The sequence below is a fragment of the Pseudonaja textilis genome, chromosome 1 (assembly GCF_049901715.1).
Source record: "Pseudonaja textilis isolate UNSWEBS1 chromosome 1, rPseTex1.2, whole genome shotgun sequence".
In the NCBI taxonomy this organism is placed as follows: Eukaryota; Metazoa; Chordata; class Lepidosauria; order Squamata; family Elapidae; genus Pseudonaja; species Pseudonaja textilis.
The window spans coordinates 107876755-108165112 of NC_141990.1; the positions used below are offsets into that span (position 1 = coordinate 107876755).

The window sequence follows — 288358 nt, forward strand, 5'->3', positions numbered from 1 at the left end:
AATGGTTGTAAAGTTCATTGAGAAACAAGTGTGTGGAGGATAGAAGGAAAATGGGCCCCTTTGACCTTTCCAAAATTTAACAAGTCTCTGCTTAAGGCAAGAATCCAAGAAAGAGCTCCAACAAAGTATGGGAGTTGGCACTGGCACACTATCCATAAATGTATAATCAATAACTTCACACACTTCCTATATATGAATGTACCTGCTGTAGGAGAAATTATCTTCTATTGAGAATACAGCTCCAGCTGATGTCAGGAATACAAACCTATCTTGCAGTTGACAGGCATACAAACCTCTGTGAAAAAAGTATACCACAAGAAAATTATAATTCAGTGTACATCATGTGAGAACGTGTTAGATAATGTGTTTCTACCACACAGAGATAACATTTATAACCAAGGTTTATCATGCCATCAATACTTAGTTATAGCTTGGATTTGCTGGAGTATAGAAAACTTGGAATGAGAGATCATATATTTAATATAGGGTTGATTTCTAATTTCTTCAAATGTATAACTTTGGACTCCAAATGAATAAGGCCATAAATAGTAAGACCCTTACAATATGTTTATAATAATTTGTTAATTCTATACATTTCCCAACTCCCAGAAAATCTGAGTTTACAAATTGTTAGAAACATTTGAAAATGAGAAAGTAACACAAAAAATGAATAAGATGGCAGAGATAGCCTAAATTCTTGTAGTACCTTACACAAAATAGAGCAGCATGGATCAGGCATTGTAAAGCGTACTTGTGCCCTTACTACTTATATCTACAGTATTTTATTAAGCTTCATCTGCATGCAGGCACATTCATGTCCTCCTTCATTAGAGTATTCAAATAGAGACACAGTTATACCATTCTAACACCTCTATGATTAGAGCAGTAATAAATCTCAAGAACCCCTTTCTTCAACTATATATTGGAGATTGCAACTATATATTGCTAAAAGCTTTTATGCAGACACTTGTCTTTCACTTCAAATGTTTCAGCTTGCTCTTGTTTCTAGTGCTAGCAATATTAGTAAACTGATCATAGTCCATTTCTTTTCATGGTGTAATTTCAAGTTAATCACTCCATAACATTTACCACCTGGAACAAGCAATGAAATGTACCTTTGAGTAAAACTATGTATTGTAGCACATTTTTAAAAAAGCTATTCCACCAAAGAAAATCAGAGGCTGCTATAATTGGACCATGAAGTTTTCAGATAAATAGGAACAGGTAGAAAGAGCCCTGGAGTAACCATTGACAAAAAGAAGCACATGTTTAGGGCATCCCACCCCCTCAATATCATGCCCTTAACACTTTCACTGCCACATTCAATTTTAATTGGATTTTATTGTTCAACTTTCAGTCTGCATTATTAATAAGAAACAAAGCAAACAAACCAAAAGCAAGGCAAGTGACTAAATTTTAAAAGTTTGGTTTGAAGATGCTGTCACGTATCATGTTTGTTTGTGTCTCGTGGTATGAGAGTTTTTCTTCTATTGTAGACACCGTGGTCAGGCTGTGCTTAAGACATCAGTTAGTATTAACCCAGCTCTGGGTAGAAATTCTAAATTTATTTGTAAAGCATATGCCTTTTTCAGTTAAGCTACAAGGGGCTAACACATTTGTTCAGAAGGGAGTCAGGAAAAAATGAAAAATATCTAGAGAATTACGATTTTTGTTCTCAGCATTTGTTATGTCCTTCTGCTGAAAAAGCTGGTGGGGCTAGCCTACTACAGGTAATCCTCAACATACAACAGTTCATTTAGTGACTGTTCAAAGTTACAATGGCACTGGAAAAAGTGGCTTATGACCGTTCTTCATACTTACAACTGTTGCAGCATCCCTATGGTCATGTGATCAAAATTCAGATGCTTGGCAACTGGTTCATATTTATGATTGTTGCTGTGTCCTGGAGTCATGCGATCAACTTTTGTGACCTTCTGATGAGCAAAGTCCAATGGGGAAGCCAGATTCACTTAACAACCGGGTTACTAACTTAACAATTGCAATGATTCACTTAACAACCATGGGAAGAAAAATGGGGCAAAATTCTCATCTAGCAACATAAATTTTTGACTCAATTATGGTCATAAGTTGAGGACTACCTCTTTATCTAATATAAAGAGGAACTTCCCAATGACCTACACAACAGTGTGTTCCTTATCTCTGGATATTTTTAAGGAGAAGCTGAAGAGCTACTCCTTAAATGCGTTTAACTGGTTTTCTTGCCTAATGCTGTGACTTAGATGATTCATGTGATCTGTAATACTATGATGATATCACTGGAAATTTTACTTTGTCATACACACACATACAAACACCCATATTCCCACATACATTAGATAGATAGACAGACAGACAGACAGACAGACAGACAGAGAGACAGACAGATAGATAGATAGATAGATAGAGATAGAAATAGACAGTTGAGAGATAATTAAAGAAAAACAATATTTTAACAGATAACAAGAGAAGGTTCTTTTCAAAAAGTGAATTGCTGGGTTTAAGTTACATGTTCTTCTCTTCATATTCCATTTTTCTGTGCTTCATTCAGTTGTTATGAGAAAGTTTACTGGGCCTGCGTGTATATTTGTGTGCGTGTGCACATGCTTAAATACCTTAATTGTTATATTTCAATAAACAAGCATTTTTAAAAATCCAGGATCTAAATAAATAAATAGAAGGTCTGAGCTTAGTAAAGCCTAGGAACATAAGACTCCAACTGCTACTAATCATTTAATCACTTCTAAGGCCAACAAATTAACAGTAACACCACTGGATGTGCAAAGGACATAAAACCAATTAACACACAGCAGTGCAAGTAAATTATACAGAAGGGAAAAAAATCTAATCTTTGTTTAAAATGGTTTCAAGAAGCTCAGTATAACAGACAGAAAATTTCAGTATCTTATTGATAAGTCTGATTAGCCAACATTGGAACATACTTCTAAAATAAGCAAAACATGTTTAGTGGGATTTACTTCAAGAAAAGTGTTTAAATATTTGAATTTACTGATACAGGTATTTCTATTGGATGTTGGAAGAGACAATGGTACAACATTCCCCAAGAAGCCATTGTTGGATTCAATGGTTCTGATTAATGTTTTTGTGTCCATTGTTAGGTAAAGTTGTTGGAGTAGTTACCAGTAGGCTACATCTCCCAAGGTTCCTTGTAAATGGTATATGAAAATGGCTTTGGGAAATCAGGGGAAGAATTGCTGTCCAGGAAACGATATGATAAGAGAGGACTATGTCCGTAGCTGTGTAATGGATGTCGAAAGAGGTTCAGAATGGATTCCCTCCAGTTCTAAGGACACAAAGGAAATGGCAACAGATCTGTACTTTCAGACATGCAAGATTCTTTCAACATAACCTTAAAACAAATTAGAATTAGTTCATCTGGGTGTATTTCCTGTCTGATGTACCTGGGAATGCTTATAATTCTGGAAAAAATGGATTGTCTGGACCTATTGCAATTATTGCAGATCAGACTTATCACTTATCACATTTTATGATTCTTTGTTTTAAGAATTTGTTAGACCCATACTAAAATGTGGTCATAGAATCAGTTGTATAACATCCAAAAATACATTGATGATCAGAAATCCTCAAAGTGTTAATTGTAATGAACAGATACTGCTTTTATGATGGCATTAGCTTACCTTAATAGAAGCAAATTTTCTTGCAAAAGTGAAATATAATGAGGTAATGATAAAATGAACATTGATAAAGTTCCATATTAATTCTCAAGGAAATATTTACTGTCCTTATTTTATCACATTCATCAATCCCATAGAGAAGCAAAATTGTACACAGAAGCCCCAAATTTGTCCTCACTTTGTAAAGATGTGTATTCCAAGGGAAAATATACAATTACTTTCTAAATAAATCTGTTTAGAACAGATTAAAGCAAAAACAGTTTATTTTTTGTTTTTTGTTTTATTAGTGATGTGGGTTGTTTATTAATCAGTGTTTAACAATGTAATTACAGCTGTTTTTAGTCACACTATACAACACAGATGAATAAATGATCTGCAAGTACTGGTGTGTGGAAAAAAGGTAATGAATTCTTTTCAGAAGCCCATTAATTTACTAGTAATACATACAGAGTATGATGAATTAGAAAATATTGTATACTTCCTGAATATTGCAACAAAAGTTGCAAAGCATTTAATCATTCTGTTTCCCTTCATTTATTTCTCTTCCTGTGACATCGTATGTTGAGATAAGGTTTTTTTGACTCGAATAAGGCAATCTACTGGAAGTTTTGCAGCCTATAGAGTGCTTTTAAAATCGGCATTGCTGCATATCATTTTCTCTGGCAGCAGCTGTGACAAATTTTGATGCAAACTAACTAACTAATTAATTAATTAATTCTTTCCATTAAGGCAACAGCCTTAGTGCCACTTGGCCAGGGCCTAGAAAATTAGGCTTACCTCTTTCCACTGCCCTTAACTACCCTCGATGCAACTTGAAAAGGAAACAATATTTAAGTACAAAGAAGCCACTTGAAGATCAGCCTTATCTAGTATGAACTATCTTAGTTTATCAAGCAAAAGTTATCACACCTCATCATAATTATACTGGTGTAGTGCTTTATGGCTGGTAGTTCTTGGGCAATATTAGGCTTTAGGTTTAATGATAGTGGTCTAGAACAGTGCTCCCTAATCTGTCCTGCTCCATGGACCAGCAGTGACAGGCAACAGTGGGCAGAAGAGAATAATAGCAGCAAGGGGTAAGGGATAGTTTCCCAAGAGCAACTTAATCCTATGCATGAATGCTGCTTGCCCGCTGCTTGCACGGCAGTCCACGGATTAGGGGTTGAGGACCCTTAATTTAGACCACAGATTTCCTGACATTTTTCGAGCAACTATCTGAGGGTGATGGGTGGCTAAGACTTCTGAAATATAAATGAACTGGGGCTGGCATGCTCAGAGGCAACTGAGTAGGCACTGAGCTCCTGTCTTTATGGTAGATTACCCTGTCTGTGAAGATGCCAACCAGTTGCCAGCAAAATATCAGCTATTCTGTGGTCTAAACCATGGTCAGGAACCCACTCTGTCCAATGGAATGAAAAATATGGAGGGCAAATATGCCTATTTTAACCAAAACTTCCTAGACCGTTATTCATTTCACTGTGTAGGGACTGCATTGACTATCATTATGCATCCTGGCTTTTGCCTTGTAGTAGTCTTACCCTGCAAATGAGTTCTGTTCCTGATTTGTGGCATTTTGTAAACATTTGTCTCAAAGAAAACTTACACTATGGCCTCTCCTTCCCTCTCCACTCCAAATAAAATCCCATTTTTGGACTTTGTTCATTAAAAACGATCTGCTAGGAAATTAGGCTCTGCTTTCTTCCATTGTTGCGTCTACATCTACAATCATCTACCATAGATTGGACCAATAAAGCTTAGGCAAGTCACAAGAACACAAATATTCATTCCAAGTTACTTTAGACTGATTATAAAGAAATGACCATTATAATCTCTCTCTCTCTCTTTCCCTTGAAGATCCAGTGCTTCTGGTTTTGGCTGAAATGCAACTACACTTTCCCTTAGGTTACTGCCTTCACTTGTCTCTTTTTCTCCTCTCTGAAAAAGATTTCAGCAATTTCATCTTCTATATCTCCCCCACAGTAGAAAGACATTTTAAGAGGTTCTATTTTTCAGCTCTTCATCGCACAGACTTGGTGAATCCAAATGCTGCTACAGATAAGACCTGCAATGCTTATCTTGTAGACTGTTCAATATATTTGATCTACCTGGTTCTTATGATGAGTCCAAAGTCTGGACCAAACAGCACAGCCAGATAAAAACTAAACAGGAGATTCAGGAAAGATTCAATTTTTATTGTTTTTCTTCTTCTTCTTCTTTATCTTTGACCTGGAGTGGACAACAGAAGTTCAAAATGAAAACATAATAGAAGCTTTGTTGACAGAAGTGTACTTCTCTTTGAATCTCCACTGTCTCCATGTTTTGGAACTCAGAAGAACTGACAATGTTGCTCTCTATTTATACTGTTATAATCCTTGTTTTGCAGATGGAATTCAGTCCTGAAATTAATTATCTGCCCTTCATACCAACCTACTGCTTGGATTATTTATTTTTCCATGGCCATGGAGCCTATAAACCTCCGCCCTTCTAAAAATTCTATAACTGTCCAAACAATATATGGATTTTGTCCTCCTTCCCACATTTTAAGATATACCTTTTCAATTTTTTCTAAATAAATAGCAGATACTGACATTCTGTATCACTTTTGCTGACCAAATCCTTTCTCGCAGAGATTTACACATTGTGATTTCTACTGAGCTACATATTTCTATTCCATGTTTTTACTCTTGGATGTTTTCTGAATGTCTAGATGCATTCTATAATCTTATCTAAAATCCAGTTGCCAGAATTGATCAACTTTAACATGTGATTTTGTATTTTTAGTTGTTTCCTGTGGTACTGCTATGTATATTTGGTAGAAGAGGCTTGCTATTGTATAACAATAGCCTGAAATGAAGACATGCATATGATATCATATTTCAGCTAATGATCTTACCTTAGCAAATTGAAAAACTTGTATACACATTTTCATCTCACATTTCCTTGATGCTTTATGAATGATCCTCCTTGGCATGTAACACTCTGATTTATTCTTAATTGGGTAATGGTAATGTAAACTGCTGATAACTGAAAATGCAAATGATCTGCAAGCTCTAGTAATGAAAATCAAGAAGCACAGTAAAAATGTGAAACTAAGATTAAATATAAAGAAGTCTAAACTCATGACAAGAGGTGTGGCAACCTGCTTAAAAATTGACAATGAAGATATCAATGTAGTTGAGCCTTTTAGAATCAATTATCAGCAGTAAAGAAACAAGTAGGGAAGAAAAACGCCACATATCAGCATCAGGCAATTAGGCAGCCTTGGAAAAGATATTCAAATGCCCCGAAATATTCCTGTCTACAAAGATCGGATTTGTGCAGGCAATGGTTTTACTTGTGATACACAATCAAAGTAAAAAATTGGACTTTGAAGAAGCAGGATAGAAAGACTATTGAAGCTTTGGAATCTTGATTTTTTCCCTTTAAAAAATTATCGGACAGGAAGTTCATTATTCCTCAACCAGAAGCAGTTTTTGTGTTAGTTTTGCTTATTATTATATTAGAAGTCCTTTATTCATTTGTGGTAAAAGGAATAGTTGGATGGAAATAAATGAATAAATAAATAAACAAACAAACAAACAAATAAATAAATAAATAAAGTCTCCCTTAAATCAACCTCAGCTAGTGATAATATGTCCGTATTGTTTTCCTCATGACAGTCCCAAAATGGTTTGCCAGATTTTTTTTTCTTCATCTCTCTGGTTTACAATCATGGAATTTTCTAGTGGTCTCCCATCCAAATATTACTCCTCTCCAATTTGCTTAGTCTTTTCAAAAACAGTAGTCACATAGTGCTGCCACCTGCTGTCAGAGAAGTAAATAAGGGAAATAATTAAATAAAAACTGGAAGTACATGATAATTTCTCCCAGACATTAGGGAGAGTTGAGTGAGAATCCCCTTTAAGGATAGTTTTGTTCCTGCTATTTTAGTTGCCATTTTCTATTTTAGCTTTTGTATTTATGCATATAAATAAAAAATGTTGTTTGATGATGAATGTCAAAGTGTGTGTGTGTTTTATGTTGTACACTGCCTACAGTCATAATATCTGAGTTGGGTGGGCCTTATAAATGTTGAAATTAATAAACAAAATAAGCTGTTCTTAGAAAAAAGCTATTTATATGTGGAACAGATAATAGAAATATTAATGTGCAATTTTAATCTACAGTACCTCTACCTCTACAAAAAAATGGTTTTATGGACAATGATAAAGATCATTGCAAGATCTTTGTGGGAATGATTTGAAGAAAAAGATTGAAGGGGTATTCTAATAGGATGATTTGCTTGAGGAAGCTCTTTCAGGACTCTTTATGAAGAAAAGAAAGGAAAGAGGATTTGCTTTAGCATGAAGCAGAAAAAGAACAGAAGAAGCAGGAACTGTTCAGGTAAAGTGTGACAAGCCAATAGAGAAGGATCACTCATTTAAGAGAAGCAAAGTTAGGCCACTTATGCAGTTATAAATGGATAAATAGTGGCCAAACAATTATAGCCAATACAGTGTAAACAGAAAAAAGTAAAATGACCAAATAAGAGGCTTAGGGAAGAAGGCATTCTGACTATCTATTGTTAATATAGATATTTTATCCATTTAATATTTTCTGAAAAGTTTTAAAGGGAAAAATATTGCTATAAATGTTAATTATTGGCCTGCGTATATGCACATTTATTTTGGCATTTAAAGTTTTCATTTCCATTTTGTTTCAGTTGAATTCAGCAAGATTTTATTTTACTTTTAAAACTATGCTTTGATTTCTAAGCATTCTATTAAACTCTACATGCAATAACTTCCAGTATGCAGTTTTCATCCTTGAAGACTGAACCTAGTTTCTCTATGGCCTTCGCTGTCTTTTTAAAGGTACACAGCATACAGTTATCCATCTCCTGAATATCTTTTCCCTCTTTTTTTAAACAATCAATTGTGCCTTAGCTTTATATTTAAACAGTGGTTGGGCATCTCCTTTTAAATATTTATAATATTTGCTTAAAAATATCAAATCTTTGTCTGGAAAGAGAAAAGAAAAGCTCAAAAAACCACTAAAGTTAACTAGTCAGCTGCGAGCACAGTTACTTAGAATCAAAAGGTTGTGATCTCTTTCTCTTCAGTTGAAGGCTGTATACACATGACAATACAATGACCATATTTACATGGCAGCTGACCTAATATAAACTGCTTCTTCATCATTTAAGGCATGTAAGCAACATGCCTGCAATTTACCCTTGTAGAATTTGAGAGCCCTACAGCTGGAATAAATAAAGTTAAGTATCTATAACTTCTGCTGGAAAGAGGCTTCCGTAAGGCATTTTTCTAAGTCATAAATGATAACAGTCAATGTCACTGATTATTCGTCTGCCATCAGCATGTTCAGATCATGGGTTATGATAACTACTCCAATATCCATTGACACTATGTGGGAAACAGCCCATTTGTTGAAAGCCAGATTTTTTGAGAGTCACTCGGTGTTATATACATTTTTTCCTCAAAGTCCCTATGAATTTATAAAGTTTTGTCCTTATGGTTCTATTTGGATCCCAACAGGCAAATATGCACATTAAATCTTAAAGTAAAGCACCACATTCAGTATTGAATTACTTTTAAAATACACTGCTCAAAAAAATAAAGGGAACACTTAAACAACACAATGTAACTCCAAGTCAATCACACTTCTGTGAAATCAAACTGTCCACTTAGGTAGCAACACGATTGACAATCAATTTCACATGCTGTTGTGCAAAGGGAATAGACAACAGGTAGAAAGCATAGGCAGTTAGCAAAACATCCCCAATAAAGGAGTGGTTCTGCAGGTGGTGACCACAGACCACTTCTTAGTTCCTATGCTTTCTGGCTGATGGTTTGGTCACTTTTCAATGCTGGCGGTGCTTTCACTCTAGTGGTGGCATGAGACGGAGTCTACAACCCACACAAGTGGCTCAGGTAGTGCAGCTCATCCAGGATGGCACATCAATGTGCCATCCTGGATGAGCTGTGGCAAGAAGGTTTTCTGTGTCTGTCAGCATAGTGTCCAGAGCATGGAGGCGCTACCAGGAGACAGGCCAGTACATCAGGAGACATGGAAGAGGCCGTCGGTGGGCAACAACCCAGCATTAGGACTGCTACCTCTGCCTTTGTGCAAGGAGGTTCAGGAGGAGCACTGCCAGAGCCCTGCAAAATGACCTCCCGCGGGCCACAAATGTGCATGTGGCTGCTCAAATGGTCAGAAACAGATTCCATGAGGGTGGTATGAGGGCCCGACGTCCACAAGTGGAGGTTGGGCTTACAGCCCAACGCCATGCAGGACATTTGGCATTTGCCAGAGAACACCAAGATTGGCAAAATCTCCACTGGCACCCTGTGCTCTTCACAGATGAAAGCAGGTTCATACTGAGCACATGTGACAGACGTGACTGGGTCTGGAGACGCCGTGGAAAACGTTCTGCTACCTGCAACATCCTCCAGCATGACCGTTTTGGCAATGGATCATTAATGGTGTGGGGTGGCATTTCTTTAGGGGGCCGCACAGCCCTCTATGTGCTCACCAGAAGTAGCCTGACTGCCATTAGGTACCGAGATGAGATCCTCAGACCCCTTGTGAGACCATATGCTGGTGTGGTTGGCCCTGGGTTCCTCCTAATGCATGACAATGCTAGACCTCATGTGACCTCAGTTCCTGCAAGATGAAGTTATTGATGCTATGGACTGGCCTGCCTGTTCCCCAGACCTGAATCCAATTGAGCACATCTGGGACATCATGTCTCGCTCCATCCACCAATGCCACATTGCACCACAGACTGTCCAGGAGTTGGGGGATGCTTTAGTCCAGGTGTGGGAGGAGATCCCTCAGGAGACCATCCGCCACCTCATCAGGAGCATGCCCAGGCATTGTAGGGAGGTCATATAGGCACATGGAGGCCACACACACTACTGAGCCTCATTTTGACTTGTTTTAAGGACATTACATCAAAGTTGGATCAGCCTGTAGTGTTTTTTTCCACTTTAATTTTGAGTGTAACTCCAAATCCAGACCTCCCTGGGTTGCTAAATTTGATTTCCATTGATAATTTTTGTGTGATTTTGTTGTCAGCACATTCAACTATGTAATGAACAAAGTATTTAATGAGAATATTTCATTCATTCAGATCTAGGACGTCTTATTTTTGTGTTCCCTTTATTTTTTTGAGCAATGTATATTAGCCAAACCCATAATGAAAACAACCTTCCCGTCCAGATTATTTGAAAAAACACCTCATAGTTCAGGGCTATCAAATTCGCTACCCACGGCTGGATGCGTCACATGCTGGCCACACCCACACCTGGTTTAGCAAAGGGGAAAAAAGTCACAATATGAGGACACTATGATGATGAGTTTGACACCTGTGTCATAGAGTCTGTGAATTCTGGGACTGAGCTAATGTACTGCATTAAGACAGAGTGGCTTTGGCTTAAGCCACTCAATTGTGATTTACTCAACAAACCATAGTTAAACAAATCTCGGCTTGGGGTAAATGTTGAAACAAACAGTGATCCCAACACATGTGGATGGTAACAGGTTGGAGCAAAGTGATTATAGCTAAAATATCCTCAAACCAATGTCCCTTTCATATTTGACCATTTGTTCAGCAACATTCAAACTATCCTTCACAATTCATTGTCAGATTCAAAAACAAGAGTTGAATGTAATTGAGGGCTACTCTATCATAGGCCTTATCTAGTCAAGTCATCCCATGTAATACTTCCATGTAAATGCCCAGCAACCAGAAATCATACTCTAGCAAGTTTGGATTAGCTATTGATCTAAAGAAACTGTCTCTAATTGATTAAAACATACTCTTAATATGGTGGAAATTTAGATGACAGTTGTTGTTAAATTCTATATGTGAGCTATTTCCATACAGAATTGATTAGTACTTCTTTAGGAGACCACCACGAAATCTTGGAATAGTTGAAACAACACCCCAGAAGGCAACTTTGGTATTGTTCCCAGAAAACAATATGTGTTCCTTAAAGCATCAGGAATCAAGTTTAGCTGTGGGGTAACTTTTATCTGTATCGTACATATATGCAGAATACTGTGCCATATCTTGGACATACAGTCCAATGTTTTCTGTGGGAAGGCTTAGGATAAAATCACAACTACATTCTGCAAAAAGAGAATTAAAATGCAAGTGTCTTGATAATGAGCCATCATGAAAATCATCCAGGACAGGAACAATATTGTTTCTAGGTTGGGATGGAAGTCTCTGTGAGAGCTGCAGAACTAGAAATTGCTTTTATGTGTTCAGTGCCAAGAGTCTTGCCTTATTTTAGATATAGATGTACTGACCTTCAATTTCATAAGAAACTATTTTTCTGAATCAGGCCTGCTACCAGCAATTGAAAGGTAAATAAAGTATGTTACAGTTTCCTTTCTGTCAATTGTTATGCCAGTAATAACTAGCAAGGTTATCTGTCTAGAAATCATGGAAGAAATCTGTACAACAAAAGTATGTTCTTTTTTAAGTACAAATTACTTGATTTTCTATTTTTGTTGTCATTATACTACAACTAGAGAACAAATTTTGCATTTTGATCTATAACTCCCCAAATAATACAATTTTACATAACCTTATTTATATACCATTTTTACTTCTAGGTACATGCAAGCACTTATGCAGAGTATATGTAATATAGTGTACATATGTGTGCAGACAGCTTGTTGGCTCCTGTAAACTGGAAATTCAGTTCTTTTTTGATTCTTAATCAGTTCCAATTCTTAATCAGTTTTTAATCATACAGCTGTGATCAAGTGCTCTAACTTACTATTTATCTTCAAGGGAGAAAAAATTGAAACATGGTTGGGAAAAAAAATCCCCTCAAAAATAAAAACATAATAATTAAAAAAATAAATATTACTAAAGTTTGCATTCTGTTAAAATCATTTTCACATCCAGGAATTCAAATGTTTGCTTTACATTAAGAAACTGGGTTCTTTAACAAAACAACTCTGTCTTGCTGTTGATGGGGGTGGGGGTGGAGGAATTGTTCTATATTCAATTTATACAAAGGCATTACTAAGATGCCTAAAACAACATTAAGATGTTGTTCACCTTTATGTTGCTGAGAAAGCATGCTTTGCATCATTGGGTTGAACTTTAAAAAACTGACAACCTTCTTTACAAAAGAAAGCAATAAAATTCTTGTCTGATTAGAAGTTGCCTCTACTTGAATCTTCCAGGAGGAAAAAATGCTGAATAGCAACTAGCTTTATGTCATCATTAAACTGATTCCTTCACAAATAGTGTAGTGCTGAAGACGGTAGAAAGCACTACCCCAAAAATATTGCTAGTGAAAATAATTTTACTTTGAAAAAAAATTCAAGGAAAAATATAGGTTAAGTTTTAAATTAAAAACAATTTAAAAGTTTTACAATAGTTGCTTCCGAAACAGAACAAACATGTTTTATTGCATATACTTGTAACTGGCAGATCAAACAAGATGACAGGGTTTTTTTAAAAAAATCTTTTTTAAAAATATATTTTTTTAAAAAAAATTCTTGATATTTTGAACACTAAAGATAATGCAGTTTGAAACCTATTTGGGTGTTACAGATTGTACTCAAATACCTAGACACACTTATGCCAACATTAGAATGATCTACATACAAAAATATAACCTCATTTGAGTGGTGGAATAGTATTAGCCAGCTGTGGAGAGGGATGTTAGAAGCTTGGAAAATAACTCCCGCTACATCTAATACAATTTTTGAGAAAAATCATGCATAAAAGCAAAAAGAGGATCTGAGGTCAGGAAATAATAATGACACTGATGTATGTGATTTGAGAGGTAATAACATCACGGGGATCTGTATTTTGCTGACTACTCTGCTATTGTACAGTGTAACTCATAAATGCAACAACAGAATCAACTCGGGCATTTTGCCAATATAGGAACAGACACACAAGGGCTTTATGAATCCAATATTTTCAAAAGAAACACAAACATCTGATCGCAGCCCTGTCCCCAAAAGTGATCCGCTCCCATTCCAACCTGGCGAGCTTTAGAACAGAAAAAGTCGAACTTTGCGTGTGTCTTCAGTCCCCCGCGAGTTTGCGCGCGCTTCACTTTCTAGATCGCAGCAAACACTTTCCCTGATTTTAAAAGCCAGCTTTGCTTTTACTAGGGAAAGGAGGAAAAACCGCTCGCGATGAGCAGGACTCGTCCGCACAAGAACGTAAACAGCCAACTCTCTCTCTCTCTCTCTCTTGTTCCACTGCAGCGTCTGGAAAAACGCGCGGGCGGGGATAGCACCCCCGGGGCCTTCTGAAGGAAGGAAAAAAAACAAACATCGCCGTTTCGTAGGTCCGCTGGCGGGTGCCTTATAAAGAAAGCGGGCCAGGGTGCTGCTCTCCGGATGGATCTCCCTTTCTTAAGCAATTAAGGGGTACTGCTACTGTCTTGAAGACCTCCCTCCCTGGGTCCCCCCACCACCACTCTTTTTTCCTGGCAGACTCTTATTATGGACGGCCAAGCAGAGCTCCAAGTGGGATGAGGGCCCAACTTGAACACAATTTAAGAATAAGCGAGTGCAGCCCAGAGACCATGCAGCCTCCTCCCCTCTAGCCCCAAAGCGTCTCTCGTCCGAGGGGTGGGCAGCAAAGGAAGACAGCGCTTTTGATCGAGGGAATCCCCCCTCCCCCCACTTTTCATTCGTCGGGGAAGAAGGATGAAGCTACTTGGGCCGGGCGGTCGTCCCGCAAAGGGAGGACGGACGGAAGGAATATAGGCTTTTTTTCCTCCCAGATGGGAGCACCACTCCGGGAGCACCGCTTGCTTTCCTTCCTTCTCGCTCGTCCCGCAGGAATATGAGGAAAAGACGGGCACTTCGCGCTTCTCCTTCGCCTCAGGAGATTCTGGGCTGGGTAGCTGGAGGCGTTGCCTTTCGACTCCTCGTGGAGCGAAGATTTGGCCAGCCTAGCCTGCTGATTGGTGGCTTCACCCCCACCCACCCACCCCCTTCTCTTCTTCCAAAGAAACATGTCAGAGCTTTCTTTCCCTGCTACAAACTCGCCTACTGGAAACAGGCACTCCGAGAGAAATTACAAGAGAACCTGAGACCGGCCGCAACCTGACGCTTCCTCCCCGTTTATTGGACGAGTCGTTTAGCTCCGCCTCTCCAGATGGAGCGATTCGTTGTCCGGCGGCCGTGATTCTGCTTTCTCTTAGGTTGGCGCGGCCTGCCAGTCATTTTGAAGGACGGGCTGTTCTTTCTCCATTGGTCCTGCCCCTTTTCTTGCCTCCTCCTCCTCCCCCCCCCTACGCCTATTGATATTATTGGAGTGTTGGAGCGAACGGTTTGGTCTGCAGTCGGAGACTCGCAGGCAGCAAAGACGGAGAGCGAAAAAGCGAACCGGGCAAAGCGAGAAGGGCAGCCGCGAAGAGCTTGCGTGAAGAGCACTGCACATTAAAACACACCGCAGCCGGGAGCCCTTAGATACGCACCGAGCAGCGGTAGCAGCAGCACGAGCCAGCCGCGAGGGCAAGCAGAAGCAAACGCCAAGCGCAGTCTCTTCTCTCTCTCTCTCTCTCTCTCTGAATGTATATGCATAATATCCTTAGCTTGATTTAAACATCTCCAGCTCACGCATCATGGTTTTTCAAACTAGGCTCCCTTCTTGGATTATTTTGTGTAACATCTGGCTGCTTCAGTTTGCACACACGGGGGAGGCACAGGCTGCAAAAGAAGGTAAGATGATGCTGGCCACAAAGTTTATCGCTGCTTTTTCTTTCTTTTCTTTTTGTCTTTTTTTTTTCCTTCTCCCCTCACGCTACGGGGGCTTTTTCGGGACCGTTCTCGAGAACGCGACTTTGCATGCCGCTTCCCTTGGCTCCCGGTGCCATCCAGACGAAAGGAGAGCGTCGGGCACCTTTCGCCCCGTGACGAGCGCCTCTCGCTCATGTCCTCCCTTCACGAAGTGAAACCCCCTTCCCCCCCCACTCCCCCCCCAGGCATTGATCAGGAAGGAGAGATCGGGATCGCGACCCGATTGTGTGTTTTGCATCCCAGACCGCGGCGCATTTTCTGAACTGGGTTAGCTGCGCGAGGGGGCCGCACGTGATTAAAAAAAAAGGGGGGGGGTCTGGGAAGGCTTGGAATCTCCATATACGCCAGTTTACGAGAGCGGTGGGGGAGGAGGGGGGAGAGCTGTGCTGGGATTTTCGGATAGGTTCCTCATACCAGGGTTCATTTAATAGATTGATAGATGAACCCTCTCACCTCTGGAAACGCACCCGGCTACCAGGCGATTACCTCCCGGCTTCCTACACCGCCAGAGTTCGGGATGGGGAGGATTGGGGGACGGGGGTTTTGGTATGAAGCGAGCGACCTGTTCCAGGACTGCAGAGGAGTTTCGGCCCCTAAGAATCTGTCGTCTAAGGGTTAGGGAGGGTGGGAAAGTAAAACTGCTTTTCCTTTGATAGCCACCCGTGTCACCTGTAATGGCCAATAATAAAGGCCATCTGTTCGTTTTGTGCTGGTGGCGTGGTCACATCTCGCAAGGCACGGAGTTTTTTTAGCAAACGCGGAGAGCCCGCGAGTAGAAATATTTGCCTCACGTACGCAGATAACGCCGCGTATCTCTATATAAATACCGCGTTCTAAAGGACGCTGAATGGGGGCATTACGGCCTCCCCACCCTCAATCCGTCGCTCTGTACCTACTATGCTTCTGTGTATAGACCGATCCATCAACGTATTTTTTTTTTATTTTTTGCAAGAGCGTCGGAGCTCCGAAAAAGCCCCATTAACGCCAGATCTGTTTTAAAAGAGACAAGAGCTTTTGAAGGCAGTGTTTCTCGCAATAGGCAAAAGTCGTACGTTTTCTTACTTGGGGAGAATAGAAACGGCGTTAAAGACCGATATAATGAATTGGGCGGGGGGTAGGTTGAGACAGCCCCCTTTCCGCATCCGGAGAGTTATTTTTTTCTCCCTTTGTAAGCCATGGGGAGCATCGAACAAGCACGCTTTCCACTATCAATTGGAAATGGGAAAGAGAGGCTCTCGGAGATGAAATAAAATGGTTATACGTAAAATGGAAGTCCATATGCATGCGTATGCTGGGGAATGGGAATCAAGCCCTCTAGCAAACTTTATCTGAAAGATGAAACCTCTTACCTCGGGAAAGGAGAGGAGGAGGGCAAGAGGCGGCTGAGTAGGGGGCGAGATGTGTGGTGCAAAGGAAGCGGCACCTTCCCTCTGGAGTCCTGGAGTGTCCGTGGGAAGTAATTGAAGGTGTGTGATTTCACATATGCTGTAGTGCTACTTTGAAATCGCCTGCTAATTGAGGAACTAGCTCTCATTTGGATCGAGCACAGAAAAGGAGTTTGTATAGGAACGAGCCCTGATCTCTTGAGAACTGTCACGTTTACCTGTGCAAGGCAGACTCGCAAAACTTTCCAACTTTCGGAGTTGTGCTCGGGCTCTGGATACTTAAGAAGGGTCCCGATCGTCAGTTGCTCGCATCTGCTTTCTTCCTCCTTAGGAAGGAAAAAAAAGTGCCTATGAGAAATAGGAGTTCAGGTGGGTTTTTTTTTTTTAAGAAAGGTTAAGAAGCCCTCGTGAGTGTGTGGTTTTCACCGTGTGGTGATTCCACACTGGGAATCAGAGTTGAGCCAAAGGGCGCTCCCGCTGAATAGGGCAAAGAAGAACGAGATAAGCAAAAAAAGAGGCTCATTGAAGTTACTCCGGCGGCGCTTTTTCCCTCGGGACCGGTATTCGAAGGGACCTGTAGGCGAAGCCCCGGGCACGTCTCAGGTGCTGCGTCGGGAAAAGTGGAGTCAGCGGCGGTGGAGGTGTGTCTGTGAGACGCTCTTTTAGCAGCTTAGGGGAAACGCGGGAACTGGCAGCTTCTTGCAACAGCTCAGACCAGGAAAAAAAGGGGGGAGGGATGAGAAACTCCTCCGCGCTTCGCTCAGCGGGAAGAGGAAGCGCAGTGTGGGTGGAAAAAATGGCTTTCAGACACTTGGAGGTGAGATGCTGCTCTCCCTTTTAACGGGAGGAGTAGCCAGGTGAAACTAGGACTCCCCCAATACTTTCTTGTCTGCTTCCTCTTTGAGAACCTAAGGTCTCCTATGGCTGTGTTTATGGACTGGGTATCTCTTCTTTATAAGCAGACTTCATTCTTCTTTTAGAAGTTCTGTTAACTGACATGGGCACAGAGGCCTAAGTGGGGGAAATTAGTAATAAGGAAGGGTTTCGGGCCACATGCAATGCGACACTCGCTCACTCCCCAAGGAATTCTGAAAGGCATAGCTGCTGCTCTTTAAGCAAATACTCAAGAGGTGGACTGTGGCACTTTAGGTCTGAGGGAATCTGAGATTTCCTCCTGTCCAGACCACTAACCACCATCTGCTCCCTGCGTAAAATAAAGGCATGCATGACCCAAAACTGATCATATGGCTTCCCCTCAGTTTTCAGTCACTGAAACTGAACTGGGGGGAGGAGGGCACTATGCTTTCCTGAGAAAATTAAGCATCTAACATGTTGGGTTATCCTGTCACACTGTGTCTTTTCTGTGTGGTTTTGTTAGAGGAGAAAAAAAAACATGTATCTTCCCTTTTTTGGAAATCAGCATAATAAAAGAATGCATTGCTTTGTTCTAGTGACATTTTGAGATCCTACCATTTGATTTTTGAAGTAAGTTTGGTGTTGGTGCAAGTGTGTGGTGCAGATTTGATAGGATTTATCTTCTACCCACCCCCATTTTCTGATAATGATTTGAGTCCACTGGTTCAAAGGTGTCTCTTCTGAAAAGAAAAAATTCTGCTTAGAACCCTTAGCAGAAACTTTAGGGAACTCCACTGTCAAGAATAAATAAAAGGATTCCTCAGTACTTGCAAAAGACTTCAAGAGAAAGTTGCTGTTCATCTTTCAGTGTCTTAGAAGAGTTCTCCTAACTTTTTCTCAGCACACATTGATATTATTAAAATTATAGTTTTGTGTGTTTAGGAAGATTTAAAAAAAGGTTTTACTTTTCACTTTTAAGTTTTGGAATTGGTTTAATTTGATACTAGATGTGTAAACTATTTAAAAATTACAATTGCTCTTCAGTATGTTTCAAAGGCATGAAGTGGATAAATATGTAGAATGCCTTTTCTTTAGCTGAATTTATTAGCCTGGTTTTTCTTAAGCAATCCAATACATAACCCCTTTATCAATTTCTTTTAGAAACTATTAACACCGTAGAAGGGATCCCTTAAATATCTGGATTAATTAGTGATATAATTATGTAGAAATGATGCTTTTTGTATGAAGCCTAACTTCCTTCACTGAGAAAGCGTAAAATTATATCAAAGGTACACATGAGATTTTCTCAGTATGTTTTCACAGTATGTAAGACTGCAACCCTTTATGCCTATTTGCAGATACTATTGAAATCACTGTAACTCTTAACTTTCATATGCACATGTGATCAGGCTATGTACATAACCCTTTTAAACTATATTATTATTGCTGTTATTAGAGTACTATAAAGTTAATGCTTAAATCCACTCTTGAATATTATTATTATCGAGATTTGTTTTATACAGAGTAAGAATCAAATATTACAAAAATATTTTAAATTTAAAACTGAGAACATCTATATATTTGTTAATAACAGTTATTACTATTGAGTGTAATGCCTGTATATGTTTTATATTAACATTAATTGAAATATTTTTCTTAGAATAGTAGGTGATAAAATGTACCTAGTTATGATGACAAATCAGTGAATAAATATCAGATTAATATAAATGGCTCACAAAATGATGCTGTTGAAATAATATTTTAATTATTAATCTGATTGTTAGCAGTTTCAGCACTAACTGACAGTTTGGGACGTCTTACAAAATAACACAAGTAATGTGTCAACAAAGTTGTACAGTTTTGTTTAGATACATTCTTTGCTGAATAAGTGTGAAAATTGAATACTTACTGATTTACTAACCTTTTTATGTTTATGTTATAAATTGGAGTGAAATGTCAGAAAGTACTGTTACTTTAAATATTACATTTCATTTAGAACAGTACATAAGTTGGTTTACTAATGTAATTTGTGTCATGAAATAAAGGTTGAATAGATTTCATATTAAAAAGTTACTGTTACAAAGACATTACAGAGATCCCTGCCACTTCCTTTACATTTCCTTTGGTTTATATTACCTAGTAAAGTATCCTTGTGAAATCAAGTCACTTTTCAGTATGTTCAGCCAGCTGCTAAGATACTAATTTCTTCTTGAATAAAAACATGGACGCAAAGTAGATCAATGCCCTTAGTTTACAAACAATCAGCCTGAATGTACAATTCTTAAAATACTTTAACACAGATATTTTTTTTCTTTCAGTAATATTGCTGGATTCTAAAGCACAACAGACAGAGTTGGAATGGATTTCTTCTCCTCCCAATGGGGTAAGCATACCATTTAAATCAAAATCCAAAATTAAAATGAGTAGTTTAAATGAACTTGTTCAAAATTCCTTGAAGAAAACTTATGATGAAAAAAATTCTGTTGTGAAAAGCATTGTGATTCAGATATAAACTTATATATATATATATATTCTTAGCTGTTAAAAGCCTTAAACTATGGCATATCTCAAATAACTTTTTTAACCTTGAATAATAATATTTCAATTTTCATTGTTAAAAACAACTTTACTGTTCATAATGTTAAACATTATTTGTATCATTCTATGTAATTAGTATATAATTATATTCTATTAATACATCATTAAAATTTAAGGTTCTTAAATATTATTGTAAAGTTTCTAAACTCAAAGCCAATTTTGCCGGCTTTAAGGCAGAAATTTGTATGTTTAATTCACATTTTTTTCAAAGCAAGGTAATCTTGCGGATTTCTGAAATTATCATAAATAATTGTTTATTGATTTAAATAATTAACTTTCAGACTTGGAATTCATCTACTCTTAGGCTTCATATTTTTTCGACCCTTGTAGTGAAAGGACAGCATAATTTTGAATAATATATAATTATTTCAAAGATTATTTAAGTAGCTATGACATGACTGAGTGCATTAGCTTTAGAAACTGCAATCAAATAAATACTGTATTTTCTAAATTCTCTCTGAAACTTGATTATTTTAACTAGACTTCTACCTATCATTTAGAGTAGTTCATATTAATACAGGTTTTAAATAAAAGTTTATACAATGAAGCCTTTAATCTGGCACTTATAAAGGAAATCTAGAACCAAAAGAAAGTGAATTCTGAGTGGGGATGTAGAAGTGTGACAAATCCTGTAAGTAAAAAGAATGAAAACTTGAAAGTCTGTTAACTAAAAAATAAAAATCATAAAATCAACCCAGGCACTGGGTGGAAACAAGTCTAATGGTTTTTGGAATGTATAAAATGTTAGCTGAATGCTCAAGATGAGAATTAACTTGAGTATTAGCTCTTCAAACGGAAGGAAGTCTTTTAAAAAGAGATTTAGAACAATTTAAGAATAAACTGTAATAGTCCAGCTTTGAAACAATACAAGCATATGCATGGTTCAGAGAGTAAGAGATAAAAAAGTTGAAAAGTAATCCAAATATAAATCAGGGATGGGTAGTGCCTGATAATTGACAATTGTTTATATACTCTATTGTATACATTAAAATATAATATACTTTTAGATGACCAAAATGATGCAATGAAGCGGATAGTTAAACCACTGGGAGGTTTTTTTTTCAGATTTTTTGTTGAAATTTAGTAAGAGTTTATTGATTTTTTTTAAAAAAATGCTATTTTAAAATGTTAAAGTTATTATAATACATTCCCCATAGTTTGGTAACATTTGGTTGTGGGAGCTGCAGAAGATCTGGAAGGTTTCTATTCATTCAGGGTATATGCTATATAGGCAACAGTTCCTTACTGTTTATATTACATTTACAAATATGTCCTATTAAAAACCAATGATCTGATTAATGGTTTGTTTTAATAGGCTTTCCATGGATAATACAGCTCAGTAAAGAAAAAGTCACTATACCTTTAGCATGTAAAATCTATGTATTGTGTTTCGGCAAGCTTTCCTTTAATAGTTGACTTCCTTGATTTATTAATAGTTAAGTGACAAGTAAGAATGAGCATAGTTTTACTGCCTATCATAGTTTATTATTTATTAAGAAATCAGGATTAATGCCTAAAATGCTGATCTCCTTCCCTGTCCTGGTACTGATGTTGCCTTTGTTTTCTTTTCCACCATCAACTACAACTATATTTGATCAATAATGATTAATCAGTAGTAGTTAAAGTTGGAATTATGAAAGTCTTTCATATAAATTGGTGAAGAGATAACCTGGGAAATAGCCATCATTGTCAATGTTTACATTAATGTTGTGATGGCAGTAATGGCATTAAGTAAGCTTTCCTTATTGCTTAAATTACACATTCAGAGTCCTAAATAATCAACTGAATTTGCAAGACATGTAATGTTTAGGATATAATGTAAAATTTACCAAACATTTTTTAATTATTATGCTGCACAATTTTCAGTGGTATATCAGGTAATAACTATTAACTAATACCAGCGAAACATTTGTAAATATAATTCAGTTGAACTCTAGATTCATATAGCTATTTTGAAAACTAACCTTATTAGTGGTTAAATATTTGCCATTTTTGGTAATACAATTTCAGTTTGTTTATATTAGAATGACATCTATTGAAGATTTGAGATTTATTTGAGTAAATTTGAAGTATAAAACTGATTTTAATGTCAGTTAAAATTATTGTCAGTTAAAATTATTACATTTTATTTGAAAATAGATTATTTCAGTTTAAAAAGTTTAATCATGTTACATATAAATCATCTGAAATGTTATGATCATGCAGTGGCTCATACAATATGGCATTTCATAATTTCAGGCTGTTTCAGGAAAAATATAGATATAAAAGTGAATTATAGGAACCTTTTCTCATGTGAATTTACTAAAAAATTGTCAAGGTTCAATTAGCTATTTCTTCACATTTTGGACAAATTACTTTTACTAAGAACAAGAGTAATTTTGCTTATGAACCACCAATCTTATTACTGTTTATTTATTTCTTCAGGGACTATATTCAGTTATGTTTCTTTAATGACAGAACATTCTATAGTGGGCACCAGTTGGGGTGGGAGTGGCAGTTTGGTGGAGTAAAACAGAGAGCAAAGGAAAGTTTTGTTCCATGAACTCCATTTATGTAAAGTTAAACATAAGTCCTTTTAAGTGGAAATAATATGGACCAGGAAACTGAATAGGTCAATTGAATGACTAAAAACCTCCCATGAATCAATAATTTAGATATTGGCTAGTAAATAAAATGGATAAATAGAGAATAAAACAATTAAATCAGAAATGCTTGTCTTTGGGGTTAAGAGGGGAAAAAAAAAACAAAATTACATTTTTTAAAAAAGAAACTTGATAACTGATTTTACATCAATGTTAAATTTCTGACATGATAGTTAGAATATCACATTTCTTGCACAGAAGAGAAAATTTTGAGGGTACATTATTTTCATATATTCCAAGTTGAAAACTATCAATGAAAACTTTCATTGATAGAATTTTATGTATATATGTACAGATGTTGGTCAAAGGCTCCAATAAAATTTACCATGCCATACAATCAATTGGAAACCTATTGTTTTTGGAGCTGGCCAATAGAGTTCCATGTGGTTTTTCTCGCTACCAAATGGGTTTAAATTTTAGTCCTTATAAAATACAGTTGAGACACTATAGAACAATTGTTGGAATGGATTTGAATACTCAACTGAGTTTTTAAACAACCCTTCTTAAGAAGCAGGTGGAAAATGAAATAATTTTTCTTATGTTAAACCATAGGCCTATGCAGCAATAATAGTTTGCCTCAATATTAGAATGCAATCTACTGTTTAGAGAATTGCTAATGCAACATTTTGGAAGTTCTTCCACATTGACCATACTGCTGTCTATGCAGTATGCTAATTTCATATTTTAACATTTTACTTTATTTACAGTCTTTTTGTAGGGTGGATAGATACTGTGGTCACCATATTGGTTGTTCACACTAGAATTAACATTTCAAATTAGGGATGCTTAATACTTGCCACAGTTACATCTGGTCTCTGCCTATAAATTTATTCTATTAGGCATTGGATCATATCATTCCCTTCCATTTTTAAATAGTTTCTCATTCCATGCTAAAAAGAAAAATGTAAGCTGTTAAAACATATGCTCTGGTCACCAGTAGTCAGAAAAAGAACCCTTGATGGCACATAATTTTGTACTTGTATATTTATTCTCTAATTTTTCTTTATTAGAAAAGTTTATTTCCATATGGATAACTATGCCTTTGTGTTCCAGTGGGAAGAAATTAGTGGACTGGATGAAAACTACACACCTATACGAACATACCAGGTATGCCAAGTCATGGAACCCAACCAAAATAATTGGCTGAGGACTAACTGGATCACGAAAGGCAATGCACAAAGGATTTTTGTAGAACTAAAATTCACTCTGAGGGATTGTAATAGCCTTCCTGGAGTCCTGGGGACATGTAAAGAAACATTCAACTTGCATTATTATGAAACAGACTATGACACTGGAAGGAGTATCAGAGAAAGCCAATATGTAAAAATAGACACTATTGCGGCTGATGAAAGCTTTACCCAAGGTGACCTTGGGGAGAGAAAAATGAAACTTAATACAGAAGTGAGAGAGATTGGACCTCTGTCCAAGAAAGGATTCTACCTTGCATTTCAGGATGTAGGGGCTTGCATTGCTCTGGTTTCTGTCAAAGTGTACTATAAGAAGTGCTGGTCCATTATTGAGAACTTAGCAATTTTTCCAGACACAGTAACTGGGTCAGAGTTCTCCTCCTTAGTTGAAGTCCGAGGAACCTGTGTCAGTAGTGCGGAAGAAGAAGCAGAAAACTCTCCTAGAATGCATTGTAGTGCAGAAGGAGAATGGTTAGTGCCAATTGGGAAGTGTATCTGCAAAGCTGGTTTCCAGCAAAAAGGAGACATGTGCGAACGTAAGTAGAAAACATGTTTACATTGTTACTTTTTTTTTGTTACTGTTTTTAACAAATGCCTCTTTAATGGAAGTGTTGCCTTACTTAATTCACAGAAGCCAGAAATTGGAGTGTCTGATGCTAAAGAAACAAATTCTGTTTGGGAATGGAAATCAATAATTGGATGTTGCATTTAGAAAAGCCATGAAAGTAACTGTTAAACTAAACAGTAGTTTACCTTTCCTAATGCTATTACATACAAGCAGTCACATAACGTTTTATAAGAGATAGGCCAAAAAAGCTATTTAGTACTTAATGATTCTTTAAAATAACACTTGAGAAAAATGTGTCTTGCAGAGAGGGTATCATGAATAATCCAAGGATTAGTTGCAGTATATTCAGTAGATAATTTGGGAAACTGGGGGGAAACTTTTAAAAATATAATGTGTTTCTGATTAACATACTGAAAAGCAGCTCAGAATGTAGTATTGATATGAAAGTTAAGGATATGTAGATTTTAAAAAAAGAAAATAAAAATAAAAGGAGCACAATAAATAGTTTCTTTAAACACTCATGTCTGAAATCTTGGAATATAACTCAGGGCTGAAAACAGGCAACAGTAGAATAGAATAGAAAATGGGCAGTATACCTGTTTTCCCCTTTTACTTTTTGCAGTCCTTGACATGCTGTAAAAGTTTGGATGATTTCCTGAGCAGATTTTGAATTAAGACTTAGGAATTGCAAAATATAGAAAGACATTTCTTTTCGTCTGCAAAACCACTTCTATCAGTGGAACCAAATTATTACGGAATCCTTTTCTTTATCTGGAAGAAGGAGATAGAATTTGATCTGAAAGACCTTTTTCAGAAATTACAAGTTCACAAGTTGTGTATAGATATTATTTGTCAAAGACCAACAAAATGTTGACTTTGTGTGTGCAAGGGGCACAGATACACCCCTTTAGAATAAACATTCAGTTTTATTAGATAGGCTGGGGGGGCTGCTTTCCAAGAAATACCAGACTAAATTGAATATATAATAATGGGTTTGATTAGTGTTGCCATGTATGATTTTCTCTTTTTGTAAAGAGAAATTCAATTTACATTAAAACATCAAGTTGATAACATCTGAAAGTCACAGACAGCTGAAGTCTTAGCTTTTGAACTTCTGTCAAAGGTTATGGTTATCTACAGTGAAAAGTAGATGTTTCATTAGCTATTTACCATTTGGTCTGACTGGTGATGGAGGAGACAAGTACGGCATTTTCAGGGAAGTTACCTGTCATGAAACATATTTTCTGTGACATGGGTAGTCCTCTTTTAGCAACCACAATTAAGATCAGAAACTTGGTAAGTGAAATTGTAACACTGCTTATGATCTTATTTCAGCTTTTCTTTTCTTTTTTTTATAGACCAGCAAGGTCATAAAATGCAAGGATTGATAATAAAATTTACTTTTTCATCACTGCTATAACTGCAAATGGTGACTAAACAAAGCAGTTGCTAAATGAGGACTTCCTGGTTTTCTTCATTCTTGCTTTTCAAACTCAAACACTCAAACAAATTTGTTAGCATTGGGTAACAGCTAAATATTAAAAAGGATATTTCAAATATTGAAAAGCTACCCGTGCAAATTAGTTCCATGCCTACATCTTGATTCTGCCTAAAACGTTTGCATAATGCTGCGTGTTCATCAGATTTCATGATGAGAGTTAGGTTTTCCCACCCAATCTTTAATGATTTTTTAAAAAATGATTTTAAAATTTTTTTAATTTTTTTTTTGCAGTGATTAAAATAATGTATAATGGCATTTTAAACATTATTGTTTAGGGGAAAAAAACTTGTTAGAATTAAAAGTTAAGGCAGAAGATTGATGGAGATACAGCTGTTATGATTAGAATTCAAGTAAATTGTTTATTAAATAGGGTTCTTAATGTTAAACTTCAGTGATGTTAACTGAAGCATTAAATGATAACTAGCAGTTGAGTGTCTCTCTTGTGTTCATTTTGTAAGAATGCTTCTCATCCCGGCTTGCTGCCAGAGAAACTGCTAAAAGAATATATTCTGTTGGAAGTGTTCCAGAATCGAGGGGGGAGGGTTTCCTATCATTTCTGTTCTTTCAAAATGAAGATTTATTTTACATTTGTTGTGAGAAATACATGATTAGTAACTACTACCTATATTAAAAATGTAAGCTGACGAAAATTTGAGGCACATATCTTTCATTAATTCCTTGGCTCTTATACTTAGGACTTTCTCAGTGATAGCATTAATGTTTAAACAGGTGGTTACAAATGGATACTATATAATGATAGCATTCATGGTGAAACTGGTAGTTTGAGACAATCATAGGATCAAATTTGTTATAAACCTAATCCTACTATTAATTCAGTGGAATATTTTGTTTTTGTAAAACTTGTAGAACGCATCCAAAAATCAAATCGTTCTGTGATTTATTTTAGTCTTTAATTGATTTGTAAGCTTTGCGTTTTATATATAATATTTTTACTCTCATATAAAATATTTATGGATCATGTAAAAATGAATGTTTGCACTGTAGTTCTGACTCTGACATTTTAATTTCCATATATATTTACCCAGATCTACATATATTTCAAAGCAGGTTTTTGAATTTGCAAAATTAATAATATATTCTGAGAAAAAAAAAAAACACACACACCCAAAGAGCCTGATTTAAACTTCTTCTCCCAAAAAGAGTAATTAATATCTTAACTTTTGATGTTGCAGAATGTAATATTGTCCCTAATCCTAGATGGATTACAAAAGAAAATCTTTTATTTGTAATTTCTTTTTATGAATTGGCTAATAAGTAAAATGAGTCTAAAACTCAAGTACATTTCAGTAAATTATATATATGTGTGTGTGTGTGTGTTTAGGATAGTTGTTCAGAGAATTAGTTTTGCAATACTCTTGTTTAAATATTTATAAATTGCAGATTACCAAACATTCTAAGGAAGTTTCTAAATTATATGAATAATATCAAACTAAAATATAAAATATATTTGAAAATCCTGGTTAAAAGCATATTTTCAAAATTTATTGGAAAGCTTTGTTAAAGGCTTAAAACAGCATTAATTTCAAGTTTTCTAAAGGAAATATGATCTTTTAGCAAAGAAGGAACAGCTAAAATTAATTACATGATTCCAACCTGTCTCCATATGAAGTCACCAGCAACCAAGCAAAGGTGTGTAGAGTATTAATAAATAGTAAAGATTGAGCAAATATTAATGTACTCAGATAGCTCAGATGTAACATTTGTTTTATTCCCACAGTTTTGTATGTCACTAGAATCAAATCAACAGATGTTAATGTTGCTACAGTATATTTTTTCAGGGTGCTGTTGTGCTATATAAATCATTGCTGGGTACAGTGTGTTATAGTATGCAGAGAGCATTAGCTTGTGCACCACAGCATTTACACAAATTTAACCATTTTGCATATAAAACATTGTGAGATAAAACTTAAATTTCACATTCACTGAAAGTATTGAAGGGAGTAGATAGATATTCAGAAAAGGGATTTTTTTCTGTCTTTGATTTATCTATCAAATTGCAACTTCTGATATATATTTCACCATATTAATTGTGCTATTTTGTCTCTTGCACTTAAACCTTTAAGGGTTTTAATGGCCAAATATGTATAAGCTATACTGTAGAAATTTTTTTGCAGATTTTTTTTTTCAAATGCAAATTAGAACTTTTTGTTTAGTATTGCATCTATCTAATAAGATATGCACTCTAATTTCTTGGACTTTTGCCCAGTCATTACAGTATCCCTTCCTCCCTCATTCTCTCTCTTTCCTTCTCTCTTTTTTAGTGAAACGGTAGGAAAGAAATGGCACCATTAAATTAGAAGGAGCTTACCTGATATGAATAGATTAAGTAAGATAGACATATTTCTGTTATTGATAATAGTAGTGTTTCTAGAAGATATTTCTGCAAATGTAATTGTTAAATAAATTGAAATTTGGGGAAATACTGTACCCTAAGAATACTTTCTTGCTGGTAGAACTCTCATTGTACTATATTCTATAATATATAATTAACATAAAGAACATAATGTTAAAATTAATGAATTGTTTTTCTTGAATAAAAAACCCGATGCTCCATTCTTTTGTTATTTAAAAATGAAAATAATATTAAATTGCTCATACACAGTTATAAAATACTAGGCTGTTCATGACCCATCGGGTCATTGTTTTAGTTGTGTCATCATTTCACAGATAATTACTTACCTACACAGATCAATAGAATGACCATGGGTGGGCAAAAAAGCAGTAGAAGAGAGAGCCATTTCCATATTTCTTCTGGCTTCCCTACTGACTTTTCTTGTGGAAAGCTTGTAGGGAAAGAGTAATGGCAGGAAAAATCGCAACATGCTGGATAAATCTCACCACCCAGGCACTGTCTCTCCAATCTCTCTGTGCACATGCCATGTTGGGCACTTACATATCCTTGTGCACCTTCCCCAACCCATATAACAACCTTGTACACCCTCCCTCATCTACGCTACATTCTTGTGCACTTTCCCAGACTTACATCCTTGTGATCTTGCCCAACTGCTCTACTCTTGCCCACCATTGCTGACCGTTGTCACATCTCTCAGGCACCCTCTTACCTCCCCTCCCAACAACATCCACTTAGATGCCTGCTGGCCTTCGACTTGCAACTTCCCACCAGCTTCCCCACTGACTTTGTACTTTGCTTGGGGGAAACAGGAAGTTTTGAAAATGACCATCAGGTGACCACAGCAGTGCATTGGTGTTGGTACAACTTTTTCAAATTTCAATCCCATGGGAGTAATGGGTCTTAGATTTGGGGCACATTCTGTAAGTTTGCAAATTTGTGGCACTTTGGTTTGACAATAGTCACCCTATAATGTACTGGTTCCCTCAGTTGAAGGTTACAAACAGACAGACAAAAATGTTTTAGTAATATAGAGATTTCATATATTTCAATTATTTTTTTTCAGTGTGCATGAAATTAACTTGAGCATTTCTGTTTTACTTCTTGATTTAAGCTCTTTGCTTGTTGTCTTGTCTGAACAATTTTTAACAATTCTGCTCCCTCTTGCATGTGAGAGCTCTTCAGATTTTTTAGAATATTTTAGTTAATAAAGAATTTTATTCCTATAGCTAATTAGTTGGTAGAATGGATGTACCTTCCATGTATCTGAACTGGGGAGTCTAAGTGGAGGTACAGTTCTGCTCTTTAATGCCAACCAGAAAAAAGAAAAAGAAATGATATTCTGAAACACGATGATTGAAAGAATCAACTTGGACCATGCAAATTTCAATATACAGTATATGAAATTAGATTTTGGGATACCTCCTAAACAAGATGTGTAGTTGTCAAGGAACATTTTACGGACTTGGAAATTTGGTTTTTACATGGAACTAACAAACTGAGATCTGCATCTATACAAAGAACCTGCATGCACATATAAATGGCATATAATTCGTCTTTATGATGTGCTTGTGCTATAATAATTCTGTCTTAAAATAAGCTTTGTTACTCCATGTTCAGACAGTATATGAATATTAACTATTCCTCCTTTTATTTCTCTGTTTAGAATTGCTTATCTTCCTTTTAATCAGCGGAATGTTACATTCAGTAGTTCTTTACAGTTCCAGGTTCATAATTGCAACCTAACTTATCAAAACACTCGTTTTTCTCTAAAAGAGTCAGTGCATCAGCTTTCCTTTAAATACAAATTGTGTTAAATATTTTACTCATTTTTGTAATATTTATATTAAATAGAAATCCTCATATCTGTAATACTTTGGCTATTATTTTAAAGAAAATTATTTTAAATTTAGAATAATTTAAAAAGGGTTTGCTGTAAATATAGGTACGTATACTTTTAAATAAGTGTATTGTATCTGTGTGTTTGTGTGTGTGGATTATGATGCATTGAACTAAGTGGCAGAGAGCCAGTACGGTACGGTTATGTTACATTTCTTACTAGCAACCAGGAGATCATGAATTGGATGATCTCACTCTCAGCAGTAGGAAGAAGGTAGTGACAAACCATTGAAATTATTGCCAAAAACCCCCTGATGGATTTATCCAGGCTATTTCCATGAGTCAAGACTGACTTGAATGCATTTTTAACATGTTTGTTTGCTACCTATCTTGCCACAAGGTGACCCTGGATGGCATACAAGGTTATATATAAATTATGCCCAAAATTATGGCAAAAACATGGAGAGGGAGGATTCAGAGTGTGCAGGAGATGAGATGGGTCAATCAACCACCTCCAGCCTGATGCTCCTCCATGGAGTCCCAAGCCAAATATATGATCTTTGTGTTTCGCTTTTATTGTGTCCCCACCCCCCACAAAATAGAATGATAAATGCAATAAAATGTTTGTTGAATATGGACATATTGGTATTAAATCTGAAATGTTATGAATTGATCTATTTTCATATTGATGTGCTGCAAGTGGTAAAGTGTTATTTCTGTAAGTTAGTTACTTACTGAATGACTTTAGTGGCTTTTGAGAAGTCAATATTTCCAAGTTTTCCAGCATAACATGAATAGATGTAAAGCCTTCACTAGTAGTAAAAGTCCAGAGGAGGCATTTGGGAGTTCTACAAGGGAACTTCCAACTTTTATTTTGAGGGGAAAGCCCTTCACGACCTCCTCTCATCTCACAGTAAATAGGAAGAGACACACAACGGCTGCTATATGCTCCAGTAAAAGAGAGACATTGTTCTGACTTGACAGTCAATAGCTAAGAATACCCATTACTATCAACATATTATGGAAAATAATATGAGAAATGCTTGGTAGAAAAGGATTTGGGAAGGTGACAGTAATGATTTTCAATTGTTTGTTCTTTTTCCTATTAAACACAATTATTTTGTCACTTTATTATTTTTCAGCTCTATATTTCTTGCTGCAGTTTGCTGTATTATATAGTATATAGTAAATCACTCAGTCTTCTCCAATGCTATGTGGAAAAGTGAATGTTCACCACATAATCTTTAAGTATACACCAATGGTTCCCAAACTTTTTCACTCCATCAAAAGCTCTACTTTCCCGACATGCCTGCGGGGGCGGTGCCTCACAGTGGCGGCAGCAACATGTTGGGAAGCTCTACTTTCCCAACGTGCCACTGCTGCCTGCCCTGGGCTTCCTCAACCTTGCCCTGTACTGGCTCCAGGAAGGAGGGAACAGCACCGCCCTCTATGACGCGAGTGTCCTGGGAGAGGGGGCAGCTTGGGAGGCTGATCCCTGGTGGGAGGGGCAGCCTGTGAACTTGTTGTTGGGCACGGCAACTACAAAAAGAGGGTCAGGCTTGGCTGAGTGGGATCCTGGATATTGGGCATGTGGTCAAAGCCCCCCTTCCTCTGCCTCCCCCTAGGTGATCCATGGATGCCATTGACTATTGCACCAGAGCAGTTCAAGGGGCTCAATGGGGTGAGCCTGTGGAGCCAGTGCCTCAAACAACTCCCTGTCACTTCTTAGTGCCCCCCAAGACCTTCCCCCAGGAGGTGGTACCGCACACTTTGGAGACCACTGGTATACACCCTATGCATTTCCATGCTACTCTATTATATAGTGCTAATTAGGCTAAATAAAGTGAAAATAGAAGAATGGAATAAAACATAGAGTATCCAATTTCAAGGAATTTGGAATCATCTGTTATTGATTATATCAACAGTTGCGATAATCAATTTTTAATTGCTTTCTCAGAACCAAAATATACTGTAGTTCATGATATTCCTTTGTGATTCCACCCCCACCCCCCACTTTTGACATTAAGGAACATCTTGTCTATTTGCCTTTATGTGATATTTTAATTTTTCAATGCTGTGTTCTTTCACTGTATTTCTGAGCTGTCTGTTCTGAACTGATGGAAAAACCTAAGTAAAAAAATAGCAATGAACAACTGGATTATATGAAGTAAAATGAGCAAGTGTACATTGTATACTAATTTTCTTCCTTCTTTTTTAAATGAAGGAACTTCACAAAATTCAAAAAAATGTTCCAAATCAGATCATTTCACAGTAAGAAGTGAACTAAATGAACAGAACCTTACTTACTGCAACAAGTACAGTGGGACATTAGTACTCATTGTTAATTGGTTCTGAGAGGTGTGATAAGTACCAAAAATGAGGAGGACCTGACTATTTTTTCACATAAGGAATAATGTAGTGAGTCACAAGGCAGCTAACACCAACAAATTCTAACTTGTGCATTGAGTACCAAATAATAAGTACTGGGACAAAATGTTTGTTAAAATGCAAATATCAAATTTGATTAGTTTCAAAGCAGTTAAGTAACAAGGTACCACTGTATGATTGCGAGGATTTTTATTTCCTGAAAACTACTGTTACATGTAATCTAATTGTGGATCATTAAAATGACAAATGCTTCATTTGAGTTACACAGAATGGATTTTGGGCTGAACCTCTAGTGTAGCAGTTTCCCAAGGTTTCTCAAGGTTTTTTTTTCCAGATTTTCTTCTGTTGCTGATATATGGCAAAACAACAAACAATATCAGTACTATTTCTGGAACTCTTAAAAACTCCAGAAATATTTGGTCATAGGAATTGCTTAGAAAACAAAATGGTCAGCGCAGATAAACTGAAGTGATTCAGAACATTGATATATACAGAAGTCCTAAGGATGCTAGAGGAGAACCTTATTAATTTGCTCTAGAGTGAATGAGTTTCTAGATTGTCCCACTTTGTGACCACACAGCCAATATGATGTTCTTTACAAGTTGGAACATTGAGCCTGACCAATTTGTGGTGAATGAAGGGGTGGGGGGGAAGCTGGCAAAAGAAAGAATGAATTTGAAAAGGGGCTACATTTTTAACAGAAAGAAAATCAGATATTTTCTGCCAATCTACCCCAATGGTAAGAGAAGAGCCAATATTATGAAGAAAATGTATGATAGTGCATTCAGATTTAGTAAGTGCAAACTATGGAGAGATTGCACTTACTGAATTTGAATGCACTATCATACATTTTCTTCATAGTATTGGCTCTTCTCTTACCATTGGGGGTGGCATATTTTGGATCCATTCATGGAGATTATATGCACTGGAATCTTATCAAATGTCTTGGGCAGTGGGACACAAAATATAAATATGTTTGTCAAGTTTTAAGTTTTTTTAGGAATTTAAATTATGTACAACTTTTTCATATTATTGTTCAATTTTTATATCTGCTAATACAGTATAATACAGTTTTTTGTAGTTTACTTCTGAATTATGTAGATGTTACATTGAAAAGAATACTTCTTCCTAAGACTGCATGTTTCATATATTGTTTTTTCTTGGTTTAAAAAATTGCACATTTAAACAAGGCCTATTATATCTTTACAAAACTGATAACAGCCTTTTCCCCTATGTGTTTGTTTAGAACATTAGAACATGCCAATATTCTAGGAGGTTAAATAATAATACCACAGACTTGTCTTATGTAATACCACTGACTTTTCTTTCCTCTTCAAAATAAAAGTACCCATATTTTTTACAAATGGTGTAGAATATAAAGTTTTGTGCTAAGTTGTCTATGTAGATTGTTTAAAGTACTTAAGGTAGCATAATTATATTTAGGGTAGGAGTCATAGTTACCTTGGAATTTGGAATATAAATTTTCATGTCAGATGTTTTCAACAGCAAGATTGTATTCCTAAATTGGAAAACTAAATACAATTGCATACAAAATGTCTATGGAGATTCTCAGTCATCCAGGTCATGGTTAACCCAAAGATGCTTTTTCAAGAAGCAACTGGACTTTCTGGTTTTTCTTTGAAGATGTTTCATTTCTCATCCAAGCTTTTTGGATGAGAAGTGAAATGTCTTTTTTGAAAACCAGAAAGTCCAGTTTCCTCTTGAAAAAGCATCTTTGGGACAATTGCATACAGAGAAACTTGCTGTACCCTTAACATATACAATAACATTCACTTTTCTTTTCCTATAATCCTTTTAACATCTCTGTACTGCATAAAAGAAAATACAGGTCTTTGTTTTTAATGTTAGATTTTTGGAGCTACATACTTGAATGTTTATGTTTAATTTTAGAAGATACAGCACATTCATTATTAATTAGCTCTGAACCAATAACATACATCAGATGCTTGTCAAAAACAAGGTTAGGAAAATATTGACATTGATTGATGGACATGCCATGTCACTACATACATCATTTGGGCGTGAATATACTGGTATTGTTTGGGCATCGTTAGGGAGTGAATCTATTGGGTATGAATATGGGTATTTATTTGAGCATGAATCCAATGCAACAGGCTCCAGAGATTTGACAATAGTTTTTTTTGCCTGAGTTATCCAAGTATAAATAAAATTTGCCTGAAACTAGAAGTTTATAAAACCATTGTCCTCTGTTAAGAAAAATGTATATTTTACTTGGCAAATGAAACCAAACATAGAAAAATGAGAATCCAGGGCAGAAATTAAATATCTATGAAACAGAGTAATATAGATGTGCAGAGAATATATTTGATTCTGTGTTTCAATTTTACTTTTTAAATGGAGCAGGAACCAGGAACATTTTTTTTTTTTTTGGCACGGACTTTGGAAAGAATGCAGTCCACAGGTACTGTGCTGTCATCATGGAACTTTCCTTTCTTATAATATAGTATTATAGTTGGCATCGGACATTTTAACCTATCAATTAAGGATCTCTCTGGATCAATTAATTATAACTTGAAAGAACTTGCACCTCTTGAGACAGCCTTTATTGCTGTGCTTTGGAGCTAATCACTCAGTGAACATCCGTAGAAATCATGCAATGACAGTCTGCAGCTGGCCATTCACTTGCATAATTATCAGATGCTTTCAGTCCCCTGAGCCTGGTCCTCAGAACATCTCTTGAAGTCCTTAGGGACTGATTTTCCTCAGTGCCACAGGTTTCTAATTTAGGAGCATTGCTTTGCATGTGAGGTCAAGGGCTATTATTACAATCATGTTAAGGATTCATAATCTTGTGTTTTAGACTTTCTGTTCCCGTGTGAATAAGTGATCTGCAAAACTATCTAAATGGCTTCGATATCTTTTCCCTTTCCAGTTAGATGAGTCCATTATACTGAGCAATGTAAATTGAACAAGGTGCCAGTGTTTTATTAGTTTGATTGTCTTGCTATATTAGCAGACTATATTAGGACTTTTTCCTTCTGTCCTCAAATATTGTAAATGATTTTACCAAGCAGGCAAACCATTTTTTTCTTTCTGTATTCTAAAAAATTTGTAATGTACTGGTAAACTTTGATTTGCCACTTCAGAATTGTGTTAATGCTTAGGAAGGTATGTAACAGTAGTCCTATAATGTTCCAGAATGTCCCTATTGCTCTGCTAAAGGGCAAGAAAACAAAATAATGAAACTTAAAAAAAACAAAATAGCAACTTCAAAGCAAATACAACTTCACTTCTAAGAGTCTCAGTTTACCTACTGCTTGTTTATTTACGTATGGTCTGGGATTAAATAGTACAGTAGTCTTGGGTAAGCAATTTGAATGTTGGAGACCAATTGATATAAAATGATATATAACAGTTTCTCTCTTCTCTTCACCCATCTACTTGCCAGTTCCAAAACTAGATTGACAAGGCATATGGAAAATTGTTGTTGAAAGAATCAGATTTTTTTTTTGTTCTTTTAGATCCCTATTATGGGCCTTAAATTGATAAGCTAAAAAATGAATGTTCACATATGTAGGTGGTATTTATGATCAGGCCTTTGATTTATCTGTTGCAATTTACTGTGATTAGTAGATTTATCTAAGACAGAGTTCCCTTATCCCCAGTCCATGGACTAGCACCAGTCTGTAGCATGCTAGAAACCGGGCCCTGCAAACAAGTGAAGCCTCATCCATGGGATGCAGGCAGCACATGAAACCATGCCCCTTTCGGTCCGTGTAAAAACCTATCTCCACGGAACTAGTCCCTGGTGCCCAAAAGGTTGGGGACCACTAATTTAAGGAGTCCAGGTTTTTTTAGTCTTGCTAAAGAAAATCTTTTGTGTAATCATATCAGATCTGATTCTAAATCATTCCATTTCATGAGAAAACTTTGAGTCAGCAATGGTAATTAATTACAAACCTGCATTGTACTGCTTCCAGTGTTAATACATATGATTATTTTCAGTCAGTTGGGATAACTGTAACAGCATTGCCAAAAAGGCCTTAAGAATTGTTTACCTTATTTTGCAGAGCTGCTTCTTCGGCAACATTGTATTGTTAACTAGGGTATACAAAACCTTTGCAAGACCAGTTCTCAAGTACAGCTCGTCTGCCTGGAGCCTGCACTGTATATTGGACATTAACACAATTGAGCGAGTTCAGAGGTATTTTTTGAGAAAAGTACTCCATTCCTCCTCTCACAATAGATTTCCCTTTGCCTTCAGGCTCAAAATTCTGGGCCTGGACAATGTGGAATTGCTCCTCCTGTGGTCCGATCACAAAATTGTCTGCTCTAACATCTTGCCTGTCAATGACTTCTTCAGTTTCTATCACAATAATACACAGGCAAACAACTGATACAAACTCAAGGTAAACTGCTCCAAACTCGATTGCAGAAAATGCGACTTCAGCAACAGAGTGGTCAATGCTTGGAATGCCCTACCAGACTCTATTGTTACAGCCTCAACCCCACACAGCTTCAGCCACAAACTGTCTACTGTGGACCTCACTCCATTCTTAAGAGGTCCTTACAGGGGGCATGTGTAAGCGCACCAGCGTGCCTGCCGTCCCTGTCTTAACTGTCTCCATTTATATGTATTTACTTCCTTTGTTCTTGTTTATGTTTATACTTACCTTGTACATGTTTGACAAACAAATAAAAGCAAAAACACAAGCTTTCAATCTTAAATAAATTGAAATTGTATTAGTTTTTAAAAGTTTTAATACTTAAAAGTTAACACTGAAGATTCACACAGACTATAGGTTTGATTTTGTATTTTTTTTCTTAATTGATTTAAAAGGTACAAACACACACTGGAGAAGTTATATGTTAAGTTGCATTTACATTTCATTTATGAGGGCTAAAGTGCATCAGAAACTACTCTGATTTAGTTAGAACAAAAGCATGATCTGCAAATGGATATATATTTTTTTCTATTGTAAATACACTTAGTCTGCCATTTTTAAGGATTTCATATGCAATGTAATGCATTAACATAATGCAGACAATGACTCCTATTAGACCAACATGCAAAAATGATGCTATTTGTGAAGAAAGAGAAAATTGAGGCCAAAGCTAATGATATGGACAAGATGGGATTGGATTCTCTGGAGACAAAATGAATTGTTACTTTTTTTTTTGTCATGTCTTCATGGCAAAGACATGACTTGTGAGGATGTAATTCAAATTGCGCCAGTGAAAAGTTACTCTTCCTCATGTGACATACATTGTTTCTTTTAGCTAATTCCAGTTCTCTAGTTATGCAGAAATATTTGTCAACAGAACCACATTGCTATCACCTATTTAAATGGTGATGAGATGGTTAGGGATATTTGCTAAATAGAACAGCTGAGGGCGAATATGTACGTTTAAACGTTACAGTGAAAATGCTTATTGTCAATATATATGTATGGCAATAAAGGATTGCACATTATTTAGCCATGGAAGTGATTTAAGTTATTTATTATGACAACAAGTAATATGTATTTTCCTTCCTTTATTACTTTGTTTTGTTCTATTTTGCTCCAGGGAGTCATCTGTCTTCATTGTTTCTGTGATTATGAGTGAAAAGATTGTTTTTGTTGCGGTAACTTTCACACCATATCTTTTCTACAAGGTAGAAGTTTTTTTGTATCATTTGGCAAGTGAGCTGCAGTAGCAATAACAATAACAATAAAAGTCTGCTTTATCTTTTAATTTGTTTCATGTAGGACTATTTAGTGTCACCAGCATCCCAAATGTATTCCTAATATGAAACAGGAAGAAAATCCTGCTGCTTCCTGAACTAGTCAAGCCTTCAAATCTCCTTTGAATTTAGCAGAAGGAATCTGGGTTAGCTTTTGGAAAATTGTCAATAAATAAATTAGAAATACAGCATCAACCCAACAACTACAACATAAAGTTTTACTAGTTTGAAAACTTTACTAGTTTGAAAACTTCATTTTATTTCATCATATTTACATGGTTATTCACCATATGAATGTTTGATTCCTGCTTACAATTTCCAATTTATTATGGTCTTTTATTCAATTAAAAATTATGTCAGAGTGTGTGCTATGACTCTGTTTTTACTCTGAGTGTAATTTCTTTTTATAAGAAATACTTTAACTTATAACTTACTTCTACTTCTTCTAGGGCTCTCAGGTGAATTTAGTAACATTAATTTTTGAAAACATGGGCAGGGGAGGGATAGTTTTCCTTTTGTAATTTACAAATATAGAGTAGTTTTTTGAGGGCTTGTTTCTGAGAACAAAGCTTACCTGTAGGAAATTCAGATTAAGAGCACTTAAGAAGCAGATGAGAGAGATATGGGTTAAATTCTGCAGTCATACCACATATCAGTTTCTTCCAGATGCCATTGGGAAACTGAGATAAATACTGCAGCATTTTCTGTGTTGACATGGTGTTCGCCTGTCTGACTGCATCTTCCCAACAGACAGCACTGAAGCAATTACAAAATAAAAAGACATCTGTGCCAAGGCTTGGCTAGTCAAAGAAGGACAAACTCTTGTGTTTAAGGGTATAGAATCCAATCAATGAAAATGTCTGGACCTGTTAGTACCTAAGAATCTGAAGGCCACTGGGAAACTCCAGAGAGGGTCTTTTGTTGTAGAGATAAAAAGAGGCCCAAACAGTGACACTTAGGAGGAAAGGGGTCAGCCAGAAGGATCATCCATCTTCCTCAGTGGCAGCTTTCTGTCAGCTTCTAACCCCACTCAGCAGAGGATCTAAACCTCTATTGTTGACACCAGCCAATTCTCAGCCAAGTGTAAATGAAGTTAATATTCACTGACCTTATGCATACCCGATGAAGGCCCTCAGTGTCATCTTGGAAATAATGTTATCTGACACTTCAAAAGCAAGTGCTGCCAGTTTGTGTATTTTTGTGTGTGTGCTGTGCAAGTAAGCAGAACTGTGCTGTTTAGCTATCAAATTGTTTCTCTCCCTTGATATATATTATCACTAAGAAAATATTTTTACTCTGTATCAACCTAAATATAATGTAGGGTTTTGTTGGTATGTTGCTGTTATAATGCTCTACAAGTATACAAGTATGCTGTATTGGTATATAATAAATGATTGTCACGGATGAAATTCTTAGTAAAGAGTATGTGCTAATTCTATTAACTACATATAGCAGTTGTAAAGCTTAAATATCTGTTTAAGTACAAGATACATTTGAACATTTTTCTCTGAAAGGAAGCATGCTGAAAGCAGCTAATGATTGTTGCTCTTATTTCTGTTCATTTTTCTTCTGATTGTGTAGAACCTTATTTTCAAATAAGAATGAGCATAAATTAGTTTAAGAACTGAGAAACCTTTGAATAAAAACAAACTATCAAAAGTGATTTTTGGTAAATTGCCACTTCTCTTTTTCAAATAGAAACTTTGTAACTAATTCTACTTTTATGTTCAGGATAAAATAAAAATGCAGGGTATGCTGATCAGGATGCCTTTTCTGGGTTTTTGGGGTTCAGTGAGAATGAATGAAATGTATTGGATGTTGCTGGACGTATTAATCAATTTTGGAATTGTTTCCTTAAAGTGGTTTAGTGTTAACTTGGAATGGTTCAAGTATTTCTTGCATGCCCTTTTATATTTCTTTGTTTAACTTTGTGCTAACTTTGCCTTTCCTTATTTGTTCTTTTTCTGTAAAAAAATGTTATTAGCCATCTGGATGATTACTATTTACATAAAAAAAACTCCAAATAATGGAAACATCCAATCAGTTGATTTTATTGCGAAAGCATGATGGCATTTATGTGATTTAAATTGCAAGATGCTCTCCGAATCCCAAATAAAGTAGAATTACATTATTATTTTAACCTACTGCTTAAAAGGATATTGAATTAAGCCACTCACACAGAGATTAAAACTGCATCATATCTTTCATTTATTTTTTCATAAATATTTATTATTGGCAACATTCCTGTGTCAGAGTAATTTTATGATCAGCTGTAAATCACTGTGTATAGAACTACACAGTTCAATCTCATTTACTTGAGTGGTCACAATTAATTGATTAAAGATTGCCAGAAAATTTCCATGTTGCCACCTTGAGTTTCTTGGTAAAAAGGAAGCTTATAATACAATAAATAGGAAAAAATGTTGTAAGCTCTACTTAAGAAATTTCAACACATTAAATTATAGAGAAGCAATTAGAAGTCTGGTGTAATACATGATTGTTTATGTAGTAGAAACTGGTTTATATTCAAGTCATTGTCCCTAATTTTTTTCTGATTTTGTTACTTATTAATTGTAAATCCATGAACAGTGTTTTTCTTCCTATGGGATTGTTTGATCAAAGGCAAGTAGCTAAAGTAATTGCCAGTTGTAAAGTAACCTCAATAGCAGAATTTTCTTTAATTATCAGCAAAGCTTTGCAGCATGGCAAAATTTCACAAATGTATTGTGACATAAATTTCTATGGACTGCTCTATATTAGTTAATTTGATATATATTTTTGAGTTAAAGGGTTCACTTTGAACAATAAATTAATTCCATTCTATGTATTAGCCTATGAACTACATATAAAGTTAGTTCATTAAAAATGTGGACTCAAAACAAAATAAACCTACAATTATTTTTGCAAATTATATGTGAGATTAAAGTCTTAAAGACATTTATTCTTTCCTTTATGAATTGTTCTGTGTATTAGTGATACTACATAATATTTTAAAACATAATATGGACTCACTTTAGGCTTAACTAAATAATATTTCCAATAAAATTTAGATAGACAGAAATAATGTCATTATTTTATTCTGCTTACAGTAAGTTTCACGTGGAATACTGCGCTAAATTCTTGATACCACATTTTAAAAGAGGATCATCAGGAGAACAAAACAACTTCTGAAAACATTAAGATATTATTTAATAACAATATTGGTATTTTGTTATGGAGTGGTTTTTAAGGTTTATTACTTTTTATGATTTATTTTTATTGTATGCTACCAGAGTCACATTTGAGAGATGCAGGGCTAGATGAATGGGATGGATGGATGGATGAAAAGGTTGGATATCTTTAGATTACAGAATAAGTAGTAGATGATACAATTGCTATATTCAAACATTTGAAAAACCTTATTAAAGCTGGAACAATTCTAATCCACTGTTTACTAATCTAGAAAGGAGGGAAGATAAAATAAATTTTTGCAACGGAGCTTGCTGGTAAAAAGAACAGAATTGGAAGAAGATTTGGCATGCTAAGTTTTCCAAATGTTTAAAGTACTGTTTTCATATTGTAGCTGACTAGCTACAAATACATTCTGTATAGTACAAGAATAAATATAGAGAACACAATTTTATAGTTACAGATTGAGTTACTTTATTTTATTTTTTATTTTTTGGGGAAAAAAAAGCTATCACATATTTTTTTTGTTTTCAATATTGAATAGGTATTTTGCTTTTTTGATCTAGTTTTCAAAATGTTAGTGTTTTCTTGGGCCAGAAACCAAACAAGTAATGCTCAAATAATGCAAATTGAAAGTGTTTGGTTAAAGGAACACTTCTGTTTGTTTTTCCTGCAAAAAAAAGAAGTAAAGATTCTTTGTACTAAATGTCAGCAAAAGATTCATTACAACAATAGTGGCATCTCTAGCTGTGAATTGTGAATTTTTGAGGAAGTGGCAGGGTTTTTCTTCCCTTTGGAGCTGTCTAAGGGAAAGATAAACTAGTATTCCCAACAATTGTTTCAATATTGCCTCTCTTGCCAGCTTTAATTTGCCACTCTGTCCAGTATTTCCTACCAAGAGATTTAATCAAAACTTCATGTAGGGAATGCAAAGATAACATTTCTTGAAGAGTTAGAATTATTTTTATCCTGATTAATCTCACTGGCAGTGGGGCAAGATTCTAAAAGGCAAACTTTGACCCATTTCTGTAATTCAGAATAATAGGTAATTTTCACCTTTTCTTTCTCTGGGTCTCTGTAGGAAAGGTCTTTATGGATTGGAGTTCAACATGTATTGCATTGTCAGCACAGCTGTGATTTCTCTGACAGTTACATCAGTAGAAAAAGGGAAAGGAGAAAAATGGAATTAAAGCATGAAAAATTGCTTTGTTCTCTAGAGTTCTAGGAAATGGGTTTTTGAAGCTCCATGCAACCTTTAGCACCTCTGAAGATAATTATATTCACGAAGAATAAACATCAAAGTTGCATTTGAAAAATTTAATATTGTAGAAGAAAAGACAAAATAAAATCAATTGCAAGTGTAGGTAGAATATTTTATAATGCGTCTGCATTATTCAATTAAATTTTTTAATTGTCTATTTAAATATAAACTTGAAACAGGCAATTAAGAATATCCTAATATGTTAAAATAAAACAAAAGTTTATGTGCATCAATTGATCAGATATTTTAGAGCTGAGGTTTCACAAGGAATGTATTGTCCATCACACAGCAAATATTTTCTTCATTTCCCTCAGTTTTTTATTTTTAAAACCTACAACAATAATATATTCTAGAATATTCATTTTTGAGGATAGATGTTTTTATACTAGATTATTCTGGTAAGAATACTCAAGTTTATTATATACAGATTATGAGAAACTTGTAAACAGCATTTTGTTTGTTGTACTTGTAAGATGTTTATTAGTTCAAAAGTACCATCAAATTGACATACCATTACAGCTTTATTTAAAGAAAATTGGTTATGCAATTTGAGTCAGTGACACCTACATGAAAACAATTATATACCCTTACATCTATCAAGATCAAAGTTTGCTATTGTCATAACTATCTCCAACAATGATTGGTGTGAAAGGCAAAAAAGTCTGGATGGTGGATATTGTAGTACCTGCAGATAGCAGACTAGAAGAGAGAGAATTTGAAAAAATCATAAAACATGAAGATCTGCAGGTAGGAATAGAATGACTCTGGCAAAAGAAATCAGTAATAGTAATAGATGCCTTGGATGAATCCAAAAGTATCTAGAATACCATTTGAATACCATCAACATTGATCAAATCACTATTAGTAAATTAGCAGCTTTACTTTGCAACAATACCTTAACACCTTCAAACAGACCCTATCCTATGTCCTTGGGAAGGACTCTGTATATTGATAAAATGCCAATCCAACCTAAACATCTAGCTGATTCTGTAGTCAGTCATAATGTGTAAGGGGAAAAAAGGACTTTAATACATATATAACCCATGGATCAATCCATGACAAAAAGAAGAAAATTGTAGAAATGCAGAGCCACATTTTAACTAAAGTGAGAGCACAGAAACAGGAGGTATTAAGCTATTAAGAGAAAGAGGAGTTTTTAGCACATTTTTTATGTTTCTGCATGCCAAGTCAAAGTACTAGTTACAAAGTACAAGATTAATGAAAATAAATCAAGAGTATTTTATTGGCAGAACATTCAAGAGAAGTTTATGCAATTTGAAAAAGTATTTCATTTTATGCAATTTGGGGATAGACAGCATTCTTTATTTGTTTTCTTTATCTGTAACCAAAAAGAAGATACTGAATATATGAAGGTCCTCTACCACTAAAAGAAGAGTAGACAATATATATAATCAAAAGTTCTGGCCAGGACTCAACTTCCCACTAATTCTGGAGTTGTCTCCTTCCTTTGTGCATGTGCATAGTAATTATGGATTTTCACTAATTCATTGTGCTGTAGTTAATAGCCCTGCAATCCTAGAAGAAAGGTGTAGCTATTTTAATGAGTTGCAGAGAAATATTGTGTGTGCACTTTTAAGCAGCTTTTTGCCTGTGAATCCAAAATGCTGAACCATCTTCCATCCATTATTTTCTCTCACATATAAAAACCCTATCAACCGACAACATACAATTTCACATGCACATGCTACCTCTCTTTACTTTTGACATGAATAGCAGCTGAAAAGGGAGAATAAAACTCAGGAAGGAGAAGGGTTATAGGAAACAGTACTAGGAAAGAGAAAAGAAAAAGAGAACTGGATGGAGATGAGATGAGGAGAAGAGTGTTGGACAAGAAAAAAGTGCCTTCTTAGGCTTGTTAGTAGGTAGTAGTGGTAATATAAGTAGTAGTGGTATCAACAGTCATGGGTATCTCTTGCTCAGTAACATCTTTTGGTCTTACAAAGTGATCTGCTCACCTTACAGTTTAAGTCCTTGTCTTCCTATATGGTTAAACTAGTGGTGGAATTCATTTTTTTTTGCTACTGGTTCTGTGGGCATGGCTTGGGGGTGGTGTGGCTTGGTGGGGGTGGCTTGGTGGGCATGGCAGGGGAAGGATACTGTAAAATTCCATTCTCTCCCCACCCCACTAACCTGCTTTCCAGCTCCTTTCTTCTGTGCAGGGCAACAAAAGAAGACCCAGCCAATCAGCTGGGACTCCGGAGGCAGAAAATAGATGGGGGCGGAGCCATTCAGAGGTGGTATTCCAAACTACTCAAAATTTCCACTACCAGTTCTCCAGAACTGGTCAGAACCTGCTGAATACCACCTCTGGGTTAAACAGATTTTAGTTTCTCATACTTCCTAACCAAAAAATGAGGCCTAGAAGCAATATTTTTTATTACTAGCATTAAAAAGAAAATACAAAATTTCTGTATGTCTGACAGTTAAGAACATTCCTGATGCTGCAGAAAAGTAACCCATTTTAAACTCATTAAAAACACATTGTATGTTTATTCTCACAATGATGTGTTAATAACACTTTGAGCTATTAGTGAGTATCTGTTGTGCCTTTGCAATAAGCTATAATGCTAGGTCAGCATACATGTTACTATCTTGTGATAAATGAGTGATATTAACATACTAGGGCATAAATAGATTAAAAATAGCTTAGTATATCAGCTTTTTATTGTATATTTCAGCTATTTCTTCCTTTTGCTAAAATTATGAGTCAAGTGTTAAATAATTTATGACTTCACATTTACAAATAGGATCACATTGTATTGATCTCATTGGAGTGTGGACTATTAATATGGAGATATAGTATTCATCATCACTTTAAGTTTGCTGCTTATATGGGTATAAAATAGTGACATAGCGGAAAGTCATATTTCCTATCTGTTACATAGATTTGACACAGGCAGAGGAAGGTCTAGGCCTGTGTAGAATGGTCAAAAATATATGGGGGAAAAAACACCTCAGCCATAAATTTCATACCAACATACTTTCTTTCACACCTATTTTCAAACAATTTTTTTACACAGTCATTTCAAATAAAGTACAAAAAATATTATGTTACTTAATGGAATACTTGTTAAAGTTTATAAATGAACTACTGAGCAAGTAGTACTGTTGGGAAAAAATTGCAAAAATATTTTTAATTGATAATTGAATACAAAACATCTTCATACATTTTTAGATTATAGTTAATAGCCTTCCAAGTATATTGTGTCTTTAGCATGGTGAAAAATCCTTAATACATTAGGGTATTTGGAGGAAGGTTCAGATTCTTGTAGCTTCCAAATTAAATGGATATTTATCCAACAAACATAGGATAAATGTTTATAATACATGTACCAAAAAAGGGGGATGAGGCGGAGGAGAGTATAAGGAAATACACAAGCAATGCTCATTCTGATTTCAAGTATCTGAAATTCAGAAAAAAAGATCCCAAATTATTATCCCACATTTATTTCATTTATAATTAAGTTTAATAAAAATGACTTTTAGTTATACGGTTTTGTTTTCAAAGTTATATTACTAGTATGAAACACAAGATATATAAGAAAATTAGTTTTTTATCTTGATGAAATACCTAGCTTCACTAATATAGATAAAATGGTTACATTGTTACCAGAGGTGGTATTCAGCAGGTCTGACCAGTTCTGGAGAACCGCTACCAGAAATTTTGAGTACTTCGGAGAACCAGCAAATACCACCTCTAACTGGAGATTTTAGCCTTCCCCTACCATGCCCACTAAGCCACGCCCACAGAACCGGTAGTAAAAAAAAATGAATCCCACCGTTCATTGTTACTCCTCTTTAATCATATTTTTATTCCATTTTTTAATTTAATTTGCATTTCTTCTATTTTTCCATCATGATGTTAAAATTTATATGTTATAAGCAATATTAATATAATTAATTCCATAAATATAGTTCCAATAATGAGCTTTCAACCTAAGTTGTTAAATCTTTATTTCATTTCATGGTGATTTATATTCTGCTTTCTTTTTGTCTTGACGGGGAGTAAATAAAACTGCTAAAATTAAATGGTGCTTATTTTCACACAGGCTGATGTAATATCGGGTGTCTCTAGCATAAAGTTAATGTGTCAGAGTTCCTCATTTATACAATAGGAATGGAATATTGGTATACTGTTCAAAAATATCTCAGGTTACCTGCTGGTCCTTCTTTTGAACCTCTAAATTCAGTTTTCTTTGAAAAGGCAGTGGTGAGTTAGGGCAAAATAAATATGGTAAATGTAATCACGCATAATTGAAATGCAAATTAAATAATCTGGCAACAGGTAAATTCTTGCATTTTCTCAATTTTATCAACTTCTTTCCTGCTTTTACAATACTGATCCACAGCAGTAGATATTGCTATATAATTTAATTTAAATTCATTTATATTCTACGAAAAGAGTATTAGTAGTTTTTTGCTCGTATTGGCAATAAAATAATTTAAAACAATTAAACACAATAAGTTAAAACAATTAAACACAAAATCACTTTCTAGTATAGTACAATGGTATCTCATCCAAGATGTTTAAAAAGTTATGTTAAAATTTTGTTGACATGTTTATTACTTGTTAATAAAGTTTACATGTTTTAGGATTGAGGGAACTATGTTTAAAGATGCTCTTTTTTAAAGAGTTTTTTGTTTCTATGATGTTTTAGTTTTAGGTGTGGAGAAAATAGGCAAGAGTATTATCTATACTTAGTATTTTGAGTTATGTACACACAACTCTCTCTCTCTCTCTCTCTCTCTCTGTGTGTGTATGTATGTCCCTTGTTCTATGTGTTTTTTGATTCTATCCATCTATCCTTCCATTCTTCCATCCATCGAAGAAAAAAGAAATGGTGTATCTCTTTTACTGTTAGTTGGTGTATTTAATTTATAAATTCATAAAATTGTAATAAATTGTGATGCCAGAAGGAGATTGTGACAAGGTAAAAATTAAAAGCAGTGAATAAACTTTATTCCTCATCTTTTTATGTATGTTTGAAAATGGAGAAAAAGTTCAGAGAATTTTATGTAGGAGGAATGTCAAAGCCAGCAACTTTTTTAAAAACAAAAAAGTCAAGATTTTATATTTCTGTCATTAGCAAACTATTTAAATTGTTAAAGAAATCGTTATATGCATTGTCTAATTTTCCATGTCAAGTTTTCAAGACATGAACAATGCATAGTGATTTTAGTAGCACATTAATAAGCTAATCTTTTTTTTTTATAGCTGAAGTGTTTTTCTAAAGAAGTAGTAGTAACTCCAAAAGAGTCATAACTTTTGTTTTTATGCTGCAAGAAATTGGATATTTTTTGAATAAAACAGTTACTTCACCATCACGTGTAAAGGCTGAGCTTGTTGCTAGTTAGAATAATATGTCAGTATTTGGGCAGTGGTGGGAGGGGGAAATTTAAAAGAAATTCATCTTCAGTTTAACTTAACTTTAACCCTAACTCTAAATTTGATGCTGGGTTTGTTAAGTTTTGCAGTACAGGTACTCCTCAAATAACAACATTTCATTAAAGTGACCATTAAATGTTAAAAAGGCACTGAAAAAAGTAGGTGGTAATTGTTTTTTCACATCGTGGCAGCATCCCCATGGTCATGTGAACAAAACTGAGATGCTTGACAACTGACTTACAGTTATGATGGTTGTAGTGTGATCCTTTTGCGACCATCTGACAAGCAAAATGGAACAGCTTACCCTCGGAAGTTGTGGGAGAGTCATCACTTGAGACTTTCAAGAAGAGATTGGACTGCCATTTGTCAGAAATGGTGTAGAGTCTCCCACTTGGACCGGGCATGGGGGGGTTGGACTAGATGACCTAAAACATCCCTTCCAACTCTGATTATCTATTAAACATCTGGTAAATCAATGAAGCCACTTAATAACTGTCTTAGTAACTTAACAACTTCAGTGATTCAGTGAACAACTGTGACAAGAAAGGTCATAAACATGGAGCAAAATTCATCTAACAACTCTTGCTTAGCAACATAAATTTTGGGGCTGAGTTGTGGTCGTAAGTCAAGGATTACTTGTATCTGTTTAGTCCTAGTAGTTGTGATTTCAGTCTATCAGGTTATTTTGGCTGAAGTGTAAATCCTACTTCATAAAAAATATTTATGAAAGGTGATCCTAGGAAATGCGATTTAACTATTAACATAAGATGCTTTCATATCTTTATCAAACCTCATGTTTTTATGAATCACAATATATAATATTTAGAGAAATAATATTTACTTATGATGGGTGCTTTACTAAATGAGTAGGAAAGATATTTCTTTTCCACAGTTTCTGATTGGAATTTTATTTTATTTCAGACATTAAACAAATTCTTGTTCTGAATATAATACTATTATGTTATTTATATTAACATTAAGTTATTTATATTAACATAATATTAAGCTTTTTTAAGGAAAGACCAAAACTTAACAACAATGCAAATGGCTAGCATTCAAATAACATGGAACAACATCCCTGAATAACTTTGAAATGTTTAAAAGTTTTCATGGAACAAAGAGGAAAATGGTGGTTTGTGAAGAAACCCTTTTTTTATTTCACATCTCAAGATTTATAGATATAATAAAAAAAACTGAAGCAGAACAATTCTTGTGATAATTAGGGCTTGCTGAGATTCTGTTTTTCATACTTTCAGTTGACGCTGAAACTGTGAAATCTGCAGCTTTATATATTGCTACGTGAGTATGGTCTAGAAAAGAATTTGTACTGATTATTTCAGTTTTCTTTATATAACTTTATATAAAGTTTAAGGATTTCAGAATCTGAATGGATACTTTTTTTTTCTTGCAAGTATTAACTAAAAGCAGTAAGGTTGGCTTTCCCTCCAAATTTTATACAAGACTTTTCTGTAATAATTTGAATATGTCTATCTGTGTTTACATATGTAGGGAGAGAGAGAGAGAGAGAGAGATGTTTATCATGTTTATTTTTGTTAAGCATAAATATATATTATTTTCATGCAGCAAAGAATTGAATATGATCTCATAATTTTTGCTGCCTATCTATAATCTACAGATATTGTGGAACAGTGATTTAATTTAGTAGATTAATTTTACTTTTACAAATTTAGTAAATTAGTCAATTTTACAAATTTACAAGTTTATAATTTTTCTTGGATCACTGTCTTTCCTACATCCATACTCATTACTCATTATTAAGAATATTTATGAAATACACCAGAAACTGTGATCAAGCATTAGTGCCCATAAGTATCTGATAATTTGCAATGCTCTTTGTAAGAGAATCTTGATGATAAAAAACCCTGAATATCAGAAGTGCAGTATATGAAATTTGGTCAATAATTAACAAAATATTGCAGAATTAAAAAAAAAATCAATGTCATAGAGCAAAATGCTAGACAATTTACTTTTCTAAAAAAATAAAATTAAATCAGAAACTTAAAATTTTATAATTGTAATTTATCAGAGATCTAGCTGGTCATTCTGTCCTGTGTTGGTGATCTCAGTGTATACCTGTGTGTCTTTGTAGCAAAATTTTGCCACAGAATAACATATACAACATGTGAACTATAAGTTATATTACATTCCTTAGAGAAGAAGTCTCCAAACTTGGCAACTTTAAGACTTGTGGACTTCAACTCCCAGAATTCTCCAGCCAGAACTGTGCTGGATGGAGAATTCTGGGAGTTGAAGTCCACAAGTCTTAAAGTTGCCAAGTTTGGGGGCCACTGCCTTAGGGTAACCAGGGAACTTATTTAATAATGATTGGAGTAGCCATCCTTTCAGAGCAAAAAACACAAACATGTTCCACCTGATCTACATTTGTCACTGCATCTTGGATACTGAATTTCTTTTGAGCCCGATAGAAAGGAGAGTGTTAAATCAAGCATTTAGTTAAAAAAAAAAGCCTTTCTATAATTGGAATAAGTACGAGAATACAGATATTTTGGAGGTGGTGAGCCTCTATTACCCTCAGTGACCAGGGAATCTTTGTAATAGGGCTCAGCTCATATTGCAACTCTTTGTTTCCAATCTGTCAGCAAATTAATTCATTGGCCTTAGCCAAACCCTAATTTAGCACAAACTCAGGAGACAGACCAATTAAGCTCATTGTACTCATCACATGCATCCACTTTCTAGTTTTACATTTATCCCTTTTAATTAGGAAAATCAAGCCATTTAGAGAGGCTGATTTTTAACCGTATAAGTAGAATTAATTGCCAATTCCTTGCCTCCATCTTGGTGTGTCTTGACCAGCTTGTATGCTATACAGGGCACACACCTAGGTATCATAAATGGGAATTTTGAGAAACCCAGACCACAATTTATCAAAACTAGAATCAGATCCCAGCTATGTTAATGTTGCATAACATAGCTAGGCAGCAGATTTTGTATTGAAGAATTTAATAGCAGCTAGTATAAACCATCTTCATTGGCTTCAGTGCTGTATTAAAATGGCAGCTACATTGGTAAAGGCCATATTGGAAGCATAAATTAAAATAGGCTAATAGACTTACAGCCCTTTAGTAACTATTTGAAGTTACAACGAGACCAAAAAAAGTATTTATAACCATTCTTGAAATAATGACCATCATAGAATGTTACGTGATCAGAATTTGGGTGCTTTGTAACCAGCATGCATTTATCATGATTGCAGTGCCTTGGGTTTTGCATCCAGCTTCTGAGAAGCCAACTCAATGGAGGGAGCTAGATTTGCTTAATGATTTCATGATACGCTTAACCACTGTTGAAAAAAGGTCATTAATTTGGACATGACTCACTCAACCACTGTTTTGTTTAGCAGCAGAAATTCTAGTCTCAACTGTAGTTGTAATAACTATCTGTATTTAAGAATAGCCTGTGAGGATAAAATGGACCACACTATTGAATATATCTTCCCTATCCATCAAACTGGTGTTGTTGTTTTTTCAGTTTACAAAATGAAGGAATGATCTCCTGGTATCCTCCTTTCCTATTCTAAGACTGTTGTATAACACAAAATAACTGTATTTCCAATTGAACTTCTCTGTGAAGTTGTTTGATAAACAACTTTAGATAAGTTAGATTGTTATTAAAACCTCTTTCCTTTTTTTATCTTTTGTCCATCCTTCATATCGCTCTGTACCCCATTCCATCCCCGATTTTGTTTGCCTTTTGTCTCATGTCACCAGTTAACTGTTTTAGATGTTTCGGTCAAACTTTTTGCCAACTAACCTAAGTGTCTTGTGTATTTTCTCTGATCTCAGGAGATAACAACCTGCAAATACCCTCTCTTTCAATATAAATATCCTTTCTATTTTTTGCTAACAATGCAAGGAAACCTTTTCTTTCCCTGCTCACATTATTACCTTCTGATTCACATTGGATATGGCATACAGTTTGATGAGCAAAAAGTACAGGTAGTCCTTGACTTAAAACAGTTCACTTAGTGATTGTTCAAAATTACAACAGCACTGAAAAGTTACTTATGACCATTTTTACACTTATAAACATTTCCGCATCCCCATTCAAAATTTGGCCGCTTGGCAACTGAGTCGTATTTATGATGGTTGCTGTGTCCCGGGATCATATGATCCCTTTTTGTAACCTGACAAGCAAAGTGAATGAGGAACCCAGAATCACTTAACAAGTGAGTTATTAATGAATGTGGCCAGAAAGATCATAAAATGGGACAAAATTCAAATGTCTCACTTAGCAACAGCAATTTAGTGCTCAACTGAGGTCATAAGTTAAGGACTACCTGCACCTCTTTACTGATATAAATATAGAAATATCAGTCTCATGAGCTCATCTCCTGGCTCCAGGTGGGAACCAGATGGTGGGAACCCAGGACCCACCTGGGTGCTAAACAACTCATAGGTATTGACACACCATAATGAATTTCCTCTTTTAACACTGACTGAATGGAACAAAAGTTCCTCTATGTGAGTGTGTGGCTTCCATTACCTAATAATACGTTATATTTTCTTATAATCCGAGCATCCGTCGTTCATTACATCTCCAGGATCTTCCCATGACAGATCTTCCCATTCATAGTCGTAGTCTGTTCTTTCCCACCAACAAGTCAGCAATCTGATTTTGTGTATAGTCTGGTATAGTTAGAATATCACACAGTAAGTCTTTGGGCTATTCTATCAAGACATTTGAAATACACAAAAAACAACATAATGTATAAATTTTATACAGAATATAAGCCATTTTTTTTTTCATTTTTTAGATTAGATATGCCCAGGGGTGGGATTCTTTTGGTTCGCACCTATTTGCTAGAACCAGTTGTTGAAATTCTAAGCGGTTCAGAGAACTGGTTCTTAGAAGAAATTACTGGCCTAATTCGGTAAGGAAGGCAGGAAGGAAACATTCTGGTGTTGCTTACAGAAACTGCCTCTCTGTTAACCCTTGTTCTTGGCAGGACTAGACTTCCTGTCTCAGGAACCTCTCTGGAGTTTTTTTCTCCTCCTTTGCTGGTACTTTGCTTGTGTGGAATGACCATTCAAAGTTACAATGGCACTGAAAAAAGTGACGTATGACCATTTTTCACACTTACGACTGTTCCCACAGTCATGAGAGGCCAGGCGAGGAGATACGTGCCTCGATGTGAGTGATATTGAATTGGCCACACCCAGCCAATATGGATATGCCTACTTTTCAAATTAAATGTTGGATGCAACATGACCACAAAGCCACACCCACAGAACCAGTTGTTAAAAAATTTGAATCCCACCCCTGGATATGCCTACTTTTCAAATTAAATGTTGGATGCAATTGATAAACTTAATATCCTAACATAAAAAAAAAATGGAGAAATTGTGAAAAGAATGGTCCAGGGTAGACTGTATATATCAGGGTTTTCAAACTTGCGTCATCACAGCATCATCACATCACATGACTTTTTCCCCTTCCGCTAAACTGGGCATGAGTGTGGCCAGCGTGTAACATATCTAGCCAGCAGGCTGAGAGTTTGACAACGTTGGCATATGTGTGTGTGTGTGTGTGTGTGTTGGGCAATATAATAAATAAAAGACTGATAAATAGTTGAAGTTTCTGAAAAATTCTGTCTAATCTTTTCCTTGATTTTTAAGTGGGTTGGTGTCAGTGGTAGGATTCAAATTGGTTTACCACTGGTTCAATGGGCGTGGCTTGGTGGGTGTGCTTTGTCTGTTCACGCGCGCTTTGTGCATGCACAGAGGCTTTCTGTAAGCCTTCATTTGTACACGTAGGAATTCTAGCAATAAACTATATAACTCACAGGATTTGTTGTGAATAGGTACGTTTATTTTCTCTCGTTTTCCTTCAAACACGGCAACAACGGATATACCGGATAAAGTCAGCGCTGAGATCATTTGTCTCTCAGTGCAATTTATCATGCAGCCCCACCCTATGCAGCTAACTAACAACTGCCCTCCCCATTAATCCTACACGCCTCCACCCCGCAACTCTAAATGCAACTAATTACCAAATGGAATGTGGTTTCAATTCCCAGGTTGTGCCTCAACTTCCCCAATGATTGTTTGTTTTGGGTAATGAGGGGAGTTGAATAATAAACCTTCTCCCACCCCATCTTGTTTGCATGTTCGTGCTGATACGAGATAAGGTGAACTGGGAAGGGATCTTCAAAAGTAAGAGATGTTTTCCGATCAAGTTGATATATTGCAAACAGCAGGATCGGATTTTCCCCAATCAAGATAATGTGTCGGGATTCACTTCAGGAGATAAACCAGTCAGCTCTTTGAAGCCCGACACTTTCCTACTGATTTTGTCCTGCACTCCTGCACTCTCCCTGTGTCTTCAATAGCTGATGCGTGGCAATCTGCTGTGCTGCGCAATACAGCTGAGCTTCAAATGCAAGAAATAAAGATCACTATGGAGCTGGGGCAGGCAGGTGGGCCCAGCAGCTGATTGTTAGAGTGACCCCATTCACTTACAGATTATCTTTGGAACTACCTCTTCGGCCGAATCGGGCCGAACCAGGTCAAACCAGTACAATCCCAACCCTGGTAGGTATGTTCAAGTTACTTACCAAAAGTCAACTGGAAGCAGATTCAGTAGAGAAGATACTCACTAGAAATAGTTGACATCTTCCCATGTGTGCTTTGCAAGCACAATCTAAACTACACTTTCCATCCATTCAATTAATCTACCTTCAATTGTTCTATTGTAACTAATTTCTGATTGTAACATTATTTTTAAAAAAGATATGCTTATGCTCCTATTATTTATTGGTTAATAAAACTATATATTTCCTTCTGGAATGGTGACCCAGAACATATGTGAGCCTTTTTTTTTCCCTGTTGAAGCAGCCAGGTTGTTTCTAGGATTATAGAACTGCTTCAAAAGCTGCTCTCAGAAATCTCTATGATGTCTCCTTCACTTTTTAAAATTATTATTTAAATAAAGTGGTTTTGTTCGTGTACATGTTGACAGAGACAATTGGGAACAGTTTCTAAGGCTGCTAATCTAGTCTGGCAAATGACACAGTTAATGAAAAATGATGCTTCGTTTCTGAATTTGCATAGCCTATTACCTAATATGGGGAAATCTCAATATCTGATAGTGATTATAATTTTATTTTTATAAAAAAATGAATATAGAACCCTGTAATACTAGAACCCTGTGAGCATTTTAGTGGTTGTTAAGTACCTCAATTATATGCTTAAATGTTTTATTAATACATTATAAGGTGTTGAGCTTCATTGTTGTTAAAAACAACTCTTTTTTTGTTATTTATACAGGGGTCTTTTTCCAACATAAAAAGTTTTGTGTTTTCACACAGATCACCAATACATTTTCTTTCTGGATGTTCTACATGCTAGGTAGTCCCTGTTCAACTATGAAAGTAAACCAAATGTAAACATTGTTCCACCTGGACACCATCTGCGATTCTCTTGTCTTCACAATGTGTCATCTGTTTTGCTATGTCCCCCCCCCCCCCAAAGTTATACTTAGTGGTAAGTGACATTGCCAAATCCTCAAGTTCAGCCTGGCAGATTTGACAAACTATCAGCTGAGCTGCGACACTACATTGATGATCAGGGTATGCAATTAATAGAGACAGCTTCATTTCACAGTGCTGTGATTCTTGCTTTACTATTTGGAACCTCACAGTTATGGATTTCTGTTAGTAGCCCCTCCAAGAAAAAAAATTCCAGCAAATAGACCTGTCACACAGATATCAAAATTTTGTTTAACTCAACCATAAAGAATCTCCTTCTGTTCAAGTTTGATTTAACCTCTGTCCTATGGTACTATATATTTATTTCATCCCAGAATGTCTTTGAACAGGAATTAAAATCTCTCCCTCCCTCCACCCCTACCTCCCTCCACCCACACCTATATTCACGCTAGTATTGTTTTTTAAAAAAACACATGAATTTTTTCATAGTCTTACATTTATAATCAGTTCACTTTATTTTTTTAAAGGAATAATATAGGTTATTTTCCCCTTAGGTAATAACCTTTGATAGTTTAGACGCTGCCGCAATTGCCTTTCAAAGCAATTACCCTTTATTAGCCAGACCTACTCAAACAATTGCAACAAAGTCTTTTAAAATACCATTTTACTTTAGTGTTTTCCATATTTGGTGATTTATATCAGATGTCAACATTTTGCAACTTAGCTCTATTATTTTCAATAGTATATACACTTTGTTTAATTTTTTAGGAATCACTTTTGAGTATTTATTCATTTTGTGTACCGTGAAATACTGCTATTTCAAGTGTGTGTGTGTGTGTGTGTGTGTGTTTGTGTGTGTATGCCGGGCAGGGGAAGTTCCATCTTGACCAATTGATTTCTTTTCAGGTATAGAATGAAGCTGTGATTGACGAAATTCCAAAACAAATGTATCTTATATGTAATATTTCACTGTCACACTTTATGCTGAATGGTATATGGAAGTAATAGCCCCTATCATTAGAGCCTTCACTTGTTTGCAGGAACAGGAGGCTGTATCCATACTATTTACATTGAATTGTATTGAATTTAAATGGACTCTCATCTGCATTGCATGTGTCTGGAAAGCTGACAATATTTAAAAAAAAGATTAAAAACAATGTAACAAAATGATAAAATTAAATAGCAATCAGGAAAAATAACCAAGTAACAACAAATAATAATGATTTGAAAAAATAATATTAATATAATAATACCACAATATTTTTAATGATCAGCTCATCAATTTCTCTAAAAAGGTGGCAAAAAATCTGCTATTGATAATGGCTCTTAGAAGCCATCTACTACCCATGTAATGTAGACAATTGTAACATAGGCTATTTTTAGTGCATATTTCCAGCATGTATAAACAACTGTTTCCCATTGATCTATAAAAATGATAATGTTAACAACTGAGTTTGATGACCCATTCTTAAGTGATCAAACAAATTCCTGATCTAACTGAATTTATACTAACCTCAGCTGTTTCAGAATAGACATGATTTAAATTAGTAAACAGGTTTTTTTTTTCAATTTTGTTTCTGAGCTCCTTTTAGATTAAAACTGCAGAGAACTGTTGAGGTCTTTTCTTCCTGGTATAAGATTTTGATGGTTTTGTGAATGGCAGCTGGTATGAGATAAAATCTGACTCCTCATTTATCCTCTCCTTCTGCTCTTTTCATTCCTTGACTGACATATTTTGAACAATAGATCATTTTGCAGACAAAGTTCTGGTGTCCTAAGTGCTTTCCCTTAGTAGATATGACTTAACTTTCATTTTCATTTTAAGCTTTTTAGTCATCATGTCTTTAAATTAAAATTGCATTGTTAATCTGCTTACTTAGAAGTAAGAACCAGTGAATGTAATAGACCTTTGGAATTGACATCTATAGGATTGTGCTGCCAATTTAATTTAGTTACGCCATAGACTTTTGTGAGCTGTTTGCCGTGGTGGAGATTTGCATATATATTAACTTTGTCATCACTTGATGATTTGAATGTATCTATGATGATTTGATGTGTTTGCGCAAAAAGGTAATAGTCAGTAAAATTGACTGGATATGGGAAAAGGCGCGTACACACATACACATAATGAAAGAATTGGTGTATTAAACTATGATATTTATGAGTCATCATTTTAAAATGTAAAACTAAAGCAAGAGCTTTTTCAGACAGAGACATTTCTCTATTGGGTAAACAATAGTGAACGAGTCAATTTTGATAGACATTATGAATATATATGACAGTTTCAGTATTATTCTGCAGAAAGAGAGAAACATATCTGAGAAATACTTGACAGGTGATAACAAACATTTTGCTGTTGTGCAGCCAGAAGATAGTTCTATTTGAAAATTTCATTCACACTATTGCTGAAGAACCATTAAAAGTCCTATGCATACTTTTGCATCCAGTGTAATTTTTTCATGGAAGCATACATAACTTTTAAACACTATTATCATTTCAAAGAAGTATATGGAAGATTGTTCAGTTGAAATTATTAGTGTGACTAATTCTTATATTCAGACTTAATTCTCCCCTGCCCTCTTAAGTCATTTATTGTAGATTTCTGGGTCTTTTTTCTTTCAGGAGTCCAGTAAATATGTTTTCCATATCGATTTAGCTTGGATATCTAGATTGTTATGCTAATTTCTTAATGTTGGTTCTATTTTTTTATTATTGTGCCTCAGCTTGTGCCTCAGCTTCTGAATGTGTGTGTTGTTTTTATAGTTGTTTGTTTTAATGATTTTTTTTTACTGTCCAGAGTCATGAATCTGAGATAGGTGGATGTATAAAGTGAATGAATGAACGAACAAACGTATGAACGAATAAACGGATGAATGAATGAAAGAAAGAAATATTTTATAGTGAGGTGGTTATTGTTGTATAATAGCTCGTCATATTTCCTGAAGCTTGGGACACATCCCACATACAGACCTTCAAACACATAATTCAATATTAAATGTCATAGAAAGTATACTGTTATCTTTGTACAGTTGTACAAAGTGATAATGACTAAAGTTGTAGTGGTAGTGACTACTACAAGAAACTAAAGACTGGCATGGCCAATGTATTTTCTCGCACTTTATTAAATATTAATATTCAATAATTTGAAAATAATTGTTTTGTTGATGGCCTGTCTTAATACCATGTTTCTCCAACAATACGGCCTCCTCCAATAGGAAGACCCAAATGTTTTCTAGGCATAAAATGAAATTAAGCCCCTCCCCCAAATTTAGGCCTATTTAAAAACATGCGAAATGTGGGGAAGGGCAGGGGGACTTACCATTAGGAGCGCCCCACGGGCAGCCATGCCTCGCCACCAGCTGCTCCTAAAGGGCAATCATAGCAGAGCACAGAGAGCTCCCTATTCCTGCCAAGCACCTTTGCTGCAGACCCAAGACCTTCAGCGCCTGCCACTGTTGATTTCCCTTCTGCCCATGCTGCCGCCGCATTTGGAGCTGGCACTTCCACGTTTGGAGCACCTCCACTATTTGGAGCATCATTGCCGTTTGGAGCTGCCGCGTCTGCATTTGGAGCTGCCACCGCATTTGGAGCACTGCTGCTGCATTTGGAGCTGCTGCTTCCGCGTTTGGAGCATCGCCACCATTTGGAGAACCACTGCCGTTTGGAGCACTGTTGATGCTCCAAACGCACTCCAAATGGTGGCAGCACTCCAAATGCGATGGCAACTCCAAACATGGAAGTGGCAGCTCCAAACATGGCGGGATGGGCAGAAGGGAAAGCAACAGCGGTGGGCGCCGAAGGTTTCAGGTCTGCAGCAAAGGTGTTTGGCGGTAATAGGGAGCTCTCTGCGCTCCGCCATGATCATCCGTTAGGAGAGTCTGGTGGCAAGGCTGCCCACGGGGCGCTCTAGATGAGGATGCAAGGGGGGGAATTAAGTCATCCCCGAAAAGACGGCCTAGCCATTTTTTCAGGGCTCAAAAAAATATAAGACCCGGCCTTGTTTTATGTGAAACACGGTAGCTTAAGCATGAATCAATTACTTTAATAACTTAGTTGGGAATTAACACTGTTATGAGGGACACATATTTATAATAATACATGGTTGTTTTTTTCTCTGTGAACAAAGAGCTGCCCTGAACCCTCTACCTGGAGTGAGCTTAAGTAACAGTCCTGGTGGATTTGTCTTTTGTGCATGCACATACATGCTCAGAATACTGGGAAAGATTCCTCCAAGCAGCTAGTCTTCAAAAGACTGTTCACTTGCAGCTTGTCCCTCCAAATATTTTTCACAACACAACTGTTTATTATTGTTGATTTCTTTCAGCCAATTGAACAAACAGCAGGTGATTATAACATGAATATTTTGTTTTACTTTGGGAGAAGAGAGGAGACTCATATCTTAGAAGATAAGATCATTACTAACATAAAGATATGTAAAGAATGGTTACAGTAATATAATATTTTTTTGAAAAATATTTCTGTGCTTATGGAATTGTGAGGGTTATACAATAGCAATGAAGACTTGATATTAAAATTCATGTCATCTCATATTGGATATAAGCTGCAAAATTTCATATTCTACTTTTGAAAATTGCATAAGGTCTTCAAGTACAATGTTTTGGAAATGTTCACAACAATGTGTGAAACAACCAGAATTAATAATCTATATTACACGGAAACAGGTTTTTGATGAAAGAAAAAAATATGTTTTCCCAGAGTTGTGGGACTGCATATAAATTTATTAAATAAGATACATTTATTTAATTCAACAAGTTCATTTATAAACCGACTTTAGAACAAGTAGACCTATAAATCTGGGCTGCAAAAGTCTGAATGAACACTGGATAAGAGGAAAGTGATATAGAAGGTCCTACCATTTTATGGCCATCTTTTGGAATCCAGATTTTTTCAGTCTGGTAGCTCTAAAATAATAGAATTCCAGTTTCAGACAAAAATGTAAAAGTTTTGAATGTCTTTATTAGGAGCACGTATCGTGTGTTTTCTCTATATCATATATTGAAGTTTGTTTAAAAGAAGATATATTTAAAATAATACCTGTTTTGTTTCCTTCTTTCTTAGCCTGCGGACGTGGATTTTATAAGTCATCTTCACAAGATTTGCAGTGTTCCCGCTGCCCAATGCACAGTTTTTCAGACAGGGAAGGATCTTCACGATGTGATTGTGAAGACAGCTATTATAGAGCACCTACTGACCCACCGTATGTTGCATGCACAAGTAAGTTATTCTTGAGTTGTTTCCTATTGCTTAGCCAATCACAATCATTGATTTCCCCTTCTCCCATTTAGTTCTGTATAGGACACAAAGCAACAGTAGAAATAGCAAAAGGGAGAAAGTTAGAAAGAAACAGTGTAGAATCTAATAAATTTAATGGTTGTATTTTTCAGTATAACCTGAAGCAGACGCTGAATAAACACATAACTGAAGGAAGTTGAATATGATTCTTATAGATATTTTCAACATGATATATGTAAGGTGGCAGAACATCAAATTAAGAATTTCTGAGAAGAAAATTAAGCCATTGTTGACTCATTTAATGAATATTTGCAGGCCTCTCAAAAACAAAGCTGTACCCCATGTTTTTGTAAATCACATTACAAAAGATTTTTTAAAAAAACCTTACAGTTATTTCAACTTAAGCATTTCAAAAAGAGCAAAAATGAATTTTGAAGAATTATCTGTGAGTCGGCTTCCGAGGTACATCAACTTATCCTTTAATTTCAGACATGAAAAGCTGGGAAAGGTCTGCAGTAAATACATAGAAAGTGCCTTTGTTTCCTTCATGGAAAATAAATATGGCTTCTTGTCAATTGAATTCAAGCAGGGTTTTTCGGTAGCGTGTGGTAGATAAAATGAAAAGTTTAAAGCCTGGCAAGCTTTAGCTTGAGTAATTAAAACATGAGCTAAAATTTCCCTGCTGATTTTTCTTTCAATCTCTACCCCCCGCCCCTGTCTTGTGTTTGTATTTAACAAAGGACCGCCATCTGCACCACAGAACCTTATTTTCAATATTAACCAAACTACTGTGAGTTTGGAGTGGAGCCCTCCTGCTGATAACGGAGGAAGAAATGACGTGACTTACAGGGTATTATGCAAGAGGTGCAGCTGGGAACAGGGTGAATGTGTTCCCTGTGGGAGCAATGTTGGATATATGCCCCAACAAACTGGATTAGCAGACAACTATGTCACCGTCATGGACCTGTTAGCTCATGCTAACTATACTTTTGAAGTTGAAGCTTTAAATGGTGTCTCTGACTTAAGCCGTTCCCAGAGGCTTTTTGCAGCTGTTACCGTTACCACTGGTCAAGCTGGTAAGTCATCGTATTTTAGAGTATATAGAACAAGAGACCTATATTGTTAACAACTGAAAGCCTTAACTCGCTGCACACAAATGCATCCATCTCTACATTGCTGGTAGCATGTTATTGGTGTGATACTGATTGCATAGATAGCTTTATGTCAGAGCATTTGGGTTTCTGATGGCCTGAAGTTTTCAAATTCTGAATGGTTGCCAGCCTGAATTTTGATGCAGATAGACTGGCTTAATAGTTAGGATAACTTACTTGTTAGCAGAACGACAACAACTAGGTTTGCCTAAGGCATTAGCATTTTGGTCAATGACTTTAAATCAAATCAGATAAATATCTCTTTCTTTGTGCTGTGTGGAATAAGTAGAACTCTTAGCTTTATATAAACAATGTAATAGCTGAGTATTTTGCAGCTCCATTAATTGAAATAGGTAAGTTATAGGTTTGCTTAAATTTGCTCCAGTGGGGCTTCACGGTGCTTAATGTTGGTTGAATTGTCCCTTATGAGTTTAAATTATTTTTGCATGTGTTCTTAATTTATTAAGGAATTTCTAAAACAGAGACACAGCATGATTTACTAAAGCTTTCACTATTCAATCAAGAAACCATGTGTCTTTTTTATATTACTGCCATCTAGTATATTCAGAGTTATATTTAATTTTGAAACAATTTGAAGCCTTCAGTAAATATCTGATTTACTTAGTGCATTCAGTATTCATAATCTTCTTCCAAGATTATGCTTCCAGTTTATTTTGTAGCTTCAGTTATTTTATGATGAAATTCAGTGAGACTACAACAATTATTATTTGTGGCTTATATTTATGATAATCTGACAGGTGAAATGAAACTAGAATGTCCCCAAAGGGGAAAATGTGTTTTAGTGATTTTGCATATTGAAATAGAAAACTTCCTATTCAGGTATGTGAAATAATAAATTGCTTGTTGATAAAATGGTGATCTGAGAATGCTGAGTTATTCATGCCTTTTTATTGTTGGTGGAAAGGAGATTGGTAACTGTAGTTGCTTTTTGAGATTTCAGTAAAATTTCTATATGAAGTTTTTTTTCAAGGTTCAAATGAATAACTTTGGACTAGAGAACTATTTTTGGAATATTAGATATTAGGTTATGCTTATAGTAGGCAAACTATATTCAGAGAATAAGATGGGATATTATAAGGGATTAGATGAATTCTTTTTCTTTTGTTTCATTGTTTCTTTTTGTTTTCCCATCAGTCCCCAACCAGACATTTATGCAACCACCATCTTTCCAAATGTAACTGGCAAGGAACATCACATATGCAATTCTAAATAGTTAATAATTAATTAATAATATATGTCAATTAATCATATGTATTTGCTTATGATAATTTCCTTGCTCCAGTATAAGAAATAATAAGAATAAATAAGAAGGAAAATATACATCATCAGTCTAAGATAAGTTTTGAAATAAGGGCCTTTTCCATCTATTGAGTTAGAGTACAGTAATTGGTATAAATTTTGCCAGTCCATATCATGTTGTATTGCCTTTGTTTCAAGTCACCGCAGTCACTTGATTTTCCTTCAAGAAAATGTGTGAAGAAAGCTGCTCTTAAACAGAAGATAGAACATAGAATTGGGACTGGAATAGACCTTGGAGGCTTGTAGTCTAACCCTCTGCCTCCCAGTCAAATGCCGTCCCAGTCAAATGGTTGTCCAGTCTATTTTTGAAAACCTCCAGTGACAGCATAAGGCTGATAAGGGAATAACATAAAGGTTGGGGATGGGGATCTGTTTTATTCATGCACTGGATATAAAATAAAGATAAGATCGTGAGAACACAGAAATAAAAGATATTCGGATAAATGATGTGATTTTCAACTGTTATCCTTTTTAATACTGTTGCTTAGACTCTATTTTTTGGGAAATGGGAGTAGCAACGCTGTGCAACATTATGATTGTGACAAAGAAGATCTTATTTCCTTCATTAGAGAGTTTCACAATTTGGATTCTACCACACAAAAGATCCTAAATATTTTTGTCTTAAAGTTGGCTGGGAAACTTTTATGGGACCTGAAATCTACATATCTTAAAGCTGCCAAATTTGAGAAACAATCTTAATCAGTTTGGCTGTTTTTCTGTTTGTCCTCATCCGTCGTCTTCAGACTCCCAAAGCTACGTAGGCCTAACTGGGGGTATTACAGTAGAGTTTCTGAGGCATATGCTCCTCTGTTATTCCATTACAGTCTCAGTCTCTTGCAATTCTCAACTACCATTAACTACCCCACCCTGAAATAATTTCTGGGCAGAGAGCACAACTTCCAATTCTCCATTTGGACAAGAACTAAAGTATGCTCTCTCAATTCGCCCATTCTTTGCCTGTGTTTGTTCTATTTGCCTTAAATTTGTAGCTGAGTATTTTGACTTTTACCTGTGCACTTGTATTATATGTTATTCTGCTTTATCATTATTGTACTCCTTGTCTTGTGTTTCTACATTTTTATTCCTTGCTACATAATTTATATTTACTTAATATGGACTGTAATATAGATTGATGGATCTATCCATTTTCATTTTCTAGTATTTCTTTTCTGGACCTATGCCTGTAATAAATTATTTGATTTGATTTGATATCAGCAGCTGTGGAAAATTCAGGAGAATAAATCAAAGTTTGCATAAATCACTGTATTCATACAGTTTTACCCAGACATAAAGTTGCGTAGGTCTTTGTGTATAACTTTGTACACATAAAAAAAAAATGACCTGAGGGTATAGGTATTTTAATTGAAAGGAATATAGAGAAAGGCTGGGGCTATGATTTTTGAGCAATTATGCATAACACAACCCTTTCAGTCACTTATGTCCTCCTAGATAGGAAGACAGTCTGAGAATAAATATTAAAATAATTTCAATCAGTCCAGTATGAATTTACTTTATTTTTAAAAATATTAAATATTCTCTTCAATTTAAAAGGTAAGGTTTGTTTTAAAGTATTTCTTAAAGCAACTTTACCTGGACTCGTGAAAATTAATTAATTGATTATGTTATTTAGGCCCAAACCTAACATTTCAGCCAGTTAGGACCATACTGTCTGTATCAACTTCAGCATTTAAAGCTTCATTTGTGGATTTACCATTTTCCTCCTGGCTGGTTATGAAAATGGAACAAGAAAAATGAACTACAATGTGCAGAAGTATAAAACAACAAAATAGGCAACCAAATCAAAGGAAGCCATTAACATAACAGATTGGGGGGAAAACAATGTTATCTGATGATAACTTGCTGAATTTAAATATACATACGTATTTTGTCCCTAGTTTTGTTGTATTGATTGCCAGTTTTTTCCAATGTCTGTTGACGTTGATTTCAATACATAAAGATCCTGAATCTCAGCATCAAAAGGAACTAAGTCCTTTCAGACAGTAAGCATTGTACACTATGTTCAAAACAAAAAAAAATCCATTTTATACATGAACCATTCTCTGTTCTGTATATGGAACAAGTCATGCAAGAAACCTTTTGTACATCTTACTTAGCATCAATCAATCATGAACAGAGAAAACCTTTTACTCATTTGTATATCAGTTTAATTTTGCTTATACTAAACTGCATTTTATGGTAATCTCTCTTCTTTCTATTTTACATCTATTGTTATATTTTTATTGCTTTGATCACCTCAGTAATTTAAACAGCAAAATGATCCCTGATTCTGGATCATGTAAGCACAAGTTTATTTATTTTTTAATATAATTTTATTCATAAACATTTTTGAATACAGCGTTTTATCTGAGTATACTATTTACAAGAAACAAAAAACAGCTAATACTATAACAAGTATTAACCCATTAACTAATAATAATATTAATAATATAATCACACATAAATTAATAGCTCTAATGATACTATAATAGCTCCAATATAATATAAATATCACCAAAATTTTTGAATACATTTTTTATGCTTAACTCATTCATATTTTTAGTATTTATAGTGGTTATAGTTATAAACCATCTCTGTTTTTAATACACACATTCATTGTTTTTCTTCCTTTATACGTACAAACCATTGTCCAGAGCTATTTTTTTATATTTCTTTCATGTTTGCTCATGCTTTCTAATCTTCAAGACTTTATGGGCCAACTAGACAATCTAATAGGAGAAGTAGTAAACACTATCTTACGTAAAGTTGTTTTACTAGAGGTAGTCCTCGACTTACAACCACAATTGAGTCCAAAATTAATCTTGCTAAGTGAAACATTTGTTAAGTAAATTTTGCCCCATTTTACAACCTTTCTTGTCATATTTGTTAAGTGAATTAATGCAGTTGTTAAGTCAGTAACATGGTTGTTAAGTGAATCTGGCTTCTTTACTGACTTGCTTGTCAGAAGGTCATAGAAGGTGATCATGTGACCCCAGAACACTGCAACCATCACTAAACAAACTGTTTCAAGTCAAGGGTTACTGTATTAGAAGCATTTTGGGATTTTACTCTACTATTCCATGATGATATTGCTGAAAGACTCTTATTGGGCACTTTGTGGGTGTTATACAGCTGGTGATAACTTTTCTTTTACAACTTTCTTATAAATATAAATGAAGTTATCACACTAGAGCAGGGGTGTCAAGCTGGCGGACCTCAAGCCATGCCCACCTCAGCTCTGCAAATGGGGGAAACGTTGCAAAACATCATGTGACGGCAATGTGACGTTGCAAGTTTGACACCTGTGTAGTCAGTCCTTACACACATAGCTCTATTACTTGTGAAAAGTGGGAGTTGGGAAGAAAATTTAGAGGGGGAATTTTACTTTACCCATTTTAACTCATTGATTTTATGCAAATGTAGTCAAACATATTTTTCCCAGGATAATATTGCAGGATCCAATCTGAGTTGGTCACCGGGACCAAAAGTTTATACTTCTAAGCTTTCAGGCTTGTGCTGCTGGAGCCCATCATCAGGGAACTTCTCTCTCCCCACAATATATGCACTGTGCTATTCAGCATGTTATATTTATATGGTATTTATATCATTGTTTTTAATGTTTGCATTTAGGAAGAAAATCCCATACATTTAGGAAGAGATGTAAGGTTATATATGATAGTTTCATTTCAGAGAATAGGTAGGGATCTCTCTTGATTCCAATGTAAAGCAAAACGAGACACGTATCCTGCCAGAGAGTCAGAGAAGATGTTAGTTACTTCATAAAATGTCCCAGAAAAAAAAGAGTACAGTAATCTTAGAAGTGTTGCCACTGCTTGTCTCAGCTTTGCAACTTTCTTCTCTTCAGTGCAGGAGAGACCATAAGAAAATAATGCCGCTATGAATATGTATATATTGTTCACATTTTTTTCTTCTGTGTGTGGCATGAAATGCATGCTTTTTCAAATTAGTCTATTGTCTATGAAAACTTCTTTTCTTCATAAACAGAGTACATAAATACTAGAGCATTCTCACATTTCTCAATTTTTTAAATATTTCCTTAGAATGCTACTTGCCTGGAAAAAGGGAGGTTTCTGCTTATTTGATTTATAAATAGATTTGGCACCTTTGTTTAAAACAAGATATTTTACTTAAAGATTATTAAGACCCAAAGAATGAAACCTATTTATTTTACTTTATTGTTCTGAGTGCAAATCAGTTTGCTGAATAAATTGTGACCTCCACAGTTAAGGGGCGAGGAAATATTTTAGAATGATTGATGACTATAATTATATCTAAGAAAGCTTGGGATTCAGTGGAGAGACTAGCTTCTGTTCATGTGTGTGCAGTTACACATAACAAATATACATTTATTATAGAGAAAAGAAAAAAAAATAGCCTGATTTATAGCTGTGTTAACTAGAATTCATACGATTCTTATTTATGTCTGATTGGTTGTACTGTACGAAGCAGTAGTTACTTTGTGTAGTCAGACTTGTTTTATGAGACTAAACGTGTACCCTATAACATTGCTATTATGCAATTAAATTAGGTGGTTATATTCATAACAATAACCCATTATGTTATGTTGTTTGAGTTTATTTACTCTTTAAGGTTTTATTCACAAAACACAAATCATTGCCTAAAGATAATATCTTATTTAAAGATATGGGGAAAATGACATAAAGTATATACAATTCATTATATCTTTTTTGTCCTGCCTGTGCAACATTGAATATTAATGAAAGAAAGTAACCATGCCATAAAAAGGGAAAATTAGTCAGTCAAGTCAGAGGAGACTAAATGTGCAGATTATTACAATCAAATACTTCATCATTTGGAATAATACAGAGGAATTTACATGACAGATTTCAAGAAACAGTTGAGGTTATGTTGGGCAGAATTATTTTATGTATATAATATATACATAAAATAATATAATTAAAGTGAAATTAGCATGCAGTTTTATAAATTGCAGTGGAAGATTGAAACAATATTTGTTTAGATCTATCTATCTATCTATTTACAATAAAATTATACAATTTCAATTTTCATATGTTTTTCTACACTATTACATGGCTAAGATTTTTTTTTAAATCTACATGCTATTATTTCTTTACATTTTAAACTTTATGTTTGAGTATATCAACAATAAAATACAATGATGCATGCTGTTCTTTATGAAGTGTATTCCATACCATTTTATAGAAAAGGTCCTTTGACGGCTTTACACTGCTTTAACCAAAATAACATTTATTACTCCCTGAGTTAACTTAATGTCAGGTACGTGACAGGATTTAGTAGCTTATTTTATGCTCGAATTAAATGAAAAGTCAGTGGATGTCTATGAAAAACAAGCTTCATATGAAAATAAGTCCTGCCATTCCAATAATAATGGGGACTATCATTTTAATATGCAATAAGCTAGATTGGTGTATTTTCTTTAAAAATGGTACCAAATTGTAAACAAAGAATAATGTTTTTCTGCTTTAAATAAGGTTAAATTTGTACATAGCATAGCATAGCATAGCATAGCATAGCATAGCATAGCATAGCATAGCATAGCATAGCATAGAGCTGGAAGGTCTTCTACTCCAGCCCCACTGCACACATAGCATGAAGAACTAGAATAAAATAAGGTTCTTTTTGTTCTATTTTGTAGGTTAAGGAAAATCATATATCTTACTAAGATAGTACAAAATTCTAAATCAAAACAATATAAAAACATCTATATATGTTTAAAGACAACGTGCAGTGACAACCTTAAAAACAGAGTAGTTGGAAAAAAAATTGTTTAAACAAACAAAAAAAAAGCTTTATGTCAGGGTCATATACTTAGGAAGCAGAAGATTTTAATGAATGGATGGATGGATTGATTTTTGTTTGTTTGTTTGATTGTATGCCATCAAGTCAGTTTATATATTACTGCTAGTTTTCTTCTCTGTCCTCCTACTGTCCACAGCATCACAACTTTTCCAGAGAACTAGGCCCTTATATAATGTCTGTCTGAAGAAGGATAATTTGAGACTAGTCTTTTTTGTGAGAACTCTGGGTTCTTTTGTTCAATGATTAATTTGTCTGGTTTCTTGGCTGTTTGTGGTATTCTCAGGAGTCTTTTCTAACATCAGAGTTCAAAAGCATAAATATTCTTCCCACTCAGTTTCTCCAAAGTCCAACTTTTGCTTCCATAAAGTGCCACAAGGAATATCATTTCCTGCATTTTTTTTATCTTTATAGGTATAGAAACTTCATGGCATCTGAATATCTTTTCTAAAGTCTTTATGTGTGCCAGTAACAATTTGCAGCATATTTCTTGATGCTTTGTTTCTTTACTGTTGATGGTTTATCATTAAAGGCAGAAGCTAAACATTACTTCAGTATCTTCATTGTCACTTCTAAAGCTCATTGTTCTACCTCTTTGATCTTCTTAGTATTTCATTGATTTTTAGTAATAGGAGCTGCAGGTCCTTTGCACTTTTGGCTATCATGGTTGTATCATCTGCATAGTACAGGTTATTTATGTTTCCATCTCCAATTTTAAACATGATCATCTTCCAATCCAGTTTCCCTTTATTCAGCATAGACATAAAAAGGGAGAGTGTGTAGCCTTGTTGCACTCTATATCAGGGGTCGCCAACCTTTTGGACCTCAGGGACCACCAAACTCATAATTTTTGATCCCAGGGACCACTAACCAGTTCTGTGGGCATGGCCTAATTTGTGGGTGTGGCTTGGTGGTCATGTGACTGGCTGGGGATGGCTTGTATGTAAATATTATAAATATTTATATAAATATTGAATTTTTTTTATTAAAAAAGAGCAACTTTTACCCAAAATCAGGCAAAGCAGGCAGGCAGATCAAGTTGCTCACAGAATCACAGATTCATTCAGAGATCTATCTATCTGCCATTGGCTAGCTCAGTTGGTCACATAAAATTTGTTTGCAAGCAAACTCATAAAATTTGCTAGCAAGCAAACTCACAAAATTAACTCACAACACACCATGTATGTAAATATTGAATTTTTTTTATTAAAAAGAGCAATTTTTACCCAAAATCAGGCCAAGCAGGCAGATTGAGTTGCTCACAGAATTATTCAGTAATCTATCTATCTGCCATCGGCTAGCTCAGTCTCTCAAATTTGCTTGCCGTGAGTCTGCACTGAATTTGCTTGTAAGCAAACCTTCAGTCCTAAGGAAGGTTTGGCAGAGCTGAAGATTTAAACTTTCTAAAGACTAGCTAGAAAGCAAGAAATCCAACCATTTCCTGCTTCCTAGCTAATCTAAAACTCCCAGCACAGCAGAACAGAAGATGGTCAGAAAAAGGAAAAATAACAATTTTAGCAGGCAAGTTTGCCGGGTAAGGAGTGAGTGGAGTGCCAGGGAGCGTTCCTGCGGGCCATGTGGGCAGTGCAACCTTGTGTTTCTGTGCAGCCTGGATTAATTGCTTTGTGGGGGTGCTTTGGGGGTGAGATTTCTCTGCGGCCCACCAAAATTTTCTCAAGGCCGACCCACTGGTTGGCGATCGCTTCTCTATATCATAGCATGTGGTCATTGAAAAGTAGATGGCCAAATATCTGATATTTTTTTCTTCACTGTTTTAATAGGAGATTGAACAAAAATGGGCAATTCCTTTAGAAGACAGAGAAACTTGCCTAGACAAAGTGTTTCCCAGTATTCATGAATGCGACTGGCTTCCCTTCCTGAAAGCCTCACGCCATTCCCCCTTTTCAAAAATTCTTTAAAACAAGACAAGAGGTAAAAACCTGCACAGACAGTCCTTCAGAGGTCAAGTATTGTTATTTTTTAAAAAAAGTTTTAAAAGCACCAGCATACGTGAAAAGAACCCTGGAAGTCTGAAGATCATTTTGAAGAAAATATACCAATGTAGGTATTTGCCTGTGAAGGCATTTACCAATGTAGGCATTTGTATACCACAAATCCGCTCACTTTTTCTTTGAAGGTGCCAGGGGCAGGTCTTGCCAAAATATCAGATCCAAAATAAAACTAGACCATTTCCATTCAGCCCAAAAGCTCTCCAATGCTTCATTTTGAAGGGTGCTCACAAAGCCTTAAGACAAGTAACAGTCTCATGTAGGTTTATTGTGACTTTCCCCAATAATAAAACATACTTCCTAGGACTATTGCTCAAACAAATTGACAGTATATTTTACTGCCAGTTCCAATGTAAGTGTGTTCTGTACATGGTGAACTTTGGTAGAACTCAATAGTCTAGTATCCTTGGCTTATGACCACAATTAGGACAAGAATTTCCATTGCTAAATAAGGCAGTTGTTAAGTGGGTCATTCCCAATTTTATGACCTTTTTCCTACAGTTGTTAAACGAATCATTGTAGAATCATGTTGCTAAGCGAATTTGACTTTCCCATTGACTTTGCTTGTTGGAAATCAGCTGGGAAGATTGCAAATGGCAATCACATAATATGGAATGCTGCAACCATTATAATTATATGCCAGTTGCCAAGCACTTAAATTTTGGTCATGGAGATGTTGCAGTGGTTGTAAGTGTGAGGACTGATCATAAGTTACTTCCTTCAGTTTTGTTGTAACTTTGAACAGTCACTGAATGAATGATTGTAAGCCTGGGACTACTTGTACATCATATTAATCATCAGTGGATGAAATAATTATATCAAAATTGTGTTTTAGAAAAGACAGCTTTTTAACTCTGCAAAAGTAAGAACACATTATTTCGTATGGTTAAGGAGATCTATTCTACACAGAATAGTTTTCACAACCTAATTGCTACTTTGTTTGGTTTTGTCTCTGTGTGCTTATCCATGGTGCACAATGGTGAATGAACAAGCTTGCACAATCTGGCTAGTGGTGTTCAGGTTGGTGACATCTTTCAGGGCCTCTTCTTCCTATCGCACCTCATATCCAGCACTGGCTCATGTTCTCCACACACAACTAGCCTTTCCACTAGAGAGGTACCCATTTATCTACTTGCAATGATCTACTTTCCACTAGAGAGGTATCCATTTATCTACTTGCAATGATGCTTTCAAACTGCTGTGTGGGCAAAGAGGAGTTAGATATGAGTCATGGGAGCTCACCCGATACCACGATGCTCAAACTGCCGGAGTGTGAACCATTTCTAATTGGCAGAGCCAGTGTCCTTAAGCCACTATGCCAACACGCTTCATAGCACACATAATTATGTTGATAATTTGCTAAGACAGCAGTAAATTTCTAGTATTATTTGATGTTCTTTTCCTACTTTTAATACTAATATCATAAATTTTGATTTTTTAAAAATATTTCTTTTATTAATGATGAATGAGAGCCAGACTGAAAAGACAAATACTCTGGTGGACTTATGTACAAGTCTACCAATGTAGTGAATTATAGCTACAAGCACAATCCATTGATCCATAGGATCATTAACAGCTTTAGTCAATTAAACCAAGTACCAGAAAAAGGAAAGGACATAATCATGATATAAACCTTTAAAAATTGTTGATTTTTAATCTGTTAATTATTGTCCTTCTTTTATATTCTTATATTAAATTACTATATAATCTTTATTGTAAGACAAAATAAAGTAAACAATACAATCTATAGGGGGAAAATACAGCCATAATACATCGCATTTAAGAGAAAGGCAGTCATATAGGGATAAATAATTATTGTGAAGCAGGAAAATTAATTTAGTATGACTAAGAAAGAAAGAAATATGTCATATAATAACATGCTGAAGATATCCATACTTCCTCCTTTTGGAGAGGATGCAAGAACAAGACGAGATGTCTGAAAGACAATTAATATGGATTTTGAGTGAGCAGTTCTTAATTATCCATAGCATGTCGACATGAGATAATTACTATTTCAATTTTAACAATATTTGTGATTTACAGCAGTACTGTAGAACATGGAAGAACCAAGACGAAATAATGTACTAAGAGTTACAGAATAGGATTTGTACCTTAACATGAATTAGCAACCTCACTTCAGTTAATATCTGATTGATTGACTGGTGTGTTTTTTTTGGCCAAATTAATATTATTTTTCTTTGTTATATATAGTATTTAAGCTCTTATAAATATTGCATGAAGTAAGTACCCCAATATAGATATATATTGCATGTTTGCACACATTGTGAAATGCCTATGGTGTTACAGGGGGAAAGGAATTATGCTTCATGAAATTCTAGAAATATACCCCAATCTTTCAGTATATATATATATATATATAGGGGCCTCTTTTCATTAGAGTAAGGCCCAATATACATATAACTTGTGGGTTTCTGGACAGTGTAATCATTAAGATTAAAGATACTGTGAGGCAGGGAAAATACATTTTAGTGCTTTTAAATCAAAATATACCAACTGCACTATTCATATTAAATTAAATAAATTCTTGAAATACATCTTTGATAGATTATTCCTTTTCTATGAAAACCTAGGAGATTTTCTGAAACTTTTAGACACATTTTATGTATAAATATTTGTTCAGCAATCCAATTATTTAAGAAACATCACCTATTGCTATAAATAGTCTTTAATTCTACAATATAATATAAAAATAAAGGCCAATTGATTAGCGTTTATTACAAAGTTTCCAGTGTTATTGGTGGTGTAAATACCTTTGATATGTATTAGAGTTGTAGTGCTAAGGGTTTTGAAATGTTATTGGCTCTTCTATGTTCAGACACCTGAAACAGTAAATATAATTGCATACCACTAGCTGTATAGCAATACAACTAAACAAATTAGACACAAAATTCAGGGACATACCTGAATTTATACATAAATGTCGTTTGTCCCATTTATTCAAACATGTGCTGTGTATGTTTGCAAAGGTTACTGGTAACCTTTCTGGAATATAATAAATAGAATACAAGCATGTGCCCTGTCTGTTCACAAGATCAGCATTATCCTGGTTTATTTTCAAGATTTATTGTAATTTTAGTCTGTAAAATTATCCAGAGAGGACAAAACAAGGCTGATATCTCTGTTAATTTAAGAAACTGAAGATGTAGATGAAGATGTATAAAAAATATAAATTAATCATAATCTCTTATTTCTTAATAAATTCATGTTCTATTCTTAAATATAATCATGGTTTATGCTAATACAGGTGTTGGCAATTCCTATTTCCTGACATTCTTGAAATTTTCCAATAGTGTATACAAAGTTTTGAGGCAACAACCACATATTTCTTGTGCAGTCTATTTTCTTGATAGTTGCTTAATCTAGATATATAAAAGCGAAATACCACTCACACATCATCACAAAATCTCCAGAAGTGTAAAGCCTACAAACTTGAAATTTAGTACTTATGTTCCTCTTGGCTTCTAGGTACTCACTAAGAAAGGATTTTTCGAAATGACCATCGGAGGATTAGTATTTCATGTATTATTATTAACATGTTCTGATGCTAAGGAGTTTTACTCCCACACCACCCGAAAAGAAATCTGTTCCAAATGCAAAACACAAGCAGAGGAAAGGAGTTTCAGTTTTAGTTTCACAGCAGCAACCATCTTTAGTACAGAACAGTTGAGCTAAGCGACAGCCGGGCTCCTTGCAGTGTCCTTCTTGCTCACACAGCAAATACTGCTTCAGTTTCCAAACAGCCCTCAACTCTCACACACTGACAGGACACTAGCCAGATGAATACTGATGGATGCTGATAGGGAGAGGCAGAATTTTCCCCCCTTATTTTCCTCCCAAAAAACTAAGCTTGATCACATAGTTTCTTAGCGAAGCACAGGTATAGAGCTACTTTCATAATTGAAAGAAACTGTAGAATGTCTAAGAACAGCATGATCTCCTCCTCCTCCTCCTCCTCCTCCTCCTCCTCCTCCTCCTCCTCCTCCTCCTCCTCCTCCTCCTCCTCCTCTGTGTGTATAGAAGAGAAATTCAATAATGCAATAGCTAATGAATAATATTTCTAATTCTTTCTCCTGCATTTTCTGTCAATTGTTTGGAGGGAGGAGATATGTTGTGGTTGCTTACTGAGTGGAAATGCTAGGGAAAATGGCTCCTCCTCTGTCTGTTATAATACAGTATGTTAGTAAGTTGTAAAAATGTGCAATTGGAAATACATTCAGACCCGTCTGACTTGAACTGCTGCTAACCACACCTGTATCTCAATTCAGAAAGCTGTTTGGCATAATGAGTAATGCTTAGGAGTTCCTGGCTCACAGTCTCTTCTTTGAATATATTGACATTTGGAACTGGATGAGTCCAAATTTAAACGTGGAATGAGAGGTTGAGAAGAGTCCCTGACATCTATTTATTTTGTTTATTCAAATTACTGTTCTCCTGCTTAAAGTTTGACAGACACCTTGCTGATTTGAAATTACTTAAAAATACCTTGTGGGTTTTTTTCACCTGCTTTTAAGCATACTTGAATATTACATAGCTGAACAGTATGCTGTTGTTATTACTGTGACAGTTTTATTTCTATGCAAAATGATTTGCATTAACAGGTAGAAACAAGACTGCCTACAAGTGAACCATAGCCAGAAATAACTCATTGTCTAAGTTTTTTCATTAATTTGTGTTATATTATATGGTAGAAGGAGATTGTTGTATCCATATTTTCTTATAATCACTAGTCAGAAAAGTGATTTTATGCTATAATTCTTTGGTTAATGTTAAATCTTGCACCTTTTTAGGTACTAATGCTATGTTAGCCCCTTATTAAGTCTTTCGCATCATACCTCCCTACAGGATAGTATTAATCATATTTTAGAGGGATTGTAAGAGTTTGTCCTCAAAGCATAGAGTAAAAGAGGTAATCCATTTGATCCCAGTTCTTTTCCTAATTTAATCTTTTATAGTTTCAGAAACTTCCCTTATTATTATAATATGTCTTTTCATCTTCTGTCTTTGGTTTTCTGTAAAATTTTGTGAAACATTTTTTTAAAGAAGTCATTAATTTTTCCAAGGGGATATCATGACCTTTGTACGAGTTAGAGTAATACTATTGAATTTTTTGTCCCTAAAGCCCTTGTTCATTTATACAGCATCTCCTTTGAAGTTTTAAAAACTTGTTTCTTTTTGTTTTCTTAATTTATACCCCAGTGGTTTCCTTTGTTTATCCAAATTTTCTTGTGCGTTATCGCTATTAAATTTAGAAACTTAAGTAAATAGGTGTTACTGATGCAGAATAGATCATTTACTTGAGTTTCATATTTTTTCTTCTTTGTCACCTTTTTGAAAATAAAAAACACCCTAATTTTCCATGTCAATATACAAACAATACACATAATCGAGTATCTGCAATCTGCTTCTGTTTCTAGCACTGTGCAAAAGTTCCGAAGCAGTGTACAATTTGCCCTTACCAAAATAGAATTAAATACTAACTTGTTATTGTAACTTCAATTCTTGAAAGAGACACTTTTGTTACCACCAAAAGGTAATAGTTGCTATTTCTAATATTCTTAGATGATACAGTGCTATTCTGCAACCCTACCCACTTTCATACATTTGTTACTTTATGCACTATTAAATAGCATTTTTTTCCTGTAAAATCAATGTTATATTATCACAGCAAAGTTTAGTTGATAGAATAATTTGCACTTGCACCGATTATTTATTTACTTATTCTTTATTTTTTTCTTTATTGAATTTGTTTGCCGCACATCTCACCATGAGGTGACATTAGCTTTATACCCTGCCTTTTGTCTAGTAGCTCAAACCAGTATTGAGGACTACTATTCTGCCTTTCCAGTTTTTACCTTCTCAAAAACCTCTGTAATGTGGACTGGACAGATGAAAAGTAAATATTCTGAAATCACTGAGTATTTTTTTCATCGCTGACTGAGTACGTGGTATTAACAGCACCTTAAATGCTGTTAACCCTTTTTTTTTTTTTTTAATATTCCATAGTTTGGATTTTGAAATTTAGCTAGTGTTAGCAGTTGTTCTTTTACTTGGGAATCAAACACCTCTGAAAAGCTTAGAAACAAGGTGTGGGAACACTCATCTTTCCTAGTTGCTTATCCCAGAAGTATTCAAGTATTCAGGAATTCAAGGACTGACTGAAAAGAAATGCTACCATTTTCATATCTTTAATTTAAATAGGAAAATTTTAAGTAAATCAAATGGGAAAATAATCCTTTGAAATGGGCCCTGTATTTACTAATCATGCAAACATCACCATATGTTAAATATCACATTTCAGTTCTTGCTATGTTACAGACAGAGGTGCTATTCGACCTGTTTGCACCTATTCGGGCAAACCGGTAGCAGTTATTTGGCATGGGTCACCGAACCAGTGGCATTCTCTGGCTGGCCACACCCCCAACCCAGTCACTTACGATCGCTCTGCTAGCTTTCCGTTCCCCACGGAAAGAAGAAAGGCATGGACGCTGCAAGTATCACTTTCCCCGTGTGAGTTAAAGTGTTGGGAGTGAGAAAGAGTGCAGTCTGACAGAAGGGGTGGAGGTGAATTGAGCCTTGGAACACTTTTGCAACGTAAAATAAATGCATTTTGGAAGCAGGTCTTTAAAAAACTTCTCCAAGGATTCCCCATGCACATTGCAAGTATCGCTTTCCCCTTATGAGTTAAAGTGCTGGAATGAGAAGGAGTGCGGTCTGACAGACGGGGTGGGGGCATCCACAAAAGCCTTGGAGAAATTTAAAGGAGTTGCTTCCAAAATGCTTGTTTGTTAAGTGCTCTGTGTGTGTGTGTGTGTGTGTGTGTGTGTATGAGAGAGAAAGGAAGGAAGGAAGGAAGGAAGGAAGGAAGGAAGGAAGGAAGGAAGGAAGGAAAGAAGGAAGGAAGGAAGGAAGGAAGGAAGAGGAAGTTAGAGAAAGAAAGAAAAAAATAGGAAGAGAGAGAGAGAGATAAAACTCTGTGCTATTATTTTTAATTGTTCCATTATTTATCATGTGTTAATATTTTACACTGTTTTACAGCTAGAGTGATTTTTCTGCCTTTCTTTTGCCCAGGGCTACCACATATTTTTCAGGGTTTACATGCATTCAATGTCAATAGTCCAGAGCATAAAATACACATATGTTTAACAAGAGCTGAAAGGGACCTTGGAGGTCTTCTAGTCCAACCCCCAGCTCAGGCAAGAAAACTGAGGATGCCAAACTCTGAGTAGAAATCCTGGGAAAGGGTCAGAATAATACTTAGAAGGGACCTTGGGGTGAACCCGATACCCTTTCAGAGAAATGGCTGTCCAGTCTTTTCTGAAAAACTTCCAGTGATTGAACACCCAGAACTTCTGGAGACAGGCAGTTCCACTGGTTAATTGTTGTCACTGTCAGGAAGTTTCTCCATAGTTTTAGGTTGCTTCTCTCTGTTCAGTTTCCATCCATTGCTTCTTGTTTGCATTCTGCTTCTTTGAAAATACATTGTCCCCCTTTCTTTGTGGCAGCCCCTTAAAAGCCTGTTGCTCATCACACTCTTGAATAAAGCATGTGAGCCATTTAGTCCTTTCAGTAGTCCATGAAAGTACATCTATAGTATGCCTATAATAAAGTCAAAAAAGGTGAACAACATTTTTACAGAACTATAGATAAGTTGAAGCTAGGTGACAAGGAATGGCTGGGAGGGGAGGGACCAGGTGAGGCACCCCTTGATGTGAGTGACATTGAGTTGGCCACGGCGACCCCACCACATGACCACCAAGCACGCCCACCCAGTCACATGACCACTAAGCCACACCCGCCCAGTCACATGACCACAAGCCACGCCCACCAAATAAGCCACGCCCACAGAACCGGTAGTAAAAAAAAATTTGAATTCCACCACTGGTTATAGAGCCCCTGATTATGACATTGAACATGCAAACAAGCTAAATACACTACTAACATGGGCAGCATCCTGCCCAAATGCTATTATCTTTCTTGGTGACTTCAATCTACCTCATATTATCTGGACCCTTAACTTAACCCACACGTGCAATCTTCTACAAAGCAGTAACAAATCTGGGACTAGAACAATTAATAACCAACAACACTAGACTTAACTGCCTCGATCTCATCTTCTGCAATAGTTTGAATTCAATTTAAGGAATACAAATTAAAGAACCCCTTTCCAACAGTGACCAGAACATGATTGACTTTTGTCTCAACATACGTCCACACAAAAATCATCGCAATGATGTAATCCCCAATTGTAACTTCAAAAAAGGCAACTATGATCTTATAAACAACGATCTCTCATCCCTTGATTGGCAATTTCTATTCACTGGATGCAATATTGTAGAAGACCATTACAACATATTTTTATTTGAAGTAAAAAAAGTCATCAAACTATATGTACCAATAACAACTCCCAAAACCAGAAAAATCAAATTACCCACAACAATAAGGAAGCTTCAATCCAAAAAGAAATTACTTTGGTGGAAAAACAAATCTGGTCATGTTGCCAACTTCAAAAGCTGATACAAAAGTTTATGCCACCAGGTAAAGACTGAATGTACCAATTATCACATTAAACAAGAAGAAGACCTTCTACAGACCAATTCCACCCATGCATTCTACAATTTTGTAAACAACAAACTAAAAGACTCAAGGTCCATCCCACCCTTGTAAGGACCTAATGGCAAAGACTGCAATGATGACACCATTAAAGCCAACCTCTTTAACATATTCTTTGGCTCAGTATTTGTAAACAGCAATGGATCATGCCCAGTATTTCCTAGTTCAGGGGTGGGCAAACTACGGCCCGCGGGCCACATCTGGCCCGTTGGTCATTTTAATACAGCCCACCTCTGGAAAAAAAATATTCCTCTCTGAAAAAAAAAAATCAGGGCCAGCCAAGAGAGACCCCGCGCCACGCGCCAAAAAATCACACAGACAACACTTCTCGGCTGGTCTCCTCCTCCTTGGCCATACAAAACAAACAGGCAGAGAAGGAGGAGACCAGCCGGCTGGCTGGGGGAAGCTTTCTGCACCAAAAGAGGCAGCTACTAATTTCCAGCTTTGCTCCGCTTCTCCAATGGTCCGGCACCACCCTGTTCTATGCGCCGGCTGCTTGGACTTACTGGGCCTGACACATAGGACAGGGCGGCGCCGGATGTTGGAGAAGCAGAGCGGAGCGGGAGATCATTAGCCGCCTCTTTCACAACACAAGAAACCTCCCCCAACTGGCCAGGTGCTCTCCTCCTTCTCTGCCTCCTTCTCTGCCTCTCCCCTCTTGCTCCTCACAGTTGCCCTGAGCTGGTGCAGTTCTTTACTTGGGCAGTCAGATGCTCACAGCAGCACCCGCAGCAGCGCCCGCAGCAGCAACAGGCAGTTCCTCCCGGGCTCCGCTCAGGTGTCTGGCTGGGGCTGTCAGGAGTCGCTACCGCCGGCGCGGCTCCGCGCGGCTCCTCTTGTGCTGACCCGGCCCGTCTGTCAAATTTTAAAAGTCAGTGAGGCCCCCAAGCCAAAAAGTTTACCCACCCCTGTCCTAGAACCACAGACAACTACAATGAACTAATACATATCGATTTTACAGAAGACAATGTTGAAAAAGCACTACACAATCTGAAACCATCTCTATCTATTGGACCGGACAGAATATGTGCCTACTTCTTTAAAAAGCTATTCACTACCATCGTCAAACCTCTAAGCATAATCTTTGAAAAATCTTTCAGGACCAGATCCTTGCCAAAACTACCTTATGCCACAAGACTTGAAATTCTAGACCTAGAAAACCTAGACCTACACCACCTTCGATCCGATCTAAGTATAGTATATAAAATCATACATTGCAATGGCCTACCTGTCAATGAATACTTCAGCTTCAACCATAACAACACAAGAGCAAACAATAGATACAAACTCAAGGTTAATCGCACCAAACTTGATTGCAGGAAATACAACTTCAGCAACAAAGTGGTCAATGTCTGGAATACTCTACCTGACTGTGTTTTCTTCCCCAAACTCCAAAAAATTTAACCTTAGACTGTCTACTATTGTCCTCACCCCTTTCCTAAGAGGTCTGTAGGGGGCTTGCATAAGCGCACCAACGTGCCTACCGTCCCTGTCCTATTGTTTCTTTTTTTCTTATATGTATCCATGTATTTATAACTGTTTTTTACTTATACCTATTATCTTGTAAGCAATTGACATAAATAAATAAATAAATAAATAAAGAAAGAAATAAACAAACAAACAAACAAACAAACAAACATGCTAACAATAGACCAGCTCTTTAAAACTATTACCAAATAACTGTACCCTTGATCTCTTCAACTAGTTGTGGACAGCCTATTGTATCTTTTCATTTGAGTCAAACATAAGCTCACAAAGATATTCCTTCAAATTTTGGAGAAAAATGCCAACTCTGGACTGTGTGGGATGGATTAAAATGAATAAGAGCCAATATCACAATTGCTATTTGAATGGTTCCTGAAATGTGTGGCCTATATGGTATGGCAGCTCCTTCTGCTTTTGAACTCTTGCTTGTCACAAAGTTTCCAGCATTGCATTGTAGTGCTCTAAGTTGATAATGGTGAAAAGGTCATCTCTGGCCTTGTGGCCTTAATAAATGATTTGAGTTTATTTTTTCTTATTTATTAAATTGATCTGCTGACCATCTCTCCAATAGAATTGAAAAAGTTCACAAAATCCATGTGAATTACACCAGTTGAATTCCCCTGAAACCACTGAAGCGTAAGGTTTATAATTACATTATAAAGTTTTATAATTTTATAAAGTTTTATAATTACATTCCACGGATGATGATGCATTTCTAGGTTATTATGATAAGCCCATGTTTCATTGGCTCAGTGCTGGGAAGAAATTCACTACCTTCCTTCTTGTTGAGTGACAGCAATTGCTGACAAATGTCAATTCTCAGCTTTCATCTCTGCCCACAGCATGCAAGGAACACATCATGCTCAAACCTTCCAATATAGAAGAACATCCATAATGCAATGGTCCACACGTAACTGAAGTTTCAAGATTGACAGTTATTTCCCTTTTGAGTGATCTGTCAATTGCTCTTAATCAGTTTATCACCTTTTCTCATGTGAACTTGCTCTGTTGCTGTCACAGATTGTCTACTTCATTCTTGATAACATACATCAACTCTTCTTGGTTCACCATCTGGTTGTTTCTTGCCCTAGCAATGTGGCAGTACTTAACACCAGCACATTTATTATCATTTGCCGTGAATTTCAATTGGAGAGACTCCTTTGGCAATCAAAGAAACAGTCACATGTTGCTTAAAACTCAGCAATGAATGCTCTCGCTTCAGGCTTTTATTTCATGAACAATAACCACACCTTTTTCTCAAAGCAACTTCCCTCCAACAGAAGTTAAGTAATGAATTAACTAATATAGCATAGCTTCTAAAACATCAGACCTCTCATCTGCTGCTGACATAAAAGTCTGGAAGGATTAGTTTCCATTCAAAATGTATGCTTATTTCTATTAATAGAAAACATTTACATAGACTCACCCAAAAGGTAGCTGGTAGTATGAACCTTCACTGCCAACTATTGAAACTGTAACAATAACAGAAGCTTAATAACTAATATGGATGTGGCATGCATAACAATTTATGATAAATCCATGAAAGGTCATTTTGTGAGGATATAAACTTTTTTAGTTTTTTTAAAACTTTATGATTTTTATAACTATTTATTATTATAGCCTTAAATGCATAAGAATGTCATTCATGACACTAGATAGTTTATTAATGTACCAATAGGCTTTTTATGGCATATCCATATTTTTTTTTAAAAAAACACAGTATAATTGCTGTTCCAACTTTGTGTTTTAATAATCTTTTTGTTGGAAATCAAATATAATCTCACACGGTGAAGAAAAATAAAATAAAAATGTACAAAGTAACTATAGTTACTATAGACTAAAAAGGCAAGGGTGTGCCTGAAGTTAACCTGTACTTTTAAATTTTTTTAAGTCTTTTGATTTATCTGTCACCTGATCTATCAGTAATGAATAATTTTCATGGAAGGTGCACTTTAATTACATTCCCATTTGACTTGCATTATCCTGCACTATCTCGGTAATTAATCTCACCAAGTATCCAATTTCGGCAGGCAGGCCTCTTGAATTATGTGTGCTTAAGTGTATATTTGGCCTGTTTTAAGATAGCCATATCTTGAGACTGTTGCAGGGATTCTACTCACCAACTGTTAAAATGTGACCTGAACTTTGGAGTGATCTGGTTGATTCATTTATTTTGTTTCATTAACCACTTTTTAGAAAGCTTGATAAAAAGCTTCAGTTCACAGAAACAAAAAAATCACTAAAATAGGCAAGATTTTGGCTATGTGTTGATGAAATAGTTAGAAAAAAGATAATGCTGAGGTTTGCTGAGTTATGCTGCTTTGCTATTCGTTTTGGGTGAAACTCCTGTGGCTAATTTATCCTACCATGTGAAACGGGATCAATGAAGGGAAAAAAAATGGCTCCTGGATTAAGGGTGAGAAAATTATTTACCCATTGTTCCTGTTTCACTTTATATTGCAAACGGACCATAGAAAGAGTAAGAGGCTTTAATTTTTTAACTACACTAATTGCCGAAGGAGAGGAGCAAGGAGAGTGCTATGTGGACTAAATCATTGATAAGGAAGGATTAGGAGAGTACTATTTTTTGTTTCAGGAAAAAACAGTATGTCCAAAGAAATATACTCCCTGCCACACCCCAAGTTCAACACTCCAAGTTGAACAGTTTCATTTCTTACCAGAGTGTATTTTTACTGTGAACCAAATTCTACTATCCTTCCTGATGTGAGGATAAATTTAAATAGTGGTGAGCTGGGCAGCAAATGAAATGATAGATAGATAGATAAATAGATAGATAGATAGATAGATAGATAGATAGATAGATAGATAGATAGATAGATAGATAGATAGATCGAACAAATAAATTAAAGTTATAATTCCATTTTTTCTGAAAATGGAAAGCACTTAAAATACTTAAGTTGGACCTACATATTAACACCCATAGTCTGGTAGAGAAGATTATTCTTAATTCTTATTTATATAATACTTTAATAGGATTCTAGCTAAGTTTTGCTGTAATTAAGTTTATTAAATTGTCCAAGCCATCGAAAATTTAAAAAAAAGTTTATTAAATTGTCCAAGCCATGGGAAAAAAAAACTGTATAAAAGAAATTAAAAATAGAAGCAGGAATATAATTAGACTTTTCATAGACTTTAAGGTTATATATAAAACAAAATGCTTTCATCTTTCTGAAAGTGATTGCTTTTGTAGGTAAGGGTATTCTGAACTTAATTTGAGCTAGCTTCTTAGTTCCCAAAAATTTGGCTTTAGTTTATGTATCTGATGCTATATGATCCTGCACAAATTTTAATGTGTTTAATATTATGATACTTGTCTATATGTTATATTATCTTAGATACCTGGGTGAAAAATTACGGTTTTAGTTTATTATCCAAACAAATTTCAGACATTCCTTTTTTATTTGCATAACTTTTTTAACACTTTATTTTAGATTTGCATTTAATTATCTGAATTCTTTTCACACATAATATAAATAACTTAAGAAATACTCCCCAGGATCTAGTATTTTAATTATTTAGTCCACTATTCTGTTTGCAACATCAATGAAGTGAGAATTTTTTTAAAAAAATGTTCAGGTTTTTTTGGCACAAATATCTGTTGCTAAGGGGTTTATTATGTGTGAACATGGAGAATCAGTTTAGTAGTTCTGATAAACTACATTTATGTAGTGTAATATGTGGCTGTGAGAATTGCTCTGAGTTATCTGTGGAATTTTTAATTCTTTTAAAGCATAACAAAAGCATAAGCAAATTGGTACTTTCATAAGTAGTAGCCATGAATACATGAATTACTAATTAATGTTTTAGGTGAAATATTATTTATCCTAAGGCTATTAGTTTGGAGTTCCAAAAAATCCAGATGACCATTAGATAGTGATAAAGAGATGCATAAGACTCTGAGGCTATCAAGCGGTCCTTGATTTTTGCATCTTAGGTCTGGTAGCTCTAGTTTCTTCTGGCATTGTTGCTGAACTAATCAGTTTGGTAACAGGTAAATGTATAATTATTTATTCTTGTGGATAGAAAAAGATATCTAATATTATTTATTTATTTATTGTATGATGACAATATTACAGAAGAGAAGCAAGGTTATACTTACAGTTCACATAATTATACACAACTTCTACACGGTACAGAGCTGGCCCCATAACTGGATGTCCAATTCAGCTATAAAGACAGTCACCTCTGGTGTTGCTTTGTGCAGGTCTTCTAGGGAACCAGAGAACTGCAACAAAGGAAATCTTTCCATCCCCACTGATCCAGGGGCAGAGGCACTTCTGTATCACACCTAATTCTGTTCAATTGTGTCCAGATAGAATGAGGCAAGTCAAAACCAGGTGGTTTGGTGGAGGCATAGTCAGGTCACAAGAAGATATCTTAGACCATTCTTCTTTCCATGCATTCTGGAAGTTAAACTGGGTAGAGGTTAAGTGAATAGCTGTTTTTCAAGTTGGCCTGAGGGATTTCAATCTTGTGATGGACTGTGTAATGTCCTGGTGAATAGGGAAGGCCTTGTAGTTCTTTGTCCTTGACCATAGCTGAACAAGAGATTGTTATCTTCTAATGTGGAATGGGGTAATATTGATAAGTACTGGTAATAAATGCACAGAAGTGGGATTCAATGTGCCAGAAATGATACAATGACAGGCTTCGAGAATACTTTCACTATTGGGAATGGTCCTATAAACTTAGGACCCAACTTCTTACAGGGCAGCCTTAACTTTAAGTACTTTGTGGACAAGTAAACCTTGCTGCCAACCCAGAATGGTGGCTAGGAGGGAGCAGCATTTATCAGCTTGAGCTTTGTGGCTTTTTGTAGCTTCTTGCAGAGCCCGCATAGTTGTTTTCCAGGCTTCTTTTTGTGACTCCATCCATTCATTTAATGGCATGTATGAGGGGGGGGTGGTTCCCTTGGCAGTTCAGGCATGGGGAAGAACTCCATGCCACTGCTGACCTGGAAAGGTTAGGGTTAGGGTTGACATACATATTGTCTGGCAGAGTTGGACATTGATCATTTGGGCATGCACCCTGTTAAGCCACATGCTGGTCCAGTATTCAGGTGCGGAATAAACCAAAGCCTGGGTTGTTGTTTGTAGGTGTTAGAATCAGCACCCCAGGATATTCCAGCAAACCTGTTCAGTAAATTGTTGCAACATTTCAATTTTGTAGCTTTTTTTGTCTATAAATTCAATTTATTTTTTCAACAGCCGTTGTTTCATAACTTCCTATCATTCTCTCTTAAGCTTTCTTTTTAGTTAAACATTACAAAACCCTTTAGTCTTTCCTCAAAGAAAATTTGCTTCAAAAGTCTGGAAGAACTGGTTGTTCCCTTAGGCATATGGGTGATAAGTGAGCCTTATTGGTTAGTTAGTTTGTAATTTGTTGTTTCTTATTGATTGTAAAATGGAATGATCTATTTGGACCCCAACACTTAATATGTAGATAGATTGCTATTGATTATAAAGTGGAATGATTTGTTTAGATCTCTAATACATAATATGCAGACTGTTCTTGCAATTACTTTTTTAATTAATTTAAATTTTAATAGATTTTAATTAACTTAAATTATTAGCTTTATTTTGGGGAGTTTTAATTTGTTGCTGCATATCCAGAAGATAATAGTGTTTGTGACACACACAAACACACATATATACACATATGCATACATCCCCAATTGGAATCAGGTCTCACAGTGTTGTAGAATCTTCTTAAAGTAGGTTTATGTGACTCCAATGGCTTTGCATTTTATATATGATCAGTCATATCTTGTTTATTTCATAATTTAACATATGCATATGTTTTGGAAAGGCAAGGTGTGACCATTAAATTTCTTACAGAGATATTTCAAGAGTCCTACCTAAAAGTATCTCAAAGTATCTTATAAATTCCAATATTTAAGCATGTGTTTCATATTTGTGCAGCCTAATTAAGATGTAGTATCTCACTTTAATGTGAGCTAATCATCAATTATTTAATTTAACACTTTGTGATCAGTGTGGGTTTTCCTGGAAAATTATAGTGCATCTTTAAGGTTTTGGGTATTTGCTTTAGAACAGTTGGTTATTTTGTATGAATATTTTTTATTAAAAGAAGATTTTACAAAGATTTTTTTTTAAAAAAACTGCAGAAACATAAAAAAGAGATTGCAAAAGGATAAAAAGGTAAGCAATTTTAAAAAATCAAGAAAAAAGAAAGTTATCTAAAGTTTAGTTAGCTTTATAAACTTTATGGACTGTAGCCCTAATAGTCAGCATTTTCATTCCTATATTCAGTGCCGCTTGTGTGCATGTTTATGTATGTGTATACACACACACATAATAGAAGAGAGGTGGGAGATGAAGAAAATAAAGCATTCAATACTTTCATCATTACACTTTCTTTTTAGAACTAAAACTTCACTATGGAATCCAAGACTATTTCTGTAGCTAAAGGAACTTTTCCCTTCAGTTTCTAATAGTACAGTATATTTCCTTTTATTGCACATATAAGCACCAGTGGTTTATAATATAGCATAGAATCGGTCTCATTACATTTAGAGTGAAACTGAATATTTACTGCTAGTCTCATAGAACCTTGGATTGTGCTACGGGATACTGCTCATTAGCTAGTGTCGTAAGAAAGACACACTGACTGATAAGATAATGGGAAAGTGATGTGCCCTATGCTCACCAACCTCGATGCGATGAGTGTTTTGTGCCTTTCTTCTGCGTGTGATGTAAGGTTAAGAAGTGACAAACTTTTTAGCCCTAATATAGAGATGTATGATCTTAACTAGAGCTTCAGAGCTTTTGTTCAATAACGCTGTAATTCTGAAGAGAACATCAGTTGTTGCTTCAGTGAAATGAAGCAGATTTGGAAACCACATCTTTATAGCTTCATAGGTGTTGTTTTTTAATCTTATGCCAGCATATAAAATTGTGCAAAATTTTATTTCAATTCTTTGAGCATTTAGGTACAGTTGGAGGCACCATCAAAGACCACTGCAATGCCAATAACAGATGCTAGGAAGAATCAAGACTAATAATATATATTTGAATAGCAGTGGGGTTAAAACAATGTTTGCAGTTTGCTCAACAATTCAATGAAACATGTGTTAATATAGCAGCCCTAAACACAATGATGTGGAAAGCAGCAGCAAGTATTACCGAAACTTCACAGCATACCATCTGTTGTTATAGGCTTGCTAGATGGTAGAGAGCCAGATAAAAGTAGAAATTCAGCTAACTTGGGGAATAAACCACATCTGAACAACATGGGGTAAGGTCTGCTAACAAATGTGATGCTTTGCTTTTGCTAGTTGATTATAAGGAAAAAGATAAGTCGCAAAGCAACAGTTTCCATACTTATCATTTCAAAATATTTCCATAAAATTTACTGTATGGTGCAGATTGGAAACTTATGAAAGAAATACCTCCACACTTAATGATAATAGATACTTACTTCCACAATTTAATATTTTTTTGAAAACACAAGGGATATAGAAACAACATTTTAAAAAACCCCATTTTTACAAAGATATCTCTGTTAAATACAGTTGTAGCATATATATAAAATTTTAAAAAACTAGTTTGAACTCTAAAATTCTTTGAACACTTTCTTGAAGAATAAGAATGCTTGGCTGTTTCAGGTTCATTACCTTCATCATTGTATTCATATTTATATTTACTTTGTACAATTAGGAAACAAATATTGTTCCATTAAATTAAGAACATTATCACAGCATTCAGCTTATCTTGTCATATTTTGTTTAGATGGTATCTCAGCCATTTATAATATTCTACCTAACAGCTAATGTTTTCTTTGTATGACTATAATATTAATATCATTTTGTGGCTCGAAATAAAATCCAAAGATGTTTACATTGCTAAACGCACAATTCAATCATTACATTGTTATAAGTACAATTTCACAATTACCCACAAAACAGCCACTATAAATTTTTTTCCACTGCATTAACCATAATGATTTAAGACATGTAAACTGTTACATAAAACATTTATATCAATTCTTTCTTACATCATGAATAAAAACTTGCTTTATTCTATCTTACATAGTACAATAATAATTCACAGTATATAAGACTATGAAACATTGTTAATAGTTTTAATAACTTCAGATCGTTTATGAATTTTGTGTAGTTATAGTAATATTGGTACAAATACATTGTACCAGTAGAGTGATTACTAATAAAAGTACTAAGTAGGAAAATTTGGCAACATAGAAAACTTCAGTAATAAGCAATAATCTATTTACTTTGAACAAAAATATCTGATAAATTAACAGCACATTCAGAAGAAAATACACTTGGGTGTGTTTGTGTGTGTCCTTATGGAAGGGACAGAATTCTAAAATACCAGATGTATTAGAAATAGTATAATATAATGAATTATTGCTGAAATGTATTTAATTGTAGTGATATACATTATTTTAAAAATAGTTTAATCTTTGTTTAAATTATCAGGTATCTGTTCATAAACAAAGTGTATGACATCACATTCATACAATAGAAGTCATTAACATTAATACATCACATTATTATTATTATGGTGCAAAATACTTTTATATCTGTGGAGGAGTTAGAAAGCATGAATTAAACTTTAGTAGATTTCTGCCTCAACCATTAGGAAAAAAAGTTTTCTGGTAACTTACAATGTATTCAGTTAAATTCCTCATTGTTTTTAATGATATACAAACTCATAGTTTTCCATCTGTTCTGAAAGTTTAACAATTGAGTTTGTCTAAAGTGTAATACGGGTTCTATGATTAAACTCTCTCTCTCCCTCTCCCCCCCCCCTCTCTCTTTCTCTGTGTTGAGAATATATAATATATATTTTCAAGTTTTTAGTCTGCTACAGTTTCGTGTGCTCTACAATTTTATAGTCCAGCTGTTAACCAATTACTACTATTAGCTTGAGTTGAATCTGCTGAGCCATGGATCAGCAAGATTGCCCAGGGTACTATTTGCTTCCTTCTACTGCACAATCAAATCCCTATTTACAATATTCTTCTGTTTTGAGTTCTTGGCTGTGTTATGGAGAAGTACTTAAAAATGTCTTTTTGGTTCAGTAGTTATGATGTATGTGTAGTTTAAAAGTTGTGCTGTTTGAAAGACTAGTTGCATTAAAAGAGATTTTAGACATTTGACAGATTTTATTGAAGGCTTTCTGAAATATATATATTAATATATATATGGTATTCAGCTTTGTTCGGGTATTTTCGCATGTCATTATAGTTGTGCTTTTAAAGTTGTAGCAACGTTTCGGCAGAATCTCATCTGCCATCATCAGGCTCCTGTACAGTGTTCGTCTATGAGTCAGACTTTCACAGCCATTTCTGATGGCAGATGAGATTCTGCCGAAACGTTGCTACAACTTTAAAAGCACAACTATAATGATGTGGGAAAATATCCGAACAAAGCTGAATACTACACACACACACACACACACACACACACACACACCCTGTTTCTCCAACAATACGGCCTCTCCCAATAGGAAGTCCCAGCATGTTTTATAGTCATGAAATGAAATTAAGCCCCTCTCCCCAAATTAAGGCCTATATTAAAACATGTGAAATGGGGGAAATGGTGGGGGGGCTTGCTGTTTGGAAGTACTTTTGTTGCACACCCGGATATGGTGCTGCCTGCGTTGACCCCAATACGAAGTGCCCCACCAACACCGAGGTCAACATCCAAGCCGTCGCTGCCCACCCAAAGATGCAAGGGGGGGGCAATTAAGTCACCCCCGAAAAGACGGCCTAGCCATTTTTTCGGGACTCAAAAAAATAAATAAAAAGACCCGGCCTTATTATATGAGAAACACGGTATCTTAAATTATATATTTTAAATATTGTAAGACATCCATACTTCTGCAGGCTCACAAATCCAATAAGTTAAATTAATTAAATTAAAGGCAATAAAGGGTACTTCATAATCAAAATCAGTTATATAGTCAGATATTATACAGGAAAAAGAAATAATAACTTTATTTGCATGTTTAAGTTATTTATATATTCCTTATTTCACATTTGGTTTTTTTTTTTTCTCTGTTCAAAATGTGATACAAATATTAATATATGATACAACCATCTCACTATGTCTAAATAAAGGCAAAAGGGAAAATATTGTTTTACTATAATGTAAATATTTTGTAAACATTTTTGCTTAACATTGAAAAAAATGCAAGAGCATGGAGAACAAATTAATTACAGTTACCCCATTTTTAACATTCCATAATTCTTTTCATTTATATTATTTTTCAAAACCCTATAGTCTATTTATACATCTGTTTATGTTAGTTTAGTCTGTTCATTAATACAAATTGCTTGATTTCCCTAAAGCAGTGTTATTTTAAAATTGGTCAGGTTTGAAAAACACTGTGTTAAAGTCTGACAATAAAATATTTAAGCAAACAAGTTATAGGAGAGTTGGGTAAGATGACATATGCACTTTCTATTTCATCTCCTTTTAATCACTATTTTTGTCTGTTATTTATTTCCGTTGCAATTCATATGTTTTTAGGACATCCCTCCTAAAGGTACATATTATTGTTCTTCCATTCTTTTTATTCTGTTTTATACACTAAAACTACAACTGAAAACAAGCATGTTTATTTTATTTATAATTTGCAACTTGCATTTATTATAATTATGGTTGGTGTCCAGATGTTTAGACTACTGATACAAGAGTGTGTGTATCTTAGGGGTGAAATGTGAGGTCCTTGATGTTTTCTGAGCTTGTTTTTTCTTGAAGACATTTTATTACCAAACTAGGTAACATCTTCATTGCTAGTAGGGAGTGAGATTAGTTCTCATTTTATATACTAGTGGGGTGCTTTGTCAGTATTGATGGGAGTAGTCTTAGTGATTTCTCGATTAGGTTGTTATTCACCAGTATTTGTTTGTTAAAATTGGTAGTTCCTTGATTGTTTGCTTGTTGCTTGTTGTTTTAACATAGATCTTGATGTTAATCTCTGCTCAGCTGGGTGTTGATTACTGATGAGGAGGTGTTTGGGTCTTTTTGTTTCCTTTTGGCTTTTGATTTTCAATTTTGAATTGTATGTCAGCATTGTTTATCTCTATGTGCCTATTGATGGCTGACTTGTCCAGGTACCAGGCTTCCAGGAATTCTCTAGCAGTTTTTTTTATTTGGCTGGGTCAAGGATGCTCACAGTATCTCAGTTGACTCAATGATTAAGTCAGTACATGTGTTGTGAAATAAAGGAGTTTTCATCATGTCTTCTGATCACTAAATGGTGTACATATCTGTCCTCCATACTGGCTGTTGCAGTTCTTATACTGTATGTTGTAGATGGCTCCTATTTTTTTTCTTCTGGGATTGCTTGGTCTTTTGGTTTACTTACAATGTTTTGGAGAGCTATCTGGTTGTAATAGTCTGTTGGTGGTTTCTGTGATGTTTTTGATGTACAGCAGTGTTATCCTTTTCACAGCTTGTGTTGGTTGTGCCATATTGGGTTGAGTGGCCAGGCATTTTTTGATAAAGTTGCATGGACATCAATTTCATTACAAGATGGAAAGATGATCTGTTCAGGTTTGCTGCGGCATGTTTGTGCTCATCTAAATAGTCTTTTTATACAGCTTCTCCTTGTGGAAGGTTGGGTTGTTATTTTGGTAGTGGAGCACTTGGTTGCTATGGGGTAGTTGTATAATAGATTTGTGTTTCTAATTTGCCATCACTGCCTCTGCTGATGAGGATATCCAGGAAGGTGTTACTGTTTTCTTCTTCACTAGTATATTTTATTCCTTTGAAGATGTTGTTGATGGTTTTGTGTGTGTTTTGTCAATGCCAGGAGTGTTCCAGATATTTAGCATGGAGAAACTATAACAGTAGAATATGCATGCACATACTACTATGCAATCACACAAAAATCTTTGGGTTAAATAGATTTAATATCCACATTATCTATTTCCCTTCCCTTTAAATTTTGCAATATGGTGAAGTGAGTTCTTTCTTGGTAAAAAGTATGCCACCTTGCCAGACTTTTTTTTTTTTTGAAGTATTTAGCATTTGTGTCGGTTGTCCTCAGAAGTCTAAACATGTTTTGCACTCTGAAATTAGGTAGTGGCATTTCTTAAAAGGATCAACTCTATCATATTAATATAGCAATAAACATTTGGCAAGTTAAACTATATAATTAGCCATAACACTGTATCAAAATAATTGTTTATATGAAATGGATATGTAATTATTTGTCTCATATTCTGTGCTACACACATTGTGTAAAGGCAGGGCTCCTACCAATTCCATTAATTTTCTTTTGTTTTTGGAGGTCTCATACATTATTCCTGAGACTGAAATTGTTCAAATACTATGTTGTATAATCTCCTAGCAAATGCTGCAATTATGACAGAAAATTTTCTCCATCCTTTAAACATGCTTTGTGCCTTATGGTTGTCTCTTTTTCTCAATGTAAAGATTTTATAAAATAACTTCACTACAAGCATTCCTCTTGGTTTTGCATTTGTAATTTGTTTCTGCCATCATAAATTCTAATCATCCTCTTACCATTGGTGACTTTCCATCCTTACTTTTCTTGAGGTAGTTATTATTCTGGAGTCTTCATGGTCTCTAGGTTTCAACTCATGGTGTCTCTTGGATTTTTGGCTTGATTATTGGATCTTGACCTGAGCCAAACCTTTGACTGCATTAGTTTCCATCTTTAGAGATAGGAAAAAGGACTCCTTTCTTATAAAAGTTCTGCCTTAGCTTGTATATCAGTGGACTATGTAAGTATTCAGCTTATTATCTTGTTGACTGGCACAGAAAAAAAAGGAAAATAAACTGATTTGATTCATCTTCCAGTTTGAAAGTTAACAGAATAGCAGAGTTGGAAGAGACCTTGAAAGTCTTCTAGTCCCACCACATGCTCAAGCAAGAAGCCCTATAAGAGTTCAGACAAATTGTTGTTCCCTGATTTCTCTGCTTAGTCCCATGCCAAGATTGTATTCTACCAGAAAGAGAAAATGGTTGTGTCAGTGGCTTTCCCAGCCAGCATAAAAGAATAAGACCACACAACTGAAATTTGAATAATTCTAATCCATATGTTTACCTTGCTCAGCTCAAGCTATCTTCAATCTTGGAGAACCATAACAATTGTACAGGATTTTTTTTTTTTAAAAAAACAGCTAATTCATGAAATCACTGTTATTTTCAAATGATTCCCAAAGTCATCCAAACTATGGCTTGACTCTGAATGTATTTTAAAAAAAAATACTTCCCAAAAGTCAATGCTTATAAAGCCAATGTGAACCCAGGGTACACACAGGATCTTCCTAAGTAGAAAAATTAATAGAAACAATTACTTAAACATAAGAAATGGTATTGTGAAATAAGACACCTGGTGAGATTTTTATCCAAACCAAACTAACAACAAAGCCCAATTCTGGTGAATATTCATGGATCATCCCAGCATTGCCGTGGCACATTTGGATAGCAGCATCCCATCAGAAGTCTTGGAAAGTATTTCATAGTACTGAAGAAGCTACTGTGCAGGTAAAACTCAAAAAATTAGAATATCATGCAAAAGTTCATTTATTTCAGTAATGCAACTTAAAGGTAAAACTAATATATGAAATAGACTCATTACATGCAAAGCAAGATAGTTCAAACCGTGATGTGTCATAATTGAGATGATTATGGCTTACAGCTCATGAAAACCCCAAATCCACAATCTCAGAAAATTAGAATATTACATGCAATCAATAAAACAAGGATTGTTTTAAAGAGATTGAAATAATGTTAGAAAGCAATATAATGATGATGGAGTTAACTGAAACACTGAAGAAGCAAAATAATGGAAAGGCACCAGGCCCAGATGGACTTCCGGCGGAATTTTACAAAACACTACAAGAATCATTGAATCTTCCATTGCTAGAAGTTATGAATGACGTTATGTTAAAGAAGAAGATACCTAAATCATGGTCAGAAGCTTATATTACACTTGTCCCAAAAGAGGAGGCCGACCCATTACAAAATAAGAACTATAGACCTATTCCCCTACTAAACACAGATTATAAATTTTTTGCTTCAATATTGGCAGAAAGACTTAAAAAATACCTAAATAATTTTATCCATCCTGATCAAAATGGATTTCTGCCAAAGAGACAAATTAAAGACAATATGAGAGTAATCTTGGACACTTTGGAATACTATGAGGCACACCCTGAAAGACAAATGGCTTTGATATTCTTAGATGCACAGAAGGCATTTGACAATGTGAATTGGCGATTTATGTTATTACAGCTAGAACAGATGGGTTTTGGTAAAAAATTCATCCAAGCAATAGAAGCTATATATCATAAGCAAACGGCAAAGGTAATGATAGAGGGAGAATTGACGGACTCTATTGATATAAGAAAAGGAACAAAGACAAGGGTGCCCACTGTCACCTCTGTTGTTTGTGTAGTTTCCTCCAACAAGAATAGCAAGAATGTTCAAGAACAAATCTGAAAAATGTTGGAAATGTCATCAGGTACCTGGCTCATATTACCATATGTGGTGGACGTGTGCGGATGCCAAACATTGGACTAAAATCCACACATGGTTGGAAAAAATGACAAAAAAGCAAATAGACTTGAAACCAGAGATATTTTTATTGGGAATTTTACCTGAAATGTATCGTAAAGAATTGAAATATTTGACTGTAAATGTATTAACAGTGGCTATGATCATATTTGCTAAAAACTGGAAAAATGAGAAAATACCAACACAGGAAGAAGTTATTAGGAAAATATTGGAATGTGCTGAAATGAGTAGATTGACATTTGAAATCAGAGAACAAGAAGATAAACAATTTTATAAAATTTGGGATCTATTCTATCAATGGTTAGACAAAACATGGTAAGGAAATATGTAGATTTTTAGAACATAATGAATATATAAAGATGTATTTTTTATTATATCTACAAAATGATTATAGGATACATTTGAGATGATAATATGAACTGTCATAAAACAAATTAAGTAAAATATGAATTATCTTGTAAAACATGAATGAATAATAATATAGTGAAATGATTGATTAACAATGATATTAATGTATTTAGGAATACTTAAGTGACAATATGAGAACATATACAATGTAATTGTAATTGAAGACTACGAAGTGGAAGCACAAAAAAAACTATTTGTAAACCAACCGACACACTGTATGCACATATATGGAAGATGGTTTGATGTTTTTATGTTGTGTTTGTTTATGTTTGTCTTAAAAAGAATAAAACTTAATAAAAATAAAACAAGGATTGTACATAGAACAATATTGGACCTCTGAAAAGTATAAGCATGCATATGTACTCAGTACTTGGTTTGGGCCCCTTTTGCAGCAATTACTACCTCAGTGCGGCGTGGCATGGAAGCTATCAGCCTGTGGCACTGCTGAACTGTTATGGAAGACCAGGATGCTTCAACAGCGGCCATCAGCGCTTCTGCATTGTTCGGTCTCATGTCTCTCATCTTTCTCTTGTCAATGCCCCATAGATTCTCTATGGGGTTCAGGTCAGGCAAGTTTGCTGGCCAATCAAGCACAATAATCCCACGGTCATTGAACCAGGTTTCGGTGCTTTTGGCAGTGTGGGCAGGTGCCAAGTCCTGCTGGAAAATGAAGTCAGCATCCCCATAAAGCTTGTCTGTGGGAGGAAGCATGAAGTGCTCCAATATCTCCTGGTAGATGTCTGCGTTGACCCTGGACTTAATGAAGTACAGTGGACCAACACCAGCATATGACATGGCTCCCCAAATCAACACAGACTGTGGAAACTTCACAAACTTCAAGCATCTTGCAGTGTGTGCCTCTCCATTCTTCCTCCAGACTCTGGGTCCTTGGTTTCCAAATGAGATGCAAAAGTTGCTCTCATCAGAAAAGAGGACTTTGCACCACTGAGCAACAGACCAATTCTGTTTTTCTTTAGCCCAGGTAAGACGCTTCTGATGTTGTTTGTTGTTCAGGAGTGGCTTGACAAGAGGAATACGACATTTGAAGCCCATGTCCAGGATCCGTCTGTGTGTGGTGGCTCTTGATGCCCTGACCCCAGCCTCAGTCCACTCCTTGTGAAAGTCCCCAACACTTTTGAATGGCCTTTTCCTGACAATCCTCTCCAGGCTGCGGTCATCCCTGCTGCTTGTGCACCTTTTTCTTCCACCCTTTTCCCTTCCACATAACTTTCTATTAATGTGCTTTGATACAGCACTTTGGGAACATCCAACTTTTTTGCAATTACCTTTTGAGGCTTTGCCTCCTTATGGGGGGTGTCAGTGAAGGTTTTCTGCACAACTGTCAGGTCAGCAGTCCTTCCCATGATTGTGATTCCTACTGAACCTGACTGAGAGACCATTTAAAGGCTCAGGAACCCTTTGCGGGTGTTATGGCTTAATTAGCTGATTAGAGTGGGACAGTTTGAGCCTAGAATATTGAACTTTTTCACAATATTCTAATTTTCTGAGATTATGGATTTGGGGTTTTCATGAGCTGTAAGCCATAATCATCTCAATTATGATGCATCACGGCTTAAACTATCTTGCTTTGCATGTAATGAGTCTCTTTCATATGTTAGTTTCAGCTTTTAAGTTGCATTACTGAAATAAATGAACTTTTGCATGATATTCTAATTTTTTGAGTTTCACCTGTATATATCAGCAGTTTCCTTTGCATGATGTTGGAGTATCTGCCAATCTGATCTATCTAAGAGGTCAGGTAACTGATTTCTCACTTTAGGCCTTTGAAGCTTCGGATCATGATTTAATTCTTACTAAGCTACTCAAAGCAATTCCTCATGGCCTCAATATTTACATGCATGTTTCTTACTGCCTTGTTGATGAAAACATATATTGGTTGATGTAACAAATGGGGCACTTGAATAAATCTACAAATGATCAGAGTTTAAGGTAGTTCAAACACACCATTATGAATATTCTTTAGAAGTAAACATACAAATTGGTAGAAAGATCCAACTCTAGTGTAAAATCATAGACAAACTAATGTCATGTTCTCAGACAAAATAGTATACTTTAAAGGGAGGAGAAACAAAAGAATAGTTGAACAGGCTGAAAGATTACTCCAGCCTCTTAATATTTGGAAAATATAGACAATTTCAGATGGCATTGAATTTCTTCCTATATATATATAATTTTGTTTAGAAAAGGATTTCTCCATATTTATCCTGTATTAGTTTTTATTTATTAGAGCAACAAACATGAATAGAGCAACAAAGATGGAGGCTAAAACATATTAAGAAGTTAGTATGGGATAGGGTATGTGTAGTCTAGTGAAAAGGACTAGGGGTGACATGCTAGCAGTGTTCCAATATTTGAGAGGCTGACACAAAGAAGGTCAAGCTGTTGTCCAAAGCACCTGAAGGCAGGACAAGAAGGAATGGATGGAAATTAATCAAGGAGAGAACCAACCTGGAACTAAGCAGAAATTTCCTGACAGAACACTTAACCAGTGGAACAAAAGAACTTCAGAACTTTATTTTTTATTTATGTATTTGATTTGTCAATCGCCTACAAGATAATAGGTATAAGGATAAACATAGTTGTGAATACAAGAAATAAATACATATAAGAGAAATAAAAGAAACAATAGAACTTGTGTGCTCCAACACTGGAGTTTTTTTTAAGACAAAAAGGGACAATCATTTGTCTGAAATGTTATAAGTTTTCCTGCTTGAGCAGCAGGTTGGACTAGAACACTTCCAACTCTTATTTGTTGTTGTTGTTATTGCTGGTCTTAAAGATTGTTTCTTGATCTATGTATATGCTTTGCTTTTAAGGAAGCAACTGGAAATCTGTTTTGAAAAGTGGCACTTAATAACATAATTTTCTTTTTCAGATAATTTAAAATAATAGTTTGTCTTTTTACTCTTTCATTTGTACCTTTCCTTAGCAAAGGGCATGGAAAAAATCAAAGAGTATGTTGCAAAAAAAAACTTATCACTGTAGTCAAAGCAACAATTTTCCCTTATCAGAATAACAAAAGAACATTTTTTATTCTGATATTCCACTTGTTTCCAGCTGGAATTTAGACTAAACTATCAGAAGGTTTTATTATGTTTTCTAAATTTAAGAGGGACATGATTGTACACTTTCTTTGTCTGTGGGATAATTTTTAAAAATAAATTACTCTATTGCTGTCAATTATATATAATACAAACCAAGCAGTTTGCAAATTTAGATATAAATGCCTGAAAGTTCAATTTTATGTTTACAGCTTAAATATATTTCCTTTTATAATATTGTTTTCAATTATCTGCAATTATGACCAGTTTGCCATTGATTTCCTAAAGCAGACATTTTTATAGTACTATCTTGCTTTCTATTTTTGAAAAGCAAATACTTAAACGTTTTACAAAATATTGTATTTGTGTTGTGGTTCTGTTTTGAATTCTGTTAAAATTAATTAATTAAAATTAATGTAGACTGTAACTTCCTTAGAAAGTAATTAACCATTGTTCTTAAACTGGTTCTTTAAAAGACAATAATTACATAAATCAAACACGAGGAATCAGTATCCTTCATAATATTGGTAGAGATGCTGAAGAAATCTAATTCTGTCCCTAATCCTTTAAAAATAAGTATGACATTTTTAATTAGTCATTTTGAAGGTACTTTGCAGTTTTCTAAATATTTTAGGAAAAAAATAAAATAAGTAATGAGTTTAGCTCATTCATCTATTACCTCATTATTAAAATCCATATTTATTGTTTAATTAGTTGACAGGTATAATGTTAATATTGTTAACAATCAATTGATTATTTATTTATGAGATGTGTTTATCCTTTGAAATCAAAAAGACTATGTGTGTATGTGTGTGTTGTCTAATCAAATAAATACACATGATTATTTTAAGTGTAAGTAACAGTATTAACTTTTAACTATGTGAGCAATGAATAACAGTGCACACATATTTTCAGTATTAATTTTCTTTTATGTTTTTAACTAACTTTTCAAAGCTGATTGCTTACAACTCTTGCAACATATTGAATTTTCAATTATGAAAGGGCTTTTTTTTCAGCTTGTATTTTTCTGAATATATTCATATGGACCTTTGTGCCATTTGATCTGTGCATCAGTTCATGTTGCAATTATGTGTCTCCCTGCCAGCTTGTGTGATTGTAAGTGGTGAAAAATATGTAATGTATTCTAATCTCTGTGTAGGCAGCTACAAAGTATGAATTACTCATGGTCCATTACAGAGGTGGTATTCAACCGGTTCGCACCTACTCGAACGAACTGGTAGCAATTATTTGGTATGGGTCGCCAAACAGGTGGCAACCCATGGCTGGCCACACTCCCAACCCAGTTTCCGGTCGCTCACTTGAGATCGCTCTCCTAGCTTTCTGTTCCCCACATCCTCTTTCTACCCGGGGAAAAGGAAGAAAGGCATGGACGCTGCAAGTATCACTTTCCCCATGTGAATTAAAGTATCTGGAGTAAGAAAGAGTGTGGTCTGACAGAGGGGGTGGGGGAGAATCGAGCCTTGGAGCACTTTTGCAACATAAAAGAAATGCATTTTCGAAGCAGGTCTTTTAAAAACTTCCGCATGGATGCTGCAAGTATCGCTTTCCCCTTGTGAGTTAAAGTGCTGGAATGAGAAGGAGTGCGGTCTGACAGAGGGGATGGGGGAATCCACAAAAGCCTTGGAGAAATTTAAAGGGGCTACTTCCAAAATGCTTGTCTGTTAAGTGCTGTGTGTGTGTGTGTGTGTGTGTGTGTGTGTGTGTATGAGAGAGAAACGGAAGGAAGGAAGGAAGGAAGGAAGGAAGGAAGGAAGGAAGGAAGGAAGAAAGAAAGAAAGAAAGAAAGAAAGAAAGAAAGAAAGAAAGAAGTTAGAGAAAGAAAGAAAAAAATAGGAAGAGAGAGAGAGATAAAACTGTGCTATTATTTTTAATCGTTCCATTATTTATCATGTGTTAATATTTTACACTGTTTTACACCTAGAGTGATTTTTCTGCCTTTCTTCTGCCCAAGACTACCACATATTTTTCAGGGTTTACATGCATTCAATGTCAATAGTCCAGAGCATAAAATACACATATGTTTAACAAGAGCTGAAAGGGACCTTGGAGGTCTTCTAGTCCAACCCCCAGCTCAGGCAAGAAAACTGAGGATGCCAAACTCTGAGTAGAAATCCTGGGAAAGGGTCAGAATAATACTTAGAAGGGACCTTGTGGTGAACCCGATACCATTTCAGAGACATGGCTGTCCAGTCTTTTCTGAAAAACTTCCAGTGATTGAGCACCCAGAACTTCTGGAGACAGGCAATTCCACTGGTTAATTGTTCTCACTGTCAGGAAGTTTCTCCATAGTTTTAGGTTGCTTCTCTCTGTTCAGTTTCCATCCATTGCTTCTTGTTTGCATTCTTCTCCATGCCCAGGATGGGTTGACTCCTTCCTATGATGTCATTCAGCTGAGTCTGTACTAAAATATAAAAGCCAGCCCCTGGAAGATACCCCAGCTTTTGATTCAGCTCCTTTCAGTCAGTAGCTGTGTCTCTGAAAGTGTTCTGCTAGTTAGCACTCACCAGCGATCTTCAGTACCTTTTTTTCCTCGCTTCAAGCAGCTCCCAGGGCAGCTGATCTTCCAGGAGAGTAGGGCTCTCTCTCCTGCAACGTTGGGAGCAGCATTGCCAGAGCGCTGTTCAGGCAAGTTGGGCAGCGTCTGTAGACCTCCCCCATGCCTGCAGTTTGAGCGGTCATAAAAAGTGATCGGCAAACTGATAACAGCGTCAGCCAGCTGAGGTTCTGTAGTACCATTTTTCCTCACTTCAGCAGCTTCCAGGATCTGGACAGCTGCTCTTCCAGGAGAGCAGGGCTCTCTCTCCTGCAGCGTTGGGAGCAGCGTTGCCAGAGTGCTGTTCAGGCAAGTTGGGCAGCATCTGTAGACCTCCCCCACGCCTGCGGTTTGAGCAGTCGTAAAAAGCGATCGGCAAATGGATAACAGCGTCAGCCAGCTGATCCTGTGGCCAGAGGCTGCCCTTTCCTTTGCTGACCTCGCTTGGGGCTCTTTATAGCCTGAGGAGCCCCAAGCGAGGTCAGCAAAGGAAAGGGCCTGTTTCCCATAGTCAGCAGCCATCTTGGATTGAAGCCTTCCACCATGAGGTGAGCGGCCATTTTGTAAGCCCGGGGGCCAATTTATACCCTAAGGGGATTAATACAAAAAATTTACAAACAGTTACTTTCCATCGCAAGAGCCTTTTATTCTACAATGGAGCAAGATAAGGGTCAGGCAGAGCTTTCCCCCACCAGTGGAGCAGTCTCTTAAGCCCAATAAGAGAAAAAGACGTAGGCAACGCACCCAACCGGTCCAGAGGGAGGTGGCTGCTAAAATCAGAGCTAAGACTCTAGCCCCTAAGAAGGCAATTCAGGCTGTTGAGGGCAGACATGCAGCCCTAGAGAGGCAGTTCAACAGAACTATTCAACAGAAGGGAGTGCAATTACAGCAGGTTTCAGATGATACCCATGGGCCCCAGCCAAGCCCTCCCAGGGGAGGAGAAGTTATCATGAGCCTTTCCATCCTCCATCCTGGTCTGCTGAGGCTTTGGCAGTACAATATGATCCTCAGGATCTAAGCAGATCTGGGCCTTATTTTCAACAGGCTTCTGGGCCCTATGCTCCTCCCCCTCCCTCCAGGCCTTGAACCTCTTCTCAATCTAGGCCTGAAGCCACCTTCACTCCCACAGCAGCGGGCCTTCGGCCTTCTGCCTCTATCTGTGAACATAGACTAGGGAATATCCAAGATGTTGTCTCATTGGCCATTAGGCAAGGATTGGCTGAAGGCTTCAAGCAAATTCTTCAACCTCTGGAAAGGGCTCAGGCTCTTCTCCCTTCTCAATCTATAAGTTCCCTGCCTCATCACCCTGATTTAGGGCGAGACCTTTGACCAAAATATTTCAGAGAAAGAGGACTCTTGCCCAGAGCAGACATCCTCTGCATTGGTCTTCAATCGTTCTCTCTTCAGGCCATTACTCAGCAAGGCCTTGGTCACTGCCAAACTGTCACCAGAGGAAGTGTAGAAAGGTTTGGCCCCCAACACCTTACGCAGGCAGTTTGAGGCCCTCTCCTCGGTTCTTTCATGGGGTTCGCTTCCTTCCTTATCCCATCACTCTTGAGTCAGGAAGTTTTTTTTGAAAGGGGACTTCCAACCTGCACCCCCGGTGGTTCACAGGTATCCTTCCTGGGATCTTCATGAGGTCCTTAATGCCCTTACGAAGCCTCCCTTTGAACCCCTTAGAACATTGTCTCTCCGTTTCCTGACTCTGAAGGTAGTGTTCCCCATTTCCATCAGTTCAGCCAGGCGGATATTCTAGCTCGCTGCTCTTTTCATCATACAGGACCTTTGTTCCTTTCACGATGATAGGGTTGTCCTCAGTCTGGACCCCTAATTTCTTCCAATTTGTTCCACAGGTCCCAGGACATCATATTGCCTGGCTTCTGCCCCCTCCCGCACCATGACTTAGAGCAGCAGTGGCACACGCTAGACATAGGAAGGGCTCTTAGAATATACATTAAGCACATTTCCTCCTTCAGGAAGTCGGAAGTCATGTTTATTTCCTTTTCCCTTCTCACTTGGGGCACAAGGCCTCTTCTCCTACTATTAGCAGGTGGTCAGATCTTCATTGAGCAGGCCTACAAAGCTGCGGCCCTTCCGGTTCCTCGAGGTCTGATGGCGCATTCTACCAGAAACACGGCCACTTCAGCTGCCTGGGCGACCCAAGCACCCTTGTAGGAGATCTATCGTACGGCCACATGGACATCTCCATCTCCTTTCATCAGATACTACCGTCTGGATGCCTTTACCTCGGCAACTTCAGCCTTCGGCAGATGGGTGCTTCAACAAGTGGTTCAACAGTCGGTTTGTTGAGCTGGATGAGGACCCACCCATGGGCATGCAAGCTTTGGTTTGTCCCATCCTGGGCTCTCGATGCAGCATGGAGGAGAATGGGCGTTGGTAGAAGTTACCCTGAACGCCCTTTCTATCTATGCTGTGAGAGAGCCCAGCCCCTCCCTTGATTCGTTCGGACAGGGTAAGTCATATTTCTGTATTCATTTGTGCTTTCAGAGACACCTTTCAGCCTGTCAAGTATCTTCGCCAAAGCTGGGGTCTCTTCCGGGGGCTGGCTTTTATATCTTAGTACAGACTCAGCTAAATGATGTCTTAGGAAGGAGTCAACCCATCCTGGGTTCTCTCGCAGCATAGATAGAAAAGGCGTTCAGTGTAACTTCTACCAATGTCCATTCTGCTTCTTTGGAAAATACATTGTCCCCCTTTCTTTGTGGCAGCCCCTGAAAAGCCTGTTGCCTATCACGTTCTTGAGTAAAGCATGTGAGCCATTCTCCCATGAGCTGTTCAGAGCATCCAGTTATGGGAAGGTGCTTCAGTCTCTTCTAGGAAGGCTGGGCTTAAACTTGAGGACGCTCCTCCTCCTCCATGAGACTCCTCCTTAGCGTCCCCAGTTTTAGCTCAGCCTTTCTTCAGACAGGTTGTGTTATTGTTTTCCTGGTCGGAACAGAACACTGGCGATTTAGCTGATTTATTTCTCAGGTCAGGTAAAACCATAGTTTCTGTCACCAACCACCCCCCTGGGAACCTCCAAAAGTCATTTTGCTTGGTTTTTTTTTTTTTTTTGCATTCCATCCTCCTGAGGCTAAAGCCTCATAAACGGGGAGGCTTGTCTTTCCAATCTGCCCTGAGGCTAAAAGCCTCTCATTTCATAGACACGCTGCCTTAAACTTCTAAACAAGGAGGCTTATCTCTCCAATCTCCCAGCCAGCTGAGTAAACACTCTGTCCCTTCGAGGTTTGAAGCTTCCATTTAAAAGTGCAGCTTTTTTTCCTTTTTATTACGAGGCTTTCCCTGCAGAACACCTCAGATCAGGGAATTAGCCCCTGCGCCTTCCTGCTGAGCGGTTTTGCTTTCAGCAGGCCAGGCGGTGATAGCTGCTTTCATTTTCATTCTGCCATGAGGCGGCCACCATTTTAAAGGACACGTGGTTAAATTTGCTGAGTAATTGTTACTGTCTGTGAGGCAAGTTACCCGACAAGGTTTCCATTCTTGGGGACCTGAGAAGGGGGTGGTCCCTACCACCAGTCCACTGGATGATAGAGGACTTGAACTGCTGGATTCCACAGGCAATAAGTGCAGCTAAACTGATCTAACTTTCAGTTACATACCTCTGTGCCCTTATATAGATGCCGGGTCTGGAGTGGGGTGTTCTGGTCTCCATATTTGATATTACAAGTACTTTATTCAAAAGTTGACTTGATTGACTTAAATTCTATAAATCTTTAAGTTATAGATAGATAGATAGATAGATAGACAGACAGACAGACAGACAGACAGATAGATAGATAGATAACAAAGCAAAACCAGAACAAGGAGACAACATTTGCTAAAGGCATCAACGAACTATTTATTCCAGGATCCCCTGCCCCTTAAGGAAGCAGGTCCCTAGGTATTCCAGCCACCTAATTTCATAGCCTCTTTCCATTGCTAATCTATCAAAGGCATTACCATGGCCAGCAACTACAACTCCAGATCTAGACTAACTGCTAAAAATAGAGATAAGTCCACGGAGCCCCAAAAGACCTCCTAGGCAGCAGAGAAAGATGCATGCATACGCCATCAGGCATCAGAAAGGCAGGTGGAAAAACATACACAAGCAGCTGCATAGCCTACCTCTTCACCACTCATCATACCCTCTACCTCATAGGCCCAGAACCATCCAACCGCCCCTCTGGATTTATCCAGAAGGAGCAGCATATTGTTACAACCTCCCCAGGAGGCTCTTTCTAACATTCTCTCCCCAAGGAGGGCCCCAGAGGCAACATTCACTCCAACTGCAGCTGGCCTCAAACAAGAGGAGGAACTTCTGGAAGAAATCCCTGCCAACATGAGGGCATGGATGGAGCTAGCTATCCAGAAGGGCATATCAGCAGGCGTCCAACAGGCTATTCAGGCAGGATAAACACCCTCAGCTTTGGTTTGTGGATCTTTTTCTGAACGATCTCTGGGCATCATGGATCCACATCTTCATCAGGTACCCCTCCCCTGCAGAACTATCGTTGCCCACTGTCAGAGACCCTCAGTACACACAGGATATGGGAGATCAAGGGGATCCAATGGATCAAATGGAGGGGGGGTCAGTACACACCGTTGACCAGGTATTGTCAGAGGTGGATCCGCTAGAAAGGGGGATGTCTGACAATGAAGGCCTCTCACCTGACCTCCCCATATTTACAGGATTATTCCGCCCACAATTATTTAAATCCCTGCTGTTTAAGGCCAAGAACACCTCATGGCTGGATAATACAGTACCCCTTCCCCACCAAATACTCCAGGGGAAGCAGAGGATCTCATATTCTCTCAACCAGTCACTGAGGCAGAGGTTATCCCTGTGCCACGCATGTTTTCCTATTTAGTGCAAAAACAATGGGCCTGCAGCAGCCTTATATCCCGCTCCCACAGGACATGATAAAAAATACTATAATTTGGCACCCGAGTTCTCTAAATTTCTAAACACTCCAGAAGTGGACTAGCCTATCATTGTGCTTGCATCTTCCTCAGCTATCCCAAGTGAAGCTGAAGGAGCTCTCAAGCCTGAGGAGGGTGGAACTAGCCCTCCGCAGGGCTCGGATGCATGGGCCATCAGAGCGGCCACAGCCATTTCCTTTTTCACCAGATCATCTCTCAGATGGCTCCGCCACCTGAGGGATACCATTCCAGCCTCAAACATTAGGGCACATCAAAATGTGGCTAAATTAATCGCCGCTGCAGAGTTTTCAGCAGACGCTACTTTCAGTGTAGTTAAATTTTCTTCTAGGGCCATTGCTTCCCAAATTGCGGCTAGAAGGTTACTTTGGCTCAGGCATTGGCAGGCAGACATCAAGCACAAGTGGTGGCTTGCCTCAGCTCCCATCTCAGAGCTTTGGCAGTATGCTTGAACCCCTCCTAATTGAAACCAGAACCAAAAAGAAAATTCTTCCCTCTCTTTTTCATCGATCAGAGTCCAGATCACCACAGCCCTTTTGTAGGGGTTCCTTTTGCCCCTTCTAGCAACCCTACTATCCAAGATTTCAAAGACAGCCTGGATTCAGACATCAGACAGATAGAATTGAACCTGGGGACAGATACAGAAGGGGACTCCATCCTAGGAGACAATTTCGAGGAACAGGATCTAGGCCTTTCCACAGTTCCAAGTAATGACCACAACGAGATTCCCATTGGCGGTTGCCTAAAATGGTTTGCCGACCAATGGGACTCCTCTACCACTGATGCATGGGTCAGGAACTCAGTACAATTTGGTCTGGCATTGGAGTTCAGCCTCCACCACCACCCTGGATTTTTTTATGAAGTGCCCAATTTCCAGGGGCGCAGAAAAAAAGGTTTCTCATGGACACAGCCATAGCACATCTACTAGAGATCTGGGCCATACAACCCGTCCCTTCTAATCAAAAAGGTATTGGTTTTTATTCGCACCTCTTCGTGGTCCCTAAAAGTTCAGGGGGATGGAGGGCAATCCTCGACTTAAAACATCTAAACCAATATTTAGTTTACCCAAAATTTAAAATGACAACTCTCCAATCCATCTTACTCAGCATCAGAAAAAACGATCTCCTTACCTCCACAGACCTCACGGAAACTTACTTACATATCCCAATTAGGCCCTCACATTTTAAATTCCTTTGTTTCTGTTACAACAATGTCCATTACGAATATATTGCTCTCCCATTTGGCCTAGCTTCAGCTCCCAGAACTTTTACAAAGGTCTTGGCTGCCTTGGCAGCATCACTCAGAGATAGAGATGCTACTTGGATGACATTCTTATTTTGGCATCTTCCATCAATCAAGCAAATTCGAACACTCAAATTACACTTGTAACCCTAGAACAACATGGGTTCTCAATCAATTGGTCAAAAAGTCATTTAACTCCCTCTACTAGACTCATTCACCTTGGCACCATCATTGACAACCCTGGAAGGCAAAGTTTTCCTCTCCCCTGACAGACAAGAAAGCATAGAGATTTGGCTCAACAGATCAGAACTCTTAGGAAAGGACAACTATGTCTCCTTTCTAAATTGCTCAGAAAAATGATTTCTTGTATTTCTATTATCCCTTGGGCCCGGTTCCATGCAAGAACCCTGCAATGGTTCCTGTTGCCATACCAACGCGCCGGGAGAGACGACTCCAGGACTTGCATAAAAGTTCCATCAACCATTCTGAGGTCTCTACGATGGTGGACACGACCCAAAATCAACAAGGGATACCCTTTCAAGGATCCACACAGGTTGATTGTTACAACAGATACCATTCTAGCAAGATGGGGGCCCCGACTTCCAATCACATACAGCGCAAGGCCTTTGGACGAATTCAGAGAAGGCACACAATATCAACTGGCTAGAACTGAGAGTTGTGTACTTGGAACTCTGACAATTCATCCTGCATCTCCATTGCAAACACATGCTCGTCTTAACAGACAACATAACTACAAAGGCCCATATCAACCAGCAAGGGGGCAGTCATTCCAATCTACTAATGAGGGAAGCAGAAAGACTATTCCTGTGGCTTGAAATCCATCTTCTCTCTCTAAAGGTGGAGCACATATCTGGAGTAGCGAATGTACAAGTGGATTGGCTCAGCAGAGCCATGTTAGACCAATCAGAGTGGCGTCTGGACCCCAAGATCTTTCTGGAGGCTACTCAGAGGTTGGGCCAACCGGTAGTTGACCTGTTTGTCTCCCCACTCAATGCACAGCTTCCCTGATTCATTTCTTGTTACCCATCGCAGGGAGCAGAGGACGTGAACGCCCTCAGATGTCACTGGCCCACCAGACTGCTATACGCCTTTCCTCCCCTCCCCTTGATCCCCAAATTGATTCAGAAGTTGCTGGAAGAAAAAGCAGACCTGCTATTAGTGGCTCCTTATTGGCCAAGGCAAGCATGGTTCGCAGAGCTAAAGGACCTCTTGACAGTACCACCGTGGAGGATCCCATCATTGGTCATATTGCTGTCTCAAGGCCCAGTGCTACAACCGGACCCCCAATGGCTAAACTTAGCCGTATGGAAGTTGAATGGCAATGTCTGAGAGATGAACACCTTTCTACCCAAGTTATTCACATTATTCAGTCGGCTCAACGTCCTTCGACGAACCGAATCTATGACCACCTGGTCTAGCTTCTGCCATTGGTGCCAGAGGGTTTAGATCGACCCCACTTCCCCATCAGTAGTGCAGTTATTAGAATTTTTACAGGAGGGCCTAAACAAAGGGTTATCACCCACTACTCTGCGGAGACAGGTGGTGGCCCTGACTTCGGTCATATCTTGGGATGATCTTACCTCCATATCTTATCACCCTCGCATTCGCAGTTTTCTGTGTGGTGCCAAGAACTTGAGGCCCCCTGTAGTTCACTGATATCCAACTTGGGACTTAAATAAGGTACTATTAGCCCTTACTACAGGTACCTTCGAGCCACTAAGGACCACGATGCTTTGATTTCTAACCTACAAAGTAGTTTTCCTGATAGCAATTACATCTGCTCAAAGAATCTCTGAACTAGCTGCATTATTGGTGCGCAAAGATCTCTTCATTTTCCATTTGGATAGAGTGGTTGTCAGACCAGATCCCTCCTTCATTCCAAGAGTTAATTCAGCATTCCATAGAGTTCAAGAGCTGGTGCTCCCAAATTTTTGCTCATGTCCATCACACAGGCTTGAATACTAATGGCACCGCTTGGACATAAGAAGAGCCTTACGCATGTACATAGAGTGCACGGTGCCCTCCAGAAAGACAGAAGCCCTCTCCATGTCCTTTCAGCCTAATACCCTGGGGCGCAAGGTTTCACCCTGTACCATAGGTAGATGGCTAAGGGCCACCATCGCTAAGTCATATGACTCTCACTTGATTCCAGTGCCCCAAGACACTCTACCAGGAGTGCAGCCACCACAGCAGCATGGGCGACCCAAGCTACAAAAGAGGAGATTTACTGAGCTGCAACCTGGGCTTCTCCATCTCCATTTATTAGAAATTATAAAATTGATGTATTTGCTTCTGCTGAGGCTTCATTTGGTTGGCGAGTTTTGCAGCAAGTTATTTCAGAGACAGTTAGGTCTGTAACCCAGATGGAGTCCCTCCCTTAGGACAGTGCCAAGCTTTGGTATGTCTCATCACTGGATGCTCTGAACAGCTCATGGGAGAAAGGGCATGGGACTTACCGGATATGCCCGTTCTCTGTGAGCATCCAGCCCCTCCCTTTTATTCTGTCTGGTGGGGGGTCTGTTCCGGCCTGGGTTATTACACAGGCTTAAGTATATAGGGTGTCAATACCTTGGCTTCGCAAAACTGGGGACACTAAGGAGGAGTCTCGTGGAGGAGGAGGAGCGTAGTCAAGTTTAAGCCCAGCCTTCCAAGAAGAGACTGAAGCACCTTCCCATCACTGGATGCTCTTCACAGCTCACAGAGAATGGGCATAACAGGTAAGTACCAATGCCCTTTTCCTCCTTTCAGTGGTCCATGAAAGTACATCTATAGTATGCAGATAATAAAGTCAAAAAAAGGTGAACAACATTTTTACAGAACTATAGATAAGTTGAGGAATGGCTAGGAGGGGAGGGGCCAGGTGAGGCACTCCTTGATGTGAGTGACATTGAGTTGGCCACATCCACCCAGTCACATGACCGCCAAGCCATGCCCACCCAGTCACATGACCACTAAGCCACACCCAGCCAGTCACATGACCACAAGCCATGCTCACCAAATAAGCCATGCCCACAGAACCAGTAGTAAAAATTTTTGAATTCCACCACTGGTCCATTATGACAATTTATCATTCAGGTTTTACAAATCAGGAAAAAATATGTAGCAGACTATATTACTGAAATTATATGATAACCATAAATACAGAGTGGAAGATATCTTCACTCTAGTGGCAGATCAGAAGTGTATTTTATAAAATCTAGTGAAGTCTATATTCACCCAACATGTTGTTTTTACAATCATATTGGCTATTTAACTCTACAGGCCAGCTTTCAGCATTACCAGATTTCCTACATTTTATTTTGTATTGCCTAAAATGAATTGGTTTCAAGTCACATTTTCTAGCTTCTGCAACTTGCATCTTAACAAGCCTTTAGTGGTATGAATAGTTCATTAGAGTCAATAACATATCATCTCTCTGATTATGTAGCCCATAAAATATACTAGGATGGTTGGAATTTGAAGTAATAAGTATTTGAATATAGATAGAACATTAATTTTGGTGTCATTTTAGAAAATCACTTCTATTCAGAAAGCACAGAAGTATTTGCTTAACATGAAGTGTTTTCCTTCTCCATAGGGAATAGATTAAGTGCAGGCAAAGTGATTTGCTGAACTGGCACATTTAAATACAGGCTTGCAGTTCACTATTAGGTCATAGAAATCAGTGGGGTGACAAATGGACAGATGCAAAGACATAACGGATAATCAGTGTGGTAATTAAATATACCTTGTTTCTCCCCCCCACACCCATGCCTTTAAGGAATATTACATTCATATTTTCACAATATTGTAAGTGCTGGAAAACAACCAACTTAATGTACCAGTTTTGATCAGACCAACATTTTAAAATACAAAAACAACATCCTAAATATTTTCTAGTGAAGAATCAGTGGTGGTATTCAGCAGGTTCTGACCAGTTCTGGAGAACCCGTAGTGGAAATTTTGAGTAGTTCAGAGAACCAGCAAATACCACCTCTGACTGGCCCTGCCCCCATCTATCAAGTTCCAGCTGATCGGCTGGGTCTTCTTTTGTTGCCCTGCACAGGAAAACAGAGCTGGAAAGCAGGGTAGTGGGGTGAGGAGGAAATGGAGAGTGGAGAATACAGTATCCTTTCCCTGCCATGCCCACCAAGCCACATCCACCAAGCCATGCCCACAGAACCAGTAGGGAAAAAATTGAGTCCCACCACTGGTAAAGAATCATCATGCATGTGGAATCCATTCTCTCGCTAAATCATGGCACAAATAGATGTCAGTTCCTTTTCTCCAGAACTATCCTGGTTTGTCTCTCTGATCCACTTGTGCCTCATTTGTTTTTTGCAGGGTATTTTTAATAATTTTAGCTTTATCTATTAAAATGATTTAACAAAAAAAAAGAGAGAGAGAAGAAGAAATCATGGAGCCCCTTCCAATAGCTGAGGAGCCAGCTGGAACTTAGGTGATAGTTCTTTCCAACTGGAAGAACAAACAAACAAACAGATCAAACAGATAATCAGAGTTGGAAGGGATCTTGTAGGTCATCTAGTCCAACCCCCCACCCAAGCGGGAGATCCTACATCATTTCTGACAAATGGCAGTCCAATCTCTTCTTGAAAGTCTCAAGTGATGGCGCTCCCACAACTTCCAAGGGCAAGCTGTTCCATTGGTTGATTGTTCTCACTGTCAGAAAGTTTCTCCTTGTTTCCAGGTTAAATCTCCTTGTTCAGTTTCCATCCATTATTCCTTGTCTGGCCTACAGGTGCTTTAGAAAATAGCTTGACCCCTTCCTCTCGGTGGCAGCCCCTCAAATATTAGAAGACTGCTATCATGTCTCCCCTGGTCCTTCTCTTTACTAGACTAGCCAAGGCCAGTTCCCGTAACCGTTTGTTGTATGTTTTAGCCTCCAGTCTCCTATTTAGCTGATTGTCTACTAAGACTCTAAGGTCCCTCTCACAGTTACTGCTGTTGAGCCTGGTTTCACCCAGTCTATATGTGTACTTTTGATTTTTCTTGCCTAAGTGTAGCACTTTACTTTTCTCTACATTTACTTTCAGTGTAGTCCTCAATCCTTACTATTGGTGCAGCCAGGTGTCCTGTGATTCCTGGAGCACTCATTCAGAGGAAGTTGACTGCTACCTTCACCAGGAACTTTTCCATTTTACTTTTTTCTTAATGTGGTTAATTATGTTGATATAATTACAGAATTAGAACATCTTCAATTTGCTGAAGATTATGCAATCACTGAAAGTTTCAAGCCTTCGAACTCACAGTGCTATTTTTTTTTTATCCAGACCTTTTCTAGGGCCAATTGCTTGTTAAAATTCTACAAGCAAACTGAACCAGTTATCAGGCTCAGATTTTCCCTTTACGACTCAATTCCTGTTCTGTTTGCTTCATTCTTGTCAGTGAATGTTTATTCTTTTCTTGCTAACTGACAATCATTGCATCCATTTCCCCTCATCATTTCTGTGGAACATTGCAAGTTCTGACCAACTGCTTAGATTCTTTCTTTGTCAAATGTTTATCAAAACATTGAATATTATGTTCATTCAAGAAATTTAGCCAAATTGATATTGATGATTCAATTCTCACTGCCCAAGTCTGTTCCATGTGAAAGGAAAGTTAAAGCCAAAGAAGCCACCTAAATTGCCACCTAAGTTTCTACACATTATGAGTAAACATTATCCCTCTTTCCCCCTTCTTAAATTACAAATGAACCAGATTAAAAGGGTTTTGGTCGATACCTATTCAGCCCCACCCCACTCAAGCAGATTATACATTTCTGGGACTAATTTGAAAATAATAGTGAGAGATCTATGGACCTTCATTTCCAAGATCTCAGTTGGGAGCAGTTTTAATGCACAAGTGGGTCCAGACGACCACACTCTTTGTACTAAGACTATCCTGAAGAGGTCAATGAGCTCTCTCCATGCTCCTTGATCAAGATACAGTCAGTAATTTTGCAAGTTGTTGCCTGAACACATTGTAGTAGCCAACAAATTTCACTTGTACATCTTGAACGGTAGAATTTTGGGAGGTCAACCTGAATGACTCTGAATGTCAGTAGTTGAGTACTAAAATATTTTCTGGGATTTATTTGAGAACTTCAATGAAATGATAGCAGTGATCCTTTCCCATTAACTCTCACTCTGAACTAATCACATTTTTGTTTTGCAAAATTCAGAATGCTATTCAACTGGAAATTGTGGCAGTTTCTGTATCCAGTGAGTGGAAATAAATTCAAACTCTTAAGACTGCTAAAGTGTTACATCTAGATTGATGGGAATTCAAAAAGAAGCCATAGTTGTTAAGTTGACTTATTTGATCTTTACCTATTTTGTGTCTCTTGTCCGAAGTCTACAACTGGACTGTCAAACTCATGGCCTGTGGGCCGGAGGCGTCATGCTCTGGCCATACCCATGCTGTTTAGTGAAGGGGGGAAAATCATAATACATCATCATTGACACCACAAGTTTGATACCCCTGGTCTACAAGAACAGATTGGACAAACTAGACCTATCACCATATTAATATAAGGTCCAAAGGTTGCTTTTATCAGGATTGTACTATAGCTGTCCATGAATTTTTGGCATATTTTGATTTATATCAAAAAGGCCTCCTAATTTGTCCCTTGCTAAATTAGTGGAATTGAAGAAATAATAAACAGTCATTCTGAGATCTATGAAGAGGTATGGTGTGCATCCTGGTAGCAATTAATTCTGGCGGCCAAGGGAAAGAGTTCCTCTACTGTCTTTTGGTAAATCATAGCAGGCCATCGGAGAAATGATTTACCCTCTCCAATTAGCAAAGTACTCACGGGGACTTGGGAAACATGCTTTATGGTTTCTGTTGCCGTTTTAGTATCCATGCATAAAATGAATTTCTTGTTTATTTATTAAGATCTTTAACTACTATGTCACCCATAGATCTAACAGTGGGTTACCATGAATAAAACAAATTGTATTAAAATAAGTAAAAGCTGCTTTTTGAGAAATAATCAGTCTGTAATGGATTCTGAAAAGAGGGGTTTTTTTTTTGACAGTGCTTCTAATTATATTTGTTTTCTGAAATTACCCAAATCACAAATGTAGTCAATGTATTTCTGACATGAAATCAATATTTAAATACTGTATTTGTTTCTACCATATCTACCAAAACTTGATGCCAACCATAAAAAATCCATTGGTAATTAATCCTTCAGGAAGTCAATCAACTAATCCAAAATATATTTTTCCTGTGTAAAATGCTACCTAATTAATTCTCAAGCTCGTATCTCTAAAGTATAAATTCAGTGTGTTTTTATTCCTATTTTAATTATTAATGCATTTTAAAGCAGGTAACAAAACTTGATTTAAACTCTAAAATGTTAATGGTGAACTTTAAATAATATTTTTGAAAGAATGAACAGGTAAAGAATTTAGATCCTTATGAAGTAGTCAGGCTTTATATTTTAGAGTATTTGGATTTATAGATTTATCTTCTTTCATATTGTTTAGAAACATATCTAAGAATATTATTTAAGGATAATATATACTTGTAAAATTCTTTTGTCAGATGGATTAAGTAATAAGTCCTCCTCCTCCTTCCTGGCAAGTGACATTTCCTTTTGTACATCTGAAAATATTCAGAAGGCAGAGCTAACCAGGAAATATATGTGGCTGAAAAATTATTTAAAAGGAAGCATTTTGTATTCTGATAGATCTTTTTTAGCAGATTTCAGCCGTGCTAAACCTTAATATAGAAAATTAACAGCACTCTTTTTCTGTGGTTACATATAGGAAGAAAGTAATTGTCTTCTTATTGGTACTGACTTGGTAGAGATCAGGGTTGTTTCACAATAATTTTCATGCTTGACAATTCTTGTAATTCTTTATATGATTAAAATATTCTCTATTTCCACATTTGAAGTAAAATTGTTATGTTTTATGCAGAAAATGTTTTGAAAAACAGGTATAGGAAAAACTACCTCTCTCCCCCACCCCTTTATTCATCGGTTTAAACTTTTTCTTATATATCTATTAAAATAAAGCTGCTTTATTCACTGTAATTCCAGAAGGAAAGGAGGGAAAATGCCCTGTCAAATGTTAATCTTGTGAACGGAAAGCTGAGTTTTAAAGCTATGTTCAAACTGATGACATTGATGGGTTTGGAGCGGATCACATTCTTGTAATATTGTGGATTAGCCTTGATTAATCCTTACTGTATTCTATTCTCTGTAAGCTTTGTGATATTCTTTTTTCTTAAAGGAAGATTAGTTTTGATTTAGTTTGGATCAGGATGGAAGTCACATTTTTCTTCCTAAAGTTCACTATTAATAAATGGCACTCCTTTGACAGGTCTTTTGCTGGGTTTATTATAGTTGCTTGCACTTCTCAGAGCAGGTGATAGAGCACTTTTGAAAGCCCAATTCTGAAAGCACCTAATTCTGAAAGCCTTTGAGATGGTGCTTTTTTTTTACTGCAATAAACACTTGGTTGGAAGAGAACCCAACTTCACGTTATCAGATGGCACATCACTCCATCATGATTAGCCTTAAGTATTTCAACATAGTGACCTTTGTCACACAATAAAAAAAAAAAAACTCTGTACAGACTCCTCGGACTTCATGTTTTACTTGTTTTCTATTCAGACTACTAAAAGATTCTTACAATTAAGATTCTATTTTTTTTCCAAATTACACATTAAAATAGGAAGCCGAAAGTGTATAAGACTTACAAATATAGCATCCACATTGTATATTTTAAAAAAATCATATGTAATGATATGTGAGAATGACTTTGAGAAAAGAATGGAAGAGCCCTAGGAAGTGATCAGGTAAAAGCGTGATAGGGAAACCCACAGTGGTGTAACAATTAGAGAAAAACACTTAGGAAGGACATACCCTAATTGATCAGGCAATTAAAAGTGCAAGTGGAAGATTTGTAATCTTACAAGATTACAAGATTATGTGAATTATCTCATCTAGTTGTATTTCCAGTCTGGTGTTAGCCTTGGAAGCCATTTTCTTGGAAGCTTCATGGCTGCCACATTTAGTGCCTGGGAAATTGGGAGGGGAGATTTCAGAGGGGGGTAGAAGATTAGACATAACATTCTTTCTTTGAAAGTCAAGGACAATATCTCCTGCACCTGGAGGGGAGTGACTGGGAGGAAGTCTTCCGTTGGAATGAGGAATTGATTAGACCATGTGATGGACTGATGGGTGCCGAGGGATGGATCTTTGGTTTCTCTTTTGGGAAGGGAAAACCTGGAACTCTCTGGGTTTTCCCAGATGTGCCAATATGACTTCTCTAAATAAATTCTTACTTGGATGAACTTGGTCTCTGAGTGCTGAATGGAGATGGAGAGTTTGGTTGGAACGCTGACATCTGGTTTACTTGGGAGGGCTGACACATTGATTAATGTAGATAGATAGATAGATAGATAGATAGATAGATAGATAGATAGATGATAGATAGATAGATAACAAAATATTTCATTTATACATTAGTCATTAAGACTTTTTTAATGATGCAATTTACTTTTTCAGTTTATGAATTAATCATTCAGTTAATGCCTTGTCCTAAATTATTTTTGCAACTTTTCCTGAAAGGAAAAAATATGCTATGCAAAATTAAAAGCTAGTTATAATTTGAGACTCCAAACTGAACTTTTGTTCCAAATGGTGAAAATAAACATAAAAAGATATATTTGAAATAGTTATGAATTCATAAGAGACCTTACTACTTGGTTATTTATGCATATATATATATATTTTTGAAATGTTTTTATTAATTTTAACAACAAACAAAAACACATAAAACATAAAAACATCATCCTTCCCTTCATGAGTTTACAGACAGTGTATCGGTTTGTTTATCACTTTTTTTTGTGCATCCATTTCATAGTCTCCATTGTAGTTATATTGCATAATAGCTCATATTATCAATCAACAATTATATAGCCTGATATCATTATTAAACAATCATTTGACTATAATTTTATTAATTCATACTTTAGCGAGATAACTATAGTTTACTTAATTTATTTTATAGCAAATCATAAAGTCATAACAAGTCTATCTTAATAAAATTTTATAAAGATAATATCATAGAAAAAAAGGAAATATGTATTCATTGTTTCCTAAGGTTCTAAATATTCTATTATTATATTTTATTATCTAACCATTGATAGAAAAGGTCCCAAACTTCATAGAATTGTTTATCTTCTTGTTCTCTAATTTCAAATGTCAATCTACTCATTTCAGCACATTCCAATATTTTCTTAATAATTTCTTCCTGTGATGGTATTTTCTTACTCTTCCAATTTTTAGCAAATACAATCCTAGCCGCTGTTAATACATTTACAATCAAATATTTCAAATTTTTATTGTATGTATCATGTAAGATTCCCAATAAAAAAATCTCTGGTTTTAAATCTATATGTTTCTTTGTCATTTTTTTTCAACCATATGCGAATTTTAGTCCAATATTTTCTAGCGTCCTCACAAGTCCACCACATATGGTAATATGAGCCAGGTATCTGATGACATTTCCAACACTTTTCAGATTTATTCTTGAACATTCTTGCTATTCTTGTCGGGGTTATTTTCTATTATTGCTTATAAGTTTGACTGCATCATTTAACAGACTGAAATATTCCATCTAATGGAAAACTTCAAATTTGGAACATTTAGCAGTTTTTTTTCAAAGAGGTTTAAGAAAGTAGTTCCAGCATATGTTATTTCAGATAATGATATCAAATATTCTAGCAATGAATTAGCAGAACTATATGGGCTGGATTGAAAATTAGAACTTGGCAAAATAATGATCTAAGTGCCTAACCTTTATTAGGTTCAGTCCTTTCCAGACTTATAAATCTTGATAAAGTCCCTGAAGGAATTATCAAATTTGCATAATAATAGTTCATCTGTCTTAACCATAAGATTGAAATTCTATGCTGTTCCTATACAGTAATATTAATGAGAATAAGTACTGATGTAATGTCTCATAAATAGCTAATAATGAGGATATCATATCAGCAAAAGGCATGAAAGAGGCAAGCAATATTTTTATGTTAGGTAGCATTGGAAGAAATTATTATTTTGTAGGATCAGTATATAGAGAGAGAATAAAAGAAGCTGAGGGCAGCCTTGTTTTGTATTTAAATAAAATGAAAGCATTAAAAATGAGAGTTAAAATGATAGTATTTATCAGTTACCTTTATTTACACTTTTATGGATATGTGATTTCTGGAGGAGAAATACATTTATACATTTATGGTATAAGAATGCTAATCGATTTTCACTTCAGGTATAGATATTATTACAAATGGTTGCAATAGCTATCAGGATAGGATAGAGATGTTAGTGCTCTATGCTATATACTGCAGTGGTGGGATTCAATTTTTTTTACTAGCAGTTCTGTGGGCATGGCTTGGTGGGCATGGCATGGCTTGGTGGGAGTGGCATGGGAAAGTTACTGCAAAATCCCCATTCCCTCTCCACTCCTGGGGGAAGGTTAGTGCAAAATCCCATTCCCTCTCCACCCCACTCCATTAACCTGCTTTCCAGCTCCATTCTCCTGGTCAGGGCAACAAAAGAAGACCCAGCCAATCAGCTAGGACTTGGGAGGCAGAGAATAGATGGGGGCAGGGCCATTCAGAGATGGTATTTGCCAGTTCTCTGAACGACTCAAAATTTCCTCTACCGGTTCTCCAGAAGTGGTCAGTACCTGCTGAATACCACCTCTGATATACCCCTAATAACATTGTTATAATTTAGCTAATTTAGGTAAATTCAAGTCTCAATACCAGATAAATTGTATTCTTGTGATTACAGAACTGCTACCTGTAAAATATGAGAATTTCTGAAGAACTGCTGAAGTTTCAGATTTGCGGGGTGGGGGGATCTCCTTGTTTTCAAAAAGGGAAGGAGGAAGAAGATCCTCAAAGAGATTACTAAATAGGGTATTTTGAGTACTTGGCTCAGGATGCAGTAATTAACAGCCCGCAGGCGCTAGCAATAAAAACTGACTTATTTACGTTTTCAACAGATACTAGTTAGTATGACCCAGGAATACCATGCCTTGATCTTAGCAAAGCTTTTAACAAAGTTTCTCAAGATATCTTCATTAATGAAATGGTAAAATATGGGCTAGAATGGTAAAGAAATTGGAAACCCTGTCCTATGAGAAACATTCAAACAAATGTGGAATGTTTAACTTATAAAAGAAAAGACTAAAGGAAGATGATAGAACAATATTCAGATATGGTTTTCATAAAGAGGAAGTAGGCCATTGCATCAGAAGGCAGGGACATAAGCAGTTGATTGAAATCAAAGATTAAATATAAGTAAGAATTTATTGGTGGCAAAAGCTTTCAACTAGTGGGACAAGGTGGTTTATGAAACAGTATGTACTTCTTTAATGGAGAATTTCAAACAGAGTAATCTGTGAATTGCTTTAGCAGATTCTATATTGAGCATGATAACTTCTGAGATTGCTTCCAAGTCTAATGATTCCATTTTGATAATACATATAGAAAGCTTTGATAATGTGCCATCCATTGTTGTATCTTCAATCCGCTATTACACCAGGGAGCTAATGGTAGCCATTGCAATTCCTTCTAATCATCTTAGTTCTGTGCTGTTTTTGCTATCCTGAAGAATTGGGCATAACTGGTCTTCATTTCAATACTGGATAAGTAGATCTCCCATTTACATTATGATACAGATTTGTGCTGATATTACAGCTGAGGGAAGTAACAAATTATATTTCTTTATGAAAGAAGACACAACATTTAAAAAAGAATGTTAAAGTTTTCTATGAAATTGGGATTCAAGCTTAAATTTTGATGGACATTTAATTATTGTTGATTTGTTATTATTTGCTTTGGCATTTACATTTGAAGATTAATAATATTTAATTATATTAAATATAATTATATTTAATAATTATACTGTATAAATTTCTTTCTGCATTCACAGTAAAATATATTGTGCACTATTTCAAGAATGTATTTTAAAATTGCAACCATATGTTGCATGGGTGGTGTTGAAATCATAAAAAGATTAGTGGCTTGTAGTAGAATGTGGGATGACAGTCTGTGAGACTTTCATTAGTGCCAGTATACAAGTTATTCTAAATCTTATGTATGTATAATTCTGAAATTATTTATATTAGACAAAGTTGTTTATAACAATGTTTTTATTAGTAAAAAGAGAGTTCAAAAATGCATTTGTTAAGAAAAAGTATGTTGGTTTAATTATGAGGATTAAAAAGAAATGCAAAATTATGTGAAAACCAAATATACATTAAAATTACTGATTAAGGGAAAATTGAAAACTTGGCAAATTTGTTTACTCCTAGACAATGAATTAATGCATACAGTTTCACATACATTTCCTTCATTGCTAGTTGGGATGAAAAATGAGATGAGATTGGCTTCATCATGTTTAGTGTGGAGTGCAATCCTCCGATGTCTAAGATTCTACTGTCATAATTCCATATGTGAGATTTCCATTACAGTAACAACAATTGATTTATTTTTTTATTTTGAAATGGAAATGAAATGAAAACTATAATAAATTTCTACATTTTCTGCAGAATTTTTTAAAATTGTTTTTATTGTTTTTTTGTGATCCCACTGCCTGTTGGGGACCCATAGTCACAATTTATGTACAAAAGAAAATAGATCCTACATTCAGAACAAAAAATACACAGAAAAAAATAACGTAGTCAAATTTTCACAGATCATAGACTTCATACGCAATGGACTACATTTTGTTGCAATTTGTGTCATTTGTATAACAATGTCATTATGTAAATAAGACAAAGCACATCATTTACACATTGATATCATTACACATTGTAATTTGCATCACTTTATGTTATGTCTGTAATTTATGTCATTTTCATTATCGTGAAATTCTCTTTGATTTATCAAATTTTGGGAAATAGCATATACCCTTCTCTCTCCCAGTTAGTCCATTAAAAAAAAGGTTATCTTGAATGATACAATTGGAATGCTAACTTTCCTGCTGGTGTTGATTAGACATTGTGGATGCAGTAATGGTTGAACTAAGTGGAGTATCAAGTATTAAGGAACACTTGGGGTACTCATTCACTCTTGCAAGATCCATTGTTCATCATTACAACTTTCCCCACTAGGGACAAATCCTGCTTGTGGAAGCCACTTGGATGGAAGAGAGCAGTCAGTGGATACCAATCAACAGAAACAGGACTCAGGTTCTTACATATGTTTTTCTTCTTGGAAAAGCATTGTTTGACAGAAGAGCAGGTGTCAGTAAAATTGTGCATGCTATAGTCAGTGTATCTTAGCAAGGCAGAGAACCAATATTCCAATTTTGGGTTATCAGTGCCAGCTTTTTGTGAGATCTGGCAACCAAATTGGTATGACTCTTGTCCATTGACCAGCATCCTTGTAAGACAATATTCTTCCTGGTATATTACCATGCAAAATATGCAACTGGAACAACTTATTTCCGAAGAGGAACCTCCCCTTCCATCATTTAGCCAACACTCATGCTTCTACTCTGAGGATTATTAATTTATTCCTAATCTCTTTTTTATGTTTATCCCCAGTCTCCATATTAACTAGTCATTACTCTATAAAATAAGTCTATTCTCCTGTATTTATCACATAATATTGATAGTAGTCTTTACTGTAAATCTTTGTTTGAAAAATCTTTTGAAAATGCAAATGAAATGCACCCCCTCTACATTTTTACAGACATTCCAAGTAACAATAAATTAGATTGTGTGTTAATTCTTCTTTAATAGTGCTTGATCTATTATAGTCCCATAACTTTTTCTTTAATAATATATTAGGCAAAAGTCACATTAATTAGCTGCCCTATTACTTCTCTTACCTGTCCATTCCTCTCCTAAGTGTCTTTTAAATACATAATTTGTACTGTCCATTTTGCAGGGTTTTGAAACAGTAGTTGATCTTTGTATATTGTTAGAAGATTAGTGCGACACATTTAGCTTTTTTATTTTATTGTTTGTCAACATTATTTTCTTTATCTAAACCATGTAAATACCAATTTGGTCCAAATGTGGGCTTTTCTAAAATCTCTTTATCCTCAGTATTTCTTTAAGTATCTTCTGATCCAATTGATCATTTAAAAAAAAAACTAGGCAGCATTTTTATTGTCATAAGAAAACATGTTTTAAATTTATTAACTGTGCTAGCAATTGTAGCTCTTTTTCTCATCTGCAGACCACTTTCTAAACCTGAATTTATTCTACAGTGGTTTTTTTTAATCCTAATGTAGCTCTTTCTGGTTCCCTTTAGTCCACTTTCAAAGACCTCTCTCATCATTTCTTTATTTTCCAATCAACAAAACTTTCCCACAGGAAAATTTATTATAATTAATTTCAAAATCTAAATATATATGTTATAATATTTCAAAACATCCCACCACAGGAAATGTTCTTTCAAGTCCACCTAGCCCTTTAGGTTTCTACATCAACTGTTGTGGCCCATCGGCTGCCAGCAGAGCTAGCAGCAGAGTCAGATGAGGAGGAGGTTGAGGAAGAACCTGGGGCAGCTTCAGAGTCTTTGAAAGTTTCTGATAAGGAAGCAGCATCAGAGGCAGAGGCAGAGCCAGGGCCTTCCATCCTCCCCTAAGTGGAGAGGCAGCTGTCTTTGGGGCCTAAGCTGAGTGAGGGGGGAGAACAGATAGGGTCCATTCCAGATGTGCATACACATAGAGAAGAGAGGAGAGGAGAGCAATGGAAGGCAATAAGCCAGCTCTCAGGGAAACACAGATGTGGACACTAGCCATCCCTTCCTGGCTGGGGAATAAATAGGAGGGGTTTGGGAGTGGCCGGTTGCCACAGACAACTCTTCATTTTTAGGATACAGCAAGCAATTCGGATTTCTTGGCCTGTTGGGACTAATTACATTTGGTTTGTGTTTATCCACGTGAATAAAAGACTGTCCCTACCCTGTTTGAAAAGGGGTTTGTTTTTAATCATTAATAAGTGGTTTATCATTACTTGCTAAAGCTGGGTCAGAACATCAACATTCTAATCCCCCTTTGGTGGTTTTCCAAAATGTAGAAATATTGTTTTGATCCTTAAACTTACAAAGAACTTTTTTCATCCAGGGCAGAAGGAGATTGCCCTGGCATAACAAAACTTGTTCTTTAGAAGGGTCTTAGCATCTAGAAAATCAATAACAAGTAACTTTCTAAAGTAGTTAAGAGGGAAGATAGATAAATACAGTGCTGAACCATGGCTTAGGTAGTTATATTCTCCTTCCTCTCCCACTCTTTTAGAGGTGTTTTACTGTCTCTTTGCAAGGAGATACAGATCAAAGTTGTAGCCAATCATTTCCTTTCCTTGATCCATTCACTGCCTTCTCCTTTTGTTGCAGTTGGTGGCTCCACAAAAGCAGAGCCATATTTGGTCCATCAGTTCTGACCCACATACTCTCCTGTGGTCTGTTCCTCCTCGATATTCTGAATGTATCTGACTCTTTTGTCATTCAAAATGTGTTTAAACTAATATGTTCATTTTGTGCAAGTTTTTCTGTCTATATCAATTATGTTGTGTTGCATTTCCTTGGTAAGATTTTGTTTACACACAAATTAGACTTGATAATGTAGTGATGTGTCACAAAGTCCTCTGGAAAAGGAACTAATGCTGAGAAGGGTAGAAGGGAAGAGAAGAACAAGGTAGATGCATTGAGTGGCAGTAGGTGCACTAATGGAATTGCTGATTCACCAGGTTAGGTGAATCAAAATGTATCTTTATAGTTGCTAAGAGATGACAGAGACTTCGTGCATGTAATTATTGTCACCATCAATTCAGTGATCTTACATTCAAATCAGCAAGAATCACAGCATCCGTTATAACCTTGATAACATATAACATTAAGTTCACAATCATTTTCCATCTACCAAGTACTCAGATTTTCAACTTTTTTATTGTGACCAAAATACACATTTCTTCAGACTTTCTCAGATTAATTGAAGCTACAGTACTACATATCTTTTTTTATGCCTCCCTGTTTTCATTCTCCATTTTAAGATGTCCTTGAGTATGTTGTTCTGGGGACTTACCAAATTTAAACTATTTTTGAAGCAGTTGTGTTGACACTTCTTTCAGGGTTCCTACTAATTTGATGCTATGTCCTCTTTAATATAACAACAATTTCCGCAGTTTATTCTCTCCCTTTCTCTCTTTCTCATATTTATCATGATAATTCTATGCTATTGTTTCATATGGTTTCATAACAATTCACTTATTCCTATTTGCCTTTTAAAATGAAGCACTAAATTTCTATTTGTGGATTGGAGACTTCTAGCATTCCTGCTTATCATCCTTAATAGTATTTCAGTATCAGTCTTTGTGAGGCCTATTAACTATCTATCAGTCTATATCATCCTATGGTGTGTTCATATATCCAGAAGGAATTAATACGCGCTATTGAAGAGGTATACCTATAGCAGCATGCACTGTTTTTAGTTATTTAATAGTACTGTATCTGATTGTTTCAATTATTCCATTGTTTTCACAAGAGCTTAAATCTTTGTCTTCATTGTGATGCACTCATGAATGTTAATATTGATTTGTCATTTGCAAAAATTGTCATTTTTTCCCCTCAGCAATTATCATACAATGCTGATTCCTTTCCTGAATATTTATTATGTAAAACTGTTCATTTTACATAGTTATTCTATCCTTATAAAGTTATGCTAGTAAGATTGGAAATAGGTTGATCACATTAAGACTAAAATGTGTTTTTAATTCTTCTAGGTCTCATTTCAAAAGTTCTTCCATTAATGAGAGTTATGAAAATTAAAGAAATGCAAGAAAAAATGAAGAAATTTAAAAAATGTTTTAGCCTATTACTTTCTTAAACTGCTACTTTGAATTTGCAAAAATAGAATATTTAGGTAAATTATTGTAAAACCTGCAGCCATATCTCCCCAATAAATCACATTTTGCTTTTCTAAATTAATACCTGAATATTCTGCTATATGGAACTAAAATGGGCTAATAACAATGTTAAGAGATAATTAGATGAATAAAAATTCAACTAAAAATCTAAGTTTCATTTGCCAAAATAATTTATATATATATATTTCAAAATAAATAATAGGCCCATTGTGGGTAAGGTAATGCCTGACATTGTGCTGACACAAAGTCAAGATAACATATTTGTGCAGAACAAGGTGAGAAAATGATACAAAAAGGAATATAAAGGAAAGACAAGGTTAGTCTGTAATATAGCAGCATCATGGTCTTGTGCTAGATATTAATCATGGACTAGCATGATGATATAATGATTATAATGTGAGATTTATGTCAGTGTCCTACAAATGATATGACAATTGTACACAATGAAAGGATCAATGTATTTTAAATGTTAGGGATATGCCTCTAAATAGCTTCCTTTGAGATACATATTATTAGCTATAAACCTTCTATAGAAAAATAGGAAGGAAATACACTAATCAAAAGAACATGCTCAGAAATTTCCTACCAATAAGTTTCAGTAAAGGACAGTATACAGAAACATGCAGACACAGCCATATTTCCAAGGACACAATAATTGCTGAAAGTCAATCTCTTGATTGCCTTGTCCAATACAAGTAGATTGGCAACATACAGAAAAAACATCTGGAAGAGATCTAGTGAAATGATTTGTGCAGACTGGATGCTAATACAGATTTGTTTATTCTGTCAGTTGCTGAGTTATCTGTGGAATTACAGGAACCACAAAAGTCTTGGTCCTTTATCCTCAGCAGGTTCTTACAAGAGAAAGAATTGCAAACAAATCCCAGGATACCTTAAAAATTAATGTATTTATTATTCTATAATTTTAAATCAGAAATTATATGACACTTAATTTTGTTCGCTCCACTTCATATTTCAGCTTTCTCCACAATTGACATTGCTTTGACTAAGACACTATTTACTACTTACTGTATAAAAATTGCACTGGAACTATGTATATATACTGTAGACATGGAGAATATTAGAGGAACTACTCAGAGTCTCCTCCTGGCAAGATGGGCTGCAAAAAAATGAAATGAATAAATAGAAATGTTGCTGTATGTCCAAAGTGTCCATAAGCCAGTCAACTGATTGTATTATCTTGTCTCAATACAAATTCTTACAGTATACGGAGAAAGTAGTTTATAAATATATAGTTGTGTACATTGGAGGCTTAGAATGAACACAGCTAAATACTTTTCTGCATAATTCTTATTTTCCTTATTTTTATATGTTCTCTGGTTTTCTGTTCCAGCTTGTAGGACTGGAGTGAGTTCCATTTTGCCACATTTTGCCACATTTTTATAGTACCATTAATAAGTTGCACTGGCCCAATTTTAAAAAGACTGCACATGTATGACATCATGCACATATAGTTGTCTATGTATATATTAAAACATAAAGAACAAAACCTTCACTCATATAGTTGCATATATAGTGTGTATATATCTTGTCTGTCTTTATCTATCTATCTATCTGTCTGTCTGTCTATCTATCTATCTACCTACTGTGGTGTGTGTGTGTGTGTGTGTGTGTGTGTGTAGAGCACAATAGCATTTATATTTATATATCACTTCACAGTTCTTACAGCCCTCCCTAAGTGGTTTACAGAGTCAGCATATTGCCCCAACAAACTGGTTCCTCATTTTACCGACCTTGGAATAATGCAAGGCTAAGTCAGCCTTGAGCCAGTCAGAATCGAACTCCTGGCAGTAAGCAGTGACTTAGCCTGCAGTACTACATTCTAACCACTGCACCGCCATGGCTCTTATTCATGTATAATGAGAACTAATAGTACATTATGAATTCTGTGATTAAAATAGGTAATTGTTAAATTTGAGAAATTAAAAATAAAAGGTGGAATAGGTTATACAGAGTGAACACAAGAAGACCACTTCAGAGAGTTTACAGCTTGGGGAATAAATTTATTGCAACTGCAGTCTCTTTTATGAATTAAGTGTTGTACATATTTTAAGATGCACTCAGGCAGCAGATATATATCTGCTTCTTTGTAACAAAGACATTTATCTGTAGCTTCATCACAAAAATTCTTCATGTGTCTGTAATTATTTGTGACAAAACTACTTCAATTTCTGTTTTCAGTCCAATCTTGGATTCCATAATGACAGTAATGTATGTGTTGAAGAAAATTATTTAAAAAATGTGACTTGTGATATTTATAGGAGTATTGGCATTCCCAAATGGATGCTGAACATGCCTGAATATCCATCTATTGATTTTTTTCCACACAAAAGCAACTTATGAAAGTTATTTTTAGATTAAATATATTTTCCATACTCTGAATACTTGCATAGAACATATAAATTAAACATATGAGTCTTTTCTGAATCTTCTCTCATATTAATACATATGGGAAAAGTCTGTGATAGATAATTAATGTTATGCATTTGTTATTCCTTTTGCATCCTCAGGGCACATGATATTATTGGGTTGAGGGCTTACCGGTTAAAAAATTGTACAAAATGGAAAGCATTCCATTCATGACCGAATATCTCAGATTGGCAAAATAACAAGGTGTTTAAACAGAATGAGCTAAAATATACTGGATAGGAACACATTTCACTATCTCAGCTGCACAGGATATCTGGCTCAAATAATAGGCTGACACTTCTAAGGTTTTGTTAGACAAGAGTAGGGCTATTGAAAACTCAAGCCCAAAACAGGATGAAATAGAATATTATAAATGAAAAATATGATGGCTAAGAAAATATATCACTGGAGTTCTGAGTTTTTAAAGAAGGGAATAAGTATGACAAACAGGGACAGATATTTGAACAATTCCCCAAATGAAGTTAAAGGATTAAATAAAAAGGCTGCTCAAAAACAAATGATGAATACAAATGCATGCTGTTAAAATATCATGGGCATACTTTAGACAGGATTTCACATTTCAAAGCTTTTCAAATGAAAAATTAAGCAAGTTATGAAACATTTCTAATTAAAATCAGTTGTTTAAATTTTTAATAGGTTGTTCTTTATTAATTTAATCCTGGTTTAGATGAAATATAGATAAGGATTGATTGGTACATCCCTCAGTTATATTCAACAAATAGATAGGAGTTTAATCCCACCCCCAATTGTTTAAAACCAAGAAGAATAAGTGACATTGTTTCTAAATTAAGCTGCTGATATGGTGAAAGGATAATGTGAATAAATTTGTATGGGAAAGAACTACAATCTTAGCTTTTGTATTAAATAAATAGTGTATGTCTCCAAACCTATCTTTTAATTTCAATCTACATTAATTTCCCCATTCCCATCCTGTATTTTGGTTCTGTTCTTTTGTTTCTAAACTGGTTTCTAATTAAATGTAATGTGTCAAAAGTCAACTTTTTCTTGTTTTAATTTAATTGATTTCATTTTAAAGAAAACTGAACTATTGCTCCTAATTCTTACCAATAATTAGTTCAAATAATTGTATTTCTTTTCTTTTGGCCTTTAGGAATACATTTACTTATATATATATATAATATGCCGAAGAAAATAACATAGTTTTTATAACACAAACATTCAATAACAAGTATTCAGATAGTGGTTTTATTTTGCACATTCATTTTTAGATAACAATATAAGTTGATTCCTGTATTCCTTATCCCTACAATTCATAAATGTCTCAAGAGGATGCCTGAGTAAAGCCCGCAAAAATCTAAAATCTATTCTGAAATAAAGCATTGACACAAGATCCTGATGCAATTTATTGATTAAGCATTTATTTATTTATGCAGATAGTTTATGTATTTCTTTTCAATTAATTTTTTTAAACAAAGCTAGATAACATTCAGTGAAATATTACAGAACAACAACTAAAATGTAACATTTCAAGTATGTATAATGTCTATGATTTTAAAACATGAATTCAGCTATAATATATTCTGCTATGATAATGAAATATTGAAACTGAATGTGATAGAGTGGGGGCGGGGGGGAGAGAGAACGAGAATCAATTTGAAAACTTGGGGAAAGCAAAAAGCTGTATCATTCATTACAGCTAAGTCACAATTAAAGAGAGTTTGAATAATGTGATATATGATTTACTGAATTCCATAGTCATACCAGGTTGCACTTAATATGAGCTAAAATTCAATTAATGTGAGAGTTGAGCTTACTGGTTTATCATTGGAGTTTGAATGCTACTGCTTCAGTCTGCCCTTGTGCTTAATGGCCAAAAGAAAGATTCCTTCAGATTAAAAAACACTATAAGCACCAAAAGGAAGAGGCTCATTATTATAGAATAGCAGAAATTTGATGAAATTGAACAGAATGAATGTGGTTATAAGCAACTCTAACATAGAATGATATATTGAAATACCAATACATTTTTGTATTATTTTGCTTTCTATCCTACGTTCCCATCTTTGATAACAATTACAGGTATAATTTTAATTTTATCCATTACTATAGTACTTTGTTAATAAGCATACAAAAACTTTCTAATATTTTCATTGCCTACTTCCATCATACCATGGAAGGTTAAAGTCAGGAACTGTGTAACCTGTTTAAAAAATAGATCAGTAACAAATGTATTAATTTTAAATGATTTTAATCCTACATAAGCAGCCCATAGTTGCATGGTGAATAAGCATCCTTAAAAATCAAAGACCTATGAATGAATGAATGAATGAATGAATGAATGAATGAATGTTGTGATGAGCACTGTAACATACGTCTGAATTACTAAACACACACACAATATTGAAATCAAATCAAAGTCTAGCTAAACTGTAATGAGTATGATTTCATTGGCCCAGCCAGATTTTTAGTGTCATTGGAAAATGAGCCATGGTGTCGCAGTGGTTAGAGTGGAGTACTGCAAGCTACTTCTGCTGCCTGCTGGCTGCCTGGCAATTTGGCAGTTCAAATCTCACCAGGCTCAAGTTTCACTCAGACTTCCATCTTTCTGAGGTCATTAAAATGAGGACCCAGATTGTTGAGGGAAATATGCTGACTCTGTAAACCTCTTAGAAAGGGCTGTAAAGCATTGTGAAGTGGTATAAAAAGTCTAAGTGCTATTGCTATAACAGAGTTGCCACTATTTTTTGTTTCTTTATTTGAATTGAAAGAAGCTCTTTCCCCAAATAAGAATCTTTTTTTAGTGTACTCTTCTCGGTTATGTACTAAGACTAATGTAGATGAATAATGATGCAGTCAAAAAAATGAACCAATAATCCTATACAAATTGCAGGAATGGGGAAAAGGCAGTTTGAGTTGTTCAGCATCATTCATTTCTTTTAAAAGAAAGGTAAGTTCTGAACAGCCTTCAAAAAAGACTCCGACTACAGTGCAACTGGATTTAGATCAGACATTTTCCAGGGATGACATTAAAAGGATTTATTGTTTATCCTAGAATGCTCCATCATCATGTTATATCCCCATTTACTAAGACTCTGAAAAGAGGAAAGGAGATTTAGTGGTTGGATTAGAAAGAATGGTGCAACTTTAATCGAAAATAGAATTGCTGCCACAGCACGGATAACAAGTGAGACTTTGGCAGTGATGAGCTCTTTCCTTCTTAAGGAATTGTAACCCTTTTGAGGCCCCTTTCAGCTTTGTGATTAATGGATTCATTAGAAGAGTGGTTTGCTCTGTTTTGCTATATGTAAGATTTACAAGGTTATGGTACAAAAGTATTGTTAAATAGATTGCAGCTTTTAAAACTGCATTACTTGAAAAAATAAAAATAAAGAAGGACTTCTATTTGGTTTGGTTTTTTTACACTTGAACATATTCTTTGTGGATAAGAATTATATTCTTATAATTATTTTAAGTTAATTATGGTAATTATATTCTTACACTATTAAAAAATTAATATTAAATATATGATTTAGTGTAGTTTAAAATTAAATTATATTGCAATAATCATATTGATTATATTGTTACCATAAAGAATGAATTATGAATTATATATTTTATAAATTAATTTTTTTATGTATTCAAATACATGCTATATTGAACTATATGTTCCTAATGTTGGAAAGCAAGCTTGTTTCATAGAAAAGGAGAAAAGATCGCATATGAAGTCAATGTTATTTTTAACATGTTTTCTATTACATAGTTGTCATATTATACATGTAATATCAATGTTCCTAACAGAAAAGCAAATAAAAATGGATTATGTCTTAAATAAATCTGAGCAAATCTTTGCACACACAGAATTAGGGTAACGTTTATCAAATTAAAATCTAAGATATTCATACAGATCAAGCACTTTTTGTAATGAAATATATTGGATAAACTATGGTATTTAGCAGCTTGATACTATACAGTATGATTTGTATTAATGTTTGTGTGTATTTAGTTATGTGTGTAGATATAATATAAACAACCATTTGTCTCTACAAGTTTCTAGGGAAAATGCTAAAATGGGAATTCCCTGACATGGGGGATGGAAATGCCAATATATTAATCTAACAATAATTACTTAAGGTTGCAAATCATAACTACAGATCATTACGATAAAATTAAAAATATAATTTTACAATGAAAAATAAATATTGTCTTTCATATAAGGTACCACATTGCCATCATATATAAAACCTCTGAAGCATAACTTCTGTTGTTTTATGACTGAAAAAGTTCAACAATTAGAGTGATTTATGAGACAATGGTGATAGTTATATAAATTGATGTTTCGCCAGAATCAAATTATATTCTATCCAGAACTTGATTTACCAGATGTTTTTTCACACATATTCCAGTCTATTACAAAGTTACAAGGTTGTTCTGAAACATCTACATTCTGATATTATGACTTAGATTGTGAATGTAAAGGTCACGTCCCTATTTTTCAGGAATTTGTACGCTGAAATTCAGTAGAATAAATGTAAATTGCCTCTTATTTTATTTCTTCCTAAATCTACAGGGATAGCTACATGTCACTTTTTCTGGTTATCATTTTTTTCTTAATTTTTTAAAAAAAATACATCTTCCAGTCCATCATAACAAAGAATAAGATGCACATTAAGGATAGAAAGCAATAGGTGGATAAAAAAAAGGTTGTTTTCATTGTATTATCTATTAACAAATTGCCACTAAGAACTTTAAACACACTGAAGTATTTTAAATTAATCCCATTTATTATTTACTTAAATGTCAGGTTTTTGATAGTCAGCAGACTAAAAGAATTCTGGATGTTGTGGCCATGTTTACTTCTAGTATTCAGTCCATGCCTCAGTTATTCCTCTGAAAGCTGACAGAATCAGTTGTTATGTTAGCATTAATGCCTTTAATGTGATCTACTAACAGAGTTTAGGGGTAGCCTATCACTAAGAATCATTTCTTAGTTTTGCATTGTTTAAGGCTAATCAGAATATTTTAGAGGAAGAACTCTTAAGTTATTTTAACTTCCTCACACAAAGGTAGGAAATTACTGATTAAATCTATTTCCCTTTTTAAGGTAGTGTCTGTAACTAATTAAAAAGAGAATAAGCTGATTAAACTCATGGGTGAGCACAACCTCTCCCAAAACTGTCAGTATGGAGTTTTATAAATAATTGTTTACAAAATAAATAAATATTTGATTGGGGAGTGCTATCTCAGCTTGGAAACCGACTGTTGTTAATTTCTTAGTACTAAACTGTACTGTAGTAGATCTTAGATTAATAAATATGGGATTCAAACCAAAGCCATTTTATTCATAACTGAATACCACAGAGTTTATATAAATTAATTTAGAAATTAACAGTACTGAGTGTACATAATATATTTTTCATGCTGATATGTTGTAGATACATATCCATAGGATGACTTGAGGAGGCCATCTTCTGAACCACGGCATTGCAATGGCTTCTAAATACATAGCATTTGACAAATGTAAATAACAACGAACATGATAAAGTCACCAGAACAAACCACAAAGGGACCTATCTGTTTACCTACCTACCCACCCACCCATTTAATTGTGTTTGGGAAAAATTAAGATTAGCAGTTGGGTCAGGCTTATTGGAGGGCTTACTGAAATTTCTTGCTTTCCTTTTTAACAAAAACTAGAAAACTGGACCAGACGTGCATGACATCTTCTCTCATGTTCAAATGTTCATCTGAACAGTCAGGATCAATGACAACAGAAGCTTCAAACACGTCTCAATTTTGTTCTTTCCAAAGTTGAAGAGATGAAATATATGGATTCTTTGTCTTAGTAGTTTCTCCAATAGTTTAACATTCTCATGTTGAATTCCATCATTGTGGTAGAATTTGGTGAAGTGAAGGAGGAGTTAAGAGACTGTCTAACCTGGAATCTCTGAGGAGGAGGAAAGGAGGGAGATATAACTCCCCCCCCAAAAAAAAAAAAAAGCTTTTTGGTATGCTTGTCTGGTTGTTCTCAAAAGAATGCAGTTAGTTTTGTGAAAATCTTGTAAATAGGCAAGTAGCAACACACATGCTTCTCTGATCAGCTCACTGCTTTGTTCTTGTTCCTTGCACCTGACAATTGTGAAGTATACATTCTCAGTTCCTGCTTCTTGAGGATCCATGAGGAAAATTTGGATGAATTTGACATACTGGTTGGAGTCTGGCATTAAATGTTGAGTGTGATGATTTTGCCCTTGAAAAATCACTAAAACATTTCATCTGTTCCTTGTTGGAAAGACTGCTTTGCTACCAAACAATGTCATTTGGAAGAAGCAGTTATATTGTGTGATATTCTTCCTGAACTCATTTGTAGTAGGTTCATCACTGCTATATAGATTGAAGAGTTCATTCAGTAGAGGTCGCAAGCTGACTATCCCAACCTTTCTTTTCGTATAGTAGAAATTGGAAGCATAGGAATTTGTGACAGTATAGGCAAAGTTTGGCCATGGCACCAACAACAATAGAAGTATTATATTGTGCAAATAATAGGTTTCAACTTCCTCTCTGTTGAGGTCTTGTTATTGAAGCTGGGCATACTTTGAGAAACTCTCAAAGTAATTAGCAATTGCCACATATTATCTTCCCTTTCCACTATCATCTTTTCTTGCTTCCTCATCTCTACCTTTCCTTGTGATTCTGGAGATGTTTTATCCTCCATTTTATCTTTCTTCCTTCTTTCTGCATCCCAATAAAATTTAGTATGCCATTTTTTACTATGACATCATCCCTGGCATAATTATGCTGATGAAATTTTAATTTAATTTTATCACAATGTGACAATCTCACTTCAGAAGAGTTTGGAACCTGCTGGCTTCTCCACTAAGTTGTAGGAAGCTCTCAGAGATAATAAAATAGGATCATGTGACCTGAGGGCTAGAATTGGAGAAGTATATCTGAACTCAGGTGACTGAAGGAATGACCAGTCTGTGCTCAATTTCAGAGAATGAAGCAATTAAATAATGAAACAAGATGGGCAAAGACTATAATAGTGGTAATGGATTTGACTGACACCAAATAGATCCAGTTTCTGCTCCATCTGCCACAGCAGCTCACTTGATGACTTTCAGCCAGCCTACCTCAGAGGATTGTGAACAAATACAGGATGATGCAGCATTAGGCATGTTCCTGAAGTTCCTAAACAAAGATAGATTAAAGATACATGTGCATGTTTGTGTGCCAGAGAAAGGGCCCATAAGGCAATAAAAAGATGAAGGCCTTTCTTCATTCATCTTAAAGTTGTTGCCTCTGTAAGAGTCAAATGATGAGTCCTTGCTGCTGGTTGGGGGAGGAAAGGAAGGACCATATGTTGAATGTGCAGCAGCAACCAGTAGCTATCAGCTACTCTTCGGCACAAATGGGTTGTTGTAAATAAATCCATGTGCCAAATTTTTATCTATATATTGTCTCATTTCCTCCATCTCATTTGGAGTCATGGCATACATTTGTGGTTTTGGAAACTTTGCTCCAGGAATTGGGTTGTTATTCATCACATTGTAAATCAGGAATTGGCACAAATTCTATCCCATTTACTACCTGGAATGGGCTATATCCTGTGCTTTCATGTATAGCATTATTATATGCTACTTCAGCAAATGGAAGCAAATCAGCCCATTCTCGCTGTTGATAAGATGTACAGTATATGATCTCAAATATCTTTCAATGATTGCATTAGCTCTTTCAGCAGTACCATTGGTGCTGGGATGGTATGTAGAGCTAAGACCTTGAGAGCATCCTAAAAAGCGTACAAATGCTCTCCAAAATCGTACTGTGAATTGCACACCTCTATCCGAAATTATCCTCCTAGGTATGCCATGTAATCTATACACATGTTTTATAAACAGGTTGGCTAATTTTGTTGCCGAAGGTAATCCTTTGCATGGTATAAAGTGAACTTATTTTGAAAACAAGTCTATAATAGTCCAGTTTACTGTATATCCGTTACTGCTGGGCAACTCCACAATAAAGTCCATGGCTATATCTTGCCATGTCCGGTTTGGATCCGATACAGTTTGTAATAGTCCTAAAGGTTTTCCTACTTGAGGTTTCGTAGTAGCACAAATGTGACATTCTTTAAGGTACTGTTCAATCTCTGATCTCATATTTGGCCACCAAAACTGCTGCCTTACCAAATGTAGTGTTTTTAAAAATCCAAGTGTCCAGCCTGCCTTACATCATGACATTGGAATAATATCTTTTTCCTACAATTTGATGGAACATATATTTTATCCCCTCTCCAATACAATCCATCTTTATGTAAATAGGCACTATTATTTGTTTTTATCCATACATCCATTTTTGTAGCCTCTTCTAATTCCTTTTTGGTTATCTCTTTTGCGGTCAACATCTGAATTTGTTTGGTTGATGGTCCTACAGAGATCATGGGCTGAATAACTTAGTCTCTAGACACATTGTATTGAGGTAGTCTAGATAGTGCATCCGCCATGAAGTTTTTACCTCCTGGAACACATTGCAACTGGAAATCAAAATGTTTAAAATACAAAGTCCATCTTACTTGTTTAGGGGATAGTTTTCTCGGTTTCTGTAATGCTTGTAAATTTTTATGATCCGTCCAAACTTCGAATTTTTCTTTCAACCCTTCTAATAGGTGTCTCCATGTACTAAGTGCCCATTTTATGGCGAAAGCCTCCTTTTCCCAAATAGCTCACCTGCGTTCTGTGATTGTAAATTTCCATGATGTATATACACATGGTCGTAATTGTCCACCAATGTTATACTGTAAGAGGACAGCCCCCACATCCACATCACTTGCATCAGCTTGTACTACATAACTTTTAGTTGTATCAGGATGTTTTAAAGTGGGTTTTTGAGCAAATAAAGGTTTCAGGTTATCAAACGCTCGCTGACACTCCTGTCACCATACAATGGGTTGACTAGGTCTGGGTTTTGGTGCCTGATGTTTAGTTTCTAACAATTCTGTTAGTGGTAAAGCAATTTGCGCGAATTTAGGAATAAACTGCCGATAAAAGTTCGCAAATCCTAAAAAAACTTTTTAATTGCTTTTATGTTTTTGGCTCTTTCCAATCAACTATGGCTCTGACTTTATTGGGATCCATTTCTATTCCTTTATTGGATATTCTGTACCCCAAATAATCCAACAACATACAGTGAAACTCGCACTTCGAAAGTTTTACATATAATTTGGTGTCAAGTAATTTTTTCAGAACTTTCCTCACTAAGGTCACAAGTTCCTCCATTGTTTTTGTATAAATTAAAATATCATCTAAATATACTAGAACGCCATGATATAAATGTTCTTGTAATACTTCATTTATAAGTTGCATGAAGACAGTGGGTGCCCCTTGCAACCCAAATGGCATAACGTTAAACTGAAAACTTCCAAGGGCGCAATTAAAAGTAGTTTTCCATTGATCCCCCTCTCATATTCAAACTCTATAGTAGGCTTCTCATAAGTCCAATTTCGTAAAATACCTGCCAGTTGAACTCCCTCAGTCCCACATCCAACTCCACAACTGTTTTATACCATTCCCCCAGTTTCTGGGGAACCCCCTATAAAGACAAGCCTGCCTCAATCCTCTATCCAAACCAGATCTAAATTCTCTAATCAATAGTCTTTCTGGCCAGATGTGCAACCTAGTTGCTAATTTCTGAAATTCTCTGACATACTCCACAGCAGGCCTCCCATCCTGCTTCAATGACATTAATACTTCTTCATATTGATGTATCCTTGACCTATCTTCAAATTGAACTTTGAGTGCATCCAAAAACAAGCCAACATCAGTCAATTCCTTTGCATGAACACTATGCAACTCTGCAGCCCAATCGGCAGCATCACCTGTTAACACTGTAGTTATCGTAACTATAATAGACCATTGAGAAGGATAGTAATTTGAATATAATTCTAGGTGGTTCACAATTTAGCTTAAAAATAATGCTAACATCTCAGGGTTCCCATCAAAAGAAGTGTTTATAGGAGGAGGACCACCCCAAACCATTCTTTGGGGCCAATATCCAGATGTGCCTGATGTACCCCAGGAGTGAATTGTTTGTCTATTCCCCATTTGCGCATCCCTAAATTCAGCCCTGGAACCTGGGACTGGTTTAGAGGTTTTACTCCGAGTTCCTGATACTCCTACTACATCTGCTAATGATTCATCTACTTCCATAGAAAATGCTCCCTCCAACTTCCTCCTACTCATCTCCCTGCTATCTCTGGCACTTGAACTAAAGAAAGATGTGTCTTCCATTCTAAATCCCCTCCCTGGACTTTCCCAAATAGTTGGAGGAGTAGAGTCACGAATGCTTAAGTCACCATACTTGACACGGAGCAGTTCCAACGTACTAGCATTTAAACTAGTTGTAAAAGTACTACATTCATCTTCATCAGCAATCCGTCGTTGTCTCCACTCAAATGTCCCAGAGGTCAGCAGCATAAAAGTAGGAGGTTTCCCTTGTGAAACCTTTCCCCTCATATCGTCTGTCAACTCCAATCCTGCTTTCTGTTCCTTCCGGATTTTTGGCCTTACCACAGGCTGAGGATCTTCTTCACATCTGTTTGTTCACTTTCCAAAAACACCACATTATCATCCAACTGAATTGAGGGCTGCTCAGGCACCACACCAGACCCTCCAACAGCATGATCTGCATCCACCTCTGAAACGTTCTCAAAACCTCCATCAACAGCAGTACCTTCAGCCATAATATCACAGGTAACGAAATACTATAGCATGTAAGAGATCCAACTTTCCTCTCAGCTACTCTTCAGCACAAATGCAGGGAGAAAATAAGACACTCTGCGCTTCAGTATTTCGTAACACAAAGCTTATTTTTTATTTCTTCCTCTGCAAGGAGTCCAAGATAATAGCTAAGCAACCAAAATAAAGTTGGATCTAACCCGAGTTTCCTGGGACTCGATATTTATAATGATTTCCCCTCATTACCCTTCATTACCCCTGATTATCTTTATTACCCATGATTACCGTTTTTAATGATAATTATTCATATGAACTCAATCACATGAATCGTGGTTAATGCATAAAGTTTCACCTCACAGGATTTTACATAGACCGCGCATATAATTATGATACAGAGTTTATTCTGATGAAGAGGAATGCCATCCTTCAGGTCACTGTGGCTTTGATGCAAACGCATGTGTTGGATAGTTGCGACAGTAGCACCAAAACCAGTCACAACATTTCCTAACTTTCATTCCTTCAGGAGTCATGGGTCCTCAATTTTGGACCCATTCTGTAAGTTAGCCTACTTGAATTACCTTGGTTCAACAATTGTTGCCCTATAATGCACCATTTTGCCCAATTAAAGATCATGAAAAGAGTTTTAGTAGTATATAGATTTTGGTGGCAGATCAAAGCAATGGAGGGAAACACAACATTAACTGCAGATTTCTCATCCCTGACCTAAATAGTGCATGTAGCAAACACAATATGCCATCTCTATATCATATCTCAAATGAAACAATGTGTCATTTGCAGTTATTTCATAAGATCTGATATTATTTACTGTGTTTTTCTTTCTTCAAATCCAAATAAAATCAACTATATTGAAACATTATAATAAGTTATATTGTACTGAGAAAAAAACAATGTAACTATGTACTCTAAATTTTTCATGATCACCCAAAGCATCATCCATAGTTTGAGAACTCTGGATCTGGGAAAGACTATTTTTACAATATTTATGAGGTATTTTGTTTGTCCTCTTCGATAGAGTTGGTCAATTTTTATGTTACTTGTTCTCTTTACATTCCAAGGAAAATGAATTTATCTGGTGGTTAATGTTATCTGATAGTTAATGCATAAACATTAGCTCAAATCATTAACAGGGTTAGCAATATCTGTTGAGCATAATGAAAAAACTGGCAACTACATGAAGAGTTCTAGTTTTGCAAGCTAGAACAAGTTTTATGTATGTAGTCCAGTTGCTATTCATAAGCCATGATTTAATACAATCGTGACTTAATATGTTGTGTGAACTTAGTTGCTAAAGAATCAGAAATGCTTGCTGAACTAGTACAGTTGCGTTCTTTTTCCTTTTTGCCTAATCCTTATTGGATTATAAATATTTAATTTTGTTTTCTCAATAGCAAACTTCATTTCACGCACAGAGAATGTCAAAATAATAAATCATTTATGTTTATTGACTGGTTGAATTATTTTGCATATGCAAGAATATGTGTCTAGAAATATTGTATATGTACATATATAATAATTCAAAAATGTTTTCAACTGGTTATTAATTACATGTTTTATGTTCTAGGCAATCTATAAAAGTTGTAGACAAAATTTCAAATTATACAGTAGACCAACTTTTAGGATAATACATTAATAGATTTTGAAAACCGGTTTGTACATGTAGTAATAATGACTGCTTTATGACTGTTCTAATTAATTTTTTTATGATGTGGAAATGTTTCATAAGCCATGCATTAGTGAAAAGGAAAACTAGATAGATAGATAGATATATGGAAATGGAAGCAGCATCTTATGGGTCAATTGTATTTCAATATGCTACTGAAATCAGGACAATTATCTGATGTCACACAGCAAATCAGAATCAACAACTCAGCTATAAAACTCTAGACACTTAAACTATTTTTCCCCAAGTGTAGGCTTTATTGGCAGAAGCTTCTTAGACATGACTCAACTAAATTAGCCTCTATTTCAGTCAACAGTGAAGCCATATGCAAACAGAAGATTTGCACAATACAGTATATAAAATTTTCTTATATAGGCCTATGTTCCAGGATTTAAATTTCAAGTGTTTTCCTCCTACATTTCTGAATCTCTTAAAAGCTTTGGGAGGTGTCTCATCTCTGTTGACGTAGCAGTTCTCACTAGCCTGGAAATCACGGTCTTTGCTTCACCGTCTATGTACCTTATGCAACTAAACAAACAAAAAGCAAAAAGAGATATATTTTTTTTAGTCCTTGCACAATTAAAGAGAAAAAAAACCACCCCAAACTGTAATTCTGTGTTATTTCTTAACAATTTAAATTTTTATGCAAGCACTTAATACGATTAAGATTTATGCACTTACTGCTGTGTTAATCTGCATAGCTGTCTGAGCGGTTCCCAGGTTGGCTAAATCTCTTTGATCATTATTCAGTGAACCACCAATATGTATGTTCAAAGACATACATGCTTATTTTGGGGTGTTTCATGAGGGTCAGTTGAACTTGATTGAAAGTAGAAGGAGTGATTGGAATTGATGATACCTACAATCCTATTCCTAAATGTTTTATTTTAAGCTAGTATGAGAAAATCCATTCCTTTAGGTTGAGCGAAAACAGTTGTAGCTGTTCCCACCCCAGTACAAGCAAAATACTAACTTGTATCCAATTCTGTCACTGTACCATTATTGAACATCTGTCTCTAGGATAAATAGAGGATGGCCATTATATTCTGTTTCATAAACATTTGGCATTCAAAATTATATTGCTCCATATGTGAGAATTTAAATATAATTTATCCTGATAGATAATTTCAGTTTAATTATCCTGGTGGTTGTATTTCTCATTTTTCTTGTATAAGAAAGAATGGTTGCATGAGATTGGCCTATCAAATTCATTTTGCCATACTGTCCTACAAAAGTGTTAACAAGATTAAGCCCTTGACTTAAATTTTATTTTTAGTGTATTTGTTCAATTTTAAATTGATAAAAAATGTATTAAAACTGATATAGAGGTTTTCATTATAGATAATGATTATAATCAAAGATACATGGCAGATGAAAACATGAAATCACAGGTCCCATTTTACTACTAGGGTTTTTTATTCTACTATAGTGGAAGGCAAGATGCTTGATCCCATATCCTAGTTAAAAGCATGGATAATTACTCCTTTGTATTTTAGCAGAATTCTTTTCAGCACCATACAATAAAAATAACAACAGCTTTTTTTCTTTTGCATACTTAATATAGTGCAAAATCTATAACACAAACTTACCTCATCAGCAAATCCCAAAGTGAAAGTTTCATTTTTTTTTCTCAAGCACAAATTTTAGAAGTGGTTTCCAAATAGAAACAAAGTTGGATGTATTCTTTTTTATTTTTATTATTATTATTAAATAGGTGAATTTGGCCTTCTTTGCTAGTTCCATCAGTTTTTCAGCCATGCTTCCATTGTAGGAATTAATGTTTCTTTCCATAAAAGTCTTTCGTTTGAGTTTTATATTCATTTGAGAATCTTCTGTTTGAGTTTTATATTCATTTTGAGAATCTTCTGTTTGAAAATATGAATCTTATCCTAGTATTCTTTTGCTTTGTCACAAATCCACCAAAGATGGCAAAAGGCTCCTTCTTTATATTTTCATCATACATTTAAAATAACTTTACAGACCTTTAAAAATTTATCAGGTGTTAAATACCAATGGTACATCATTTTAAGATTCAATATATATTTTAAACCTTCATTGACTTATTTTGCCATTGCTATCATTTTCTCAATTTTTGACCATGGCATAGTTGGCAAATTAAATGTTGTGAAAGATGTACTACTATACTTTATTATCTTATTACGTATTATGTTTGGGTTATAAAATGCCTTATCACCTGATTAGGTAAGTTTGTTGTTATAGATTTTGCACCATATTAAGTATGCAAAAAAAGAAGTCTATCTATCTATCTATTGATCTATCATTTCATACTAGAGAAGAGGTGTCATTTAGAGTAAACATTGAACATATGTTTGGAGAAGCATTAATAGTTCCATATGAAACTAGCACAAAAATTTAATTCAACAGAATGACTATATAAGCCTCAAATCTGAACTATAGTTTTCACTGATTTAGATGCTATTTGTCAGCATATTTAGGCATATACCTCTGGCCTATAAGATTTGTGACAGGTATGTTTGCAAAACATTGATTAAATTTCACAAGTATTTGAAAACAGATATTTTAATGATGTTACAGTTCCTACTACAAAATTATAACCTTGAACATAGCAATTTAAGTTTCAACAACTCTGTAATGATTGTTTTTTCTTGGTACCTAGATAGACTATTTATATGATTTTCACTTAATATTTGACTGCATATTTGTCTTGTGATATTTTTTTCTTTTCCCAGTTCTAGTACATTTTAGGCCAAGCCTCCCAGAAGTAAAACAAAAATATTGTATAGAAAGGCTGAAATATATCAAAACTGTTTCCAGAAATCGCTCTGTAATAAATACAATCATTATCATATGAACCTGTAAACACAGGTTTTATTCTCCAAGCAACTTATTTTTTGCTACTATGATTGATCATGAAGATAGATATATTTAAATCAGGATGGTATTGCCAATAGTAATACTGCCCCATATTCCATGACTAAAATCCTTGAAGATGACATCTTTTTGTGACTGAGGAGATAGGAACAACAAATTCAATTACAGAAAGGCTTCTCTGTCATTACACTTGTCTGCTTCCACAGGAAATGGTTTGTAAATTGTGCTTTAACTTTCCCTCTCATAAATCTTGTGGTCATAATTGACACTTGTCATTGATGATGAATGATAAAAGAAAAAAGAAAGAAAGTAAATGAATAAACTCTCGGGAGGAAAATATCTCTATATGAGAAGTTATATATCGAAACTTTGGCTCCTACACATTAGATTTTAAATTTTGTGGAATCTTGTGTATGAGATTTAAATTGGATTCAAACACTGCACTAAAGGGTTTTTTTCTGCTTTATTTTTTCCATTTCTTGTTCATAAGAAATTACACATTTTGTGCCTTGCATGTCAGAATTTATTTATTATTCCATTGCAGGAGCTATGAATGACATTACAGTCAATACTATCATCTTATCAATTTAAGGTTGCTTTACTGCTGATTATATCTATGTTGAATATTGGGAAAAAGGAAAAGACATAGTTGGAAGTAATATTTCAATCAAATATTAAACAAAACAGAACAATATATAAAACAGATATATTAAAATATCTTTCAGAATGAACAAAACTTGAAATTATGGGTTCAAGTTTGCATATATATTCTTTGTAATATTTTCTCAGTAAATTTATAATAATTCATTTTTTCATTAAAATTTTATGGCCTCCCAATTGGCTCACAGTGATATAATGTGTGCAATTGATTCTTGTTTCTACCTGAGGAGTTTTAAATAAAAAGTGAACATGAGATGAATAGGATTATTTTAAAAATCCAACATTGAATGGTATTTGTATGGATATTTTAATACATTTTATGCAAAAAGATGTCAATTAATTAGATGAGATGAATAAATAAAGTGATTTTTTTTAAAAAAAAACATACTTTACAAATTTAAATTAAAAAATGAATTGAGGCAACCATTTTCACCAAACTCTCTCCAAGGAACAGTAGATAATTTAAGAGTTTTGTATCTGCAAAAATTAACAATTGAAAGCTGAAATCTGATAGCTCCACCCACCTGAATTTCATGTTGGTTGCTTCTCTTTGTGTATCTTATAGGATGCTGAAGCAGTGTCCAGATTATCACATTGTAGTTCATAAGCATAATGAACTAACTCAGACCACTAATGGATATATCGGTCTTTTAGCATAGCCTTTCCGTCTTGTAATAAGTTAACAATAGCAGATGTTATTAATCATTGAAAAATATAAATTCCTATCCAGTCAAATTAAATTGTTTTATTTTAGAATTTTTTCCCCATTTCTGTCATGAATTGTTTGTAAATTGTTTAAATGCTATAACCTAAATGTTAAACATAAATGAACAGTGTAAGATTTAGAGGTGTTGTCCTTCATATTGGACTTCTACCTGATTAAATTACACATCTGCATTTCCTATACCAATTCCACTGGGAAACCACAAGAGCATGAGGGATAATTTGTGTTGCATCAATAGGCTCAAAAGGTTTTCAAATCTTAAGAATTGCTTGTGTCTGTATTCCACTTTGAAGATGAAATTAACAGGTTAGCTGTGATGTAAAGGAGGTCATTCCAGTTTTGCACTTGTGTGTGTGTATTTTTTAATATTTACAATGTCATTGGGATTTATTTATTTTTATTACAATTTAACATATACATTTAAAGCATATCATTGGTTTTATTACATGTGTGATTTGGACACATATAATGTATAATATAACGTATGTTTTGTGATAAAAGAATTCTTCTGGGAAGGAAAGAAGGAGGGAGAGAGGGAGGGAGGGAGGGAAGGAAGGAAATGAAGGAAGGAAGGAAGGAAGGAAGGAAAATAGATTATTTAGTGTGTTGCAGTTTAGTTTAAATAATGTAAACATAAATATATTCATTCTCTTTCTCATTCTCTTTTCCTTTTCCTCTATTTTAATCTCAAAGTAAACTCATGCATTTTATAATTTTGCATTTATCTCAAAGTAAAATTTCTTATTCCACATTTGTAAAGTCTAACAAATATTTATCCAGTGAACTGAGAGTGCAATTTTGTGTGAACATATCAGTATGTGTGAGTGTGTAACCATTGCTTATTTGTATTTATACCCATTTTTAATGTAAATTTGCATTTGAGAATATAAATGTGAAAGAAAGCATAATACTATTTTGCAGCTTGCTCTCCTTTTGAAATGTTTTGAATTATAAAGCAGTTATGGAATGGTTTGAAAGTTTTATTCCTAGTTAAATAATGGAATAACATAGTTGGAAGTGACCGTAAATGTGGTTACTGCAAGAACTGGCTCAATTGCAAAACCTTCTTGATCTCTTTCTCTTTAGCAGCAGATTAAGAAAGAGGAAAAGATAACATTCCAGTTTATCTAAAATTCCTTTATAATCACATAGAATAAAGAGTATTTTCATAAATGGCTCTGGAAGGATCTCTGAAATTTAGGATAATGCTGACAAATGTACCATGTTTCTCACAAAATAAGGCCGGGCCTTTTTTTTTTTTTTTTTTTGAGCCCTGAAAAAACGGCTAGGCCATCTTTTCAGGGGTGACTTAATTTCCCCCCTTGCATCCTCATCTAGAGCGCCCTGTGGGCAGCCTCGCCACCAGCCACTCCTAACAGGTGATCATGGCGAAGCACGGAGAGCTCCATACTCCCATCAAACACCTTTGCTGCAGACCTAAGACCTTTGGCATCCGCCACTGTTGCTTTCCCTTCTGCCCATTCTGCTGCCACTTTTGGAGTGGCGGTGGCACTCCAAATGGCAGTAGTGCTCCAAACAGTGGCAGTGCTCCAAATGCGGAAGTGGCAGCTCCAAACGCGGCGGCAGCTCCAAATGCGGACATGGCAACTCCAAACAGTGGCAGTGCTCCAAACAGCAGCAGTGCTCCAAATATGTAAGCGGCAGCTCCAAACGTGGCGGCTGCTCCAAATGTGGAAGCAGCAGCTCCAAACAGCAGCAGCGCTCCAAATGTGGAAGTGGCAGCTCCAAACGTGGCAGCAGCTCCAAATGCGGAAGCGGCAGCTCCAAACAGCAGCAGTGCTCCAAACAGCAGTGGTGATCCAAACGTGGAAGTGGCAGCTCCAAACGTGGTGGTGGCATGGGCAGAAGGGAAATCAACAGCGGTGGGGGCTGAAGGTCTTGGGTCTGCTGCAAAGGTGCTTGGCAGGAGTAGGGAGCTCTCCACGCTCTGCCATGATCGCCCATTAGGAGCAGCTGGTGGCGAGGAATTGCTGCTCGCAGGGTGCTCCTAACGGCAAGTCCCCCCGCCCTTCCCCCTTATTTTGCATGTTTTAAAATAGGCCTAAATTTGGGGGGAGGGGCTTAATTTGATTTTATGCCAATAAAACATGCTGGGCCTTCCTATTGGTGGTGGTCATATTGTTGGAAAAACACGGTATATGCAACTTTAAGCCTGCTTTCTTAAAAGAAGGGTCTGTATTTTTCAACTAAATGATTATCTAAACACTTATTTATCAAATTTATATGGCCATCCTTCTTGCAAAAATTGACTTTAGGTATGACATACAACAATTGCTTAAAATGATAAATAGTATATAACAGCGGTTATTCATTAAAATGTAAACATTAAAAAAGCGAGGTGCAAGAGAAAATAAACGTTTACTGGAGTGATGGAACCACCTCAGGATTTCACTGGTTCCCTTGGCATTCCCTGTCCCCACTCCCCAAGCCTGATGACATCGCCAGATTTTGAGGTACTTCTGAAGTATTAACAGAGATGAAGCTAATCTCATTTGTGGAAGGAAGAAGGAGAGATAGTTCCATAAGAGGGCTGTAATTTTATTAGATTTCATGGGACATTTTAGTTTGAATTTCAGCATTATGTGAACATGGCAAAGTGTACACTGCTTTCTTCTGTTCTTAATATTGGCAGAATAGGACAGTTTTCCTGTCTATTCTTGTGTTCATATGTGTGTATAAATTGAGAATTTTTATCTGGTAAATATCAACCAAAATTATTGTGGTACTCTAATCTATAGAAGTATTGCAACTTTTTCTCATGAAATTTAGCAGTTATACTCAAGTTACAGCTCACTTTGCCAGATGGATTACATTATTCCATATTTATTTGTTTTTGAAGGGAACCATTCAGGGAGAAATTCCCTTAATGGTTTAGAACTCAGTACTAAAAATAATTGATGCATATAGCACTTTTTCAGAGTTATAATTCAGAGAGATAAGGTATACAATGTCCAACATTGGGCTATCACAGAAGTTACTCTAGACTCTAGAGTATGAAAGTTACCCGGTAGAAGCTTAATACTGAATGCTCCCAGCATCCATTTGTCAACTTTGATAACCAGAGAAAGCTTAGTAGTAGCAGTTGCCTACTTTAAAGTATGGCAGTCCTACACAACCAGTAAAAGAGAAAGGGCCACATCACTAAATGAAATTTTTGCGATCCCAAAGGAACACCTGGAGCACCAGTCAACTGTCTGATCACTAGTAGAGAGAGAGAGTGGTGGAGCTGGTGGTAGCAGTGATGTTTGGAGGCTTCCAGCACAGCATGGCTTTTGGAGCAGCTGTGGCAAATTTATTGTTTTTTTAAAAATGCCAGCAGGCCACACAAAGTCTGCTTAGTAGGCCTCATGTGGCCATGGCTTGTATGTTGTACAAGCCTGAAGTACACCCTTTTGCCCAAAAGTACATTCTCGTGTAATCATGCACTCCTTCATCTATTTTTCCTGTGGTTTTATTCTTTATGTCAGTGAAGTGGGTTGGGCACTCACTGATCCTTCATGATTTGATTGAATCAGGAGTGGTGGACCTGATTACTACTCTACCATGATGATTGAGATCTGTCCTGGTATATGATAGGCATGACACATTCATGTTTACTGCAATATATGCTCATGCAATTATCGTTGAATGTGAACAACTACTTGAAATCATCCAGTTTGGGCTATTGCTCTGCCATGCCCTGTACAAAAAAGTTCCTTGTTTTTATTTAAAATTAATTAACTAATTAACCATCAGCTCATTTTATTTTGGTTTTAACTACAGTTAATAAGGTTATTACTTTCTTCCAGTTTTCAACTTGTGGCATATATACGGAAGTATTCTTAAGTTTGTGTGTGGCTTTAGAGCCCCAGGTTTCAGTTTGTTCGTACAGTGAGATTGAACTCATAGACTCCTGGTTTCTAGCCTGGTGCCTTAAAAACAACACTAAACTGGCTTCATTTTTGGTATTATCACATCCTTTTTTCAGATGGGATGACCTGAGATTTATATCCTCTTCCTTAATTTTGATAACAATTTTGTTTAATACACCATAATGTATTTATTTATTAAATTTGCTCCCCATCTCACCTCAGGAAAACTTTGATGGCTTACAACATTAAAATTTGCACTTCCAAATACATGTAAGTGTACATGCTATATGGTCCATGGGATATACTTTGGCTTTCAAGATGCTTCACTTCAGACCTCCCTTCCCTAATTTTGCCACCAAGAGTGCACCTGCCCTGTTCATCCCTCTTTCTTTCCTTCCTGTTGCTTCCTCTTTTTGACATCTCTCTTGTTGTTTGGTGGTCACTGCCACAGACAGCTGGCTCATCTAATAGTATACTTTCCTTAGTGGTGTAATTGCCTTTTTGGAAAAAGAATCCCTCCCTGGATAAATAACTGTATATAAATGCATGTAAAATAAATTCAGGTTTTTGATTTTTTTTTATCAGAGTCTTGCTACTTTTCAAAGTGCAGTCTCTTGCATGCTTCCTAAAACCTAATTCAACTCTTACCCAAAGGTAAATACTCTGTCTATATCTCAATCAGAGCGATGGAATTTCTAATATTTTAAATTATATGATGCATTTGCAACTCCGGAAAGTATGCCTAAACATGTGTATGCTAGGAGCAAATATAGACAGAAATGCATACTCTATGTTAAGAAAAAATATCCAATACTGCACTATAAAGGAGGTTTGCTTAAGAAAAATATGGTTTTAGGACCGCATGCATAAATATGTTTATGGAATAAACATCCTTGAAGAGTTTGTGGTAATGGTGCTGTTACTGTTGTGCCTTCCACAACCAGGCAGGGATAGTAGTCAGCTCTAAGAAAAGTGAAACATAAAAATTCTATATTGATATTTAGGAAGTGAAATCTTACAGACATTTTCTTCTTGACAATTCAGGATCTTTTCTGTTAAAACCACTATCACCACAGAGAAGTGCTGAGAATGCAGTAGAGTGGTGAATTTCATAGTCCAAAGTTAAATATCTGTTACTCTTTATTGACAGCTCAGTAGACTTACTCATTTTAAAACAATTGCTCAAAGAATCATGATTCCCCAAAGAAAAATGGTAATGCCTTTGCAGCTATGGCAGCTTTCTATTATTCAGCATTGCATGCATTTTGCTTTCGGACACATTCATAAGTGCAAGAATATCATGAGTTTGAACTAGAATCCATGGTGAGGATTTGAAATAGGACTATATATTTGTATTCTTGTGCCCATATTTTTTTTATAAGTGACATTGAAATATATAGAATATATGGCTGTTGGTTTACCATCAAAAATATTATAGAGTCATGTTTTTCTGGTTAATTAGAATTTGCTTACTTATTTTTTTTTCATTTTGATACAATCCCTTGCTAGTTGGGACTCATTTGAACAGTGCTGCCTTTTGTGGTTTATATTTTAATTTGTGTTTCTGTTCTGGTTTATGAACAATAATAAGGCCTTGCTTGAATATTCACTGCCTTTTAAATGTTGAACTAAGGAAGATGCTTTCTCTTACTTTAATGATAGCAGCATGGCATGGGATTGATCAGTAGTGACATTTGATTAGAGAGATCCAGCACATTTGCTTGTTGTTTATTGAAGTATTTTCTTCAAACAGCTCCCTCGCAAGTTAGTGGTGTAATGAAAGAAAAAGTACTGCAAAGGAGTGTGGAGCTTTCCTGGCAGGAACCTGAGCATCCCAATGGAGTCATCACAGAATATGAAATCAAGTATTATGAGAAAGTAAGCATTACTTTGAATGTGGGCCATTCTTCTGTTCGTGTCATTGCAATATCTTTCTCTAGCGGACTAACATTTTGTATAGGCAGCCTGCAGCCTTCATTTTGGTTGCCATTTTTATTGCTATTAAAGATATATTTGATTCTATCTTCTCTAATGCACAAAGAGAAGGTAGTAAAATTAAGCCATCATTTTAATGAACAAAAGCTTCAATTGATGAATTATTGAGGGCAACCTTAGTTAATGATGCCACAAAGCAATTAGTTAGGATGCACTACAGGTAGTCCTCAAGTTACAAAGGCAACTGGAATCAGTATTTCCATTCCTCAACAATGCAGTCATAAAGTGTGATGTCACATGGCCACATTGCTTAGCAATGGCAATCTCTACAGTCTCCATTACAGTTTTTAAACAAACATTGTAGGTTTGTAGGTAAGTGACTCCTCACAACTTCCTACTGGCTTCCAACAACCAAATTCATTGGGGAAGTCAGCAAGAAGATATAAATTCTTGACAAACAGATAAGCGACTCCTGCTGAGTGAGAGGACATGCACAGGTAGACAGGGAGGTGCAGCAGGGCTTGGATGGATGGATGACAATGAAGTTGCAAAAGGGGTGGGGAGATGCAGTGCAAGTGTAACAGGGTTTAGAGTCATTGCTGCCAGGCCAGAGAATATGCCTAGGTGGCTGGGGTGGTACAGTGCAAGCACAATGAGGCTTGAGGAGAGTATGTGAGTGGCATGGGAACTGTAAGCTCACAGTGAGGTTCAAGGAGGGCATGCAAGGATGTGTGAGTGTCCAGAAAGGCTTGTCACAAGAACAGCAAAGCTCAGGAAAAGTGTATAAATGGTTGTGGAAGAGCAGTGGAAGCTCAGTGAGGGTCGGCAAACGGGTGCAGGAAGTTGGGTGGCAGGAGTGCAGAGGGGCTAGGGACAGTGGGGGGAGACTTACCTCAATATCTTGCAAACTTCCCTGCTGGTTTTCCCATTGATTTTGTTTGTAGGAAGCGAGCAAGGAAAGTCAGAAATCTAAATCAGGTGATCACAGGAAGCTCAACCATTGGAAGGGCAAGCAGGTTGCCAAGCACCCAGATTGTGACCGCAGAAATGCTGGGACAGATGGAACATTGAGGCCTGGTGATAAACATAAGTTGTTTAGCGCTGTTGTAATTTCAAACAATCACTGGACAGTGGTTGTTAATTGAGGACTACCTGTTTGTACTCTTTACAGTAATTGGGAATGAAGAAAATATTTTTAAATGCATTTACTACTAAAAAATATTGATAAATTATTATAGCATTTAAAAGGCACATGTTCTGATATAGTAATATACAAATTATTATAATATTAATTGGTTAAAATTAGGATTATTGACACTCTAAAATACTTAATTGTTAACCATGTTTATAACCTTCAGACTTTAGAGCACTGGATTGCTTTACAAAAGACTTCAGGGTGGAATGTTTATAATTTCAGATAATTGATCTGGAAAAAAACCATTGGAAATATAATACCAGAAGTAAAATACCTGCAAGGGAAACATTATTGATGCCTTTTCTTCACAAAAGATTTCTATTTCACCCCCTCCCTCCATTTTGCTTGTATTCCCTGATAAATGTCAAGAGGAATTTCACTGGAATTATTCTTTATATATAGGTGGTCCTTGTCTTAGAACTGGAATTGAACCCAGAATTATAGTCGTAAGTCATTAAGCAAACCCCATGATTGTTAAGTAAACTCATTCTCTGGAATGGGTGGAGGGTTTTTTTTGCCAGAGATCTGATGTAAAAACGTTCGCTGGCAAAAAAAAAAATCTTAAATTGCAGTCACATGACTGCAGGATGCTGTAAATTTAAGTCAGTTGGCAAGTGCCCCAAATACAATCACATGGCCATGGGGTCTGGCCATGAGAACTTTGAATGGTTGCTAAGCAACTAATCACAAGTAATGGACTGCCTATACTTGTTTTCTCTATCCTTAGATATCTGTTTAAATCTTGGTAGATTTACCATGGAAAATTGTATTGGATAATATTAGCTAATTTCTTACATTTAGCTAATCTTATAATTTATTAATTTAATAACAAAATATTGCCACAATCTCACAAATTTTATGAACGAATCATAAAACTGTAGTCTTTACAGTATATCAATAACAAATTTAAAACAAAACAAGAAATAGTCAATTAGACATCTCCCTACTCTTTTAGGGCATCAGAAGTGTTGAAGTCCCACTTACAAAGGAGTATAATTAATTCAAAAGCTGCTTGAAATTCAGAGTGGAAGGGTCCAAATACAAGGTGTAAAGCTTTAGGATGTAACACTTAAGTATTGTAAGAAATGCACCCAATACAGCTTCAATTATGTGATAATAGACATCCTTTGGATCCTTTGGATGTCTATCTGAAAAAAAAAACTCTTTGAAAATCCTTATAAAATGAATGGCACATTTTTTGGGAGAAGTAGAAATGATAGGACAAACTTTTTTATTGGGTATCTTTAATTATGAAGGTTTAGTCAAAGTTAAAAAATTTAGTTTTTAACTTTAGCATTGTTAAAATGCTAAAATGTTTGAAATGTTAAAACTTAGTTTAGAACTTTAGTATTGATTTTGCTACGAGGTTGCTCTAAATATAGATTACATTCACATGGTGTAATTCACATAGTCCTCATCTAGTGATTGCTGCATTTAATCTCTGTTCCAAGTTACAATGGTAATTAAAATAGTTTTACAATCCTTGCAGTTACGACCTTTCCAGATCTGTAAAACAAAGGAAAGATGAAGTAAGATCATAAGCATATTTGTGATTTCACTTAGCAACTGCTTCATTTAATTACTATTTCTCCCCTTCTTTGTTTCTATCTCATTCCATTTTTTCTATATTTTAGAAATAATTTGGAGAGAGTAAAGATTTTTCTTTAACTTTCAATTCTGAAATTCTGCATGATGGCTACTGTGTGTAGCATTCTCCATGAACCAGGCAATTATGGCCATCAATGGCATCTTATCAAACATGAATAACATTGGATAAGATTGAATCCTAAGGCTAGAAGTAGTCCACATTTTTCACGATGAAGACTGTGAAGAGAATTTGCTAATAACTTAAAACTACATTGGATGACTAATGTAAACAGTTTCCAAATTAGGTAATCCTGACCTATGTAATTCTAAGGTTATGAACTCACATGGCCTGTGATAGAGAATGTGAAAATCAGCTTAAGACAAATGTTACTGGAAAAGACAGAGTGAGTCCCACTAATAGTATACCTATTAGACGACCTTACTATAACACCACTGAAAGGATAACACTGCAACCCCCTAACAGAATCCAACCTTGCAGTAGATACCGAACCATTTAGCCCAAAGGAGCATCTCAGTTTTGGGTAGCGAGTCAGAAGATACAAAGTAGAGAAAAACATATTGTAATCCTGTTTATAAGTGCCATATAGCTTTAAAGCACCAAGTTCTTTAAAGTACTAATTAGGATCGATCATGACCTTTTATCCAAATACAGTTAAATGTTGGTAACAGCTTCCTGTTCAGAATACATTTTCACATAACTCATATGATATTATATTTGACTTCTAGAACTCCTGACTCTGTTTCCTCTTGATCAAGGCATCTATCTTACTTTCTAGGCTGGGTAAATATGAATTGTTAACACACTACTTAGCATGTTGTGTAAACTCAGCCACAGAATATGCTAAAATGAGAGTTATGTGCTTTAGATGGATTTATGTCTTATTCTTTTTTAATATTAAATAATAAAAATGAACCAATAACACATTTTGTACCTAATTGTAGTTTAATATTTTTGTAAAAGTAAATTGTTATTTAAGTAGAAAACACCTTTTCAATTTGACCATCATTAAATGTTCAAGCATTTTCTTCAGATATTTTTTATACTACAGAACTGTAACAATTTTTTTGATGTAGATTCCCCCAGAACTGTACTATAGTACTATTCTCTATTCTACAGAACTGTAACAAAAAATTTTGGTGTAGATTTCCTCAAAGAATATAAGATCCTACATTTTAACATGATTGATAATTTAAACTAAAGATCCAAATACAGTATATCATTAAGATCATTAGGTTTGTTGGATATACTTAAACCAACTATCATAGATTTACTATCAATGACTGATTTACTATAAATTTTTATTAAAAAATTATGAACTTTAATAATTTAGTAAATTACTACTAAAAATAAATTTAATACTTTAAGTACAAATACACTGAAAAAATTATGTTGAATCCATTGTATATAAATCTTTCATAAGGTTGTTACCCTTTAGAAAATTTTACTTATCCCCTTCCACATGTATCTTATGGAAAATAATAGCAATGCATCTACTATCAAAAAAATGTTTTAATAGAAGAAAACAGATGCATATACATTTAAATGCACATAGACCTTTCTAGGTCATTTTCTGTCCTATTAAAAATAAAATGAACATGCTTCTGCTTCAGTTAATTTTAAGCTGTTGCTATCAGAGGTGTTCTTCCACCCATAAATGAAGCCAGGTAGAATGAGCTTTGTAGAGTCGGCAGAGCTGAAATAAATAATTGTTATGATTTGTCTAGGTAGCTGAAAAAGAACATCTTATTTCCTAAGAGTAGGGAGGAACTTGCTGATTCCTGAACTGATACATCACAATATTTGAAACTGATGAACAAGCGAAAGTCCACAGTCAAACAGGCAATGATTTTTTCTGTTCACTTTTATGAACAGCACCACGTGCTTCCCATTTACATTTTGTGTTATTTTAAAATCTCAGTGAAATGACATTGTATTATGCCACAGCAGAGTCTCTGCTAAATTCTTTATGCAGGAGGAAAAAAAAAATCCTTCTAATAAATTGAAATAGGGTGCCAGGAGCCAGCTGTCAATTATTGATACAAAGCAAAATGAAAATCTGAAAGTTAAATACCACTCAATTGTGTATTTATGTTTGCAGGACCAAAGGGAGAGAACTTATTCAACAGTGAAAACCAGAGCCACTTCTGCTTCGGTTAATAATCTGAAACCAGGAACTGTATATGTTTTCCAGATTCGTGCTTTTACTGCTGCTGGCTATGGAAATTATAGCCCTAGATTAGATGTTGCTACACTAGAAGAAGCCACAGGTAACCCTTACTTACCCTTTTTAGCAATTAATATCAACTAGGAAACCCAAAACATATAGCAAATTGGAAGAATGAAAACATTTCTGCCTTTCTCTATTATAGCTCATTTCTCACTTTGTTAAGATCTCAACATTTCCTCTAATTTACCTTAAGGTTCACAAGCAAGACTTAAGTCAGTGCTGATTTCTAACTGCAATTATCTGTTTTAGGAAAAAATACCTTAGGGCTGTTCCTTTTTGCTATGAATACTTCAATACAAATTTAAGGGTTTAAAAGAAAATCATAAAGTAACATGTACAGTTATACAACACAAAATGATTCAGTGTCTTGAGGCTTTGAAGGGATGGTATTTTTTGTTCACATTCAGATCACATGATTAATTCTTCTTGAATCCTTCTAATAGTTTCTCCGTAGAATATTTATTGCTGGCTCTTGGCATAACATCTTTACTATTGACACTGGATATATTTAGGAATAATTCTTAGATTTTATTTATATAACTCCATTGTGTCCCATTTTCCAAAGGGAATAAAACTGATCAGAGCAGCAATATTTTTCTGTGTTTTTGGTTTTTAAGTTGCTCTTCTGAAGATTATGAAAGACCTGCACACTTTCTATCTCCAGTACTTCTCTTTAAATATTTATATTTCAAAAATACCATTAAAATTATGTAATTCACTGGATGCTAGCAAGAATGGAAGTAGGTATAGCAAAAGTTATCATTTATAGATAACTATATACAGAGATAGACGTTATATACAAGAGTAATTGCAAACATTTGCTACACATTATTCCTTTAGAATTCTTTAACTATTATGCAGTGTTCACGACAAAAACAAGATACTTATCTATATACCACCCAGAACTAGGTCTGTTTTGGGACTTTACCCTTCGGCTGTGGCTTTGTCTAGATGTAAAGTCAAGATGACTTCTGAGACATGACACAAATCTTACATATTAGTGCATTCTCTTCCAAATTCATGTACAGCCAGAATTACTATAGCCTTCTTCTTATTACAGGTAATCCTCCATTTACCACCACAATTGAGTCCAAAATTTCTGTTGCTAAGAAAGGCAGTTGTTAAGTGAGTTTTGTTCCCCTTTTACAATCTTTCTTTCCACAGTTGTTAAATGAATCACTGCAATTGTTAAGTTAGCTAACATGGTTGTTAAAAGAATCTGCCTTCCCCATTGTCTTTGCTTGTCAGAAGGTCTCAAAAAGTGATCACGTGACCCCAGGACACTGCAACAGTCACAAATACATGCCAGTTGCCAAACATCTTAATTTTGATCACATGACCATGGGCATGCTGCAACAGTCACGAATGTGTGATATCTGATCATAAGCCATCTTTTCCAGTGCCATTGTAATCTCAGTCATTAAACAAATGGTTGTAAGTCAAAGACTACCTCTACTTTAATATAGGCCTCATGTTCCTCTCTCTCTCTTTAATCTCTTTGCCCTCTCTCCATGCCTGTCTTATCCTGGACCCATACTCTTGGAAGAGTTTGGAGTTAGTTTGGTTTTTCAATGAAGCATTCATTTGAAAGAGGGAAAATGTGTTTAGCAGCCATCTCCTCATTGCAAGGAACAGTAGTGTGCCCAGGTTAAGAAATTGAGGGTAGAGGCTATGGGGAGGAGAATTTATGCAGTGAGGCAAAGATTTACAGCAAATCTATTGTGGGCTATATATGAGAGGAAGATATTTGAGTATCAGATATTATTCATCTGAGTATCTGAACTTCTGGAGGTGGTATATCTGCTGTGAGAACAGGAAGAAATACCCTAAAAAACAAAGGACTTCATTCTTTCTTCACGGGGAAAAAAAAAAGGCAGCAAGCAGAAAATCTCTTCAAAAAAAAAATTAAAATGTATGACCAAAGGTTTTAACAAAAAGGGGGTGAAAAGAAATTAGTCCTTTTGTTATTTTATTCCATTATCATTCCCACATGCCTTAACCTTTAAGAGGACCTGTTTTTTTCATTATTGGGGGATTTCTGTTTCTCACCTGACAGCTGCTCTTCTAGCATCTTTCCAAAATCCATTTTTCCCCCTACGAATTGGAGCTGCAGAACAAAAGAACATTCATATCCATTCATTCTCTAGAGACCTTTTAGGAAGTCCCATGCTGGACTGTGCAGAGATCCACTGAAAAATAAAGCTAATGATGCAACTGAAACTTCATTTTACACAAAGCAATTTTGTTTTAACTATTACAAGAAAAAGTAACAAAATGTTTTAAATATCTATTATTGCTTGCTAAATTGAGGGGAAAACAACAGTGGTGGGAATAGATAGAGAAAGAATGCACACACCAAGTGTGAGGGAACCAGAATATCATTAATTTTATTTTTATCAAATGGTGCTTAATTAGGGTTTTCCACGAACTGTGGAACCCAGACCTATGACAAAGGTTTTGATCCAGGTGGTACCACTGTTTCTAAAAGGGAACATAGATTTGCATGTTTAGTATATAAGCTTCTGCTGATTAATTTTTAAAAATTATATTCAGAATTGCTATATTTTTCAACCAAAACCTGCAGATTTATATAAACAATTGTGCTGGCTGGCAGAAATGCAACAGATCCCATTTCCTGACATAAAGCTAAAGTAATAAGAGATCTATATGTGTTGAATGTTTTTGCCTGTCAGTCAAAGTACCTTTCTCTGACTGAAGAAGCAAACTGATTTGTTTCCTGCTCACAAATACTAATACATATTCTGTGCAATAGATTTTAAAAAATGAAATTTCTAAGAACTGATGAGATAGATAGATAGATAGATAGATAGATAGATAGATAGATAGATAGATAGATAGATAGATAGATAATCTTAATTTTACTTCTCATCCTTGCCTGTTTGTTTCCCCAATACAGCCACTGCCGTTTCCAGTGAACAGAATCCTGTAATCATAATAGCTGTGGTAGCTGTGGCAGGCACAATCATCCTGGTTTTCATGGTTTTTGGCTTCATCATTGGGCGAAGGTATTACTTTAAAATATTAAGATGCTTAAGATAGACAGGAATCTGAAAAACTCAAATGTACATTAATCATTGATGAACAGCTGGTTTATATAGATGCTTGCAGTGGGTAAGCAGCTTTTTAGGGTTTGAAAAGAAAAGAAAAATGTTTAGATCACAATGCCATTTTGCCAGAAATATCTGATTCAATTCATATCCATATTACTGGTTTTATTTATGAATGTGTTACCAAAATATATGTCGATATATATTTTTAAAACAATTTTGGCTATCTTAAAAGAAAAATTCCAGGAAAAGTCACTACTGTTTCTAACTGCTTATGACAAAGGACCTAAAACATTACATATAATAATCTGCATTCCATTTTCTAATGAATTCCATCATTTGTCTCTTCTGAGAGTTCTTTGAGCAAAAACAGTAATATACTGCAGGATAAAAATCATTCACTGGTGATCACTGAATACTTATCGATCCATAAACGATCAGCTGTAACAGTGCACATACTTTAAGTAAGGATGTAAAAAAAAACTAGAATTTTATTTCCTATTTTGTTCATTTTATTAATTCTAACACATTAAAGTGTGACACAGTTTTAATTAAAAAAATGTTTTTTCCCTCTAGACACTGTGGCTATAGCAAAGCTGACCAAGAAGGAGATGAAGAACTTTACTTTCATTGTAAGTGCTTTGCTGTTATTTCATCCAGGAGATTCCAGGCCAATTACAGTAGATTGGTCCTGGCACTAATAGAACAGTGACAGTATTAAAAGAACATTTTTTTGCTGAGAACAAACATTTTAAATTTGTGTAAACCACAAATGTAAAGTTAAAAAAAATACTTCTTCCAAGGTAACATCATAAGTTTTATTACTGGGTTTTGATATACAGGTAGTCCTCACTTAGCAGCAGTAATTGGGACCTGCAATTCCATCACTTTCATCACCCAATTGCTAAGCAAAAAAATATTGCATGACTGCCAAGGGATTTATGACCTCACTTCCCCCTTTAATTATCCAGTAAAATATGCTTGTTAAGCAACATATGTGATTACTACTTACGATTTTACTTTGCCTTCCTTTCTTTACTCTGCTTATTGCAAGCCAGTTGCAAAGCATACAAATGGTGATCATGTGTGACTGCAGGACACTGTGATGGTCATGAATTCATACCAGTTGCAAAATGCCTGAATGGCAATCAGAACCTACGAGATGTTGTTATTTTCATAAATGCGAGGATTGATCACAAAGCTGCTTTTTTTCATGCCATTGTAACTATGACTGGTTGCTAATCAAGGCAGTCAGTAAGCGAGAACTATCTATATGCTTCTTTCCAGTTCACACACTTTGGATGAACATGAAATAGTTTCTTAATCATTCTTCTGGAGCAAAGATGATTGATGTAATTAATAATTGTTGGCCCAGCAAATTTTTTATTATGACATTTATATATTTTGTCAGTTGTACCCAAATAATAATAATGTTTCTTTCAAAATTTGTTTTCAGTAAATAGCCAGCATGAAATGCGAAAGTGTTTTATGTTGAAAATAGCCCAGTCAATCAAGTTTTAACTTATCCGTGAACTGTATCAACTAACTTTAGTGCATAAAGATATGAATTGAATATTTGAATTGTTTAAAGACAATATTAGTAATTGTCAATGTGAATGTAATCTTGTATACTAATATGTGTATTATATTTATTTCATTAATTCTGTAATCCTCAACATTTCCATAGGAATAATGACTATCTGAATATGTATCCATCAGATTACAAAGTTTTCTAACTTTTGTCAATTTGCTACCCAGAAGCCAAGCAAATATTTGATAGTATCAAATTAAATTAATCTTTATTTAAATTTCGAGTTCGATTTTCATTGTATCAATATTTCTGCTGTGTTTTATATTTTGTATTCTATTTTATTGTGAGTGGCAGCAAATGCTTATATAAGCAGAAAGATGGAGTAGAAATATATAGGAAAAAATAGTAAATTAGAGCAAATTGCTTACCAAATATGGATGCTAAGAAAGTACATAGAAAATACCATACCAAGAGACATGTGTGTAATAGTTCATTCAGTAGTTTATGAAAATACTTTTCTACATATGAAGTGATGCAGAAGAGTACAGTTGGAAAAATAAGTATCTGATCAAAAGTGGAAGTAACAGATTGACTCATCACACTTAAAAGATCAACAAGAGAACAGTTGTGAATGCAGATATGTGCAGAATGACAATTATTTAAATCAATGGAAATTTTTAGTTAAAATTCTGGAATTTCAGAATAAGGTGAAATAATATTAAATATATCCAAGAGCCGTGGTCCAGATTATATGTTCACTCTGCCAAGCCACTTGGATTTAGCTACTGCCCCCCTCAATTTAACAACTAATGATGATTTAATCACACCTTAATAGAAATATCTGGTATTCATGTCCATACAGTGAATAAAAATTCCTCTTCAGCCTGCTGCCCTTATCTTACACTTTCATGATTTGGTGCAGACCTGCTCATTTCTCATTTTATGAATGTATGGGGAATATATCTATTTACAGTTTCTGCTCCCTTATTTTGCATATCTGTTGAGCAATCAAAAGATGAATGGAAAATATACCTATATTAAAGAAAAGCTATAGAAATGTCTAAAAGCACACTGTTCGGTATCCTTATAGCAAAAGAATTAGTTTAAAAGTGCCAGCCACATAAATTTAACTCTAGCAATTCCTTGGTGCTCAGCATTGGATAGAGTGTGCAGTTTCTTCAAAGGAAGATTTCATAAGAACAACTATTTTCACACTGTAAAAGCAGCTGCATCTTTTCTCGGCTTAAGCAACTGCTTCAGAAATGGTTCCCAATTGTTTCCACATGTGTATTCACATAAGCCCACTTTGCTTTTTGTAAAAATTGGGAAAGAGGTGTTTTGTACAGATCCTCACACATTCCAAATTACTTTTTTAAAAAAGGATTTTAGTAACTGGAGATTCAGAGCCATGTTGAGTCAGAGTTTATATTTCCCTTTTCATCTTTACAGAAAATCAGACCAGCCTGTATTTGTTCAGCTCATGTGGCTGCATTAAAATCAATGTATGGCATTTTATTGGTTTCCCTCCACTGAAGGAAGGCTATCCTTTGATGACTGTGCATGGGAGGTAGATTTTGGAGAAGGCAGCAGCTGCAAGGCAAAAAGGGGGAATTACTGAAATTCTCTTTCTTGATCTCTAATGGAAGCCTTCCCTCAGCGAAGGAAAACGGTGGGTTTCACTCTTCATAGAGCACAGGTTGAAAACATCCTGTCTAAATCAAGCCTTACTGTGGAAACTGAAAACAGTAAAGAGGATTAGAATTACCACGTTCTCATTTGTTTTAAAAATAACGCAACAGCAGATATCCCCCTGGTGAAATGGAACGCTACTAAGAGCGTGAGAGGATTAATAATAGTGTCTCATTTTAGTTGCAGTGAGAATCTTCACATATTTAAAATAGTTCTTTTAAAAAAATGCATTTCCAAGTAATATCTGAGAAGGAAGTGCAGTTAATTGGGCGGGGGAGGGGAGAAAGGGTTTATAAGAGAAAGCGCTAGCCAAAGAATGCTTTTCCTCAGCATGCACTAATTTTTAAAATAATATGTATGGAGGAAATTATAAATAGGTTAACCACTTAGTCTAATTGTCAGAAACTAATTTTGAAAATAACATTTTATTCCTTCTTTGTATTCCTTTCTAGAAGCTTAGTTATCCAATATTAAAGGAAGTTAAAAGCATATTATCTACCATAAATTCTTACTTTTTTTTCTTCTTTTCTCATCTAATTATATTTTTTTCAGAGTCTTTAGACAGAAAGCAACGTTTTTAACTTGATATGATCATTGTTTCAAAGTAAAAGTTAAATAGCATGTTGTATTCACTACAGGTAGTTCTCAACTTACGACCGACTGCTCAAAGTTACAACAGCTTCTGAAAGGATGTTTTATGGATTATAATGTACTTACAGCTGTTGTAAAATGTCACGCCACCACCCTCACCCCACCCTGCAGTGATATGTATGCATTTCAAGCCCTTGGCAAACAGTTTACATTTTCTGCCAGCTTCCCCAGAAAGTCAGTTTGGAAGCCAGCAGGAAATGTTGCAAGGACAGGGGACAGAGGGGTGCTGAAATCTTTTGTGGGGCTTCAGGAAGGGAACTGAATCCTGAAGATTTCATCTCCCTTCTTGAACCACCAGACAGGATTTCCCCTCCATGCCCAAAGAGCAAGATAAATCCTTTGTACAGCTCCAGGGATGGAACTGAAATCCTTAGATTTTAGATCCATTTCTGCAGCTCCGTGATAGATTTTCCCTCTGTTCATTGAGGGGAATAGTACCTCTTTGTAGGGCTTGCAGGAATGGAATTGCAATCCTAAAGATTCAGGTCCATCAAAGATTTTGCCTCCCTGCTCATAGAGAAATGGATTTTTTGGGAGGTGGGCTGCAGGAACATTTGAGAAAGAAAAGGCTGCCAAGAGGATTTCAGCTGTGTGTGGAAATGTAATTTCTTAGGAGCCAGCTCTTTTGCTCCATCAATTTAACAATCCAGGAGTTTATAAATGACAGGTTTGGGGTCACTGAATGAAGCTGTCACATGGGTATCTTGCTTAACAACTATTTCACTTAGCAATTGAGATTCCCGTTTCAATTGTTAAAGATTACCTATAGTCATTTCAATTTTTCATCTTTTTGTTCCTGCATAATCCAGACAATATCCTGACATAATGAAGAAATTAGACTTAAATTTTATTGGAAAACTATAATAGCATTTTTAACTAGCTCAGAGAACAAGATTAGACAAAATATCCAATCTTCTCTCTCAGTTTTTGACAGCTTTCAATAATCTCAAATATTACATTTTAAAGGATATAGAAACATACAGTGGAAAAGTTCAGTTAAGCAACTCCAATTTACATTTTGTTTACTGTTTCTGATTTCTTTTAGCAGTTCCTTTGAATCTGAACATTACTTCATGTTGATATGCCAAGAGAGCTTTGACATGTCAAAGTGTTTTATGACAGCTTGAATAAAGTACCATCAAAGACCCATTTGAAATTCATAAGGTTACCTCAAATTCAGGCCCTTACAGGCTCGTGCAAGGAGAAGGTTCATTCTCCATCTGCTTGCCTGAAAGCATAATATAGATAGTTAACCTGTTATTTTTCAGGCTATTCCTTTTTCCTTTGGAACATAAATAAGAATGACTATCATCTCCAGAATCTGAGCCATTATCATGGCTCATAATCATATTATTGTTGACTTAGTCAAAATGGTATGCATAAAAAGTAACATTTACAGAATATTTGTATGATATTTATATTGCTGAGTCAAGGTTGACTCAGCCTTCCAGCCTTCTGAGGTGGGTAAAATGAGGACCCAAATTGTTGGGGGCAATATGCTGACTCTGTAAACCACTTGGAGAGGACTGTATAGCAGTATATAAGTCTAAGTGCCATTACTAGCATTGTATTTCCATGTAGTTTTATGAAACAGATATGACAATTGACACCTGTAATAATTCCAATGTTACAGTTATTCATTTACTAGGGAGTAAATCTCACTACACACAAAAGAGATCATATATGTAGATCTGTTGGGCATGATCATTTCATTAGTAGCATTTTGGAAAGTGTTGAAACCAATGTGTAAACATTTCTCCAATGTTGTTGTCATTTCCCTCTCTGTTATTTTTTTTAACCAAAATTTAACCACATTTTTTTCCCTCATTCCTTGCCCTCCCACCCAAAAAAGGTAGTCTTTGTATTTCAACAAAAGATGTTTTCTGGAAAACAAGAGTTCATTTCCCTTTCAACCAGATTGAATATGCAGTTTTTGGGATGACAGATTAAGAAACTTTTGATGATACTGATAACATATTCATCCTTGGGGAACATTTTTAAACCAATTGTCAGAACAAAGGCCAAATTCTTAATGATGACAGTTTTTTGAACTCAGAAATATATACACATATTCCAGAATGCGTATTTAATGACTGATATAATATAACTTTCATATAATAAAGTGTGATTAGCATTGTTTGGACTACAGTATCATTGAAAAGTAGAAATTACAGGAAGTCCTCAACTTGTGATTGTTAAGAAGCCTGGAATTACAGACAAAAGTCATTGTGGTCACAAGCCAAGGCATCACAAGACTTGATTTTTCAACCTTTTTATAGTAGTCATTAAGAAAATGCAATGGTCGTTAAGCAAATCTGTTTTCCCCAATGGGTAATTTTTGCCAGAAACTGGAAGCAAACACCAGAAACCAACAAAAATGTCACAAATCATGATCTTGTGACCATGGCATGCTGCAAATGGGAGTTAGGATGAGCAAGTTGCCAAATGCCCAAAATGAGATAACATGATGAGGTGAGGGAGGAACAGCTGGCATAACTTCAAAAATGGGCTGTAACTAAATCTGTAGAGATCTGTCATAAGTTTAAACAGTCGTTAACTGACCAGTCATAAGTCAAGGACTAACTATAGTGCCTGTTAGGACCAAATATAATTTGTGTGTCCAGTTCCTAACTCAGAAAAAATATAAGTATAGTTTGAACAATGCCTGGCATAGTTGCCTATACCAGGGAAGTGGGGAGGAAGAGAACCAGGGTCTTATTTATTAATCTGTCTACTCTTTGACCATCCTGTAAAGCTGTCCATAAACAAAAAAAAATCTGAGTATTTCTGGAAAAATAACTTGATCCCCTTATATGCCAAATGTTTTCTAATACAATCACCCTGTTTCTTACTTGTGTACTTAATGAGAGGTCCAGACGAAAAAGAAATCCCATTTATAAAATGTATTTATATTGTATATACATATTCTGATAATATAATTAGAGTAGAAAATATGTTAAAGGAAGAAAAATCAGAATGTTTTTACGAAGTTTGATTGTTTCAGCTAGGATTCCCTCATGCGGAAGCACACTTGGTTTAACAGAAGCTTCCCAGTTCTAGGGAAAATTTTTTACATAATTAAATCTCGGGGTTGGTTGCAACATAAATGGTTTGCTTTATCACAGTCATGCTTTCTTACATCATTACAGTTAAATTTCCAGGCACCAAAACCTACATTGACCCTGAAACCTACGAGGATCCCAATAGAGCAGTCCATCAATTCGCCAAGGAGTTAGATGCTTCCTGTATTAAAATAGAGCGTGTAATTGGTGCAGGTAAGGTGACTGGTTTCATATACAATTCTTGTGTCTAGGCAAATCAAAACTCATATTTCATGATGACAAGCAAATGATTATATTTACTTATGTAGCTTTTGGCTTATATCAGGGTAATTAGAGGCAATGGTTTGCTCATATATGTAACACAAATATGTAAACAGCCTGGTGGTCCTGAACATTTCTTCTTATTTAGGAAAAAATAAGTATCATTGCATATTGTAATTCAAATAATTTGTTTTGGCTTACACATTATTAAAAGAAAAAAAATACATTTGAGTTCAAATGCAGATTCCTTATACACATCACCAAATGCTTTCATTAAATTACAAATGGAATCTATATATTAAGGATATTTCCATGATGTAAGATCATATTTGTCCAACTAGGAATTGGTTTATAGAGCCAGCTTTTCTTCAGGGAATATTTTTGGTGCCATTCCTAACAATTGATTGCTACAAGAAGTCCTTGTCTAGGCTCTTATGAATGATTGTAACTGTGCTGTCATTACATTGTTTTCCTTCCTTTTTTCACATACTTAGACAATGATGTTCTGTGCTCTGAAAACCTGTTTCCATTTGTTTGCATTAATAAGAGATGTGACACTTTCATTACACTAGTTCATGTAGTGAGATTAAGTACCCATGGGCTAGAAAGATGTCAAATACCTAAGACTCCTGGAAGAAACATTCTTTGATTTCCTGTTGTTTTATGGTATATCTTTAAAGACCTTTTTTTTTTAAAAGATCACCATTGCAGGAGTGTGACAAGCATTATAATGTATACATAATTTTTAAAGGAGGAAAAATTTCGTTAAGAAGAATATATGAAAGACAAATCAATCTTATGAATATTTAAATAGAAGTAATTTCCAGTCACTTCAGTTATATTCCTAAATCAATAATTGTATGAATGCAGTCACAGGAATCATACGGCCTTCACTTAAAATTATATTCCAGTGTATATTCTGAATCAGAATCTATTTCAATGTATGGTTTTTCAATTGAACTTCACAAAACCTCCACAAATAGCATTTGAATAAGAATTTCTACTCTGTGTTACCACTATGCCTATAAATACTTAGCTATAAGTGTTTTCATTTCACAAATAGGTAATTGACCATAGGAACTGGATCCTCTCTGTAGTCTGTTGTTTAAGATGGTTCTCTATTGAATGCTGGGAAAACTGGATTCTTCCTGATAAGAATTGATTTTATTTTTTTCCATCCTTGGCAAATAAACAGACCAGTTTTTCAGAACTGCCAAATGCACATATACTTTAGAGAGTTATAGAGATGACTTTGGAGACACAAGACAGAGATCCCAGTTGAGTAAACATGTGTTAAGCTCAGGAAACAGAAATCTTGAGAAAGAAGCTCAAAGTGACTCCCTCTAATTGACTGGGATGAAAGAGAGAGGAAGTAAAGAAGAGAAACTCCACCAGACATTCAAGATTCTGTTACTGTAACTTACTTATATCTGTAAATTATAGCTTCAATCAGATTTGTGGAATCTGTTTCCTGACCTGGCCTACCTCAAAGGACTGGCATATAAATAAATATCTCCATTTTGTCCAGGGTTCCAAATTAAAAAGTTCCGGACACTGTAGCATAAGTATTTAAACTAAGCTTCTTTATAGCTTAACTCAGGAGTCGTAATTTACCAAAGAATATTAAGAGGGAAATGCTCCAGATACCCTAGATTGATAATGAAGAATGACTATCTGCATCACTCATCAAAATATGAAACTAGAGAACTTCTCTATGACAAGTGGTGCTTTCTGAAATTTCTGCACTGTTATTCTAGTGCAATTGTCCTTGGAATAAAAGCTCTTAGTCTTTCAGTAGTTGATGTGCATGTTTGATTTTGATGACTGCACTGTAATTTTCTGCTGACAAGTTTATGGTAGACAGCCGTGCCTATGTATAATAGGCAATCTCTAGCATACTGCTTCTTCTATTTATGACATATGTTTTTTGTAATTTCTGGATTGCTGAGGACTAAGCTGAACTACTGAATACTGGGAGCCTGACCTTATAGAATTAAATATTTTTGTATGACTTTCTTTTGTGGGCTTTTCTAATTAAGGATGATGTTTCAAAATACTTGCATATTTGGATTTGAGAAAAGGCTGAAATTAAATCATAGCAAGACCAAGTTCCTACTGATTTTGTCTTAGCCTCTATGCTAATTATAGATAGAGTTGCAGTCTTCCTGATGAAGCAGGTTTATAATTAGGATATTCTTTTGGACCTATGGCACCTTCTGGAATAGTATATGGACACCCAGGCTTTGATTAGTGTACAGGATTGAGCCATTCTTAGAAGAGGAAGCCAATATTTAAATTGTTACTATTTTGGACTGCAACATACACTTTACTTGAGGTTACTTGGATTTTGATTGAAAGGGATCCAAATAAACTAGTTCATCAAGAATACATTAAAACTGTTATACAAACATAGTCTTAATAACCTTCCCTAAAAAAAGGAAAGTTAGTTAGTTTGTTTATTTATTTATTTGTCAATTGTTTACAAGATAATAGGTACAAGTAAAAACATAGTTATGAATACATGGATACATATAAGAAAAATTAAAAAAAATAAAAGAAGCAATAGGACAGGGACTGTAGGCACATTGGTGCACTTATGCACACCCCCTACAGACCTCTTAGGAAAGGGGTGAGGTCAATAGTAGACAGTCTAAGGTTAAAGTTTTTGGGGTTTGGGGAAGAAACCACAGAGTCAGAAAAAGTATTCCAGACATTGACCACTCTGTTGCTGAAGTCATATTTCCTGCAATCTAGTTTGGTGCGATTAATCTTGAGTTTGTATCTATTATTTGCTCTTGTGTTGTTGTGGTTGAAGTTGAAGTATTCATTGACAGGTAGGACATTGCACTGTATGATTTTATATACTATACTTAGATCGGACTGAAGGTTCTAGGTTTTCTAGGTCTAGAATTTTGAGTCTGGATGAAACCTGTCTGAAAATTAGCCAGTATGGTGATATAAAGCAATGTCTTCTTCAGGATAAGATGAACCAACATCTCCTTAAGAGCTTGGAGAAAAGTCCCCTTTCTCAAAGAAAACTTCACCACTGCAAAAACCCATTTACGCAATACACATATCACTACCTCAGCAGCCTTGGTTAGCCAAGAGGGTTCAACCTATGGAGCAGCTTGGCCAAACTCATAGTCATGGCCAAATCATACATGTCAATTTCGTCAGGCGCAACAGTTTCAAACCATTCTTGGATTAACAGGGCAAGACTGCCCCAGGTCCCACACCAAAGTTCCTCCTGCAACTAAGGGGGAACAAAATTTGGTTGAATTCTTGCTTTAAAAGATTTTAAGATTGATCATTTTTAATGCTTGGTTTTTTTCTTCTTAATTTCTTGTTTTCTATTATAATTGTAGTTCCTTTATGACTTTTTTGCTTGCTGCCCAGAATCTCTGGAGAAGCAGAGTGTGACTGAATAAATATTTAGATGTTTTTAAGATGTTGAACTTTGCTTGGATTAGCGTTTGTCCTCTTACTAATTTGATTTTCATTTTCCAATAAATGGAGACATTGTGCCTTGTTTCTTATTGGTGTGAACTAAAATGGTTCAGTTGCAAATAAATATTTCTTTAAATTCAGGAGAGTTTGGCGAAGTATGCAGTGGTCGTCTAAAGCTTCCAGGCAAAAGAGATGTTGCAGTAGCCATTAAAACTTTAAAAGTGGGCTACACTGAAAAACAAAGAAGAGATTTTCTTTGTGAGGCAAGCATCATGGGACAGTTTGACCACCCCAATGTTGTTCACTTGGAAGGAGTTGTTACCAGAGGTAAGTTGCAATCAGTTCTGATTTTTGAACAACTTTCCAAATTGTACCTGATCATAAAGTTTCCATAATATGTAGTTCAAATCAGATCATTGTACTACATAAAATAATTGACTTTATTTCCTTTTTTGACACATAATTTAACTAAAGCAATATTAAATGTATCCTATCACTTGAGAAAAAATATTTAAGATTTTTGCGTGAAAAGAGATGGCAACATTTTGTAGCATTTTTTTCCTAGTCACATTTAACATTAAATAAAATTCTCAGTGTCTTTTCCTATTAAATGGAGTGTCGTTTTTCCAGAGTTCAGTTCACACAGCAGGAGAAAGAAGAACACACTGACATTTTGAATTGTATGGTTTAATTTTTTGAGTCATGATCATTTTCTGTACAGAGACATTTAAGGATTTAGTAGATCACAGGAACTATTTTGGAAACATTAGGAGCAGTCATGCCTCATTATTCATCTTTCAAAGAAACAACATGTTTTATCAAAATGGGGACATTCTGTTCAGATATAATTTCTTTAAATCTCCCTTTTTCTATTTCTTTTAGGAAAACCAGTAATGATTGTAATAGAATACATGGAGAATGGAGCACTGGATGCATTTCTCAGGGTGAGTGCCTGAGGGAAACATATATAGCACTTCAAAAATAATATATATATATGCTACCAATTTAACATAATAAAACATTTTCAATGTAAAATGAGAACACACTAAATTTTAAGAGATCTATGAATGGTCTTGGTAAAATCAGATTAGAAATTAGAAGACCAGACAGGATCAAACAACATTTTTGGCCATCTAAGTGATCCAACATGGCACAGATACAGTGGTTTTGATTACCATCACAGACTAGGACCTGGAGCCATGTTGTGGGAACACAGTTATAGTTTTTCTCCATTGAAAAAAAGACAGTCTTTAAATTAATGCAGAAATAATTCAAAAATCAAGGAAGCACTTTTTAAAGATCCTTACATTAGCATTATTTTACATGAGTTTCTTGTTTGTGGCAGGCAACATATAAAACTCTTAACTCGTCCCTTAAGAGCATTCATTAATATTAATGAATATGAATAAGATTAATAGCAAAATATATTTCAAGGCTTTTAGTGCTGATAAAGTATAGTGCTGATTTCACTGTCAGTTTTTTTGGCAATTGGTTTTCTATCAATAATCTGCTTCTGATTTGTGTGTATATATGCGTGCATGTATGAATGTTCAATTTGTGTTAATAGGCTGGATTTATTGTGTCTGGGATCAGCTTGTTCTTATGATTAAAATATCCAACACGATAAAATAAAATTTGAGAAAGCAATTTTGCTCAGTTTATCATTATGTGAATAAATATATTTGATTTACAGATATAGAATTGTTTCTTTTTTAGCTGCAGTGTGGAAAATTGAAGACATATACAATTTTTGATAATTTGTGCAAATTTAAAAGTTTCTCAATTAGGATAAAAGATTTTAAAAGGATGGAATTTTCTGCCATACATATTTTGTTCTTTTAATAGATTCATCTAGCTATTTTTATACTCTCCTGATTTGTTATTTTTGTTATTAACTATGCAGGATTACACAAATGAGATCATAAATGTATAATTTTTTAGTATAAATTTGTATTTTCCCCCCCAAATATTAAAGGTTATTATGTACAGCTTCAAACATTCTATAATAGGGGTCCCCGGTACTGGTCCATGGGCTGTTAGAAACCAGGCCTCACAGCTGGAGGTGAGCATCAGGCAAACAAGCAAAATCAAAATCCTTCCCCCGACCCCCACCCTTCATATGTGAAAAAATTGTCTTCCCTGAAATCAATTTGTGGTGCCAAAAAGATTTGGGACTGCTGTGCTATAGAATTACATATTTCTTCATTATTTTAAACTATTAGTTTAATATTTTAAATTACTTAATAATTTAATGATTTAAAATTAATTAAATTATTTAAATAAATGTCAGGCCTGCTTCCCTTCAAAAATGGTGCTTGGAATCATATTTGTGAATTGTAGTGGTTTTGCATTTTTAAAATATTAGAACAGCACTACGAGAGAGGAGTGAATGAATGAATGAATGAATGAATGAATGAATGAATGAATGATAATACATACAGATATACACGCACACATATACATAAATATGTACCATTATTTGTGCACATACTTTCAGGACATAAAAACACACATTTCACTCCTGAAAACACCCCTGAAGTGGATTCCAATATCACTTATTTTGAAAGATAAGCTCTCACACCAAAGAAAGTTACCTATGCCTGTCTGAATGCCATCCTGCATTTAGTTTCTTAAAGATAAAGATTGAACATGTTTACTTTCTTTCTTCTCAAGTACTTTAAAGAGCATCTCTGTTTCTGTCTTCATTTCAGAAACACGATGGGCAGTTCACAGTAATTCAGCTGGTTGGAATGTTGAGAGGAATTGCTGCTGGAATGAGATACTTGGCAGATATGGGTTACGTACACAGGGACTTAGCAGCACGCAATATTCTGGTCAATAGCAATCTTGTTTGCAAAGTATCGGACTTTGGTCTATCCAGAGTTATAGAAGATGATCCTGAAGCTGTCTATACCACAACTGTGAGTTGTGCACTTAATCGAAAAAAAATCTATCCAGTATAGTCTTATTTTCATGCACAGTAAGACCTTAGGTTGGGTTTGCTTTGGAAGAGAATGTGCCAAATATTTATTGGCAAGGGATGTTGTGCTTTGTTGGGTTTTGAAAACTTTCTTATTTAACAAATACTCATAAAAAACTGCATATTACAACATCTTGTTATAAATAAAACATAAACTGACTCACAAAAGATCTCCAAATGTGGCTTTATCCAGTGTTTTTTCTGCATTCTCTCCTTTCTAATTATTTTTTCATTTATTGGGAACTGTTTATTCATTTAGATATTTTGTCCACTGGAAAATGTTTGTATCATCTTATCTACACACCAGTGGCTTTCTAACTGAAACATCTCTTATTTCCCAAAGATTTCCATTGAGGAGAACTACATTAAACTATCCTTGACCATTATCTTAGACTTGTACTATTAATGTCATCTTCTTTACAAAAGAATTGGTTGATAAAATTAATGTATCATAATACTACGACTACCAATAATCTATATATATAAAAGCAAAATACCACTTATGCAACATCACAAAATCTCCAGAACTGTAAAGCCTACAAACTTGAAATTTGGCACGTATGTTCCTCTTGGCTTCTAGGTGCCCACTAAGGAAGGATTTTTTGAAATTACCATCAAAGCAATAGTATTCTTATATTATTATTAATACACTCTGATGCTAAGGAGTTCTACTCCCCTCCCCACCTGAAAAGAAATCTGTTCCAAATGCAAAACACAAGCAGAGGAGAGGAGCTTCTGTTTTACTTTCACAGCAGCAACTAGCTTTAGTACAGAACAGTTGAGCTAAGCCACACCCAGGCTCCTTGCTGTCTCCTTCTTGCTCACACACCAAATACTGTGTCAGTTTCCATGTTTCAGTTTCCAAACAGCCCTCAATTCTCTCAAACACTCTCTCACTGGATTCTAGCCAGATGAATACCGATGGATGCTGGTAGGCAGAGGCACAATTCCCCCTCCCCTTATTTTCCTCCCAAAAAACTCAGCCCGATCACATAGTTTCATAGCAAAGCACCAGTATGGAGCTAGTGATGTGATAAACCTCCACACAATCCCTAAATCCCTAAATTGTTAAAAATATCTTTTTAAAAAAGTAATAATAAATTGTCTTAATAATATTTGGGAAGTCTTCTAACAGGGGAAGCAGCGTACCCTTATTTAGAGTCTTGTTTATAGAATGCATAAGTTGAAACACTCAGAACTGGAGGGAGAAAGGACAATGTTCTTCATAAGCCATCATGAAGGCTCCAAAAGGATTGCTTGTTTTCTGCTTTGTTTTGCTTTTCATTTTGGTTTTTTGAAATTTGCATTATCTACTGCACACAACTCCAAAGTTTTTTTTTTTTTTAATTTATAAAATGAAGCAAGTTTTGAGAAGCAGTAACATGGAATAGGTTGAAAAATTTGGATCATCATTTGAGATTGGGAATTTTGGCTGCTATTCCTCCTTGATCAATGGAAAATCTAAGACTTGAATGATGGGGTGGATATCAGAAATGAAAAGTAAGAGGTTGGGTTCAGTTGTTTCTAGCTTTATCTCCTTCTGATCTAATTAGGAGACAATGGTAATAGTATCTAAAATGTTTGAAATACTATATGCTTACCCAATAGACATGCTTGTGTATATATATGCCACCACGGACTTGTGGTAGCATAGTAGTTAAAATGCAGTACTACAGGCTAATTCTGCTGATTGCCGGCAGTTCAGTCCTGACCTGCTCAAGGTTTACTCAGCCTCCCAACCTTCCAACATCAGTGAAATGAAGACCCAGATTGTTGGGGGCAGTATGCTGACTCTATAAACTGCTTAGAGAGGGTTGTGTAGCACTGTGAAGCGGTGTATGAATCTTAGTGCTATTGCTATTGCTATATTGCTGTGAGTTTGTTTCAAAAACTTTCATTTCCCATAGGGTGGCAAAATTCCAGTAAGATGGACAGGTCCAGAAGCCATACAGTACCGGAAGTTTACATCAGCAAGTGATGTATGGAGTTATGGAATAGTCATGTGGGAGGTGATGTCTTATGGAGAGAGGCCTTATTGGGACATGTCAAATCAAGATGTAAGTTGCCAAAACATAATTATACTGCTTATAATATGATAGAGTTGGAAAAGGCAAACTTAGAAGCAAAATGACCAGGATATATACTTCTATGAGCACATAAGAAGGTTTTAAAGTAATAGCCTCATATATTTTTTAAATAACTTAATTTATATGTTGCATTGATTTTTCCTATTCTTAAAGTTAGCCTGATGCAAACTAACTTATCATTCAGCCAACATAGTGCTACAATTACAGTACCTAGCTATTACTTACTGGCTATTGTACATAATCATAAAGTAATTTTTAAAAAGGACAGATAGATAGAATTAGAAAACAAAAGGTGTAGCAAGGTTGTTCAAACATAGATAAATGCTTTTATTTCTTCTGTTAAAATACCTGGAAGATAACTGAACCTCTTTTTTTGTATCATTAGAACATTCTTATCCGAAAGGTACTATATTCTATTCTACAGCCAACTAAAATCTTTACAAAATTCTGTATTTAAATACAGGTTTATGAACATTCTTTTTCATCAGAGGATATGTTTCTATTTTATTTTTAGTCTCCACCTATACTTATATCTCAATATTTTTGAACCAATAATTATACTACAAAATTCAAAGAACTGTGAAATCCAAAGTTTGGTGAACATGTTAATTCAGAAGTTGATTAGTAGGATACCTGAAGCTAGTTGTGAGAACTTTTCTTAGTCATATATGGAAATATTTTTATAGTTCTTGGAGCACTTTGGATCCCCAACATAGAGAAGCAGCCCAATTCAGTAAATAATATGGAAAGTAAGTAAATTAAATAATAGAGCTATTTAAAAATTCCAAGAGAGGAAAGGAGAAATGAATAATCTTTCATCCCACACATTTGAGTTTTATAATTTATTGTAGCTGTCTTCATATTATCTTCAAATAAAATAATATAATCCTCTTATAAATGGAAGAAAAAATATTCTAACTTGAAATATGATACACAACGTCTTACTATCTTTAGTCAAGAGTTGAATCTGTCATATTTTTTTTCTTTACAAAATAAAAAAACGAAAACATGTAGTCCACTCCACACCCTAAATCTTAGCCTCAGGCTTGTTTATGCAGGTGTAGATTAGAAGTTGTTTTTATAGGATCCAATATAGGTCTTATAAAAGCATTTGTTGGTCCTTTTCTATGGATATGAACTCCTTTTGACTAATGTTTTTGAAGATGCTTACTCCTTACACAAAATAGACTTCAGTGCAGGCAAGAAAGAGTCCTTGATCTTATCAAAACTTCAAGTATAATAATGCCTGATTTTACAGTCAAGATCAGGAAAATTTCTGAACTGAAAAATAGTTTGGCCTTCTGTATAAATTAATGTGTAGGCTGTTGCACATATTACATTTTTTTGTTTTTGTGTTTTTTTAATGATTACTATGACTTTAGCCCTTCATGCTTCTTTCGTATGTTCATCTGAAGCACTATATACTAAGGACATTCTTATCTCCTATCTATAGATAAGATTCATGATAGATTTGTAGAAAGTTATCTTTTATACACAATTTTCTGATTTTTTAAAAAATCTTCTTGGATATAATAGCTTATTTCCATCAGTGGAATAGATTGAATATAGGAAGATTATTGTTAAAAATCCATCAAAAAATAGTCTAAAACAAACATATTAAAGCATTTCCATTCTGGTTTGAACAGTTGGGTATTATTGGGTAGTATTGAACTGTACTGTATTTCATTTTATTTACAATATTTGAAGCCTATATTAGTCTATAAAACTAAAATCAGGAATTTCATATATACTCAGGATTGCTATCACCATATATTCAGCTAATATCCATCAAGGATTATGGAAACTCTTGTCCAAAGAATTTGGAGGGTATTAAACTACCTATCTCTGTTATAAAAACAGGTAGTGCCTGAGAGGTCACTATATGACATAAGAAAAGGCCAGGTTCAAGTTATCATTTGACTAACAACCTCACAAGACAACTAATTAATTTTACTCTTAATTCACATGTAGGATCACATGACAGATAATCCGATATGTGTTGCTTTGAGCTTTTCAGAAAAAAGGTGGAATAGAAATTATGAATTAATAGCAGAAATAAATTTAAGAAATAATAAATGCACTTAAAACATTTTGAAAACTCGAGATTTATATAAGATATCAGTGCATTTTTTCTTTTTTATTCATTGTATCAACCCATCATGAAACACACTAATTAAATTCTATTTTTCTATGTAGAGAAGCAGATATCAGAAATAAGTGAAATTTCTGTTTCCAAATCAGCAGTCCATCACAATATTTTATATTCTGCAAAAATACAATATATATCCTAAAATACCATAATTTTATATTTATAAAGGAAATAATCAGTTCATTATAGTGAGCACTGGATTATAACATTATGTGGTATTACTATTGATTAGCAATATGTCACTACGAGTTGGCAAGCAGGAACAAGTGATTAAATATACAAGTATAAAAAGGAAGAATTTTAATGACATCATACATAGTATCAGCGGGACTAGGTATGGATACCTGTGTATGTGACAATAAGAAGAAAAATTAATTGTTTAATCAATTAATTAAAATTTGTTTCACTGGAACAAATACAGTATGTGAGTCACTATGTCTCATAGTTGTAGCTGAATGCAGATAGTAATACAGAGCTTCTAAAAAATGAACAACCTGTAAAAAAACATCCAGCTTCTCTCTGAGTCCATTTATATTAAGCAAGACTGAATTTTTCCCATGAGGATGGAAAACAGTTGCATATTCATTGTATAAATTTACTGCTGAATAGCTTTCTTCTCCTGCCTGCTGTTTATCTATAGCAGTGATGGCTGACCTTTTTGTCATCACATGCCAAAAGTATGCATGTATGCACACGACAGCACGCACGTGTGCCTGTACCCATAATGCAGTGCACTCATAATGCATGTGCAACCCTTCTGCACCTCGTTTTGGGCCTAGTATGCCTCCCTGCAGCCTCCTGGGAGCAAAAATGGGCACGGGATGCTTCTCACACATGCGTCCCACCGCCTACACATGCGCGGCAGAGACCTGAAAATCAGTTGGCCAGTGGCATGCACGGTGGAGCTGAGCTGGGGCAATGGCTCGAGCACCCACAGGCCACTGCGTGAGTTTTTTTCTTCTTCTATTAGAGTGTTAGCAAAACATAACACAGGAGAGGGAAGGGGCTGAAGGAAATATTTGTCAGCAAAAGTGAAGCCATTCTGAATGTACTATCTGATATGACATCACATGTTGCATTAAAGTCAGTGCTATTATTGCAATCTTACCATAGTTACATTATGTGAGAATCAAACCAGACTTGCCAAGTACAGTTTCATTTCATCTAGAAATACACTATTTGTAAATCAACACTGCTCTGTATAAATAAAGATATGAAGAGAACATAATGTTTCTCAAACAATTCTTAAGAGTGAGTGATAGAATTCAAAGGTTAGGGTAAGGTTGAATTTTATCATCATTACTTTTATATAAAATCTAAATGACGAGTCATTTTGGCAGAATGAAAGTTGTTAATATTTGACAGGTCTCAGTGTCAGAGATTTCATGGACTGTCAAAATATGGGCAAACAAGTCCTTGGGGCAGAGAAAAAGAAGTATTGACATTCCCAAGACATTCAGTAGAGTTTCATTCCTTTTGACAACTTCCTTCTGTACTAGATTCAACAGAAAAGATGTTTGGCAGGAAGATAAGATAGCTGGAAGGCAAAGCTTACCTATCTTTAAAAAAAATAAGGAAACTCAAAATCAATATTTTCTTTTGCTGAAGTTTTGCATTGAGCACGTGCTATTTCCTTGTTCTGTAAATAGCTAAATAAAGTAAATTGTTTCCCAATTATAAAGAAAAAATAGATCGGGATTATTTTAATAAGCATATAAATAAAATATTTCCTTCTTGAGAAAAAAAGGTTCCATTATTTTAGGGAAGCATTATGTATTTTCTATGCTTTATCTACTCTTTTGCAGAAGAACCAATTCCATATTAGTGATTTATGCTATCTTTTAAAATCTTTTTTTACTTTATTCAAAACATTAAAATATAAACTCCAAAAAAAGAAAAAATAAGGCTAAACAAGACTACACCCAAAAAAGGTGGATAAAGAAAACAAACATATACATAAATTGTTCTCCCTAGTTGAATACTGATAATTATATTTCCAAGATACAAGATCTGTGATACAAATGTATTGCTGAGTGTATACCATGGATTTCGGAGTGCTGGTTGGGAAGTTCAATTTTGCTGATGATTTGAAGGAGTTGACAGCTTTCTGTCTGGAAATGCTTGGAATTCCTTTTTTTTTTTGTCTCCTGTTTTACTTTTTTCTTCCTCTCTCAAAATTCATTTCTTGTTTTTTTGTTTTTCTTCATATTCCTCATGCCACTCTTGTAATATCCTAGAGCTTATTATTCATCTTATTCTCTTTTCCTGTACACAACTTTTAACTATAGTAGTCCTCGACTTACAACTGGTCCTTTAATGACCATTCAAAGATTCACGGAATTCCAGAAAAGCTACTTACCACCTGGTTTCAAACTTTCAATGGCCAGTACACTGCCCCATCACATGATCATATTTTGGGCACTAGGCAACCAGCCTGTATTTAAGGCCATTTGCAATATTTCTGAGTCAGGTGACCATGACATTTTACCCAGAAACCAGCATTTACTTCCAGTTTCCATAAAAAAAAAACTCCCACAAAATGAATGATCACAGCTTTTGCTTTAGAACCACCCCAAAAAAGATAATAAAAATGGGCATAGCCATGAGATGGACCACTGAATGATCAGCATGACTTAGAACTGTAAATCCAGACTCAATTGCAGTCATAAGTGAGAAATATCTATAATTTAGTCAGATAACAGATAATCAGAATTGGAAGGGACCTTGTAGGTCATCTAGTCCAATCCCCCACTCAAGCGGGAGACCCTACATCATTTCTGACAAATGGCAGTCCAATCTCTTCTTGAAAGTCTCAAGTGATGGCACTTCCACAACTTCCGAGGGCAAGATGTTCCATTGGTTGATTGTTCTCACTGTCAAAAAGTTTCTCCTTGTTCAGTTTCCATCCATTATTCCTTGTCTGGCCTACAGGCGCTTTAGAAAATAGATTGACCCCTTCCTCCCTGTGGCAGCCTCTCAACTATTGGAAGATTGCTATCATGTCTCCCCTGGTCCTTCTCTTTACTAGACTAGCCAAGCCCAGTTCCTGCAACCTTTCATCATATGTTTTAGCCTCCAGTCCCCTAATCCTCCTGGTTGCTCTTCTCTGTACTTTTTCTAGAGTCTCAACATCTTTTTTTATAATGTGGTGAACAAAACTGGATGTAGTACTCTAGGTGTGGTCTTACTAAGGCTTTATAGAGTGGTATTAGTATCTCCCTTGATACTGAAAATTAGATGAACGTGAGAGACTCTTATTCCTGATGAAATGTTCTACCTTTTTTTCTGTTTCCCACAGATTGCTCTCTTTTCCTATTGCAGTTTCCTATTTCCTATTCCTTTTCCTGATGACATTTCAACTATATAAAGAGATTTCAGCTATTCTGTTTGATGGCATTCCCAACGTTCAGAAATAGGGCTATTTTGCAGGCATCGTGAAAAAAGAACAGTACATTTAAATTCTGTCTGCCAAATGATAGTTATTGTAATATATACCAAATCCAAATGTGCTCATGTTACTTCTGCTGCAATAAAAATATGTCTTGCAAAGTCCTGAGCACAGCTGTTGTACGGCCCATATACTAAGTGAAACTAAAAATTCCATCGTTGACATTCCTAAAGATTTATTTCAGATCCCCCTTATGCTACAAATACACAACTTCAGTTCAAAGCAAAGATTGTGAGAGTGAAGTCACTACAGTGGATAGTTATTTTCAGTGTATGACTGGAATTAGTTTCTTTCTAATGGTTTAGCTGTCCATGTACTTTCAACTAAATTTCCACCTATCTAAAAATGCTAGTTGGAGGGGGAGCTGTATTATTACAGCCTCTCCTAAGATTTCCTTGTTTTAATGGGATATTGAAAAGCCAAGTCAGTGATTAAATAGCGTGCTTGTGATATGGCCTGGCATATAGATTTGGGTTACATAAATACAGCTCTTTTACCTCGGGAAATCAAATGTATATGTTTAAGCCAGCAAGATACCTTAGAATGATTACAATACCAAAATTCCACCGAGCATTTTATTGGCCTACTTGGAGGCATTGCATTCAGTGGTGTTTGAAGGAAAATTTGAAAAGGCATGATACGATGAGCATTATTTCACTTGCAACACAGGAAACATGAAAACAATGGCTCATAAATTGTTATATGGTAATTTCTATAAAAACATCCTCCCTCATTATTTATTGAAAGTCCTAGAGGATTATTCAGGAAGCTCAAATACATTTTTATGTAAATTATCTGTTATCAGATGCATATTACAGTTATAACAAAATTGCAAACTTTAGTCAAAGTGCAAGTAAGGTTCAATAAAGGATTATTTTATTAGCCAAGCAATAAACAAACATGAGAATGGACCTTGCCAGGCAATAAACAAACATGAGAATGGACCTAGTTTTGTTGACAGTGCTAAAATGATGTGTTTGTGATCTCCTTACGTGTATTTTTAACATATATTTCTTATAAATGGCCAAAATAAAATAGAATATAGCTATTGTTATAAACTTTGTTGTTCCAAACACACTGCACTTGTAGAACAAGAAGCCACTAATTAATTTAATAGTTATAGTTTAAATGTTTTGCTGCTTATATAATAATGTTATTATTTCCAAAATAAACATAAGAAAAAATAGGAAGTAAATATTTGTGAAGGAGAAAGGTGGGTTGTTTGGTTTTGGTTTTTGCCATGTATCCATTATGCCACAAAGGCCTCTTTATTACTAGCTATGATTTATTTACCTAAAGTTTGCCATTTAAAATATTGGTCATACTGGCTCAGAAAAGTGTCTAAAACTATTTTTAAAAATTATGCTTGCCTTGTATTTGTTACCCATTACAACACCTTTGTACTTTATTATAATTCCAGAGGAAACCACTAATAATGGCTTTGTCCATAAACTTCTGCAAAAATTTGTCTTCGTCTTATCAATGGAATGCTGTTTTGTCCATTGTGTTGGTATTTTTTTTTTTATAAAACCACACTTTAGCTTATCAATGCTGTGTGAACTTAACAAAAATTTCTTGTGATCCTCTTCTGTGGTTTTGTTTTGGTTATTTTCTTTTTCTTACTTCAACATCAACAAATCAGTGCTGCAAAAAATAATAGTGTCTTAACTGATCCTTGAGATATTATGTTAGCCTATACTATGTTTTGATATTAAACAGATCTCTTAAACATCCTATAGTTAATCTTTAATTAGATTCACATCTAGTTTGGATTGTTGTTGAGAAGGTCATCACGGGAAAGCATTTTCTTTTCTTTTTTTTCTTTTCTATTATCGACTAATTTTCATTCTTCCATTTCATTTTCATCTAGATATAGCTACCTAGATGTATACACAGACTGTTTAATAATGCTTTGTTTCCCTGCCAAAAAGAGCCTCTTGGACAAATAGATATTGCTTTCAAAGAATATCTCATGTATCAGTTTCCCAGTTGCACCCATGGTGAATTTAATTGCTATTCGCTCCTGCTGATTTGATTAGGTAATGCAGCTATATTCTCAGCATAATTACCAAATGCTATAATCTGTTTAATAGGCATGGACAATAAAAAAAGTTTACAGTATTATACAACAACCAAAATTTTTGTGCTAGAACAGTAGGTTCTATTTCAAAGATACGTTTCATAAAACTTTGCTTAATTTGGTGGATTCTTCTTGAGCTGTAAACATTTAAACTCATGGCGGGTTTTGTTATTAGGTTATAAAAGCAATTGAAGAAGGGTATCGTTTGCCAGCACCCATGGACTGCCCAGCAGGCCTTCACCAGCTGATGCTAGACTGCTGGCAGAAAGAACGTGCAGAAAGGCCAAAATTTGAACAGATTGTGGGCATTCTGGATAAAATGATTCGGAACCCAAATAGCTTGAAGACACCTTTAGGAACCTGTAGTAGGTAAGTTATGGATTAGATTCCTAAATTATAGGATAAAATTCTAGACAGCTTTTCTTTGTTTCAGCTGTTGTTGGCCCATGATTTACTTATTTTATTTCAATTTTTTCATCCTTCTATTATTATTTGGGATAAATTCAATCATTCCAGATGCTTTTACAAGGGTAAACTAGATATTAAATCTAAATTATATTGATCGTATATTGATGTTCCTTATCCTAAGCCAAGAGAAAATAACAGCTGTCTCTGACCCATTTTGAAAAAAATGATAACCATTTGGTAGTTATATATTTTTTTTAGAATTTGCCTATCTAACTCCAATTAGTTGTTGATTTGATTAATTAATTTCATACTGGATTACATCAACATATCTTTATAGACTGCTGTTGAAACAGTATAAATACTTGATATAAAATGTGGCCATTTTTCTGGGCAGAATTAGAAGATCAGAATATACTGCTATTTGAAATACTAAAGGACAGAAGAGTGTGTCTACAGAAACATTATAATTGGGTGGAACAGAGTAAATTGGATGGATGGATGGATGGAGATAGACAGATGGATAGATGGATGGATGGATGGACAGACATCTGTCCATAAATGCCTCATAAATTATCTTGTGGCTTCCTTACTTCTTCAAGAGAACAATCAACTACACAAATATTTCCACTGTTCCTAGGTTGATGGCTTGGCACGTGGGCGGGAGGCAAATGAATAACAGGTGCATATGCACATGCTCTCCCCTTGTACAAATGGAGCCTTGCATGTGGGTGGAGGGTGCTTGCGTCTGCATACGAATGGAGCTTCACACATGAGTGCAAGTACCCTCCACTCACATGAGTGGAGCTTTGCAAGCACAAGTGTCCTCCACTCCCACAAGTGGAGCTTAATGTGTGTGCACTTGCCCATCTCTTCCATGGCCCAGTTTCAAATAGGCCGTGATCTGTTAGTGGACCATGGCCCGGGGATTGGGGCCTTCTGAATTACACTACCACCCACACATTTTCCTTAGGTCTCTGCTGCATTGCTTTTATCAATCTTAAATTTAACATTAAGGGTTCAAAGCTTTCCAATTCCAAGGAGGGCAAAATGTTTCTAAATCATTGGTTTCACATGAACAACCCAAGATTAAGACATAGTGCAGTAGACCATTACATGTATTGTTCTTCCATTTTTCTCTAATTCTGCTGCTTAATCATGTGTGGGACTGACCATAGGACAGAAACTTTTTGCAAATGTTGTCATCTTTAGGAATCTTCTGTCCAACAAGAAGGCAGTTAGAGTTACGTGGTCAGCACAGAGTCAGTTGCAGTCAGACAGTGTCTAGCTTCAAATAAACAGATAAATAAATCATATTCCTCTGAGGCACATTCACTATCAAGACTGTGACATTGGCAAACACAAAAAACCAGAACTATTTGGATTTCTGGAAATACCTTTACTGCTAGTAAGGTAGATTAACAGTATATTGAAAGCCTATCAAGGCTGTTCTCCAATTCATATACCTAGCATAATTAAAGCAGTGTTACTCTCAGTCCCTTTCTCACAATTCTCCTAACTACCCCTGGTTCAGGAATCTTTCCTGCAAAAGTCCTGTTTTCTCCTCTAATAGTTGTGCACCAGTCTCCACATTCCCAAAGTCTATTAGACATTTCATAGCACTGGTCCAATATCATGTCTTGTAAAAAAAAAAAACACTTTCTTTCTCTCAGCAAAGCTACATTGGTGCCTACTACAGGTGCTATTGAGCCAGTGGGGCTTGTGCTGATCAGTCCTGCACTAGACTGAATGCCAGACAAGCAGGAAACAATTAGCATATTTCCAATGGCTTTATTAGCTTGGTTGTAAATTGGCTAACAGATGCTAGGACAGTGCAGTTGTAAATTAGGCAGATAATGATCTGAAGAGAATCTCTCACCTGTAAAAAAAAAAAAAAAAAAAAAGAGCAGGCCTGTTGTAGAATAATAGTCTAGAGCTGCTGATATCCACAATATCTTGTCCAAGGATCATAAATTAAAAACATATCCATAAGGTACAAGTCTCCTATCTAGATGTTTTCACAGTGCTCCAGGATGAGGTAGAGAAGGTTATGGTGGTTTCTTAGAAGCCATGTTCCAAATAGAACACACACAAAGGGAAAATTATTTCCCTGCAGTATGAATTCCATCATGACTTTCTCTTGCATCCGAATAAGTGAAGCTTGACTTTTCTTCAATAATAACATACAAGCACACACGCATACACACAGAGACATATATTGGACATATTCTTTTCATTTATGATAATTGATTATTGCTTAATGCCTCTTTTTGATCCCTTTTCAAAGTCTCAGCAAGAAAAGGATTTTCTAGTGAAAAAGATTTTCTAGTGATATATTTGTACTTTCTACCTAAATAGAAATCAGAAACATGCATTATCCCCATGACTATTAGATTAGATATAGTCACCTATTTTGAATAAAAGTTTCATCTTATATCAACACATGTAAAATTAAGCCCATCTTCAAGAACACATAGCATATGATTTCAAATAAAAAAGTTTCTTTTTCTTCTTCTTCTTTACTTTCTCTTTATCATTTCAGGTGTTGAGGGATCAGATAAGAAAAAATTATATTTACTTTATTTGACAAGTATTCTGTTTTTCATTATTTAAAACAAACAAGGTTTTATTTTGTTCTAAATATTGAAACATCTAAAACTTTTAGATGACTTCTGTGATTGTAACTCAGCAATAGATTCAGATAAAATCCTTTATTACTGTTGATGACCAGATGTAGCTACAATTTAGTAACAATTTTACAGGGATGAAAAGGGAGGGGGATAAAGATAGCTGGGTAATTTACACAAAAACAAGGAACAAGAGGAAAGGAGAAAACAGCAGGTAAGCACTGGAGTATCAGACCATTTCTAAAGTATTAATAGTCTGCTAGAATGTTACACCGCAATATAGGTTTGTACATGCTTAACAAGCATTCCTTGGCCTTTTGCTTTTTATTATATGCATTTTAGATGGATCATATTTTTACTCGGTAACAAATACTGAATTATGTTTCTTTATACCCAAAAACACTATTTTTCATTCAACCTAGACCAATCAGCCCTCTTCTGGACCAGAACACCCCTGATTTCACAACATTTTGCTCTGTAGGGGAATGGTTGGGAGCAATCAAGATGGAAAGATACAAGGATAATTTTTCTGCTGCAGGTTACAATAACCTTGAGACAGTAGCCAGGATGACAATTGAGTAAGTGAACTGTATGCTTATATTATCTATTTTTGCTTATCTTTGTCTCGTTAATTGACAGAGGAGAAATGTTTGGCCAGGTTGTTATAAAATTTATGTATTAAGAATCCCCAAGCTTTAGTCACCTGATTATCACCTCACCCAGCCTTCTATTAAAAGTGGAAAAAAGTACCACGGAAAGTTCTAGTTCCTTGCTAATATCTGTTTAACTATTATAAAAGAGGGTTTGACTTTGCAGGGTAATAAAAACTATTGTCATTTGGGGAATTTGCTTCTTGCTAGTTAAGGACTTAAATATGGATGACCATAGTATCATAGTATTGAAAGGTAGCCCCTTCTAAGCATAAACCAGATTTTTATTAGCCTTTCTTAGTTTTTTATGAAAGCAAGTGCTTCACACTGAGACATTTTCAACTACCTTACTCATTGTGTGACAACCACACAAGGAGTAAAGAAGCTGCACTTCAAAGCAATGTGACTTGAGGACATTAACTATGTCAATGTGCTATTCTGTATGACAGAATGTCAGGGGAGTTTTAAGTCTTAATAAAAATTGTACGAATTTAAGATTGTGCTGCCTCCCTCTCTTTCTCTTCCTTTGAAAAAGAAAAGCAATAGCCATAGTTAATACCATAAGGGATACCTGACCTTCACTTTAGGGTCATGCTATCTCCTTGGAACATATACCTTTGCCAATTAATGGAAGATAATAGCAATTTTTAAGATTTTATTTTTACTCACCATAGTCTATTTCATCAGAAAGCACGGTGCATGTATGCTTGGCTTTTCAAGTGATTACTTCATCATGTTACAATATGGTGAAGTAATCACCTGAAAAGCCAGTCATGCCGATAACATATTGAATATCATTTGGTTGTTTGGTTGTTATTTCTTTTCTACTTCCCTCCACTGAAAGATTACTAATATTGAATTTTCCTCCCTCCCCATAGTGACATAATGAGCTTAGGAATCACATTGGTTGGCCATCAAAAGAAAATCATGAGCAGCATTCAGACTATGAGAGCACAAATGTTACATTTGCATGGCACTGGCATTCAAGTGTGATGAGACATTTCTCCCTTCCAAGGGAGGGGACAGACTTGAGAGAACAGTGCCAGCCTTCAGTCTTCATGAAGTGCTGCTAGAAGACACGTGATTTGACAGAGCCTTCATGCGGATGACAGAAGGCTCATCAGAAGCACCTACAGACTTGAACTCCTAAGTGCCACCAGAAAGTTACTTAAAAGGGAAAACAGATCTACTAATGGCGGCAACAAAAGAAGTGACAATAAACAAAGTACTACCTGAAACACCTACGAACACCTTGAACTCTCTAACCTCCTTTTTATCTAATGGACTTTTTAAAGTGTATATAAAGGATTTTAAAAGAAAGAATATATTTGTCAGATAAAAATCATGATATTGTTAAAGTCAACAAATATTTTCCTTAAAACTTTCATTTCAAACTTATTTTAAGAAATCAGTTGTTTTCCTTTTTCATATAGCTCTTTTAGTGTTGCATTTATATCTTTGGACCTTCTTAGTGCTAAGCATATGACACATTATTACACTGGGGAGTTTTGAAAGATTGTACAAGTTTCTATAGCCACAAGAAGTGTAACAGGGAAATGTGTATCAGGCTAGCTACTGGGTGGGTGAAGCAGGGTTGGCCAGGACTTTTTTTTTTCCTTTTTCTAATTTTGGCATCTGTTTTTGTCTGTTTATTCCACACCACATTGATGTGGTTTGCTAATTGGCAGGAAATCAGGAAAAAAAAAACATTGCCAGGAGTTCTGATATTTTTTAAAATAATTTTGTATAAGTAAATCACACACTCTTCTTTAAACAGGAAATGAATAAAATGGTGAACCTAGCAATAATGTTCCCTAAAAATGCCTAGGCACTTTTAAAGAAATGGTTTGAAAGATGGTTTTAGTAGGTTGCCTGGGTTAAAGGAAGCTGTAGAACTGCAACTTTAAATGGGTTGAAGCCCTTTCATGGAATGATTGATGGTACAGTAGGTATATAAACAGAACAAGTACAAGTACTATAGTGTTGCTTAGCCTTTTAATCAGAGCACATTGGGTGTTTGTTCTTGCAGGGGATTGGGTGTCTTTTTATTTTTTCAACAATGAATATTAGAAGGTCTAGGAGAATAATAAGCATATGGCTAATATGAGATTAAGATGAATGTAGTCCCTCTTGCAGAAGTAAGAATGTGAGGATACAATCCAGAGAAGAGTAGGCTTTCCGACATTGCATATAAATTCAGAAGAAATTGCATTCAAGTGGGTGGATACCAGTGGTGTTCTGCTGCCAGTTTGGACCAGTTCTAACAAACCAGTAGTTCTGACCATCCTCTTGCCCTATCCTGTGCTATATTTCCTTCTTTCTGGTTCAGCTGATTCATGTAGCATAGCTGATTTTCACGCTTCAACCTATAGGGGCTGCCCTAGAAGGTACAACTTCAAATTGCTGTATTTTGAACGCTGTGCACACGCTCACAGAACTGGTTGCTAAACCGGTTGCAGCCCACCATTGGTGGATACACTCTTTTTGTCAGCTAGGGCTTATATTTCTGTCCATACTTCTACCAGTCATGCTGTTTGAAACATAGATAGGCAGATGACTTCACTCATAGATTGCCTTCCTTGTCATAGACAACTGCATCTGTAGTGGCAAGCAATGACAGGAACCCAGTCATATAATTCTCATCAGTGTTGCCACTAATAATGGACAAGCCAGGTTTGGGACAAGCCCAGTTCAGAATGAGGAAGATATACACATTGAAATGAATGTGATTTCAAAACCATAATCATGCTCTGAAAATCCTAGGATCTCATGGGCCCCAAGTCTACCTAACATTCTCTGGATTGCAGTTCTCTTGTGCAAGCTCTAATGAAATGAGTGACAGACAGACAACAGATAACAGGGCTTGCACGGGACATGTTCCTGTCAGATGGTGCCTTTGGATTTTGTATTACAGGTGTAGGAATATAAGGCAAGTGGCACTTCAACATTTCATTGTGCGTGTGTGTGTGTGTGTGTTTTAATGAGCTGCTCTAGGCACATGCATTCAGAACTTCTGACTGAAAGATGATTGTTGAGTGAGAGAACCCTTTTTTAAAGAAAAATACCAGTTTTAATTTAATATATGTGTACTTGAGTTGAGTGAAATATATAATTACCATAAGCAATAACAAAGTGTGTCGCAGGACTATATATGAAACAGGTGACCAATGCTGTCAAAAATATGAAAATCATGAGCTACCCAGCAGTGAATAGCTGTACTTCCAAAGAGAACTGGGATGCTTCTATTGGTTTTCATAGAGAAAGATCCCAGGGATCAGTCATATAAATTAAGACTTGTTTGATAATGTGGACATCCACAAAAAGAAAAAAAATGGAAAAAAAATAACCCTGTAAATATCCCTTTGTAAAACTTGTACATTTAATTTATACTGTCTTGTTTTGTACACACATTTATGTGCAGTGAGCTCTGAATACATTGAAAATGCACTATATTTTTCTATTTTACTTAACAGAGCGTCACAAAAAGGAACATGTTTTTCAGTGCTAATATAATGTGTTTTCCCACGTTTAGGACCAAAGATAGTTACAAAGAATTCAGATAGTTAATTTGCCCTTCCTCCCATTTTCTTTTTCCTTTTACAGCACTGTACAATGTTTTATTTGTTGTTTTATTTATTTATTTTGTTAGAAAAATAATTTTGATTATGCTATTTTTTTTCTTCTTTTACCCTTTGTTAAAGAAATCTGTATAAAAAGATAAACAAAAATATTTGAATTAACATAATCCCATTACATAGACACTTCCATTTGTAATCTTTGTAATAGACTGTAAATATATTTTTGGAAATATAACTGTGAATAAGGGTTATTTGTCATTGTCTGTCTATGTAGTAACTGCAGCATTTTATAGCTTTCTCTAGTTGTCATAATTCCTCATTAGGCATTGGGGAAACTGATAATTTAGTATTAAACTGAGAATAGCTGTTGTGTTCTTAATGTACAGAAATGAGAATTTTCTAGATTGGTTAAATTGGTTCACTTAAAATATTACTTACATCATTGATTTCAACAGCCTATGCCTAGATAAAAGGAAACCTGAAGCACATACAGAAATAAATTCATGAACCCAATTAGAGAGGATGTAAACCATCATGCCAGTTGTTTGCTTGGGAGCAGAAAATGGGGTATATATACGGATTCAAAGGTAGCCTTCCATTCTCTCTATGAATCCCCAAAGACAATTTATACTACTGTTAACAGCTGTACCTATCATGAGTAGTATTTGCACAAGAGGAACTATTCTCATTGGTTTATTGCTCTGCCCATGGATAGGGCCTAAGGCTATAGTTCTAATCTTACTTCATTTGATTACAACAGTTCCATTGGCTATAATTGTTTTAGCTTGTGTCATTTGCTTGCAAATTTACACCTGTAATTATCTTCCTATATAGATTCAGTAGCTAATCATGTTTGTTGATTGCAGAAAGAAATGAGTGCAGTGCAGTTTGGTGAAAATTGTCATGATTACCCAAAAAGAACAACACTTTTTTTCTTTATGTTTGACTGTTAAGAATGTAACTGTGTTTCCTCTTTCTGATCTAACAAGACTATATTCAAATGGGAATGATATTTGAATTTGAACCCATCCCTATTTGAATGGGTATCTATTTCTTATAGACAATTAGTCATTTGTGGCACAATGAGTATGCTTATCATAATTCTCAGCACATGGAATACTTCAAGAATAATGTGTGTATATTAATTTATACATTATTCATAATTGAGACCACAATATAATTTCAGTAATTTGGAGGATAAGGCAGTTATATCAAGTTTCATTTGCATTTAGTTTTTTTTTTTTTCATATTACTACCAGCTTTGGAGAATAATGAATTGCATAGAAATTCATACTTCTGGAGAAATGATATAAAGCATGACATTGTGTGTATATAATTGTATCATTTTTTTTCATCTAATTAGATTACCCAGTGCACAGTCTCCTTCTCCCACTTTCTATCTGGCCAATGAAGATATGACAGTATGTGGTGAGGGTCAAAGTTCCAATGACTCACTAGTGCAGCTCTGAACAATAGTTTGTAAGCTCTGCTTATATCATATTGCTGCTGGATATAAGATGATTTAGAATCAGTTCCAGAAGTCTAAAAACAAATTTAAATTATATAAAGTTATATAGGAAGATAATACAGAATGCCTATAAAAGCTAAGACAAAAGACTGCAAATCCTTCAGAAGAAAGTTTTTGCAATGCTGTTTTTAAAAAAAAAAATCTGGAAAATTGAAGCTGCTAAGAGAGGTGTTTTATCTGCATGGGAAAACAAACCTTTGAAGGATTTTTCACAGTTCTATTGTTAAATTCAACAGAAAAGTTGATAAGGTAAATATAAAACATTTATGACAGCCGTAAGGCCAGATACAAACAAAATATCTAATAAAAAAAGTATTAAGGTGTGTGTGTGTGTTTGTGTGTGTGTGTGTGTGTCAAAAAAAAAACAGTATAATGGAACTAAAAATAATTAGGAACAAATAAATCCAAATAAATACTATTATAAGAAGTTCCAAATTTAAGTAATGGTGTGGCATATCATACAATTGTAGGAGAAAACTAGCTTGAGAGGTTATTTTTGAAACCTTGTCTGAAAGAAGTAACATTAAATAGAGATCACGCTCTCTACCTGAATTTTTTTTCAAGACAGGAAATAAGAGTGTCTTGAATCCTTATATAGGAAACAGTATATGCATATGGCTTAGAGTTTCTACTAAGCCCTCAGCACCTGGACATAACCAAAGATGTATAGGAGTACGCTTAAAATGTTTAAGATGAACTGCTGAGTATCCAATACCTGGCTAAAGTGTAACCCACTTTCCAAATTGGAATAGATGATAAATGAGAGTTGGAGCAAACACTTTTAGAAGCAAATGATAAATACTGTGGGGTGATATTTTACTTAGGCTTGTTTGGAGACCTATATCCCAAATCCATTGCTCTAGCATCCCCCCACCCCAGAATTTTTTTAGTCATGACAATTTAAAACCATCTCTAAATACTAATGGGGCCAAACTTATAGGAAGCAGAATTAACTTTAGCCAGAAGGTAAGAATAAGAGACTATGCTCTAGCATCCAATAAAAGTATAAGATGTTGCAGGATGGGAAAACTAAAAGTTTTGAATTTTTTATTTATAGATCTCTTCCCATCTGTAGAAATGTTAAGGTTAGCATTATTTCTCAATGGAGAACATGTTTATTTGTTGTTGTTTTTAATCTTGGCTTTCTTTGAACAAGTAGGTTTTTTTAAAAAAAAGCAATCAGGTCTGGCCCAATCTTTTTGGTTTCTTAAGTCAAGGAATAGCAGTGTGATTGTCTTCTGTTTGACATGTGGAATAGAACTCTACTAATAGTTGACTTTAATTTCTGTATCATAAATGTTGCACCTGTCATTTTATGTGGGAAACACATATTGGAAATGCCATTCACTCCACTCTAGGTCATGTGACCAAGAAAGAACACAGGCTTAGAACAGCAAGTCAACAGAATTTTGAGTTGTTTCTCAGTTGTCTCTTCCCTAAGGATGTACTAGATGTGTGCATGGGGTGTTAATGTGTGTGTGTGCGATATTTTTCTTTGAAGCCACAAACTGCAGTTCGGTTTTTCACTTTTTTCCCCCTTTTCTCTTCTCATACCAAATTCGGTCCTGTTCTGTTTGGTTTTCAGAGAATATTATGCCACCCAACAACAGAGAATTCTTGGCTCCTTTCCCTAATTTCCTTCCAGCAAATATAATAATAAACAAATATGCAACCAGAATAATGAAGCTTCATTCTTTAACATCCTGCTCAGCTAAAGGAATGCCTTAGGGCCCACTGAGTGGATATAACTCTACTCCTTTGATCAATGGGTGCAGCCATTTTGTGGTTATTTCTACAGTATGCTGTCAAAATTACTAATAGGTCCTGTCCCCCAAATATTGCCTACACCAGCTGTATAGATAAAAGAAGGCAGGTAAGAAGGACTATGCTATGGTCAAACAGGAATTTTAGAGACCCAATTTGTCCAGAATCACCAGAATTTGAAACTAATTTAAGTGTAATGTTTTAGATCAGGGAGCTATAGGCAATGCAAATATTAGAGCTTAAAATTATTTTTTAAAAATAGAAGTTAAATTAAGGCGGGGAAATTTTAGATATATATAGATGCTTTCACTTCAAAGAAGCAGTGCAGGGATCAAAACAGTGGTGATATGCTCCCAGTTCAGACTGGTTCAGCCAAACTGGTAGTAGAAAAAAAAAGCCTCCAATCAGCTGAGAGGAGGAAAACAAGCCTCTGATCAGCTGAGAGGATAAAAGAATGAAAAATGCATGGGAGGGTGAAAGGGTTACTCTTAACTTTTTGTTTCTTTATCCTCTCAGCTGATTGGCTTGTTAGGAGTGTGCATGTCAGGGGCGTGCGCATGGATGCACGCACACACGTACACCCACTGAACTGGTAGCAACTAAGGTAGGATCCCACTACTGTATCAGAAGATGTGGAGAAAAATGGTCCATAGAATCACCAAATGCTGGACACCACTCAATGATAACGTCATCATCATAGATGCTAACCCTTTCCAAGAAACTTTTGCATCACAGTACAATTATGATACATTTAAAACTTTTAATGAAAGGGGGAGCTGGGAGATTGAATAAAATGTTTTGTGGATTTGCCCAATTCACTGACTTGTAAACACCTGGCCAGGGATTAGCAAAATAAGAAGAAGAAGAAGAAGAAGAAGAACCAAGTTTAACATACTTGTAAATATAGCACCTAGGCTTGTAAATGACTTTGTTAAGTGTTCTGTGAAAATAGCCTACAAGTAATTGGGAGCCAATGGCTTCAGACAACAGTGATGAGGGAGGGAGGGAAAGAAGGAAAGTACAAGTTCCCCTTTCCAATTTTTTCTTTGGGGAAAAAAAATCTACCTTGATGCATGATGTTTCTGGCTCCACTTTTATTGTTGATCTTACTATGACAGCAACAGCTTCTTATGAAGGTATTTTCAATCCCTGTGGCTCATACATCCCATCCATGCATATAAGACAAAAAAGATTAAAATATGCTAGCAAAATCACCGTGTTTTTTTTTTTTACTGTACTTAGATACAAGCACTTGTCAAATAAAATTAAATAAGTGGCAGGTAAAGCTGTGTGGCTGGGAGGACCACTCAGGAAAATAATGACAACATTCAAGTAAACATTGAATCTAAGAGAAACTGAACCAGCATAACATGCAAAGTTAGTCTACTAGGTGTACCAAAATCTGAAATCTGAGCAACGTGTTACTTTCGAGGTTTGTATTTGTATGTACTAAGTGCAAATAGAGTATCTCTAACTGTATATGACATGTTTTACCTTATGAATCATAATAAAAGCCATACAGGAGAGAGAAGCAAGCTACCAACTCCATCATCCTTCTAGAATAGCTCAACATATCATGTTGACTTATACTCAGCCAGCAGCAGCCACAGCCGGCTTTGATGGTCAGAAATGTGTAGTGAGTTCATGACATAATTTCCACCTTGATGTTTGTAAGAGGTATGGAAGTCACAGTATTTGTGACTTCATCACCCTTATAACATTCCAGACATTTGGGGCTGTCTGTCAGAAATCATACAGGTAGTCCTTGACTTACAACCACAGATTTTGAGCCCAAAATTTCTGTTTCTAAGCGAGTGAGTTTTGCCCCATTTTGCGATCTTTCTTGCCAGTTATTAAGTGATTTACTGCCATTGTTAAGCTAGTAACAGATAAGCTTGCTGATTGAATGCTGCTTCCCCATTGACTTTGCTTGTCAGAAGGGTCACAAAAGGTGATCACATGACCTGGAACACTGCAACCATCATAAACATGAACCAGTTGCCAGGCATATGAATTTTGATCACATGATCACAGGAGTGCTTCAACGGTTGTGCAAAAACCAATTGTAAGTCACTTTTTTGGTGCCATTTAACTTTGAACAGTCACTAAATGAATGACTGTAAGTTGAGGACTACATGTAAACTTAAAGCTGTTGTATATCAGAGATTCTGCAACAGTAAATTACTCAATTAACTTGTCTTAGACTAATATCGCAATCCAGGTCTGACTCTATATTTACATTAGTGTGCTTGATATCCCAAAATAAGAAAGGCATAGAACGCAACTGCTAATTCTGAATCTGAGAAGAGAAACTACAAATAGAATATGAGACCATATTCTACACCTAAGAAAAGCAACATTTTTCTTAGATACCTGACACTCTGCTGTGACAAGATTACTAAGGGACAAGATTACTAAGGGTATCTGAGCACTAAATAGAACAAAATATAGCCCCAATCAGTCTTCTAGGCTCTTAAAATCTGAAAGATGTCATCACTTACAAGCTTGACTGCTGGACAATGTAATTGGATACAGAAAGAAAAGAAACAGTATATTGTTTGTGGCAAAACCTTCAATATCTTTCAGTATTTTTTTTTAAGAAAAATAAGTATCACTGACAAAGTAGTGCAACTTTCAATGATTCAGCAGCATCATTTGCTAGCCAAATGAAGCTAGGCATGCTTTTTTTTTAATTGATGAATAAAATCTTCTGATCTTGAAGTGGGTGACTTTCACCCATGACAATGAATTGTTATGAAGCCAAATTGAATATCCAACTTGGAAGAATAAAAACAAGTCAATATATAAACAAGTCACTCCTTTTACCTCAGACTATCCACTATTGACCTCACCCCATTCCTAAGTGTTCTAACCCACGCCCTTTTCCAACAAATCAAACCCAATCCAAAGAGAACAGAAACCTTTTAATGCTTCTTCAAAATAATTAGTTGTGATAAGCACAAGCCTTGCCAAACTGTGCGAGACTTGCCAAAAGATAACGGACAAGAAATAATTTGCAATACAAGAATCTTCAAATACAAACTCAGGATATAAGCCCAAAATTGGACTTTCTCCCATTGAAGTTCTCACATATCAAAGAAGCCCCTACAGTCAACAGAACCACACAAGGAACATACCTGATCTGAAATTTATCTTTAGAGCCAGGTATTAAATGAGTATCTGCAGGCTTGCTCTGATGCCTGGCTCTGAGCTCGCTAAGGCCTTAGGCAAGGCAGTTACTGCAAAATGATACGTGCCTCTCTAGGAGAATGTGCTTGGTAGATGTCCTCTCTGAACAAGGCAGGGCAGGGAGAGATTAAAAAGTGTCCAGTGTTCTCTATATTGCCCTACTTTTATTGCTCAACAGTGGCACCTTTCCAATGTCACAGAGCAACTAATTACCATATTTTAATCCAGTAGTGCATAACTTGAGGGTACACAAAGTTTCTAACTTGGGTACCTTTGTCCCACAAGCTCATCAATGGAAATAACAAATTTGGAGAAGCTGAAATGTTGGGAAGTTATCTTATTATTCACATACACTGAAAGTAGTCCTAAAGCATTATTTCAGTTTTTCCATAGAAGAGGAACAAAAATGAACCATCTTGGTAGCCATAAGAAATAACCATCAAGCACATTTGTTTTCCTATTTTAACATGGGAGTGGGAGGTGTTCATGATTTGTTCAAGTCAAGCCATCCAATATTTACTGGGTATTTATTTATCTTTTTAGTGAATTTCCCTCTCCCATCTTGGCTCATTTTTTTAAAAAAATATCTGCATTTGATTTCCTATACTCTGCTATTAACATTTATACTCATTCATGTAACATAAATAATAAATACTTTTGCAATGTGTCCAATCAACCTACTGTAGTAGTGATTCCAATTATATACATAGTGCTTAATGCATTCATAAACTAGGATTGACTTGATCTGGTGCATTCCAAACAAGTATTGCCGACATCTTATTTGCAATGTATCAAAGGCTACAATCCTAAGAAATTGGACCAGGAGTATATTTCCATTACAAAATTTATTTCAAGGTACAATTCAGCCATTCAGAATATCATATGCTTTAACTTGGACAGAATCAAAAGAAAACACTTTGATTAAGAACCCAATTTTATTCTCTTATTAAAGAATATTTTCTTTTCCCCTTTCTTAAAAAACATTGGATAAAAATTACCATATTTTAATCCAGTAGTGCATAACTTGAGGGTACACAAAGTTTCTAACTTGGGTAACTTTGTCCCACAAGCTCATCAAAAATTGCCACTCAATTGTAAGTTTTAAGATATCAAACAGTGAAAAAATTTTAAACATGGGGAAAATGAATTAACATCTAATTAGATTTAATTGAATGCAATCTATTTTTTTCTTATTCCCATGCATCCCATTATCCTAATCCTTCATATTTAAAATATAGGTCTTGATTTAAAAAATGTTGTACATTTTGATAAGCATTGCTGACAAAGGTAATAACACTAGCCATTTTCATTGAAATGGCTTAACACTAAAACACTTTAAATTAATTTTTAAACTGCAGTTTTGCTAATGTTTAAATTAAATTACTTTTGCGGGTATTGTGGACCTTAGAATGGAGATAAGATTTACAGATTTAAATTAATAGATTATTCTTCATAGAGAATCTTACAAATTGGAGTTAATAAAAAAAGTTTAATTGATTTAGTGATTTACATTGATGAATTACTTTGAAGGAGTGGATAGGAGTGGCTACCCTTCCAATTATACTGCTCTAAATCAGGGGTCGCCAACCTTTTGGACCTCAGGGACCAGCAAACTCATACTTTTAAATCCTGTGGACCAGAGACCCTGGGAAAATCCCCCCAAAAGTCTGCAGGAAAATTCTCCATCCCATTTTCCTACCGATCGATCATTCTTTATTTGGGATTACAGGGTACCATCTCCAGCTCCATTCTTGAGGCGGGGGGGGGGGAGAGGGAAAGAGAGAGAGAGAGAGAGAGAGAGACTTTTGGCTTCATGCAAGGAAAGCAGCAGAAGCAGAAGTCTTTCTTTCTCTCCCCCAAACTTTGCCAGAAATAAATCTTTGTGAGACCTGACATGAAGACACAGCCTCTTGGAGCAGAATGCCTTGCAGGGTCCCAAAGATGCATTTCTGGTGGAGTTTTAGGGAGAGAAAGAAAGACTTTCACTTCTTTCCATGTGCGGAAAGAAGCAGCCCGGTGGCCAGGTGAGACACGTGAGGCAAGTTCCCCCCGCTCTGCCCTTTCCCCCCTCCCCTCACTACCTTGTGTTGTTTGCAATGCAAGCGACGCAAGCCTTGTGTTCCCATGGGCCATGTGGGTGGTGCAGCCTTGTGTTCATGCACAGCCTGAATTAATTGCTTTTGGGGGAACATTTCTCTGCAGACCACCAACATTTTCTTATGGACCACCGGTGGTCCCTGGCCCACTGGTTGGTGACCACTGCTCTAAATTTTCATCTATTTCCTTTCTGGAATTTTGCAGGAGAACTCTGTAATCCAAATACAGAATAGTTGTTAGCAAGAGCTTCTTCTAATAGTGAGAAATGAATTAAGATGCTCCATGGCCGTCCTTTTTTTTAATCACACCTTCATTTGTTTTTAACTAAAGGGTTTTTTCAAAGTCTTGTAATTTAAAATTTCCTGGCCAGCTTATCATATTCTTCTTAATAGGTAAGTTAGATTCCTGACCAATGTCTTTCCTGTTCCCATGCTGGCTTACATTGCAGTGTGGCACTAATTATTCCTTCCTCTATATGCCAAGGTGTATCAGACATCACTTTTTTTCATCCACTTAGTGTGAAGGTGTGCCACTTAAGAAGTTTACCAGGTCATCTTATAAGTTATTTTTGAGTTACTTAGATCTGGTCATATATTTTACAATGACAATGGTAATTTCTATTCTTAATTTTTTTTTCACCATTTCATACTGATTCAGATCTAGAGAGTCCTCTATTTCAGTAGCAACTGTATCTATAAAAACTCATGGATCTGAGAATGACTCTAGTGCTGAATTCAATCAAATATTTCAAAACCTAGTAAGATATGAGAATACACAGGAATTAATGATTGCATTACGATCAGGAGTTTTCACCAGTTTGGCTACAGATAGTGCCATTTTTTTCAATACAGCCTTGGCAGCTAAAATGTAAAGTATATTCTGCCCCTGAAAACCTGTCCCCACTTTAGCGTACTGCAAGATTTTATCCCTCACTAGGCAACACAACCTGTTATAAAATCCTCAATCAGAAAAAAAGATGTATCCAGCAAGAAACCAATAAGATGATTCTCCCAATCTCATACAGCATGTGCTGAGTTTTCTTTGTTGATTACTTACAGAGGTAATATTCCCAGAAAGAGGAAAACAGCCCCAGTCTCTCAATGTAAGTGTATCCAGTAAAACTTCTGAATGACATCAAGTGCAAATTCTGTTTTCCTCAGGATCTGTAGTCTTACGTACTGAGGCACAGACAATGTATGGATTGTTGAGAAGTCAACATAAATGTGAATGGAGGTGGTCCTTGAGTTATGAGCACAACTAAGCCCAACATTTATGTTGCTAAGTGAAACATTCTTTAAGTAAGCTTGCCTAATTTTTATGACTTTTCTTGCCACACTTGTTTTAAGTGAACCATTGCCTTTGTTAAGTTAGTAACATGGTTGTTAAGTAAATCTGGATTCCCTATTGACTTTGCTTGTCAGAAGGTTGCAAAAGGTGACCCCAGGCCATGGCAACCATCATAAATATGAATCACTTGCCAAGCATCTGTATTATGATCATATGACCATGGGGATGCTGCAAAGGTCATAAGTGTGAAAAACTGTCATAAATCACTTTTTACAGTGCTATTGTAACCTTGAATGGTTGCTAAATGAACTGTTGTATGCTGAGAACTATCTGTACTATGAAGAAGACTAAGTCAGATATTGCTATCCCACTGCATTGCTCAGATTTGGCAGATTATAATTTATGCATAGTCCTAAACTGTTGGCCACTGGATTGTGTAGTTTATCCATAAAATGAATTGAATTTTAACTAGCATTTGGTGACGTCAAAAAAAATAGTGATTAATCTTTAAAGACTTTTTTTCTACATTTGGAAGTCATTACTTGATACTGTAATTGATTCTTGATAACCATTACTCAGGAGAAATGACTCTTGGGTGGGAATCAAGTTAATTCAAGAAGACTGAATTATGTTACTTTAAAAAAAAAACTGCATTGGATTGCATTGCATCCATTGATGAAATTGTTACATGTAACCTCTAAACATCTGGCCTAAATTAATACAATAAGGTAGAGGAAGCCAGAATAAATAACAGATGTACATCCAAAAGTTAATTGATTTCTTAACACAGTAAGATCTGAATTAAATCTGAATTTAAATTACCCAAACTAAAACAAACTTAAAAGGAAATTATCTTTAGATCTGGTCATTTACAATTCATTATGCCAAAGGTCTGCTATTAGGTTCATGTGTTGAATAATTCAATGTGCTTTATAAAATGTCATCTTGCATGATTAGTCAGTCGTATATACCATTATATATATATATATAAGCAAAGATTTGTGACACAATAGTTTGGGCAAACTGAAAATGGGAAACATTTTCCTGCAGCTTTCACTGTATTGTATTCTACCCCAGTGCTTTGGGATCCAGTTTATCATGCCACAAAAGAAGTATGAAATGACAGACCTGTCAACACCACTATTGTCAGTTCTTTTCCCCTCCCCAAACCATCTGCACAAATAGTGGCACCATTTAATCACTGCTTTTTCAAATGTCAGGCTTCTAAAATGGATGAAGTTGTCCCATCTTACCAAAATTGAAATGCCACATCTGTCCTCACAAAGTACTCCAGATCCACCACAGGAGTTGATGACAAGTTATGAGCACAGCTGGCCATCTATCTATCAAGGGAAAGCTGGCAACTAGGAAAGTGTGAAGAACTCAAGATAATATGCTTGAGGGGTTTTTCAGTCAGTGTTCCTTAAACCAAAGCCTGCTCAGCTTCCATGTTATAGCCATGTTATTTGTCTTCCAAGCATATCTGGAACTGAGTGCAGGATGCTGGTGACAATGGGACTGAATGCTAAAAGAGATGGAAGGACCACAATAATACATGGGCAAACAATTGATACAATCTCAAGGTAAACAGCTTCAAATTCGATTGCAGAAAATATGACTTCAGCAACAGAGTGGCCAGCGCCTGGAATGCTCTCCCTGACTCCGTTGTTACAGTCTCAAACCCTCACAGCTTCAACTTCAAACTATCTACCATGATCTCATCCAAGAGGTCCGTGAAGGGGGCATGCATAAGCACGCCAGCGTGCCTACCATCCCTGTTTTACTGTCCCCATTTATTTGTATTTACTTCCTTTGTTCATGTTTATATTCATACTTATACCTGCTATTTTGTACGTTTGACAAAAAAATAAATAAAGTACATAAAATAAATAAGCATCTTTCTTCAGATTCTTGAATGCTGTGATAACTATATGCCACAAGTCAATTTCAATTTTTGAGCTACTTATATTGGCAAGAACAATTGTAATGAAGCTCTATGAGATGTAGCAAGTGGGGAGTGACTATTTTCAAACTCAGAAATACTTTGCAAATTCTCACTGTTGATAACGATACTTCTGCACATACATTATCTGAATTGCTGAATATTCCACATTTTGTCTGCCAAGGTTTGCAGATCCTCAATTTCCAATCAGGAGGTGGTAAGCAAACAAGCATCTTGCACCTCAATCTTGTTTCCTCCTCAGTGTATTCTTTGCTTAGGTGACCTGTTTGCATTTTCCAATAAGTGCAGTTTCCCAGCTCATTTAAAACTAATTCTGCTTTTCCTTTGGGCCCAAACCAGCATCAGAAATGAGATAGAGAGATTCATATTTTTTCCTCTGGAAGCCAACAAATCATTGAACAGTTTGATGTCAAAGCCAAGAGCAATAAAGAGGAAATTGCTAATTTTTTATTCATTATTAAAATTATGATGCTGAAGACAGTTGGTACACAAGGGAAAGGAAGGGAGGACAAAGCAAGAAGAAGGAGAAAAGACAGAGGAATGAAGGAAAAAGCACTGAATATATGATTATTTCCCAAGACACCACATTATAGACTAATAATATGGGGGAATCTGCCAAACAAGAAAGCAATTATAAGCCATTATTTGGTATTTATTATCTATCTGTTTTAATTGAAACCATTGCCTAACATCTCCCCCTGAGTTACAAAACTTTCAAAGAATAAAGGCGACAACATAGTAAAAACAACAAATGAAAATAGAAAAACCTTAAAAATAGACTAAGATTCCTAAGGCTCCTTTTTATTGCTTTATTAACTTTATTAATTCATAAATAGTTCCATGGCTGTTTCCCTGAGTATGATAAAATGTTAGATGTTTCTTAGGAATTATCCACAAAACTGAAATCTATGTAATAATATGTGTCATAGCACCAGGCCTATTAAACAGTATGACTGAAATATACATCATTGCATCTTCAGTATTTGTTTTTAACAGAGAAACCTGTCTAAAGAATGAGTTAGCAGCAGGACTATTTTGGCAAACTTAAAATTAAACAGGGAATGGTAAATATTAGAACTAATTATTTGCTGTTGTATATTTCTGGAACAAGAAGAAGTTGTGAAAGGCCAGCCAACAAATTTATTTCAAACAAGAAGAGTTATTTGCCTTGTACAGTCCTGCATTTATTTAGGAATGTAAGCTTGTAATGTTATTTCCTTAGGGAAACAATGATCTGGTCCATGTTTCTCTCTCTCTCTCTCTCTCTCTCTCTGTGTGTGTGTGTGTGTGTTTGAAGAAAGTTAGGAAGATTTGAAAATGCAAAACTTTTAGTAAAGTTTATTTTTAAAAAGCAAAAAAACACACATTTTCTTATAGTTTTCCTAATAACATATTAAAAATGCATATAGAAAGAGTAATAAAAAAATCAAAACATTATATCAAGTGAATCACATTTTCATATCTTCATTTCTTGATGGCCTTTAAATATTTATTCTAAATTACCACAATCATGTATTTAAAGGGTGGAGCATAAATCTATGATAAAAAAAATTAAGATGCAAAGATACAAAGAAATCTTGCACAAACAAGATTGTTCTTTACAATGAAAACTTCATTAGCAAAACACACACACAGAGAGAATGCTTAATTTACTTTGTTTGCTATTACTTATTCCAAATCACTTTAAAATTATCTCTCAGATGTAGAATGGAGTTGCTTCAGTACTAAATCAAGGGACAGGAAATTAGCAGAATGTTATAGACATATTCAGATTTATTGGCTTTCTGTACATATGTAATGTTGGACCATGCTTAAAGTTGTAGCCATGGTCCTCAGGCTGAGGTATCTGTGTTCCTACAGAAAAACAATAAAGACATTACTGAGCTGCAGAAAAATCATCTTTTTATCCATATATTTTTCTCTTTTGATAAAAAAACAAGAAGGGCATTCTTTTCAGCATTTGTAGATATGTACCATTAGACTTCCAAATCATAGCTTAGGCTTTCTTAAAAAGATAATCATTATTTGATGGATCCAGAAACTGGGTAGAAAATATTATCTAAATTCATCTGGATATTCCTTGCCACACTTTTTTTCTTCTGTGTGCATCCCAACCATTTCTTGCCATTTTAGATGACCAACCAGGGGTGGGATTCTACCAGTTCGCACCGGTTGTTAACTTTCTAAGCAGTTCAGAGAACCGGTTGTTAGAAGAACTTACTGGCCTAATCCTGTAAGGAAGGTGGGCAGGAAACATTCTGGTGTTGCTTACAGAAACTGCCTCTCTGTTAACCCTTATTACATTCTTGGCAGAACTAGACTTCCTGTCTCTGGAACTTCTCTGGAGTTTTTTTCCCCTCCTTTGCTGGTACTTTGCTTGTGTGGAGTGACCATTCAAAGTTACAATGGCATTGAAAAAAGTGACTTATGACCATTTTTTACACTTATGGCTGTTTCAGCATCCCCATAGTTATGAGAGGCCAGGCGAGGAGATCCATGCCTTAATGTGAGTGATGTTGAGTTGGTCACACCCAGCCAATAACATGACCACCAAGCCATGTCCACCCAGACACATGACCACCAAGCCACGCCTACCACCTAAGCTATGCCCATAGAACTGGTTGTTAAAAGTTTGAATCCCACCCCTGGGATCAACTCATTCCTCTGAATAAATATATTGTATTGATATCACACTTTTGGGAAATGTTATTTCATTTCCCTTTCTACCTCATCTCCTGTCCTAATACATGAAGTTCATGTACTGTATATTAAACAGAGATAGGCAGGAAAAGGAAGTGCAATTTGGAGAGAAACTTTAAACAGCTATGGATATCTATCATCATCATCATCATCATCATCATCATCATCATCATCATCATCATTGATTTGTTGTTGTTGTTGTACACAAAAATGACAGTATACACAGCAAATGAGATAACAATGCTGGGTTTCATATCACAAATCACTAGTCGAACACTTCTCAAGTGTTTAGGACTGCATGATGTAGCAGCGGATTATGCGACCAGATCCCAGTAAGGTGGCCTTCTGCTGACCAATGGTGATCCTGTCAGTGGCAATTGTTTTTAAGTGCTTGCCTAGGTCTTTAGGCATAGCACCCAGTGTGCCAAGTACCACCGGAACCACCTGCACTGGTTAATGCCAGAATTTCTACAGTTCGATTCTCAAGTCCTGATATCTGATGACTTTTTTCAAGTTGTTTCTTGTTGATTCTGCTGTTACCAGGTATGGCAATGTCAACGATCCACACTTTTTTCTTCTCCACAATCATGATATCCGGGGTATTGTGTTCCAAAACTTTGTCAGTTTGTATTCAGAAGTCCCACAGTAGTTTTGCATGCTCATTTTCGACCACTTTTTCAGGCTTATGATCCCACCAGTTCTCCGCTACAGGAAGATGGTAGTTGTGACACAAGTTCCAGTGGACCATGTGAGTGACTGTGTTGTGACATTGTTTGTAGTCAGTCTGAGCTATTGTCTTGCAACAGCTCAGTATGTGATCAGTGGTTTCACCCACTTCTTTGCTGAGTCTGTATTTGGAATCATCAGCAGAATTTTCTATTCTGGCTTTGATTACATTCGTTCTGATGGCTTGTTCTTGGGCTGCAAGAATCAGGCCTTCTGTTTCTTTCTTCAGTGTTCTGTTGGTCAGCCATAACCAGGTCTTTTCCTGGTTGTTGTTGCTGTTATTGTTGTTGTTGTTATTGTTGTTATTAGCCATCAAGTTATTTTTTAACTCCTAGTGACTACATTGATAGATTTTTCTCCATAATAATCTGTCCCTAATAACTATAATAATTTATAATATAATATAGAATCATAGTGGTGCAGTAGTTAGAATGCAGTGTTGCAGGCTGACTCTGCTCACTGCCAGGAGTTCAAATATGACTAGCTTGAAGTTGACTCAACCTTCCATCATTCTGAGGTCAGTAAAATGAGCACCCAGATTTTTGAGGGCAATATGCTGACTCTGTAAACTGCTTAAGAGAGGGCTGCAAAGCCCTGTGAAGCAGTATCTAAGTCCTATTGCTATTGCTAAGTTCTATAATAGCAAATATATGAAATTTGAATCCTTCTAATGGGAAAAATACTTTCTGATAATTTAATAGAACAAATAATACCATAGAACAAACATGAGTATCCCTCTAAGATTTGCTTACATTCTGGGCTCCAGATATAATTTTTCATTTCAAAATGCCACAAGTGAATTAAACTAAAATACATTGTTCAATTTATTTCCACCTACTTTTTGTAATTCAAATCCAATAAATATCAAATGTTGCATTTGTTGAATAGTAAAAAAAAAAGTTGAGTAAATGTATTTGTTCTGCATTAAGCACTTGAAGATTGAAGAAAATTAGAGAATCAACAGACTTGTTAAAACTCTGAAAATTTTGTAAGAAACGGCAAACAACTTTTAAAAATCAAGTTCTAGGACATTATTTGAAGGGACTAAAGATCAAGATTGTTAAAAGTAAAAGGAAGGAATATTAAGCTCTTCTATTGGATCAAGTTTAAAATTGATACTATGGTATCACTTAATGAACTATAACTAATCAGGACTGAATGATAAGACTTTAAGCATTTGTTTATAGATAAGAGATGAGATATGAGAAGAGGGGATAGTTTGATGTATTTTACGAGAAGTTACTAAAATTGTAAGTGACAAAATCAGTGGACTAGAATGCTGTGGATATAATTTACTTGGATTTCGGTAAGGCATTTGATAAAGTAGACTATAATCTTCTACTTGATAAAAAAGAAAAATGTGGTTAGACAGCATCACTACCAGAGGGATTTGTAATCTACTGACCAACTACAGTCAACATGTAGATGCAATGGAACTGCATCTACATGGAGGGATGTGTACAGTGGAGTATCCCAAGGCTCTGTTTTAGGCCCAGTACTCTTCAACATCTTCATCAATGATTTAGGTGGGGGTAGATGTAGAACTCATCAAACTTGCAGTTGATTTTAAACTGGCAGGAATAGCCAATATTCCAGAAGATACAGCAAGATCTTGACAGACTTGAACATTGGGTGCTATCTAACAAAATGAAATCCAATGGTGAAAAAAGTAAGGTTTTACATTTAGGCAAGAAAAACCAAACGCACAGAAATAGTACAGGTGGAACTTGGCTCAATAGTAGTAACTATGAGAGGAATCTTGGAGTCCTAGAAGATAATCACTTAAATATGAACCAGCAATGTGCTGCAAAAAAGCCAACACAGTTCTAGGCTGCATAAACAGAGGGATAGAATCAAGATCACATGAAGTGTTAATACCACCAATATTAACTTACCAATATGCCTGGAATACTGCATCCAGTTTTGGTCACCATGATGTAAAAAAAGTGTTGAGACTCTAGAAAATGTGCAGAGAAGAGCAACAAAGATGATTAGGGAATTGGAGGCTGAACATATAAAGAATAGTTGCTGGAATTGGGTATGTCTCATTTAATGAAAAGAAGGACTACAGGTGACATGATAGCAGTGTTCCAATAGATCAGGGGTTGCCACAAAGAAGAGGGAGTCAGGCTATTCTCCAAAGCACCTGAGGGCAGGACAAGAAGCAAGAAACTAATCAAGGAGAAAAGCAACCTACAACTAAGGATAAATTTCTTGACAGTGAGAACAATTAATCAGTGGAACAACTTGACTCCAGAAATTGTTGTGAATGCTCCAACACTGGAAGTTTTTAAGAAGAGATTGGACAACCATTTGTTTGAAATGGTATAAGATTTCCTGCCTCAGCAGGGGGTTGGACTAGAAAACTTCCAAGGTCCCTTCCAATTCTGTTCTGTTCTGTTCTATTTGTGATGAAGCAAGAAATTACTTCTTTATAGTTCCTTCATTTTCTTTTTGGCACTTTCTATTTTTTTCTTTCCTTTAGTTTCTGTTTGTTTTTATCTTTTTAACTTCATTTTTAATAAAGACCCCATTTTAAAAATGCTGGATTGCTAATAAATAAAGTAGGCAAGGATTGAGTATTCCTCTTGCCAGAGTATAATGTATCCTCAAGAAAAAACTGGTTTAAAGAAATTGACTAGCAATATACAAAGCAATTCATATTGTTAGTCAATTTGAAGGACATCTTAATTAGAATAGTAGGAAATTCAAAATTAATTGAGTAGGGTAATTTGTAGATCATTAAAAAGGGGAGAAATATACGGTTGTTCTTTACCTAGGTAAATACAGCAAACAAAATTAGTTGAATTCAAAATATTTGTGGCTAAATAACACAAAGGCATAAATCAGCATATGTGTACACCACGCTGAAATTAAAGCTCAGTTTGGATGAAGAGATATGACTGATGATCTTTCTAATAGCCCTTTTTTCTCCAAGAGGGAAAAAACTAATCATATGGAAGCTTTTTGTAAAGCGATTTTAACTTGAATTAATTTCTACTGTGATTTTGCTCTTTTATGAGAAAAATAATATATAGCTTATTTTTAGCAACCAGCTTTGTCCCAGCTATAGAAAGGCACTCTTAACTGTAATGACCTAGCTTTCTAAAAGTGCATGTTTGATTGCTACAATATGTTCTACATTAGGCTGCCCATGAAGATTCCTGAAAGGCTTTATCTGGTATTATTGTTAGTTGTCTCCTGCTCTGGGAACTTTGAAGGATTTGAGTAGGCTGTGTTATGTTCCTGTTCCTGGCTGTCAATATGCTTCTGAGACTAATCTAAGATGCAAATATGGGGATTTCATTTTTAAAGCATAGTAGGCAATCATCTGTGGAAAAATATTTTGTTAACTTCTGCAAAACCCTTTGGAGGATGCACACACTCACACACATGCTTATGCATAAAACATGCCTATTCTCTTTCTGCCTTATCTGCATACAATTTTTTCTCACCCATACACAATATTAGCTGGATCATTTAAGAACGACTTGCTTTCTCAAGAAACTCTTTCTAAACTTGGAAGGAAATATGGAAGAAGTATATAAGCTGTCTCGGCATCTCATTCTTATTTTTTCTTCACATCCTCTAGCTCGGGGGTTTCCAATCTCAGATTGGCAATGGGATGCAAAGCTCCATTGGTGGGATGCAGGCAGCACACAAAACCATGCCCCCTCTGGTCTACAAAAAAACCCTCTCTCTCCACAGAACTGGTACCTTTGGGTACCTTGTGCCCAAAAGGTTGGGACCACTGCTCTTGCTTGCTTGCCTACTGCGAGTAATTTGTGTTTTGTCCTTAAAAGAAACATTGGATATTTCCCCTCTGGAGAAAGTTAGCGCCCTCCCTTCTCCTAGAAGAATTAAATATTCTAGGAAATATTAAAAAGTCAAAATATTATATTTTCCCTAAAGGAGAAACATGTTTCTAAAGACATAAACTCAGAGCCTCAGCTCCCTGCTTCCCCAGCAGATATTTTGGTGCCAACCTATCTACAAGACTGGGCCAGCTTAAACAAAAGACCTTCAGGACATAATAGGATTAGCCTTCTACCCATCCCACCACATAGCACCTGGGAAGACTGTACCACCCAGCAAGGTTCAGCCAAGCCTGGGACTCAAGACAGCTTATAAACTTGACGTTACCACTGCATGGCCCCATGGGGCTCTGACAACCAATCAGAATACATGTCCTTCCCACAGGAGCAGGAAGCAAGTTCAAAGCCCAAGAGAGGGTATAAATATCTCTCCCTCCCTCCCTCCCCAATGTGCTTAATTGCCCAGGATCTCAAACCATGTGGTCCTGTCCACCATTAAACCATCTTCCCAAACAGCCTCCATGTTTCCAGTGTCTTTGTCCCCACTTGGAACTGAATCCAGATGGACATTTCTTCCAACACCCCAAATCATGCAACTACTCTTTATTTCAATCATTTATGTATGTTACAATTTCAAGAGGTGCATGAATGAAAACTGCATGTATCTAACCCTCACTTGATGTTATCTGCTGTACTTCAAAATTATTTCCTAAACACAGAATGTACACTAAAAATTCTATGGAGAAACCATTTAAATACTCTATACTTGCCTGTAGATCTCCAAGTCCAGAGCCAATCCTTAATCCCTAGATTATTATGGAGCTTTTTTTCACCCACTGTGGAGAAACAGTTCAACACTATTTAAGTCAACCTAGCAAGTCTGCAGTCAGGCTATAAAAATGACAATAAAATAAATAAACAACCAGTTACTAACAGATGGTCATCCTTGTTTCCATGCATACAAAAACAATGTTGCAGGTATTTAGGATCAGGACATTATAAATTGCAGAAGAAATAATCCCTGAAAGAGGCATATTTTTAGTGTTCTGTTATCCCTTCTATCATTTTTGAAAGTGATTGGATAAACAGTTAACATTCCCTCCACCCTTTGCATGCTATAGAGCTGGGAAGCATTTGTCACTTTGTGATTTAATATGCAGAGGGCTTTTAAGCTTTTCTGATTGCAAACAAATGTTTATGTGGAGTTAAGTGTTGCTCTATTTCCTTTTATAGATTGTAGCATGCTTACAAGTAAGGGAGGGAAGGAGAAAGAAGGCTAATGATCATTTGGATATGTATTCAGAAGATTTATAAGGATTAAAGCTAATGGAATCCACTTCCTCAAACAAAGGCACTATTTTATGAAGGCAACTATGGCCTGTCAGTTTAACTGGAAAGCTATTATTTGGCAGCTGATGTCTTCAAGAGAAAGCCACTTCCTTGAGCAGGTGTAAGAAAACATTAGGAGACACACAGTTTACTCATATTTACCAACCACTGAGTGTGATAAAGATGATAATCAGGGCATAATCTTTGTATTTTTTGAAAAATGTTCTACATTAAATCTTAGTATCACACTGTCTATGATACTAGACCTATTGGATATATATGTAAAGTGTGGACTCTGTCTGACTGAATTTTTTATGTTCCAGTGTGCACATTTTCAAATTTCACCAAAATCAAGACCACTTGGCCATTTAGAGGGAGGCCCTATGAACTACAATCAACAAGGTAATTATTTGAGTTGTGTAAGGTTATGCATGATGGAAAAGCTGAGGAAGGAAGAAATGTTCCTTGCTTTTGAAACACTGAGCATTTAGGGAGGGTTATGGGAAATGTTTGTAGTTGACTTCTTGAGATTGGCAAGGGTGGTGGGGAAAGAATGAGGAAAAAAATGTAGGGCTCCTTGTGGAATTTCTACAGCTTGTTTCAAAAGATGAGTAATTGGGTCGTGATTTTTAGTTGCAGTTGCCCAACAATCTTACCAAAACCAGAAGAAATTCCTGGAGGTCATAGGGTTAGTCTGCAGGTTATCCATTCTAATTCCACACCATGGCATTTTGTGGCAAGTATCCAGACTTTCATATAAGACCATTTCTCTGAACAATCTGAGATGTCTGGATGGAATCTGTAACTTTCTTGATGAGAAACAGTATTCTGCTATTAACGCTGTATTCTGCTATTAACAATATTCTGCTATTAACAGTGGCCTTCTCTAAAATAAAAGGGATATTTGTAATATCATACACACCTACACTCGTATGTATACATAACCGTAACTACAGATATAATTTAAAGGGAGAAAAGATTCTTGGTTAATGTAAAGGACTGTTGGGTATATTAAAGATTAAACTGACAAACAATATCCCTTAATGTGCTGGCTATGTTTTCATACTTCATAGTAAGTTCAGTGAGTTATCACAGTTTAGTGGTCCAATTTAGTGGTCAATTAAAACACAGAAGGTATATTTAGTATTATAGGCATATTTTTCACACTGTTTGCTCAGGACAAGTATTCTTGCACCATAAATACAAAGAGAGCCCCACAACTCTCAAAAAACGGTGCTGTTTCCCAACTCCCTTTAGCATTACAAGTTAACTTCTTTAGAAGGGGCTATGAGGGCTGCCTAAGTAATTGGAACTCAGCTCATGAATTCCATTTTGTCCTTTGCATGCTACAATCTCTGAATTTAATTCTTGGCTGTAGAAAAGAGAAATGAGTTTGTTCTGAGCGTGATGGGCTTCTAATGGAGCATGTCCACCGAAACAGGTTCGTGTCTTCTGTATTTAATTAAAACGAATGCCTTGGCCAGAGATACAAATGCATCAGAAGAAGAATGGCATGTGATGCAAAGTATGGGATTTGGACATGGGCTGGGGTAAAGCCTTCTCTTAAAGGCAATCTTTAAGATAAAATGACTTTTATCTTCACTTAGAAGGAAGAGCATTGGAACCTTTCTAGACTTGTTTCATTCACTCAACTCCCTGACAACACGTCACACAGGGATTGCAGCATGTAAATCAACCCTCTCTTAACTTCAGATTAAGAAATTTTATATTTATTTCTAAATACCACATATAAAGCCTGAGCAGACTAGTTTTAGATTTGCTAAAATGAAAGTTCATGGAAAGAGAGAAAGCTCTGGATTTGTTCAATATTTCTTTGCTCCAGCTCCCCCTCCCACCCCCACAGAGTTAGGCATGCAGTTTAGGTATATTTGTTTACTCAACCAAGTAGAATTTGTAAAATAAAACCACTCCAGGCATTCCTTTCATAAAGACAAGACCAAATTCAATAATAGCTTTTGGGTCAGGATAATTAGTTCATCCTCCTCTTTCTGTTCTTTCAAATTTCCCTTCTTTTTCAAAGGAAAGACAACCCTGGGAGTAAAGTGTAAATATCTAGACAGTTGTGATCCTCTGAAACTCTAAATCTTTCTTTTGTAATTTAAGTTAAATTAAAATTCATTCACTTAAAATTCTGGAATCCTGCTTAGATTTTAGCAGTGTGATGGCTCAGTGGTTAAAGACACTGAGCTTGTCAGACAGCTGACAGTGCAGGTCCAAGCCCCAAGCTCTGTACAACATGGTAAGCTCCCATTACTTGCCCCAGTTCCTGTCCACCTAGAGTTTGAAAGCATGTAGATGCAAGTAGACAGATAGGTACCACTATGAGAAGTAACAGCATCCCATGTACCTCAATGTATAGTCATAGTATTAATATATACTCATAATGTATAGTCATGACATACTGTATAGTCTTCAGACAATGTTGGTCTCCTCAGCCAAGAAACAGAGAAGAACACCATGCCCTAGAATTAGACACTACTGACAGGAAAACCTTTACCTATTTTTACAACAACACATATAGAACTGTCATTTGCATTCTTTTAGTGGGTCATTAATGACCAGCTGTCTGAAAGGAGTATAAATCCTTCCATTCCCCAACATCCAGTCAGAGCCAAAGAAGCTTCTTGGATGAGAAGTGAAAGGTCTTCAAAGAAAAATCAGGAAATCCAGTTGCCTCTTGAAAAAAGTAGCAACTATGGAGCAACTATGACTGGATGACTGAGAATCTGCATAGTGACTGAGAATCTGCACAGGCAATCTTTTGTATAGTATAGCTATTCTAAATGCAAGTTTTGGAGGGTTGAGACAGAGAAGGAGCTCTACAAAGAATGCTGTGTTAGGGCATCATCCTCATCCAATGTACAGGTAATCCTTAACTTACAACAGTAATTTTAGTGACTGTTCAAAATTATGATGTCACTGAAAAAAGTGACATGTCCATTTTTCCCACTTGTGATCATTGCAGCATGCCCATGGTCACATGATCAAAATTCAGATACTTGGCAACTGGCTCATATTTATGACAGTTGCAGTGTTTTGGGCTCATATGTTCCCCTTTTGTGACCTTCTGACAGCAAATTCAATGGGGAAGCCAGATTCACTTAACAACCATGTGACTAGCTTAACAGTTGCAGTGAATCACTTAACAGCTATAACAAGAAAGGCAGTGAAATGGGAGTCATGTCACCAGGCTGCCAGTCCATTCTGTGGTGGGATCATGTGACTGATTGTTTTGAAAAAGTGGAAAAACTTTTAATTAGGAGAAGGAGAAGGAGATCGCAGGAGACCTTAGAACTGATTTTCGCCAGATATGTGCCAATATGATAATTCCAAATAAAAGTATTCTTTGAGGAATCTACATGCCTCATAGTCTTGCTTGCTATGGATTTATTACTTGGAAACATGACACTTAACAATTGTCTCAACAGAAATTTTGGGATCAACTGTGGTCATAACTCGAGGACTACCTGTAGCTTACAAGGACTATTGAGCAATTGGGCCCTAAGGCCCTAAATATGTTTAGGTTCATAGATGATTTGATAGAAGAGAAGCACCCAAATCTTCATTTGATTAGGCACAACAGAAAAGATTAAAAACATTAATTTTTAAAAGCTTTGCTAAAGAAATGGATATGCTTTATACCATTCCTCAAACATTTGCTTTGGACCTTTGCTTATTTTCAAAAGAAGGCAGTTAAATCTCTTTGTCCTTAACACTATTCTTTGGGTTGTGATATCACTGTCTTGACTGAGACTGCTGCTGTGTGACATAGACCTCAGCTATTGCTAGCCTAGTGACATAGATCAGTTTCTGGCATTTCTCTCTCTCTCTCTCTCTGTCTCTCCCCCACATTTGCTGATAATCACCAAGGTCTCAAAGAGAGGAAGGCAATATAAATCCTAAAACAGAAACAAATAAATCCTTATGGATTTAGATAAACCTGAACATTCTATGAATGTTAAAATGGTTAATGTTCTACCATCAGGATGTAAGAATGATTCTAGCCAGTAAATTATTTCTTACTATTTTCTGCCCTCTTGCCTTGCTGAATGACTAACATGTATAGATATTCATTTTGTTGTCTTCAGAGCTTATAATGACACATCTGTTCTGTTCGTCCAGCTTGGTGATTGAGATGGGTGCCGTGTCCTAATTCATTCATAAAATATGTTTATATTTGGAGGCAAGATCTTTACTCTTGATTCACACCATTAAATAATCTTCTAATCTGTGGTCCAGAAGGATAACCAATACTTTGAGATCTGTCTTTAGGATATTGGTGGGTCAAATGGGAGAGAAGTAAGACACATTCCTTTGTGGGTTTATTTTTCTTAAGGATTAGTTTTACATTGGCTCGTCTCAATGTCTGTAGTAAATTGCTTTTCTCTCAGGAATTTCAGATAATTTAGCCAGGGGATTGCTAACCATATGTGTAATTTTTTTCTGTTAACTTTTGGGTCAGTGCCAGAAGTCAAAGAGTTATATTGTTTTAGATATTTCATATGGCTGACCTGTCACTGAAAAGAGAATAAAACCTACTTCTCTTTTGGCCAGTATTTCTTTTGGATATGAGAGAAAATTCGAATAGTGCCTCAAAATTCCCAATATCATGTAAGGAAGGAGAAAAGCCAATCATTAAAGGTTTAAGACAGAATGTTGTCTCTGATACCAGGATATAAATACTAACATTAGACATCTGAAAATCCTGCCCTTTCATCAATTTATGATGACAGGCAACTATCTCATGTGCAATTTATAATTTATGCTCATCTCAAATATAGATGTACACACATATACACAGACAGGAATCAACCAACAGAAACCTTAGTTCTCAGACACAATTCCTCTGGGGAAAAATTCAACGATTAAAGATTGTGAAACCATAATCTATATACACACACAACACCAAATGTTTTTTCAGAATTATTGAAAGACCTCGTAGCTTGAAATATTAGGAATTTGCAGGGTTTCCATATTAAAAAAAATTAGAGGCAGCAATGTGCATCCTACAAAGAAATACTTATGCCACCTGATGGGAAACCATGATGTAGGACAGACAATGTCAAGAATGAAATTCATCCTTTTAGAATGAAGATCCCAGAGACCATTGTTAATAACTGAAAGACATGACAGGTTTAGAGATTCAGAAGACTGAAATCCAGCTGAAGCAAGCATATATAGAGACAGAGAATAAAGTCAATGGAGAATAAAACTAATTATGATTTGATGTGAAAAAGATTGTGCCTCTGTTGTTTACATAGGAGCAAACAAATAGAATATATTATTGTTCTTTACAAATAATTGGAGCAGATAAAAGGAAGCATTTATTAGAGGCAGGATGGAAAAGAGAATTATTAAATGAGAATATTCATACAAAACAACTAGAGCTATGCATCTTATGATTCAATATACTTCAGTTGGTAACATAATGCATTTGTACAAACAAAGTAATGAATGCACAAGTTGATGAACAATAGTTGTTTGAACATGGGAACTTCAAAACTGGATTAGTATATTCTACAGAAGAAATAGTTGAATCAAAGTTTAGTTTCTTTCAGTCAATTTATTTCTGAAATTTATATCCTATTTCAACGTCAGTTTATTTTTAAAAACTTGATATAAAAATTCATAAGGACATTAATATGTATGCTCATATATACATTTGTCATATATATAGTTAGGGATATGTAACTGCCAGTGGCATCCCAAATCTGAAAAAGGTAGGTATAGATTTAAGGAAATTAAATTGTATAAAAATGCAAACTAAGCAATTTCTTCCCATCCTTAATTTATTCATCATACTGAATGACAATGAGATACTTGTAATTTCAGTATAAAGGAAAAATGTTTAAATCTACATAGAAATGTTAACAGCAAACCAGCAGCAAAATGTGAACCTGTATATATTAATTTTTTTATTGTTACTGCATTCTTTAAGCCCTGATCTGTTTATTTCCTTCATAACATAGATTATCTTATTTTGTTATACAGTATAGGCTAGTCCAAGATATGTGTTTAAGGATCCTTTTTTCTGTCTGATATAAAATGGCAATCATCTCTTATGGAAAATAGCTTGATTTTCATTTATTGTTTTGGATACAGTAGTGGGATTCAAAAAAATTACTACTGGTTCTGTGGGCGTGGCTTGGTGGGCGTGGCAGGGGAAGGATACTGTAAAATCTCCAGTCAGAGGTGGTATTTGCCAGTTCTCCAAACTACTTAAAATTTCTGCTACCAGTTCTCCAGAACTGGTCAGAATCTGCTGAATACCACCTCTGTTTGGATAGATAGACATTTCCATATTGATTGATTAGCTCTTCAGGAAAGGAAAGGAAAGGAAAGGAAAGGAAAGGAAAGGAAAGGAAAGGAAAGGAAAGGAAAGGAAAGGAAAGGAAAGGAAAGGAAAGGAAAGGAAAGGAAAGGAAAGGAAAGGAAAGGAAAGTTGTATTGATCATATGCACATCATATTTTTCAGATGCAAAATATGTGCCCTTCATTTCTTTATTGATTTACAGAGAAGTACTTTCATAGTCTTTATAAGAATTATTAACCATATATTAAATATGAGAAAATCCAGCTAAACTATTGGTATTTAACATGAACCGTGGACATTATAGTTTAATATGCCAGTCAAAGTACTGAACAATTCCTTTTGCTTGCTGGACTCAATTCATTTCTTGCTGAGAGATAATGTTAGTTGACTGCAGCTGTTACTAATTTAATTATTGTGGGAGTAGAGTTTTCTTTGCTTAGTGAAGATTGGGTCTCTGTTGTATTGATTTTTTCACATCATCTGCATCAGTTTAATTGTCTTTTATCAGGCCAAAGCACTATTAGTTCATTTAGTCATGTGGCTGTCCTTGGCCTCATGTAAAAAATCAGTGCAATATGGTGGTTGATGTTTTGTACTCAAGTCTGCAAAGACCCAGCTTTAAAAGCATTTCAACTATGGAAGCTCATTGAGTAACTGGGGGCTAGTCTCTCTCAACCCAACTACCTTTAACAGTTGTTGCCATTAAGAGATTTGAAGAAAGAGTGATATGTTATTAAGGCCTTTGGAGAACAGATAAAGTTTTAGTATATATCACTAGTTACTTGATCTTGTAGGCAAAGTTGATGAACTTGGAACCTGATATCAGCATTCAAAAATAGGTATTTACAGGAGTAGATTCTGTAATTTCTATGTCCTTTTGCTAGAAATCCTGCTGCACCTGTTTTTGGCTTCTAAGTTTCAGGCTCATGATCTATTTCTCAAATTTGTTAAGGGGAAAGGCAGTCTAGTGGCTTTGAACTGCAACTGGTCGGCTATTTTTGTATATGACCAGGCAGATGATGATCACAACATGAGGTAATAATGTAGTTTTGGAGTGATATTGTTAGCAATTTCCTTCCTTGTACAGACTGAGGGTGAGAAAATTGTTCAAAAGGAATAGAAACTTAAAGGTAGTCCCAACTAAATGATATTTCATTATATTGTCCCTCAGTGTTTTACACTGATGGACTCCTAGGCACCTTAGAGGGTTCAGGAATGGAAATAGAGGTGGTGAAGATGTGTTATTTGTATGTAAAGTACTAAAACCTTTAAAGAAAATACCCGACTAAACTACTTTTACAATAAACTATTAATGTATCTATAGATATTGGGCAGGTATTCATTTAAATTGGAATTGGAAGATATAAATAAAGTATATAAAATACATAAAATTTATGTGTAAAATTAGTTTTACTTGAAAGAAGAAGAATATATGCTTTTCTAGTTTCTTCTTTTTTCTTTTGCATATGTGTATATCAGGGGAAGCAAATAAGTTAAAAGATCATGATGTTGCTCAAAAATGTCTTTCGGTCTAAATATGTCCGGAGTCAAACTGGGAAATGATTTTATTTTATTGAATGTTGATTTGTGGATTCAAAATTCCTATATCTTTGTGTGACCCTGAAGTTGGACAGCCAATATATGTCAAGGCACCCAAGGCAAACAAGTTAAACTACAGCAATCTTTGGTTTCAATTCTACATGTGCTCATTAGGCAGGAGAGGGTTTAATTCCAGTTCATAAAACTTTGGATGTATACATATTTAACTCACAACTCAGTGGTTTTACAATGTTGTACATGTCATGCTAATTTGTTGGTTTTGCCTTAGAAAAAATAAACTTGTAATTTGTAAACCATGGTGCATAATAGATGTTTTACAGTTTGGTGCAAAAATTTCAGTCTATGGTTGAAGCACATACCAACTACTCTATCTCCCAGCAAGAAGGATCCTGGCCTTGCCTATTTTGGTTCTTCACAAGACATTCCAAGTCAGGAATTGCCCATGATTCAATGGAAGTTACAAATGTCCCGATTTAACATATTAAACTTAATTGTTAGTTTATTCAACAAATCAGAGTTTAAAAAAGTAATAGTGGCTTCACCGAGAATCAGATCCTGAATATCAGATTTGTGTTTAATTTCTAATTTACAACATATAAAGCTATTACAAAATTCCATTCATTCCAAGCAATTTGATTATCTTTACGGGCAAGACAATAGTTTAATTAAGGTGCATTAATGTTTCTTTTAAGCTTAATATTGTGCTGAATGGGCAAACCCAAGCCGATAATATATTCTCTATAAATCATAGTTAATCAAATCACAGATATGCAAAATATGTGAACCAAGTTTATTCTTGTTATAAGCATACTGTGAGATATTATGCAGTAAATATTATTTGTTTACTGGGCTAATACATGACTCCAGTTATTCCAGACCTTGAGCGGCTTACGTACTCTATTCCACTAAAAATATTCATTCAGCAAACATGAATTTACATTTCCCCTTTGAGGAATAATGTAAAAATTCTATATAGATAAAACTCTAAACTGTCACAATAAACAACCATCTTGCCATTCAAAAGGGTTGGGGACTTTCACAAGGAGTGGACTGAGGCTGGAGTCAGGGCATCAAGAGCCACCACACACAGATCCTGAACATGGGCTTCAAATGTCGTATTCCTCTTGTCAAACCACTCCTGAACAATAAACAACATCAGAAGCTTCTTACCTGGGCTAAAGAAAAACAGAACTGGTCTGTTGCTCCAAAGTCATCTTTTCTGATGAGAGCAACTTTTGCATCTCATTTGGAAACCAAGGACCCAGAGTCTCGAGGAAGAATGGAGAGGCACACGCTGCAAGATGCTTGAAGCCCAGTGTGAAGTTTCCACAGTCTGTGTTGATTTGGGGAGCCATGTCATCTGCTGGTGTTGGTCCACTGTGCTTCATTAAGTCCAGGATCAACACAGCCGTCTACCAGGAGATTTTGGAGCACTTCATGCTTCCTTCCTCAGACGAGCTTTATGCGGATGCTGACTTCATTTTCCAGCAGGACTGGGCACCTGCCCACACTGCCAAAAGCACCAAAGCCTGGTTCAATGACCATGGGATGTACTGAGTACTGAGTACATATGCATGCTTATACTTTTCAAATTGTGGATTTGGGGTTTTCATGAGCTGTAAGTCATAATCATCACAATTATGACAAATCACGGTTTGAACTATCTTGCTTTGCATGTAATGAGTCTATCTCATATATTACCTTTTAAGTTGCATTACTGAAATAAATGAACTTTTGCACGATATTCTAATTTTTTGAGTTTCACCTGTATACAGATAATTACTCAAGCCATTGCATTGTGGACCATTGTAGCTCTCGAGTGGTCTTCTAGGCATCCACAAGTAAAATGCATAATGCTGGAGTGGAACCATGTTGAAGCTGCACAGTACAGTCTTCAGAGTGGGCTGAAAGTTATACAGATTAGATGGTTCTTTGCACCCTTTTTTCCAAGGAGCATGTGGTAGAAAGCTTCTCTCAAAGTGTGCCAATGCTGCCTACTACATAACTCCTCCATATGTGCCAAAAACCTAGAGCCAGTTTGATGTAGGGGTTAAGAAACCAGGAGACTGTGAGTTCTAGACCTGCTTTAAGCATGAAAGCCAGCTGGGTGAATTTAGGCCAGTCATTTACTTTACCCAACTCATCTTAAACAGTTGTTGTGGAAAAACTAGAAGAAGGAAGAAGTATTTGTATGCCCACCACCTTCAATTTTTCATTGTGTATGAGTGTGTGTGTATGTAGAATATTAAAAAAACCCACTAAAATAGATGCTGCTCAGGATGTAGTGTGTACTGGACTTCCGGTTTGGGTCTCTTCAGCGTCAGACCGAAATCTGCAATCGTGCGCGGTTTCGATCTGTGCTCGCCGCTGGAACATCCTGATCCTTTGGATTCAGGGCTGAAGTCACCCCGTAGAGGTGGTGAACAGTGGGGAGATTGCTAGCCGAGGGGAGGGGAGCCACATCTCTCCCCCTTGGCTGGTCTAAACTCCCTTCCCCAAAGGTGGTTGCTGCGATGGTCAGAAATGGCCACCTCAAAGAAGAACCTGACTGGATAAGATTGTGCAGGAGGAAGACAAAGAGGAAAGCAGGACAGACCAGGCTAAACAACAGAGAACATCTAAGCAACGTACCCTGAATCTAAAAGTACCTAGAGGGATACTTCTGAGAGAAGATCTTTAAGTGGTGGAGAGAGAAAAGGAGGTTAAAAACCCTTTTTTAACCTTTATATTGACAATTACAAATGGTATGGAAAGAAATTTATATTAATCTATTTTGACACTAATAGGCAACCTTAAGCTGAAATCTAAGTGTCAAAAGGAGACTAAAGCTTTTTTTCTTGGTCATTTTAAAGCCCTAAAAAGGAGAAGAGTGGAGGCAAAAGGGTGGGAATAATGGAAAAATGGAGTGCCACCTGGAAAAATAAAGAGTATTAACAGTGAAACTTTGAAAAGACTCTGGAGGATACGTTGTAACTGAAATCTTATTAAAAGATGCAGTAACCCACGGAAAGGAAAAGTAAAGGAAAGAAACAAGAAGGTACAGTCTGGGATCATTTGGTGATTTTTTTAAAAAGGGTTTTGGCATTGTTTTTTTCTTTCTTTTTCTGTTTTTACTTAAAGTCAATTGGGTGATTGTTCAAAAGTGTTTAAAATGCCATCATTCCTGGAGGAATTGAAGATGAGTCTTAAAAAACAGAAAAAAGATACAGAAAGGGGAGGAAGATCCTTTGGCTTCATATTTGAATTTTTTGAAATGGAGATCCTGAACTATGAAAAGCAAAAGGAAAAGCTTCAAGAGCAAGAAGAAGGGTGGGACAAAGAAGAAGCCATTTTCAATGATCAAATAATGCAAAGTGTGGTAATAAGGGGAAAAAGGGGGAAAGGAGTTAAAAATTTGAGATCAAAAGGAACAGCCAAAAAGAAAAATAGTCTGAAAAAGAAGTATAACAGCAAGGAGAAGCAGAAAAGAAAACTACAGAAGGGAAAATTAGAGAGAGAAAGGTATAAAAAAGGGGATGAGAAAAAGAGGATGTAGTATGCACTGAAGGTATTTCTGACGCTTGTAAGCTGTTCAGTCAACATTGAGGAAAGGAATGATAGAAACTCTCATCCAAAACACTAGTCTAAAGTGATTCAAGACAATCTAATATCTTTGCAAAAGTAACTTGTGTGGCCTGTTTTGGCAAAGTGAATCATATCACTTCTGTGCCTTAAATTGCTTCAATGAAGCAAATCTACATCACTCTTTACAGCTCTAGTAAATATGAATTTATCTTTCACTAAATAATAATATATTGACTGCTCCAGATACTGAAAGGGTTTTCATAGCTTCTGACATTTAAGAAACTTTTTCTATATGCTACAATCAAAATAGAGTTGAATGTGAGGACATATCTTTGCATTTAAAGTGCAAAGATTTCATTTTTTTTGAAATGCAAATTACCACAGGCCTTTGGATGTGTGTGTCTGATTATTATTGGACTGCAGCTAGCATGGAGGAGGAATTTCATTATCTGAAGGAGAAATCCATTATCTGAAGGTGTTTCTGCACAGAGATGAAATTCTACATTTGTTCCAACCGAAGTTGAAAATTTCAGGGGTGGGGAGGTGACATATAAAGCGTGTTAATGTGTCTTGTATTTCACTGAGATGGAAGTGGGATCGAGGAAGCAAAAGAGAAAATAACTGTATAGAATGGAAGCAAAAAAGTTTTTGGGTGGAAAAGGAAAAAAATCGGAAGGCAAGGTGTAAAGCTGGATTTTTGGAAGAAAACATTTTCCTAGACCCTACATTAACACAGTTGTGAAATTTCATGAACTTATCTTCCTATAATTTGGGCCTTCAGAGACTATTGGTCTTTCTGTCTTCATAAGCTATTTTGGGAATTTCTAGATAAGTGGTAAAGGTGTTTCTTTTGACAGCAGGATACATAGCGATTACCAGAGATTGGCCTCATGCTTCGTCAGATGCTTGATTACCTGTGACTATTCCAAGGAATTTTACCTTTCAAGCAAAATTAGAATCTGTGTATATAAGTCATCTGAACAACAATTTCTATTGGTACTTTTGTGACATACATTTTAAGCCATGATTTTAGCATTATTGTCTCTCCTTTACACTCAGCTTTGAGCAATTGAATGCTGCAATATTGTAAAACTTATTTCACAGTTTCATAGCTTACTGCATATAAGATATAGTTGAAAAAATATAGTATTCATTTGAAAAACAGAGTGACATTTAAATGAGAAGTTGACCTTAGGTTATCATAAAAGAGAAGAACAACAAAGATGATTAGGGGATTGGAGACTAAAACATGTGAAGAGTAGTTGCAGAAATTGGGTATATCTAATTTAGTGAAAAGATAACAGTGTTCCAATATCTAAGGGGTTGCCACAAAGAAGAGGGAGTCAGCCTATTTTCCAAAGCATTGGAGGGCAGGACAAGGAGCAGTGGATGGAAACTAACCAAGGACAAAACCAATCTAGGACTAAGGAGAAAATTCTTGGCAGAGCAATTAATCAGTGGGATGACTTTCCTCCAGAGATTGTAGGTGCTTCAACATTGGAGGTTTTTAAGAAGAGATTGGACAACCATTTGTCTGAAATGGTATAGAGTTTCCTGCCTAAGCAGCGGGTTGGACTTGAAGACCTCCAAGGTTCCTTCCAACTCTGTTATTTTATTTGTGAATCCATTCTATTTGTGACCTCTAAGATCCCTTCCAATGTTAGTCTGTTATTCCTTTTAAAATTCTAGAGGAGTTTCTAATTTTGTCTGCCACAATAAAACTGAATGTTTCTCCCCATATCAATGTTTCAGCACTACATCATAACATAGAAATTGGCTTATAATGGAAAATACCAAGGTTCCAAATTTGGATTTATGTATTAGCTTCCCCATAACCCCCAGCCCAGCCCCTATTTTGGCATGAAGCTTGTTCTTAGTAAATTATGTATTTGCACAGACATTTAAAAACAATTGCTATTCTATTAACAGAAGTATATCATTCAATGGTTTGGTTACATTCAGGTGGATTGAATTGTCAAGAGAATATTTTTAAAAAATGTTCTGCCAATAAGAAAATAAAAATCACCCAAAGACAGTTTATATTTAAAATACCTTCTGGTTTCAAGAAAACTATACAGAAATAAATTTTGAGGTGACCTTAATTAAACAAACTGTCCTTATGCAACAGCCACAGTGTAAATCAAGAAAGAACATTTTTTCTTCTCTTCGATGATGATGATGAAGAAGAAGAAGAAGATGACTGTTCAAAACCCCTTATTTATGCACACCAGCTCTGAGAGGATTTAGTGCCACAGTGGATCAGATTTCCCTAAACTTTGTCATTCCTGATAAAGCCACCTCCATGAGGTGACATGCCAAACAGCATAAATTACTTTAAGCTGCAGATAAGCAAAATGCCATTTGGATTTTTTTTCAAGTCTTACAAACAGCAATGTAAAACAGTGAACAATAGGGAAATTGCCACTTTGTCTTGAGCCTCCACAGGGTTAGTCAAGAAAACTCAGGTTTTCTTGCTGTTTCAACTCATGATTTATCAGCCGAGAATGACTGAGAACAAGATGGATCCTTTGATAATGTTTGAGATTTAATGGATGCCTCTCTCTCTGCAGGTCATAATTAAACATGTTTGATCAAGGCCTTAACAAGCATCTGTTTGAAGCAATTTCTCTTGTCCTTCTTCCTTTTGGTGCTGACAATAATTACTGGCCATTGGTTATTAACAACATTTTGTTGTTAGCTATGGTTGGTAATAATGAGGACATTAGCATAACTAAATGAAATTAGGATCATGGGAGGAAGGAGATGATTATGGGGCAGGAAGCAAAACACTACATGATCATAATTGGCAGGCAGATTGGAAACCTAAAACACCTCTTATGAATTTGTCAGCTGCTCTGGGGCTTGCTAAATGCATGCTTTACAGGCAGAGAAAGGTGCAGGGTCTGTTCCACCTTTTACACTTGTGAAAAACCATTACATTAGGAATGACAATCCATTATTTCCTATGCCAAAGAAAGCTGCTGGTACAATTTCTACTCTAAAGATGTGAGGAGGATTTTTTTCTTCAGACAAAAAAAGGATAAATCTTGAAGAATGCTAGCTCAGAGGTACTCATGGACTGTGAAGGTCATGTGACATATTTTGGATATTGTAAAAATTGGTTCACAATAGATGATTAGTATAAACTAGATCTTGGATCACTGAATGAATTTAGTAACAAAAGGAGAAGATGCTATGTAGGATGGCATCAGCATTCCTGAGTATTATTTGCTCTTGATCTATTGGCAGATTCTCTAAGCCCTCATTTCATTTCCATTTTTGTCTGGGTAGACATTCTGATTCCAAAGTAGTTGTGGGACATGGCATACTTTTCAAATAATTTCAGATTCAATTGCTCAAAAGTTTTACAGCTACATGCAGTTTCTTGCAACTGAGAAAGGCACCAAAGTCTCAGTGAAGGAGTAGAGAACTTATCAAAAACCTGTAGAGGTATCCACATAGTTAGAAATGTCTCAAAGGTGTTTTTTTCTCTTCAAAAGGCAACTGGACTTTGTTTCTTGAAGAGAAAGAAAAAAATGGTTTCACTTCTCCATCCAGGAAGCTTCATCAGTTTTAATGGCTGGGAGACAAGGGGAGGAATGGAAGGATTCCCTCCCCTCTCCTGCCATCAGAATTGATGAAGCTTCTTGAATGAGAGGCAAAATGTTTTCTTCTTCCTTCTCAAGGGAGAAAAGGTCCACTTGCCTTTTGAAGAAAAAAAAAACATATTTGAGTTTGAGACAACTCTGACCTGGATGACTAAGAATCTTCATAGACATTTAGTTAGAAATGCTACTTCTCCATCTCACTCATTATTTTCACTCAAACATGCTGTGTTTTCTACACAAAATAGGATTTCCCTGCAAATAAATATAGCTAGCAGCAGAAACAAAATCTGTTTCCTTCATGTAGGTATGATGTTCCTTTGATTTAAATGATTTAAATGCAAAAGTGACTCAGTACCAGATACCATTTGGCTAATCTAGAAAACTAAGCATGGTCAGGTCTGGAAGATTTGTTGGTTATTTATTTATTTGATCTGTTTGCATATAATTCCTTGTTAAAAATAATCTCACAGCAGTTTACAATAAAATAAAAAAATTGGACAGCATCGCCAGAGAGAAGAGAGAACCAGGAAGAGCAAATGTCATGTATTATAGTGAGTTCCATGCCACAACCTTTTAAATCGAATAGAATGAAAAGGCATAATTGTGAAGGAATGAAAAGCATCATCATCCTCTGAATTGCTACCCCTACTTTTTGTGATAGACAGATACCCCAAGAGCAGCCTGAGAATTACCATTGTTATTCACGGGTCAAAGTTAATTGAGTAAATTATGCATATTATGCATTCAGGACTTGAAGGAGATGTACCCTTTCCACATAGCAATAATTGAATGCATGCAATAAAACATATGCCTTATAAACTATAAGGATTAGCAGTGACTTTATGAAATAAGAGGAAAGTATGAGTGGAGGTGAATAGTGCATAGGGAGACAGGCACACATGAAAGGGGTAATTGTTTTGTACAATGGTGGTCACATTGTAAACAAAATATAAGATTAGCACTTCAGTTCTGGGACTTCTATCAACAGTTGCAATAGAATATTTGGATACTAGAACTCCTTATCTGCCAGGAGATATGGCTCCCTTAGGCAGTAGATTTGGAAAGGGTAGTAAATTGCTTGTAATTTAATTTATTGATGCAGTTCTACAATGGGTTCTTGTAGTCTTCTGTATCTTGTTATGTATGATAACAGCAAATGGCAGCATCTAGTGAACCTAGAAGAATTTGACTAGTACATCAATGGAAGGCCATTCAAAAAAAAATCTCATGATTATACAAATTGTAGACTAGATTGTAAAGAAAATTCTGGAAAAAATACAGTATTTAAATTAGTTACTTCCTCAAATTGTGAGAATGAAGCAAATCTTACCTAAGATTTGTACATGGCATAAATACATGGGATGTCAGTATCTCTGTGTGTGCAGGTGTGTGTTAGTTAAATGATGAGTAGTTCAGAGCTTGTATCTTTTCAATTAATCTCCCTTGGATTATGCTTGGATTCTTGTAGCCTATGTGAGAGCCATAATATTTTTAATGGGCTGAGTCCTTGACATTAGGTGCAGTTGATTTGGGGTGGTGTCCTCCATAGATGGTTATTTTGAAAGTTGTACCTGCAAACCATCCAAAAGGGGGCAAGGCTAGGCCAATGAAAAATGATCATGTAAAACAAGGGCGATTTTTGGTTAAGTTCTTGGACTGAATACTTCAGAACACATCCAGCTTTGCACTTTCAGATATCACATAACTGTTTTGACAAACTGGTGTAATGGTCAGTATTAGTAATGCTACCTGACACCATTCAACCAGGAGGGGTTTTCCTTGTTTAACTATTGAACATTGACAGGTTTAGGGCATAAATGAAGTTGTCTCCTTTCCTGAAAAAAAGAGGGGAGGGAACCAACTCTTGACAGGGCCAGTACTAACTCATCCAGCATAGCAGTTAATGTTTTATTTATTTATTTATTTTATTTTGTCAAGCTATTATAAGATAACAGGTATAAGTATAAACATAGTTATGAATACATGAAATGGATACATATAAGAAAAATAAAAAGAAACAATAGGACGGGATGGTAGACACATTAGTGCGCTTATGCACACCCCCTACAGACCTCTTAGGAAAGGGGTGAGGTCAATAGTAGACAGTCTAAGGTTAAAGTTTTTGGGGTTTGGGAAAGAAACCACAGAGTCGGGTAGAGTATTCCAGACATTGACCACTCTCTTGATGAAGTTGTATTTCCTGCAATCAAGTTTGGTGCGGTTAACCTTGTATCTATTGTTTGCTCCTGTATTGTTATGGTTGAAGCTGAAGTATTCATTGACAGGTAGGACATTGCAATATATAATTTTATGTGTTATACTTAGATTGGACCAAAGGCGGCTTAGTTCTAGGTTTTCTAGTCTAGAATTTCAAGTCTGATGGCATAAGGTATTCTGCAACGAGTAGAGGAGTGGAGAACTCTTCTTGTGAAATATTTCTGGACTTTCTCAACTGTGATAATATCAGATACGTAATGTGGGTTCCGGGCTGATGAGCTGTATTCCAGTATTGGTCTAGCAAATGTTTTGTATGCTCTAGTTAGTAGTGTGATATTACCAGAGAAAAAGCTGTGCAGGATTAGGTTAACAACTCTTAATGCCTTTTTGGCTATGTAGTTACCCTGGGCTCTAGCACTTAGATCATTAGAGATGAGTACTCCAAGGTCCTCGACAGTGTTTGGATCATCAACAAGGTCTTGACTATTCAGCTTGTATTTTATTTTTTGATTTTTTTTGCCAATATGTAAGACAGAGCATTTATTTGTTGAGATTTGAAGTTGCCATTTGTTTGACCATTCTGATGAGGTCTTTTTTTAAGGGTAGCAGTATTGTCGGTATTGTCACATCAAGGCCAAAATTCTAAATGGTATTAACCACCTTTGATGTACAATCACCTTTTTTACACACCCAAACACAACATTACCATGCTTTCTTAGATCTGGCAGGAGTCTTAATTTTATTCATTCCTTATCTATTAAAGTTTTATCCTGTGTTTATTGTTTTATAATAACTCAAGGCAGTGGACATATCTCACACTCCTTCCTGTTTTCCCCATAGCAACAACAACAACCCTGTGAGATGGATTGGGCTGAAAGAGACTGGCCTAAAGTCAGCCAGTGGCTTTATGCCTATTGTGGGATTAGAACTCACAGTCTCCTGGTTTTTAAGCACTGCACCAGAACCATCTCTCCAATTCTCTGCTAGGCAGGTTACAAGCAATAAGTGTGTGTAAGAAACATTGAGTAACTTCAACCGATACAGAAACTAAGTAAAATGGGAAGGATAAGAATATCCAAACTCCAGTTTTTGAAATATACAGTATCTAATTGTCATAAATTGCCAATTTTGGAACAAAAATGGGTTCAATCAAAACTATTGGAAAACTTAAAAGCATGATCCCAATTCCCTATAAGTTCCCAATTTAATTGACCTCACATTAGTGCACAATCGTGCCTACCATCCCTGTGCCATTGGATTTGTTAATTCTCCAAAAAGCTAGGGAGGATCCCTTCTGAAACACTTCTCACACTGCCTTCTCTTTTTGTGGGCTTTTATATGACAGTTGTCCAGTCTTTACTTCTCATTATCAAGAGGTAAAGGGCTAGGACTGGGGAAGGATTTGAAGTCCTGATGCTACCAGTATTGAAGGCAAAAGGTGAAGGGATGGCAAAGAATGACAGGATTAGAGAGTGTCATTGACACAGTGGGGCATGAGTTTGGGCAGACTTCAGGAGACAATGGAGGATAGATGCATCCAGTGTGCTGTGGTCTAAGGGATCATGAAGAGTTGGACATGACTTCGCGATTGAACAACAAGTCAGTAAGTCTGCTTTAGAGCCTTCACTTGCTTTCATTCTTGTGCCTCTTGAACTTCTGATAGTAGAATCATGGCAGAAGTGCCATTTAGGATGAAAAAAACAAATTGAGAAATAAGTACACTTTTAATGCTGCAGACTTCAGCATCTAACTCTGCACAGAAGGCTACCATACAACTTCTAAAAATGTCCATTCTAATGGTTTGGTAAGTGAAATAATGTAAACATAAGTAAAAAAAGTTTTCTGAGAAAACATCAGAATTTTGTCTCCCAGGGATAAAGAAGCACTGTTAGCAAATTTTAACTGAGTCTTTTTCTGAAAATGTGGATAAAACTGAGACTTTTATCTCATCTAGTCTACTTATGATACTTGAAAAACAATGTCAAACTTTGACTATTTAAATTAACAGAAAATACCAGTGACATATTGAAAGGCTGATCTTCAAAACTAATGCTGCAAAGATAGATAGATAGATAGATAGATAGATAGATAGATAGATAGATAGATAGATAGATAGATAGATAGATAGATAGACAGAGAATAGAGAGACAATGTGTTTTCTATGATGTGATAAGGAATAATAGAAACAATCATTTCAATAATATCCTCCTTTAAACAGAAAAACTGGAGAGCAGCCCAGAATCCTAGCCAAATTATAATTTGACAATTACTGATATATTGAGTTTAGCAATCAATAGCCTGGCTGTTTTCCCAGGCCTTGGTGGGGGCTTCTATTGGATTTATTTGCTTGCCATCAGTTCTTTATTCCTTCCCTATTGGTTTTTTTTTTACAATTATTATATTGTATTTTCTGTTCTGTTTTATTGTCTACTGCCCAAAGTCAGAGTGGAGCTGGGTAATGCCTAAATTGAATAAATGAAATAAACTTAAAAATTAATATATGACCATTAACTTTGTGACAGCTGCCACCTTAACAGTTGTGCCAAAATCTAAATTAGAAATTTCCAACATTAAATAAAAGTAAATATCTAGAGTAGTGATGGAATGCTCACTAGTTTTATCTTCCATGTCTCTGTTAGGACCCTCTTTCTTCTCATATTTTGTGTATTTCCTGTACAGCATTTGAGCTACAAAGCACAGTGATAGTATGGTTGGGCTTATATAGGAATTAGAATTAATATTGATTATAATGTATTTATTGGCTCTGATATCTGAGGGTTATCCTATGTTATTACATTCACGCTGTGAGCTGCTTAAATCAAAATGACTAAAGTGCCATGAAAGTATCTTCAATAAATACATAAATACATATTTATATCACTGCATAGCTGCAGGAATTCATATAAATTGCATGAGAGAATTATTAGTACCAGTATCTAGTGATAAGATCCAAGGCTGATGAAGTGACCTGAAGCAGCTGAAAGTGACACTCCAAATTGCTGTCTGAATAGACCAGCAAAACTCTTAAATGAATCTTCACCAAGGGCTGAGGAGGTTACCCAATCTCATGGCTCTGCTTCGTACATGAAATGGTTTGGATCAGGAACAGATGTGGCAAGCAAGACTTTTGCTATTGTCAGAACAGAATGATTGGACTTTCTCAACATACTTGTCTTTACAGAGTGATCTAAAGGGATGGATCTTTCCCTTCAGATGACTTCTGGTCCTTTTGACAGAGATGAAGGTGTATTTTTTTTCTTAATTATGTAGAAGGGAAAAATCATTTGAAAGGAATATCAACCCCAACAAGCAACTAATGTGAACGATAATCTCTTAAACCAGTTTGAAACTGATACTTAATCATTATTTAGTTGTCAGATTCCTGAAATTCATAAATACAAGGAAATAGAGGAGATGGCCATTAGCCCCCTCCTCCAAATCATTCCTCTAGCTAGCAACATTATTTAACTATAAAGCCTACCAGGAGTTCCACTTTTTTTTCCAAATGAAACCTGAAATTTTATGATACTCCTTTAAAAGCAACAGCTGGACCACATTTTGCTTGGGGCTAAAATAGCAATTTTAGTTGCCGTTTCTTAGCTTGGATTAAATAGGATATAGAACCGGGGTTTTTTGCATCTCAGTTCATCTCTGATGATTAGGAGATACATATAACGTGGTTTTTAATGCATCATAAATGGAGAAGGGGGAAAGACAGAAAGATTATTTTAACGAGTGCAGTACCTCCAGCTATTAAAGAATTCACTTCTTCCTTTGCAAGGTGAACAGTCCCTTGTGCTACCCGATACTTGTGAAATACTGTTCAGCTCATATCACCTTTTGACACTGAAGTCAGTATCGACTTCCCTTTGATGTTTTCAATTACTTTGCAGCAGTATTGTCATATTCCGGAATTCTGGATGGAGTGGAAATTGCTTAAAAGGCCACTCTCTCTCTCTCTCTCTCTCTCTCTCTCCTTCATTCATATGGAGGACTGGTGGGGGGAGGAAAAAAAGATAAAGCAGGTCCTAAGTGCCCAGATGCAATGGCAAATATATTCTCTTAATAATGGAAAGGTCAAGAGAAAGAGGCAAGGGCTCATTCTTGCAAAGGATGGATTCCAAAATTGCATGCCAGAAGGGCTAATAGCAACAAGACGTTGGCTAATCAAAGCCCAAGAATCTGGATCTGCTGAGCTTGGTAAAGAAAGCCACAGAATAGACAATAGAATCACCAAGAAAAATGTATCCTTTTAATGAGATGAAAAGGCAGCTGAAAATTGGGCTTGACTCCCAGAGGTTACTCAGATGTGTCTATTGATTTTCTTGGTAGCCACAGCAAAGTGGTTGGCAATTGCTTTATTCCAGGATGAGGGTTTTTCTCCTTGATTTCTCATATTAGCCTACCACCCTAAGATTTTCTGCTGGTGTCCCATCCAAATATCAATTCAGTGTAACCCTGTTTGGCCTGAGGCTGCCAGCTGCTGCTTCTGAATTTTGTTTTGAGGGTAATCTAGAAACTCTCCTGGATACCCCCACTGCAGCCTTGCTTATAGCCCAAAGCAGGTGATTGCACATGAATAACTGTAGGACTTTATGTTAGTTCAAATGATGAACATTTTGCTTGGCATTTATGTAACTTGATTGTTTATTGTCTGGACTCTGGTGGCTATTTAAGGGTCACACATTCCATACCGATGAGGACATCTCTTACTGTGGGATGCAAATCCCCATGGAGAGTTTCAAAGAGTACCTCAAAAATCCCCAACACTTGGACAAACTTGTTCCCAGTTGAGAGCAGCAGGATTAAGCAGCATATGCAAAATAACATCAACATTATCCTTCAAAGGGCTTTAGCAATGATCCGTGTTCCCTGCAGCTTTCACAATTTACAAACTGGTGGTTGGAAAGAGATACCAATTTGCACTCCTGGAATGAAGCCCTGCCATGACAAACATTTTAGTAAGAGCAATTTTCAATAATTTAAATTCTGTATTGGAAGAAGGAAGTAAAAGAGAAAATTGTGCGTAGCCAATTAAGAATTTATGAACAGCTGAATACACACACTTTATTTATTTATTAGAAATTGAAGTGGGATATTTGGCTGCCTCTGTCACCAAATTAATCACTTTCTGTCTCACCTACAATCAATCTTGATAATTATAGTTCAAGGTAATGATGCAAAGCAAGTAAGAAACAGAAATACCATCACAAGAGTACATTTGCTGCTCAGATTCCAAGTATTACTATTTAATTGTATAAGTTTTTTATTTAGTTTTCAGCATCTCTTCAACCACTCTTTCATCAAAATGCCAAAGTAATCTATTCCAGAATGATAAAAAGTAACAAAACTTCTCCAAGACACTTCCAAAAACTATATGGAAATAGAAACAACAAAGGGATAGCTTTAAAACCAAACCATGGAAGAATAGGATAGGATAGGGTAGAATAGAATAGAATAGAGTAGAGTAGAATAGAATAGAATAGAATAGAATAGAATAGAATAGAATAGAATAGAATAGAATAGAATAGAATAGAATATTTCAGAAAATCTTGCATTGTAGGTAAAATTTAGAACAGAAGCAGTTACTGATAAAATTATTGAGGTATAACTAGCAGAACATGATTAGTGAGTACATTATTTTCTTCTATATCAGTAATACATTCATCTTCTTTTGTTCTTTGGCCAAAGGTGTTCTCCTAGCTTAGTCCATGCTGACCTCACTCCCTGATTTTCCATTTTGCACTGTTGCTGCTTGCTAGTCTCAAAAGTGTGCCATGGAGGAAAGTACTGTATATACATGGAGTTGACCTTTCTTCCCAGCACAGAGCTAACCCTCTTCCTAGTAGCTTCTTGGCAGTTGCAGAAGAATAATGATCATGGGAAAAAATGCATGAGAAGATTATCCATAAACTTTCCACCATATATCAGGCAGATATAAAGATGGCAAGCAAGAGAGTCCATTACATTGGGAAAATGGTGTACAGAGTATTGTGCAAATGTCATAAAATTATATACAGAAATATTTATACTATCTTAAACATTGAAACATGTGTCTTTGCATGTGAGGAGAGAAGGGGGAAATAATGATAATATTTCCCATGTCTTTCTGTAGATGAATGTATGGGAACCATCAAAATTTATTTAGCTGATCTATGAGTTATATCTGATCTCTGGTGAATATATAGTCCTCCACCCAATAATAAGGCTAGTTCTTCCAAAGACAATACAGTGACTTTCCTGACTCCATTCATCTAATTCATTGTCAGGACCCAACTGGATCTACCTTGCCTGAAAAATGAGCAAACAGAGGACTTTATCAGCTCAAAAACAAATAAAATGAACCCCATTCCAGGAGAAAAAAATAAAATGAACCTCATTCCATGTAGGACTTATGCAACACTTTATATTGTCCCCAATGCTGATGCAGAGATTTTAGACCTGGGGAGGCAAGGTCCACTAGCCATGGGAAATGTCCTCAGTAGCATGTAAAAAGCCAAAAGACACAAAGAAAGCCACTTACAAAAGAAAGTATCTGACAAAAGCCAAGATTTGGAGAACTAGTACTGCCTATCCCCTTGCAACTCAGATGAGATTTAATTTATGCACAGTTGGTATGATAGGGATTGATGATTTACAAGGCTTCCTAATGTTCTCTGACTGTTAGAGCTAATATGCAAAATTCATTGTTTTCTCTTTTTCCCAGCTCTCTCAACTTGCCAAGCATGGTCATTTTTTCCCCTTGTCCATCACCCACATGCATCACATGCTCCAAATATGTGAGTTTCCGCTGGCTGATCAAGACTTGAAGGGAACAGTCAATCTTATTTGGTCCAGACTGATTGATTAGTTCTCCCTGAAGCCCATAGTACTTTTATTAATTGTCTCAAAATCCATAATTTAAAGGTAGCTATTTTGTTTCTCTTGTTCTTTTTTCAATGTCCAACTTTCACAGTAGTAGATTTCCACTAAGGAAAAAAAAAGTGTTTCAGCTATTCTAATCTCTTTTGTCATAAAAATTTCCCTGTCTTTCATGATCATGTCTATGTTTGTGATTACCTTCCTCCTAATGATTAATCTCATATTTAGTTTTTCTGTATTTATTTATTCTTGCACTCAAGTAAAAACAGAAAAAAATGTTTACCATCTTTACTTCATTGCCAACAACTGTGAATTCTCTAAACATGCTGGTTGATACAACTTTTTTCTTTTTATATTTAACTGTAACCAAAATATTTTTTCACATTCCATTTTTGTTTTCATAACGAAGCCAGATAAATCTTCTTTATTAGCAAACTGGTATCAACTATATATCTCAGCTGTTGCTGTTTTCAACCAGCAATTTTGATTCCTGTTATCAACTTTTCCCCTCCTGCAATTCTTATAATATATTTGCTGGATAAATTAAATAGATATGGCAAAAAAATATGCATCCTTGTCTCACTCCTTTCCCTTTCTGAAATATTCTGTTTTTCTAAGTTCAGTTCTCATGGTGGTTCATTATAAAGGTGCTTCACAAAAACAACTTCATGTTTTACATAGGGGGTCTGTTCCGACCTTTGATGTCATCAGCCTAATTAAACGTTAGTTGTGACAACATGAGCCAAACTCTATTCTTCATTTGCAGCCCAATGTTATTGGCAAAAGGGGCAAGAGGGGCAAGCGGGACAGAATATGCACCATGTGCCACATGTTTCATCACTTCTCTCTCCTTGCCTCCCCTTGAGATTGTCAGTGGTATTTAGCATATCCGTCGTTTAATAGGCCAGCAGCCCAGGTTCGAGACCTGAGCATTGTGCGATGGGGTGAGCACCCATCCTCACCCCAGTTCCTGCCAATTCAGCAGTTCGAAAGCATGCAAATGTGAACAGAAAATAGATACCACTTTGATGGGAAGTTACAGTGCTCCATGATAACATGTTGGCCACATTATTGCAGAAATGTATTTGGGAAGCATGGCTCAATGTCCTTGAAACAGAAATGAGAATTGTCCCCCTGTAGTCGGCAACAACTAGCAATGTAAAATTCACAGGTACTGCTTTTTGTATTGGTATTAATATATTTCATCAATCTTGTTATCTAAACTCTCACCCTCCCTGTTTCCCAGTTTATAATAAAAGACTGTAATTGATTTTTTTTTACCTTTAAAAAATATTTTGGAAATATAGTTTTCTGCTTCTTTTTACCATGTTTATCACTTCCTTGGGTACTGTTTCACAGAAATTAAACATGCTGAGTTTTATTCTTGCACCATATTGCAGATATACGTTCTCTGGGTCAAATTTTGATGACGTACTCAGTCTCATTATTTTAGATTTAACAAATATATTGTATTTTGAATCAGTACTTCATAGCCAGAATCACAATCTGCACTTGAAAATGTTCTGGCAAACTAACAGAGTAACAGTGTTGGAATGGACTTTGGAGGTCTTCTAATCCAATCCCCCCTCAGGCAGGAGACCCTATACCATTCTGGACAAATGGCTGTCCAATCTCTTCTTGAAAACATCCAGTGATGGAGCATCCACAATTTCTGATGGCAAGTAGTTCCACTGGTTTATTGTCCTCACTGTCAGGAAATTTCTCCTTAGTTCTAAATTGCTTCTTTCTTAATTAGTTACCATCCATTGTTTGTTGTCCTGCCTTCAGGTACTTTGTATAATGTATTTTCTAACCTTTCTTTTTTCTGATAACCATGTATGAGATCTGTGTTCATGTTCAATCCTGGGCTACAAATATTTTTGTCTGTTGAAATCTGTGGTCACGTTGCCCAAAGTAGATGCTGTCTGAACAAAGAATGAGCTTTGCAAAACTCTTTTAATCTATCATCTTTGTTAGTGTATTTGCCCAGTCCTAATCTGAGTCCCTGGGAGCATGGAAAAATATCCTATTAGGATCCACTTAAATGAGCTGGTAATTTCTGGAACTTCTGTCTAACTGCAACATCTGCTAATCACAAGAGTGAGATCTTTATGCCTTTGTGAAAAATGATGTACCATCCAACAGAGAAAAAGCTAAGGCAAAAGGACAGATGAATATAATTAGATAGTGCTGTACTGAAGTTTGAAATTCATGACTGATTTTCAACTCAGGCTTCAAAATATGAATGAAATTAACATTTTTATTTCACTGATTCCACCCCTTATTCATTTTTATGAAATGCTGTCTCTTTCAAAGATTGAAATGAAAAAGCGTCTGTTTGACAGATTAGCTATGCTTCAGTAACAAAAGTTGGAGAAGCATCAAGACTGTTCAAAGGGCTTCATCTGGCCCTCCTTCTGACCATTTCAAGAAATAAAAAGGCAGTTGGAAAGCGACCCCAATTTACAAACAAAGTGGATGGGTTCCATGCTGGGTAGGATCACTTCTGCTTTTCTTTGAGTTTGTCAAGCTCTTGACTGCTTGTGTGGGTGGCAAATCTCAAACCCAGATTAAACTGAAAGGCAGATGGTTCATAAGTCAATAGAAGACTTTATCTCAAAACATGCATCCAACATTCAACCACAGGATATGAAAGGTAACAGCAGAGAGTTGGATTAAGGCCGACTGGTATGGATGGTTTTGAAGGAAGAATATCTTCAAATGCTGGCATCAGGTAGCCTTTTGATTTTCTTCTCTTGCCAACTGAGCTAGTGAACTTGAAGGATTTTTGTTCCATGCATCCTGATTCTTGTGGGCAAACAATGGCTTAGCCTATATTAACAATAGGAATATACTAATATATTCTCTCTTTCTCTCTCTCTCCCTCTTTCTCTCATGTAAAAACAATTTAGAGAAAATATTCAACAACTGATGTTGATTTTTTAAATATAAAAATATGGTATTTTTACAAAATATGGTAAATTACAAACAATGGCTCAGCCTATATTAACAATAGGAAGATACTAATATTCTCTCTCTTTCTTTCATGTAAGTACAATTTAGAGAAAATATAGAAAACTGAGAAGTGGGATGTGCTTTACTTTCATATTTTAAATTTAAAGACCAATTCAAAGTGAAAATGCATTAAACCACAAATGTCTACAATGTTGAATAATAAAGAAATAGCACTTTCACTGATATTGGTTTTTTTTAAAAAATATAGTAGCTCTTTCCTAAAAAAATGCCTTAAAGATGTTTTTTACTTGGACATGAAGGAGAGAAAGGGAATCTTCAAATTAAAATAGAATATCATATTTGAAAGGGACCTTGGAGGTCTTCTAGTCCAACCCCCTACTTAAGCAGGAAAACCTACTCCACTTCAGACAAATGGTTATCCAACATCTTTTTAAAAACTTCCAGTGTTGGAGCATTCACAACTTCTGGAGGCAAGTTGTTCCACTGATTAATTGTTCTAACTGTCAGGAAATTTCTCCTTAGTTCTAAGTTGCTTCTCTCCTTGATTAGTTTCCACTCATTGCTTCTTGTACTGCCCTCAGGTGCTTTGAAGAATAGCCTTCTCCCTCTTCTTTGTGGCAACCCCTGAAATATTGGAACACTGCTATCATGCCTCCCCTAGTCCTTCTTTTCATTAGACTAGACATACCACGTTCCTGCAACCCATTCTTCATATGTTTTTGCCTCCAGTCCCCTAATCAGGGGTGGGATTCTACCAGTTTGCACCTATTTGCTAGAACTGGTTGTAACATTCTAAGCAGTTCGAAGAACTGGTTGTTAGAAGAAATTACTGGCCTAATCCTGTAAGGAAGGCAGGAAGGAAACATTCTGGTGTTGCTTACAGAAACTGCCTCTCCGTTAACCCTTATTACATTCTTGGCAGGACTAGACTTCCAGTCTCAGAAACTTCTCTGGAGTTTTTTTCCCTTCCTTTGCTGGTACTTTGCTTGTGTGGAGCAACCATTCAAAGTTACAATGGCACTGAAAAAAGTGACTTATGACCATTTTTCACACTTACGACTGTTGCAGAATCCCCACAGTCATGAGAGGCCAGGCAAGGAGATGTGTGCCTCGATGTGAGTGATATTGAGTTGGCCACGCCCAGCCAATAACATGACCACCAAGCCACGCCCACCAACTAAGCCACACCCACAGAACCAGTTGTTAAAAAAATGAATCCCACCCCTGCCCCTAATCATCTTTGTTGCTATTCTCTGCGCTCTTTCTAGAGTCTCAACATCTTTTCTACATCACGGTGACCAAAACTGAATGCAGTATTCCAACTATGGCCTTACCAAGGCATTATAAAGTGGTATTAACACTTCACGTGATCTTGATTCTATCTCTCTGTTTATGCAGACTAGAACCGTGTTGGCTTTTTTGGCAGCTGCTGCACACTGTTGGCTCATATTTAAATGGTTGTCCACTAGGACTCTGAGATCCCTCTCACAGTTACTATTATTGAGCCAAGTGCCATCTATACTATTTCTGTGCATTTGGTTTTTCTTGCCTAAATGTAGAAACTTACTTTTTTCACCACTGAATTTCATTTTGTTAGATAGCGCCCAATGTTCAAATCTGTCAAGATCTTTCTGTATCTTAAGCCTATCTTCTGGAGTGTTGGCTCTTCCTGCCAGCTTGGTATCATCTGCAAATTTGATGAGTTCCCCATCTATCCCTTTGTCCAAGTCATTAATGAAGATGTTGAAGAGTACTGGGCCTAAAACAGAGCCTTGGGGTACTTCACTGCATACTTCCCTCCATATAGATGCAGTTCCATTGTGGACTACACATTGAGTGCGGTTGGTCAGCCAGTTACGAATCCATTTAGTAGTGATGCTGTCTAACCCACATTTTTCTACTTTATCTAGTAGTAGGTTATGGTCTACTTTATCAAATGCCTTACTGAAGTCCAAGTAAATTATATCCACAGCATTCCTCTGTTCAACTAATTTGGTCACTTTGTCAAAGAATGCAATAAGATTAGTCTGGCATGATCTGTTTTAACATGTTGGCTTTTGGTTATTACTTTGTTTGCTTCTAGGTGTTTGCTGGTTCGTTGCTAGATTATCTTTTCCAGAATCTTCCCTGATATTGAAGTCAGGCTGATAGGTCTGAAATTTCCTGGATCTATTTTTTTTTTTTTTTTTTTGGGAGATGGGAACTACATCAGCTCTTTTCCAGTCCTCTGGCAGTTCCCCAGTGCTCCAGGATTTTTGAAAGATATAGTTCAGTGGTTCTGGGATTTTGTCTGCCAGTTCCTTCAGTACCATGGTATGTAATCCATCCTGGTGATTTGAACTTGTCCAGGGTAGACAGATGTTCACTTATCATTTCTTCCCTATTTTAACTTGTGTTCCTAATCTGTTTTTTGTAATGCTGTTTTTGCTAGGTTTTTGTGGTGCTGTTTTAAGTAGTTCTGCTTTCTCCTTGTTGCTTATCACCTTCTTGCCACTTTCTCCCAGCAATGGACCAATTGTTTCCTCAACTTTTTTCTTGTTTTTAACATGTTGGAAGAAGTTTTTTGTTATTTTTTACTTTTGTTGCAAGTTCATTGTGAGCCTTAGCTTTCCTCACTTCATCGTTACAGGCTTGGGCTATTTGCTGATATTCTGCCTTAGTTATTTGCCCCTCTTTCCACTTTTTATACTTGCCCTTTTTGTCTTTCAATTTGTCAGGGAGTTCTTTTTGCAGCCATGCTGGTTTCTTTTGAGAGCTGTTATTTATCTTCTTCATTGGTATTGTGCTAGACTGGATTAGACTAGACTAGACTAGGCAAGATTAGACTAGACTAGACTAGAATAGAATAGACTAGACTAGAATAGAATTCTTTATTGACCAAGTGTGATTGGACACACGAGGAATTTGTCTTGGTGCAATTGCTCTCAGTATACATAAAAGAAAAAATACATTCATCAAGAGTCAAGAATCATAAGGTATAACACAATGATATAATCTCACTTTTCAAAATTTCCCAAGCTTCTTGAGTTGTTTTCCCCTTGAGGATTCTCATCTATGGAATCCTTCCCAAGCTCTCTCTAAGTTTATTGAAATTAGCTTTCTTAAAGTCCAAGACTCTAGTTTGACTTTGTTCTACTACTTGTGCTTGCATAATGTTGAATTCCAATATTCCATGATCACTTGCCCCCAAGATTCCTGTAGCTTCAACATGTTCTATCATTTCATCTCTGTTAGTGAGAATTAAGTCCAATATGGCTGATCCCCTTGTTCCCTTCTTTAGTTTTTGGGAAACAAAGTTGTCTGCTAGGTTTGTTAAGAACTTGATGGATCTTCCACTTGGTGCAGAGTTTGTCTCCCAGTTGATGTCAGGGTAGCTGAAATCCCTCATTACTATTGTGATGTGCTTTTTACATAACTTAGTTAGCTGACTAGCAAAAAGTTCATCTTATTTCCTCTCTTTGGTTAAGTGGCCTGAAGTATAGACCTATGGCAATGTCATTTTCCTCCCTTTAATATTGATCCAAATGCATTCAGGATCATTTTCATCATTGATGTGCTCTATTTCTGTAGAGGCGTCATTATTTCTTATATAAAGTGCAACTCCACCTCCCCTTTTATTTGGTCTATTTCTTTTAAATAATTTAAATACCTCTAGCTGTATGTTCCATTTGTGGGTTTTATCCCACCAAGTTTCTGTAATGGCAATGGAATTGTTCAATAGAGAAGTAAAATAGTAAAGGAGGGAGGAAAACACACATATCTGAAATTATGAATAGGTTATTTATCAGCCTTTTCATGCTTTATTGAAGACTGGGGGATTTATTTTTCCCTATAGGAAAAAAAAGCAAACTTATTGGAAAACCTAGCCGGAGACTATTGATAGTGAAAGAACCAGAACTAACAATGGGTGGTGCCATAACTTATTTTAAGACTCCAACCCTGTAATGATAAAAGTAAATCTTATTGATTGCATTGACTAGCCTCCAGATAATGAAACAGAGCAACACTGATACTTATTCGTTTACACTTTATGAGTGGGAAACATAACAGATCAAACATAGATCAAAAATCTGTTGGAAGATGCTTGCATGAATCTGGCGTTTCACTCTTCATCCCTGCCAATTACTTTTCTATTTCTTTTTTTAAAGTAAAAAGATGATATAAAACAAACCAATTTCAGCAAGAAGATTAGCAAGCACCAAGGAAGATTTGTACAGGTTCACTGGTATTTGTGAACTACAGAGACAGATCTCATTAGTAAACACATCCAGCCAGCCTTTTCCTTCATCAATGAACCTAATTCCTTTTCAAAACTGGGAATTTTGACTTCAAGAGGAGCAGATATCACTAGCAGTGATATTTACCAGGATCATTTTAAGTAGGTCATGTGTTCAGGCTTTAGTACCCCATCTTTCTCTCATGGGTGAGTCTCAACTCATTAGTTCCTGATTTAATCAAACTATAGTTAAGCATTGATATAGTTCAAGCCACAGTTCAGACTATAGTTCTGCTGCCCTTTAAATCTAGATGGGATTAAATTTCCTAGAACTGCTAGGAGGAAATCCACAGAGTCACAACCCAAAGCTTCTTAAAGGCACTGGGATGAAGATGGTAACCTTTGAGTTTCCACGTCATTGCTTGACCAGATCCCATAATCAAAAGTCTGAGTCATACAATGTTTTGCTTTATTTTATTCAGAAATGTTCAGCTTCAATTTCATTGTCTGACTCCAATTCTAATATCAAAAGGCTTTGAGGAATAGTACATCTCCCAATCTACTTTTACCAATCAGGTCTAATTTATTGATATTGTCCCCAAAAGCCAAAGTGTCCTAACAATGCATCCTTCCTTCAGAAAATCACAAACAAAAATCATGAGGAAAAAAATGCACAGAAATAGAATTCGTTCTCTGCAATGAAGGTGAATTTCTCTATTTCTCAGGGGGGAAAAAGTTTGAATTCAAGAAACTTTAAAACTTGCCCAGGAATATTTCATTTGATCTTCCAAGGACAAGATGAAGGAAGCAGTGATTCACGTTCCTTTATAAAGATAGGTGTAAGAAAGCAACAACTTTAATTCCCTTTGAAATACCCAGAGATCATCATGAAACCATTCATGTTATTTTGATTTCATTAAGACAATACAGAATAATTGAATGGCTCTTTGCTTAGCTTCTTATCCAGTTTCCTTTTTGAATGATAGCTTACATCTTTAAAATCTGCAGAATATTTTGTAACTTAAAAGAGCCTTCAAAAGCATATAGGTCATGTACCTTAATTGCTCAGTGAAATACATACTTTTTTTTCACCCAAAGTGATTCACATTTCCTGCTAAAAAGGCATTTCAGTGTATATATCAAATAAATATTCTATTAATCCATGAGATACTAAACTGTAGAAAGAGGGGTAGGGAGCAGTCAAGGAGAGGCTGGGACACTTGAGAAGGGAATATGAAAGCCTCCATGTATACAAATATTGGAGAAAGTGAATGAAAAGCATAGGAACTAGTTTAGAAGAACGATCTCTTAAAAAAGAAAAAGAAAAGCAGATCCAATTAAACCAATCCAAATCACAGCTACCAGCCAAGCTAGCCTTTTCTGAAGAAACAGAAAGGAAAGAAATAGAATGATGAATTAGCAATAGCAACAGCACTTAGACTTATATACCACTTCACAACCTTCTGTAAGCAGTTTACAGAGTCAGCATATTGGCCCCAGCAATCTGGGTCCTCATTTTACCTACCTCACAAGGATAGAAGGCTGAGTCAACCTTGATCATGGTGAGATTCGAACTGCCAAATTTCAGGCAGCCAGTAGTCAGCAGAAGTAAGTTGCAATACTGCATTCTAACCACTGTGCCATCATGGCTCTTAGGTCTCCTAATGGCCATAATTTGGATTGAGGGCCATTTAACTCTATAACCAACCTATCTGGACTGGATTTTCTGAAGTTGGCTTAAGAAACAGCCATGAGTAGTATGGAGAAAACAGTTTAGTTAGGCCATAGCATAGAATTGCACCAAGTAGGGAGACTATGTGAACCATACTGATAATCAAGCTGAAGCCAAATGATTTTTGTGTTTTCGGAATGGGGGAAAGACAAAGGAAAGATAAAAAATTTATTATCTCTGAATGTCAAGTGAAATTATTTTTAATATAATAAGAAAGAGTATTAACTAGATGAAAAAGTTAAAACACAAACAATAATTATTTTAACCTTTTTATTCTGCCCAGTTTTTAACACCTTCCCCCCTCTTCCACTCCTCTCTTTTCCATAGCTGCCTACCTTATACCAAATTACTCTGAATATGTGAGATATAAGCTTTCACTCAGGAACTTCTTGCTTAAATTATTTTATTTTATCCTTTTTGAGTTTTGTTGAGGGATTAGTCTTATTTTTTCTTCTTCCCAAGAGTCTCCTTTTTACGGTGGGCAAGATCTGACACTGATTTTTATAGCATTAAAATAACCAGATTATAAGACGATAATACAGGAATGGATCTAAATATAACATTTATCAATGAAATCAGCCAGGCTTAATTTAATCATCCTTCCCGAAATTTCAGTGCTGTAAAATAAAAACATTTATGAATAGAAATTGAACAAAATTGTATAGAAAATGGAAAAGCAATAAGATACTACAGTATTGTTCAGTACTATATATTAGAACTGATGGGGAAGGAGAGGGGGTTAAGTGGATTGATGGCAGTGCATTAACCTCTTGTTGTGTTTTGTTTATTGTATTTTTCAGGATGTGATTTTTTTTTTCAGGGGGAGAGAGGCATGTCACCTTTGGAAGCCATATTAGTACCAGAAGCTTCCACGCTGCCACATTCTTGATCAGGGGGAGGAGGGAGTTGTCATGTTCCATTTTCTCCTTTTAAATAAAACAACAAACTGCTGAGAAAGAATGCACAGAAAACATCAGGCCTGGTCCTTGTTGCAGGAAATAATGTCATAAATGGTATATTGCAACTATTAAATGTCAGCAAGAATGCATTCTTCATCAAATTATATTTTATTTTATGGGAGATACAGCCTTCCTCACAAGTCTGCATAAAACATTTACAATGTCTTTGCCGTTTCTCGCTGTACTGTTGCATTTGGGAAAGATGCAAGTGACAAGTGAATTGAGACTTATAAATAAAAGATTATGGACATTACGGTAACTTTAGGAGCCTGACTAGCTTTTGTGTGCTGGTAAAGGCACTTGACCACTGGCAACTCTTACAAGCATTTGGCTTCTCAGACAGACATGCCTTTGGGATGCCGTGTCTACAAGAGTCGTCTCGAAAAGTATCTCTGATGCTTTCCAATGCTGGAAATTCAGTAATGCATTGTCTCTGAAGCTATTGTCAACATCTTATGAGAAAACTCCTTTCAAAATGACAAAAATGGAAATCAGTAAATTGTGTGCTAATCTGAAATCTAGCTTCATTTAGTAGAAAAATATGAATCTTCAAGAAAAATAATTATCTTAGTTTTCTGGGACTGTATGTTTGAAGGAATACCAGAAAGCAAGGGCTACTTCAATAGCTTCTTTTTTCTGCTGACAGTTCATCTTCCTTGTTACAAAAGAGATGCCCATCTGAACTGAAGTTGAATGCAAATGGATAAATTCATCATATATGTAGCTATTCTGCCACAGTGAAGGTAACCCTGACTGATCATATTTATCGTCCAATTGGAAAAAGTTGGTACAAATATTTGTCTCTATATGGAAGTCCTGCTGACATTGAGGTTATACAGGGGTGAGGCAGTATCCACATGAAAATGTAACATGACATGGGCCTGTTTATTTTATAATTTTATAATTTGGACATAATTCTACATCCAAAATCTGAGGATAACTCATAACTTTCCTTCATAAATTGGACACTGCTTAATGCAATAGTCCACATTTACACTACAACATACCTCTACTACCCTATAATAGTATGATTTTTACAATCCTTGGAAGGACATCTGACAATTATAACTTACTTTTTAAAATATATGGATCTGTAATGCTAAAAGATATGTATTATTTGAGAGTAATATATGATTCCCATTGGTGAAGAATACTGCCAATACTTGCCTTTTAATATATAAAAGAAAAAGATACAGTCAACATCCATCCTTTCCCCAAAGCCAAGAAGATAAACTCATTAATCTTTTAAAGAAGCTCACAAAGTACCAAAAGGAATACAAACACTTTATTCTTTAGGACCGTTGATGTGTTCCAATTCCCAGCAGACATTCTATGAGAAATAGTTGTTGCCATGACGAGACTGAAAGAACATAAGTATAAGTTGAAGACAACCACCAGTCCACAGGGTTCATCCAATAGCCCTGAATTTGCTAGGATATCATCATCATCTTCTGGTCCTGTAAGTGGTCTGAAACTGGCAAAAATAAAATGGCATGCGTTTTATTCCGGTACACCCTTGAGAGCTGGAGAGGTAAAAGTCAAAATGGTCAGTCTGGAAACTTCAGTTGTGTAGTCATAATTTCTGTCTTGTCTTTTTTGACCTGTTCCTGCAGATTCCCCCTGGCTTGATTAATTCAATGAGGAAAAGCAGAATTCCATATCAGGAAACACTGTTGTGCTTAATGGATTTTCCACCACATATTCTGTTTAATGAAACTTTATGAGAGACACACCTCATTTAAAAATGTGTTCTTTTTTTAAAGTGAGATTTTGACCTTCTGGAATAACTGACAGAAATGACTGAAATAATTATGTTAATAGCCTTTCAAAGTGTTTTTTTTTTTTCAAAAGTTCTCCATTTCTTCATTATGCCATCCTAACCTTTCCCCCCAATAATAATGTACTAGTATATCGGGCTTCATCCTCATAAGTATAGTGTGGTTCCTGAGAACATGAAGGAAAGAAAAGGATAAAAGATCTCAATGTAGAAGTATGAATATTTTATAAGTATCTCCATAATATGTTAGATAATATCCAAACCACAGGTACAGTTCTTATCCATCCATCTCATTCCTTCCCAAGGGAGATACAATACAATATGTCAAAGCAGCAAATGGAAATTGGTTCCATGCAATGGCAGTTCATTGCAGCATACTGTTCTCTCACTTACAGCATCTAATTTGTTAGAAAGTACACACTGTGAAAGCTGTACATGAGTATTTTATGTACTCAGGCATAGGTGCACTTGTACTTTTTCAATTTTTAAGAGTGGGGTTTTTTTAGAAAATAAATGCTGCAGATGAAAATGAAATGTCTATGGAGATTCTCAGTCATCAAGGTCATGGTTGTCCCAAAGGTGCTTTTTCAAGAGGCAACTGGACTTTCTGGTTCTGCATTTAAAAGACACAGGACACTTGTTTGAAGACAGCAAAGTCCACATTTTGGACAGAGAGGATCGCTGGTTTGAAAGAGGGGTCAAAGAGGCCATCTATGTCAAAATTGAACAGCCCTCTCTCAACAGAGAGGAAGAGATACAACATCATCTATCTCCAATCTATAACACCATCTTTTCAACAGTTCCAAGAAGGCTCCATACCCATTTGCACCACTCAGGTGACTCTGATGACACAGATAAACCTCCAGGTGACCTTAATGACTCACAAAAAGAATGCAAATGACCAGCTGTCTGTAAGGAGTATAAATCTTCCATTCCTCACCATCCAGTCAGAGCTGAAGAAGCTTCTTGGAGGAGAAGTGAAATGTCTTCAAAGAAAAACCAGAAAGTCCAATTGCCTCTTGAAAAAGTACCTTTGGGACATGAAAATGAAATGCAAATATATTCTGTGTAGCACTAATCCATTCCTTACCATGGTAATATCATAACCAGGTTATTGCATAGAAATAGATATTATACCATGAGATATCTGCTCCCACCTGAAACTTCTGAGTTTTATCTAAAAATTACACTACAAAGAACCACAGGAAAAGAGCTGAGGTATTGATCAAGGATCAGTGGGACAGCTTCAGTTTCTGTCTGCCTCCCAATTGCTTTCCACCCAGAGGGATATAGATTTTGGGAGTGGCAGCTCTAGCCTCCCAGGAGTTCTGAACATAAGCAAGGTGGTATGTGTGTGTTCACTCTTCATGGAGTGCATCACACAGCCGATTACAAAGTGAAGTGATGTAGCCATTCTGCTGATTAGAAGAGGGGCGCTACTTGGTGCAGTCACTGCAAATCGGTGCTTGGCTTTGGATCTCTGACAAAGAACTCTTTCTATGATTTGCATTGCCTTACAAGGATAGGTCAAAAGGTTGAAATATTGAGATCTTATGTTCAGCAAGGATTATATTGCCTACCTTACCAAGAAGCTATTTTGTGATGCCAATAGCTAAAAGACTGTGTTTGAACATACTGGACACCTGGATAGGGTGGTAGTTGTACATTTCTCACACTCTCCTTAGTTAACAAAACTAATCTCTAAAACCCCAACTCGGTACTGATTTTTTTTTTATTAATTTTTATTCTAGAAAAAAAACACATTTATTTGATGTACATTTAAAACAGACAAATCAACACACACACAGTATACAGCATATACTGAGCAATGGTTAAGTTTTTTTTTCTTTATCTTTATCATTGACATGATCTGCCTTGTTACAATAACTCCTTCGTTCTTTTAATGTTTTAATTTCTCTATATAGTTTATAATTAAATGCACGTCTTCTGTCATTTCCATAACTTATCCAAATATCAAATATTACCTTTTCTTTAACCAATCATACCAAATGTTCCATATTTCATAATAGTCACTATCTTGTTTATTTTTTAACAATTTGGTTAGGCTATCCATCTCAGCACATTCATGTATTTTTTTAATTACCATATCCTCTGAAGGAATGAAAGACAGTTTCCAGTTTTGTGCGTAGGTTATTCTGGCTGCAGTTATGATGTGCAAAATTAAATATTGATATTTTTTTTTCCAGTTTTAAATCTATCATACTTAGCAAAAAGGTTTCAGGTTCAAGTTTTAAATTTTGTTTTGTTATATTTAAAATCCAATTTCTAATATTTCTCCAAAACTTTTGAGCACATGGGCAAGTCCACCACATGTGAAAATATTTTCCTTGTGCATAGTTACATTTCCAACAGTTGGGTGGTAGGTTGGGGAACATCTTAGCCAGTCTCGCAGGAGGTAGGTGCCAGCGACGAACCATTTTATATAAGTTTTCTTTATATGAGACTGACATGGTTAATTTGTAATTTGTTTGCCAGATGTATTCCCACTTATCTAATTCAATACTATGACCCATGTTTTTAGCCCAAATTATCATGGATTCTGTGGCTGTTTCTTCTTTTAATTTGTAATCCAAAAGATAGTTAGTTATATGTTTTACTAATTGTTTTCTTTTCCTCTCCTAGCCATATTTTATCTAATTCTTGTGGGATCATATTAAAGCCAAATTGTTCTCTATCTTTTTTATAATGGGTTTGTACTTGTGCAAAGGGCCACCATGCTATCTCCTTTCCTTGAATTTGTATTTGGTTCCTTTTTTAAAGCTCTCCAGAATCATATAGTAAATCTTTATACCTGACAATATTTTCATAATCCAATAGTGACTGCTTCCAATGTAGATAGCCACAGTGGAACCTTTGGGTAGTTTTTTTTTTTTTTTTAATAACGATAACTGCAGTTTGGCCCAATTATCTAAATCTTTAACTGTTTGCATTATTAACTTATCATAGTTATCTTTTTTAATCGACGAACATCTAGCAGTCAACCAGATCCCTAAGTATTTTACTTTATTTACCACCTGCATACCTAATTTATTTGCTAGTTCTTCCTTCTGCTCCTTTGTACAGTTTTTTGTCAACACTTTTGTTTTTTCTTTGTTAATTTCTAATCCTGCCACCTTTCCATATTCTTCGATTTCTCTTAGTAGTATCAGACTCGTTTCTAAGGGTTCTTCTAATATAAATGCCATATCATCGGTGAAAGCCTGGAGTTTATATTCTTTTTTTTTTAATTTTTAGTCCTCTAATCTCTTGATTTTGCCTAATTTGTGCTAAGAGAGTCTCTTCTGCCAATATATACAATAGAGGAGCTAGGGCGCAGCCTTGTCTTACTCCCTTATTTATCTTTATGGTATCTGTATTTTCCCCATTTATTAATATTTTTGCGGTTTGCATATTATAATTTGTCTTAATAAATCTTATAAAATTTTCACCAAATTTCATGCCTATCAGTTGTTTAATAAGGAAGTTCCAATTCAGGTTATCAAAAGCCTTCTGGGTGTCTAAGAATATCAATGCCATTGTCTTGGTTGAGTGTACTTCATAATATTCTAATATATCCATAATGGTTCTTGTATTTGTTTTTATTTGCCTATTGGGGAGGAAACCATTCTGATCAGTGTGGATAATTCTACTTAATACTCTCTTTAATCTTTCCACCAATATTGCAGCCATTATTTTGTAATCTACATTTAAAAGTGATGGTCTATAGTTTTGAATTTTTTGTGGGTCTGATTGTTCTTTATAAATAAGGGCAATATATGCTTCCATCCATGATTTAGGCATGTTAGCGTTCTCCAGGGCTTCATTGTACAAGTCCACCAATATCTCATCTATTGTTTCTTGGAATTCCTTATAAAATTCCAAAGAAATTCCATCTGGGCCAGTGGTCTTATTTGCTTTTTGTGTTCCAATTGCCTTCCTAATTTCCTCTATAGATATTTTATTATTCAAATTTTGTTTCTTTTCATCAGTAATTTCGGGCAAATTCTTTCCATTTAAATATTGATCAATAGATTCTTCTGGTATTTCTTCCTGTTTATACAATTTCATACAAAACTCTTTAACAATTTCTTTCTTTTCTTGGGTCTGCGTACATAATTTCCCTTCCTGATCTTGGAGAGCTATGATCATTCTCTTTTCTTGTTCTTTTTTAATTTTATGGGCTAACCACCTCCCCGGCTTATTTGCGTTTTCAAAATAATTTTATTTTACTAATTTAATTTTTCGGGCCGAATCTTCCTGTACATTTAAATTTATTTTATGTTTTACCAGATCAATTTCTTTCTTAATGTTTGAATTGTTTGGGTCCTTTTGACTACTTATTTCCAAATCTTTCAGTTTCTCCCTCCATATGTTTTGTTGTTGTCTTTTTTCTTTATTCTTTTTAATACTACGCAATAGTTAGACCTCTCACATGGGCTTTGGCCATATCCCAAAGATTCTGTAGAGAGGTATGTTCTCTTTTGTTTATTTCAAAAAATATGTTCAATTCTTTCTTTATCATTTCAATATATTCTTTATCTCTTAATGTGGTATTGTTAAATGTCCATCTTCCAATTTTTCTCTTTCCTTTCCATTTAATTTGAATTATTATGGTCAGCCCATAGATTTGGCAAAATCTCAATCCTTTCAATATTCTCCATTAACCCAGGGTCCATCCATATCTGATCTATCTTTTCTGCTCTATCTTATCTGATCTATCTGGACCAAGAGTGGTGGGGGTTAAAAAAAAGGTATATTGTTTTTTATTTGGATTTAATTCTCTCCACACATCTTTCAAGTTAACTTCTCTTACCATATTATTAAAAGACGAAGGGAGTATTCTCCTTTCCTTTTTTTTTTTTTTGGGGGGGGGGAGTTCTATAATCTTTATCTTTGTCTGGGACTGCATTATAGTCTCCTACAATGCATACATTAGCATACTCAAATTCTATTATCTTATGGTGAAGCCTATTATAAAAGTCTTTTTGGTTTGTATTCGGGGCATATATTGTGACTAATAACATCTTTTTCTGATTTACATTTATTTCTATAAAGAGCATTCTCCCTTCTTGATCTTTATATATTTGTTTATGTTGCAACCAATCCTTTACATATACTACAATACCCCCCTTTTTTTATTTGCAAGTGCCATTTGCAAGTGCCAATTTATCCAAATTTATATTCTTTAAGAGGTCTGCTTGATTATCTGGAATATGCACTTCTTGGATACAAGTTATGTCAGCATTTTGTTTTATAAGTTTCTCAAATATCTGTTTTCTTTTTGATGATAGATTTAAACCATTGATGTTGACTGAAAATAAAGTGATTTCTCTATCAGTGTCACTGACTGTGTGAGGCATTTCTCATTTCATTTCTTGTTCTAGGCTCTCTTTTTCTTATTCTGTTGCCTTCCCCTTCTTCTCTAAGATTTTGGGGTTCAGAGTATGAATCAGATTTTTTTTCTCGAGAGAGTTGTTCCTTTTGGCTTCTTGTATTTAGTTCGTCTCTACTTTCTTGTTCTTCCTCGGGTCCTAGGTGTCGTTCACGAAATTCCTGTGCTTTTTCAATTGTATCAATTTTATATTTTTTGTCCTGCCATGAAACTAAAAGCCCCTCTGGGGTGAGCCACCTAAATGGAATACCATTTCTAATAAGCTGAGTTGATAAAAATTGGTAGCTCTCTGCTCTCTGACTCTCCTAGATATTTGTTTCACTTCATGAAGATATTTGTTTCACTTCATGATCTTTGTATACAAGTGGTTCATCTCTGGTCTTACTATAGAGCAGGTCTCATGTTATCTTCCTCACAAATCGAATATGAACCTCTCGAGGTAGTCTATGTCTCCTTGCACAATGTGTATATACTCTGTAGACCTCATCTATGTCATTTTCAATTTCTAGTTTGGGTTTCTGTAAAGCCGCTGCTATCAGATTTGTCATAATTGCACATAAATCTTCCTTTTTGTCTTCCACCACATTTTGGAATCTAAGATGAAATGATGCCTTCTCTAATTCCATGTGTACCATCGAATCCCAGAGTTCGCAGTAGAGCACTTTCCAATTTTGTTCTGAATCCTCTAATTTCTTCTCCACCATCTCCATTCTTGCCTCTACTAAATGTAATTTCTGTTCATTTTTTATCACTTTTTCCTGCATCTTTCCAATCTTACTATTCAAATTTTATATTTCATTTTTCACTTGTCCTATTTCAGTTCTCATCTCTGTTTTCATATCTTCATGGTTCCTCGCTATCAATTTGTGGGGTTTTGCCATCATTTCCTGCATCATAGTGAGCATTGCCTCTACTGTCTGCAGGCTTTGAGCTGAACTAGTTTCAGTAGCATTGTATCTATAGATCTCTGCCCCATAGGTGAAGACATCATTGTTGTAGTCTTCTTTCCTGATTTTACATTTGTAGTTGATGTTGTTGCCATTTTAACTATCTGTAGCAGCTCTTTCCAATCTACCATCAACTATCCCTAGTAGAGCACTATTTTCCTCTCCTTTTCAGTTCAATAGTAATATTAATACATATATTATTATATTATTAATTACTAAAATTCTATTATGGAAAATCACAATCAGCTCTTATTTCTATTTTTTCTTATTGAACTTATTCAACTATTACAATACTTAAGAGAATTCTATATTAATCAAATACAGATATATTTACTCACAAAATCAACAGTCTTATATGCTTAATTAATTAATTTAAAGCAGCCAATTCATTAAAGTAATTAAGTTCTTATCTATATATAAATATCAATTAATCTATTTCTTTAGAGTTCTTAGTTATATGCTTATCTCAGGATAAAAATACCTCAATTTCTTACTATATGATTATTATTTGAAGGTCTGAGTTCTATATTTATACAACACACTTTCGAATGTCCAGTTATTCAAAAATTATTAACCAGTATTTTTAACTCAATATTCTAACACATATATATCTATTAAGATTATGTTTTACCAATATTATTTAGTTACTTCTATGATTGACCAGTTGAATAATGTCCATGGATCTTCTTCTTCTTTTTCTTCTTCTTCTTTTTAGATAAATGTCCTCTTTAAATTTGCAGTCACTTCCACCAATTCATTTCTCCTTTCTATTTTGGCTTCTTCTTCTTCTTGCTCCTTTATTCTTTTTCTCCACACAGTCCTAGTTTCACTTATAGATCTTAGTTATCTTATTTCTTCCTTTTTTCTTTATCACAGTTATCAGACAAATATTACAATTATAAGGTTTCTCTCCTCAATCCTTTCCTTAAATCTTTTAAAGTGTCAATTGTCCTCTTTTCAAGTTTTCACTCCCAGCTGTTCTTTCGATCTCTCTGTCTCACTTGGACATGTCACTGTCACTTTCTCTTTCTTCCCACAATTCTCAAATGTCAATCGCCAAAAAATATAGTTATACAACCTTCTTTTCAACTCCCAAAGTAAAAGTAAACAGTGTTGTCTCACCCTTCAGCTCCTCCATTTTCAACGCTCCATAACTCAGCATAAATTACTGCCATTTCTTTAGTTAGTACTCCTTCCGATATTTCTGCTGCTTCACTGCACTGTTCAGTTTGAAGTTTCAATTTTCAATTTCCCTTTGTAGTATAAATCAATATTCTGGAAATCTTCTTTAAGTTCACCTTTCCACTACTCAATTTGCTGTTCTCCACTTTTTGCTTCCTTCCTTCTTTAAGCTGTTGGGATGTCACGTCTATGGTTCCAATCTGTATGATCTCCCTCTTCTGCTGCTGGTTTTCAGGGGATTCTCTTGCAATCTCCAGGATTGGGGCACCTCCCCGAGATCTCCAGGTCTTCCCCTTTCATCTGTCTTCCCCTCTGAGGTCCGACATGCTCCTAGAAGCCACCAAACAGTGAAAATTGGAGCCTTTCAGAGAGGCGATCCGCTCCTCAGCTCTGCATCAACGCAGCGCCCATCTGGAAGCCCCCTCGGTACTGATTTTATTATGCAGGCCATGGGTGTATTAATGTACTTGGTGTGACTCAGGATTTCATGGTCAACTGTAAACTTGCTTTTGGTGATTTTGTAGTGAGCAAGATGTCATAACCTTTGCTATTACTTTAGACTGAGACTCATCATCACTCCACAATAGGGTTTTCACAAGGATCATGGGTCATGATTGTCAGCTAAAGAGAGTTTAAGTGAACTCTTGTCATTTCATCTAACAATTCTGCTGAGTCTCTAGCAATGAACAAGAGCTCAAACATTTAGCATAATAGCTTTTAGGCTCTTCTTATTGCTTTACCATTGGTTTATTTTTTTTTTTTAGGCAAAATAGACTCAGAGATAATAGCTAAGCTATTATCTCAGGGCAAATGAAGCATGAATAACGAAACTATGTATTATGACCTTCACTACCATTTCACCCACCATCATCCCATTGTACTGGGGGTGGGGGACTTTTCCAGATGAAAAAGAAAACCTTATTACAAGTAGTCCTCAACTTATGTTCACAACTGAACCCAACATTTCTGTTCCTAAGTGAGATAGTTGTTAAATGAATTTTGCTCCATTTTATGACTTTCCTTGCCACCGTTGCTAAGTGACTCCCTGCAGTTGGTAAGTTATTCACACAGTTGTTAAGTGAATCTGGTTTCCCTTTTGATTTTGCTGGTCAGAAGGTCACAAAAGGAGACCCCATGACCCCAGAAAACTGCGACCGTCATAAATGTGAGTTAATTGCAAAGCATTTGAATTTTGATCACACGACCATGAAGATGCTGCAATGGTCATAAGTGTGAAAAATGGTCATAAGTCCTCTTTTTTAGTGCTGTTGTAATTTTGAAGGGTCACTAAATGAACTGTTGTAAGTTGAGGACTACCATCATATTGGTAGGTTTTCTAAAAGCAGATTCTGCCATATACACAGAAGCTATAAAAGTAACTTCCCAACAATTTTATTAGATGCTGGACTGGAAAAATGTTAAATTAAAAAAAAAACCTGAAAGGATGTCCTAAGCATCCTTATTACAATGGCCTTTTAGACTTTTGACCATTTAATTTATATCACAGGTAGGCCTCAACTTACTTATACAATTGACCCCAAAATTTAAGTTGCTAAGTGAGAAATTAGTTATGTGATTTTGCCCCATTTTATGATTTTCCTTGCTACCTTTGCTTGGCAGGAGGTTGCAAAAAGGGATCGTGTGACCCTTAGTTGTCATTTCAATTTTGATCATGTGACCATGGGAACACTGCAATGGTTATAAGAGTGAAAAACAGCCGTAAGTCCCCTTTTTTCAGTGCTTTTAAGCAAACTGTTGTAAGTTGAGGACTATCTGTATTCATTCCTTTATGGTTCTGACACTATTGTTTCTCTATTTGTAATGAAAGGACTGGTATCATTAGGATTCAAGAGATCTACTAATGCAAAAATTTAAATAAGGGGTAAATATTCTCATTTTGCTTAATTAACTCCATGTATTTACATACAAACCTCAACAATGATATAGCAGATATTACTGTGATGCTTGTTATTGAAAGTATATAAACCAATAGAACACCCAAAATTGTGGGAAATAGACTTGAACAGGAATGTAACCAAAAATAACTGAGATATTCCTTCATATCTTAGAACATTTGCATAATCTTTAAATGGGATAAAACAGGAAAGATCATCTATAAAGCATGGCAATCAAATTTGTATATTGCTATTAATCCTTGAAAAATAGTTCAAAGGAAAACAAAACATGATGTGGAGGTTGTTGGTCAATAAGTGTTTTATTCCTTTACTATCTAATTCATGATGGCACGGTAGTTCAATGATTAAGATAATCTGAACTTATTGACTGGAAAGCTGATAAATCAGGTTCGAGACCCAAGCATTATGCAACAGAGTGAGCTCTCATCCTCACCCCAGCTCCTACCAACCTAGCAGTTCAAAAGCATGCAAATGTGACCAGATACCTAGGTACCACTTTGGTGGGAAATATCCTCGGACAGTGCTGGGTCAGTGGCCTTGAAACAAAGATGAGCACCATCCCTGACAGATGGCAAAGTTATCCCTTACAACTGTAATTTTAAAATTAAAATTTTTAAATTGTAAAATCATAAGTTATCCCTTACAACTGGCAGAGTAAAATCTGCAGGGACTCCTTTACCTTTACTATTTAATTCACACCAGTGTCATTTAAAATATATGAAGGAAGGAAGGAACATGGTTGATTAGTTATAGGCGCCGAAGTTGCTACATTTGGAAATACAGTAATAGCAATATCTTGGAAATCAAAGTAAGCAATAGTTGCCGATACCCTACTGGGAATTCCATAAATATTGCTAGTGATTCTTAGGATGAATGAGTAAAACTCCAGCTGACTTTAGATGAAAAGAAGTGGGAAAATGAAAGCCTTATCTGTACAAATGGAGATATCACCTGCTATTTGAATGATTAAACTATTGCAAGTGAGAAAACAATATGCATCATGTCTGTGGCCAAAATGAAAAGCTATTTTTGGCAGTAAATACCTAAAAAGCCCTGACAAAGAAAATAATTTGATAATTGATGAAAGCTTTCATAACCTGGGTCAATCCAGTGGCGATGAGCTTCCAGTCTCATAGGCCATGTTCTAATTACTGAGTAACCAGATTTTCACTAGCAACGATGACTGGCATTTTCAGGGGTGAAAGTATCTTTTCTGTAGCACGCTTCTTGGCAGCTCACAGAAAACCAAGCAACAACTATATTTGCAACATAACTAATACCCAATTGGATCATGTCATCAGAGTACTGGATAGCTAAATTCTGATTGGTTTTTCATCTAGTTGAATTTGTAATTGGTCCGATTTGAAGAAATTCCAAAGAAACTAGTTTCTGATTGAACTTTCTTTGAAACACCCTGCTATATTTTCCCCCTTTCCTTTCAAGTGAGACTGCAGAAGATTCTAATAGGGTTTGTTAATTATTGTATAATATCAGAGGGACATAGCTACTAGCATCTAGGAACAATAGATTGCTAGTTTGCATGAGTCTCAGCAAAACCAAAAATAATAGTTTTTCCTTCAATAAAAGAGCAAGAAAAAGATCAAACTAATTAACATTTTGTATTTGTTTGTTCATGAGATATATTTCTTGGGCTAATCTACCTTTTATTTGCTTTTGATCCTCATTCTTTTTTTTTTTCATTTTTGGAAAATATGGATGTTACATTTTAGATAATTGTGTTTATATCCTGTATGCTATTGTTATTTTTCTCTTAAATATTTCATACAATAAAATTATTTGGAAGAGGTAGGTAAGAAGAAGGCATCTTCTGCTGTCTGTAAAGTCTTATATTGGGGTAGGCAGTGCCACCTGTAATCAAAACCCAGGGCATGTAAGCTATAAAAGTCAAAATTGACATCTTAAACTGCCCTGAAAAAAAATGCCCAACAATGCAGACATTGGACAGATAATCAATAAAAATGTCATCTGCCCAGGAGTGGAACCAGGAAACTGGGTTTATTCCCCTGTTTCCCCTTCCTTTGGACAACTGATTGGCAATTTTGTTGAACTGATTGAAGTTTTGACATTACAATATTTCCTGGAGTAAAGACCAGATTGGATTCCAGCTTTTTTAGTTGAGTTACTTTTGAAAAGAAAGTCATATCCTGTATTCCACATAATTTATGACAATATGAAAAATGTCTGATTTAATAAAACACAAAAGAAGATAGAGCAGCTGTGGTAACTAAGACCTGAATGAGAAATGGAAAACCTGATTAGAAATAGCCATACTTTCTCGGATTTGGCCATATAAAATTCTCTGAAGATCCCCTTACTTTTTCTTGATTTAGATGGGCCATTTCGCTGTGCATTTGCTTCCTGTCCATGTGTTTCTTCCCTTTGAAGCCAGGAACGTTTCTAGAGTTGGATTCTTTGGATATCAACAGCTCATAATAAGAAAATATTTATTGCCTGAGATAATTTCTTTTTGTCCTTGAATGATATAAATCATCCTGATAAGCAACACATAACAACACTGATACTTCCAGTATTTTATCTTTCAAGTTATGAGAAATATCCCGGCAATTCATATCATATTTCTGTCTGTGCGTATGCCTTTGAAAACTAAAAGGAAAGGAATGAAAAAGATACTTGCCACAGCCCTCTAAGGTTTTCACATAGTTGGTTTCCAGCTGAGAGGTGCTTAAACTGGCTGGTAGGAGGTTCTCTTTTTGACTCAGTTGCTAAAGGCTTTTTTTTTTTGCCCAATACTCCCCATGGGTTCTAGTTCAGTGACTCCCTGAGCACATAAACACCAAGGTCGATTACCAGATTTAATCTGTCAGGTGCAAACAGCTGTTAGATCCATCTGTGGGACATTTTGAAAGGATACAGACATGTTTTAAAAAAAATAGAATCAAGCCTAATGTTTCCTCAGCGAAACTCTTGTGTTCCCTCAAAACATGAAAACTATACAGTTAAAGATGCAAAGATACCTGCTGTGTGGAAAATATTTTGCATTCAGATAAATAATGAGATTTCAGTCTAAACAGATGCATGTCATAAAGTCAGACATTTGGATATCACTATTAATTATGTGGCCTGGCTTCTATGACTTGCCACTGTTTTTTAAATCAGCTGTAATGTTTCCCAAACAATGCAATAGTATCTGCTACAATAGCCTTCAATTTACAACAATCAACCACATTAGTGATCATTCAAAGTTACAACAGCCCCGAGAAAAGTGACTTATGGCTGGTCTCACACTTACGACTGTCACAGCATCCTCATAGTCACATGATCAAAATTCAGGTACTTAGCATCTAGCATGTATGGTTACAGTGTCTCAGAATCATGCAATCATCATCTAGGACCTTCCCAGCCAGCTTTTAACAAGCAACATCAGTGGGGGAAGCTGCTTAACAACCATGTGGTTCATTTAACAATTGCAATAATTCATTTAACAACCATGGCAAAAACAATATCATAAAAATCAGATGAGCTTCACTTAACAATCACCTTGCTTAGCAGTGGAAATTCTGGTACCAATTGTAAGTTCAAGACTACTTGTACTATAAATATTACAGAAATTCTCATTTGTCATCTGCACCATCATTTCACTGCAACAGAAAGAACCCTTTCCTGGTTCTTTTACTGCATGAATATTCTGTCTTTTAGGCTTTACCATTGACTTGAGTGACTATCTTAGCATTGATTTAGAACAGGGATGTCAAGCTCGATTTCATTGTGGGTCACATCAGGGTTGTGTTTGACCTTGGGGGTGGGGATGGGGGGGGGCATGGCCAGGGTGGACATGGTCAGCTCAACATCACTCATTCGAGGGGTGCCTGTGGAGGCCCAAGCACATCTGTCAGCAAAAACGAGCTCCGTTTTCAGCTGTGATGGTTTCCTGCAACCCTCTGCCAGTGAAAATGGAGCTCTGTTTTCTCTGGCAGAGGCTCTGTGGGCCAGTCCTTCACTGTTTCCAGGTCAGTGTCACAGGCCAGATCTAAGCATCCTGCAGGCTAGATCTGGCCCATGATCCTTGAATTTGACACCCCTGATTTAGAACCTGAATTCAGTGAATACATATTTACTGGACTTCTTCTGTTTCAGGTAGCCAAAAATAGTGAAGGTTAACAAGTACCAAAGATTTTGTACTATGGTACCAAAGCCTGAAATGTATGCAAAACCTATAACAGCTATAGGAGAAAAGCCAATTGTTCAAAGAAGCACATTATGCTACATAAGAAACAGAGCAAATTCCTTTTACTTCAATATCAGCAACCATTCCACTGATATAATCTGAGTTTGTAATGGCATGTTCCCCACAATTAAAGTAATGAGAGACTCCTAGCTTATTCAGCTCTATTACAGTATATTATACTTCCTGACTGCATGTTGAAATATAAGACTTCACTTTACAGCCTATTTATGCAAATATATTGTTCTCTTGGGGGTACTTAGTTTTGGGACTTCCACTATATAGTGTCTATAGTAGCAAGTAATGACATTATAGAAAAGCTACCTGGATATTTTCAGTGCATATAATAAGATCCCATTGTGCTCCCAAACAGATGGGAAGACCGGTTTTAGTCTCAGCAGGCCCTAGGAAAAGTTTAGCAGAAGATGGCAGCCTGCCCATACCCTACTAGGAGCAAACTGCCAACTGTGTTTCCTCTTTGAAATGTAATTATCATTTGAAATATATGGTAGATAAACACTTGCTAAAACCTTTCTCCTACCACCTCCAGAAAACTGAGACTGGAATGGCCCCTTGAGACTCTTCCAAATGGGCAGAATGACCTGATGAAGAAAGGAATTTTTGAAAACATAGTGCCAAGTGTTACATTTCAAATGGAGATACGAATAGCTGGATGGATAGCTGGACTAGATCTAATCAGGTTCTTGCCATTCCTATTACTGAAGGCAGCCTTCGCTGCAAAATAAACTCACACCGGATTTTCCCTTCAGGCTAAACTTCCTAATTTCTATCTCAGCTAAACCTCGCATCATAATACAGCAAAGGCCCGTTTTCTTGTTCAGTCATTTTGATTACTGCTGTAGCCTACCTCAAGTCTATTTCCTGATACCTTTATTGTTATTATAACTGATGGGATCATAGAGTTGAAAAAATAGTTGAAAATGAGCAGGTTAAAATATTGTGGGATATCATAATGCAACCTCTTGGATCATTTAACAGGGGTTGAAGAAAATGGGGATAATTGATATGGCAAAACCAGTGGCTAGTAGAATAGAAGACACAGAATTGGGGAGGTTTAAAAAGTATCAAGATCTAAAAATCTAAGTTGAAAGATTATGGCATAGACCAGCGGTTGCCAACCAGTGGGCTGCGGCCACTGGTGGGCCATGAGAAAATTTTGGTGGGCCGCAGAGAAATCTCACCTCCAGAGCACCCCCACAAAGCAATTAATCCAGGCTGTGCAGAAACACAAGTCTGCACCGCCCACATAGCCAGCAGGAACCATCCCCACCCACTCACTCCTTACCTGGTAAACTTGCCTGCTAAATTGCTATTTTTCCTTTTTCCGACCATCATCTGTTCTGCTGTGCTGGGAGATTTAAATTAGCTAGGAAGCAGGAAATGGTTGGATTTCTTGCTTTCTAGCTAGTCTTTAGATCTTTGGCTCAGCACAGCCAAACCTCCCTTAGGACTGAAGGTTTGCTTGCAAGCAAATTCAGTGCAGACTCACGGTAAGCAAATTTGAGAGACTGAGCTAGCCAATGGCAGAGAGATAGATCACTGAATGAGTCTGTGAGCAACTCAATTTGCCTGCTTTGCCTGATTTTGGGAAAAAGTTGCTCTTTTTCAAAATAAAGCATTCAATATTTACATGCATGATGTGTTGTGAGTTAATTTTGTGAGTTTGCTTACTAGCAAATTTTATGTGACAGACCGAGCTAGCTAATGATAGATAGATCTCTGAATGAATCTGTGATTCTGTGAGCAACTCAATCTGCCTGCTTTGCCTGATTTTGGGTAAAAGTTGCTCTTTTTTATAAAAAATTCAATATTTATATGAATATTTATAATATTTACATACAAGCCATGCCCAGCCAGTCACATGGCCACCAAGCCACATCCACAAATTAGGCCACACCCATAGAACCAGTTAGTGGTCCCTGGGATCTAAAATTATGAGTTTGGTGGTCCCTGAGGTCCAAAAGGTTGGCGGCCCCTGGCATAGACCGACTATGGTGGTCACAATGGTTATTGGCACACTCAGTCCCATACTAAAAATAGCACTTAAAAATCTGTACATTGACAAAATTATAAATTATATAAACCCATACTGCTTAAATCCACATATATACCACACCAATAACATTAGGACATCTAGGTCCTTGGGAAAAATTTAATGCATATAAAGGCCATCACCAAGTAAGAACTGGTGGCTGTGATTTCACAATTGTGTATATAACACTATCAAATACAGGAAAATTCAATATGAGCTGTTTCGTCGATATGCATTATATAATTCTGTCACAAAGGGACAAGAATTTAAGCTACTTAATGTAAAACAAACTACAAATTGCACAAAATTTTGCATAGATATATATTGGAAATATTGGGGAAAAGGTTTTTTTTAAGAAACTCAAATACAAAAGAAAAATAATTATGTCATTAGATCCAATCAGAAGATGTTACAATATCTTAATATGATCACACATTATTTTTTAAAAAACAGAATAACATTGGAAGGGACCTTGGAGGTCTTCTAGTCTGACCCCAGCATAAGCAGGAGACTCTGTACTATTCTGGAAAATTGACAGTCCAATCTCTTCTTGAAAACCTTCAGTGATGGAGCTCCCATATCTTCTAAAGGCAAAGCCTGGTTAATTGTTTTCAATGTCATGAAATTTCTCCTAGTTCTAGGTTGGTTCTCTCCTCGATTAGTATCCATCCATTGCTTCTTATCTTGCCTTCTGATGCTTTGAAGAATAGGTTGACCCACCTCTTCTTTTCAGCATCTCTTCAAACATTAGAATACTGACATCTTATCATTAGACTAGAGAAACCCAATTCCTGTAACTGTTCCTCACATGTTTTAGCTTCCAACCTTCTATTATAGGTCTGTTGGAACTTCAAATGATATCTATCAACTGGTCATAATTTCAGAATACCTGTACACTGTTTTTCCCGCTTGGTTTGACAGTTTCTGAATCTTATTCATCCCCATCATACAACACAATTCGTCCTGAATAAGATAATTTTGTCCAAACTAAAATATGATGACTGTTATTTTAGAAAGACATGCAGTATCAGATGAACTTCTGATTTTATTTTGTTAAACAGCCCATTAACTAAACATTAAGTCATCCATATATTCAACTTTTGTTTACAGAAAGATTACAACTCTGAAAGATCAAGAACATTCTCTGTCAGAAGGATCGTTGCTGTTCGTTATTGTTGGCTTGCTTTCCACAAGTTTTCCCTCTGATCTCTCATCTGTCTTCAAGCAACACAAATAAAAAGAGGACCTAATGTTTATATTCTTCAATCCCTCACCCCTTCATCCTGAGGGGAGGAAGGCAGCTTAGCCCTATGCAGACAATGTAGAGAGTGGAGCAGATGTCCCAAACAGCTGATAGGATGTGCATATTTTTAAACAGTAACAATGGAAGGACAAGGGGAACAGAATTTATCCCAGCAACAAGTCTGCTCAAGCAACGAGTTCAAGGAGTTAACAGCAAAACTGCTGCATATATTTAAACCTTGTGCTCAGGGTCATGTAAACATTTATTTCCCAGATATTCTGCTGTGAATGTAGAAACTGGATCATCCTGCTGGGTCTTCCTCTGTAAGGTTTACCATTATCCTGCAACAATGCTGCACATTGTATTCGGCAGAAAGAACGTAAAGAAAAAGGAGGCAACTTCTTTATGAAAAGTCAGCAGATCCAGTCAGTGGAAGCTGAAGCCTAAGAGCTGAGTGGCCAATCCTCTGTTGAAAGCATCTTTCTTTTTTTTTGCTTTCCATCCTACAAGATGTTTGGTGGTGGTGTTTTTTTTTTTTTTTAAAGAAAACACAAAAGCAAGGATCACGTGTTCCCTTTGGAAGACTCAAAATGCCATTGCCTGCTGCTCTTTCTTCTCTTCTCCTCCAAAAGAATGTAGACCTTCAAGAGATCAAATGTCACCGAGCAGAGGGAGCAGTCGCATCTTTGCATGAATTTAAGGGGAAAGGACTTTCTTAAAATGAATGGTCATGAAGGGTTTCATGTAACTGCTTGCATATTCAGCCTCCATCTTTTTCATCTGATGGAAGAGGAAGAGGAAAGCAAAAGGCAATGGGAAAAGTGAGGCTTAAAATTCTAATCCTTTCATTCTTGTCCCAAAGAGAGAGATTATTATCAGACCTTCCATCCATCAAGGGTTTTAAAAAGAAATTGGACAGCCATTGGAAGGGTGTAGGGTCTCCTGCTTGAGCAGGGAGTTGGACTAGAATGTCCAACCAAGGTCCAAGGTCCCTTCCAACTATATTAGTGTGTGTTCTGTAAGTTGCATTCTTGCCATAGGAAACACAATGGACTTCTGGAAGAGTAAGGTGTGTGTGTGTGTGTGTGTGTTGTACTTCTCCCTCCCATAATCAGGCTGAAGCAGCAGGTGCAAAGTCATCACAGCTCTATTAGCTCACCCCTTGCAATAAAGATGTGTTGTTGTCATCAAATTGTATGTCAGCTCATTACTGAGGAAGAGACTTGTTCGAGGCTTTGACCTTTTTGTGAGGCAGGCCTCATGCTCTTACCAGGTTTCCTTTAGAAAGGACTTGTGGGGTGGGGGGAAACAAAGAAAAAAGAAAGAAAAAAAATGAAATGAAGACATCAAACACTCAGCTAGATTCCAACCACATTCCATTCTTCTGTCCTCACAGACTGGACCTGAAAAGCTTGTCCTCTTATTTCAGCTTTGACAAAAGCTGAACAATGGTGTGGCTGTTGGGAAGACCCTTTTTCTTCCCCTTTAAGAGCTATATGCATTATCTCAGGAATCTCCATTCATATTAAGATAATACACAGTCACTCTTCCCTTGTTTAGATTACAGCTCAGCCTATCCCGGACCTCCTCTTAATTTCTTTTCTTCCTGGATAATCCAGGGCTTTACTTACTGGGCTACCCCAGAACTAAAGCATCTAAAGAGAAAAATAATTGCAGTAAAACTAATGCCGCAAAGCTCTTGGCACAGATGTTTTCCTCTTAGCCCCAGAACCTATAATGCATTTTTGATTGACTTTCCCTGAATGCTGTCTGTGATTAGCACCGTCGTGGATCCAGAGGGAGAAGAAGTCTTTATCAAAAGTACCATTTATTTTATGCAAAAGGAAGGCAGGCATTCACTTTTTCATTGTCTTCTTTGCTCTTTAACTAGCTAACTAACCAAATCACTAACCAGATATAATCACTTTTTCATTGTCTTCTTAGCTAACTAACTAACTAGCTAACTACATTTAGTTAGTCAGCTAGTTAGAAAGATGAGAAGACTAGCCTATAGTTAGTGTGTATTTACACATACACATATGCACACACACACACACACACACACACCATTTTTCCTGTTCTACATTATATAATCCTATATTATTTGGTGAAGTCCAATGTCCAAACCTCTTATAATTCTATTTGGATTTCAGCTTTATATCAGCCAAAAAATTATAACGTAGTGGTGTGATTTCAGTCCAGTTTATTTGCGATCTTCTAAGCTCTGGATAGGGGAACATTTGTAACATTAGTTCCACAATCCAAAGAGCTTGCTTGCTAACTATGTATACATTCTGCTTTTCAGCCAAGGTGATTTACAACTTCAATTAGGATTTTATCATCTGGTGAATATAATACATTAAAAAAGCAGGAATCAGAAAACAATGATACACAGAAGAACAAACTAAGTGATGACATCCCCAAGCCTCTTTTTGTATGGAAACAACAACTAATGGTTATTCTGGCAATACACAGATACCCTTCTTCCTGCCCTAATCACTTTCAAATAGCTTTCCAAATGTTTGATGTGATGGAGTTGTTGGGTCTTTTTCAATGTAACCCAGAAACAAAAGGGGATTCATCAAAATCAATCGAACCACTTGCTTCATATGCAAATCTCAGCATGGATTTTTGGAAGCTGAGTATTGTTGAAAAGAAAAAAAAGGTAGGTGATTAAACAAAAGCAATTGCCATTTTAAATGTGCTCACATTTAAAGATAAACAAGAAAAAATAACTTCTAAATTTAGAAGATTGTGTTCCTTATTTTAATTACTTTATGGAATTTAGTATGTAAAATCAACACTAAAGTGTTAACACAATCAACATCACACAAGTTAGAGGAGCATATTCAACATTAATTTTGCAAAGAGGAGTCACTGACCATTGCATGCTCAGACTGCAGCTTTAAGATATTGTGTAGTAGGATATTAATTTAAGACATTTTTATTTTAGTGGAATTTACTAATGTCACCTGCTAAATGGCATAGTATGGATGTGGGATGCCAAATTGATCTAGGCAGAGCTCTTAATTGGCTAGCCACTATTTATTTAATTACACAATATATGATACAGTTAATAGACTTGTTTCTATTTCAATTTTCTCTGGAAGTTCAACCAGCAAAGACAGTTAAAAAGCTGGTCAATAAAAGGAAGTCTGAAAGTCCTTTGCTGCGGCATTTATATATTATATGCAAAAATGCTAACAAGCAGGTGAAGTTATTAGTCATCCTATTTATGTTCACATTTCACATCTTAAGCATTGACCTATGCAATATGCAAGAGAAAATAGATACAGTTCTGAATGGGTCAATGAGATAACCAAGAATATTCATATTAGCGCTGGTCTGATGTTATCTCCAGCATTCTCTACACCGTTTGAAGAAAGAGAATTTGCTTTGGTTCCCCTTTCTCAAAGTCAAAGATAAATAATCATGGAACAGCAGATATGGGTGACAACTGTTGTTTGAAAGTGGCCAAGGAACATGAGTGAATGAAACCTCTCAAAATATAATCAGTTATGTGAAACCTCCCTGGATCCCAATCTTCATTCATTCCTCTGGGGAAGATATCAAGAGGGAACTCAAACCCCTGGGATGTTTCAGATTGGAAAATGGAGGCATCTGGGGAGGCTTCAGGGCAGAAACATCTGTAGGGGTGGCAAGGAAGTAGTCTAAAAAGATGGAGGTTGTGATTGTGAACTTGAAGCCCTTCTCCTTTTCTATATATGTTTGTTTGTTTGTTTGTTTGTTTAATTGGCTGCTCATATTACCATAGGGTGACTCTGGGTAGTTTATAGTCATTAAAATAAGTTTATACATATACATTAAATATAAATAATTTAAAGCCAAACATTAAAATCTAAGGACATGTGGGGAGGAGAGGGGTGGAGTGGGAGGACATGGGATCTTCGTGATTTGATCAGTCACCTCCCCATTGGGGCTCCAAGCCAACTGGCAAAGCAACACCTTTAGACCCTTATGAAAGGATAGGAGGGTTGTGGCCAAACTCACATTGTGGAGGGCAAGAAGTTCCAGAAGGCAGGAGCAGCAGCAGAGAAGGCCCTCCTCCTGGACTCCAACAGCAGAAATAATCAGCTGACAGGACCCACAGCCTCCTCTACCAGTATGAGTGGGATGGGCCAATCCCAGTGGTATGAGGCGGTGGTAGCTTTTATCCCTTGCACCAGGTCAGTAATAAGTCAGAAAACAAACACCCACCACCACTACTTGACCTTTCTAATAATAACATAAGTTCATCCTCAGAAATATTTGACAAGAATTCAGAAGGCCTTCGGGGCAATGTAGAAAGCTAGACACCTTTTATCCCAGAGAGGACAACTGCTCAGGAAATTGAGGAGATATTTCAGTATCAGATGAATGGAGTTAATGTAGTTAAGTGTACCTGATCTAAACTTCTCCTTTAAATCACCTGCTGATCCTAGCCTAAGCTAACTTCTTCAGTATTAAGCCTGGACTCCAAATCAAAAGCATAGCCAGACTTACCTGGTGTACTGGAAACTTGTATGAAGTGTTGAGCTAAATAATGAATGAACAATAATGTGGTTTTTTTTGTTCATGGTTATTGCAGACCTTTATTTGGTTATTAAGGTAACAAGTTAAGGTGGTAGTTGTCAGAGGATCCAGAGTTCTCCAGAAAAAAAAATGTTTCTTTTTTGAATTAAATATTGGTTTATTATTTACAATTACATTGCAATCCTTGAAGATAATACTTTGACATAAGTTTAATTGTTTTCAGTAATGTTTACTCTCTGGTAAGGGAATATAGGATTTAAAGCAACATCTGCTTTGGAAGTGAACATGCTGTGGTGAAATTGCACCATAATTTTATTTTAAGGGAAATTTGACTCAAGATTTTCTCATCTGGATCATATCATCCTTTGCCATGACAAAGAAGGAACAAAAGTGGCCATCTACAGTATTTTGTATACACAGGGAGCTATTAGACAATAGCCAAATATGACTAAGAACACACAAATTTTATTTACCTCCCAACATTAAGATGAATTTAGAAAATATGCAGCATGTTGTGATGGGGAATGCATTGATAAAGGAAATGAAATGATGAATGAAATATTCCGATACAACTGTTATAGCAATCCAAGAACAAAAAATGCTTTATAATCTATCATAGTACAGCATTCTTCTCTCCTGGCTCTTGTGTCTTATATCAACCTGCTAGAAAATATCAAAGCCAATATGTGTGCTGGTTTTATTGACCAACAGTGTAAGTAGTCATTCAGAGATTGTTCAAAGATGACAAAACACCACTTGATCTCTAACTTGGCCTCTTTGTCTTTGATAGTAGTATTTATGTCATAGTTTAGGTCTCTGTAAGGTAACAGCCTCCTTCTCCTCCTCCTCCTCCTCCTCCTCCTCCTTTTCCTCCTCCTCCTGCTGCTGCTGCTGCTGTCTTGCACCATGAACTGAGGATCTAATGAGAAAGGAACAGATGTCTTGACATTAAATTCAATCAGAAAAAGAGTAAACTCCTAACCCTGGTAGCTCTTAACTGCAGCCATGTAGAAGAGGTGTTTTATTTTTATAGCTAGAAGAAAGTTATCTGAAATCTCCATGGAACTGAAAAAGGAAATGTGGACACTAAATTATTTCACATTTTAACTGGCTCTGATTCTCTATTGACCGTGCATACTTATACCTTTTGCTATTTGTAAAATAAAACCACGGAATGCTGAATTACTGAGTCCGGAATTACTGTTCCAGCAGCTGCCACTAAAAGCAACATTATAGCTGCTTCTTTGCTATATAGACAACATATCAGCAGTGACACCAACACATTTCAGTTTCTTGCCCTTGGTGTGTGTGTGTGTGTGTGTGTGTATGTCTGAGCAAATATCTATGTTTTTTACTAAAATTTAGGTGAAAGAACAGGAAGATGTACTGTGTTGATCAAAATAGTATTTCCCCCATCTCCAGATGATTGGACTATAGCAGTGGTCCCCAAACTTTTTCAGTCCATCGCCCCCTTGGTGCTACAAACTCATCCTCGGTGCCCCCCAACCCAAGCATGGGATTCAAATTTCTGTGGGCGTGGCCTAATTTGAGGGCATGGCTTGCTGGTCACGTGACTGCCTGGCATGGTTTGCTGGCTGGGCATGGCTTGCTGGTCACATGACCGGGAAGGTGTGGTTTGGTGGTCATGTGACTGGGTGGGTGTGGCCAGGTGACTGGCAAACCAAATACAAGTGGTCCTCACTTAATGGCCTGTTGTTTAGCAAGTGTTCTAATTTATGACTGGCCTCCCCAGATCTACTTGACCTGTTTTGGAGTTTTCACAGCCATGCACACACATACACACACACACTCTCTTCTAACCCTGCTGGAGCAGGTCATTGGATTAGAATCGGCAAAGCATCTCTGATGAGATTCTAGTAATGAATAAAATTGAATCAGAGATGCTTTGCCAATTCTTGTTGATTTGCTTTATTTTTATTTCTTTAATTTAAGTTGCTGAATTGCATTGACATGTGTGTCCCTTCTTGTGCACAACCCAGAAGCTTTTGTGATTCTTTGCAGCAAAAATTACTGACCTCTGGCTTTGCTTTACTTTTCAAACATGCTGCCACTGCTGCGTTCTAGGTGCCGGCCCCACAGGTCCACCCCATTGAGCCCACTGCATCAGAGGGACCTGCCCAAGCAAGTCCAAGCGGAGCAGTGCACCAAGTCAATAGGGTGAGCCTGAGAGAGGGAAAGAGAGAAAGAGAGAGGAAGAAAAGAAAGAGAAAAGTGGGAAAAAAGGGACAGACAAAGAAAGAGGGGGGATGGAAGGAAGGGACAGAAAGAAAAAGAAATAAAGAAGGAGGGAGGGAGGGGAAAGATAATGAGATATCTATTCTAGTCCAATCACCTGCTGCAGCAGGGTTAGAAGGGAGTGTGTGTGTGTGTGTGTATTTGTGTTCTCCTTGTAATTTACCAGTACATTTTGGTTTTGCCTTCTTCAGAATTGTTACCGTAATACATTGGTGAAAAATGATTTAGTAATTTAGGGTGGAGATCTGGTCCAATGCATCCTATTTAAAGCCTCCACAAAATGTGAGAGCTTCCTGATAGTCTTGACCATGTTTCATCTACAAGACCTTTAATAGAAGCCAAAGATGTTTCAATGTGGAAAAGGGCCTCAGTCTAAACTAGGCCTCATTTCAATCTGATGCATCATCTCTCTCTTTCTCTCTCCCTCCCTCCCAGACTCACTTTGCTCTAATTTCTGAAGTGCTTGCGGGGTCGGCGCTTCAAACATAATAGATAGATCTACATTTGTAGATAGCTAGGTAGATAGGTAGATAAGTAGATAGATAGATAGATAGATAGATAGATAGATAGATAGATAGATAGATAGATAGATTGATCCATATTGGTCGATAGATAGGTAGATAGGTAGGTAGACAGAAAGACAGGCAGGCAGGCAGGCAGGCAGGCAGGCAGGCAGGCAGGTAGATAGACAGAATGTGACAGCGGTGGCACTTTGGGAAAGTAAAGCAAAGCTGCCACCACCACATTCAAGGTACTGGCTCCGGAGTGGTGCAACAGTCAATGGGGTGAGCCTACAGTGCCAGTGCCTCAAACTCCCCCCTGCCACCTCTTAGCGCACCCCTGCCAGCCCCCTTGCCTCTTAGCACCCCCTTAAGGCATCCCATCACCCCCAGGGGCGGTACCGCCCACTTTGGGAACCACTGGACTATAGGATGTCAAAGTCTGAAAATCTGGGTGGTGCCAAGTTTGGCAAAAATGAAAATAAAATGTTAGGATGGAACTGGGAAAAGCCAAGCGTGAGTCTCTATTCAAACACAAAGTTAATTTGGTGATTGAGTCAGTTATCATCTCTTGATCCAATTTACTTGGCTGGGTTCCTGTAGAGATGAAATTATAGAAAAATATAGGGCCCAGTCAGCAGCCTGGTACTGTCTCATGGCCCATTTGAAACCAGGCCAAGTGGTGGTCAATGCACACAAAACCATCCCCTCTCCCTCCCCTTGTCACCACAATCACTGCCTCCACTGGTCCACTGAGGTGGAAAGCCTGTAGAAGGGGATACAAGGGAAACAAGGAGGCATTGGTTTCTTGTTTGGGACACAAAAGATGTTGCAAAGATTCAAACTTGAGGGATTAAAAAAAGGTCATTTGAATTTTCACAGACAGAATGGCTGCAATCAGTGCAAATAAACTTCTTGCATCACTCCTGATTTCCTGCTGTTTTCCATATCTCTGATCTGATGGCAAATGTGGGGGAAAAAAGCTCTTCCCCTTGACAAGTCCTGTCTTCAATACAAATCAGAGAAAAAGCAAAAGCTGGAACTTTCAGGAGTTAAATGTCTGCATGCTCATTTATCTTCAAGTGCAACCTATGAATCCAGAATTTCTGGATTCAGATCAGGATTTCTTTAATGTAGTGTTGTTTAATTAGTTTGATTTATTTTGTTGTTTGCCTGCTCTGAAAACAATGCAGCCACTTTCCTCTAAAAGATCATTTCGCTCAGAAATGGTGAAATTCAGTACCAGGGATATAAAATACACCCTGTGATTTTGGCCGAGTTATATATCCCGTGCCTAATAAATTGTGCCCTGTGTAACAAGCATATTTAAGACATTAACATAGCTTATGTTCTAAAAGAACCTCAATAAAAAGACTATTTTAAAATATAGTGGACACATTATACTTGTTCTTACCATTTTTGAACCTTTAAATGGCAGAAAATGTATAGTGTCTGATGTGAATGAAGAAGCTGATAGTTCAGATTTGTGCATTCCTGTGGAGATTGGGAATGTATGGTGTTTCCAGTTGCTAACAGCAAAAGTTTTAACTGCATGGAGTTAAACAGGAGGGGTACTTTTAAATTCAATATAAAAAATATACTTGACTTTCAAGAATTCAGAATCCAAATACAGACCAGTAGATAGATTGGTTGAGCAAAGGGCGACACATTGGAAACTATTTCTTTATTTTTTTCTCTTTTTCATTTACTTTTTGTTCCTTTTTTGTACTTTTAGCTTTCTCTTTGATTTCTTTCTGTTGGTTTTCTTTTTCCTTCTTTATATTAGTTTGTATTAGTTTTTCTTAAAACTAATCCTTCTTTAAAACACCTAATAAAATTATATTCAAAATTACTATGATCATGAAGAAAAACCCTTTGGGTTCATTTTTATCTGTACAGTACTGTTGACAGTGCTTTTTCTTATCACTCAAAAAAAACCCTTTCCATTTTGGAAGGCTAGACATTTAAAATAACAGATAAAAAAATATTGAAATTCACTGCAGATACTCCAAAAACAGCAGATACTTTATGATGGACCACACTGGAAATCAGTAGCCAATGAAAACCAAGTACCCATCACTGTGATTGGCAGACAGTTTCAAAAAAATGTATAGTCCTTGAAGTTAAGCTATCTTTCAAATCTTTCTTGGGATTTTCTCTCCATCTTGTTCATGTATGCCACAGTAGTAAACAGCTATAAATATTACTTACTTTTGCTAACTCCAGGAACCTATTCAATCTACTTTCAAATTGATTGTCATTATCATATGCATTCACAGCAAATTCCACTTTAATTATGCAATGTATGGGATAGTATTTTTTTTAACTATTGGTCCCAAATCTCTTTGCACTCAGTACTAATGAATTACCTTGAGTTCTAATGCTGTTTGTGAGGAAAAAGTTTTTTTTTCTTTTTATGTATTTATGAAATGCATGATTTTTTACATATTTGTATCAAATCTACTCTCACTCCCATTGTTCCAGATCAGGAAAAGTTTTGCAAACATAAATCAGCCAAAGTGAATTTTTTGTTGGAATTAACAATTGAAATAAGGGAACCAGAAGCTCATAGACATTTCATGAAATTGATCTTTCTTGGCTAGTGGGATAAAGTAGAGAAAACCCAGCTGTAAGAAGATGACTGTAAAGTCAACATAGCTCATTTGAAAAAAAAAAATGGCATACTTATGCATGCTAATCAGTAAGCCATAAGTGATGAGGCAAAGTTAATGAATAGGGATATGTAGCAAAATAATGGATTACAAGAATCCTCCTTGAGAAATAATTAGATTATTTTCATGCTTTGTATTGGCACTCTTCCTTGGCCTTGCCATCCTATCACTCTGAGCCTTCCCATGGCAAAATTCATTATGCTGATCTACTTCCCAGCAAGTCCACTCCAATTGCTATGCATGATAACGTAGCTTGCTGGAGTGGTAACAATTGATGCAATTTCCCTAGTTTGATCTGCATGCTTTCTGCAAATGACATTAGACATTGGGGAGCTTGTTAGAGAAAACAATTGCCAGAATGTAATTAGTAATGGTAAAACTTTCTGCAGTGCTTAATTGATAGAGAGTAAGGGCCACAAATCGTACTGCCAACTCTGCCTCCAATTAAACAGCTTTAACAAATGCTTGATTAAGTGTTTTGAGGATCATGCTGGAGAGTGGTAAAGAGACAATTGTGCCAAGCAGAATGGAGGAAAAATATCGTCTTTAAGTTTTGGAAATAAGGGTCACTAGTTTTATTTAATTTAAATGGATAAATGATCAATTAAGCCAACACAGTGGTGATCAAGGCTTTGGATCCAACTTTCAAGCACTTACATTTTTGTTTTCTTTGTGCTAAATGTCATTCTTTGATTGAGAAAAGATCTAGTGTTTCACAGCTGCCAACCTTATATAGTTAGTCTGTATTTTTTCTAACCATAATGAGAAAAGGCTTAAGCACAGTGGTAGAAGCTGCACGCAGAGAAGAAAGATGGATGAACTAGTTTCTACCAGATTTATGCTAGTTTCAAGCATATCCAATCATTTATTCTTCCCATTACATACATGTTAAAATTCACAAGTAAGAAAATCATAGTATTCTCTATTGCTGAGAACAATTGAGCTTGAGGAAAAGGCTGCCTGAAACAGTGGTAGATTACCCATCACTGGAATTTTTTTGAATGGAGGCTAGTTGATCCCTTGTCAGAAATAGTAGTTTTTTGCAGGGAATAGAGTTGGAATACATGGCCTCTAAAATACTTTCCAGCTCATACATTTGACAATTGCTTTTTTTTTCATACAAATGTGCTTTGCAGGCATAAATGAAGAAATCATTGCAAGCCAGTGCGAATATTAGGGAAACTGCATATGAAATATGTTTACAGAGAAAATTTTGTGCAAAGTGACATTATTGAGAGCAATAGATCTATTGGTGCTTTTAATAATAATTGGAGAACACTTCTGGATTTATTAAAAGGCCTGTCTAATAAATTATGGGGCTTTAAAAAGGCCTGGATTGTACAGGTGAATTATTGTCCATGAAAGCTTTTCCCCTTGCTGTATTTAAGTCTTCCTAAACTAAAAAACCTAAACTTTCCTACAGTTTCCAATATCTTCTAGCTATTACAACATTTAACCTTGTTAGATGGGATGGTTCAAACACTTATGGAAGCAGTTGTAGATTTTGTTGCCTTTTTCTCTCTTACTATAGAAACATAGGTATCAAACTTGCTGCGTTTATGATGTTTTTCTCAATTGCGGAACTGGGGTGGCTATGACCTGCACATGATTCATCCGGCCCACAGGCCACCAGTTTGATGCCCCTGCTATAGAATAAGTTCCATTCATAGTAATGGGGTTTACACTTTATATGTGTTTAGAACCTAATAAATTGGAAGAGGCATTCTGGATCTCAGCCAAGCCAGAACCTCTCTGGTGTTCATGAAGACAGTAACATTTCCCCCACACAAACACACACTTTTGCCTGATAAAGGATTCTGCTCTTTTGAGCTGACTCCTTAAAGAAGAAACATCTTTTGTCAAAGTCATGCAAAAGCCTCCAAAAGGACATGGCTATCTTAATCAGTAGCAGTGAGGTTCTCCCAAATCTTTATAAAGGATGCACTGTCTTAATAGGTTTGGTTTGTTTCCTTATAAAAAACAAAATCGTGTGTGTGTGTGTGTGTGTGTGTGTGTGTGTGTGTGTAGCTACAACTTTAAAAGCACAACTATAATGACGTGGGAAAAAACTCGAACAAAGCTGAATACTATATATATATATATATATGTAGATCTTTGGTTGTTCGGGTTTTCTCCCGCGTAAGATTTGAAGTATCTAGGCAACGTTTCGATGAAGTCTCATTCATCATCTTCAGGCTTCTGTCTCCAGCTCTGTGCTTCTCAGAGTAATGGAGATTGCAGCTGCTTCCTCCTTTTAACTGCCAGTGGGGTGGAGCTTGATTGGGTGGGGGCTTGGCTGTGTTCTGATTGGGTGGGGGGTGTTCTCATTGGTAGGGGTTTGGCTGTGTTCTGATTGGTTGGGGGTTAGCCGTGTTCTGATTGGTTGAGGCGTGTTCTGTTCAGGAGGGGCTTGGTTGTGCTCAGGTTAGTTTTAGTTGCTGGGGTATTTGAGCTGGAGAGTTGTGATCTTGCTGTTTGGCTTCTAGTTCGTGGTCCTGCTGCATCTTCATAGTGGGTGTTGGTTTGCTTCATGTATGGCTCAGAGGGGTTTGAAGTGGGTAGTGATGCAGCTGCAGTGCAGCTTCTGGTCCATGGTCGCTTCTCATTTTCTGAATGGGTGGGAGTCTGTTTTCTACATGGAAGTGTGGTGGTGGCATCTTGTGTGGCTCTCATGGGTGTGGGTCCAGTGTCCTTCTTCATGTTAGGTACTCGTCTGTTCATGAGGGCGGGTTTCCAAATGGCTGGAAGGCGGGAGGTGTCATCTCGTTTGTTCATGCTGTGTGGGCGTTTTCTATCTCTATGGCTTCTCTGATTATTCTGCTGTTGAAGTGTTCGGTTTGGCGATAGTTCTGGTATTTTTAAAATCAATTTCATGTCCTGTGGCTTTGAGGTGTTGGACCAGGGAAGAGGTCGTTTCTTCTTTTTGATTGAGTTCTTATGTTCTTCAATGCGTGCGCTTATTCTTCTGTTAGTTTGTCCAATGTATGTGTTAGGGCAGGCTGTGCAGGGGATTTCGTATACTCCTTGGTTTTCTAATTCGATTTTGTCTTTGGGGTTTCTAAAACTCCAGAGCTGGAGACAGAAGCCTGAAGATGATGAATGAGACTTCATCGAAACGTTGCCTAGATACTTCAAATCTTACGCGGGAGAAAACCCGAACAACCAAAGATCTACATATAAATACCCTGAGAACCTCAGAAAACAAATATATATATATATATATATATATATATATATATATATATATATATGTATGTATGTATGTATGTATGTAAGTATGTATGTATGTATGTATGTGTATGTGTATGTGTATGTGTGTGTGTGTGTGTATGTATGTATGTGTATATATATATATTTGTTTTCTGAGGTTCTCGCGGGTATTTGTATGTGGATCTTTGGTTGTTCGGGTTTTCTCCCACGTAAGATTCAAAGTGTCTAGGCAACGTTTCGATGAAGTCTCATTCATCATCATCAGGCCTCTGTCTTTGGCTCTTGCTTTTCAGAGTGATGTGAGGTTGCAGCTGCTTTTTTCTTTCTAACTGTCAGTGGGGGTGGGATTTGAATGGGTGGGGGCTTGGCTGTGTTCTGATTGGGTGGGGGTGTCTTCTCATTGGTGGGGGCCTGGCTGTGTTTTGATTGGTTGGGGGTTGGCCGTGTTCTGATTGGCTGGATTTCTTGCTGCCCGGCCGAGTTCGAGGTCGCGCTGCATCTCCATAGTTGGTGTCGGCTTGCTTCATGTATGGCTCGGAGGGGTTTGGAGTGGGCAGTGGTGAGGTTGCAGGTATTCGTCTGTTCATGAGGGCGGGTTTCCAAATGGCTGGGAGGCGGGAGGTGTCATCTCGTTTGTTCATGCTGTGTGGGCGTTTTTCTATTTCTATGGCTTCTCTGATTATTCTGCTGTTGAAGTGTTCGGTTTTGGCAATAGTTCTGGTATTTTTAAAGTTAATTTTATGTCCTGTGGCTTTGAGGTGTTGGACCAGGAAGAGGTCGTTTCTTCTTTTTTGATTGAGTTCTTATGTTCTTCAATGCGTGCACTAATTCTTCTGTTAGTCTGTCCAATGTATGTGGCAGGGCAGGCAGTGCAGGGGATTTCGTATACTCCTTGGTTTTCTAATTCGACTCTGTCTTTGGGGTTTCTTAGGATGGTGGATATTTTTCTGTTTGTGCAGAATGCTGTTTTAATATTGTGTTTTTGGAGGATCTTGCTGATTCTGTCTGTAGTGCCTTTTATATATGGGAGGAGGGCTTTGCCGTTTTCTTGTTCTCTGTCTTGGATTTTGGTTGGGGTTTCTTTTTGGATTAGGTGGGTAATCTTGTGTCTTTGGAATCCATTGGCTGTAAGTACGTTGGTGAGGGTGTGTAGTTCGGCTTTTTGGTGTTGTTCATCGGCTAAGCATTTTGTTCTGGAGATGAGTGTTTTGGCTACGGAATTGATCTGTGCTGGGTGGTGGTGTGAGAGTGCATGTAGATAGCGGTTTGTATGTGTTTTCTTTTGGTAGATGGTGTGTCCTAGGGAGCCATTGGATCTTTTGTATACCAAGACATCTAGGAAGGGAAGTTGATTGTTGGTTTCTGTTTCCATGGTGAATTGTATCTTGGGGTGTAGGCTGTTGAGGTGTGTGAGGAACTTGTTTAGTTTTTTTTTTTTTTTTTTTGGAGTTGAAACCAGCCTGACCAAAACCAACCCTGATGATGCTAACAAAATCAGACTTGAAATCACCAACATCCTCTGCACTAGCAAACCACCCAAAAGCAACTTATCCAAAGAAGAACAAACTGCACTACTTAACCTGAAAGAAGACACCAGCATAATAATCCTACCAGCAGACAAAGGCAACGCGACAGTGGTTATGAACACATCTGACTACCAAACCAAGTTAACCAACCTACTCCAAGACCCCGCATACAAACCCCTAAAGACAGACCCCACCACCTACCTAGAAAAAACTACCAAATCCAAAATAAAAACCTCCCCCATCAGTGAAGAAATCCAGCAAAGAATCATACCCAGAGAAAAATCATCCAGATGCCCCAAGCTTTATGGTCTCCCCAAGATACACAAAGAAGGAACCCCACTCAGACCAATAGTCAGCTCCATAGGCTCACCTCTACAAAACCTGGCCAAATTTCTGCCAAACAACTACAACCCTATGCAGAATCCATCAACTCACATGTAAGAAACTCATTCCAGTTCATCGAAATCATAAAGAAACAAAACTTACAACCCAGCGACCTACTAGTAAGCTTCGATGTCATATCCCTCTTCACCCAAATACCAATAAAAGAAGCCTTGACAGCCATCCAAAACAAATACAACCCCCAAGCACATCCTAGATCTGACCAACCACTGCCTATCCAATACATACTTCACCTACAATGGACAAAAATACAAACAAATAGAAGGAGCACCCATGGGATCACCCCTCTCACCTGTCATCGCAAACCTCTACATGGAACACTTTGAAACACAAGCTCTAGAAAAATACGACCACAAACCCAAACTCTGGCTCAGATACGTAGATGACACCTTCATAATCTGGCCACATGGGAAAGAAAAACTAAACAAGTTCCTCACACACCTCAACAGCCTACACCCCAAGATACAATTCACCATGGAAACAGAAACCAACAATCAACTTCCCTTCCTAGATGTCTTGGTATACAAAAGATCCAATGGCTCCCTAGGACACACCATCTACCAAAAGAAAACACATACAAACCGCTATCTACATGCACTCTCACACCACCACCCAGCACAGATCAATTCCGTAGCCAAAACACTCATCTCCAGAACAAAATGCTTAGCCGATGAACAACACCAAAAAGCCGAACTACACACCCTCACCAACGTACTTACAGCCAATGGATTCCAAAGACACAAGATTACCCACCTAATCCAAAAAGAAACCCCAACCAAAATCCAAGACAGAGAAAAGAAAACGGCAAAGCCCTCCTCCCATATATAAAAGGCACTACAGACAGAATCAGCAAGATCCTCCAAAAACACAATATTAAAACAGCATTCTGCACAAACAGAAAAATATCCACCATCCTAAGAAACCCCAAAGACAGAGTCGAATTAGAAAACCAAGGAGTATACGAAATCCCTGCACTGCCTGCCCTGCCACATACATTGGACAGACTAACAGAAGAATTAGTGCACGCATTGAAGAACATAAGAACTCAATCAAAAAAGAAGAAACGACCTCTTCCCTGGTCCAACACCTCAAAGCCACAGGACATAAAATTAACTTTAAAAATACCAGAACTATTGCCAAAACCGAACACTTCAACAGCAGAATAATCAGAGAAGCCATAGAAATAGAAAAACGCCAACACAGCATGAACAAACGAGATGACACCTCCCGCCTCCCAGCCATTTGGAAACCCGCCCTCATGAACAGACGAATACCTGCAACCTCACCACTGCCCACTCCAAACCCCTCTGAGCCATACATGAAGCAAGCCGACACCAACTATGGAGATGCAGCGCGACCTCGAACTCGAAGCCGGGCAGCAAGAAATCCAGCCAATCAGAACACGCCAACCCCCAACCAATCAAAACACAGCCAGGCCCCCACCAATGAGAAGACACCCCCACCCAATCAGAACACAGCCAAGCCCCCACCCATTCAAATCCCACCCCCACTGACAGTTAGAAAGAAAAAAGCAGCTGCAACCTCACATCACTCTGAAAAGCAAGAGCCAAAGACAGAGGCCTGATGATGATGAATGAGACTTCATCGAAACGTTGCCTAGACACTTTGAATCTTACGCGGAGAAAACCCGAACAACCAAAGATCCATATATATATATATATATATATATATGTATGTTTTCTGAGGTTTTCATGGTATTTGTATGTGGATCTTTGGTTGTTCGGGTTTTCTCCCACGTAAGATTCGAAGTATCTAGGCAACGTTTCGATGAAGTCTCATTCATCATCTTCAGGCTTCTGTCTCCGGCTCTGTGCTTCTCAGAGTAATGTGAGATTGCAGCTGCTTCCTCCTTTTAACTGCCAGTGGGGGTGGGACTTGATTGGGTGGGGGCTTGGCTGTGTTCTGATTGGGTGGGGTGTGTTCTCATTGGTAGGGGTTTGGCTGTGTTCTGATTGGTTGGGGGTTGGCCGTATTCTGATTGGTTGGAGCGTGTTCTGTTCAGGTGGGGGCTTGGTTGTGCTCAGGTTAGTCTTAGTTGCTGGGGATTTGAGTTGGTGAGCTGTGATCTTGCTGTTTGGCTTCGAGTTCGTGGTCGTGCTGCATCTTCATAGTGGGTGTCGGTTTGCTTCATGTATGGCTCGGAGAGGTTTGAAGTGGGTAGTGATGCAGCTGCAGTGCAGCTTCTGGTCCATGGTCGTGTTTCATCTTCTGAGTGGGTGTGAGTCTGTTTTCTACATGGAAGTGTGGTGGTGGCATCTTGTGTGGCTCTCATGGGTGTGGGTCTGGTGTCATTCTTCATGTTAGGTACTGTCTGTTCATGAGGGCGGGTTTCCAAATGGCTGGAAGGCGGGAGGTGTCATCTCGTTTAGTTCATGCTGTGTGGGCGTTTTTCTATCTCTATGGCTTCTCTGATTATTCTGCTGTTGAAGTGTTCGGTTTTGGCGATAGTTCTGGTATTTTTAAAATCAATTTCATGTCCTGTGGCTTTGAGGTGTTGGACCAGGGAAGAGGTCGTTTCTTCTTTTTTGATTGAGTTCTTATGTTCTTCAATGCATGCACTTATTCTTCTGTTAGTTTGTCCAATGTATGTGGTAGGGCAGGCAGTGCAGGGGATTTCGTATACTCCTTGGTTTTCTAATTCGATTTTGTCTTTGGGGTTTCTTAGGATGGTGGATATTTTTCTGTTTGTGCAGAATGCTGTTTTGATGTTGTGTTTTTGGAGGATCTTGCTGATTTTGTCTGTAGTGCCTTTTATATATGGGAGGAGGGCTTTGCCGTTTTCTTGTTCTCTGTCTTGGATTTTGGTTGGGGTTTCTTTTTGGATTAGGTGGGTAATCTTGTGTCTTTGGAATCCATTGGCTGTAAGTACGTTGGTGAGAGTGTGTAGTTCGGTTTTTTGATGTTGTTCATCGGCTAAGCATTTTGTTCTGGAGATGAGTGTCTTGGCTACGGAATTGATCTGTGCTGGGTGGTGGTGTGAGATTGCATGTAGATAGCAGTTTGTATGTGTTTTCTTCTGGTAGATGGTGTGTCCTAGGGAGCCATTGGATCTTTTGTATACCAAGACATCTAGGAAGGGAAGTTGATTGTTGGCTTCTGTTTCCATGGTGAATTGTATTTTGGGGTGTAGGCTGTTGAGGTGTGTGAGGAAGTTGTTCAGTTTTTCTTTCCCGTGTGGCCAGATTATGAAGGTGTCATCTACGTATCTGAGCCAGAGTTTGGGTTTGTGGACGTATTTTTCTAGAGCTTGTTTTTCAAAGTGTTCCATGTAGAGGTTTGCGATGACAGGTGAGAGGGGTGATCCCATGGGTGCTCCTTCTATTTGTTTGTATTTTTGTCCATTGTAGGTGAAGTATGTATTGGATAGGCAGTGGTTGGTCAGATCTAGGATGTGCTTGGGGGGGTTGTATTTGTTTTGGATGGCTGTCAAGGCTTCTTTTATTGGCACTTGGGTGAAGAGGGATATGACATCGAAGCTTACTAGTAGGTCACTAGGTTGTAAGTTTTGTTTCTTTATGATCTCGATGAACTGGAATGAGTTTCTTACATGTGAGTTGATGGATTCTGCATAGGGTTGTAGTTGTTTGGCGAGAAATTTGGCCAGGTTTTGTAGAGGTGAGCCTATGGAGCTGACTATTGGTCTGAGTGGGATTCCTTCTTTGTGTATCTTGGGGAGACCATAAAGCTTAGGGCACCTGGATGATTTCTCTCTGGGTATGAGTCTTTGCTGGATTTCTTCACTGATGGGGGAGGCTTTTATTTTGGATTTGGTAGTTTTTTCTAGGTAGGTGGTGGGGTCTGTCTTTAGGGGTTTGTATGTGGGGTCTTGGAGTAGGTTGGTTAACTTGGTTTGGTAGTCAGATGTGCTCATAACCACTGTCGCGTTGCCCTTGTCTGCTGGTAGGATTATTATGCTGGTGTCTTCTTTCAGGTTAAGTAATGCAGTTTGTTCTTCTTTGGATAAGTTGCTTTTGGGTGGTTTGCTAGTGCAGAGGATGTTGGTGATTTCGAGTCTGATTTTGTTAGCATCGTCGGGGTTGGTTTTGGTCAGGCTGGTTTCAACTCCGCATATGATGGTTTCTGTGGGGATGTGTTTGGGAGCGACAGCAAAGTTGAATCCTTTTGAAAGGACCTTGGTTTCAGCTTCAGTGAGGATCTTGTCTGAGATGTTGTGCACTGTTTGTTTCATGTGTGGCTGTGGGGGGGGGGGAGGAGTTGGTTTCTGGCATTGTTGTAGTTTCCTGAGTTTGTTGGTGTGTGTGTCTGACTTGAGGGTGGCCTGTGTTTTGGCTCTCCAGACAGCGAGTTGTTTGGATTTGTCCCAAAGTAGGGGGTGAATCTTGTTGCTGAGTCTGAGGTGGAGTGTGAGGAGATCTGCTGTTGATATCCACCATCCTAAAAAACCCCAAAGACAAAATCGAATTAAAAACCAAGGAGTATACGAAATCCCCTGCACTGCCTGCCCTACCACATACATTGGACAAACTAACAGAAGAATAAGTGTACGCATTGAAGAACATAAGAACTCAATCAAAAAAGAAGAAACGACCTCTTCCCTGGTCCAACACCTCAAAGCCACAGGACATGAAATTGATTTTAAAAATACCAGAACTATCGCCAAAACCGAACACTTTAACAGCAGAATAATCAGAGAAGCCATAGAGATAGAAAAACGCCCACACAGCATGAACAAACGAGATGACACCTCCCGCCTTCCAGCCATTTGGAAACCCGCCCTCATGAACAGACGAGTACCTAACATGAAGAATGACACCAGACCCACACCCATGAGAGCCACACAAGATGCCACCACCACACTTCCATGTAGAAAACAGACTCACACCCACTCAGAAGATGAAACACAACCATGGACCAGAAGCTGCACTGCAGCTGCATCACTACCCACTTCAAACCCCTCCGAGCCATACAAGAAGCAAACCGACACCCACTATGAAGATGCAGCACAACCACGAACTCGAAGCCAAACAGCAAGATCACAGCTCACCAACTCAAATCCCCCAGCAACTAAGACTAACCAGAGCACAACCAAGCCCCCACCTGAACAAAACACGCCTCCAACCAATCAGAACACAGCCAACCCCCAACCAATCAGAACACAGCCAAACCCCTACCAATGAGAACACACCCCCACCCAATCAGAACACAGCCAAGCCCCCACCCAATCAAGTCCCACCCCCACTAGCAGTTAAAAGGAAGAAGCAGCTGCAATATCACATCACTCTGAGAAGCAAGAGCCGAAGACAGAAGCCTTAAGATGATGAATGAGACTTCATCGAAACGTTGCCTAGATACTTTGAATCTTATGCGGGAGAAAACCCGAACAACCAAAGATCCATATATATATATATATATATATATATATGGATATTCATGGATATATATATATAATATTCAGCTTTGTTCGGGTATTTTCCCACGTCATTATAGTTGTGCTTTTACAGTTGTAGCAACATTTTGGCAGAATCTCATCTGCCATCATCAGGCTTCTGTATTGTGTTCGTCTGTGAGTCAGACTTTTTCAGTTATTTCAGTTTTAAATTTGGGGCTAGCCTACTGCTGTGCCAGAATGGTTTTTTCTTCATCCTGATTGGTTGGGAGTCTTGGTCTGTGTTTATTGGTCTTGGAGTTTTCTGTGTTCTGCTTGATTGGTGTTTCTAATATCTTCTGTCTGTTTTGTGGCTTTTTTTGTGTCTTGATTGGCTGGCAACATTGTGTTCCTGTATTGGAGGCTTTTAGTGCAGCTTGGCTCCGAGTAAATGGACAGCTATCATTTGTTAGGAAGCTAGGTTTCATCTGGGTGCCTGGTTGGGGTGTGTTTGAGCTGGAGGTATCAGGGGGGACCTGGGCACAAACAGATCCAAGATTCCCAACCAATCAGGATGAAGAAAAAACCATTCTGACACAGCAGTAGGCTAGCCCCAAATTTAAAACAAAAAAAAAATGAAATCATTCTACAGCATGAAATACTTAAGCTGAAAAATGCAACTTTGTTGAAGGTAGATTTTTATTTTATTATCAAATAAAAGGCAGATGATACCTGTACAGAAATGTGCTTGTTCTTTGTTTCCTATCACCATTTTGGGATAGCGTTTTTCAACTTAAGTTAATATCCCCAAGTGAGCATTTTGCAAAATGAAGCCCTCTCTTTCAATGTGGCAATTGTCTGTGATTTCTGTTTAGTTATGCTTTTCATGTAAATAGCAGGTGGTGAAGCTGACAAATATGGTTCAATGTTTCTGACCCATTTTTAAAAATGCCGTTTGGTGCAGTGCAGCATAGATAATTTAGACCCAAGTTGTTCTAATAGCACACAATTAGATTTGATTTAGGTCAGCCACCCTACAGTAAGTCCAATGAAACATTTGCACCTTAAATCAATCCTGAACATCCTCTGATGTTAAGCCAGACATAATGTGGATGTGTTGTAAATTCTTTCTGATATGAGAAAATATAACAACATCATCAACAACAGCAATTATAATTGAATATTTCAATCCCTGAATAATTGCCTGAATGCCACAGATTCCTGCTTTATTTACTTCAGAATTGCCTTTATATTTAGGTTCTTCGCTTATCCTATAATTTAGTTGTGTCCTCAGGATCCTTGTTGTAACTTAACTGGATTAAGGCCTTGATTCCCAATGAGATAAAGACTAAGAAGCTTGAGAGTATAAGATAACTGAGTAGCATATCTCCTCTCTGTCTCTCCCTCCCTTCCTCCCCTCACCCCGTCCCCCTTCTCCTTCTCTCTCTCTTTCTGTCTCTCTCTCCCCTTTCTCCCTCTCTCTCTCTCTCTCTCTGCATTTCAGAATATGAAATGTGGAAAGCTTTGAGCAGGTGGACGACTGAGAAAAATATAGCTTGGCAGCTATGCTAAATCTGTAAAGGACTGGTAGAATCCAGGAAATAAAATATTCCTTTTAGTAGTATAACAGAAGATTTTTTTAAGGACATATTTTTTTCTATTTTAGGGGAAAACATCACTCTATGGACAGAAACAAGCAGCATGTTGTTGCAATTGTCTCAAATTCCTTCACAAAAGCAATAGGGTGGCTATTATGTGTTGTGTATATCTCATACACATAACCTCACATACCCTCATCATATTATAAATATCTTTTAAAGTTTTTTACCTGCATTTTCTAGTGATAATGGAATACTATCTCAGAATCAACCAAAAAGAAGTAAGTTCATCATGTTTAGTTATATATTCTCTTATGCATAATGTTTTAATTTAATGTGAAATACATACTCTTGAGCATTTATCCATTTTGCGCTACAAAACAAAACTTAAGTCACCTTTCCAAATGATGTACCCACAATATTAACTTGGAATTCTGCTCTCAAAATTTGCAGATGGTGGGAACCATAGTGTGTAGGAATTCTGAGATTTGTAGTGTCAATTTATTTGGAACTTTGTGCTAGATTGAAGAATGCCAACTTGATGCTTAGCTTTTTAACTTTCAGTTTTTACAAGAGTGAATGTTGGTAGTTAAGAGCAAATAAGGAGATGTCAAGCCCCATGTAGCTGCCAAACTCAAGAAGCAAGAATATATTAGACAGATTTCAGAAAAACACATTTCATGCTAAGCATATTTCCCCTTCTCCTTCCCCTTGGATTTGTTAACGAAAAGAAGAACTTTTTAATGAAAAGAAGGACTAGGGGTAACATGATAGCAGTGTTCAAATATCTCAGGGGTTGCCACAAAAAACAGGGAGTCAACGAGCACCTGAGGGCAGGACGAGAAGCAATGGGTGGAAACTAATCAAGGAGAGAAACAATTTAGACCTAAGAAGAAATTTCCTGACAGTTAGAACAATTAATCAGTGGAACAAATTACCTCTAGAAGTTGTGAATGCTCCATCACTGGAAGTTTTTAAGAAAAGATTATTCAATCATTTGTCTGAAATGGTATAGAGTTTCCTGCCTAAGCAGGGGCTTGGACTAGAAGACCTCCAAGGTCTCTTCCAATAGTCATTCTATTTGTTTAATACCATCCACCCATCCATCCTAAAGAAGGTCTATATAGCAAGTATGCAAATCAAACTGTGATTAGAAATCATCATTTACCATAACTCTTTGTCTCTCTGTAAGTTTATATCTGTACTTAAATATGTATATAGAAAATGTAACACATATGGCTATGCTGAAACAACCTGATCTACTTCAAGAATCAGATCTAAAGCTTCAGCAAAAGCCCATTTGTTACTGGGATTACTCAGAGGATATAAAATTCGGTTGGATAAACAATCTCATTTAGGAAGAATTCCATTCAAAGTTATGAGGGTTCCTTCCCCTTCCCATTTCTTCTTTCCACCCATCCACCCATCCAACCATCAGAGCTCACTTGCTAAAACAGCTATGAGTTTAATTACCTTCCTTCTAGGCTGTTGATTGAAAACATTTATGTAGGATCTCTGAATGGAGGTCTAAGCTCAACTAAGAATTACGTTCACCTCATGATTTCCCAAGCTCTACTCTAATGTCTAGAAATAAGAGGACCAGACTGGCTGCTTCCGTGAAGGAAGAGTACAAGTTTGGCATTTTCTTTCCAAAGTTCTACCTTGAAGTTCTACTTTGTAGTACTACTTGATAGTAACCGGGACTCTTCTAAACCAGACAACAACCCTTTATTTGAGTCCTCTGTATGTATCTCATACTATACAGAATAGTAATAACATAAGCAAAAGCAACCCTGTGGACCTTGAAGCCAAATCCAGATTGTTCAGTAGGATGCTAAAATCCAGGACTAACATTGTAGCTTATTCTGAAATGCTATTGGTTTCATGCACAGAATCAATTAGACAGTCATAGCCAAAAGGTCACAAAGTGTGTTGTGATGACAGCAGCAGGAAGAGCAGTTGTGATTTGTGAACACTGAATGTTTTTTTAAGTAAAACAAGACTGAACAAAAAGAATGTCTCCAGTTGAGTCAGAGGGTACCAGAACAAATTTTCAAACAATAAGGTCTTGATAAAAATAAATTGAAATGGAGACTCAAAAGACTCAAGTCTTTCCAGAGTATTTGGAGGTTATTCAAAACTGAAGTAAGAAGTGTTCATTTAGCTCTGAACTTGAAAGAGGCCATGTACTTCAAGAAGATACTTAAAATGGATAATGAGAGAAGTACTTAAAAATATGGAAGTTTTCTTCCCAAAATTGACATTTTGCCCAAAGAGAACCAAAAGTTACATAGACTTGGCAAAAAAAAGTCCATGTTACATTCAGACAAAAAAGGATAAAAGTACATGGTAAACTATATTAAGATAAAAAATAAAAGTATTATTTAAGTGCATTCAAGTCAGGAAACTAAGACTGTTGAATGATTAAAGGTACTAAAGGAGAAAAGAGAAATTACTATGAATATGTTGCTTTGTTTTCACTGTTGTGGATGTCAAATACATGTCCATACCTAAGTTAGCTTTTGCAGAATCAGATGATCTGAGACAAAAAGAGATAATAAAGATGGGGTTATAAGCATAATGGATAAATTAAAAATAAACAAATATCAAGGTCAAGCTATTATTCATCTGACATTTCTATAAAAGGCAAGATGTGGAAAATATGCAACTTCTTTTTTAAAATCAGTGTCTGTGCTTGGGAACTGGAAAACAGCCAGCTCCATTAAAGAAAAGAATCAAGAGTGATGTAGAAATTACAGTGCAATTAGCTTAATGCTTATTTGAAATAGAAAGCATTATTAATGAGAAAAAAACTTATCAAATATTGCTAAAATGGTAAATTTCATCTCAATTACCCTCTAGATTATTCTGAGGGTATCAACAAGACAGTAGAGCAAGAGTCTTCAAACTTGGCAAGTTTAAGACTTGTGAACTTCAACTTCCAGAATTCCTGAGCTAACATGACTGGAGGAGAAATTCTGGGAGTTGAAGTCCACAAGTATTAAATTTGCCTAGTTTGAAGACCCCTGCAGTAGAGAGTGGTGATCCAGTGAAAATTGTATACCTGACCTTTCAAGAGTTCAAAGTCCCTGCCAATGGCTCTTAAGCAAGCTCAGCAGCTGTGGGATATAAGGTCAGATGTTCTTCTAGACTATAAATTGGCTAAAGAACAAGAAACAGAGAGAAGGAATAAGTGGACAATTTTCAAACTGGAGATGTGTTCAAAATGATGTCCCACAGAGAACACTCAACTTCTTTATAAATGATGGAGTTAGAGATGCCTGATGGCTTGGCCAAGTTTCCTGCTGCTAAATATTAAAATACTCAGCTTTGCAAATTAAACAAAAGGATTATAAAGATTTTCCAAAAGGCTTCCTCCAGTTTGGGTAAACGTGTGGGTGTGAATGTGTTCCAGGCAAACAAATTCAAAA

The 288358-nt window shown here is 36.2% G+C and overlaps 1 protein-coding gene across 4 annotated transcripts; it reads left to right on the forward strand.

Moving 5' to 3' along the window:
• Nucleotides 1–14664: 14664 nt before the first annotated feature.
• EPHA7 (EPH receptor A7) lies at nt 14665–189991 on the forward strand. 4 transcript variants are annotated; one of them, XM_026726711.2, is made up of 17 exons: nt 14665–15368; nt 20005–20069; nt 23980–24649; nt 60874–61029; nt 61788–62123; nt 150819–150943; nt 155903–156071; nt 158949–159057; nt 159676–159731; nt 166120–166245; nt 169882–170067; nt 170623–170684; nt 172452–172661; nt 174628–174777; nt 182660–182853; nt 185939–186094; nt 187045–189991. In XM_026726711.2, the coding sequence occupies exons 1-17, from the start codon at nt 15272–15274 to the stop codon at nt 187157–187159; spliced, it is 2982 nt and encodes a 993-aa protein (XP_026582496.1). In that variant the 5' UTR covers nt 14665–15271; the 3' UTR covers nt 187160–189991. The 4 variants fall into 4 exon arrangements, with proteins under 4 accessions (XP_026582496.1, XP_026582497.1, XP_087770210.1 ...); XM_026726712.2 differs by having other exon boundaries at nt 166132–166245; nt 187045–187564; XM_087914084.1 differs by lacking the exons at nt 150819–150943; nt 155903–156071 and having other exon boundaries at nt 14947–15368; nt 187045–187564.
• The last annotated feature ends 98367 nt before the right edge of the window (nt 189992–288358 follow it).

Bases quoted from the DNA above. Each gene is read 5' to 3' on its own strand.
- EPHA7 (XM_026726711.2), top strand. From the start codon at position 15,272: ATGGTTTTTCAAACTAGGCTCCCTTCTTGGATTATTTTGTGTAACATC. The intron at 24,650-60,873 runs GTAAGTAGAAAA...CTTCTTTCTTAG, and splicing joins AAAAGGAGACATGTGCGAAC to CCTGCGGACGTGGATTTTAT. The intron at 170,068-170,622 runs GTAAGTTGCAAT...TATTTCTTTTAG, and splicing joins GGAAGGAGTTGTTACCAGAG to GAAAACCAGTAATGATTGTA.